The sequence below is a fragment of the Epinephelus fuscoguttatus genome, linkage group LG10 (genome assembly GCF_011397635.1).
Source record: "Epinephelus fuscoguttatus linkage group LG10, E.fuscoguttatus.final_Chr_v1".
Lineage (NCBI taxonomy): Eukaryota > Metazoa > Chordata > Actinopteri > Perciformes > Serranidae > Epinephelus > Epinephelus fuscoguttatus.
In genome coordinates this window covers 44838143-45103142 of record NC_064761.1, presented here as the reverse complement: position 1 = coordinate 45103142, position 265000 = coordinate 44838143, and the positions used below count along the sequence as shown (strand labels likewise).

Below are 265000 nucleotides of genomic sequence, written 5' to 3'. Positions count from 1 at the left end.
GTGCCCTGAAAAGACGACGCAGCGTCACTCTGGCGTTTGACTGCGCCTGTCGCCTGGAGGTGGAGCTACATGGCGAAGGAACAACGTCAGGAAGTTTCTGCACCGAAAAATAAAACACAAGAATTAAAACTGATTTTATTTTGATATTTTTTAATTTCAGATGTTTTGTTAAAAACCAAGATGTGTTGATGTTGTTGTTCTACAGACCTGTTCGAAAGAACAACGACATCAGAGAAACACTTCAGTCAGGAGTTTTTATGGTAACAGAATGTTTATTAACACGTGAACGAATGAATGAGAATGTGGGAAGTCTTTGGTGATTAGACCCCGTAGAGATGGTTTGATTTAAGGAGTCTGAAATGACGCTGACAGCAGCAGAAGAGAGAGCAGATTTAAAATGTTGCAGTGGCATCCTGATTGGCTGAGAGATCGTGACAAAGTGTGATGGGATAACTAGAGGAGAGAACAGCCACAGTCAGCTGATGAGAGGGAGCAGTGAGGTGAGGAGAGTGGGGTGGAGAGAATATGAAAGGGTGAGCACGAGAGAGGTCTTCCTGATTGAACTTACGCTGAGCTTCATGTTAACATGTTGACTTCCTGTGACGTTGTTCTCTGCTTTGAGGCTTCATCAGGTGGTGTGTCCCAGGTGTGTGTCGTATCATCTCGTTCACGATAACACTGGTATCACTTTTAATATGATATGAAATATTCATATCATGATACTCACGATATTTTGGCTTGTTGACATATTGATGTCATACTGTTACCCACGGCAACATCAAGCATGGCTGAGAGCTAAATCCTGATGGACTCCTCTGTGGTTCCAGTAAAAAGAGGGGCAGCTTCAGTAGTGTGGAATAAAGTGTGGCGTCCTGAATGTTTTCCTTCTCTTAGCGCTCAGAGGGAACTCATTCAGCGGCTCCTCTGGCAGCAGCACAGCGTCTCTCCCTCTCCTCTCTGATTCTGTCACAAACCTTTGCTGATGGAAACCTACGTGAATAAACTCCATATATGTGACTGTCTGCTAACAGCCTGTCACAGGTTACAGCCTGATGGTTAGAGGGGATTTATATATATATATATAGATCCCAGGGGACATTTGTTTAAATGTGTAATTAGTGGTAGATTTGATTTAGTTGAGCTATGAATATTGTGACAGAATCTGAATCTGACTCTGAGTTACTGTTGTTGTTCACAAACTAAAGAAATGAAACATCATTTTAGTTTTTACTGAAGATGTGAAGCAAACTGTGAAACTACGTCACTGATTCTGTTGCAGTTCTATCTTCTTAAATTAATAATAAAATATTGTCAAATGGTCAAGAAAATCGTTATCACAAAAACACCCTGAAATATCCTGATATTATTTTAGGGCCATATCGCCCAGCCCTAAGGTCCCACTGTGTTTCATGCTGCCAGTCCTCCCAGTCACCTGCAGCAGCTTTTTGCAAGACAATATTCAATATATTTCATTTAAAATAAAGTGCTGCGACACTCAGAAATATAAATGTAGAAAAGTTACAATATAAATCTGACACATGTTTAAAGAAGACGACAACATGAGAAACATGAGCAGTGAACGTGTTTCAGACGAAGAGATCAGATGTTTGATTTCTTCGTGCCGTGTTCGGCTGTGATGTCACAACTTCTTCTTCTGTTGTCACACGTGTTTTTGATCCGTCAGCTTCACGGCGTCTCTCAGTTTGTGGGTTTTGGATGATCACCTGATGCTTGTGAGTGACTGCAGCTCTGCGTCTGATTGGCTCGTCAGTGAGTCTGAACATTAAACACGGTTTATTGTGTGAAACATGAAACACACTGTGTGTGTGTGTGTGTGTGTGTGTGTGTGTGTGTGTGTGTGTGTGTGTGTGTGTGTGTGTGAGATCATTCCCATTGTGTTCCTGGAAGTCGGACGTGCAGCTTCAGATGTGGTTTGCAGAGAAACACGCCTCCTCTGGGTTTTTTTTGGTGGTATTTTGGACCAATGAGGCGTCGGCGTGGCGTCAGCAGGGAGAGTTTCTGTCAGAGCCGCTCCTCCAGTTATTTTTACATTCTCTCCTCCTCGTGTCTCAGCACTTCATCATGCTTTCTGCTCCCCGCTCATGCATTTTAATGTCTGACCCACATTTCATCTGCACACACACACACACACACACACACACACCAGGAGAACTTTGAAGTCCTGGCTGGAGCTCAGTGAGGAGGAGGAGGAGGAGGAGGGGGAGGAGGGGGAGGAGGAGGAGGAGGAGGAGGGGAGGGGGGTGAAGAGCTGCAACCTTTCACTGTGTTCTGATGAAACTGTTGGTGAGCTGCAGAGAGACGAGGTCAGATCAGGAGACGAGCAGTGCGTCGCTGCAACAAACATCACAGTTCATCTCTCTGAGTTAAAGGTCCACCTGTTAGCTTAGCTTAGCATCCAGGCCTCACAGTCATGGAAAACCTGGAAGAGTCAGGGAATTTCACAGTCTGATTTTCCAGGCCCAGAAAAGTCCTGGAATCAGCAGAAGTCTTTAATTCATTAAACTCCTGGAATTTTGTTGTTGTAGTAAAATAAATGTGTAACCTAACGTTGAGTTTGTTTTCTGTCAGTTAGCCGTCGACTCATCTGCTGTTTGATACAAAAGAAAGACGTGCCTCATGTCTCTCCTCAGGACAGCCTTCACTCTTCAGATGTTACGTGTACATGTGACAGCGTGGTGGCGTCTGTTACAGGAAGTGAGACTCTCCTGCGTGTGTGTGTGTAGAAAAGTAACGTAACCTGCCGACACAGCGACACACACACTTTTTCAAAATGAAAATTAAATTCTGTAAAAGTCTTATATTGTACCTGTAGCGCCCGCTCTGCTCTGCGTGGAGGTGCGGCCCACGTAAATGATTAATATTACAAATTAAAGTTTTTGCAGCCAAATACAATCAAAACATAAATTTCTTTTTCTGTCCATTAGAAACATTTTCTTCAATAAAACTTGAGATAAACAGACTGAACACTTTATGGTCACTCAAACAGACGCTGACAGAGTTTTACTGTCAGAACACAATTTGCATTAAAAGGTACGTGATACATCCCATAATATCACAGGTTATGTTCCGGCAGAACTCGACATGTCGCACAAGGTTTAAATCACAGTAATATTGCATCATGGCTGAGGGGCGGTCACAACATGGTGCTGTGGTGTTTCTGCTCCTGAAGTCCTGAAACGTGTCAAAACAAACGAACGAAAAGATCCAGTGACGAGAAATACATTCAGACAGCGAGCCGAGTGAAGATATCGTCTGCAGACATTTATATAAGAATTGTATGAAATAAATAATCAGCTCCAAACACACAGAGACTCAGATCATTAATTATGAATGAGTGAATGACTTTATTTCAAACCGAAGTAATAAAGAAAATAAAAAATAAAAACAAACAAACAGCAGTGTCCGGACAGAAGCAGGTAGAAGTGAAACTTAACGTCCTGCCTCTTTCTGACATTTCTTCTTTGATTCAAAATTATTTCAACAAATTCTCAAATTTATTTGCAACTGATATAAAACTGTGTGCGGTCTGTTCACCACCCAGCTCAACATATAAGAAATAAACCCAGTTTAATCTGTTAATGAACTCTGCAGTCGTCTGCTGCTTCAAACCATTATTATTATCATTATTATTATTATTATTATTATTGTTATTGTTGTTGTTTACTATTTTTATTGTTGTTGTTGTTGTTGTTATTTTGCTGCTGAGTGTTTTTAACAGAATCTTTGTTCAGTCTGGAGATTTAATTTCCTGTAAATCAGAAATCCTCTGATATGGTGAAACAAACTGAATCGACTGACTGTGATGATGTCACAGACTGACAGATAATTACATCATGTTTTATTTCACTCCTTCATCACTGTTTAAGACAAGACATGTTTATTTCTTCAGCACATTTTAGCATCTCTACATCAAATATCAGAAACACACTTTATAAAAGGACATTTAAATACAGTTTATTAAAGAACGAGAGAAAAGACATTTAAAAACAGACTGATTCAAGTTCCGGTGCAGCGTAAGAAACGAAAAGATGTTTTTGCACATTTAGATTTAAAAGAAGAAAGAAAAATGAGGTAAGAACAGTTTAGATATGCAGCAGAGGGTGTGTAAAAATAATATTAAAGTTTATTTATATGTCAAGTTTCATACAATAAATGCAGCACAAAGTCCTGACAATAAGGGCAGTATAAGCTCTGAGTGCTTCACATGAAAACAGACATAATGACCATAGAACAGACAAACAAGGCGATTTAATATAAAAGGACATTTGAAACAGTTTAAAACATGAGAGATTTAATTTTCTGTTTTATATTTTTGAAATAAATACCAGTCAATCATTGAATCAGTCCACTGATGGTCACGCAGCTGATCGTCACGCAGCTGATCGTAACGCAGCTGATCGTAACGCAGCTGATCGTCACACAGCTGATCGTAACGCAGCTGATCGTCCCGCAGCTGATCGTAACGCAGCTGATCGTCACACAGCTGATCGTCACGCAGCTGATCGTCACGCAGCTGATCGTCACACAGCTGATCGTCCTGCAGCTGATCGTAACACAGCTGATTGTAACGCAGCTGATCATCACACAGCTGATCGTAACGCAGTTGATCGTCACGCAGCTGATCGTCATGCAGCTGATCGTCCGCTGATCGTCCGCGCTGATCGAGCTGATCGTAACGCAGCTGATCGTCACGCAGCTGATCGTCACGCAGCTGATTGTAACGCAGCTGATCATCACACAGCTGATCGTAACGCAGCTGATCATCACACAGCTGATCGTCACGCAGCTGATCGTCCCACAGCTGATCGTCCCACAGCTGATCGTAACGCAGCTGATCGTCCCGCAGCTGATCGTCACGCAGCTGATCGTAACGCAGTTGATCGTCACACAGCTGATCGTCACGCAGCTGATCGTCACACAGCTGATCGTCCTGCAGCTGATCGTAACACAGCTGATTGTAACGCAGCTGATCATCACACAGCTGATCGTAACGCAGTTGATCGTCACGCAGCTGATCGTCATGCAGCTGATCGTCACGCAGCTGATCGTCCCGCCGCTGATCGTCCCACAGCTGATCATCCCACAGCTGATCGTAACGCAGCTGATCGTCACGCAGCTGATCGTAACGCAGCTGATCATCACACAGCTGATCGTCACGCAGCTGATCGTCCCGCAGCTGATCGTAACGCAGCTGATCGTCACGCAGCTGATCGTCACGCAGCTGATCGTCACGCAGCTGATCATCCCACAGCTGATCGTCACACAGCTGATCGTTACGCAGCTGATCGTCACGCAGCTGATCGTCCCACAGCTGATCGTCACACAGCTGATCGTAACGCAGCTGATCGTCACACAGCTGATCGTAACGCAGCTGATCGTCCCGCAGCTGATCGTAACGCAGCTGATCGTCACGCAGCTGATCGTAACGCAGTTGATCGTCACACAGCTGATCGTCACGCAGCTGATCGTCACGCAGCTGATCGTCACACAGCTGATCGTCCTGCAGCTGATCGTAACACAGCTGATTGTAACGCAGCTGATCGTCACACAGCTGATCGTAACGCAGTTGATCGTCATGCAGCTGATTGTCACAGAGCCGATCATCCCACAGCTGATCGTCATGCAGCTGATTGTCACACAGCTGATCATCCCACAGCTGATTGTCATGCAGCTGATCGTAACGCAGCTGATCGTCATGCAGCTGATCGTCATGCAGCTGATCGTAATGCAGCTGCGATTTTAAAATGATTTTTAAAGGAAAGTTCCAGTTCGTGTCGATCAGACCTGAAAACACTGAAACAGCTGTGGTGATGATTTCAATAATCACATGATGCTGTCACGTCTGCACGATCAATAACATCTAAACATCTTATGTTTGCCTGTGATGGATGTGAACGATCAGTTGGAATCTGAGTGTGATGGTTGGACGTCAGAGTTTTTCTGAAGTGACTGATTTAAACATTAAAACAGTGGCGGCAGCTTCAGGAGGTCACAGAGCTGACCTGCATCACAGATCAATATCATATTTATTTATTAATAAGCTCCTGTTTGTTTAACGTGTTGACGTTCAGTCACAGGAAGCTGATTTAAACTCCGTGTGGGATTCTGGTATTAAAAGTTATTTTCCTCCATCATAATTTGAAACTGAGTGTGGAAACAGACGCAGATTATTTGTGAGTGTAAATATTAATCCGTAGTTTATCTGTGAACTCTCGCAGAGATTAAGGACGAACAGCAGATTCGTGTTGATTCTGTTTTGTGGTCTTTCTGATTTGATGAACACGATGTGTTGAACGTCATGAACAGACGAGACGGCGTGCTGTCATGTGATCAGTCAGTGTGTGAAGGTCAGACTGTTACATGACCATAAAACAGGTTCACATGTCTCAGTCTGATGACATCACACATTCATCATCAGCTCTGACGTCTCTGTGTCCGTGTTCATGCTGAGGCTTCACCACATGAAGCGCCGTCCCAAACCAACCAATGAGGAGAGGAAGTGCGTCATAAAACGCTCCGACTGCGAGCTGACGGTCTGCAGCACAGAGCTGCGTTCACCATGACGACGCTCCGCACACATAAAGTTCCCCATCACAAACACAGGACGGTTTGAGACGGTATGAGTTCAGACAAATTAATTAATCTGAAAACAATCAAAATAGCAAACTGATGAAAGAAATGAAAGATGATGTCATCAGAGACTAAACGGTGACTCAGCTCAGCAGCAGGAAGAAAAGACGACACAAACACACGTGACGATGACACAAAGGAATGAGAAAATATAAATAAGGGTTATGAAGGGTTGATCTTGGTGACCCTCCTCTGGTCTGTGGAAAACTGCTCCGACATCTTTCCTCAAACATCACTCAGACTTGATTCCACAAAGACTCGCAGACATGATGCGACGGGTCACAGAGAGACGACAGCAGCAGTTTAGTTGTTGGTGTCAAACATGTCTGCAGCTCAGCGGGCATCTCTCCACCCAGCGTCTCCTCCACCTGCTGATGACGTCAGCTCAGATCCTACGTCACGTTAGAAACGTTGATATGACACGTATGAAACGTCCAAATGTTACGTATCTGTGGTTTGTAGAAATACCACATTTTCCTCTGGTGAGCGTGCGGGACAAAATGTTAAACTGTAGTGTGACATCATAGTGTGACATCATGGCGTGATGCTGTAACCTGACGCAGCCTCACATGTGGCAGCTGTCGGGGTCTGTACTCCTTTCCTCCATCTTGGCTCTGATTGGTCCGTGGGGTCCTGGTGGAGGGACCTGGAGGTTTGTGGAGCTCAGAGCAGATGGTGACCTTTGACCTTTAGAGACAGAGTCAGGTTACACGAGGGTCCTCTGAGCCCTGAGCGCAGACTGTCAGGCTGTCAGTCACATGGTCACATGACATGTGTTTCCTACAGAGTGTAACTCTTATTTCTCGTCTGTAACGACTCATCAGGTGATGAAATAAGGTTTGATTTGAATAACTGAAGAATAATAATGATCATGTGCCGTCGCTGTCTGGGATGAATTTTAAATATTTTGTTACAGTTTGTTTAACTCTGACTTCCTGTCTGACAGAGAATCTGAACCAATCAGAGGACTTTATTTTGTTGAATCAAACTGCCTTTGGGGAACGTGAATGTGTTCAGACTTGATTTTTCATGTTCCTCATGTTCGACATGTTCCTCATGTTCGACATGTTCCTCATGTTCCTCATGTTCGACATGTTCCTCATGTTCCTCATGTTCGACATGTTCCTCATGTTCGACATGTTCCTCATGTTCCTCATGTTCGACATGTTCCTCATGTTCCTCATGTTCCTCATGTTCGACATGTTCCTCATGTTCCTCATGTTCGACATGTTCCTCATGTTCCTCATGTTCGACATGTTCCTTATGTTCGACATGTTCCTCATGTTCCTCATGTTCGACATGTTCCTCATGTTCGACATGTTCCTCATGTTCCTCATGTTCGACATGTTCCTCATGTTCGACATGTTCCTCATGTTCCTCATGTTCGACATGTTCCTCATGTTCCTCATGTTCGACATGTTCCTCATGTTCCTCATGTTCCTCATGTTCCTCATGTTCGACATGTTCCTCATGTTCCTCATGTTCGACATGTTCCTCATGTTCCTCATGTTCGACATGTTCCTCATGTTCCTCATGTTCCTCATGTTCCTCATGTTCGACATGTTCCTCATGTTCGACATGTTCCTCATGTTCCTCATGTTCGACATGTTCCTCATGTTCCTCATGTTCCTCATGTTCGACATGTTCCTCATGTTCCTCATGTTCGACATGTTCCTCATGTTCCTCATGTTCGACATGTTCCTTATGTTCGACATGTTCCTCATGTTCTCATGTTCGACATGTTCCTCATGTTCGACATGTTCCTCATGTTCCTCATGTTCGACATGTTCCTCATGTTCGACATGTTCCTCATGTTCCTCATGTTCGACATGTTCCTCATGTTCCTCATGTTCGACATGTTCCTCATGTTCGACATGTTCCTCATGTTCCTCATGTTCGACATGTTCCTCATGTTCCTCATGTTCGACATGTTCCTCATGTTCCTCATGTTCGACATGTTCCTCATGTTCCTCATGTTCGACATGTTCCTCATGTTCCTCATGTTCCTCATGTTCGACATGTTCCTCATGTTCCTCATGTTCGACATGTTCCTCATGTTCCTCATGTTCGACATGTTCCTTATGTTCGACATGTTCCTCATGTTCCTCATGTTCGACATGTTCCTCATGTTCGACATGTTCCTCATGTTCGACATGTTCCTCATGTTCCTCATGTTCGACATGTTCCTCATGTTCGACATGTTCCTCATGTTCCTCATGTTCGACATGTTCCTCATGTTCCTCATGTTCGACATGTTCCTCATGTTCCTCATGTTCGACATGTTCCTCATGTTCGACATGTTCCTCATGTTCCTCATGTTCCTCATGTTCGACATGTTCCTCATGTTCCTCATGTTCGACATGTTCCTCATGTTCCTCATGTTCGACATGTTCCTCATGTTCCTCATGTTCCTCATGTTCGACATGTTCCTCATGTTCCTTATGTTCGACATGTTCCTCACGTTCGACATGTTCCTCATGTTCCTCACGTTTGACATGTTCCTCATGTTCCTCATGTTCGACATGTTCCTCATGTTCCTCATGTTCCTCATGTTCCTTATGTTCGACATGTTCCTCATGTTCCTTATGTTCGACATGTTCCTCATGTTCCTCATGTTCCTCATGTTCGACATGTTCCTCATGTTCCTTATGTTCGACATGTTCCTCACGTTCGACATGTTCCTCATGTTCCTCATGTTCGACATGTTCCTCATGTTCCTTATGTTCGACATGTTCCTCACGTTCGACATGTTCCTCATGTTCGACATGTTCCTCATGTTCCTCATGTTCGACATGTTCCTCATGTTCCTCATGTTCGACATGTTCCTCACGTTCGACATGTTCCTCATGTTCCTCATGTTCGACATGTTCCTCATGTTCCTCATGTTCCTCATGTTCCTTATGTTCGACATGTTCCTCATGTTCCTTATGTTCGACATGTTCCTCATGTTCCTCATGTTCCTCATGTTCGACATGTTCCTCATGTTCCTTATGTTCGACATGTTCCTCACGTTCGACATGTTCCTCATGTTCCTCATGTTCGACATGTTCCTCATGTTCCGTATGATTCGACATGTTCCTCACGCTCGACATGTTCCTCATGTTAAACATATGTTCCTCATGTTCCTCATGTTCCTCATGTTCGACATGTTCCTCATGTTCCTCATGTTCGACATGTTCCTCATGTTCCTCATGTTCGACATGTTCCTTATGTTCGACATGTTCCTCATGTTCCTCATGTTCGACATGTTCCTCATGTTCGACATGTTCCTCATGTTCCTCATGTTCGACATGTTCCTCATGTTCGACATGTTCCTCATGTTCCTCATGTTCGACATGTTCCTCATGTTCCTCATGTTCGACATGTTCCTCATGTTCGACATGTTCCTCATGTTCCTCATGTTCGACATGTTCCTCATGTTCCTCATGTTCGACATGTTCCTCATGTTCCTCATGTTCGACATGTTCCTCATGTTCCTCATGTTCGACATGTTCCTCATGTTCCTCATGTTCCTCATGTTCGACATGTTCCTCATGTTCCTCATGTTCGACATGTTCCTCATGTTCCTCATGTTCGACATGTTCCTTATGTTCGACATGTTCCTCATGTTCCTCATGTTCGACATGTTCCTCATGTTCGACATGTTCCTCATGTTCGACATGTTCCTCATGTTCCTCATGTTCGACATGTTCCTCATGTTCGACATGTTCCTCATGTTCCTCATGTTCGACATGTTCCTCATGTTCCTCATGTTCGACATGTTCCTCATGTTCCTCATGTTCGACATGTTCCTCATGTTCCTCATGTTCGACATGTTCCTCATGTTCCTCATGTTCCTCATGTTCGACATGTTCCTCATGTTCCTCATGTTCGACATGTTCCTCATGTTCCTCATGTTCGACATGTTCCTCATGTTCCTCATGTTCCTCATGTTCGACATGTTCCTCATGTTCCTTATGTTCGACATGTTCCTCACGTTCGACATGTTCCTCATGTTCCTCACGTTTGACATGTTCCTCATGTTCCTCATGTTCGACATGTTCCTCATGTTCCTCATGTTCCTCATGTTCCTTATGTTCGACATGTTCCTCATGTTCCTTATGTTCGACATGTTCCTCATGTTCCTCATGTTCCTCATGTTCGACATGTTCCTCATGTTCCTTATGTTCGACATGTTCCTCACGTTCGACATGTTCCTCATGTTCCTCATGTTCGACATGTTCCTCATGTTCCTTATGTTCGACATGTTCCTCACGTTCGACATGTTCCTCATGTTCGACATGTTCCTCATGTTCCTCATGTTCGACATGTTCCTCATGTTCCTCATGTTCGACATGTTCCTCACGTTCGACATGTTCCTCATGTTCCTCATGTTCGACATGTTCCTCATGTTCCTCATGTTCCTCATGTTCCTTATGTTCGACATGTTCCTCATGTTCCTTATGTTCGACATGTTCCTCATGTTCCTCATGTTCCTCATGTTCGACATGTTCCTCATGTTCCTTATGTTCGACATGTTCCTCACGTTCGACATGTTCCTCATGTTCCTCATGTTCGACATGTTCCTCATGTTCCTTATGTTCGACATGTTCCTCACGTTCGACATGTTCCTCATGTTCGACATGTTCCTCATGTTCCTCACGTTCGACATGTTCCTCATGTTCCTCATGTTCCTCATGTTCCTCACGTTCCTCATGTTCCTCATGTATGAGCATATAACTCCCATGTTGGCCTCTCTTCATTGGCTCCCTGTCCAGGTCAGAGCTGATTTTAAGGTGCTGTTAATGACATATAAAACTTTAAATGGTCTGGCACCTTCTTACCTGACAGAACTCATTGATTTTTATTTGCCCACGCGGTCTCTTTGCTCTCGGGGGAGTGGTCGTCTGTGTGTCCCATAGGTCAGAAAGAAGGCTGTCGGTGAGCGGGCGCACTCACACTGTGGAACAGCCTGCCTCTTGAAATTAAACAGGTTTGCTCGATTGAGGTCTTTAAAGCAAAGCTTACGACCCGCTTGTTTATTGCTGCGTACGTGTTGAGTCTTAGCTAGCTTGCTTTTTCTTTTTTCATGGTGTCCTGTTTTAAATTGTCTTTGTGTTTTTACTAGTGTTGTGTATGTTTTTACTAAATGCACCTGTACAGCACTTTGATGTAAAGTGCTCTACAAATAAACGTATTATTATTTATCCAGAGGAACTGTTGTGATAAAGACGATCAGTGAAGTGTAAGTAACTAAACATTACAGCCCAGAGACAAGAGTCACCTGAGAGAAGCTCCTCCCACTGCATGTCTGTCATCCAGGTGCTCAGCTGTTTAGTCTCTGCTCTGTGTGTGTGTGTGTGTGTGCGTGTGTGCGTGTGTTTTAACAGGATTAGCCTGCAGCAGCTCAGGTGTCTCCTTAACAGGATTACTGCGTCCTCCTGAGTTCACTGACGGAGCGTTAATCCCAATTATCCACCGCCGCAAACAAAAGAAGGTGTTTGTTTGTGGATGGAGACACAGAGGGGAGGGATTCAGGGCGGGTGGTGTTTAACACCCCCGCCTCCACCTCCTTCAGGTGGTTCAGTGTAACCAAACACACACAGCGCTCTCTGTGATCTGGCTCCCGATTGGTTCTCCTGCAGGTGGGAGGGGCCTGTTGCTGCAGGTTCAGGTCCCGGCGGTCCAACTGTGAAACATCAGCGCCGTCCTGACCTGCTGCCAACGTGCCCTCGAGTACGCTGAAGTGATTAACTCCTTCATCTCCTGAGAGGCCGTTTCCTGCCCGCAGGATTCAAACCTGCTGCTCTTCTTCTTCACTTCCTGTTCCTGTGTGACCGCAGTTCATCCTGCAGCTCAGCCGCTCGCTCACAGAGAGGAAAGATTATTGAACTAAAGAATAATTTTCATGTTAAAGATCATTTTCTGGATGTTTCAGGCAATCGCTGTAAAAAAAAGTCGGAGTGTTTTTTATTCTTATTGTTATGTCTAGAGCCCGACCGATATGGATTTTTTGGGGCCGATGCTGATTCCGATATTATGGAATAAAAAAACCTGATAACCGATATATCGGCAGATTAAATTTTTACATTTTTCAATTTAAAAAAACCCGAAATACCTGCTCTTGATGGCTTAAATATAGTTGAAACACTCGTTACAAAGATATAAATTGAAGGAAGAACATTTTACTATTTTCAAATACTTTTATTACCAGAAACTGTGTGGAACAAGCAGCATATGAACAATTTGAACACAAAATAAATCAAAAATATGATGTGCAAAAAGGCAGCAAACCTCTGGGAAATAAAATAATCATGCAAAGTCTATATGAATTAAGACATTCACATGTATGTTCACAGCACCAGAGTTCTTCTTATTATTGCCAATTTAACAGAGGTAGGTTACAGTGCAAAAAGTAACTCAAGGACATTATTTCTAAGTAAAACACCATATTCCCTGCATTTTATTAGTGATGAAAATATAAGTGTTAACATCGGCGTCAATCGGCCAACTTTTGGCCAACTAAATCGGTTGGGCCCTAGTTATGTCAGTTATTGATACATCACAGTCGCTCTGATCAGAGCACAGAGAATTATGTAGAAACAAGACTACTGTAAAAATATAAAACAAAAAACAGGTGCATTATGTTTCAGTGTTTAACACTAGCATGTAAAATATTTCAAAATATAGAATATGTTAAATATGTTCAGATTGTAAAGTTTTAGAAATATAAAGATATGTGTGTATTATGCTACAGTGAACAACACAGCGTATACACACAGAAGTAGAATGAGAAATATGTGCTTCATATTTTAAATATACAGTGGAGTGATGTTGTGAGTTTAAATCAGGATCATGATGTAAACTACAAAATGACATTAGCATAAATGCCGTTCTGCAGGATGTCTGTCTGTGAAGGGTTTTGGGAAAACTGTTTATACGAGATGAAGACTATATATTTTTAATTAATATAAAACTTCCCATAGACGTTTTTTTTTTTACAAGAATTTCTCAGATTTATTTATTTAAAAAAAAAAATTGAACAGTGACCCAAACGGAGACAGGGAGTTTAATAATTAAATACAAACTGTATAATCAAAGAGAGTCTGACAGGAAATGGAACATTTTCACACTGTAAATCAAACTGTAAATCATTATTATCATTATTACTATTATTATTAGTATTATTATTATTTATTATTATTATTATTATAATTATTCATTAGTATATACAAATAAAGCTTTGAAAAAACAGATTTACAAAACAGAAAGATTAAAGTTTAAGAGCGACATTTTTAATTTAACCCTGCGGCAGATGGACTCACTGCTGAACCTGGTCTGATGTGAATCTGAGAGTCTCCGACCTGAAACCTGATCTCCACAGAGCCTTGTGATCCAGACTCTTCAGGGTTAAAGCTGCAGTTGCTAACTTTGTGTCAAATTTCTATTTGAATTCAGTTTTATTTATACAGCCCAATATCACAAATCACAATTTGCCTCACAGGGCTTTACAGCATACGACATCCCTCTGTCCTTATGACCCTCACAGCTGATCAGGAAAAACTCCCCAAAAACCCTTTAACGGGGAAAAAACGGTAGAAACCTCAGGAAGAGCAACTGAGGAGGGATCCCTCTTCCAGGACGGACAGACGTGCAATAGATGTCGTACAGAACAGATCAGCATGATAAATATTCAGAGATTAATTTACTGTCAGTATTTTCACACAGCTTATCATGAGAGAGATCATCTGTTAAAAATCACAGAACAACCCATCAGAGCTGAGGAGGCTGTGACACAGCTGTCAGTCACTGCTGACGCACGGAGGTCAAACTGTCAAAGCCATCAGCGCCGATCAAACATGAATCAACACTATTTGTTATTATTTGTCTCCTCAGGTGTTTTCACAAACAGATTTTACGACTGTTCAGCTGTAACATGAGAGTCTGTGACCCGGCCGCCATGTTGGAAGCAATCCAGCTGAAACAAAGCCCCGCCCACCAGACAGACCAACGTCATCATGTTACGGCTGAACAGTCACTGCAGTATGTTGAATATCAGCTGATCAGACGGGATCGATTGGCAGCTCTGACTCTCAGCTGATCGCTGAGTTTTGCATCAGTAATCAGCAGTGAAGGTCTCATTGTCAGTCAGCTCCACAATGTGCTGATGAACGAGGTGCACCTGAACTCACCACAGAGATTATAGAGGCTGACCGGACCCTGAACTCACCATCGAGATGTTCACAGTCACATCAGGAGTGGTTCATTTGTTTCCTAAAGTTTTTAACACAACAGGGGCTGTTTGTTTTGTGTGTGTGTGTGTGTGTGTGTGTGAGAGAGAGAGAGATTAATTTGCACGTCATTATATTTTTCAAACTGTTGTTGATGTCACAAGTACTTTAACATAAAACTTGAATGTTATACAGCAAATGGCGACAGTATTTTTTGGAGGGAGGTTATCGGGGTGGCTGTGGCTCAGAGGTAGAGCGGGTCGTCCACCAATCGAAAGATCAGCAATTCGATCCCACGCTCCTCCAGGTCGCGTGCCGAAGTATCCTTGAGCAAGATACTCACCCCCAAATTGCTCCCGATGGCTGTTCCATCGGTGTGTGAGTGTGTCAAAACTGAGTAGCAGGTGGCACCTTGTACGGTAGCCTCAGCCACCAGTGTATGAATGTGTGTGTGAATGGGTGAATGTGACTCGTAGTGTAAAAAGCACTTTGAGTGGTCACTAGATGACTAGAAAGGTGCAGGTACAAACGCAGGTCCATCCATGCAGGTCCATTTGATTGTAACCAATCACAACGCACCACACGGTGCAGAGCAGACGTCACGTCCCCAGACCTGTTGCAGCTGCCACTAACTCACACCACAGCCGGTATGAACAGTTTAAATATTGGTGTCATTATTGATCCTGCACAGATCACATGCATCAGACGGTGAACGACGAAAATATTCAAACATTTAGAAGAAGATTAGTTTATCATACAGACACAGTTATGACAGCGTCAGAAATAACATCAGTCGGCTTCATCAGCTGAGACAAAACTTTATCAGTACGTTTGTTTTTATAATTTGAATTTTTATGTAACAAACTGGAGGGAAAATACCTGAAAAAACCAACTCTCTGTTTGAGAGAAGAATAAAATGTTTTGATTGAGGAGTTCATAATTTCCAGATAATTTCCACAGGAAGTGAGTGTGTGATTAAAGGTGAAATACAGACCGTGTTAGTTCACTGTAAAAAATGATTAATGTTGAGTGTCAGCAGTGTAACTCACAGCCAGTCAGCTGAACATGAAAACACAGAGTTTATATTTTTCACATATTTCAAACAAATGACATTTTTCTCTTCAGGAAACTTAGTTTTATTTTCTTAATCTCTTATTAAGCTGAGAAGGTCCCACTGAGATACACCCTCTCTTCTCCTGGGAGTTCTGCTCCAGACGGCGACATCATCACTTTCACATCATTTCTAACAATCAGAAATAATTAGAAAATAACGGAACTGTAAAATAACCTGTCTGTAAAGTTTTTAAAGATCAGCTGAGGACGTGATTCGGTCTTCACCTGGACATTTATTCAGTTATTCTGCGGAAATATTGGAAAATCAGAACTGAAACAATATAATGAAAACGTGTATAGATTTTACAATATTAATATATAACATGTAGTTATGAACTGTTTCAGCATGAAATATAATCTTTAAATGTTCCTGAATCAGTGATTATAAAACAAGTTTCAGCTGAAATCAGCAAATATTATCAGTGTTATATATGTTAGTGTTATATGTTATCATATGTATTATATATATTGGTATATCTATAAATATTAGTTATATTCATATATTATACTTAAATATATAACTATATAAATATATATATATGTGTGTGTGTTGTATTTGGTGTTGAGCTGAGGTTTGAGGAGTGTTTCTATGAGGTGAACAAAGGCGGTCCTCCAGCCGTCGACCTGACTGGTTTTATTTTGGTGTATTTTCCTGAATCTGGTTTTGACATTGATGTGAAGGTGGATTTTAATGAGGAGCGTTTGAATTCTGCCTGGTGACAGCCCAGCGGGGCGGGTGGAGTGATGGTGGTGGAGGTGGAGGTGGGGAGGGGGGTTGTTTGGCTCTTTTTGAAGCCTCTTCATGTGTTCACCCCCACCCTCATCCTCCTCCATCCTGTCCCCGCCCCTGAAGGTTAATTAAAGTCCTCGGAGCTGATCTGAGGCCAGTCTGGATCACTCTTCCTCCTCCTCTTCCTTCTCCTCCTGCTCTTCTTCATGTGCTGTATGAAGCAGGTGTAGAAGCAGCAGAAGCTTCTGTAAAGTCCTAAACTCAGAGTCTGACTGATGATCAGCTGCAGCTTCGTCCTCCACATTCAGCCATCAGACCTTCTGTTGTTTCAAAACTTCTTCTTCTTGGTTTCTGGTTCTGTCGGTTCTTCTTCTCTTTTCTGAAACGCTGTGACATGTATCCTCCGCCCGTTAGATAAAGGTGGAGGAGGTCTGAACCTGTATCTGTCTCACCGCTGCACTTCCTGTCTGTTTCACACGATACACCCAGAGTAATACGTTATGGTTCAAGTGGACCACTTGTGTTACTGTGCCATTATATTATATCACCATTACATCAGTGACACGAGGTGGTCTCACAGTGACAGCATATTTAGTTTAGCCCTATTAACAGGTAGTCATCCTGACGTCTCTTTGACTTTTATTTGAATCCTGAATCTGTACTGAACACAGAGAGACACTGTGACACACACACACACACACACACACACACAGCTGCTGACTCAGCTGTTTCTGATGAGCTGCTCTGACCGCACTGTAAAAAATAATGTGAAATTACTAAATTTAAATCTGCGCTGAAACCAGACACACACACACACGCACACACACACACACACACACACACACACACACACACACACACACACACACACACACACACGTCCTGAAATAGCCTGGATACATAATAAAACCTCTGCTCTTTATAACGAGTGAAACACAGTAAGAATACAACATGTGTGTTTCCTGCTGTACAGCTGCCGTCGCTCTGCTGGTTTATGGTCGTTTAGTTTTTTTCATGTTATATTCATATAAGTGTTCAGCAGTGTGTGCGGATTATATTCATACATATATATTTTCAGCAGCCCTCTGTGAGCTCACGTCAGAGCTCTTTAATGTTTGCTGTTATTTATTATAAATGACCTGGAATTCCTGCTCGGAGACGACTCATGAATCATTGAGAGACGACCAATCAGAGCAGCAACCACAATGCCTTCTTTTTTTTGTCTTTGTTATTATCATCATATATGTCATGAGAGCTGGAGCTGGGCCAGGTCTGGGCCAGGTCTGGGCCAGGTCTGGGCTTGACTCTCCAGGCGGGGCAGGGCCTGCAGTGTTTCTGCAGTGTGTGTTTATCTGTATCAGACTGATTTATAATCACATTGATCATCAGGGTCAATATGATGTATGGGTGATGATCAGAATCAACCATCAGAGGTTTTATCCTCATGTTCAGGGACGTCCCTGCTCGTGTTCGATCTGTGTGGGTCTTATTTTATGTTTTGTATCAATGTGCTGAAGCTTCTTTATTTTTCACGTATTTAACTCGACAGAGACGAAAAGACGCTCAGATCTGATTATTGAAGCAGTTTATCAGATTGTTTTGCAGAATTATTTTTGATTATAATTTTGCCATCTGTTTTGCGACACCAGTGATGGAAGACGGAGGATTCTTCGTGTATCGCTCGCTCCTGAGAAACATTGTCTGGAATCAGCAGCTCCAGCTGTTTCTGATATTTCCCTCCATCGTCGTCATGAACTCAAATAACCTTCAACTCTGACACAGATCTGTGAACAGCTTCAGTCATTTGACAGATTTTCTTTTTTTCATTTTTCGTCTCCGACACATTACGTTCAGTTACAGATATTTTGAGAAGTCAGATACACTATGGTTTGCTGGAAGTGTTTGGTTATCAGCTGTAAGTGCTAATGTCGTAGGCAACTGGACTTGCCTGTGTAGGTTATCAACCTACAGTAACATGTCAACATCGAATCAGTTCTCAGATGTTACCTGTTTCCTTCCTGTGACTAAACCTCGTTGACGCTTCCTCTGCTCACGCCGCTTTAATGCTGAAAATTCCAACAGTGATTTGGTTTATTTAGCTTCATTTGTTCAGGAAGTCTCATCGACATCGATTACACAGATTACATATGGAGTACACAACACACACACACACACACACACACACACACACACACACACACACACACACACACACACAGATTAAAGCAGCTCCAGATGTTATTAGAAATATCAGTAAGAAGAACTTTAAAGTTCCTCATCGTCTCTGATCGCAGCTGAAACCGGACCGGCTGACTTTTACATGTCAAGAAGCAGCTTTGTCGGTCATCCGTTTCCTCTGAAACATGTAGCAGAGCGTTTCACCATATGAGAAAGTATTTAGGAGACATGTTGGACATATTTGGACCCTTCATTACGTCGTCCTACATCATCCATCTCGTCCTTGGAGCAGCAGAACACAGAACCAGTTATTTTTCTCTCTGTGCTTCATTAGTGTTTCCCTCAGGAGGCGTCTCCACTTAATTAATCACCGAAGCAGTTTCCTGCTTTTTTATCGACCTTTTGATCTGTGATGGATGTTTCATTTCCGTCTTCACCTCTCTGCTCGCCGCTCGCTGGATCTGTAGGTTTATTTAAGAAAGCGTCTGCGGCCTGCTGAAGCTGACTGAAGGCTGCAGGGTTTTTTGGGGAGATCAGATTTGTGTAGAGTGGAGCGAGCAGCCAGCTGGTGTTTTACGAGCGTCAGCGCGGCGGTGAAACACCCGGATTTGGTCTGAATTTAAATCTGACCTACTTTTCTTGTCATCAGAAAGCGTGAATCTGTTTTTCTTCTTCGTCTGAGGAGGGGGGGGCAGGAAACTCTGTAAGCGGACTTTTCCCCAGACGGAGGGGAAGCACCAGCAGATTTACACCAGGATGAAGCTTTTAGACTAAAAAGATTTTTATTTTTTCTTCTCAGAGCAGCTTTGGCTCCGTCTCCATCGCCGCCCTAAACTGTCAGGCCTCTCCTTTTCCTCGTCTTTTCATTCATTCACAAACCTGACAGAAACTAAATCTGCCTTTTCTCTGCCACTTTTTCTTCCACCTGAGCCGGAGCTCCTGCTGGCTGCGGCGGCGTTGTGTCGGCTGCGACGCTGCAGCTCCAGAGTTAATGGGATTATGCAGATGGCAGCGCTCTTAAAGCGCCCATTTGAAGTGTTTAATGGAGATTATGGAAATGGTCGGGCGGCTCAGACCTTCGCTCGCTCAATGAAAAGACGACACAATGACAAGAAAGGAGCAGAGGAGCAGCTGCTGAGACGGGTCGGCCCGGGGAAGTCAGGGTGAAGGGTCGGCCCGGTGACTGACAGCTGCACGCCTGGCTCTGAAGCACTACGGCAGGGCAGAGAGCAGAGAGGTCACAGACTTAACTCTCATCAGGAACAGTCATCATCATCATCATCATCATCATCTTCTCCTTCTTCTTCTGTTGTTGGAAGCAGCACATTTAAAGGAGCAGACCAGAGTGGAGATCCTCCAGTTATCAATCTCAAAATCTGTTAAAGACGTCGCCACCAGTGAACTCAAGCTATTTATTTCAATTCAATTTTATTTATAAAGCCCAATATCACAAATCACAATTTGCCTCACAGGGCTTTACAGCATACGACATCCCTCTGTCCTTATGACCCTCACAGCTGATCAGGAAAAACTCCCCAAAAAACCCTTTAACGGGGAAAAAACGGTAGAAAGCTCAGGAAAAAGCTTCAGATCACACTGTTCTCAAAACTGATTTTACAATCTGCAACACTGCTGACGCTGCCTCTGTGTCCCTCTCTGAGGTCCACTGACAAAGCAGCAGTGTCTGTGCAGCTGGAAGTGAGAACAGGCTGAAATAGGAACAAATTGTGGATACGAGCAGAAATAAGAGAACTTGTGTTGGTATATCACCTCCTGTATAAAGCCCAGTGCTACGCCACAGTCCAGGAGTGTTAGAGCGCAACAAGAAAAGTGAAACAGAGAGCAGGTATGAAGGAACAACAGCGAGCTACTTATTGCCATTACAAAGGATCTGACAGTTGATTACACAAAACGTCTCTCTGCTAAACGCAGGCGATACAAAGAAACTCAGGCACAGTATGACGCAATGACTTCTGGGTGAACCACAACCAAAACTACACCTATCTTGTGTCAGAGTCCTGCCGAGGCCCTGCAAACTAAGGAAGCAAAAAAAAAAATGTGATGCTTGGCCTGACTCTCTGAACCAGGGATCAGAAACCGTTAAAATCAAAGGAGTCATTTTGGGCTGCAAAACATGTTTGTGCCTCAAAGTGGCGTCAACACACTCTATTTAATCTACATTAGCCTGTAAACGTTCCTAAAGTCCAGCTTGGACCAAAGACTTGAGACAAGACGAGTTGAAACAACTACTGTCGACGTTCCATTCGGTAATGTTGTAAAAAGCTGCCGGTTCACAGGAAGTGACCGCCATGAGACGGCGTATCATCTCTAGTCAACGACTCTCTGTGCTTCTGATCTGTAACGTCGACAGGAAGTGACCGCCATGAGACGGCGTATCATCTCTAGTCAACGACTCTCTGTGCTTCTGATCTGTAACGTTGACAGGAAGTGACCGCCATGAGACGGCGTATCATCTCTAGTCAACGACTCTCTGTGCTTCTGATCTGTAACGTCGACAGGAAGTGACCGCCATGAGACGGCGTATCATCTCTAGTCAACGACTCTCTGTGCTTCTGATCTGTAACGTCGACAGGAAGTGACCGCCATGAGACGGCGTATCATCTCTAGTCAACGACTCTCTGCGCTTCTGATCTGTAACGCTGACAGGAAGTGACCACCATGAGACGGCGTATCATCTCTAGTCAACGACTCTCTGTGCTTCTGATCTGTAACGTTGACAGGAAGTGACCGCCATGAGACGGCGTATCATCTCTAGTCAATGACTCTCTGTGCTTCTGATCTGTAACGCTGACAGGAAGTGACCGCCATGAGACGGCGTATCATCTCTAGTCAACGACTCTCTGTGCTTCTGATCTGTAACGTTGACAGGAAGTGACCGCCATGAGACGGCGTATCATCTCTAGTCAACGACTCTCTGTGACCTTGCTTCTATCTCTTGCTTGTGAACCTGGTATCTCATGAAGGCCTCGAAGTAATTTCCTCAAACTTGGCACAAATGTCCTCTTGGACTCAACGATGAACTGATTAGATTTTGGTGGTCAAAGCTTGTCTAAAGGTCAAAGGTCAGGTTGACTGTGACATCATCATGTTTTAACGTCATATCTCAGGAACAGAAGGGGAGACATTTGGTCAGATACTGAATAGGTGCTGATTGGTCAGATCTTCAGTGTGTGGTGAGCTCATGTTTTAGATTCTTTGCAGGAATGTTTGAAGCGTTGTCGTGTGTCGTGTCTCCATCTGAGTGTGGACAGACATGGATGTGAACTTTAACTGGAACTCGACGGGTTCATGGAGGCGTGCAGCTGCCAGGCAGTGATTGCAGTTGAAGTGTAGTTGTGAACAGTTTGAATTTGCTCACAAATTGATTTCTTGAACGTCCATTAAAAGCAGACAGAGGCAGCAGAGTTTCATCTCCTCTGAAAGTTTGTTTTTCTCGTGATCGTCTGGTTTGAAATATTTTCCTGGAGACACAGACGAGGAAATCTGATCCAGTGGAGGAACATTTCTGGACCCGGTCCGTCTCTCTGTTTGTCTTCTTGTTGTAAACCTGATCTGATTGGATGGTGGATCAGAGCCGACAGTAAACTGAGTGTCTGTGTGTGCAGATGTTTTTCTCTCTCAGCTTACTCATTCATAAAAAATGCAGCATGTTAATAATAAAAGCTAATATTCTGCTGTCGGGTCGAGCAGCGAGGGTAAACATGGCGGCAGAAGAAAAGAGGAACGCCGTCAGTGTTTCACGCTCTGATTACTGCGATGTCTTAACGAGGTTTACATGACGGAGGCTGAGCTGCCAGGTCACACACACACACACACACACACACACACACACACACACACACAAACCTGTCTGGAAGTCTTTAAAGGAGCAGTCTGCAGATTTATTTCTTGTTCTCTTCACGTCACTGCAGAATCATCATCTGTCACTTTACTTTGTAATTTTTTTTATCTCTGTATACTTCTTATTTTCTGTGTGTTTTATATATTTGTCATTATTTCTTTTACTTTCTCTACTTAACTATATTTATTTCTGTATTTGTGCAACAGTCTCTACTTTTCTTCTGAATGAATGATCTTTATTGTCATTACGCTCAGGTACAGTGAAAGTCTTCTCTCTCTGTAAAAACCTCGAGCAGCTTTTGGATCCAGTGGAAACAGAATTTGATTCTTTAACACAATGGTTCAATATTAACAAGTCGTCACTGACTGTAAATAAAATAAAAAATATAATTTTTGGACATTGAACAAACAATAATCAAGCACACAGCATGACTGATAATATTGAAATACAGTACATGAAGTACATGAGAACATATGTTTAGGAGCTGTCACAAACTCTGCTGGAAACCATGTTAATCATATTAAAACCAAAATATCAAATCATGATACTGAACAAAACAAAGGACATTTGTGACTTAAATTAATTACAGATATTTTATCCATCTTTCATATTTCCATACACGACTCACTGAATGGAGGTTTGTGGTGAAACATAGAAAACAATTATGAACTCAAATTAAGTGAACCTGAAGGTTTTAAAATCTCATCGCGGACGTACAGAGCAAACATCATGTCAGCAGACTGTGTCCAGAGGTCGTTTCAGATAAGAGAGCATCAGCATGAGACTGTGTGAGCAGAACAAATGTAGATCACAGATGTTTCAGTGGAGTCGATCTGTGGGATGGGTTAGAAATCAGTGTGTGTGACACATCATAGTCATAATTATAAAACTGAAGTGTGAACAAAAACATTAACTCCATGTTTAATTATTCTCCATCTGCCAGATTATTGTGTTTGAGTTTGGAGTTGGATGGAATGATCAAACTCAACTCAACTAAACTCAACTCAACTCAACTCAACTCAACTCAACTCAACTCAACAACCAAACTAAACTAAACTAAACAACTCAACAACCAAACTAAACTAAACTAAACTAAAGTGAACAACTCAACTCAACAACTAAAGTAAACTAAACTAAACAGCTCAACTCAACTCAACAACTAAAGTAAACAACTATACTAAAGTAAACTAAACTAAAGTGAACAACTCAACTCAACAACTAAACTAAACTAAACTAAACTAAACTAAACTAAACAACTCAACAACTAAACTAAACTGAACAACTAAACTAAACAGCTCAACTCAACTCAACAACTAAAGTAAACAACTATACTAAAGTAAACTAAAGTAAACCAAACCAACTAAACTAAACCAAACTAAACAAGTAAACTAAACTAAACTAAAGTGAAGAACTCAACTCAACAACTAAACTAAACTAAACTAAACTAAACAACTAAACTAAACAGCTCAACTCAACTCAACAACTAAACTAAACTAAACAGCTCAACTAAACAGCTCAACTCAACTCAACAACTAAAGTAAACAACTAAAGTAAACTAAAGTAAACCAAACCAACTAAACTAAACCAAACTAAACAAGTAAACTAAACTAAACTAAAGTGAACAACTCAACTCAACAACTAAACTAAACTAAACTAAACTAAACAACTCAACTCAACAACCAAACTAAACTAAACTAAACTAAACTAAACAACTCAACAACTAAACTAAACAACTAAACTAAACAGCTCAACTCAACTCAACAACTAAAGTAAACAACTATACTAAAGTAAACTAAAGTAAACCAAACCAGCTAAACTAAACCAAACTAAACAAGTAAACTAAACTAAACAACTAAACTAAACAGCTCAACTCAACTCAACAACTAAAGTAAACAACTATACTAAAGTAAACTAAAGTAAACCAAACCAGCTAAACTAAACCAAACTAAACAAGTAAACTAAACTAAACTAAAGTGAACAACTCAGCTCAACTCAACTCAACTCAACAACTAAAGTACGAGTATGACTCATGACCCCGTCGCTCCACACAGAGACTCTGAAGGATCATCGAGGCTGGTGTCAAACTATGAAACCATGAGAGGAGACAAGGAGACGAGGAGAGAAGGAGGAGAGAAAAGAAAGGAAACAGGAGAGGTGTTTGGCCCCCAGTTACTGTAAACCCTGCTCTGTGATTGGCTGCCAGTGTTGGAGCTTGGGGATTGGTTGATGGCTCAGGGAGCTCTGTGATTCGCTGATGATGTGCAGACAGTCTCACAGCAGCCAGTAATAATTGATGGAGTGTGTGCGTCTGTTTTCCATAAATATATCATCTTCTGCAGCTTCTTTTTATTTATGTCTCCGTCCTCTTAAAAAATATTCTCCTTTGTCCTTCTTCCTCTCCTCCTTATCATCCTCCTTTTCTCTGTTTCCTTTCCTTCTTCTCTTTCCTTCTTCTCATTTCTCCTCATTTCATTTCTTCTGTTTCCTCTCTGACCTCCTCGTTTCCATGTTTTACCTCCTTCTTGTCCTTTTTCTGTTCCTCTCCTCTCCTTTACTCTCCTTTCCTCTCCTCTCCTTTTCTCTCCACTCCACTCCTCTCCTCTCCTCTCCTCTTGCAGAAACTATTTCTGTCAGTAGACAAACGTCCCTCTGCGTTCACACGGAGACATTTTTGTTGCTTCTGTGAGTTTAGTCGTCGCTGGCGTCCATCTTTGTTTCTAAAAATCATCTTGTGTCTGTTCAGTTTATTTATTTGACCAAATAACAAGATACAAAAAACACAAATCATTTAATAATTTAAGATCAAACTTTATTTATCTCGAGAGAACGTTGTTCTGCAGCAGCTGAAACACAAAGTCAGAGAGTGCAGATAAAAAGCAGAAACAGAAAAAAACGAATAGCTCATGTAAAATACAATATACAGCTAATTTTAAATGAACTATGAACTGGATAATATTCTTTGTAAATTTTCCCCGTTAAAGGGTTTTTTGGGGAGTTTTTCCTGATCAGCTGTGAGGGTCCTAAGGACAGAGGGATGTCGTATGCTGTAAAGCCCTGTGAGGCAAACTGTGATTTGTGATATTGGGCTTTATAAATAAAACTGAATTGAATTGAACTGGATAAAAGTATGAAGGCAGAAAGAGTTTATCAAACTGTTAGGAAACTTTTAGAAGGAATACGTCCACAATGTCTAAAACACAGAGTTTGTCTCATCAGACAATATTTAAATAAAGACAGTGTTGTAATTGGATGACTTATATTTTCTTTATTAATGAGTATTTCTACATTGTAGAAGATGCCACTGATGACTGAATGTGAAGGAAAAATATCTGCTGAATAATAAAAGATATCAGATCAGGCTCACACACACACACACACACACACACACACACACACACTGGTATTATGACATACACATGAGATATTCAGTGTATGTATACTGGAGAAGACTGAGGGTTCGATGTGATTTGTAAATGTAGACGATGTTGTTAGTGAAAGAAGGATGTTGGTGTAGTGAGAGGCAGCAGAAGGAATCAAACCGCAGGAGAGTTTAAAGTCTCTCCGGGATTTTACAGACGGCTTTTGGGATAATTTCGTCCTGAAATGTCTGATTTCACTGCAGCTTTTCTAAAAAAACAATGTTGTTTAAAACCTTTTTGTTTGCCATTAAATTGCAGTGGAAGCTGCAAACAGAGTTGCGATGCTGTGTCAGATTTGGAGCTTATTATGAGCCCTCACTGTGAGCTCTTCACATGTCCACGTTTCGTCATGGACTTTCCACGTCCACATATGACGTCCAAGGTACCTGGCTTTCCTTGAGCCAAAAAAAGTGATTTAAAAATCTATGACCTCATCACAATGTAAAGTTGGTAAGGTGAGCCGAAACACTACTGCACATTGTCAGAGGGCGGCACACTGCAGAACCTGGGAGCTAGAAAACTTTTATAGCACATGCGCCAGGTGAGCAGCTCCATTGGAATGAACAGATGCCATCTTGGCGTCTGGTATGTAGTTATTATCAAAATCTTTTTGTGAAAGCAGTTAAGAACTGTTGGGTAACGTTAGCCGTGGGATGCTAACAGTTAGCTCTGTCACTGTGTGTGTCACTCTGACTCTGTCACAGAGTTCCAGTCCTCCTGCAGCAGCAGCAGCCTCATGATCAACAGAGAATCAACACGCTGCACGCAGCTCTACGATGACATGAGATCTGACCCGTTCTAAAAAGTCAGTTTTTCTGTGAAGTTTTAGCGATTGGACAACACTGTAGAATTCACATCAACCACATCCTGCAGGGACTGTTCAGACACTGACCATGAACCAAACAATTTCATTTTCTTACTGCACACTGAAGGAACATGATTTTCACAAATTAATTCCAACCACTTATTCCCAATGAAAGGTCAAGAACAAATAGACTTACAGTAACTTTTGTTTTTGGCAAATTATATCATTAAATTAGATTTATTAACATTTAAAGGAAGTTTGATCAATATAAAGTAAAATTTTCATAAATCAGTGTGGAAACATTTTTATTTGAGAGAAATAAGATCGTATCGTCAGCAAAGACAAACACAGCTGAAGATGCAGTGACGGCACAGCTCATCTCAGTTTGAATATTTATTTTCACGTTCAAACAAAACTTTGCATTTCTAATAAATATATAATATATAATAATAAATCAAATTAGAATAATTGTTTTTCTTTTCTTTTATATCAGACAAGATATGTTTTTTTTAACCTTGACATGTTTCGACGGGTGTCTCCGTCTTCTTCAGAAGCGTCACCAGATGTCATCGGTGACATGCCTTATATCAGCTGATGTTAGGAGTCGTAGTCACCCTGTCAAATTTAACAGGACAACCACGCCTCCTGCTGTCAGATTGCTCCTCAAGGATGGCGCTCCAGGTATGTGACAGCGTATATGCTCCCTCATCCCGGTTCATCGTTCATCTCCACTGCCTCCATGAGCCAGCGTTGGAAACGATTATCCTCTGTGCGGATGACTCTGGCCTCCTCCCAGTTCATTATGTTGTTCTCTCTTTTACAGTGATCGGAAATGGCTGATTTCAGCTTTTCTTGATAGGCTTTTTCTTTTTTCTGACCTTGTGTGTCTTTTCCCTGTTTATTTTTCGCATTCTTTCTGGTGTTCTTTTTTTCCGTGTGTCAAAGCATCTGCCCGTTTCCCCAGTGCAAGTTTTATTGCAGGAGCGGCAAGGAGTTTCGTAGATGACGTTGCACTTATTGTCCGGTTGTATCTTCGGGTGTACGAGTAGCTGTCTCAGTTTGATGTGTGGCTTGACTGGTGTGTCAGTATGATATTTCTTCACAGTGCGTTGGATGCGTTCTGTGATGCCTCTGATATATGATAGGGTGTTTGTTGTCAAATTAGAATAACTTCACTCACACAGTATGAACTTTAAAAACCTCGGCACATAAACCTGAGTGGGGCCTCCTGAGCTCAGGTATGAATGAGTCGGCACACAGTCTGTGTTTCCTGTCCCGTCGCTGCCCTGCTCCCAGCAGCCTTTGCTGTCCTGTGGGACAGGGGTCTACTTCCTGGACAGACAGGTGTTCATGAGGAAAGCAGCTGTCCTCTGTCCTTCTGTCCTTCCTCACCACACAGACCGTAACTCACCTGGCAACGTCCTTCCCGGCTGCTGTGGCGATGAGCTGTGGGCCGTCCAGGAATCGAGGTGAGGACAGTTCAAGGTCCTGCCTGCGTCCGTCCATCTCTCTGTTTGTTTGTCTTTCTCAGAGCCAGTCTACCTGCTCAGAGCCCTGAGGCATGCTGGGAGCTGTAGTTCCCCTTCAGCAGAGTAACAAGCTGATGAGCAGGGAGACGAGTCAGCAGCTAACAGTTAGCCCCGCTACTGTGTGTGTGTGTGTGTGTGTGTGTGTGTGTGTGTGTGCAGCAGCAGTCACATGATAAACACAGAGTGACAGCAGGGCGAGGAGGCGCAGAGTGAAACAACACACAGCTCACAGCTCTACAGTGAAATAAGATCCGACCCATAAAACTCCAGAGTGTCAATTTAAAGTAAATCTAATGGTTGTGTTCACGTTCCCTCAGAGTGAAACGTTAATGTCTCCACAGGGAGCAGGTCCTCGTCTACAGAGGTCACCATGTTGCACTGCCATGTTTCTACAGTAGCCCAGAGCGGACAAACCAAACACTGACTCTAGATGGAGACATTCATGTGTTCATCAGAGAAACACTGATTCATAACCTGAACCTGTTCCTTCAGAGTGTTTCCTGGTGTCAATCAGCTGCTGTGTGTGTTTCTGAGAGGAAGAGACTCTGAGGATAATTCAGCTCCTCAACATCAACACTGAAGGAATTCTGACCAGGAGAAGTTTCAGCTGGTTGTAATCTGTAATCTGTAATCTGTAATCCTCACTGACAGACGCCACTGAATCTGACACACTGGAGCTTTCAATAATTAAAAAAGTGTCAAAGTCCATCATCATCCTCACTGTGACCTCGTCACATGTCCACGTTTGGTCATGGACTTTCCACGTCCACATATGACGTCCAAGGTACCCTGGGTGTGTTGGCTGTTGACATTCTGGGACGCCGTGTCAACTTCAGCCTGTTACATGCATTGTCTGTAGGCTGAATCATTGATCAGTTGTGTGATGAAGATCGAAGCCTGTAGGGGGCGCCAACATGACTCCTGTTTGTTTAGGACTGTTATTTATTACATTTGATTCTAATCCTATTTTATGGCACACAGTGAGAAGATTTAACGTTTGAATAATGAGTCAAACGTTGTCGAGTGTGTTGAAGAAGAAATTAAATAATGAATGATAAATAAATGTTAGTAATGATTTTGATTTCATCAGAATTGAATCAGCTTCAGTTTCTGTGAATTCTCTGAACTCAGAGATGTTGTGAGGCAGTGAGAGCGTCCTCCATCATTCAGCTGCATGTTTTATCATTTTTCATGAATACGAATGGAGCTCCTGTGATCCACATGAATATCAAACAAACAAACACTTTCTGTTGCTGCTTCCTGCTCCTCTTCCTCTTCTCCCTTCTCTTCCTCCTCTCCCTACTCTTCCTCCTTTCCCTCTCTTCCTCCTCCTCTCCTTTGTCTTCTTCTTCTCTCAGCTGATTACTGCAGCAGGAGGTGGACAGATGCTGCTCCTTTACCCATGATGCCCCTGGAGAGATGTTTACCATCACAGCGGTCATCATGGTGGAGGAGCAGCCTTCAGCTGAAGGACACTGACGCTGATGATCATGTCTGAACTCTGTCCACTTCCTGTCTCCAGCTTTTCAAACATTTTTATGTCTCTGCGCCGCCAACAGCCGTGGTCAGAGGCATCACGGTTGTTTGTCTGTCTCATTCACATGTGAGTGCAATATCTCAGGAACGACTTGAATGAATTTAGTGCTGATCTCAAACTAAAGCAATGTACTTCCTTTGTTATGTTCAAGAAATCATTATGTGCATTTATATTTAGGAGTTATGGCTGTAATTGAAAAACAAAAAAGGGAAAAGAGTCATGTATGTGCATGAGTACGTATGTATGTGTGTATATATGTATGTATTTTTTGTTTGTTTTTTTTCTCTTCCCACTTGACACCAAGAATTGTGTAGCTTAAGATGCATAGTAGGCGAGCATTAATAAGCTTCACTTCTGCCTGAGCCTTTTTCAGTCAATTTTGTATTGTTCTTTTCTTTTGCTGCTTTGAAGTATATATATGACTGAAATAAACTAAACTAAACTAAACTAAATTTCTTCAAATTTGGCACAAATGTTCCATTGGGCTCAACAACAAAGTGATTAGATATTGGTGGTCATAGGTCAAAGGTCAAAGTCACTGTGACCCTATCTGTCTCATTCTTGTGAGTGCAATATCTCAAGAACATCTTGAGGGAATTTCTTCAAATTTAGCACAAACATCCACTTGGACTCAATGATTAACTGGTTGGATTTTGGTGGTCACAGGTCAAAGGTGACTTTGAACTTGCATCTTTCCCATTCATATGAATGCCATATCTCAAGAACACCTTTATGGAAGTTCTTCAAATTTGGCACAAACGGGATGGGTGCCCAGTAGCTCAGTGGGTAGAGTGGGCATCCCATGTGCAAAGGCAATGTCCTTGCCACTAGAGCCGTGGGTTCCCATGGCCCTTTGCTGCATGTCATCTTGTCTCTATTTCTCCCCCTGTCACACTTAATCTGTCCTGTCAAAAAATAAGAAAAAAATAAAACAAAAAGTTGGCACAAACGCCCACTTAGACTCATCAATGAGCTGCTTAGATTTTGGAGGCAGAAGGTCAGAAGTCCCTGTCACCTTGCGTCCATCTCATTCTTGTAAATACAATATCTCAATAACACCCTGAGGGAATCTCTTTAAATTTGGCACAAACGCTGACTTTAAGTCAGGAATGAACTGACCAGAATTTGTTGGTCAGAGGTCAAGGTCACTATGACCTTGCATCTATCTCATTCATGTGGATGCAATATCTCAACAGCGCCTTGAATTAATTTCTTTAAATTTGGCACAAACATCCACTTTGAGTCGACGATAAACTGATTAGATTTTGGTGGTTGATGGTCAAAGGTCACCATGTTTGTGTCCATAACTGAAGAATTCATTCACTAATTCTGACCAAACTTGACACAAATGTCTAACAGGATAAAATAATGAAGGTCAAAAGGTCAAAGGTCAGCTTGACTGTGACATCATCATGTTTTAACGTCATATCTCAGGAACAGAAGGGGAGACATTTGGTCAGATACTGAATTGGTGACTCTAATCTTGAACCTGTGCTGACTGTATAGATCAGTGGCCTTCAAACGGCGGCCTGCGGTCTGAACACGTGACTCCTTCACTGTGTGTGTTTTGGTTTGGTCAGCACGTGTAAATGGGCTGCCATCTCCATGCCAACGATGTGCTGATAGGCTGTTAGCAAGAACGGCACTTTTGTACTTTAGCTTATCGATACTTTGCCAGCAGTAGATTGAACAAAAATGGCATGTTCCAAGTTTGAAAAGAACGGTGTTGAAAGGTTTTGTTTTATTTGAGTATTTATTTGAATTTATGTCAAATTGGAAATGGCATTTTATTGTAGTATGGTTTTTTTTGTTGTTGTTTGGAATAAAAGGGACATTTTGTTTTGAATATGACAGTATTATGGCTCGTGGCTTGATCAACTATAATAAATGGACCTTTGACTCATTGAAACATGTCACATGCATGTGTGCGACCACGTTGCGTCATCACCCCCCCCCCCCCCCCCATGACTCACTGAAAAATCAGATTTGTATTTGAGTACCCCCGGTACTTCTGTGTGTGAAGCATCCATGTTTTCACTGACATGGATGGAAACGTAACCTGATTGGCTTGACTCTGTCTGAGAGTTTTTTCCAGGTGTCGACTGATACAATAACGATAGCTTGGAACAGGACAAAGTTGACATGTGTTTAGTTTTAGCAGCGAGAGCTAAATGAGACACCTCAACATAAATCTGTCTCTCCTTCATCACGCTGTCTTCTTCGCCGCTTGTTTGACCTCAGTGAGGCATTTGTGTTCAGATGTGAGAGTCAGCTGTTTTTGTGGATCAAACTTTCTCCTCCTGCAGCAGCTCACACATGCAGTTCCCATCATGCATCACCTCAGGACGGCGTGGGCGGAGTCTTGTTGTCAGGTCAAAGGAAATCACTTCAGTCTTCAATGAATACATAAACAGGCCCCCCGTCTGCCTGCACTCGCTCTGTCCTCCCATGATGCCTTGCAGCGCTGTATTCACTGTGTTTAAATGGAAGCGGCACCCGCGGAGACCATTTTCCCTCCAAAACCGACCCCAGACGGTATCCATCGCCCCCCCACCCTCCCACTGCATGCTGGGAGCACACCTTGATCTTGTCATTCATCAGCTGTCCTCGTCCTCTTCACAAAGAGAAACCTTCATCCTCCTCTGGCCTGACAGTCCACTCAGTGGGAATAAAACCCACAACTCTGAGCTGTGGCTCATTTAACAGTGTGCTCATCAGGAGGATGATCGGGGGGCGGAGCTCTGAGAATCAACACAACTCGAAAGTTCCTCAAACTCACCACAACGACTTCACGGAGACTCTGAGGGAGAAAAACAGACCGTCAGTGGTCTGTTTAACTTCATCTGTAAATCTGAGTTTAACGAGTTTCTGAACCGTCACTTTCAAGGTCCTGTGTGTAACTCTGAGAACATCCTCGTCATTAGCGACCCCTCTGTGTGCTCGTCCTCTGTAGCCACAGGCAAGCACCAGGGCATCGACCAAAACAGTAACAAACACCAGACTGACTGTGACTAACCGTCATCATGTTGACAGAAGGCTGGAAAATAAATTACAATCATATTTCGAGTAACGTCACTGTCTGTAATAATATAATAATCTTTATTGATGAAGTGTTTTTTTAAACGGAGTTACAAAGTTCTTTACATGTCAACTCTGGTCAACACCAGACATGAAAACATTTTTTAAAAGAACTGATAAAAACATGTTGGTGTATTAAAACTGACTCCTTCCTCAGGGCCCTGACAGACCACCTCTGCTGCCGGAGGACCTCAAATTACGTCCTGGTGTGGACGGTACTCAGAGGTCGGAGTTATAGCTGGAAGAAAGACCAGTAAGAGCCCTAAAAGTAATCCGTGAAATCTTAACATCTTTTCTCAAACATACTGGGAGCTGGTGTACAGAGACTAAAACTTGGGGCAGCTGTGGTTCACAAAGTAGAGCGGGTTGTTCATCAATTGGAAGATCAGCGGCTCGATCCTCGGCTCCTCCAGTCCACATGTCGAGGTATCCTGAACCCCAATTTGCTCCTGATGGCTGTTCCATCAGCGTGTGAGGGTGTGTGAATGATTACTGAGCAGCCGATGGCACCTTGTACGGCAGCCTCGGACACCAGTGAGTGAATGGGTGAATGTGACATGTAACTGTCATCGTGACGTTGACACTAAGACGGTCTATTGTTATGTTAAAAATGTAACCCTATTCACCTGCAAGAAGACAGACCTGTGTGTGAGAGAGAGAGATGGTCCAGATGCTCAGGTCAGTGTGTGTCAGTGTGTGTCACCATGGAGACGCCAGGGTGACACTAATTTGCTGTTAGAGTGAAGCTGTGGTCTCCCGAGTGGCCCCACCCCCAACACACACACACACACACACACACACACACACACACACTCAGACCATCCGCAGGTGATGCCTCAGACCTCCCAGCTGTAATTATCTGTCATCAGGGACACCCCTCATTAGGTCATCTTAATTAGTCCCCCCCCCCCCCCCCGACTAATCACAGCAGGTTGTGATGACCAGCGGGCCGAACAATTAGTGTTTCTATTAGTGTTTGGACAGGAAACACACACACACACACAGAGTTAATTAATTAACCATAATGGCCGACGTTAGAAACCCTCATTAAAAGACTGTGTTCATGCTGCAGCTGTCACAATGAGAACAACACACACAGTAATATTAAATATTATATTAGTCAGAGCTTTAAAAATGGTTCATAAAAGGGTCATAAAATCCAACATAATATCATCAGTGTGATGAACACATGAATCTGGTGACAGTATGTTTTACAGATGGTTTTTAGTTTCAGCTCAGTGAACATCATTTATAAAACATTATTACAGAATGTTTCTGATCTCAAAGCTCTTATTGTGACGGTCACAGTGAAACCAGGACTTCCTGGTTCTGTTCAGTGTCTCAGTTCAGGTGCTGCGGCCTTTGACGACGGCATCAGCCAAACTGAACGGTCTGTGAAATGGGACGGTCTGGTCTGCAGAGGAGTTCCTGGTTGCATCACCAGCTGTCCTCACCCTGACCCGTATGTGTTACTGTTATGTAACCCCGGTTCCAAATTTGACTTTGAGTGCAGTTATTGGAATGACGTCATTTTGAATGTTATTTTGTGTTTATCTAACTTTGATTATGCATTGAGTAAAGGTTCTGGTAATCTGCATTCTCGTGGGCAAACCAGCGCGAGACTGTACGTAACCAATCAGAGCAGTCGTAAGGCATTATACCGGTAGTAACACCTGTGCCTGATTAGATGGCTGGCGTGACAATCACGGCACGAGTGACTCAAGCTGCAGATGCAAACACATCGAACTGCCTATGATGCGATGTCCAGTTGAGCCCGAGAGAGAGAAGCAAAGTGAACTCCCTGATTGGCCAGTCAATTTGAACTTGAACGATGCTGGGCTTTAGCCAATCACAATGGAGGGGGTGTGGCCGAGACGTGCAGGTGTCCCCAGGAAACGTGTACCTACAGAAACAGCAAGCTCCGCGTCCTTGGCGACCGCTCCACCCAAAACGCCGTCTTGTCAACATGAAAAAGATATTTTTTCCAGCGGATGTCTTAGTTACAACATGATTGAGCTAACTGGAGTAGTTTCATGTCGTATCCGACAACAGGAGGCTTTTAACAGATGACGTCCTGATGTTAGCTTTGCTGCTGCTGTTAGCTGTCCCTGTCAGCTGCAGCCACTGATGCTTTCTAGACATCGTGATTTCCCAAAACTGAATAAATACCACACATAGCAACACAAAACTGCTTTGCTAGCTCAATCATGTTGTAACTAAGATATCTGCTGGAAAAAATATTTTTTTCACGGACCGTTTATTGAGTTACTGAGTTATTACAGACACTGCTAACGGCTAACGGCTAACAGCTAACGGTTAGCCCAGCTAATCTACGACAACCATGTTATTAATTACAAAACGTGCACACAGAAATAGTAACGTTTGTTCAGTCATTGTGTTTATAAACTTTACAAACATCAGATTAGTCTACACGGTGATATAGTGACGTGAAAAATGTGATATATACGTATATATATATATATATATATATATATATATATATATATATATATTTATATATAGCTAAACTCTGCTGGTTTTCTACCTGGAAGTATTTGTAAACAACAAGGCGATTCCCTGGGGGCACCGCCAGAAGTGAAGGGGTTGAGCAATCCCCGAGGCCCCTGCACTTCCGTTAGTCGAAAAACTATGGGCAGTGCCTCCAGAGGTAAAGTAAGAATTTTTTTTTATTTTTATTTTTTTTTTACCGATGGATTTCTAGATTTGTAAGATAGTTACTACAGGTCGTGGGTAGGCAAACACCAGATGGGATGAGGTGATAGCTTGTTAGCAGCCTGCTAGCCTGCTAGCTCCGACTCGGTTAACCATGTCGGACACTCGTCGGCGAGTTATACGCTAAATGAAGACCGGGCACTTTTGTCTACATTTGTTTAACGACTGAAGGTAATATCATTATTAGTTCAGGCCGAATCAGACGGATCTCTGCTGTTGGGAGTCGAAGATAAGCCCGAATACTGTATATGAAAAACAGAAGGACACTGATTGTCTGGTCGGAAGCAGATAATTAACCTGTCCTGAATTACGGACCCACAGATTGTCATTATATATATTTATTTATCTAATTTAATCCTTGAGGAGATGATTCACCACCAGAGACGCCACCATCTGATTCATTTCAGGCTGATGCAGCATTCTCAGATAAACTTATTAAATTCAGATTCTTTAAGCTGTGTGCTTTTAGCTAACGTAATGTTAACAACAGTTAACCGTTAGCTAGTTAACAACTTGACTTAATATATAATCGTCACTGGCATGCAATGCATCTTGGGATAGGCTGCAGCCCCTGAACTGAGACACAGCTCCAGAGTCAGTATCCATCAGTAAACCTGAGTCAGAACCAGTTGTTTCTCTCCTTGAAGGGCGGTGGCCTTGTGGGTAACCTGTGAGTGTGTGTCGTGTTGAAGGTAGCCTGTGGCAACGATTGATGATGGTCAGCAGAATTAAGTGTCTCGATACGCTCAGGGCTGTTCAACCTCACGAGACGGCCATGTTTATTGTTTTGTGGTGAACACTGCAATAAAGCCACTGTTGGTGAATGGCACCTGAACGCCTCGCTCCTTCAGTGGAGTGGTTCTGACCATTGGAAGCTAGTTAGCAGCTAATAATGATCCAAGCTAACTTAATGCTAATAAGCCAGCGTGTTCCCGAATGCGGTCCAGAGCCAGGAGGCTGTCACTCAGAGGTAACACAGTGTTAATGCTGACAGATATTTGAGATTCTGACATGAAACTGTTTTATTAGTTTTAGTCACATTTTAGTCGTTTTTATCCTTCATCTCTTTATTTATGCTCTCAACAAATAGCTAATGTGAGACTTGTCCCCAGGTTCATTGTAAACTCTGACTGATCCATCTGACTGTTAAGAAGCAGAAACATAACGTGATTAAAGCCTGACAAAAACTGTGATGACGGAAACGAGACATGACGAGCGAAATAAAATGAAGATCTTGATAATAAAAACAAAGACAAAATCTGTGTTTGATTTCTGTTGATGAGACGTGATGTAAATGTTGGTGGTGGACTGTCGGACACTGACAGCTTGTGATGATCTTCAGATGCCTGATGAGCTACAGGCTGGTAAACTCCAGTAAATAGTCTGCACCAGGATGTTTGGGTTGGTGCGAGTTGTGAGCTGTAATTCAGCAGTAAATAATCAGCCGTGTGTGTCTGACTGTGGATGGTGGAGCTGCTGAATGGATTTGTGGAGTTTGTTAGTTGCAGTGGTGGCTGTTAGCAGCTAGCTGTTAGCTGTTAGCAGTTAGCTGTAAGCAGTTAGCTCTGCTCGTTAGCCGCTGAATGGCAGCGGAGCGAGCAGCCACCAAGACAGCTCGACTCTGTTGTTAAACCTGTAAATAACCATTAGATAACCTTAGCCATGTGATGCTAACAGTTAGCCCTGTTCCTGTGTGTTCCACCGTCACTGCATCCTGGGTTTAGCTCCGCCCAGGTCGATTGTGATTGGTTTAGAGAAACACAAACAATCCAGAGTGAAAGATGTGGTGACTCCAGCGCTGCAAAGATCTGAGGGCTGTTTGACCTTTGATTGACAGCTCAGGGTTCGTTGATGTTTGTGACATCACAGAGTGACATCAGCTGTCAATCAAACTGTCTGTATAATGTGTGTACTGTGTGAGTCCTCTGTGTGTCCTTGGCGTCCTCCTCTTCATCACTCTGAACACGCGTTTCCTCTTCATTAATTCTGTCCCACGCCCCCGCCCCCTCCTGCTCTCTGATTGGCTGCAGGTGGCCCGCTGTGGTAAGACGCCACATTTATACTGGACGGTTTCTGACAAACAGGAAGCTGCGGGGATGCGAATGAGCTCAGAGGACGTTACAGAGACACACACAGACACAAAGACACACACAGAGACACACAGACACAGACACAAAGACACACACAGAGACACACACAGACACAGACACAAAGACACACACAGAGACACACACAGACACAAAGACACACACAGAGACACACACAGACACAAAGACACACACAGAGACACACACAGACACACGGACACACAGACACAGACACACAGACACACATAGAGACACAGACACAAAGACACACATAGAGACACACAGACACACAGACACACATAGAGACACACACAGATACACACACAGACACACAGGCACAAAGACACACATAGAGACACACAGACACACAGACACACAGACACACACACAGACACAGCTTGCAGCCTACCTACTTTTGTTTTTACACTGCCAGCGCTGACTGATTGAGCTTTCCTGCAAATTTGCACAACTCCTGTCTAAAAAGGTCTTGTGAGTGTGTGTCAGAGGTCAAAGGTCGTCTCTGGTTTCGGTCGTATTTTAACATGATTTATGTTTGGATGACTCAAACAGCTGATCGACAGAAAATCAATCTTTAGTCGTTCAATCCGTTTCAGACAAACAAAAGAAGAAGAAGTCATTTTTATTCATTTTATTTGTTCATATAAACGACGAGTCAGGAAAATTGATGAACTGATGAATAAAATCCTTCAGATTTGTTCTCCTGCGACTCTGAATAAACTTCAGTCAGCTGCTTCTGTTTTGTCTCCAGAGCCTCAGCTTCAGCCCGTCCACAGGAAGCAGTGCATTATGGGTTAACCATGACAGATGAAACCTTTGACCCCCCCAACAGGAAATGAGCCGTCCCACCTGACCTCACCTGAGGAGCTATAGTGTCAGCGCTGCAGAAAAAAAGGAGAAATAATGATCCTAAAGAGAGACGATCAAACGATACATCACCAGCTGTCACCCATAATGCACTGCAGCTGTAAAACAGCCGCTGTCACTCAGACTGGAGGGTCCAGGTTACCACGGCTACCACAAAACTGGTGAGGTCATGGAGGGGTGAGAGGCTGTATGAGGAACTCAGCTTCGGCTCCGCTTCTTCTTCTTCTTCCTCTTCTTCTTCTTCTTCTTCATCTTCTTCTTCTTAAGGCTGAATCCAAAACCATCATCATCCTCACTGTGACCTCGTCACATGTCCACGTTTGGTCATGGACTTTCCACGTCCACATATGACGTCCAAGGTACCCTGGGTGTGTTGGTTGTTGACGTTCTGGGACGCCGTGTCAACTTCAGCCTGTTACATGCATTGTCTGTTTTGGACAGGCGGCGTCCAATCAGAGCACAGGGAGGGCAGGGTGTGTCCAATCAGAGCGGGTCCGTGGAGTCCAGCTGCTCACATCTGGATCTGATCACAGCGTCCTCGTGGAGATGTTTATTAGTCAGTAATGTGCAGAGATCTGACCTGAGAGCAGTCTGAGGGTGATGAAGATGATGAAGATGATTTTCACTCTCACACAGACAGAGAAGGACTGACAGGAAGTCATCAGGGGAACATGATGATGATGTCACTACAGACTGATTAAACACTGCAGGTTTACTGACAGAGACTGCACTTCAGCTGCAGCAAAGTCAGGAGTGAATGAATGAATGAGTGAATGAATGAATGAGTGAATGAATGAATGAATGAATGAATGTAAAAAGAAGCTGTAGTTTTGTTGAGGAGGACATTAGGTGATGCGTCTTCATCAGGACGTCATGTTGCTGTTTTAGTCCCGACAGAGACGCTCAGAGTTTTCAGTGTTTTATTGGATTGAAGGCTCATCTTCTTCCTCCTCCTCCTCCTCCTCCTCCTCCTCCTCTGTTTCTGTTGTCTGAAGCAGTTTCACATGTCACTGATGATGTAAGCGAACAGGTGGTTATAGCTCCGCCTCTCGTCGAGGTCTTTAGTCCGTCGTCCATCGTCCTGATGTTTAAAGGAACCAGTTGGAGACAAACTGTCGCTATTGTTTGGTCTCTAATCAGAGCTGCGTCCACAGCAGAGGTCAAAGGTCAGATGTGCAGAAATAATCAGCTGTAACATCAGAATCAGGAGTTAAACACATCTGTGTAATCAGTTAATAAATACAGTGATCCAACATGAGGAGTCTGAAACTGTGACTGGATTCTGTTTAAATCAGTTTGAATCAATCTGATGAGGAAGAAAGAAAAGAATCAGGTGTTCAACTTTTCTCTGTGATCATCCTGACGTGTTTCTGTGTCCGCTGACAGTCATCTCTTCTTCTTCTTCTCTGTTTGTTTTGCCGGTGCTGCTTCCTGTCGGTGGGCCTGCTGCTCCTCTGAAGGTAAGACATCTTCACCTCATCTGAACTCTGCGTTTGAAAACTCTGGTGTCACGTTTCACAGACGTGTTCAGTGTTTCCTCACCGATGTGGATTTACAGTCAGAAAGTTTATCTGACAGACTGGAGGAAACGTTCAGATTCACCTGAAGCCACAGCTGACGCAGCTGCTGACACAAACACACTAACACACCAGTCACAGTAAAGTCAGCTCAGTCACTACAGAGGTCAGTGTGTTTGTCCTCACAGATATCTGTGACGTAAAGAAAATAAATCAGAAATATTTTTGGTCACAAAACGAAAAGAAAAGAAATGAAACTACAAAAAGAGACGGAAGGAAAATAAAAACATAAATAACTGAAAAGTTGTGAGATGAAATCTAAAACTTTCATCAACACATAGTAACATTAAATATAATAATCTAAACACTGCCGTAACCGTTTTATACTGACAGGAAGTGATGTCATACGTGGACCATGTTTTACATCTAAAGTGTGTTTATATTTTTTGCAGCAGTGAGCAGCTCAGTTGTGTCTTTTGTGCAATGCATTGTGGGACACAGTGTCACCAGCAGGACACTGAGATAGTCTGAGAGTCTGTGTCAACAACTGGCCTGGATTCAAATGTTTTTTAGTTTGGAGATACCAGATTTTCAGCTGACAGCAGCCATCTTTAATGAGGATGGTAGTATAGTCTGTATCCGCGGAGCGTCGTCCGCACAGGAGCAGCGGATGTGCTCAGTCTCCTGAAACTAAGTTTCCTGACGGTATCTTTGACTTGTGCAGCTGGAACTCTGATAAGAAAAATAATGTTTGTAAAAGCACGAAATAAGAAACCGTTTCTGTCGATGATGTGTCCTCTGAAGGGTTCACAGAGCACAGTGTGTGTGTGTGTGTGTGTACTGTATCATGACCAATTTCAGTTTGAAACCGTCGTAGTGAGGACACCTCTGCATTGTGAGGACGTTTTTGGCCAGTTTACATTCATGTTGATGTTTAGTCTTTCTTTCAGCAAAGGTCCTCACAAGTATAGACACACAAAGCTTTGGTCATGAGGGATATATGTTAATGATAGTTTGGGACATTTCCATCCGTGTTTTTAAGACTGTAAGTGAGTAGATTATGATATGTATGGAGGACATTTCTAGTCACGTTTGTAGCCGCCAAACCGGGTATTTAGATGTGTGATGTGAACACGTCTGACATTTCACAGCATTAACTGTCACTTTACTGCAGAGCTCTGAACATGTTCAGCTCCACCGTCTCTTCAATCAATCAATTTTATTTATAAAGACCAATATCACAAATCACAGTTTGCCTCAGAGGCTTTACAGCAGGCAACATCGCTCTGTCCTTAGGACCCTCACAGCTGATCAGGAAAAACTCTCACAGGGACCCCGACCCCTGACCCCTGACCCCTGACCCCTGACAGGAAATATCACAACACGATGATGTGACTTTATATTTCTCCTCATTTTGGCTCAACATCATTTAAACTGTCTGAAACTGCGATGCGGATGGTTTGTAACGTCCTCTGGGCCTCCGTATAGTCAGGTACAGGTAGAGGAGTCTGGGCTCATTGCATCAAACCAGGTGGAGCTCCTCCTCCTCCTCCTCCTCCTCCTCCTCCGCCTCCTCCTGACAATGTAAATCCACCTCCTGCTGGATGAAAGGAGGCGGTGGAGCGTGGGACGTGTTGGAGCGTTAAATCCGACGGAGAGTTCATTAAACAGAGTCGAGATGTTCAGCAGCGTGACCTCATCAGAGACAGGAAGCAGTCACAACCAATCAGCATGCAGCATGGTTTTCATGAGTGAATCGCGTCCAGGACCAAAACACTGAGGTCAGAGGTCACAGAGACCACAACAAACACTGGCTGCTGCTGTCGGAGGCAGCTGACCAATCAGGGGTCAGGGCTCCACTGTAGGGGGCGCTGCAGAGCAGCCTGTGTGAAGGTCAGAGGACAGGAAGTGCGGCCTGAAACCGTTTTTATAGCGGCTCAAATGTGTCAGTCGAACCAGGTATTTTTTAACAAGGTGAGGACATTTCCAGCCGAGTTAGAGGCGAGCAGACCGGGTGAAGTTTGATGATAGTCGGGGACATTTCCAGTCGTGTTGTGACGAGGTGCTTCATTAGTTTGCTGAATTTTTATTTCATAGCAAGGTTCCTTTATTTAAGTTACCTGAAGAGAAGCAGTGTGATGTGGTCTGAGACACCAGGTGGAAACAGTTATTTAAAGTTTAGTTTCATGATAATTGTCATTTGATAATAAACTAATCATCAAATTTGTCAATCAATCAGTTTTATTTATACAGCCCAATATCACAAATCACAATTTGCCTCACAGGGCTTTACAGCATACGACATCCCTCTGTCCTTATGACCCTCACAGCTGATCAGGAAAAACTCCCCAAAAAACCCTTTAACGGGGAAACGTACGTATGGAAACGTCAAACTGTCGTGTGGTTCAGTTTCTCTCAGATGAGGATTCGATGCTTCTCTTGTTGCTTTGGTCGAACAAATAAAACGAGACATTAATTTAAAACGAGCATTTGTCTGACGTTTGAATACAACATGATTTTATTATTTCAAAATTATTCAGAGTGAGAAACATTAGACACGTTGATCTGAAACTGGACGTCTGGTTTATGTTTCTACGTGTTGTTTGTTGAAGTCATCAGACGTCTGTACGGTGAGGTCACAGGTCGCTGTGAGGTCAGAGGTCATTTACACAGTTTTTCCCTGCACTGTGCCTGCCAGGCTCAGCAGCAGGGAGTCATTGCTGCAGCTGATTGGCCGGTCAGAGGGCCAGACAACAACAACAGTGGCGTCCGTCCAACCAGGACGCAGCGCTGAGACTGAGGCCTTCAGTCTGGTGTCTCCTGGCAGGATTTGTGTTCAATATTAATGAGCAGTCAGATTAGCAGAACTCCCAGCAGCCACTGGGGCCGTGTAATCCAGGCCGTGTCGGGCTGCTGATAAGACCGAGCAGGGGTCCGCCACGGCCCCCGGCAGGAGCCGAGGGGACCCCCCCCCCCCCACTGACGGCACAGTTAATAGGTCGACGAACAGGAAGTTATTTTATTTCTACCAGAAACATTTCGTTGGTTTGATGAAGTTTAGTTTCGTCCCTCTGCTCAGACACAGACAGGAACATCCCATAATTTAATGCTGTTTTTGTTGTGATGTCATCTGTTACGACAACATTACTGCTTTTACTGTGAAACGTGTTCAGGGCGCGGCCTGCTGTCGACGTGTTTCTGAAAATGATTCACAGGTTTTAATTTGGACTTTAGTTTAGTCTCAGTTTTAGGTGAAGCCTGACGATGATGGCGTCAGTTCATCTGTAAACTCCTTCCTGCTCTCCAGAGGATGAACCTCTGTACATTATCATGACCTCATGACCTTTCCTCTGGCGCCCCCTTCAGGACAGACGTGTGTTGGTGTGTCTGTGTTGAATCACAGTGTTTCTTCACTGACACGTGTAACGAGATGGAGGACAAGCCGAGTGCTCTGACGAAGATCTTTGTGGTTTTAACTGTGAAACATTTCAGAGTTTCAGCGAGGCGTTCAGACTGATGCTGTGGAGTCAGAGTGGTGAGCAGTCGGGAGTAATTTCCTCTCAGATCAGGTCAGAGTGAGAGTTCGTCCTGTTGGAGGATCTTCAGAGGAACGTCTCCGTCCTCTCAGGGAATTCTGGGAATGATGGCAGCTATTGTTGACTGCAGTGTGTGATTGGTGGAGCGTATCGACCGCTGACAGCCGGGACAAAGAGAGGGGGGGTCGACCAAGTAGAACTAATCCACCTCCTCCTCGCCCCCCTCTGACCCCCCCTCTGACCCCCCTGACCCCCCCCCCCCGGCGGCTCTGCAGGGTCACAAAGAACTAAAACCAGATTTCGGCTCCAACTGAAACGTCCCAGCTCTTCAGTATAAACTAGACGACACTCAGCTGCGACCTCCGCCAGCGTCCAGACATCGTCTCTACCAACGTTAATGAAAACTAATGAGCGTCTTCGCCTCGTGATTCAGATCCACTCCAAATATGAACGCATTGGTCGTCGGCCTTCACTGCAGACGTCCGCATACGGACAAACTGAGCTGAGAACAGGAGCTCTCTACTGAAGGACGTCATTATCTTTATATTTTCTTTATATTTCATGTAATTATGATTATTAGAATTATTTGGGGGGGGGTTAAGTACCCTCTAAAAACTATGGAAACTTCAGTTTTGTTGTGAACTTTTCACTAAATTAAAAAATAAAAATTGGTTTGTTTTTAAATTCAGATTTTTCAGTTGAATATTTTAAAGCTCGTCTGATTTCATCACGTTTTCTTCACGTTAAACACTTTCAGCTTTTTACGCTTAAAATTCTCATTTTAGTTTTGTTACCAGCAGCAAAAGAAGCTGTGGTAATAATTATTAATACTACTTATTTATTCAGCAAAATGTTCTCAAAGTTTAATTTCAAAAAGATGAGAAATTGTACATAATTAAATTTTCAAATTCTCACTAAAGTGAAAAGTGTTAGTAATACTATGTTTTTGTGTTTGTAGTATTTAACACAGACACACACATATTATTATTAATGAAAAATATTTTTAATCATTCTTAAAAATGAAAAGAAAAAAATCAAACTAGATATTTCACAGTGTTTGAATCTTTATGCACGTGTGTATAATCATCTGTATTCATACTAAACGCAGTATTTAAACAAAATAAAATCATAAGGCAAGTTTTTTAATTCTCATGTTTTTTTTCGTCAGAGGACTAAAATTAATTAAACTGATAAACACACACACACACACACACACACACACGGATATATGTGTAAATACATACGTGTGTGTTCTGATATTTTCCTCTTAATATGATTTTATTTTAACGTCTTCGTCTCATTTGAAATTTAACATTTTGGATTTTATTCTTTATTTCTGTGTTAAATTGGAAAACATTAAATCTTGACTGAAGTGAAATATTAATATTAAATCCAAACTGATGAGTTTAATAATGTCCAAACTGAAGATTATTTTCATTATGGATTGATGTACTTGGTTATAATGTTCAGTCATAAATTAATGTTTGGTGTCGATAAAGTTCAAACTGACGTCTTCTGATGAAACAAGAAATTTTGTTTTAAAAGTCACTTAAACATTTAGCTATTAAAAAAATGTGCAGATTAATTTTCTGTGGGTGAAGTGATGGATTCAGCCCGTTGATTTTATCAGTGAGGAAATGATAGAAATACTAATTATCATCCCTGACGACGTGTCGCTGCTGTTCAATGCTCGTCGTCGTAAATGATCAAAATCAAAATGAATCTGAATGTGAACTCTTGAATTCAATGATCTTAACGTTTGTTTTCTGAATCTGAATCTGAGATGAGTCTGACGTTATGCATCAGCTTCCAACGACTGTAGAAATGACACTCAGCGACTGAGTGAAACCGTCGCTCAGTTCATGTCGTCAGACGAGATTTTATTTGTTCAATCAGACTGAAAGCAGCTGAGCTGATGGTTTGTGTGTGAGTTCGTCTTCACCGTCAGATCTTTAGTGTGAAACTGTTAAAGTGTCCAACAGAGTCCGGTGAGGACGGGGACGACGGAGGGGACGACGGAGGGGACACATTTACACTCCTCTGTTTTCCAAAAATAAGGCTCAGTTTGCACACGCTCAGTCCGTCTCTGCAGAGCTGTGAGGTTTCACGTTTCACACTCCAGAGGGCAACAAATCAAACGCTGTTGACCTCCGACCTTTAACACACACACACACACACACACACACACACACACACACACACACATGGTCAGCAGACAGGAGAGTCCTCAGTTTGAGAGTTTCACTTTTATTTTAAACTTAATTTAAAACCAGGACTCGGCGTTATGTTTCCTGTCTGAATGTTAAATCTCTTCACTCATCATCGTTAGTTTTCACATGTTTGACTTCATGTGTCAGTTTGTGTGTGGCCGTGTTTAAACTGTGATGATGCAGCGTTCATGCTCACACACCAGAGTCACCGTCAGGCCGTCGGCTGGAGGCGTTTCAGTCGTCTCACGTTGGACTGACTGAACAGATCCCAGGTCAGATGGATGCAGCCGTCTTTACCTTTTCCAGCTGTGTGTGCAGCGTCTGTTTTTTAACGAGAGTCTGGGACGTTTGCAGCTGTGTTTGTGGTGAGCAAACTGCAAGTTTTTTACCAAGGCTTTTGGATATTTCCAGCTGTGATTGTCACAATGAAACCAGGTATTTCCAACAAGAAATTTGAACATTTCAGACTGTATCTGTATCTGCAGAGACCAAACCAGTTATCTAGCAGTGTTTGAAGCAATGAAACTGGCTATTTTCAGCAAGAGTCTGGGACAGTTCCAGCCGTGTTGGTAGCGACTATAATAAGTCTGAATTTTAAATCTCTTTAATCATCATTGTAAGAGTTTTCACGTTTCACTTCACGTTTCAGTTTGTGTGTGTTTAAACGTGAAGGTGCTCAGTTTGAGGCCTGTGCTGCGTTTACATTCACACACCAGAGTCACCGTCAGGCCGTCGGCTGGAGGAGTTTCAGCCATCTCATGTTGGACTGACTGAACAGATCCCAGTTTAGATGGATGCAGCCGTCCGCAGGTCAAAGGTCACACTTTACACTGTTTTTCTACAGTTTAACGTGTAGCTACAGAGACCTACACTCTATACTGACCCTGAACGCACCGTGACTGAGGATTGAAGCCACTGCTGCTGTAATTTAGTTCAGCTCAGTTTATTAGGGTCATCAGCTCGTCTTTGTGGGTCCAACACATGAATCCTGCAGTTTAACAAAAAGTAATGTATTTTATATTCGTTCAAATATCAAAGCAAAACAGAGAAAAAAATACATACATACATATATACATATATATATATATATATGTATATATATATATATATGTATACATATATATATATATATATATATATGTATATATATATATATATATATATATATATGTATATCTCACATATCAGATGTTGGATCCTTCAAAGAAAATCCACAAGTAAGATTTCAGAAGTGAAGAACTCTTTAAATGTTTCCCTGAAAGCAGCTGTTTCAAAGCAGAGCTGCAACTAATTATTATTATTATTATTATTATTATGATCTCAGTCTGAACCATCTGAACAAAATGTCCTTAAATGTCTTGTTTTTGTCACCAACAGTCCAACCCCCCGAAATATTCAGTTAATCATCATGTGAGACAAAAGGAAGCAAAAACATGTCGGACGCTGGAATAATAAAACATATTAATATATTTAATATACGTTTGGCATTTTTGCTGAAAAAATACAATTTATTCTGATAATTAAAGCAGTTTCAGATAAATTTCCTGTTGATGGAGTTTCACTTTTTTTGAAGATTCACTTTCACCGAAGGTTTAATTTCTCATGATCGAATGCTTCATGTTGTCTCACTGTCTGATGTCACACTGGATAATTATAATAATAACAACAATAATAATAATAATGATGATAATAATAACAATAATAATAATAATAATAATGATAATAATGATAAAAGCAGTGCGCTGGGTTCAGAGGCTGTCGGTGGGAACAGGGTGTCCTCTCAGTAACCCTCCTCCCTCTGTGGTGGTGGGCGGGGCCTGATCCCTCCCTCAGCCCATTGATTGGTCACGGTCATGCTGCTGACATCTCAGCAGATCTCTGTGATCCTCAGTCTGATCCTCAGACTCTGGTTTCTGCTGACGGAGACCTGGTCCAGGACCAGAGTTAAACCTGATTCACGTGGATCCTGTTGTGCTGCTGCAGATCTCAGCTCTGCTTTTTAAAACCAGCTGAGAGGACCATCAGTTATGACCTGATTGTTATTAATGTTGTTACCTGTCAGAGAACTGACCCCGCCCCCAGCAGCACATTGTTTAGCTGCTGCGTCAGTACTTGAGTCTGTCTGAGTGACATCTGACTGTGGCTCAGTGCCTCAAGCAGTCCCACCTCAGAATACGTGGACTGTCCCTTTAATGCGTGACACCAAACGTGCTGCTGCTGTTTGTCACAGTTTGAGGTCAGCAGCTGATGGAATAGTTTTAATTGCACTCGAGAGGCCGCCGTCAGCCCTGACTCGCTCTGGATGGGAAAACAAATCACAGTGAAAGCACACGTTTGATTGGCTGACACTGAGTTCTGCTGTCGTCATTGTGTCGAGTTATTGTGAGTTTGATTCAAAGGAGATGATCTGTGGTCGCCATGAACCAATCAGAGCTACAGCGGGAGATTACAAGTCTGAGGAGGAAGTGACCGGCTGCAGGGCGACGCTATTTAAGATGGATACGAGTGTGTGTGTGTGTGTGTGTGTGTGTAGACAGCATGTAGTGTGTTTTCTATATGTAGCTGAAGGTACCAACATCTGTCAGCACTGTAACATGACCTGTGTATGTGTGTGTGTGTGTGTGTGTGTGTGTGTGTGTGTGTGTGTGTGTGTGTGTGTGTTGTCATCAGGGTCTCAGTTTGCCTGCTGCCATCTGCCCTGCTGAGACTGTGTGTTGTTAGCTCACACACACACACACACACACAACTTCAATATAACCGCCTTTTGGGGCCCTGCTGAGAACAAGTGGGAGACAGTTATGACTTGATAAGAGCGTCTACAGTGTTTGACTTGTGAGGACTTGGGCACTGTGCTCACATATGACTATTGTCACACATGTATACTGCCAGATATTAATACATACTTTCAACATATTGTACCACAGTAGCCAGAACTATAACTATAATATTATTACTTTCAATAATGTTGTTGTAAGCTACTGTCATTACCTGCATCTCTCTCTCTCTCTCTCTCTCTCTCTCTCTCTCTCTCTCTCTCTCTGTCTCTCTCTCTCTCTCTCTCTGTCTGTCTCTCTCTCTCTCTCTCTCTCTCTCTCTCTCTCTCTCTCTCTCTCTCTCTCTCTCTCTCTCTCTCTCTCTCTCTCTCTCTCTCTCTCTGTCTCATTGTGTCATGTGGATTACTGTTAATTTATCATGCTGATCTGTTCTGTACGACATCTATTGCACGTCTGTCCGTCCTGGAAGAGGGATCCCTCCTCAGTTGCTCTTCCTGAGCTTTCTACCGTTTTTTTTTCCCCGTTAAAGGGTTTTTTGGGGAGTTTTTCCTGATCAGCTGTGAGGGTCATAAGGACAGAGGGATGTCGTATGCTGTAAAGCCCTGTGAGGCAAATTGTGATTTGTCATATTGGGCTTTATAAATAAAATTGATTGATTGATTTACACTTTAGGTCAGTTCTCTGAGAGGTGACAACAACGATTTCAACTGAAAACGCAACATTTTGAAAACAGTTTCCAGAGTGCAATTTTTTGGAAACGGCACCGTTGTCATGGAAACTTGCAATATGCAGTTCCTCTGAAAACGTAGGGACTTTTTGCACATGCTCATTACAGTTCCAGTCACTAGGCATGTGTGAGAAAGTCGACCATCACAACAACAATGGCGAGCTGTTTGTGTTGCTCACCCTGTTGATTCGTTAACACTTCTCCAGCAAAGTGTAGATCTACTGTGGCAACTCCACCTCGTCGCGGTCCTCTCCGCTCCTCTCACCCACACTTGAGCACCTGTTCTGGGATACACAGTGTCGGCCTGCCCGGCCTGACCTCCGCGGCCCTCCCTGGACAGGTGCTCAAGTGTGGGTGAGAGGAGCGGCAATGGTAATGTATAGTTACCTGGGCTTCATCAGTCAAATTACACATTACTGCCCAACACTGATTATAACTACTTAATAAGAAAGTAGTATTTGGGTATAGCAAAAAAATGAAAATAAACTTCAGCCTCCGCTCGGAAAATTAAACAGTCCTAAAACTGCAGCCTCCAGTACTGCAGCTTTACGTTACTCGATTTTGCAGCTCCGTGTGAACGGAGATCGTTTCAATAACGTCGTCATATAAACGCAGAAGTTTTCTAAAACGCAAAGGACAGACTTCTCTGTTTTTAGAGAGAGCGTTGTCGTCTTAACGGGGCCACAGACTGTGAGTCAGTGTGAGGTCAAACCAGCAGCAGCTGCGTGTCTGTCTCCTCATGTGTTTCAGTAGAGTCAGACAGAGCAGAGGTGTGGTCACGTCACGTGTCTGTCTGGAGGCTTTAGTCCCTTTAACACTATCTGTTCTAGGCGGGAATATCGCGCCATTATTCCGCCTGGCAGTACTGTATATAAGGTACGATCACAGGATGTGGGGACAGAGTTGTTTCACCTTCGAGCTGCCACAGGAGGTAGAAACAGTGTCTGTGTGACCAGGACAGCCGGCAGGATGAGAGCATGGACGGCACGGTGTGATGTTTTTACGACGTGTTATGTGTGTGACACTACTGTTACTACGAGAAGTCGTTTTTCTCCTGGACGTTTTTCGATTGAATTCTACTTGTACGTACTTTCAGCTACAGAGAACAATTTAATTTCTCTCTTTAAGGATGTTCATACTTCTGTTTATGCTTTTTAAAGTATGAAGCATTTTGTCTTTTAACCTTTTCAGTTAATTTCACCTTTGACACTCTCACAGCCTCCAGCTTTTGTAGTCATTTACGACAGCTCCCAGCCTCCGCAGGTAATTCAGCTCAGATTGTTTTATATTTTCACTTCAGCATTTTCCACAGGAAGTGCTTTCTCTATGTTCTCTCCAGGTTTAGATAAACAGAAAGAACATGTTGAGGATCTTTAGAGGAGCTTATGCTAAGCTAAGCTAAGTGGCTGCTGTAAAGACACGAGAGTTGAAACAATCTGAACATCTGACTGTCAGAGAGGATTTACCAAACTGTCATAATTGTTCTTGATGATGTTGATAAATTGGTCCCAATAAATCAAGAGCTGTGCACAGGCCTGAGACCAGCTGCAGCTGTCACCTCCTGCAGTCTAAAATACCAACACACCGCCGGTCAAATCAAAGTTTGTAATGATTCATTCTACATCAGGTTAATCTGATGATTGTGATTTAGATGAATCGATTCATCGTTGGGTCAAAAGAAAGACAGAAGATGTTGTTGACAGTTTCCCGAAGGAGGCCATGTTAGAAATCAAAAACCTGAACATGCTGAGTTTCTTTGAGCAGCTGCAGCCTGAGAGTTGATTCTATGAATAAACTGACAAAACATTTGATTAGAAAATCAAAACTGATAATGATATGAAATGAAATGATAATAAAAGATGACTGAATGATGAAAGTTTTCAGCTTTTCATGTTTCCTGTTGGAGATTAACGTCTGCAGCTCACAGCAGGTGTGAACCTGATGATAATCAGAGCTGATCCAGGACCTGCTGAACCTGAACGCACCATAACAGTCCCTCTGTTTTGAGTCAGTGACAGGACAAAGACTTTAGTCAGGGTGGAGAGGGGGTGGGGTCAGGGTGATGATGGGGTGGGGTCAGGGTGATGATGGGGTGGGGTCATGGTGATGATGGGGTGGGGTCAGGGTGATGATGGGGTGGGGTCATGGTGATGATGGGGTGGGGTCATGGTGATGATGGGGTGGGGTCAGGGTGAAGGACGGGGTGGGGTCTGGGTGATGTGGGGGTGGGGTCATGGTGATGATGGGGTGGGTTCAGGGTGATGATGGGGTGGGTTCAGGGTGGAGATGGGGTGGGGTCATGGTGAAGATGGGGTGGGGTCATGGTGATGATCATGGTGATGATGGGGTGGGGTCATGGTGATGATGGGGTGGGGTCAGGGTGATGATGGGGTGGGGTCAGGGTGAAGAGGGGGTGGGGTCAGGGTGATGATGGGGTGGGGTCATGGTGATGATGGGGTGGGTTCAGGGTGATGATGGGGTGGGGTCATGGTGATGATGGGGTGGGGTCATGGTGATGATGGGGTGGGGTCAGGGTGATGATGGGGTGGGGTCAGGGTGATGATGGGGTGGGGTCAGGGTGATGATGGGGTGGGGTCATGGTGATGATGGGGTGGGGTCAGGGTGAAGACGGGGGTGGGGTCAGGGTGATGATGGGGTGGGGTCATGGTGATGATGGGGTGGGGTCATGGTGATGATGGGGTGGGGTCAGGGTGATGATGGGGTGGGGTCAGGGTGGAGACGGGAGCAGGTCCTCGTCTACAGAGGTCACCATGTTGCACCGCCATGTTTCTACAGTAGCCCAGAGCGGACAAACCAAACACGTGTTATGTGTTTTCATGTCGGGCACTGTGGCACAGCGTCATGAGTTGGTCTCAGTCATCACACGGCGTGTTTTTCGGAGACGACAGACGGTCAGGATGTTTTGGATCATCAGACTGAAGAAACAAAACAAAGACGTCTGATGGGACAGAAACTGAAACTGAAGCGTCTCTGATGATTTCAACTGTTGTTTCCTAACGAGGTCACAGAGTGATCTGATTGGTCCATTTGTTTAATGAGGGGAGAACGAGAACACTAATTATCCTGACAAGTGTGTGTGTGTGTGTGTGTGTGTGTGTGTGTGTGTGTGTGTGTGTGTGTTGAGATGTGTCAGTGTTTCTCTTTATGAGACTCAAGAGAGTTGTGTCTCCGCTGTGTGTCTCAGTGTCTCCTGGGGGCAGCAGGTGAGGTTCACCTGGTGGGAGGTGTGTGTGTGTGTGTGTGTGTGTGTGTGTGTGGTACTGTATTACAGATTTTTCCTGAATTATTTCTACCAAAATCCAGTTTGGACAGATTTATGGTTATACTGGTTTCTGGTATCTGTATCTGTGTCACCCTCCAGCTCAGGTCTTCCACCAGAGGCCTGGGAGTTTGAGGGTTCTGCGCAGTATCTCAGCTGTTGCTAGGACTGCACTCTTCAATCTGCTGGAGCCATTCTCCCAGTTTGGGGGTCACTGCCCAGAGTGCTCCTTCTACCACGGGGATCACATCACAACTTTGACCTTCCACATCTGTTCCAGCTGTTCTTTCAACCCTTGATGCTTCTCCACCTTTCCGTGTTCCTTCTTTCTGATGTTGCTGTCGGCTGGTATCGCCACATCTTCCACCACTGCCCTCTTCTGGTGTTTGTTAACCACCACTATGTCCGGTTGGTTAGCCAGCAGCTGTTTGTCAGTCTGGAAGCTGAAGTCCCACAGGATCTTAGCCCTGTTGTTCTCAACCACCTTTGGTGCTGTGTCCCATCAGGATTTGGGTACTTCGAGTCCATACTGGGTGCAGATGTTCCTGTACACTATCCCAGCCACTTGCTGGCAGCTTGGTCACAACCTGCCACTATGTGCTGGATCGTCTCAGGGGCGTCTCTGCACAGCCTGCACCTTGGGTCTGATCTGCTGTGGTCGACCCTGGCCTCTATGGCCCTTGTGCTTCGGACCTGTTGTTGTGCTGTGATGATTAGTGCCTCTGTGCTGTCTGTCAGTCCAGCATTCTCCAGCCACCGGTAGGTCTTCTTGATATCAGCCACTCCAAGTTGTATGCTGGATGTTTCATCCTGGATAGTGGCTCTGATGCTCACTAGGCCTCTTTCCACTTGGTGTATAGCCTCAGGGTGCTGGACTTGGGGTGGAACCCTCCATGCATGGCGAGGAGCTTTTTTGTCTCCTCCTTTGGCCAGCTTATGATCCCAGCTGGGTATCTGATGACTGGCAGTGTGTGATGGCTCGGACTTTGTTCTGACCGTTGAGCTGACTCCTCAGGACTTGCCTTACTCTCTGGAGGTATTTGGTTGTAGTCGACTTCCTTGCAGCCTCCTCATGATTTCCATTAGCCTGTGGGATCCCAAGGTACTTGTAGCTGTCCTGGATATCTCCCATGTTGCCCTCTGGTAGGTCGACTCCCTCAGTTCTGATCATCTTGCCTCTCTTTGATACCATCCGACCACACTTGTCTAATCTGAATGGCATCCCTCTGTCCTTGCTGTAGATCCTGGTGGTGTGGATCGGTGAGTCAATTTGTCGCTCATTCTTGGCGTACAGCTTGATGTCATCCATGCAGAGCAGATTGTTACTCCACTTCGGAATCTGTATCCATAGCCAGTGTTCTTGATGATCTGTCTGAGGGATTCAGGCCTATGCAGAACAGCAGTGGTGACAGTGCATCCCCTTGGTATATGCTGCATTTGATGTTGACTTGGGCAATCGGCTTTGAGTTGGCCTCTAGGGTCGTCTTCCACATGTCCATGGAGTTCTTTATAAACGCCGTTAGTGTCCTGTTGATCTTGTATAGTTCTATATATATATACTATCCCAGCTGACATTGGGCACCCTGGGTACACCCTGGATGGGTCACCAGACTATCACAGTGCACATTTACTAACAGCTAACAGCTAATACTAACTAACAACTGACATTAACTAGCTGCTAACAGCTAATACTAACTAACAACTGACATTAACTAGCTGCTAACAGCTAATACTAACTAACAACTGACATTAACTAGCTGCTAACAGCTAACGTTAACTAACAACTGACATTAACTAGCTGCTAACAGCTAATACTAACTAACAACTGACATTAACTAGCTGCTAACAGCTAACGTTAACTAGCTGCTAACAGCTAACATTAAGTAGCTGCTAACAGCTAATACTAACTAACAACTGACATTAACTAGCTGCTAACAGCTAACGTTAACTAACAGCCAACATTAACTAGCTGCTAACAGCTAACGTTAACTAGCTGCTAACAGCTAACATTAAGTAGCTGCTAACAGCTAATACTAACTAACAACTGACATTAAGTAGCTGCTAACAGCTAATACTAACTAACAACTGACATTAACTAGCTGCTAACAGCTAATATTAACTAACAACTGACATTAACTAGCTGCTAACAGCTAACGTTAACTAACAGCCAACATTAACTAGCTGCTAACAGCTAACGTTAACTAGCTGCTAACAGCTAACATTAAGTAGCTGCTAACAGCTAACATTAACTAGCCCTCCTTCTGCTGATGTCATCTCAGATAAGTTGTTCACAGTGTGACATCATCAGGCTGCGTCTTCTAACACGTCACGTGTGAGTTCACTGCGCCTTTTGGTCCTGATGGCGTCCTGGGGACGATCTCTGTTTGTCCCGATTCATCTGGTGAACTCTGACCTGTGTCCTTTTTCCTCCGATGTCACTTCCTGTATGTGTTTCTGAGTAAAAGTCTTCTTCACCCTGATCTGTGTGTGTGTGTGTGTGTGTGTGCAGGCTTTTATTGTGAAAAACATCAACTGCAGCCTCAGTGTGAACAGAGGTCAGAGGTCAGAGGTCATGTTATGTGTGTGTGTGTGTGTGTGTGTGTGTGTGTGTCAGCACTCTCAGCAGCTCTGACCAACACAGATGGACTGTGACAGGTGGAGAGGTGCATCATGGGAGAGGAGGCCATGCTCCAAAAATCAGTCCTGACAGATATACACACACACACACACACACACACACACACACCCTCCGCTCTCTGTTTGACTGACAGCTCTGGTAGTCTCACTCTTGGTCGCCCCAGCGACCGCGTCCCGCTCCGTTAGTCCGTCTCAATTGGCCGGATCTGCCTGCCAATCAAACACACAGGCCATGTCCCCGCCCCCCCGGGACCTGCAGCCAAACACATCACTCCTTCATCTCTCCTCCTTCACCTCCTCTCTCCTCTCCCGCCATCTTCCTCCTCCTCCTCTTCATCAGCTCACTGCCCCTCTGCACATCACTGTTCATCGTTCCCACGGCGACGACCACGAGGAGCCGATCGGTGCTGATGTGGACGACTGAACACAAACAAACACACTGAGAGGGAAGGAAGTAAGGAAAGAAGAGGAAGGGAGGGAGGGAAAAGGACAGAGGGGAAGAATGAAGAAAGAAGGACAGACAGAAGGAAGGAGGGAAAGAGGAGAGGGGAAGAAGGGAGGGAGGAGAGTAAGACGAAGGAAAGAACAATGAAGAAAGAGAAAGAAGGAAAGAGGTGAGAGGAGGAAAAGAAAGAAGAAACATAAGAAGAGAAGAGAAGGGAGGAAGGGAGTGAGGGAAGTAAGGAAAGAAGAGGAGGGAGGAGGACGGAAGGAAAGAACAATGAAGATAGAAAGAAAGAGAGAAGGAAAAAGAAGGAAAGGAAATAAGAGGGGGTAGGAAGGAAGGATAGAAGAGAAGGAAGGTGAGGATGGTGGTGATGATGATAGAGAAGAAGATGAAGAGGATAAAAACTGCTCCACCAAAACTGACAAACTTGTCGAAGGTCGCCGACATCACTGTTTGTTTTAACACCCCCCCCCCCCCCCACACTCCCCCAACCCCCCCGGGCCACCTGACGAGCTTTGAAGCGCTAACGAGATGCTGCATCGCCCTGTTTACACTGAGAAGGGGGGGGGGGGAGTCTGACCGCCACGCCGCCGCAGGGCGGGATTCAAAGCAGCACCAGAGGAGGGAGGAGGGGGGGCAGAGGTTTCCCTCGTCAGAGCTCGTTAAGACTCAGGGGTTGCCGTGGTGATTGAGGAGGCGGATCACGTCAGAAGGTCAGAACGTCTTTGACTGAAAACACTGAGTTTTAAACACTGGACTCAGAACATCATCCTCATCACCATGATGAGGATGATGTTCCACTTCCTGTTTGGTTGCTACAGGTAACCAGTGCTGAGAAAGCTTGGTCCTGATTGGCCGACACATATTCCTCAAAGTTGGTCCACATTGACGAGGAGGTCATGTGACCTGACGCCGCCGCAGATATTATGGTCTTTTTTTTTTCTCCTAGTAACCACCCAAAGAAAGGTCCTGATTGGCTGAAACTCTGATGGATCTATTCCAGTGAAGTTAATTTTGAGTGAATTTTATATTTTGATTCTGACCCTTGAGTTTTGTTTGATAAACATCAGACTGGTTCTGTGAAGGACGAAGTGAGCGTGAATTAATAAAGTGATGAAGTCTTTATGTTTGTGTTGTTTTAAAATGATTTCTAAATGTTCTAAATGTTCTGTGAAGAACAGACAGTGTTTATATTCACTGTACGATGAGGAACGACACTTTACACTGTGTTTATGAACTGTCCTCAATACAAAATATATATTCATATTTTACACTCGGTTCACTTCCTGTAAGATTGTAAAGCCAAATCCTGCTCTTTTTTCCTAAATGTAACCACGTGTGTGTGTCGGCTAAACGTAACCATGTGTGTGTGTTGGCTAAACGTAACCACATGTGTGTGTTGGCTAAACGTAACCATGTGTGTGTGTGTCGGCTAAACGTAACCATGTGTGTGTGTTGGCTAAACGTAACCACGTGTGTGTGTTGGCTAAACGTAACCACATGTGTGTGTGTGTCGGCTAAACGTAACCATGTGTGTGTGTTGGCTAAACGTAACCACGTGTGTGTGTTGGCTAAACGTAACCACGTGTGTGTGTTGGCTAAACGTAACCACATGTGTGTGTGTTGGCTAAACGTAACCACGTGTGTGTGTCGGCTAAACGTAACCATGTGTGTGTGTCGGCTAAACGTAACCATGTGTGTGTTGGCTAAACGTAACCACGTGTGTGTGTTGGCTAAACGTAACCACATGTGTGTGTGTTGGCTAAACGTAACCATGTGTGTGTGTGTCGGCTAAACGTAACCAGGTGTGTGTGTTGGCTAAACGTAACCACGTGCGTGTGTCGGCTAAACGTAACCATGTGTGTGTGTTGGCTAAACGTAACCACGTGTGTGTGTTGGCTAAACGTAACCACGTGTGTGTGTCAGCTAAACCTAACCATGTGTGTGTGTCAGCTAAACCTAACCATGTGTGTGTGTCAGCTAAACGTAACCACGTGTGAGTGTCGGTTAAACCTAACCACGTGTGTGTGTCAGCTAAACCTAACCATGTGTGTGTGTCAGCTAAACGTAACCACGTGTGTGTGTTGGCTAAACGTAACCATGTGTGTGTGTTGGCTAAACGTAACCATGTGTGTGTGTGTCGGCTAAACGTAACCACGTGTGTGTGTTGGCTAAACCTAACCACGTGTGTGTGTCAGCTAAACCTAACCATGTGTGTGTGTCAGCTAAACGTAACCACGTGTGTGTGTTGGCTAAACGTAACCATGTGTGTGTGTTGGCTAAACGTAACCATGTGTGTGTGTGTCAGCTAAACCTAACCACGTGTGTGTGTCAGCTAAACGTAACCATGTGTGTGTGTCAGCTAAACGTAACCACGTGTGTGTGTTGGCTAAACGTAACCATGTGTGTGTGTTGGCTAAACGTAACCATGTGTGTGTGTTGGCTAAACGTAACCATGTGTGTGTGTGTCGGCTAAACGTAACCACGTGTGTGTGTTGGCTAAACGTAACCACGTGTGAGTGTCGGTTAAACCTAACCACGTGTGTGTGTCAGCTAAACCTAACCACGTGTGTGTGTCAGCTAAACCTAACCACGTGTGTGTGTGTTGAAAGAAAAAAAGTCAGTTGGTGGTGTCGTAACAGGCTGAAGTTGACACGGCGTCCCAGAACGTCAACAACCAACACACCCAGGGTACCTTGGACGTCATATGTGGACGTGGAAAGTCCATGACCAAACGTGGACATGTGACGAGGTCACAGTGAGGATGAGTTGTTGGTGTTTAAAGGGTTAAAGGACCTGTTCCAACACTTCATCACACACATGTACAGGTTCTCTCTTCTGTTGCTTTGAGCTCTAAACCTGATGTCACAGAGCTCAGACCTCCTCCTCTTCCTCCACCGCTGATACTCAACATGCAGGAGGAGGAGGAGGAGGAGGAGGAAGAGGAGGAGGCTTTGTGCTGCTCAGAGGAATAAAGCAGTGATGGGTCAGAGTGTGACAGTCCTGATCCTGGGCCGGTCCTAAATCCGTCCTTCACATCATGTCACACAGATTACAGCAGCCAATCAGCTTTAACCCTGAACAGCAGCAGGAAACCAGGAGGAGGTGGAGGAGGTGATGTAGAAGGAGGTCGAGCAAAGGTCACAGAGTGAGGGTCACAGAGTGAAGGTCACAGAGTGAAGGTCACAGAGCGTCGACAGGAGGACGTTTAACATGTTTGTGTTCTAACATAATAAACAGACTGAAAAGCAACCAGTGGAACCAGCAGAGGGGAAACACACAGGGACTGGGAGTGACTGGGACGCAGATAAAGGAGCTCAGGGAGGGAGGAGGAGGGAGGAGGTGGAGGTGTAGGAGCAGGTGATGGTGTTGGAGGAGGTGGAGGAGGGAGGACGTGATGGTGTAGGAGCAGGTGATGGTGTAGGAGGAGGTGGAGGAGGGAGGAGGTGGAGGTGTAGGAGCAGGTGATGGTGTAGGAGGAGGTGGAGGAGGGAGGAGGTGGAGGTGTAAGAGCAGGTGACGGTGTAGGAGGAGGTGATGGTGTAGGAGGTGTAGGAGGAGGTGATGGTGTAGGAGGAGGTGGAGGTGCAGGTGATGGTGTAGGAGGAGGTGGAGGAGGTGTAGGAGGAGGTAGGAGGTGTATTTCAGTGTAAATGAGAGTATAAGCTGATTTGAGAGCAGCTGTGTGAAGTGTGAAGGATCACAGCCAACTGTGTTAATACTGTCAGCACTGATACTGTAAATCCTCCCAGAGGAGGAGAGGAGAGGAAAGAGAGGAAAGGAGGGGAGAGGAGAGGAGAGGAGAGGAAAGAGAGGAAAGGAGAGGAGAGGAGGTGAGAGGAAAGAGAGGAAAGGAGAGGAGAGGAGAGGAGAGGAGAGGAGGGGAGAGGAGATCCACACTCAAAAACTTTCCAGGTCATTTTCCAGGATTTCCCTGCTTTATTTTGGGTTAGGACTTTTTCTGAGACCTGGAGGCTGCCTATAATAATCTACATTTCCCAAGGTTTTCCAGGACCTGGTCAAACATCTTCAACCTGCTGTTCCTTGAACCACCAGGTCCTGGATTTGTGCACATTAAAAGGTTCTTACACCTTGCATCGAAGAATCTCCAGTCTTCCAGGATGTTCCTGCTTCATGTCGCCTTTTTGTCCAGGACTTTTTTCAAATATCTGGAAGCTACTTTTAAAAAAAAAAAAAATCTCTCAATTTCCCAGGGTTTTCCAGGACAAGCAGGGACTGTTAGAACATTTCCAGGACTGGTAACTTGTCTTGAACAATGTTAAAATTTCCAGGTTTTCAGGAGATACAGGAGCCATGTCAAATATCTCAAGTCTTGATCTGATCACCACCTTTCCAGGACACCTTGTGTTCCAGGAAACTTTTGCTCTACTTTTAGACCTTCCCCAGGTCTTTGCCAGGACTTGCAAACTGCCTTGAAGGAATCAAAGATTTTCCAGGTTTTCCAGGATATGTGGGGACCCTGTCAAACCAAGCCCCATCCATCAGGACCTGGACACTGAGGACTTTTCCAGGACAACTTTTTCCAACATTAAAACTTCCTGTTGATTTAATTCATCACAACATTCCTCCTCCTGCTGCTGCTCCTCCTCCTCCTCCTCCTGCTCCTCCTGCTCCTCCTCCTCCTGCTCCTCCTGCTCCTCCTGCTCCTCCTCCTCCTGCTCCTCCTGCTCCTCCTGCTCCTCCTAAAGGACTAAAGATAATGGAGGCCACTGACCCACATGAGGGGGGAGGGGTCAGTGTGTGTCACCTCTGCCATCAGAGACACAAAGCACTTTGATTGACAGTTGACAGATATTTTGGGGAGGTGTGTCCTCCTCCTCCTCCTCCTCCTCCTCCTCCTCCTCCTCTACAGCTCGTCTCCCTCCTAAAGACTCTTGAAGTCTCTTGTTCCTGGAACCACAGAAGAAGAATGACGTCAGTTTGTCTGTCTGAGCGTTCACCAAAACATAAATCTGACCAACAGGCTAACACACACACACACACACACACACACAGAGTCTGGTGTTGAGTTCATCATGGGTCGCCGTGGTAACCAGAGACAAAGAGACTGGAGTCATGTTACAGTGAACATGTGTCGGCTGCTGTGTGTGTGTGTGTGTGTGTGTGTTAACATGTTCCCACACACTGTGAATATTACACGACTCAGGAATCTGTCAGGACCATAACTCGTGTCACTGCTGCAGCACGACTGTAACACGGAGTCCATCGCCTGGAAAACACACGATACTTTTATTTTTATACATTTTTAAGTTTAGTATAATTTATACGTTGTTTATTTATCAGCTGTTTATGACGTCCATGACGACGTCTGTTAAACAAGATATTTTATTTTATAATCATTTATGTCTGAATAAAATATAATAAATACAGAAATAAAAAAGTGTTTTCAACTCTATTTAAAATATAAAAAATGTAAAGAAATAAAATGTATATTTTTATCTCTTGATAAATAAATAGATGTACATTTTTATCTGGAGATAAAATCTAATAAATAATTAATACAAATATATTTTCATCTCTGAATAAAAAAATAAATGATTAAATATAGGTGTGTCTGTTATCTTTTTATTATTTATCTATTCATTCTTATTTAACTTTAATTTAACCTCTTGAGATTAAAAACCTCATTTCAGGATGGTCCTGGCCGAGACAGGCAGCAACATAGAACAAAAATAGAAAATAAAAAATATACAGCTCTGAAACAAACAACATAAAACACAAAATGAGAAAACTATAAAGAAAAACGTGTGTGACTATGTGCTTTAACTAGTGAACCATAAAACCACAGAAAATGTGTGTATAAATTAATTAATTACATAAAATATTATTTAGAAATCTCTGAATAAATAAATAAATAGATGAATTTAAAAACAACATATATGAAGAGTTAATCAGCAAAAACAGCTGAATGCAGCTTGTGATCAAAACAACTCAACAACTGTTTGTTTCAATAAAAAACAATAAAAACGCGATTCAGAAAAATGTATAAAAACTGAGACGTTGTTTTTTGCAGATATTTTCAATATAAACACCAGAGTGTGTTACACGAGCTGCACGCACGCACACTCATCAAATACTTACAAATATTAAAAAATGTCACAAGAAAAGAAGCAGAAAAAGAAAATAAAGAACATCTGATGAGAAAATGTACATTAAACACACACACACACACACACACACACACACACACACACACACACACACACACACACACACACACGTAACTTTAGAGGCGTGATCAGAGGAAACAGTTGTGATGGCAGTCTTTTGTTTTGAAAGTTTACGGCCGTCCTTCCTGTGATGACATGAAGAGTTCAACACATCACAGAAAATATTATTAAACCTGATAATACAAAGTTTGTTGTGTGAAATGTGGCGTGAGTTACGCTCAGAGGGTGGAGGCTGTGTGTGTGTGTGTGTGTGTGTGTGTGTGTGTGTGTGTGTGTGTGTGCAGGATCGGGTTTGCGGACATCAGATCAGATAGTTTTGTCTCACAGCTTGTAGCTTCTTGTCTGAACCTGAAGGAAACACTGTGGGTATTGTGGCTGAGCCTGTCAGGACGGACTCAGGTTACATTAACACAGTGACACAATGGAGGGCGCGTATCTCCAGAGGGCCGCCGTCATGTGACTGTGGGACAGAAATAATGAAGCTGCTGTGGGAACGAACGCAGCCCGTAAAGAACGTCACATGATCACAGAATAAATCTAACACACACAGAACATGAAAAATATATGTAAATATATTGAAGTTAAAGCTGCATTATTGTATGTTTGACCACCAGGGGGCTACAGGTGACAAATTCAAATACTGTACATTTAATAATAATAATAATAATAATAATAATAATAATAATAATAAACTTTACACAGTCACACAGTGATTTACATGGTTGATCCCAGATTTAAAACAATGCAGGATTTAATTTCAAGAAAGACAAAAACCGACAGGAAAAAAAAATCTTTAATGGGGAAAATGTTGGTCTGCAGCTGCAAAGACCCGAAGACACATTTACGTACCTTTATTAACTTATTCAAAATAATTTTTTTGCCAGACTGCAGTCAAGGACCATCACCGCTGTGTTGATGTCAACATAAACAAACTATCTAGAATCAGCACGATGATGATGATGATGATGATGATGATGGTGATGGTGATGATGATGAAGATGGTGATGATGATGATGATGATGATGGTGATGGTGATGGTGGTGATGATGATGATGATGATGATGATGGTGATGGTGATGATGATGATCCTGGATAAACTGAACTAAATCTATCCAGGATCAAGACAGAAAAAAGGAGGGAAATGTGCAGGATGTCACAGGAAGTGAACTCTGACCTCCTGGGTGAAAGTCCTAGGTTGTAGGATGTGACCACCTGCTGGAGATCTGCACCCTACTGAGAGCGCTTTCTACTTTAAATATAAAACTCTGTGCAGAAACAACAGCCAAACTTTTTTTTACTAAGAGGAATAAAAACTAGTCTGTGTTTTTAAACCAGCTGAAGCGTCCGTCCAGACCTCCTGAGCAGAATCAGTAAATCACACATTTGTTTCAGTGGGTCTCACAGTCACCACCAGCTGTCCTCAGACCCTCCGGTCAGATCAGGAGACGTCCTCCAGCTGGGGATGGACCCCTCTCCTGGGACAGAAACACCTGCAGCACGCCGTACGTACAGGACATAGACACAGAACATACAAGGACCTTGGATCAAGGAGGACGTCAGCAGCTTCCAGGTGTGTCCAAAGAGACGCAGCCTGAGAGACAACCTGCTCCTTCCTGTCTCAGCTTCATTCTGTCAGCAGGTCACGAACGACCTTGGCCAGTCCCCGTCACCATCGGACCTGGACCTCATCCACCTGACCTCCAGAGACCTGCACAGATTAAACTGTAAATCACAGCAAGGCATGCTGGGAGCTGTGACATCACAGGTGTGGACGGTGAAATATGTTCAGATATTCTTTCTTCTGAGCAGCTGCCGGACGCAAAGACAGAAAATGTGGGCGAAGAAGAGGAACTGTCGGACACCTGTCCACGTCCAATCAGATCCTTCTGTCAGCACCTCAGACATGTAGACAAAATGACACCATCAGTTTCGACTCCACCTCAGTTTAGATGGAAATACTCAGAGGGGAAAAGTACTCAGATACTTTCATTCAGTAAAAGTACTAATACCTCAGTGTTACAGGTGAAAGTCCTGGATCAAACATGTTACTGAAGTAAAAGTACAACATATTATGAATGAGCTGAACCTGTGACGTATCTACAGTGTTTGATGTGCAGTAAAAAGTAAAGTATTTATTACAGAAATGTAACGTGGCAGAAAATAGAAAGTAAAGTAGGAATACCTCCAAGCTGTACTTTAGTAAATGTATTTAGTTACTTCTTGTCGCTGCTGTGAGGAAGAATCTCTGTTGGTTTACAATAAGCTGCTGGTTTGGACTAAATGAGGATGATGATGAAGGTGGTGAACCCGGTGGTCCCTCGGCCCTCTGGGACTGACACAGAGCCTCTCTCCATTACTGTGATGAGTGATGATGTGAGAGCTGGAGGGGACAGAGGTCAGTGAACGCACCGCCTGTTAGCGTCACCCAATCCTTCAGCTAACCGAGTTAGCGTGCACTTTGCTAATGGCGTTAGCGAAGACGGAGAGGGCGCGGCGAGGAGAAACACTTCACTCAGCTGATGCTTCCAGCTGATCGACCTCCATCAGGACCACGCTCTGACGCTGCATTCAGGTCACATGGGAATAATGATTGCTCAGAGTAAGAGACTCTGAGGGGAAACTTTGAAATCATTAAGGTAACTCGATTATATGGAAGTCCATTTGTGCCAAAATAACTGCTCTGCTCATCCAGTGAGACACTTTCAGGAAGCTTCACTAAAAATAAAAGTCTGAGGGGATGTGCTGGTCAGATTCTTTAAATATTATTGATTTATTATTGTTAGTTATAGATAAAACAAAGTTTGATGGATTTTTTTTTAAAAAGAATCTCAGAGTCGTTCTGTCGTTGTGTCACAGTGACGTATGACAGAGTTCAGTTTGTTCACCAGACAACACAAATAAAACAAAACTATGAAACAAAAGTCAAAATTATTTAATAATAATCAAAGTTGGAAGAAGTTCTGAGGAACACGTAGTGATGTCACAGGATACAAGTAAGAGTCCTGCATGAAGTACAAAAGTATTAGGATCAGAGCTGTCAGAATAACACGTTCATTTTGATTAAATCACACAAAAAATAACATTCAATTTTTCAAACACTGATTAATGGCGTTCTGTGGTGCCCTTTGACCCGGTGCGTCACTGAAGGCCACAGTGTCTTTGTCACATGATGGAGGCAGACGAGACGACGCTGCTCGGCCTTGTGAACGGAACATTTGCATTTAAAAAACAGCGAGATGTACTGAAGACCTTCAGTCTGAAATATCACCTCAACACAAACCTGGAGGTCTGAGCTAGCATAGCCTCTGATGCTAACGCTAGCAGCCAGCCTCGTCACGCCACACTGGACCAGGTGTTCAGACTGAGTCAGTCAGAATCAGAATCAGAATCAGAAATACTTTATTGATCCCCGAGGGGAAATTGTTTATGTTACAGGTGCTCCTTGCAAGAGAGGAAAGATACGTGAAAATATAAGAAATTTAAACAGTAGTATTAACAAATATAGAGTTAAATAAGTCTACCTGTGGCCGACTCACTGACTCCCTTCAGACCAGTTTGGGTGGTCGAGGACAGGAGGACACCTGTGTCCAACATCCTGGAGGACAGGAGGACACCTGTGCCCAACATCCTGGAGGACAGGGGGACACCTGTGTCCAACATCCTGGAGGACACCTGTGCCCAACATCCTGGAGGACAGGAGGACACCTGTGTCCAACATCCTGGAGGACAGGGGGACACCTGTGTCCAACATCCTGGAGGACACCTGTGCCCAACATCCTGGAGGACAGGAGGACACCTGTGTCCAACATCCTGGAGGACAGGAGGACACCTGTGCCCAACATCCTGGAGGACAGGGGGACACCTGTGTCCAACATCCTGGAGGACAGGGGGACACTTGTGCCCAACATCCTGGAGGACAGGAGGACACCTGTGCCCAACATCCTGGAGGACAGGAGGACACCTGTGTCCAACATCCTGGAGGACAGGGGGACACCTGTGTCCAACATCCTGGAGGACAGGTGGACACCTGTGCCCAACATCCTGGAGGACAGGTGGACACCTGTGCCCAACATCCTGGAGGACAGGGGGACACCTGTGTCCAACATCCTGGAGGACAGGGGGACACTTGTGCCCAACATCCAGCAGCTTCACTACGACACTGCGTCACAGGTTAACTCCACCCTTCCTGCTGTACTCAAAGGTTCCTCAGGTCTATGCGTCACGTCTCTGTGGAGCTCGGGTACTGGTGTGAGTGAAAAAACGTGGGGGCGGAGTCACATACCTGGGTTCATGTGTTTTTAGCATGTAACAAAAGCCTTGGTTTTCAGCAGCGCTGTATGGACGCAGATCTTTCACAGGAAGTAGGTGATGGACTGTGTTATTATCTGATGCTAGTTGTGTCGAGCTCAGTGTGTCCAGTGTTGGGTGATTTTTTGCGTTAGCTGGCTGTCAGCGGCTAACGCTATCTCTGGATGGTGGCCTGTGAGGTGAGCCCTCATGTTCGTAGTATTCCCAGAGTATTTTATTCTCATGCATCACGTGCACGTCCTCCTTTCCTTCTGTGCCCAGATGTTTGATTTAAACGCTGACGCTACATTTCTGATTTCTGTCTCGGTGCCTCCATCTTTGTTTTGACAAACTTCCAGAGACCTCTGCTGACCTCACCAGGAGATGAAACATCAGCACCATCTAGTGGACCGAAAACTGGTTTCATTATTCTAGTACCACAAGTTGGATTGTAACCTGTCTTTGCAAAAATGAATAATACATACAATAATAAAAGATCGATTGTACATAAAGTGCAGTTTGGCCGAATCCTGGGAGCTGTCACCTTTCTCCTCCCGCTGGAGTTTGCTCTGTTTTAGCATTTTCAGCTCATCAGAAATAAGCGGTACACATAGTGCGGCTGCAACTTACAGTTAATAATAATAATTATACATTTTATTTGAAGGCGCCTTTCGTGGCCCTCAAGGACACCGTACAGACACACAAAATGACATTAAAAAGACATTAAAAGGAAAAAAACAAACAAACAAAACACAATAGAAATTTTTATTGTTGATGAATCTGTCGATAATTTTCTCAGCTAATCGATTATTGTTTTGTTTTTTATCTGTACGATGCCAGAAAATGGTGAAAAATGTTGATCAGTGTTTTTTAACATGACGTCTTCAAATGTCTTGTTTTGTCTGAAGATATTCACTTTACTGTGGCAGAGTAAACACACCAGAAAATATTCACATTTAAGAAGCTGGAATTCACTAATTTGGACTCTCAAACTGATCAATGACAAAAACTGTGCTGTATCGTTTTTTCCCACGCACTGTAAGAAGTGACAAGTCTGTTTGTCTGTTAGAGTCAACTCAGCAGGATCAGTTTGATTTAATGGATTTTTAATTTGAGGACAGTAAAAAAACACACACACACACACACACACACACACACACCATCTGTCAAACGTGAATTGAAACTTTTTTTATTGTTAAATGAGAGCAGAGCAGAATTTAAAACGAGCTGTGATTAAACCAGGACTGCTCAGCCAATCAGGACGGACCGTAAGAAACCAAATCAGTCAGTTCAAACCTCATTACCAAAATCCAAATTAGCTCTGTTGATTGGACGACCCCCCCCCCCACACACACAGACACACACACACACAGACACACACACACAGTGTTGTTGTGACATGAATATTCAGAGACACATGAAGTTTGATTAGTTTGTTTTCTGGGATCAACTGTTGAGTGATGATGGTTGGTAATAAGGAGGTAACTGACTGGTGTGTCACACTGTGACAGAATCTGTGTTTGTGCTCAATTAAATTATGTAAATGACGGCGACAGTGTGACGGAGCAGCTGTGAGGAGAAACAAAAACACTTTGACTGATTCACCCGACATGTTTCACATGTTTCCGTCTCTGCTCCGAGGAAACTTTATCTTAATGTGTCGACTTCAGACCGAACGTGTGCAGGTGGAGACGTCGTTCACCGCAGGTTCTCAGGAAGTCATTTAACATGCACGGGTTAGCGTAAACAGCTTCAACGACTCAAAGTCACGTCTGCAAACATCTTTATTTGTCCGTCCAAAACCCAAAAAGATTCAGTTTAACAGAAGGAAAAACTTTCTGAAGTGTTAAACTGATAAATGACTTCAGTCTCTTCCTCATGTGTAGCGTGTGTGTGCGACTCAAAGATGCTGTTGTCCAGCATGTGTTCACGCCTGCAGAGGACTGAATGACACAGTCGTCTCGTGGACACCTGTTTGTGCACCTCTGCTCCTCCAGCAGAGCAAACGGCCCTGCGTCTCACTACATGTTCTCCTCCAGGTTCAAACACATCACATTATATTCACATTATTATCAAGGAACTATTAAAATACACCAGAAAACACTTCGCTGAAAACAGAACAAAACCACGAAAGACTACGTCTTCTTCTTCTTTTGGCTGTTCCCTCAGGAAAACAAAAAAGAGATTAAAAACACCGACACCTAGTGGGCAAAGTAGAACTCTGTGTGTGTGTGTGTGTGTCTGTCTGTCTGTGTGTGTGTGTGTGTGTGTGTGTGTGTGTGTGTCTGTCTGTCTGTGTGTGTGTGTGTGTGTGTGTGTGTAGGAAACTTAACAGAGAGCAACAAACACTGAAACACACAGAATAACAACATTCTCTTCCTCCACAGCAATATTATGGCCAAGTGATTCATTTGTTAAATTCATTCATTAACTTTGTTTATTTTATGTTATTTATTAGTGTTATTTGAGCCACTCACAGCCTACTCTCATTGCTATTTGTTAATTACATAAAGAGGCGTGATGATGCCGGTGTTATTGAGCATAGGCTTTATCTTTATCTCATTATGTTTCTTATTCAGGTCTCTCTTAGAAAAGAGACCTGAACCTCAATCAGTGCGTGATTATGTAAAGGTAGAAAAATAAATAAATACAGAGGAGGAGAATAGAATATGAAACAGCCTTTATTTCATTAAAAACTAAATGAAAACAACGAAATAGGAGCGCTATTCCTGACCGGTGCATCAAAAGACATGCAGGCCAGGGAAACGAAACAAACAACCCCATGAATCTTTTTATTAATAGCCTATAAAATGACGTGTTTTCTCCTGCGGGACGGGAGAAGACACAAAATCAATGCATCTCTATTATTGTGCGGGCATAAATTCTCAGAGTTTTGCGGGAGCGGGCGGGAGCGGACATACACATTGCGGGAGCGGGCGGTAATGGTCAGAAATTCAGGTTTCAGCTTAAGCCTGATTTATGGTCCTACGGTGTACCTACGACGTACCTACGTCGTTGCTGTGACACCGTCGTGAACCCTTCGAACTTCTCCGTCACTCCATTTCGTCCTGGTGCAATTCACCACCAGAGCGGTAGGAGGCTTTCCTGAATGGTTATCGTCGTCTCTAGTTGATTCTTTGTTTAGCTTCCGGCTTTTCCGGTCACAGAGAAATGAACGCGGAGCACGGACAGACGGCTCCATCCGTATCCGTATTTAACGTTGACCATAAATGGGCCTTAATACTGAAACATTTACATCGCAACAGAAGATGTTTAAACATGGCGGGGATGGCGCAATCTGGAAATACGGAACCGGAAATGCGTTGCTACCAAGCAAACCAATCACAGCCCTCTTGGTCTGCACTGGGTCTGCGTCGCCGGGGGACTACGGCAAGCCTCCTGCATAGCCACGTACCCTACGACGTAGGGACGTTGTTGATTTAACGCAGGACCATAAATCAGGCATTACAGAGACAGACAGGAGGTCTGCGTCACTGTGACGTGGAGTTACATCTCTGGGGAGGTGCAGGTCAGGCTACAGCGTGGGCTCCATGTTGACGCAGAGTCTACGGTTAAGTTAAGGTGTTGATTCAAGGCAGAAGTAAAAATTCCACCTTACCCCCAGCGATGCAAAATGGCTCTGTGAGAGGCAGATAGAAGGAGCTACAGAGACCCAGGAGGTACAGAAGAGGTGATGTGCATTAAGTTCATTTTCACAGGAAACACTGAATAAAAATGACTTAAGGGGATAAAATTCACAAACATTCAACAGAAAGTTTAAATGATAAATAAAATTTACAAAATATAGTTTAACAACAAGAAATAATGACGGTCACTTCTAACTGACACACAGACACCTCTCAGTTTGGACATTTTGGGCCTTTTTGCTTCTATAACATGTCATTTTTCAGACCAGTGGGAAAAAACATCCAAAATACCGGTGTTAGGCACTACTTTAAAAATGTAATAAGATAAACTAGCAGTTAATCTACATCCAAATAAAGTGTCAGAGAGATGTGGCAGCTGAGCTACGAGAAAATGACAAAAGTTACTGCAACTTTTATTTTTGACTTTATGTCAAATCAGCGTTTTTCTCAGTGATCAGAAAAACTGTCGGCCAAAAACAAAAAAATGTTCAGCTGAACTGTTGATTGTAAAATAACAGACTGAAATTGAAACTTTCTTCTTCCATCAAAATAGCTGAAATACTATTACTGTCAAAACAATACCTCGACAGCTGAAACATTAATACCATGAAAAACAAATGTCCAAAACACAGTGGAAAGAAACCTTGAAGCTGTGTGATGGTGACATCATCAGGAGATTCGTGAGCTTCTATGTTCAGTAGAGAAAGAAATTATTTTAATTTAATCAAATAAATTATCAAAAGAAAATGTTGAAACTGTGAGAAAAGACTCTTCAGCAGCTCCACAGGAAATGACATCACTCCTCTTCCTCTTCCCCAGGTTCTTTCGGGGCGAGTACACGGTGGAGGTGGCGATCAACGACTACCTGGACATCTACTGTCCGCACTACGAGTGGGCGGAGGCGGCTGAGCGCATGGAGCACTACGTGTTGTACATGGTGAACTACGACGGCTACACCACCTGCGACCACCACAGGAAGGGCTTCAAACGCTGGGAGTGTAACCGACCACAGAGCCCCAACGGACCGCTCAAGTTCTCCGAGAAGTTCCAGCTGTTCACGCCCTTCAGCCTGGGCTTTGAGTTCAGGCCGGGACACGAGTACTACTACATCTGTGAGTACTGCTGAGTATTACTGAGTATTACTGAGTAACGTCATATCTCAGGAACAGAAGGGGAGACATTTGGTCAGATACTGAATTGGTGACTCTAATCTTGAAACTGTGCTGATTGTATAGATCTTCTGTGTGTGAAGCATCCATGTTTTCACTGACATGGATGGAGACTGTCAGAGAGACTGTCAGAGAGAGTCATACAACCACAGGGTGGACTGGTGGGCGGAGTCATACAACCACGGGGTGGACTGGTGGGTGGAGTCATACAACCACAGGGTGGACTGGTGGGTGGAGTCATACAACCATGGGGTGGACTGGTGGGTGGAGTCATACAACCATGGGGTGGACTGGTGGGCGGAGTCATACAGCCACAGGGTGGACTGGTGGGCGGAGTCATACAACCACAGGGTGGACTGGTGGGTGGAGTCATACAACCATGGGGTGGACTGGTGGGCCGAGTCATACAGCCACAGGGTGGACTGGTGGGCGGAGTCATACAACCACAGGGTGGACTGGTGGGTGGAGTCATACAACCATGGGGTGGACTGGTGGGCGGAGTCATACAACCATGGGGTGGACTGGTGGGTGGAGTCATACAACCACAGGGTGGACTGGTGGGTGGAGTCATACAACCACAGGGTGGACTGGTGGGCGGAGTCATACAACCACAGGGTGGACTGGTGGGAGGAGTCATACAACCACAGAGTGGACTGGTGGGAGGAGTCATACAACCACAGAGTGGACTGGTGGGTGGAGTCATACAACCACAGGGTGGACTGGTGGGAGGAGTCATACAACCACAGAGTGGACTGGTGGGTGGAGTCATACAACCACAGGGTGGACTGGTGGGAGGAGTCATACAGCCACAGGGTGGACTGGTGGGCGGAGTCATACAGCCACAGGGTGGACTGGTGGGTGGAGTCATACAACCACAGGGTGGACTGGTGGGAGGAGTCATACAACCACAGGGTGGACTGGTGGGTGGAGTCATACAACCACAGGGTGGACTGGTGGGCAGAGTCATACAACCACAGGGTGGACTGGTGGGCCGAGTCATACAGCCACAGGGTGGACTGGTGGGCAGAGTCATACAACCACAGGGTGGACTGGTGGGTGGAGTCATACAACCACAGGGTGGACTGGTGGGAGGAGTCATACAGCCACAGGGTGGACTGGTGGGAGGAGTCATACAGCCACAGGGTGGACTGGTGGGCCGAGTCATACAACCACAGGGTGGACTGGTGGGTGGAGTCATACAACCACAGGGTGGACTGGTGGGTGGAGTCATACAACCACAGGGTGGACTGGTGGGCCGAGTCATACAGCCACAGGGTGGACTGGTGGGCAGAGTCATACAACCACAGGGTGGACTGGTGGGTGGAGTCATACAACCACAGGGTGGACTGGTGGGAGGAGTCATACAACCACAGAGTGGACTGGTGGGTGGAGTCATACAACCACAGGGTGGACTGGTGGGAGGAGTCATACAGCCACAGGGTGGACTGGTGGGCGGAGTCATACAGCCACAGGGTGGACTGGTGGGTGGAGTCATACAACCACAGGGTGGACTGGTGGGCGGAGTCATACAGCCACAGGGTGGACTGGTGGGCCGAGTCATACAGCCACAGGGTGGACTGGTGGGCCGAGTCATACAACCACAGGGTGGACTGGTGGGCGGAGTCATACAACCACAGGGTGGACTGGTGGGAGGAGTCATACAACCACAGGGTGGACTGGTGGGAGGAGTCATACAGCCACAGGGTGGACTGGTGGGCCGAGTCATACAGCCACAGGGTGGACTGGTGGGTGGAGTCATACAACCACAGGGTGGACTGGTGGGTGGAGTCATACAGCCACAGGGTGGACTGGTGGGAGGAGTCATACAACCACAGGGTGGACTGGTGGGCGGAGTCAAACAACCACAGGGTGGACTGGTGGGCGGAGTCATACAACCACAGGGTGGACTGGTGGGCGGAGTCATACAACCACAGGGTCCACGGATCCACCAGGTGTCTCTGTTTTGGTTTTCAGAAAATGTATTTATGAAGGTTGTACGGGTGTGTTGACAGACAGGTCCTCATCCTGGATTTGAGCTCTTCTGTCTGCTGATTCCACTTGACCTCTCAGGGCCACCGTACAAAACGTCACCTCGATGACACGCTGTCAAACGGTGTTTGGCAACGTGCTGAGCTGAGCTTTAAATGAGTGAAGTGGTGTTTATCAGACAGTCTGTGGTGTGTGTGTGTGTGTGTGTGTGTGTGTGTGTGTGTTAATTGCGGGCTTTTAAACATGAGGTGCTAAAAGCTATCATCATTAGCAGCTCTTTGTTGGTCGTCACAGTAAAAGACAAACAGCCTCTGGTTTTAATGAGGCACTTGCATCCTCCACCCTCCTGTTTTTTTTATCCACCTGCTCACTCAGCTACATACAACATGTAAATCACACTGAGACTCTTCTCTGTTAATGGAGCTAGGCTACAGTTTCCCCCTGCTCTCTGTATGTGTGCTAAGCTAGGCTAAACATGGTAAAAATCTCAGCCCAAGCTGTTTTAAGTCGGTCTGTGTGGATAAAATCCAACATGTTTAATATTCATTATTTCATTTTCTGCAACAGCTTATCCTGTTGGGGTCACAGGGGGTGGAGCCTATCCCAGCTGACACTGGGTGAGAGGCAGGGTTCACCCTGGACAGGTCACCAGACTATCGCAGGGCTGACACATAGAGACAGACAACCATTCACACTCACATTCACACCTACGGACAATTTAGAGTCTCCAGTTAACCTGCATGTCTTTGGACTGTGGGAGGAAGCTGGAGCACCTGGAGGAAACCCACACTGACACGGGGAGAACATGTCAGAGCACCTGGAGGAAACCCACGCTGACACGGGGAGAACATGTCAGAGCACCTGGAGGAAACCCACGCTGACACGGGGAGAACATGTCAGAGCACCTGGAGGAAACCCACGCTGACACGGGGAGAACATGTCAGAGCACCTGGAGGAAACCCACGCTGACACGGGGAGAACATGTCAGAGCACCTGGAGGAAACCCACGCTGACACGGGGAGAACATGTGGGAGCACCTGGAGGAAACCCACGCTGACACGGGGAGAACATGTCAGAGCACCTGGAGGAAACCCACCTTAATTGAGATGGTGCACCTAGTTCAAACCATTCAGAGCATTTTAAATTGGTATAAACATGAAAAGTTGTTTCTCAGCTGGAACCAGAACAAAGCAGATTTTCCTTGACCAGAGGTGTGAACCATGATGACATCAGTGGGCGTGTCTTATTCTACAGGTTGGACAGAGAGGGTGGAGAGGTCATGTGAGAACTCCTTGGAGCTCATGCAGCTGTCTCATTAATGAGCAGTTCATGTGTGTTTTTGGGTAAAAACAAATGTCTGTGGTAACAAAAAAAGTTTGCAGGTCATCAGTGTGATCGATTTTGCTATTGTTTACTTCTGTTGTTCGTCCTCCTCCTTGATGACTCATCCTTGATCACAATGCTTCTGATTAAAACTGGTTTGATAGTTGGCAGGTAGGTTCCAGGAACCATGAACAGAACCAGAGCTCATTTGGTGGATCAGGGGAAACAGATAAAAAGGTTTCAGGTAGAGAAAGTGAAATGTTAAAATGTTGAAATGGTGAGAGTGACCTTGTAGTCTTAATATCAGAGCTCAGTAAAGGTTCATGTCGCGTAATATCAGCAGAACGTTTATCAGCAGAGATCAGACAACATGTTGGGGGCTTAAAACACAGAAACACCAACTGCTGCCATTATGTTCTGTGCGTGTGTGTGTGTGTGTGTGTGTGTGTGTGTGTGTGTGTGTGTGTGTGTGATTCTGTCTAGACATAATTTGTCATCCAACCTGGAAAAAATTTCCTAAATTGTGGCTCATTTGAAGTGAAAGAGCTTCCAGCCGAGAAACAGGCAGTTTGTTTTAAATGACACTTAATGACTCTGTGTGTGTGTGTGTGTGTGTGTGTGTGTGTGTGTGTGTGTGAATCATGAATACAACGTCGTCTGCAGGTCAAACAGCTGCTGCTCTCTGAGTAACAGCCGAGAAAACAAAGAAACTGAAACATCAGAATTGACTCGTGTTTAAAACATAAACGTCTGAATCTGAATGTTTCACATCACATACAGTACCTTACTACTGTAGGACTGCAGGACTGTAGGACTGCAGGACTGCAGGACTGTAGGACTGTAGGACTGCAGGACTGTAGGACTGCAGGACTGTAGGACTGCAGGACTGCAGGACTGTAGGACTTGTACTGAGGTACTTGTTCTGTGTATTCTCTATAAATCTTTCTCTTTGGTTGTAAACCGTTTGGACAGTCCAGCTGAAACTATTGGCCCATTAATCAGTTCGTCGATTGACAGAATATAAATTTGAAACTATTTATTTCAGGGCTCACTGATGCCCTGATCAGGGTCTGGGAGGAGATCCCTCAGGATACCATCTCCCAACTCATCAGGAGCACGTCCAGACGTTGTTAGGAGTGTATACAGACACACAGGGGACATACACACTGCTAACACACACTAAGTTCTTTTAATGGAAATTAGAAAACTTAAACTCATTTTTATTTCAAAAACGTGAGTCCAATCATCAACATGTTGGTCTCACCAGACACACACACACACATGTTGGTCTCACCAGACACACACTTTTAGTAATGACTTTAAAAATATAGATTCATTTGGAGCGGATTATGTGAAGGTCATATATTCTAATCCTCACTTCCTGTGGGCTACAGCAACACTAAACCCCTGAGCTTGCCTGAGAAGGACTAAATGCACAAAGCTGCTATTTTGAAATATCCCATGGAGAGAGACTCTCACTGCAGCCTGTTGTATTTTGTTGTGAAAATGTGGGCGTGCAGCCTCGTTCTGTGGACGATAAACCAGGTGCAGACTTCCATCTGTGTCACCGCTGATGAGGAAATACAGCGAGTGCTGGACGGAGCAGTGAGTGACAACAACCCCGCCCACATTTAAGAGGACTGTCTGAACACACCGAGGGTCTAGGTACCATGTCTGAAGGGTCACTGCTGGTTCCAGAGGTGCTGGACTGAAAGGGTTTGGTGGAGACGGGGTTTTAGAGATTTCGTTGAAACGTACTTCTGTAAAAACAGGCCTTTTGTCAATAACGGTAATTCAGATCATTATAATTTGTATACCCTGAGAGAGAGGACAACCTGAGGAATAAATAGTGTGATATTTGTGTCTGTAGTGTCAAAAATGTGAGCACGGTTGCAGGTTAGAAAACTGGTACTATCTGCTGTCCTTCAGAGATTTCTGGTCTGAGGTAACATGGAGCTCAGTGCAACAGTTGGACTTTCTCTCACTTTCATGCTCACTGTGCCACATGTGTAAGTCTGTTTCGTTCCACAGCTACATTATTTGAAAAAGCACAAGTTTCACTTTATTTTGACTAAAAATGATGTATGTAGAGTGAAAGTTGTGGGCGTGACAGTGAGTTAAAGAGAGATGTTGAAGAAGCTCTCTGCACTCTGACAGTTAAACATTCTGTCCCATAGAAACCCATTATAAAGGCAGAATATGGTTAAAGATATCAAAAAGCTGAATACAAGTTTAATTATTCAAAGTCTTAAACGCATTTTAGAGTTTAAATGAAGTCTGTTGCTGAAAGTTTGCAGAAGCAGTCGCATTTCAAAGTGCAGTGGGTGTGAGAGGAATGGACTATTCTCTTCATCATTTTCAGCTGTAAAGTGCCGCTCAGACTAAAGAGTCACGACAAGATGAAACTGTTTTAGAACGGATGATGGTATCACCTAACACTCAGCGCGTCACCTGTTTCAACAGCCAATCAGCTTGTAGTGAAGTCAGCTGATCAAGTCAAAATGACCACAGACAGTGTGTTGGCTTGCTGCAGCAGGTGCTCCGTCCCCACAGAGCCCTCTGTTTCCGTCCTCACGGTGTGCCGGTGTCAGACGGTGGGTCGCTGCTGCTGCTGGCTGTATGTGCTTATGCCCCGCCCACACACACATTCTCACTGACTGATGAATTGGTGCTGGTTATTTATATTATTGTGGCGTACTGATTATGAATACAGTCCATCTGATGCTGGTTTTGTTTCATCACTGTAGCCAGTATCTCACTATCACTATCCTCATTCAGATTTTAAGAAGCTACAAATTATATTCAGCCACAAAATAAGTCTGAAAAGCTGCAAATCAGAACGAAGTACAGAGAGTTGTTGACTAGAGATGATACGCCGTCTCATGGCGGTCACTTCCTGTCAACGTTACAGATCAGAAGCACAGAGAGTTGTTGACTAGAGATGATACGCCGTCTCATGGCGGTCACTTCCTGTCAACGTTACAGATCAGAAGCACAGAGAGTCGTTGACTAGAGATGATACGCCGTCTCATGGCGGTCACTTCCTGTCGACGTTACAGATCAGAAGCACAGAGAGTCGTTGACTAGAGATGATACGCCGTCTCATGGTGGTCACTTCCTGTGAACTGGCAGCTTTTAACATCATTACACATTGGCAGTACGTGTTTGTTTCAACTCATCTCGTCATGAATATTCGGTCTGAACTTAACTGAATTAAAAAAATGGTGAAGAAAGCTGAATATAATAAAAGATACGAATAGTAGAAAAAAGTTGAATACAAGCACCAATGTATGACAGTCACAGGAGAGACTTTAATACTTTTAATATTTCAACTGCATTTTACTGATTATCCTTTCTTTCACTGCAGTAACATGCAGAACTGGACTTGCTTGCGTTTCTTGAAGACGTTTTGCCTCTCATCAAAAAAGCCGTCTACATCAAGCTGGAACGACCATGGTTAAACAGAGGGGGCGGCTTACGACACTACTTATCCCCCACCTACAATGCAGTCCTGGGATCCCTCCCCAGACGACTTCACACACATTCACCCCTGGTCCCACCTGACCCTAAAGACTCACATGGTGGCCAGGTGGGTCAACGACTCACATTGTGACCTTAACGACTCTGAAACTAAGAGCTCACGTGACCCCTACAACTCTGTAAAGGGGCGTTCACACCAAGTGCGAATTCGCGAATTCACAAATTCGCGCGTCGATATTACATACAAAGTCAATGCAAAGACGCGATTAGATGTGAATTTGCACCGGGCGGTGCAATGGACACGTCTAGCATGACGCAATGGACGCGATGGATGCGATAGATGTGCCGCGATAGACGCGAAATTCGCGTCCAATGCCTCATCGCTGAAGTTGAAAATATTGAACTTTTGAGGCGAATTCGCGTGACGCTGTACCGTGAAAGCCAATCAGTGTTGAGATTCTCCCAACGTCACTGGCTTCATGACGTCAGTGACGTCTTGACGCCCTGATGTCCAGTTGTTGACACAACAATAAACTGCTACTCACCGGAGACAGATGGACAGGCGCTCCGCAGCTGAAATGGAGCGCCTGTACTTGGTGTCCTGCCAGGAGATCCTGGCGCCAACCCTCGCCAACAGGTCCTCAAACTGGGCCCCAGTCAGCCTGAAGTACCGCTGAAAGCAGCTATCATCCAGACGGAGTTCCTGAAGGAGGTGGTGAAACTCGGCGAGATGGTGTTATCTAGTGAAAATGGGCGGGCTCGCTACTCGCGTGACTGACACAATAACGCGAATTAACAAAATGGTCCGGTATCCAAACTCACGTGTTACACGCGGCGCGTTACTCGCGTTACGTGCGAGTAATTTGCTTTACTCGCGCCCGGTGTGAACGCACGGTAAGGGTTCCCACCCATGCAGAGTTTATAGCCTGCAACTTCATATCAGTCATTTAGAACTGAAGAAGCTTCTTGGATGAGAGGTGAAATGTCTTCAAGAAACTCAACCAAGTCCAGCTGCCTACGATACAGCACTTATGATTACCATGCCCTGGATGACTGAGAATCTTCACCAACAAATTGTAACACAGTATTTCTACATCATGGTATTAGTACTTTTACAAGATGTGAACACGTTCTCCACCTGTGTTGACGTCTCTCTCTGTCTCGTCTCTGCAGCGTCTCCACATCCAAACCTGGCTGGGAAACCCTGTCTGAAACTCAAAATCTACGTCAAACCAACCAGTGAGTCTCTTCTTCTGCTCTATCTTGTATTTTCTTTACATTAACATTTTATACTATCACGTTTCATAACATTTTTACTTTTTTATTTTTATAACTATGACTTTCTTGACTGAAATTTTAAAAAAAACGCTGTCCTATAACTTTTTGTTGCCGTTTTTACAACTTAATATACTATGTCTTTCTTTATATTTTATAACATACTTTGCTATGGCTTTGTTTTTACTTTTTCATCTCAACCTACATTATGACATTTTTTACTTTATTATGAAATACTATTCGATAACTTTTTTTACTCTAAACATACTACACTGACATTTCTCAACATACTATGCTATGATTTTGTGTTCCTTTTAAAACCGTACAAAACTACAATTTTTTACTTTTTTTTACACCACACTGTAGTTTGACTTTTTTTATGTTTTTCATATCATACTATGCTGTGACTTTTTATTTTTCATTTCATTTTTTCTTTTTCTCATCACTTTTTACATCACACTACATTATGACTTTTTGTGATTTTGTACGATATACTTTACGATGACATTTTTATCGCTATCTATGACAACATGCTATACTATGCCGTTTTTTCATGATTTTGGACGACATGCTATACTATGATGTTTTTTTCCTGATTTTGGACGACATGCTATACTATGACGTTTTTTCATGATTTTGGACGACATGCTATACTATGACGTTTTTTTCCTGATTTTGGACGACATGCTATACTATGCCGTTTTTTCATGATTTTGGACAACATGCTATACTATGACGTTTTTTCATGATTTTTGACGACATGCTATACTATGATGTTTTTTCATGATTTTTGACGACATGCTATACTATGACGTTTTTTCATGATTTTTGATGACATGCTATACTATGATGTTTTTTCATGATTTTTAATGACATGCTATGCCGTTTTTTCATGATTTGTGACGACATGCTATACTAGGACGTTTTTTTTCATGATTTTTGACGACATGCTATACTATGACGTTTTTTCATGATTTTGGACAACATGCTATACTGTGACTTTTTTTTATGATTTTTGACGACATGCTATACTATGACGTTTTTTCATGATTTTTGACGACATGCTATACTATGACGTTTTTTCATGATTTTTGACGACATGCTATACTATGACGTTTTTTCATGATTTTTGACGACATGCTATACTATGACGTTTTTTCATGATTTTTGACGACATGCTATACTGTGACTTTTTTTATGATTTTTGACGACATGCTATACTATGACGTTTTTTTCATGATTTTTGACGACATGCTATACTATGACGTTTTTTCATGATTTTTGACGATATGGTATACTATGAAATTTGTTCATGATTAATGACGACATGCTATACTGTGACGTGTTTTCATGATTAATGACAACATGCTATACTGTGACTTTTTTTTATGATTTTTGACATGCTGCACTATGACGTTTTTTCATGCTTAATGACGACATGCTAAACTGTGACTTTTTTTATGATTTTTGACGACATGCTATACTGTGACGTTTTTTCATGATTAATGACGACATGCTATACTGTGACTTTTTTTATGATTTTTGACGACATGCTATACTATAACGTTTTTTCATGCTTAATGACGACATGCTATACTATGACGTTTCTTCATGATTTATGACGACATGCTATACTGTGACTTTTTTTATGATTTTTGACGACATGCTATACTATGACGTTTTTTCATGCTTAATGACGACATGCTATACTATGACGTTTGTTCATGATTTTGGACGACATGCTATATTATGACATTTGTTCATGATTTTTGATGACATGCTATACTATGATGTTTTTTCATGCTTAATGACGACATGCTATACTGTGACTTTTTTTATGATTTTTGACGACATGCTGTACTATGACGTTTTTTCATGCTTAATGACGACATGCTATACTGTGACTTTTTTTATGATTTTTGACGACATGCTGTACTATGACGTTTTTTCATGCTTAATGACGACATGCTATACTGTGACTTTTTTCATGATTTTTGACGACATGCTATACTGTGACTTTTTTTATGATTTTTGACGACATGCTATACTATGACGTTTTTTTCATGATTTTTGACGACATGCTATACTATGATGTTTTTTCATGATTTTTAATGACATGCTATACTATGATGTTTTTTCATGATTTTGGAAGACATGCTATACTATGACGTTTTTTCATGATTTTTGACGACATGCTATACTGTGACTTTTTTTATGATTTTTGACGACATGCTATACTATGACGTTTTTTTCATGATTTTTGACGACATGCTATACTATGATGTTTTTTTCATGATTTGTGACGACATGCTATACTATGACGTTTTTTTCATGATTTTTGACGACATGCTATACTGTGACTTTTTTTTATGATTTTTGACGACATGCTATACTATGACGTTTTTTTCATGATTTTTGACGACATGCTATACTATGATGTTTTTTTCATGATTTGTGACGACATGCTATACTATGACGTTTTTTTCATGATTTTTGACGACATGCTATACTATGACGTTTTTTCATGATTTTGGACAACATGCTATACTGTGACTTTTTTTATGATTTTTGACGACATGCTATACTATGACGTTTTTTCATGATTTTTGACGACATGCTATACTATGACGTTTGTTCATGATTTTTGACGACATGGTATACTATGAAATTTGTTCATGATTAATGACGACATGCTATACTGTGACGTGTTTTCATGATTAATGACAACATGCTATACTGTGACTTTTTTTTTATGATTTTTGACATGCTGCACTATGACGTTTTTTCATGCTTAATGACGACATGCTGTACTATGACGTTTTTTCATGCTTAATGACGACATGCTAAACTGTGACTTTTTTTATGATTTTTGACGACATGCTATACTGTGACGTTTTTTCATGATTAATGACGACATGCTATACTGTGACTTTTTTTATGATTTTTGACGACATGCTATACTATAACGTTTTTTCATGCTTAATGACGACATGCTATACTATGACGTTTCTTCATGATTTATGACGACGTGCTATACTGTGACTTTTTTTATGATTTTTGACGACATGCTATACTATGACGTGTTTTCATGATTAATGACGACATGCTATACTATGACGTTTGTTCATGATTTTGGACGACATGCTATATTATGACATTTGTTCATGATTTTTGATGACATGCTATACTATGATGTTTTTTCATGCTTAATGACGACATGCTATACTGTGACTTTTTTTTATGATTTTTGACGACATGCTGTACTATGACGTTTTTTCATGCTTAATGACGACATGCTATACTGTGACTTTTTTTATGATTTTTGACGACATGCTGTACTATGACGTTTTTTCATGCTTAATGACGACATGCTATACTATGACTTTTTTTATGATTTTTGACGACATGCTATACTGTGACGTTTTTTCATGATTAATGACGACAAGGTATACTATAACGTTTTTTCATGCTTAATGACGACATGCTATACTATGACGTTTCTTCATGATTTATGACGACATGCTATACTGTGACTTTTTTTATGATTTTTGACGACATACTATACTATGACGTTTTTTCATGATTTTGGACAACATGCTATACAATAACGTTTTTTCATGGTTGTTGACGACATGCTATACCATGACTTTTTTTCATGACTTCGGACAACATGCTATACTATGACATTTTTTCATGATTTTGGACGACATGCTATACTGCGACGTTTTTTCGTGGTTTGTGACGACATGTTATATTATGACGTTTTTGCATGATTTTTGACGACATAAAATACTGAGACTTTTTTTATGACATAAAAACGACAACACTTCCAAAAGTAACTTCTCAATCGTAAAATTAATTTCAGAGGTTTTGATATGGAAGACCTTGGGGATTTATTCACTCCTGTGTAATATTAAACAGACAGCAAGTAATATTCCATAAGTATTTATTCACATCAAAGCAAAATTACATTAACAAAAACACACAAATTTACAGTCTTGATCAACTGAACTAATGACTAAGACACAGTGAGTGTGTGTGTGTTTGTGTGTGTGTGTGTGCAGGAGACAAAGAGAAGGTATGTCTGGATGTAAGTTTCAATACACAAACACAAAATGACTGACAATAGACAAAACTAAAATGAAGATAGCCAAATGAAAGGTGACCACAGAGGAAGGTGTTCTGAGCAAATCCAGCACTGACATTTTTGTTTTCATTTTTATAATACTATACATGCTATACTATGACGTTTTTTCATGGTTTATGACAACACTATGCTATTATAGTTTTTTCATGCTGACTTTTTTATGACTTTAAGAAAATAATATACTGTGCGTTGAATTTTTTATTAGGTTTTTACAACATACTTTAATCTTTATTTTTTAATCACATATTTATTATACATTAAAGTATGATTTTAAAACTAGTTTACTTTACACATTACAGTTTTTCATCCCCTAACTGTCCAGTGAAAACTACGTATCTCCAGATGTGTTGACTTTGAATGTTTGTGATAAAACTGAAGGACGAACGTGAATAAACTCCTTAAACACCCCCATGGATAAGCTGGAAAATGCAACACGCACATTAATGCAGCAGTAATACTGATCAAAAACTAACTCATACATTAGTAAAACACTGATAGCGAACAATTTGCTGCGCTATTAATACTGAAGTTCAGTTTGTAGGATAAAGTGAGGTTAAACTTCAAAACACAAAACAACAATAATTTAACTATGATTCATTTTGTTCCAGTTAAACTCAGACTGTAAATGAAACACAGAGAATAAATCCTGTCCTTCTTCTTCAGTCCCGTGCAGAATAGTCCACATCCAGCTTCTTACAGTTTGTCTCCGTGTCTCTCTCAGATGACTCGGTCTACGAGTCTCCGGAGCCCTTCCTGACAGACGACACCACCGGTGGCTGCAACATCGCTCTGCCCCGCCTCTCCCTGCTGTCAGCCATGTTGCTCGCCCTCCTCCTCATGCTCATCCTCGCCTCCTCATAGCACCTCCTGCTCCTCTTCTTCTTCCTCCAGTTGGACCGATCGCCGTCTTCCCGTCACTCTGAGGAGAAAACCTGAGACAGGAAACAAATCCAGACCTCCTCTCCCTGACCTCTGACCTTCACCTGAACGCCACTCAGCAGTGCAGCCAATCAGAGGCGGCTGAGGTCACTGGTGGGAGGAGCCTGGAGCTGCATACTGAGTCACTGCTGGAATCATCTTTGCTCTCTGATGGATGTTTCTGCTTCGACAGAGTCCAGACTCCCACGTTAAATTTAACACTTCCCAACCTGACATACAGACATACGTGTTTATGTATGTTTGGTTGTTTTACAGTTTTACAGTATATTTATCCAACTTCTGCCTCTTAAGTTCTTGACACTTGTTAGATGTTTTTTTTATTCTGCCGCCAAATTGAAACCTGAGTTTCAGTTCAGATGCCAAAACTTTACTTTGAGTAAAAGTACTTTGAGTCTAAATACATTTTTCTACATAACCCTTTTTTGTTTTTCTAAAAAAAGCCAAACTTAAAGGACCACACCAGCAGTTCAACATGTTTTAGGTGTTAACTATGATTCTACAAACCCTCAAAATTCACAAGAAGTTCTATCGTGCAGATTCAATCACAAAGTGTCGTCCTTTGGGACACCCAAAAACTATAATAACCAGTGCAGGCGAGGTTGTCATCTCATATCATATCTGTAACACTGCATAATGATCATGATCCATGATATTTTCTGAATCTTACAAAAGCTTTTGGACAAGTTAAGAGATGACGCTCTCACTGTCGAAGCCCCTAAACATGATGTTTCTTTAATCTTGTGCCAGAACTTGACTCTGAGGCTGCTGTCAGCCCTAGAGTGGTCTCCTCTGGTCTGAATCAGGGACTCATGTTGTTCCAAAGTTGTATAATTGCCTAGAGTTGGTTGGTGTTCTCACGGCAGCATTTACAAGAGGACCAGATCAAATGCCTTGTGTGAGAAAGCTGCTCTTGATTGGTCAGAATTTCCATGTGGGAAAAATCCAGGAAGTAAAGCAAACGTTGAAGAAGAGTACACTTGCAAGATAAATGTGACACTTTCTAATGTCACAATGGAGGGACAACTACGCAGGTTGATTTTAGCGCTGCTCATCGTGGACTATATTGCTGTCATTGTTCATTTTAGTCAAAGCATACAGTTTGAAAACGAGGCAAACGCGGCTCCAACTAGAAAACAATGTTTTGATGCATTGGATGTGCTGGATGTGCATATTAAGGCAGTACAGGAGGAGGTGCACTGAGGGAGCAAACCAACTGGAGTTCGATTGAACTGAACCAAACGCGGCAGGTGTAAACGCACCCTAAACCTACAAAACTTTAAGAACTTCAAGGTCTCCAAACAAGACACTTTATGTCCCAACTCAACCTTCAGGTGTATTTTGGAGATTTAAATGTACTTCTTCAGCTGTTCCAGGCAGCGGCTGGTTTCATGTCAGAGCAGAATCACAATCTTTTAACAGAGGAGCGTTGTTGGAGTTTATTCCATCACTGTAAACATGATAGAATAAACATTCAGTCTGCATTCATTTAATCTGACACTACTGATCTGAGGTATTTAACCTGTGTTATGCAACAATAATGATAAAAAGCCAGAATTGATGTTCTCTGTGATGTCTTTTACAATATGAGCAACAGTTTGCTGGTAATTTTTTATATTGTACAGTATGTAAATTAACGGAAATCAATGGCTGCCTGGAGAGAAAAATACATCAAAAACTGGGGAAAAAAACTTTAAAATAAATATGGAAACCCTGAAGTCCCAAAAAGCATGCTTTTAAAATAAAATTAAATACCTTATTTCCTCAAATAAAAGTCTGATCTCTAATAATGGCTGGAGAAATAAAACAAACAACAAGGATAAACTTGTGGTACCTGTTATATAATCACACGTACATCTCAATACTTTAATAAATCAATGAATAACGTCATGTTATTTATGCACTTTGGAGACCTCCTCTAAAACATGTTAATTTTCCAGCCAAACTGGATTTTGTAGTAACGTATACATGTGCCACAAGACAGCCGTAGCTACTTCTGATTTATCGTATAGGAACTGAGCAAATATTTCACAATAAAAGCCTTGATAGGAAATTAAGGTATTCTGTCCACTGAAAGGCTTTAAATTTGGAATACATACAGGAAGTGTTGAATTTGTTTACAGCAAAATGCTGAAAAAATAGCAGATCAGAAAAGGAGGCTTCAAAATAAAATATGACCAAATATTTTTATCAAACACTGTGAATTAGAAATGAATCTGATATCCTCTGCAGCTGAGCTAAATAATGAACAGAATAATATTTACAGTATATTCTTTTAAATATCCTACACAACATATTATGCTAATAATTTGATCTTGTTTACAAGCTTTAAAAAATACATTTTTAGGATTTTAAAGGGTCCATAAGTTCAGCTAAAACTTGCAAACACACTGATGTGGTCTTTCAGTACAACGTCTGACTAAATATGGTACACAATTAACAAAATTGTTATTTAAATCAGGAAATATCTGAGAAACCAGAGTAAATATCAGAGTAAGCAGTCAGGGAGATGAGCAGGTACAAACACCACTGACTTAATGAATCTTTTTGGTACCAAGTGACGTGAAAAACAAATTTTAGAAACACAGATTCGTACCAAATATTTACCTGAAACGCAGCGGTCAGTGGAGTCCAGCTTCAATCGGTTTCTCTGCGGAGAAATGAAACATATCAGGCTGATTATCATCTTTGATTCTTCATCACAGCTCTGGACTTCTTCATCAACAGACAGAATATCATCATCATCAGCAGCAGCAGCAGCAGAAACAGACTCTAACAGACTTCAGTCAGAGCAGCGTTCACCAGCTCTCTGTTCTGCTGCAGCTGTTAGTTGTAAACCTGGTTTGTCCCACAACATCAGTTTTATCTCTGAGACATTTTCACTGATGATACAGTCACAGAAACTGGACACAGCCGTCAAACACAACGCAGCAGCTCTACTGACAAAACTGCTGCTACGATACATCCAACAGAGTCTGACATCTGAGTGACGACCGCTAAAAATACTGCTAACTCTGACATAGCTTCACAGTCACTGGGGACAGGCTAACAACAAGCTAATGTAGCTTCACAGTTCAATGCAGCAAGCTAATGTAGCTTCACAGACCTGCCGGACAAGCTAACCTAGGTTGACAGACTTAATGGTAAAGCTAATGCAACTTCACAGACTGACTGGATGAGCTAACGTAGCTTTACAGACCGATGGGACGAGCTAGGGACAAGCTAACATGGCTTTAAAGATAGACCAGACAAGCTTATGTAGCTTTACAGACAGTAAAGAATAGCTACGGACAAGCTACGTAGCTTCACAGACCTACGTAATGAGCTAACATAGCTTCACAGAGTGACAAAACAAGTCAATGACAAGTTAGCAAATTCTCAGCAATGTAGCTTAACAAACCTGCAGGGTAAGCTAATGTAGCTTTACAGTAAAGCAAGGTCATGTTTTACAATGCCACAGGACAACCTAACAATGATCTAAAATAACTTCCTAGACCTACAAGGGAAGGTATTGTGACTTCATAGACCTACAGTACAAGTTGACGTAGCCCCACAGACCTAGGGGATGAACTAATGTAGCTTGAAAGACAGATGGGACGAGCTAGGGAAAAGCTAATATAGCTTTAAAGACTGACCAGACAAGCTCATGTACCTTCACAGACCTAATGATAGAGCTAACATAGCTTCTCAGACCTGCAGGGTAAGCTAACGTAACTTTACAGTAAAACAAAGTATTGTAGCTTCACAATACAAATGGACAATTGAATGATGACCTTAAATAACTTCCTAGACCTACAAGGCAAGATAGCATATCGTCAAAGATCTACGGTACAAGCTAACGTAGCTCCATATGCCAATAGAATGGGCTAACATAGTGTCACAGTGCGACAGTACAAACTGAATTGGGCTTTACAGACCAACGAGACAAGCCAACAACAAGCTAATACAATTTCACAAACCTACAGGTTACACAGGGCTTTACGGACTTAGAGCATGAGCTAACACAGCTTTACGTGCCCATAAAACAGGCTAACATAGTTTCACTGAGCAACAGGATAAGGTAATGACAAGCTCACATAACTTCCCAGACCTATAAGACGAGCCAGTGTAGCTTCACAGACTTATGGGGCAAGCTAACGTAGCTTCACAGACCTATAGAACAAAGTAATGTAGCTTCACTGAGCAACAGGACAGCTTAAGACAAGCTACCATAACTTTCCACACCTATAGGATGCACTAATGTAGTTTCACAGACCAGTGGGACAAGCTAATGTAACTTTACAGACCTATGGGGCAAGTTAGCGTAGCTTCACAGACCTATAGAATAAGGAAATGTAGCTTCACAGACACCCTAACAATAAGCTAGCATAACTTTCCAGACCTACAGGATGAGCTAATGTAGCCTCACAGACTGGCTGGAAGAGCTAACAACAGGCTAACGAAGCTTCACATAAATAGAACAAGGTAATGTAGCTTCACTGAGCAACAGGACAACCAAAGACAAGCTAACATAACTTTCCACACCTACAGGATGCACTAATGTAGTTTTACAGAGCGGTGGGACAGCTAACGTAGCTTCACAGACCTATAGAATACGGAAACGGAGCTTCACGGAGCAACAAGACAACGTAACAATGAGCTAACATTACTTTCCAGATATACAGGTCGAGCTAACAACAAACCAACAAAACATAAGGACAAGCTAAGGATGAGCTAACGTAGCTCCACAGACTGACAGATTATCACAAAAAGAATTACACGCGTAAATGTTCACCCTGAAATAGATTCATTTTCTAATAGTTTCTGTCGTTGTGGCTCATTTCTGTGACCGTAATCATCCTCAGTGTTGAATAAAGAAATAAATCAGATGAGACTGTTGTCTCTCTTTCTCTCAGCAGACGGCCTTTTCTTCTGTAAATCTGCCAAAGACTATTATTAAACTTTTCTATTAGCGGGAAAAGTCATACAGCAGCTACAGGGGTCATCCTGGCCCCGCCCACTTCTGCCATAGTGGGCGGGGTTATGTCTAGGGGAGGAGTCAAGTCGATTCTTTTTTTCTAAATCGTGTTGTCAAATAAAAACGAATGTTAAGTGCAAAACAAAAATGAAACAATCAAAAATGGCCTTTTTCCCACTGGTGCTGAATTTTTAGTGACTGACTGACTTGTTTTCTGGGAAACAGCGACACTGTGTGGTTGAGAAGACGCTTTCTTTTCTCTTCATCTCTTCATACTATCCCTCCATCTCCACTGATGGAGGAGCAGTGTGTCCTTGTGTGTGTGGACGAGCAGGGGCATGCTGGGAAATGCAGTATATATGTAACGAAGGCACTGTGATGGAGGATGGACGGCAGATGTAGCACTTGGACTCCTGTGGAGAAACAGACTGACTTTGTTTCCTCGTTTGGGACAAAAAGAGCGAAAAATCAAGTTTTTATTTTACGTTTGTGCCATTTGTTTTTCTGTTTTAAAAAATGTAGGAGAAAATTCATATGAGATATGAAATCATGAAGGAATCAGTCGGATGTTTGTTGTTGTTGATGTTGTTGCTGTTGTTGTTGTTGTTTTTCTCCTTTATGTTCCTGCTTGCATCATAATGCATTCTGGTCTTTGTAGTCCTGTGCTTTCCAGTTCTGTTGAGGTGTAAGGGTTCGGTGGGTTTTACGGTCCATCGTCCTTTTCTGGGTTGATTTTCGTGTGAAGGGAATCCGATTTTCGTGGCGTAAGAAATGTTAAAGAAGCCGGAGGAAAGAAAAACTACAGAAAAAAGTTCTGAGCGGGAGTGAGACCTCCCTGCTGTCTCTGGTTTACAGTGTCTCTGAGAAGAAAATGTTTTTCTACATCCAAATGTCTGCATAATCTATTCTCTGAAAGACAAAAAAATCTGTTTTTGTATATTTTCTTATTGGATGCTTATAAAGTCCTGTTAAAGAATGCATTTATCTGATTGGCTAAAGAGCTAACGAGGGGTCAGAGGTCAGCGGGCCTCTTCAAGACATTTTTTTCTGTGCTGCATGAGCAGGAAAAATTAAACTTAAAAATACATTTACTGAATTAACTTTGAAGATGATTTCAGAGAGAAAATGTTAAGAAGTGTATGAATCTGTGTTTGATAAATTCACCAATAAAAAAAAACTTCCACTAAAAATGTTTTTCAGACTTTGTCCAGTTTGTTTCCACTGAGAGCAAAGATCTCATTTGTATTAATGAAACAATACACTTAATATAATCCTTTGATTATGTTTAAAATGTTTACTGTATGAACTGCTGGGTGATTGATCTGTTATAGTTCATCGTCAGGATGTTTGTATGTAAAAATCTGAATCAGAACGTGACAGTTTAGAGCAGGTTTGCTCTTACTGTCGTATAAAGTGACTGGAAATGGAATTCTCAGCCAAAATACTCACAGTTGTACGTACGACACAGGATTTAACAACTTCCCAAGACATAGTTTAACAAAATACATAATTGAATTAGAATTTATAAATCTATAAATCTGACATGTATAAAAGAGTCAGAGGTGAAATGTGTGTTTTCTATATTAAGATACAGAAATATGTTAAAGTTATATTTTAATTCAGGACAAAAAGTGACAGTCAGCTGGTTTCAGTGTTTGTCAGGTAAAAAGACAAACAGGTTTCAACTAAAACAACTACAACTTATTCAGATCTGTAAATTACATTTATAACATAACTTCAGTTTCTGGCTCCGTGTCGGCAGCAGCCTGTTTGAGTTGTTTTAAGAACTGGGCCCAGTGTGTGACGCTGACCGGACCAGGGAACCCACTGGTTGTTTTGATTTGTGAACAGTAATTGTTGTTACTATAATGTGAAGCGTTCTCTGACACAAGAATTTCCTTTGGGATAATAACGTTCTATAAATTGACTTGAAAATATATATTTCTATTGTCAAGGTGAAGAATATCGTTCAATATGAGTTTGTTTTTGACAACTAGTGAAACACAGTCTATTAAATTATATATATTCATTTTATTTCGTTTCATTTTCTAGAAATTTAGACAACATATATTTCAATATTAAATATTAAACGTCAGTTTGCTGTATGGCTGTTATTTGCTTCCATATTTAACTGCTTTTCTACATTCTGTAAAATAATAACAGCTACTTTAGAGTAACCACTGAATATCTATTCATGTGCGGATCATTTTCTTCTTTAATGTATTTAATGTTTGGTTTCAGTTCCTGTGCGACAGCTGTCCTCACACTTGTGGAGACACCACAGCTGAGCTGATATTATTTTTAACAAATATCACCATGAAACTTCTCCAGTTCATAACTCACTGTGAGACAATGACTTTTGTTTTTTTAAGTTTTTAAACATTTTATGTTTAAATATGCAAATAAGTCATTTTCAAATTGAATATGCACTTTATGTATAAATTTCCAGAACAGAAATCTGAACTAAAATAAACCTAAATTTAAATACAATTCAAGAAATTCAATTTTTTTGAGGTTTTCTTTCTGCTGGTCTGAAAGACGACATGTTATGAAGGTAAAATAGCCCAAAATCTCAAAATTGATGTGTGCATGAATAAAGAGTGTCTCCTTCAATAAACACAAGAAACTAAACATTAAAGAAAAGTAAAAACAAAAGGTTTCATCACACCCAACACACTTTGTATAAATGGTCAAAGTAATCAGATTACACAAGTAAAACAGGGAGTATTTCAGCTGAACTCACTGAGTCATGATGACGACCATCAATCAGCTGCAGGTTCAGACTGTCGACCATCATCTGAAAAAAACTGCAGATGCTCTCAGTTACCAGTTTATTAGGAACAGACAGTTAAAACTTTCTGTGTCTCCAAAATAAATCCTCTCGTTATGTTTTTAATCATTTAGAGTTTGACACATGGTCCTGCTGCACCGTCACAACACAACACATCACGGACTAAACATTCAGAGGAAACTGAACCAGGAACTGTTTCTGTGTCACATGTGTACCATCATCTTCCTCAGCTGTCTTCATCAGACAGCTCAGAGAGCTGCAGACAAACACAGAAGAAGAAGAAGAGAAAGAGGAAGAAGAAGATGGCAGCCCTCCAGCCCTCAGCACACTTTCAACATATTGTCATTATTATCTCATGATGAGGTCAGCGGGTGTTTCTTCTTCTCTGTTTTCTGGAGAGCTGCCACGCTGCTGCTGCTGCTGCTGCTGCTGCTGGAGGTCAACTGTTTCTGGCAGAACGCCCGGACAGCACACCTCCTGTCAGCCAATCAGAGAGCCCGACCAGCACGCCTCCTGTCAGCCAATGAAAGAAGAGAACACACAGCGGTGGACAGTAACTAAGTAAATTCATTTAAAGTACAGTTTTGAGGTATTTGTATTTCTGCTTCCTGTCACTTCCTGATTGAAGACAGGAAGACAGACGCTGCTTGGCACACACATATTTCAGAGGACCTCTCATAGACTCTACATCCTGAGGACGCTCAGGAGGGTGAACCTGTCCCAACAACTTCTGGTGTCGTCCTACTGCTGCTCCACTGAGAGTGTCCTCACATACATGTGGTACGCTACCTGACAAGTCTCTGTGACACCACAGACCATCAGGCACCAGCAGCTAGCTGCCCTGAGGTCTGGACTATGAAGCAGGGTTTGGAGTTAATGAGGTACCTTCAGGGTTAACTCTGGGTTTTCAGTGCTATGAAGCTGGTTCTCTTTTTCCCAGGATACATCACCATGGTAACTGATGCTGAACAGCTGACCTGATCACAGCCTGTCAACACCCCGACCTCTGACCAATCAGATCACTGAAGACAAAAGTATCAATGAACGAAAGTGTGGAGTGACAGGTAAAATCAGGAGCCTGGATGACGTTACAGGTCAGTTGGTTTTAAATCAAACACAGAAATGTGCCTTTTAATTGCCCCTCTGGGACAAATAAAGTGTTTTGAATTGAATTGAATTGAATTGAATTAATTGAATTGAATTGAATTGAATTGAATTGAATTGAGATCGTTCACACACTGAACACATGATTTAACTGATGTCAGGTTTATTTGAGTGGCAGTGACAGTGTTGATATTTGACACTGTGACTCAGCAGAATAACATGAGACACCTGTGTGATGATAAAACATGCTCACACTGTAAACCAGCTCCTGTTATTATAAATGACACATGTCAGTCATGAACTGCTCTTTACTTCAGAAGCGTTACTTGAAAGTCAAAGTTACGTTCATAGTTGATAACCAGCTGCAGTAGTGACGGGTTAGTCCGACTGATAACCACAAGATTTCCTGAGGAAGGTGAACTGGCTTCGTAGCGAAGGCCTCTGGTCGACATCTCCGCCTCCCAGCATCTGCAGAAGACACAGAACATCCTAAAAGTCCATCCTGCTCATCAGCTGGTTGACCTCCTGCTGCAGGTCAAAACATGAATCAGGAGACTGATGAACAGTCTCCATCCCACCTGAAGAGAACCCACTGAAACACAGAACCGTTCTTTTACTTCAGTGCAGTAACTTATTGTATGTGCGAAAATGTGTATGAGCACTTTTTTTTTTTATCTCATTTTAAGCACATGCGTTGGTGATGAGTGTGTGAAGTGTATCTGCAACTGTGTAAATGTGAGTGGGATGAAGGCATTTATTTATATTTATTACTATTTATGACTTATTTTCATATGTGAGCCCGGGCTTTGAGTGCACCTGAATTTCATTGTGTAGTGACAAGAAAGAAATCTGAATCTTCAGAGGGAAATGTAGTTTTTATAGCTGCAGGTTTTTTTCATATCGATATTTTTAGGCTCAAAACATGAAGAGATTTTAAAATGTGACATAACAATCAGAGACAATTCAACCCCACAGTAAAGAAAACAGTTAATGATGTTTGCTTCACAGGTCGCTTCCTTGTTTTTGAGGCGGAACATTGATGTTACAGTCTTGTCAGCACTGAGTTGGGGGAGATGAAGACTGCCTCCACGTGGCCTCCTCCCCCGCTGAAGACACCTGTTCAACACACACACACACACACACACACACAGTGCGATCAATACAGCGATCAGCAGACAGATCAGAGGCTGTTATTTGTGTCTGAGCTGCTCTGATTGCAGAGACGTTTAACTGTCCAATCAGAGTGCAGAAATGAAAGTGGTCTGAGGTCAGCCTGAAGGACGACGAGGAGACAACAGAGACTCTGAGCTGCACTGAAGCTTCACTGAGACAGGGCGAACTCCGCAGGACGAGGTGCCCTTTGACCCGCTGCGTCACTGAAGGCAGAACTCTGTACGAGGACATGACGTAACTGACAGGAAGCTCAGAGACACACAGGAGGGAGGTCACTGAGGCTGATTCATCACGCAGGATGTTAAACACATGCGGGTTTACATGTGTTTCTGCTCGTGGACTCTTTGATGCTCGTTAAATATGAAGCGACAGAAACGTGTCTGGACTTCAGGAATTCATTCAAAAGATTTCAGCGAAAACTTTGTGACAGGAAGCTCCTCCTCCTCCAGGCGTCACATGACCGATCAAAGCCACTCGCCACAGAAGAGCTGGACTCCTATTGGCTGCTGTCGGATTACAGTCCCAGTAACAGACTGGTTTCAGGCTCTAATAAATCCTCTTTGTTTGAGTCTGAACTATTTTTCTTTCTTTTCTTTTGAACATTTTCAGCGTCTTCTTTTAAATAAACGAAACATCTGAATAAATTGTTTATCTTCATCCTCTGCTCCAAAAACACCTGACTCTCACCTGACAACAGTTAAATCCTTGGTGTTTGGAGGTGAACACAGCTGAGCGCCACGCAGATCTGACCAATCAGGGCTCATTTATCTGCGTCTTACATCATTAGGAGAGAGGGCGCCGTCTGAAGGGCGTCCTCCTCCTCCTCCAGCTCTGACTCTGTTCACACAGTAACACAATGAAACAGACTTCACACACTGACAGGTGAGTTCTTTATAAAGACACCAAACTCAAACCAGGACGTGTCATCAGCAGCACAAACTGAATCTGTGGATTCTTCTGGTTTTCAGCTCTGATCCAAAATGAAAAACCACCGAATGTTTGTTATAAATGAATATTGTCAAAAAAAAAAGAAATCGTTTTTGAACCGAACTAACCTCACACACATTCACACCTAAAACGACCTCGAGCAGGCTAAAACAATGAGTGAGTAGATTTTAGTAGAAACTTTGAATCAGAAATTTGATTTAATCCTGAACACTTCAGGGAAACACCAGACTGTGGGACACACGGCCGTTAAAGCTTCAATAAGGAGCAGAGAAACAAACATGAACTGTCTGTTGACACTAAATCTGATTTCTGACATTTCTTCTCACGACACCACAAACTCTGATTTTAATGCAACTGAATACAGCACACGACTATCACACACGTGCACGAGGAGGCGGAGGAGACACTGAGTTTTACAAGCAGCAGCTAGATTCATAAAATCTGCAGAAACTCTGTGCGGTCCTGCTGAGAAACAGGAAGCTGTGTCATCACAGGCTGACATAACTCACTGCAGGTGTAAACTGTGCACCAGCACCACCAGCACCACCAGCAGCACCACCAGCACCACCAGCAGCACCAGCACCAGCAGCAGCACCACCAGCACCACCAGCACCACCAGCAGCACCAGCACCACCAGCACCACCAGCAGCACCAGCACCAGCAGCAGCAGCACCAGCACCACCAGCACCACCAGCAGCACCAGCACCACCAGCACCACCAGCACCACCAGCACCAGCAGCAGCACCAGCACCAGCAGCAGCACCAGCACCACCAGCACCACCAGCAGCACCAGCACCACCAGCAGCACCAGCAGCACCAGCACCACCAGCACCAGCAGCAGCACCAGCACCACCAGCACCACCAGCACCACCAGCAGCACCAGCACTACCACCAGCACCAGCACCACCAGCAGCACCAGCACCACCAGCACCACCAGCAGCACCAGCAGCACCAGCACCAGCACCACCAGCACCACCAGCAGCACCAGCACCACCAGCACCACCAGCAGCACCAGCACCACCAGCAGCACCAGCACCACCAGCACCACCAGCAGCACCAGCACCACCAGCAGCACCAGCACCACCAGCACCACCAGCAGCACCAGCACTACCAGCACCAGCACCACCAGCACCACCAGCACCAGCAGCACCAGCACCAGCACCACCAGCACCACCAGCACCAGCACCACCAGCAGCACCAGCACCAGCACCACCAGCACCACCAGCAGCACCAGCACCAGCACCACCAGCACCACCAGCACTACCAGCACCAGCACCACCAGCAGTGCCACCAGCACCACCAGCACCACCAGCAGCACCAGCAGCACCACCAGCAGTACCAGCAGCAGCACCAGCAGCACCAGCACCACCAGCAGCACCAGCAGCACCACCAGCAGTACCAGCAGCAGCAGCACCACCAGCAGCACCAGCAGCACCACCAGCAGTACCAGCAGCACCACCAGAACCAGCACCACCAGCAGTACCAGCACCAACACCACCACCAGAACCAGCAGCACCACCAGAACCAGCACCAGCACCACCAGCACCAGCAGCACCAGCACCAGCAGCACCACCAGCACCAGCACCACCAGTAGCACCACCAGCAGCACCACCAGCACCAGCACCACCAGCAGCACCACCAGCACCAGCAGCACCAGCACCAGAACCAGCAGCACCACCAGAACCAGCACCAGCACCAGCACCACCAGCACCAGCACCACCAGTAGCACCACCAGCACCACCAGCACCAGCAGCAGCACCACCAGCACCACCAGCACCACCAGTAGCACCACCAGCACCAGCAGCAGCACCACCAGCACCACCAGCACCACCAGTAGCACCACCAGCACCAGCAGCAGCACCACCAGTAGCACCACCAGCACCACCAGCACCAGCAGCAGCACCACCAGCACCACCAGCACCACCAGTAGCACCACCAGCACCAGCAGCAGCACCACCAGTAGCACCACCAGCACCAGCAGCAGCAGCAGCAGCAGCACCACCAGTAGCACCACCAGCACCACCAGCAGCAGCAGCAGCAGTGTGAGTCATCTGCAGAGAAACCACAGACACCTGCTGACACCTGCTGGTCTGCTCCGTCACTACAGCCTCACCGCTATATTACCATCTGACAGAGACATTAGATCCATCAACGCTTTTTCTTTTTTGTGTCTGTTTTTATGAAACCTTGTGTAAAATTTTGGCCGAGGGACGACAGATGAAAAATACACTTTCAGCTAATTCTAGCAGTTTCATTAATGTGCTCTGTCTCCTCTTAAAAAACTAAAGTAAAAAAAACAAATACACAAATTAAAAAATATGAATCTGAGACATCAAATAATCCAGAAGTTAAAATATGGGCTGAAATATAATGAATGAACTATAAAATAGTAATATAATATCTGTTTGTAGGAGATTTGTGGTCGACAGGTGTAAAGTAATAAACTGTAAGAGAGCTGTAGTAAATATATTTATATATCTACAATCTGCAGTGTTTAATAAAGCACAGCAGGTCCTGGATCACAAGTCGCTCCACAGTCTGTACTCTTCACTAGTTCTTCCATCTGTGCAGAGGTTTGCAGCAACAACTACAGACGTTCAATTCATCCATTAATTATTTTGCAAAATAAAGCACTTCAGATCGTTCATGGGGCGGGACATAGGGATCACACACACTCTTTATTCTTACAGTCAGAACTCTCTCAACCTAAAGATCTCATGGAATTACAGACGGTACAAATGATATTTAAAGTGAAAAACTATTTACTACCAGGAAATTATTAATTATTATTATTCACTGAAAGGCAGAAGGGTTTTAACTGAAGGGGAAATTAAATTTCAAGAAAAGAAAAAGGTTTTGTATTTCTGTGTGTGAAGTGAAACTGAGGAATGTTCCAACATAAAGCTGATTTAAAAAGAGATGATTCTCTATAAAGATGAAATTATTTTTTGAATAAGATATATATATATATATATATATATATATATATATATATATATATATATATATATACAGTACAGGCCAAAAGTTTGGACACACCTTCTCATTCAATGCGTTTTCTTTATTTTCATGACTATTTACATTGTAGATTCTCACTGAAGGCATCAAAACTATGAATGAACACATGTGGAGTTATGTACTTAACAAAAAAGGTGAAATAACTGAAAACATGTTTTATATTCTAGTTTCTTCAAAATAGCCACCCTTTGCTCTGATTACTGCTTTGCACACTCTTGGCATTCTCTCCATGAGCTTCAAGAGGTAGTCACCTGAAATGGTTTTCCAACAGTCTTGAAGGAGTTCCCAGAGGTGTTTAGCACTTGTTGGCCCCTTTGCCTTCACTCTGCGGTCCAGCTCACCCCAAACCATCTCGATTGGGTTCAGGTCCGGTGACTGTGGAGGCCAGGTCATCTGCCGCAGCACTCCATCACTCTCCTTCTTGGTCAAATAGCCCTTACACAGCCTGGAGGTGTGTTTGGGGTCATTGTCCTGTTGAAAAATAAATGATCGTCCAACTAAACGCAAACCGGATGGGATGGCATGTCGCTGCAGGATGCTGTGGTAGCCATGCTGGTTCAGTGTGCCTTCAATTTTGAATAAATCCCCAACAGTGTCACCAGCAAAACACCCCCACACCATCACACCTCCTCCTCCATGCTTCACAGTGGGAACCAGGCATGTGGAATCCATCCGTTCACCTTTTCTGCGTCTCACAAAGACACGGCGGTTGGAACCAAAGATCTCAAATTTGGACTCATCAGACCAAAGCACAGATTTCCACTGGTCTAATGTCCATTCCTTGTGTTTCTTGGCCCAAACAAATCTCTTCTGCTTGTTGCCTCTCCTTAGCAATGGTTTCCTAGCAGCTATTTGACCATGAAGGCCTGATTCGCGCAGTCTCCTCTTAACAGTTGTTCTAGAGATGGGTCTGCTGCTAGAACTCTGTGTGGCATTCATCTGGTCTCTGAGCTGAGCTGCTGTTAACTTGCGATTTCTGAGGCTGGTGACTCGGATGAACTTATCCTCAGAAGCAGAGGTGACTCTTGGTCTTCCTTTCCTGGGTCGGTCCTCATGTGTGCCAGTTTCGTTGTAGCGCTTGATGGTTTTTGTGACTCCACTTGGGGACACATTTAAAGTTTTTGCAATTTTCCGGACTGACTGACCTTCATTTCTTGAAGTAATGATGGCCACTCGTTTTTCTTTAGTTAGCTGATTGGTTCTTGCCATAATATGAATTTTAACAGTTGTCCAATAGGGCTGTCGGCTGTGTATTAACCTGACTTCTGCACAACACAACTGATGGTCCCAACCCCATTGATAAAGCAAGAAATTCCGCTAATTAACCCTGATAAGGCACACCTGTGAAGTGGAAACCATTTCAGGTGACTACCTCTTGAAGCTCATGGAGAGAATGCCAAGAGTGTGCAAAGCAGTAATCAGAGCAAAGGGTGGCTATTTTGAAGAAACTAGAATATAAAACATGTTTTCAGTTATTTCACCTTTTTTTGTTAAGTACATAACTCCACATGTGTTCATTCATAGTTTTGATGCCTTCAGTGAGAATCTACAATGTAAATAGTCACGAAAATAAAGAAAACACATTGAATGAGAAGGTGTGTCCAAACTTTTGGCCTGTACTGTATATAAGAATGTATTATTGTCATTATGTTATATTGTGCTGTCAGACAAATATTATTGGTAATTAATGTCATATATTAGAACAGGTCTGTGAGAATTAATTCTTGTACAGCTTCATACTGACGGGGAGATACATCGTACATCTGACTGTTATTAATTTATGGAGAAGGGGTGGGAATAAATAAGTTTGTTCTTCCTCCAGCTCCTTTTTCAACATGTCAATCAAATCATTATATGTTGTTCTCAGTTTTCATGCTTCCTTTAGTAACCTGTCTTTTTATGTCTCTTTACTACTGTATGATTATTTTGTTTATTTGTTACTTACATGTGTGAACAAACTGAAGCTTTACACGATGAACAAACAAACATGGACAAAGTCTTTTCTTCCTGTCTTCATTCCAGGGTCTCAAACAAAGCTGATGGAGAAAATGTGACACTGATCTGAGAGCAGAACTGACGCACTTTTCCTCCTCAGACACCACAAAGTCCAGTGTTGATGTTTGGAGCAGAAGAGCATTTGTCAGTCGCTCTCTGTCCTTTAACTTTCCTCACTCAAACAGTGTGGTCACACAGACATGACACCAGTTTGCTATCGCCAACACTTTGTTTAGTCAGTAATATTGCAGGGAAGTATGAAGGTCAGGAGCAGAGGGAGCTTTGATGAAGCAATCAGTGAGTTAGGATGGTCTACATTTTGCCAACAAGTCAGATTAAAGGAAAAAGACAGCGTCAGGTTCAGTGGTAACTTTAAAGATTTGGACACAGAAGAGTTTGACTGTTAAATATTTGTCTGAAAGCAGCACAAGAAAAGTGACGTGGCTCCAGGTTTCAAAGGGTTAAAAGAAAACAGTCAGACAAGTCGACTCCAGATGCACCAAACGTTCTTAACCATCCAGATGTGCTCTGACCCAGGTGTGCTGAGTGACCATCAGTCACCTGTTAGCACAGGTAACGCCCCCTCAGCACTATATAAGGACAGCTGTGGTGCCGTGTGCAAAGACTGTGACACATGAAGCAGGAAACTGGAGCGATGCCACCAAACAAAGGCTGTAAGAAGAAGAACAAGTTGAGCAGCAGTGAAATCAACGTACGGTTAAATCAAGGGAAACAAAGTGAACATGTGATGTTCCAGTGTCAGTACTGCTGTTACAGGAAAATCAAAAACCAGCAGTGACAAACAAGAACCTGATCAGTACCTGTGCTGCAGTATCACACTGTGGTATCTGTCCTGTGTAAGAACGTGTTGCCGTCTGAAGCTGTGAATAAATGCAGGTTTGTTTCAGGCCCATTGAAACTGAAATGTTTTGTCACAGATGTTTCACAGTGGATCATTAAATATGAGAGAAAATGATTCAACAGTAACTCAGCTGTTTGATGACACTTTAGTTTGATCACTTCCTGTCGTCACTCAGCTGCTTTTAACCAGGAAAAGAAAAGTGAACAGGCTTTGAGGACGAGTCAGAGACACATGGAGGAGGAGCCAACCAGGATTTAACCACTGCAAACTGTTTTCACATGTTGGACTGAGGCTTCATTTGAAAGCAGGAAGCAAAGTTCAAAGTGCTGCTGGTCGTCCTGGAATCAGCGCTCCCTCCTCTTCCTGCTCTCACACACAGCCAGCTCCACTCTGTTCCCTCCCCTTCACATCTACACTGTGAGGATGGGTGGAACCAACACGGTGGTGACGTCACAGAGCTGACAGGCTGCATTCGCTGCATGATCACATGATGTTTAGATCAGAGCTCAAACTACTTTCACTTCTCAGAGAGTGAAACTCACACAGTCACTGCCACGAGGTGAAATGGCGCAGCGAGGAGTTGAGCTGGACCGAGAAACCTTCTCTTGTTCCATCTGTCTGGATCCACTGAAGGATCCGGGGACTCTTCCCTGTGGACACAGCTACTGCATCAACTGTATTCAAAGCTTCTGGGATGGAGAGGATGAGAAGAGAATCTACAGCTGCCCTCAGTGTAGGCAGAGCTTCACACCGAGGCCTGTCCTGATGAAAAACACCATGTTAGCAGATTTAGTGGAGAAACTGAAGAAGACTGGACTCCAAGCTGCTCCTGCTGATCACTGCTATGCTGGAGCTGAAGATGTGGCCTGTGATGTCTGCACTGGGAGGAAACTGAAAGCCTTCAAGTCCTGTCTGCAGTGTGTGGCCTCTTACTGTGAGAAACACCTCCAGCCTCATCGTGACTCGGCTCCATTACAGAAACACAAGCTGGTGGAGCCCTCCAAGAAGCTGCAGGAGAACATCTGCTCTCGTCATGATGAGGTGATGAAGATGTTCTGCCGCACTGATCAGCAGTGTATCTGTTATCTCTGCTCTGTGGATGAACATAAAGGCCACGACACAGTGTCAGCTGCAGCAGAAAGGACTGAGAGGCAGAGAGAGCTGGAGGGGAGTCGACAAAACATCCAGCAGAGAATCCAGGACACAGAGAAAGATGTGAAGCTGCTCCAACAGGAGGTGGAGGCTATCAGTCGCTCTGCTGATAAAGCAGTGGAGCACAGTGAGAAGATCTTCACTGAGCTGATCCGTCTCATGGAGAAAAGACGCTCTGATGTGAAGCAGCAGCTCAGATGGCAGCAGGAAACTCAAGTGAGTCGAGTCAAAGAGCTTCAGGAGAAGCTGGAGCAGGAGATCACTGAGCTGAAGAGGAAAGACGCTGAGCTGAAGCAGCTCTCACACACACAGGATCACACCCAGTTTCTACACAACTACCCCTCACTGTCAGCACTCAGTGAAGCCACACACTCATCCAGCATCAACATCCGTCCTCGCCGCTACTTTGAGGACGTGACAGCGGCTGTGTCAGGAGTCAGAGATAAACTACAGGACGCTCTGAGGGACACATGGACAAACGTCTCACTGACAGTGGCTGAAGTGGATGTTTTACTGCCACAACCAGAGCCCAAGACCAGAGCTGAGTTCTTCAGATATTCACGTCACATCACACTGGATCCAAACACAGCATACACACAGCTGTTATTATCTGAGGGGAACAGGAAAGTGACATTAATGAGTGAACAACAGTCTTATTCTGAACACCCAGACAGATTCACTAACAGGCGTCAGGTCCTGAGTAGAGAGAGTCTGACTGGACGTTGTTACTGGGAGGTGGAGTGGAGAGGAGGAGTTTATGTAGCAGTCGCATACAAGAATATCAGCAGAGCAGGGGGGGGGTGTGAATGTGTATTTGGATTCAATGACAAATCTTGGTCGTTAGATTGTTACAATAACAGTTATTACTTTTATCACAACAAAGTCCAAACTCCCGTCTCAGGTCCTCGGTCCTCCAGAGTAGGAGTGTACCTGGATCACAGTGCAGGTATTCTGTCCTTCTACAGCGTCTCTGAAACCATGACTCTCCTCCACAGAGTCCAGACCACATTCACTCAGCCTCTCTATGCTGGACTTGGACTTTATTGTTATGATTCCACTGCAGAGTTGTGTGAACTGAAACAGTCAGAAGTCATTTAAGGGTTAAACTCTGTCTTTAGTCTCCATGTTTGTTGCTGACAGCTGATTGTTGTGGCGTTTCTTCACTGCACACAGATCAGCTGTCAGTCAAACATTGTGGGCGGGACTTTGACATCTTCTCCTGAGTTGTTGTGTAAATGTTTGAGTTTCTTCAGGTGCACTCTAAAATATGATTCATGGGGTCAGTGGGTAACGCTTCAAATACACAAGTTTGTCAGCAGAAACAAATGAAGTTGGGGCTCTGTAAAGATCCGAGCAAAGAAAATTGTTTTCCTGTTTTCTGATCCTATTAATCACCACATGGTTTATTCAATTCATGAAATGAGTCTTTGCTTTGTTAGAAAACAAGAACAAACTAAATTCCCATAAGAAATGATGTTGATTTATTTTTTACTTTTCTCCAGTGTGTGCTTTTTGTGTTAACGCTCCAGTGTGTAGGATTTTGGGGGATTTATTGTCAGAAATTGAATATTATATAATAAGTGTGTTTTCTTTAGTGTTCAATCACCTGAAAATAAGAATCGTTGTGTTTTGCTTAATCTTCTCAGTTTAGTGCAGCTACACTGTGCCACATGGATCTAATAAACTTGGGTATGACATCATGTGTGATGTCAGCAGACTGTACGATGACAGCGCCGACTGAATCACAGCCTACGATGTAACAGCTTCACATAGTGAGTGATGCTGCAGGGTTATTACTGCTCCAACTGGGAAGCTACACACAGAGAGACACATTAATACAATTACTAATATCATTGATGAAATGAATAACACAGTGTTGTCAACATGTTGATAAAATGTCTAAAAAATGTTTTTAATAATATGTCTGAAAAAATGTTTTTAATATGTCTGAAAAAATGTTTGAAAATTATGAATAAAATGTAAAAAAGAAGAAAGAGTCTGAAAATATGTTGATAGCATGTTAAAAAAAGGTGACAAAATGTCTGAAAATTATTTAAAAAGTAGGTTTGTTTCATTAACGTGTTTTATTCAGCTGACAACTTATTTTAACAAGTTCAAAAACAGTTTTGAAATTTTTGAGTAAGATGGAATTAAAATAAATAAGTTAGAACATCTTGAATAAAATAGTTTGAGCGTTAAATATCAACATAACCTTTGGATAAATATTAAGTTATTTATTAAACCTTTATTTAACCAGGCAAACTGCTTGAGTATTTACTCTGTAAGAGCAGAGCTGCAACTATTTAAAAAGATGGATGCAAACTGTTGCCTTGAATGTTTTTTAAGTTGAAGCAGTGGATTCTTTTTCAGAGCGTGGCGCTTCTTCCTGTCCAGTCAAGTCAAACTTTATTTGTAGAGCACATTTAAAAAACAGCGTCAGTCGACCAAAGTGCTGAACAGTCCTAAAATACAAACAACAGATAAAAACAGAAGGAAACAACAATAAGAAGAGAAGAGAAAAGAAACAGAGCAAACTGCAGCACAACAGAGGATGAAATCAATTGAAGTTGTCAGGCTGGAATCAATCGTACGCCAACGAGAAGAGGCGGGTCTTCAGTAGCCATTTAAAGGTTCCTGTAGTCGCAGCAGTTTTTATCTGAACAGCTGAGCTGAGGCTCCATCGCCACTGTTTTTGTGTGTACTTCAGGGAACATCCAGGAGCATGTGATGGGTCGACCTCAGAGCTCTAACTGGAGTATGAAGATACAGTAGTTCTGCTAGATAAGGTGGACCGTTTCAAAGCTTCAAAACCAGCAGTAACATCTTAAAATCAATCCTAAAATGGACAGGAAGCCAGTGGAGGGAGGCCCACACTGGGCTCATGGGATCCCCTTTTCTTTCTCCAGTTAGAAGACGAGCGGCTGCGTTTTGTAATAAGTGCAGACGACGAGGTGACGACTGAGCTCCGCCCACACACAAAGAATCACAGCAGAGAGGTCATAAAAGCATCAAGAACTCTGTGGAGATCTTTGGGACAGAGACAGGCCTTTACCTCAGCTACAAGTCTGAAGTGGAAAAAGCTGGTTTGACAGCTGAACTGATGAGCTGATCACATTTAAAGGAGACGTCAAAAATCACAGCGAGATGTTGAACGAAAAGTCGACAGTAAGACGTTAAAGGAGAAAGAAAAGCAGCAGAGTCGTCCAATAGATGGGCTCGTCCAAACAAAACAATCTGTCTCATTGTCATCAGGACTGAGGACGTTTCAGTTCATCCCAATATTCCTGTGTGTGTTCAGCCATGGAGGCTCTCACTGCTCATGATGACGGTTGTTGAGATGAAGTGACATTTCTCTGCATGAAGATAACGTCAGCTTCTCTGGGCTCTAAACGTCTCATCACTCTTTGTATCCATGTGTTTGTATGTTGTTGTTTGTGAAGACAGAACGCCGCAGAGCTCCTTTACCCTCCACACTGAAAACCCATTTCTTCTCACTAGCTTTCAGCACCAGTTCAGCATGACAACTTGGTTTAGTATTATTTATTTTATCTTGATTTGTTTTTATTACGTTTTATTGTTTATTTTACCATGTGTTTTAGAAAGGTATATTTATATTTATTTTATTTATATTTGTTTATATGTATTTACATGCATAGCCTGTACAGCACTTTGGTCAACTGAGGTTGTTTTTAATGTGCTATAGAAATAAACCTGACACTTTGTTCTCTGTGGAAACAAATCCATCAGCACACTATTTGTTTGGCAGAGCAGATGTTGTTGTTATTGATGATCCATATGATACACAGCTGAGAGTCTTGTGTGGATGAAGTTTTTTAATTTAATTTTTAATTTAATATACTTTATTAATCCCTGAGGGGAAATTCAATTTTTTTCACTCTGTTGTCATTAACACACAGGTCCGAACACACACATGCACAAACAGGGCCTATACATGCACTAAGTGGAGAGATGTCAGAGGGGGGCTGACAGGCGCTCCGAGCAGTGGGGGGGTTCAGTGCCTTGCTCAAGGGCACTTCTCCAACTACCAGTCCATGCTCCATATTTTGGTCCGGACAGGGACTTGGGGAGGGGGAATAAATAAGTTTGTTCTTCCTCCAGCTCCTTTTTCAACATGTCAGTCAAATCATTATATGTTGTTCTCAGTTTTCATGCTTCCTTTAGTAACCTGTCTTTTTATGTCTCTTTACTACTGTATGATTATTTTGTTTATTTGCTACTTACATGTGTGAACTAACTGATACTGACTGACATCTATCCATCTGTCCATTCTGCATTTTCAGCATCCACACGCATTGTCTGCAGGAACTGTGTTTTTAGTTCAACTGCCATTATTCCTGTTTATTACATACTGAGATATTGTGTTTATTACATATTGAGAAGTCTAAATAACATTCTCTAATAAAAAAGAACAGTGTCAGACTCATACGTGAGATTCAGCCAACAAACTTTTACCTCTCTTTGTTCTTCTGTTTCATAGAAACTCCTGACGTTTACTTTCATTTCATAAGAACAGAAACTGAGTGTGAGTCACACCTGCAGGCCTCAGACACGTCAGGACAGGTGTACTCTCACCTTCTGTTTAATGTTCAGCCACACCCAGGTGATAGAGGGGCGTAGAGCAGTCAGAGCAGAGCAGACACAGGTGAGACCTGAACAGAGAGGACGTCCAGTCGTCAGCAGCACTGAGACAACCTGAGGAAGAGGAAGAAGAAGCTGAACCGGCAGTGAGATGGCTCCAACAAGAGGCTCATGTGAGTTTCTCTTCATGAAAACTTGAAATGCAGCAAAGTGAATATTGTGCTGACAGTGTTTGTCCTGAACAGTTGGACGAGGACGTGACAGGCAGGGGAGAGGACACAGAGGAAACGGCTTCCAGCCACCGAGACGGGATCAGATCAGGCAGAGAGGTGTGTCGCTGCGTTACACTCACACATCACAGGGTCACAAATATATCTGTCAGAGGCTTTGTTTCCTGTCCGCTGCGTAATGATCTGGGTATTCAGCACAGACACCTGCGACCACACCTAAGAAACACAAGTCAGCAGCCTCTTCACTGCGCATGTTCAAGGCGGGAAGAGGCTCACTGGAGACGAACTGAACCTCTCCTGGAGAGTGGACGAGAGCAGGCGGCTGCAGCAGGGGGCGGAGACAAAAAGCTGCTGTCGGGTTTGACAGTTTCCAGCAGCCTTCAGTCTGAAACACTCACATCCTGTCTGATATGATGTTGATTTATTAATAATATTAACAGACCCATATATCAGTTTGTTTTCAGTCTCCAGTTGTTTTATAGATTGATTTATTAAAATGTCTCACAGGTGATCTGTACTTTATGTTCATCGTTCAGTTTGACCTGTCGCCTCAATGTTTGCTGTTCACAGAATAACCTTTCAAATCAAATCACATCTAAATACCTGAAATTCAACATGACAGGTTGAACTAAAACCTCATCTTGTTGAGTCAACATCTGAACCAATCAGCTGTTAGATCAAGTGAGAGCCAGGCCTTTCCCATCATGCTCTTGGTCTTACAGTCGGTGGAGAGCAGCTGCGACACCTGGCTCTAAAAACTGCACCTGCCTCGCTGTCACGAGATTATTGCTGTACACGTTTGCATGACGTCAGAGCAAGTCGGGACGAAGTCGGACACAAAACTAACCGGCATGCATTGTGCACTGATCGCCGGTGATCAAATCTGCGCAGGCCTGGCTCATCTCCAACGAGCCCGGATGTCGAGCCCGGTCTCACTCCAAAGTCGTCAAAATCCAGCACTTGGATCGGCAGCGTCAGAAACCAACGTAACCACGTGTGTGTGTTGGCTAAACGTAATCACGCGTGTGTGTCGGCTAAACGTAACCACATGTGTGTCGGCTAAACGTAACCACGTGTGTGTGTCGGCTAAACGTAATCATGTGTGTGTGTGTCTCGGCTAAATGTAACCACGTGTGTGTCGGCTAAACGTAACCACATGTGTGTGTCGGCTAAACATAACCACGTGTGTGTGTCGGCTAAACGTAACCACGTGTGTGTCGGCTAAACGTAACCATGTGTGTGTGTGTCGGCTAAACGTAACCACGTGTGTGTGACGGCTAAACGTAACCACGTGTGTGTTGGCTAAACGTAACCACATGTGTGTGTGTGTCGGCTAAACGTAACCACGTGTGTGTGTCGGCTAAACGTAACCGCGTGTGTGTGAGTCGGCTAAACGTAACCACGTGTGTGTGTTGGCCAAACGTAACCACGTGTGTGTGTCGACTAAACGTAACCACGTGTGTGTGTGTCAACTAAACGTAACCACGTATGTGTGTGTCGGCTAAATGTGACCACGTGTGTGTGTTGGCTAAACGTAACCACGTGTGTGTGAGTCGGTTAAACGTAACCACGTGTGTTGGCTAAACGTAACCACATGTGTGTCGGCTAAACATAACCACGTGTGTGTGAGTCAGCTAAACGTAACAACGTGTGTGTCGGCTAAACGTAACCACGTGTGTTGGCTAAACGTAACAACGTGTGTGTCGGCTAAACGTAACAACGTGTGTGTGAGTCGGCTAAACGTAACCATGTGTGAGTGTCGGCTAAACGTAACCATGTGTGTGAGTCGGCTAAACATAACCACGTGTGTGTGTCGGCTAAACGTAACCACGTGTGTGTTGGCTAAACGTAACCGCGTGTGTGTGTCGGCTAAACGTAACAACGTGTGTGTGTCGGCTAAACGTAACAACGTGTGTGTGTGTGTGTTGGCTAAACGTAACAACGTGTGTGTGTGTGTGTGTGTGTGTTGGCTAAACGTAACCACGTGTGTGTGTCGGCTAAACGTAACCACGTGTGTGTCGGCTAAACGTAACCGCGTGTGTGTGTGTGTGTGTGTTGGCTAAACGTAACAACGTGTGTGTGTGTGTGTGTGTGTTGGCTAAACGTAACCACGTGTGTGTGTCGGCTAAACGTAACCACGTGTGTGTGTGTCGGCTAAACGTAACCACGTGTGTGTGTGCTGGCTAAACGTAACCACGTGTGTGTCAGCTAAACGTAACAACGTGTGTGTGCGTGTTGACTAAACGTAACAACGTGTGTGTGTGTTGACTAAACGTAACCATGTGTGTGTGTCGGCTAAACGTAACAACGTGTGTGTGTGTTGACTAAACGTAACCACGTGTGTGTGTGCTGGCTAAACGTAACCACGTGTGTGTCGGCTAAATGTAACCACGTGTGTGTGTGTGTGTGTGTGTGTGTGTGTGTGTGTGTGTGTGTGTGTGTGTGTGTGTGTGTGTGTGTGTGTGTGTTGGCTAAACGTAACCACGTGTGTGTGTTGGCTAAACGTAACCACGTGTGTGTCGGCTAAATGTAACCACGTGTGTGTTGGCTAAACGTAACCACGTGTGTGTGTGTGTGTGTGTGTGTGTGTGTGTGTGTGTGTGTGTGTGTGTGTGTGTGTGTGTTGGCTAAACGTAACAACGTGTGTGTGTGTGTTGGCTAAACGTAACCACGTGTGTGTGTTGGCTAAACGTAACAACGTGTGTGTGTGTGTTGGCTAAACGTAATCACGTGTGTGTGTTGGCTAAACGTAACAACGTGTGTGTGTTGGCTAAACGTAACCACGTGTGTGTGTGTCGGCTAAACGTAATCACGTGTGTGTGTTGGCTAAACGTAACAATGTGTGTGTGTGTGTTGGCTAAACGTAATCACGTGTGTGTGCTGGCTAAACGTAATCACGTGTGTGTGTGTCGGCTAAACGTAATCACGTGTGTGTGTTGGCTAAATGTAACAACGTATGTGTGTTGGCTAAACGTAACCATGTGTTTGTTGTTGACTTGAAGTCAGTTGGCGGTGTTGTACTGACGTAGTGCTTTTATTTTGAAAGAGACTGTATGCAAACTGTACATTTCCTGTAAAAACAGAAGTGTATGTTTTTTATTTTTTCACTGGTAATAGGTTTGTCTTGTAGCAGCGGAGGGCGTGGTGTGTAGGGCTGACTCATCGACATAATCGATTATGAAAATATGTCGATTTGCAAACATGCGTCGCCGAGTCGCAACAAATGAAGCTGCACTTGCCAACAAAGTGAAAATGAGTCCTGACAGGAGAAAAACTGCAGCACTGACACTCAGAGAGACGGCAGCAGAGAGCACCATCCTGTTTACTGCTGGTCTCCACCCAAACATGATACATATCAGGACTATCAACAACAAACGTGTCTCTGTCAGACTGAGTCACTTTAGCTTTGTGCACAGCGTGCACCATCTGATGGTGTTATCCACTGTCTGATATGTTGTGTTTGTTAACGAGCAACATTAACTAACATGGCAGATGGTTGTTATGCTCTGTAAACGGTTTCATTATTTTTTTTTTAAATGATCAGTAAATAAGTTGTTCGATGACTCGACTAATCCAAAAAAAGAAAAAAGATGAAGAATAATGGTTAGTTGCAGCCCTAGTATCAGCAGGTGTCCGGTGGCACATTTATAACCACGGTCTACGCCCGGTGAGTCAGGACATGTGTCCACGTGGCGTCCTTCTTCAGCGGGGACAGGGCGCTGGGGAGCGCTTTTTTTGATGACGCACTGCTCGTGGGTTTTGTTTCTATGACAACAATATCTTCACACAAACATTAGACTGGTAGCTAATAGGAATGTCCCGATCCAGCTTTTTCCATTTCCGATCCGATACCGATATTACAGCCTTGAGTTTTGGCCGATACCAATCCGATCCAAGCGCGTATTATACATATTCACTTATTTTGTTGTCAGTCATGTTAGAAAAGGTTTGATCAAGCGATATTACTCTAACAAGAACAACTACTTAATCGGATTAGTTAGAATGATCCACAACAGTTGGTATGAGAAACTGACCTGTTTATTGTTAACAGGGTTAAATAAACAAACTTTAAACTTGAACATTAACATTAAATAAAAAATATAGCTGGTTTGCTTTGGCTGCTTTGGCCCCTTAATAAATAGAAAATAGATCAACACAAGAAATCTTTAAAATGTCTAACATTGAAATTAAAATAGCAGCAAGACTCCACACACTTGTGCTTTGGCCCCCTAATAAATAAAAATAGATTAACACCACAATGCAGCCTTTCCTTTTCAGTTATTTTAGTAGTGTTTCTGTAGTCCATCCATGGCTCCAGTTTCACTAATTGTGCCCAAAACAATGCCATCAGTGCTCTTTACTTAAACAGTAAGAGTGTAAACCAAATAAAAATATCACTCTCAAAAAACCAGAGCAGAAAACAAATCAAGTCATTTAGCTAAATTGACCGCTACTCTTCCTACCCTACCCTCCGTGTGTGTCTGCCGTCTGCATGCTGGCCTGGTGGACTGATAGTAAGAGCTGGAGCGGAATGGACTGCTTGAATCGCGGAGCGCTGGGCTGGCCGGAAAACCTGGATCAGTCTCCATGAAAAACTGGATCGGAGTTCTTGGATCGGCATTTTTTCATGCAGTCCGATCCAATGCCGATGCCCGTTTTTTGCTAATATCGGTATCGGACATCCCTAGTAACTAACATACTGCTACGTCAACAGAGGGTCGATTGCACAGTTAACAAGCTAACAAAGCTAACGGTGAACACCACACTCAGCAGCATCATCCAGTGATGTTGTCTTGTTGTGACTGCAGCTGAGCTAAAGCAGCGACGTCATGGCCGTCTATCTAAAAAATACAGCAATTTTCAATGAGGAGCACTCAGAACGGCCGCACAAAAAATGCAGAACGGTCTGAAAAGAAAAGCACCTGAGCATGTCTCTTTTTCTCTAAGCAGCAGCATATTCTCTCTCCTCACTGGGAACAAATGAAAAATGGTGCTGGCGGTAAGAAATAAACGTAATGTGGCCACAGGCTCTCAGACTGCAGACAGGCCGAGGCTCGGATCACTGGCAAAAATGCCTTAGAGAGCACTTAGAGCACAGAAACATGAGGCGTGTACAAACGCAAAAACAGCGAGCAACAAGTTTAATTCACGTTAAAAACAACCACAAAAAGCTTCATTTTCATTATAAACTGTAAGCTCAGGTCGTTTAGCTCGGGATATTTCTCAACCTCAACAACAAGTCTCTCCTCATTCATTCTTCATCACACACGAGACACAGCAACAGCTACAGAGCTCTCTTCATTGTGAGGAGAGGAGTCGAGCTGCTGTGGGAGCTGGTCTGTACACGCACAGAGTGAGTGGAGGAAAAATACATTTAATTCAGGGGCGTCGAGGCCGGAAAAAGGACAGTGGCGTGAAGTGCTACAGGGCGTCCAGCAGTGTGACATGTGTCTAGCTGCCGCCGGTGTGGGGTTGTACATTGAAAATAATGGGGGCGTATTTTTTGAATCGCCGGGTTCAGCACTGGTGTGTTTTTAGCTTAAGGGTGGTTTGGGCTCAATGACATGATCTCCTGCTCACAACACAATAATCACATGATGTTCATGAGCTAGAGAACCATTGAAAAAATGTATCCTGAACTTTAAATCTGTTTCTTCCCCCAGCTGGGAACCAGGAAACACAAACAGCAACTGAGAGACGTCTGTTGAAGATGGTTGTGTCGACGCTGCAGCCCTTGGTAATCACACAAGATGCTAACTTTCAGAGTTTCGTTAAAGCACTGGACCCCTGTCTTCAAATTCCCACCACATCTGTGATCCGCTCGCAGCTGCTCAGCTTCTACCAAGAAAAAACAAACAGGTTGCGATTGATCTTGGCCTCCGCTGACCACGTTGTGCTAACATGCGAGCTGTGGGCCTCCGGAGCTGAAGACTCCTGTCTGACCGTGGGTTGCCATTTTGTGAACAAGTATGGGAACCTCGAGTCTTACATGCTCCAAACTACCAGCCTGTTCGGAGACGATTCTGCAGCCAACATTCAGAATCAGCTCTCAGCCGTCATGGCGGCGTGGGGCATCGAAGAAAAGGTCCACACTGTGATCAGAGCTGGGATGCCACAACTGAAAACAGTTAAAACCAAATGGACACACATGCCTTGTTTTGCTGACACCTTGAATGTGTTATTTAAGGATCTGATGAGTGACGAGGAGCTGTCGAATGTTCTCACAAAGTGTCAGAGGATCGTCAGGTTCTTTACGTATGATGCTGAGGCTGAGAAGATGCTCAGAGAGATTCAGAAGAAGCTGAAAGTGACACAGGATGAGCTGATCGTGTACTCTGGGGACCGATGGCTTCCCTGGTTGCAAATGCTTCAACGACTGAATGAGCAGTACAAAGCCATGGTGATGGTGCTTGATGGCAGAGGCAAGACAGATTTAATTCTGAATGAAAGCGATAAAGAGAAAATCAGGAACATCATCTCAGCTCTGAAACCCTTGAAGGAAGCAGCGTCCACAATGGAAAAGGGGTTTGAGACCATTTCGGCCATGCTGCCACTGCTGAAGAAACTCATGAACAATCTCAGAGAGGAAGAAAAGAAAAAGAATCTTGTGGCGCAGACACTGTTGTCAAAATGTGAAAAGAAATTTGGTGACGTAAACAACCACGTACTGGCTCCCATCACGTTCCTCGATCCAAGATTCAAAAACCAGCTGGGAGAGCAAAACAAAAAACAAGCGATGACGAAGATCATGAAGGATCTCGCTGCAGGTCCCGCCTCCTCCTCTGCTCCTTATCTGAGGGCTGTGCTGGACAGGTACATGGACCATGAGTCCACTTCAGAGACGTCAAACCCTTTGTCCTGGTGGAGGCACACAGGAAAGCAGCATTACAGTGAACTAAGCCAGCTCGCTCTGAAGAAACTTGGGGTCGTCTCTACCGCTGTTCCCCTGGAGAGAGCTTTCTCTGATGAAGGTGATCGATTCTGTAAACTTAGGAGCTCCATCGAGCCCGAAAACCTCAACATGATCCTGTTCCTCAACAGCAACTGGTCCACAATATCTTAGATACAAATCTGTTGATCTCTGCACAGATGAAAACACACAGACCCAACTGAACTCACCCCAGCAAGCCAAGTGACGCCCGGTTAACGTCGTGTTGACGTCATTCGGTGATGTTCCAGACTCGTCTAAATCACGGCCAAATAGGCGACGTTTTAGACGTCATTTCCAGGACGTCCTCACCAAGACGTCACCTCGACGGCTTTTTAATGACCCTAAATGACCACATAACCGTCCAATTTATGTCGTTGAGAGAACGTCTTGGTGACCACGTCCTGGAAATGACATTCAAATGTCCTCCTATAGAGGGAATCGCCTTGTTGTTTACAAATACTTATGGGTAGAAAACCAGCAGAGTTTTTATATATATATATATATAAATATGCAGGGGTGGGTAGTAACGCGTTACAAGTAACGCACGTGAGTAAAAAAGTAGTTTTTTTGAGGAACGAGTACTTTTTAAGTTCCTTTTTTAAAACTGTACTTCTACTCTTACTCAAGTATATTTTTGAGCCAGTAATCTACTTTTTACTTCACTACATTTGCCATTTACCTTCGTTACAACTACTGTATATAGTCCCTCGGTGGCAAATAGCCGCGTGAGTAAAAGCGCGCACAGTCCGTGTCCTCTCACCGCGGATGCTGTGATTTGATGGTCCGGTACTCACTGTAGCCCACTCTTATCAGACCCAATAATAATAAGTTACTGTGGGCCTATATGCCATGCCTTTTAATAAAATTACCAGAGGAGTTCACTGAAAAGCAGATAATGTCTGAATTACTCGCGTGCGTCCCCGGTGAAAATCACTGACATGCATGGGGAATACAGCTTCTACAGGCTCGCCATAGCTCACTGTCAGGACTCAGGGACCAGAATTCTTCGGGATGGCGATATTTCGGTGTGGCGGCCTGTAACTGTTGGATAAATGGCCCGTTCGGATAACTGGGGCTTTACTGGTATAATGCAATAGCACCACCCAGCGGTGAAACCCGTGTACACGAAAAAAATGACCAGAGCCAAGTTGAAATGAAGAGCTTCTTTTTGTTTGAAAAGAGCCAACTAAGTTAGCATGTTAGAGATTTATGCACATATAATCCCAGTTTAGGACATATTTCTTACAAAACAAGGGAGAGATGGGATTTTCTTTTTGTTACTGATACGGTCATTTGTAAAATAGTTCACCTGACACCTGGTGATCTGGCAGGAAAGTCCTACAGGGACCTGTTAAACCTTTACAAACACATTTTGGCAACATGTGAAGCTGGAACTTGGGAACATTATAGTACTATTGTTTACCATATATTGTTTCTTAATTATTTTATTGGATTTTATTTATTTTGTTAACAGCGAAAAAGACGTAGAAAAGACAAATTAGTTGGGATGTCATTTCTGTTTTTAAAGCAAGGTCATCCACTCAAATTACAGATAGGGAAATGGAGAAAGAAGAGGTTAGGTGAGGAAAAGAGGGGCAGAGTGAAGGAGATGGAGAGAGGAAGATCGGTACCCGCTTCATTAAAAAAAAGTTTGATCAACAAGTGCTGTTTTTTCATTATTTTGCAGCACCCTAAAAAATATTCAAATGGAAAGTAACTTGTACTTGAGTAAATTATTAACCAGGTACTTTTTACTTTTACTTGAGTAGGTTTCTGAAATAGTAATTTTACTTCTACTTGAGTCATTTTTTATGGCAGTAATTGTACTTTTACTTGAGTACAGATTTACAGTACTCTACCCACCCCTGTATATATATGTGTGTGTGTATATATATATATATATAAACTCTGCTGGTTTTCTACCTCTAAATAAATACATTAATTAATACATGTATATAATAGAGATGGGGTAATAGTCTCTGATGTGACTGGTCATGATGTGACTCGATCACGACCCAGTCGGGCTCTCTCGGACACGTCCAGGTCCGTCTGTGTTTGCTGGGACAGATTAGCCCCGGGCCACTGCGTCCTACAAAACTCCAGGATGCTGCGATCACAAGAACTGACACAAATTCAGCCAATCCCCCTGAATTCTGCACAACCTCACCACTTTGTCAAAACAGGAACAACCTCCTTTTACTGTCGAGCTGCTGCTGTGTTAGCTCGTGCTAACCAGGCAGAGAGAGCAGGAGGACAGTGATCCAAAGCGATGGTCCTGCAGCACTGCATCAAAGCTGCATTTCAGCTCCCCCCATCACAAACAGATTGTAATTCTGCGGGAAACACCAGAGGCTCATAGAAACAGGCATCAAACTATATTTGCAATAATCACTTGGCCCCAAAACTTTACTGCAAAAAAAACGGCTCTGAACTCAAAACATGAGCTGCAGCTTTTACGAAGCGCTGAAATCAGACATTTCAAAAACAGCCCATGAAATATGGAGGAGCTGATAAAAAGACCTCTTCAGTGTCACAGATGTTGAGGTGACGACAGGAACTTTATTTTCAACTTGAGGTTTTTTGTGTTTGTCTTATTTAGTGTGCCGGGGAAGCACAAGGCAACAGTGCTTATTATGCGTCCGTCCTCTTCTGCTTCACCTTCTGTCTGGACTCTCGCTGCACTACTCGTCTCGTACTGTCGCCAACACAAGGACAAAAAGACAAAAGTACATCAACACATGCAGAATAATCAGGGACAGTGTGCTATGACTTTAATCCCCCCGGCCATTTCCACAACAATCTAAAAAAAAACACCGCCTCTCTACACAATCCTTGTAACCGACGCAGACGTGCAGTGGAGCGTTTCAGACGCTCCCAGGAACTAATGTAAATACACCCCTTGTCTCTGTTGGATGAAGCTGCGCTGCACAGATCAGTTCTCTTGCTAACAGAAACTGTACATGAAATATAAATACAGCGAATGGATGTATTTTTAACAGCTAAATATCTTCATAAGGATTACTGATGGTAAAACCTCTGCAGCAACAAAACCGGGTTGCAGACGGACCTCAGAGAGCTGAATCGTCCTTCTCGACTCTCTTACATCAACATGGCAGCAAAGAGAACTGAAACAGGGACTAATTCATCACGTACGGCGTCTAGCTTTAGTGGATCATAACATATCAGGTTTGGAATTAATCTGCAGATGCTCCGGTTCAAAATGAGACCAAACTTTTCTATGGACGTCAGTTTTTGAACCACAACAAAAAACAAACCAAAACATGAGGCTAACAGCTCCAGTAGTTTGTGAGACCAGCTGCAGACAGATTCACATGCACACAAACCCAAAGGTTAAAGACGTGAGCTTGTGAGGTCATCGTGGGTTCAGCTGCCGGACAGGGACGATAAAAGTGGTGAATAAAAAGTGATAAAGCGGCGCTCGTTACCACCGCTGAGCCTCTCCAGTCCTCCTCAGCAGCATGTGGAGCTGAAACAGTGACACTGGCATCACAGATCAAAGATAGCACTGAAAAAGGAAACGCTGGTGCTGAAAAAAGGCATTCAAATTGTTTTATTATAATTATTTTAAAAATTTTTGCATTCTTAAGTTTTTCAAGACAATCGTCCGTCTTAACTGTTTTTTTCACTGACAGTTTTGTTTTTGTTTTGTTTTTTTAAATTATGAGACAAAATAAAAAAAAATAAAAAATAAAAAAAGTAAAATAAATAATTCCAAAGATGGCTTCTGTCACTTCAGGTAGTTCTTTTCAAGCTATTTAATTTTTCTGATATGTTTGGTTTTAATTTGTTATTTGATGTCATTTAAAAAAAAAGAAAAAGGGAGAAACTGAGGTCATGATTGACAGCTGTGTGTACCAACCGGTGTGCTCGCTGTCTGTGGCGCTGCTCAGGATTTAGTCGGACAGTGTGTGGGCGGGAACTTGATACTGGCAGACTTTGACTCCAAGTGATGTCAGTAGCTCAAGATGGCAGTGGTCGTATCTGAATATATATATACCTACATACATACATACACACATACATACATATGTATGTATGTATATATGTATGTATGTAGGTATGTATGTATGTAGGTATGTGGTCTCACTCTGAAGTCATCGAATACTGGCGCTTGGTCCGTGACTTCAGGCGTCAGACAGCGATGATGATGATACGCAGCTGGTCAGTGTGTAACAGCACCTGACAGCGTCAGAGGGGAAACACAGCAGGACAACAACAAAAGTTAAGGCAGTGGAAATATATATATAATAAAATTATGTAAAATTAATAAATAAAGATAAGAAGTAAAATTTTAGTGGTTATTAGAAAATTGTTTTCAAAATTCTATTTATTTTAATTTCGATGCTAAAACAGATCAGACTGGTTATACTGGGCAGCTCCTGTGTGTGTGTGTGTGTGTGTGTGTGTGTGTGTGTGTGTGTGTGTGTGTGTGTGTGTGTGTCCTGCAGCCAGCAGGGGGCGCCACCACCACACAGATATCTGAACACAAAGTTTCACTGATCGTCGTCTGTTCTTTGATTCAACTAAAATGTTGAAGAGATTCAGGTTTAAGATGATTTTAAGTGTGTGGAACAAACTGCATGTTGAAAATCTGTTTTATAACTCAGACAGTTTCTTGCTCTGATGATGTCATGTACTCAGTTTGATTTCTCTGTGGCTGTGATGTCATATTCATGTGAAACATCTTGTAACTATAGAAATAAAGTTTATGTGTTTAATTCCAGAGGTGGAGGAAGACTGTGTTCTTTTACTGGTGTGAAAGTATTAACGCTCCTCTCTGCGCTGCAGGTCTCAGTCAAAATCTATCCTCCTGGGACCCAGAAGAAAAAAGTTTTGATATCATGATTTGTTTTATGTAATTTAAGTATTAGACTTGAAAGAAACATTTTGCATCAAAAATATTATTTATTTATTTTTCATCACACGTCCTCTGTAGAGGACATCGGGACTTAGTCGGGTCTTAAATTTCAGAGTTAGTCAATGAGTTACAATGGGACTATGGGGTATTTTATGCTTTATCTCTAAATATATGAGCTACTGAGGACTGTTACTCCCCTGGAATTATGATGTGGCTGTCTTCAATGTATCCCGGCAGCAGCGTTAGCAGTGTCCCGGTACATAGCATTAGCAGTCTCCTCAGCTGTATTCCGGCAGCAGCGTTAGCAGCAGAGAAGCCGGACTTGCTCAAACAGTTCGCTGGAAAACCGAAGATCAAGGACGCGGCAACACAGCCCTGCCACGGCAGCTGCCCATGAGCAAACAAATCAGTCTCCAGCGTGCCGCTGTCCAGCAACCTCAAATGTGTAGGGGCGGACAAGACTCGCGGCAGCATTTTGAATTTGACCTGCAGTGTCAGAAGCCAATGAAAAAAGGCGTCTTGGACGTCGGCGTGATGCTCAGCTGGTCGCTGTTATAGTTTTAGGGCATCAGGGGACAAGGATGAGAGTCAAGGTGATGAGAAGAGTGGATGGGTCCAACAAACACCAACCTTCACCTGGGAGAGCAGTGTTCACTGTGCACCTGTTGTTGAAGGAAACAAAACATCAGTTGGTGGTGTTGTACCGACATAGTGCTTTTATTTTGAAAGAGACTGTATCAAACTGTACATTTCCTGTGAAAACAGAAGTGTATTTTGAAAACAGACAATGCATGTAACAGGCTGAAGTTGACACGGCGTCCCAGAACGTCAACAACCAACACACCCAGGGTACCTTGGACGCCATATGTGGACGTGGAAAGTCCATGACCAAACGTGGACATGTGACGAGGTCACAGTGAGGATGAGTTTCTCCTCATGATGAAGTTCTAAGAAAATCCTCAGAATTATGATGTTTCCCCTTAAAGTTAAGACTGAAAGTTTCCCCTTAAAGTTAAGATTTAAAGTTAAGACTTAGAGTTTCCCCTTAAAGTTAAGACTTAAAGTTAAGACTTAGAGTTTCCCCTGAAAGTTAAGACTTAAAGTTAAGACTATGAGTTTCCCCTTAAAGTTAAGACTAAAAGTTTCCCCTTAAAGTTAAGATTTAAAGTTAAGACTTAGAGTTTCCCCTTAAAGTTAAGACTTAACTTTAGGACTTAAAGTTAAGACTTAGAGTTTCTCCTTAAAGTTAAGACTTAAAGTTGAGGCTTAAACTTAAGACTTAAAGTTAAGACTTAGAGTTTCCTCTGAACGTTAAGACTTAACATTAAGGCTTAAACTTAAGACTTAGAGTTAAGACTTAGAGTTTCCCCTTAAAGTTAAGACTTAAAGTTAAGACTTAGAGTTTCCCCTTAAAGTTAAGACTTAAAGTTAAGACTTAGAGTTTCCCCTTAAAGTTAAGACTTAACATTAAGGCTTAAACTTAAGACTTAGAGTTAAGACTAAGAGTTTCCCCTTAAAGTTTCCCCTTAAAGTTAAGGCTTAAAGTTAAGAGTTAAGGTTAAGGCTTAAAGTTAAGGGGTGGTCCTGGTAAAGATAAAAGTCGTCCACAGAGCGTGTCAGACCTGATAAGAGGAGACAAAGTGTTGGGAGCAGGAGGAGGAGTTTAAGAGTTTCTGAATCAGAGGAGAAAATGGTGGAAACACAAAGAGGTCAGAGAAATATTCTCCAAACACTGGACGACAGAGGAAATGAGACGCTGCAGATCAGATGATGTCATCAGGGATACACACACATTTCCCAGCTGACTCTGTAACGTCAGAAACAAACTGATGACATCATCACTGAGGTATGTGAGGTCAGAGCAGCAGTGATGAGTTGAGTCTGTCTCAACCTTCATCAGCAGTGATCACACTAACACTGACACTGTCACAGTCTGCAGTTCATCTCATGTCCACTGGGTGTCCTCACACCTTACAGGCTCACAGAGGGGCGTGTCTCTGACAACCAATCACATCACACCTAACAACAGGGTCGACCACACCTCCTCACTGAGGTCACAGTTTCTGTCCCTTCATCACTCACACAACTTTCCTGAATCACTGCTGACCTCTGACCTCTGACTGCTGGCTAAAGGGTTTTAGGCTGAGTTAAGGAGCTCTGTGAGCCAGTCGTCCCTGATGTGTAACAACTATTGATTACCAATAACCTGATTGATCAGATGAGAGCAGAGCAGAGAACTATGACTCTCTCTGTGAGCACTGAAGGACAGAAACATGTCTTTTCTCTCACTCTGCTGATTTTCCTCTAAATTCAATATTTGATTCAAATGTTTAGGCTTTAAAATAAAAACCATAAAATCAGTGTGATTCACTGCGTCACAGCTGAGGTGTGTTCCACAAAGCAGGTTATGTGAAAACTCAGAGTACGTTAACCCTGAGATGAGGGAAACTCTGAGTCAGTCACCATGGTAACAGACTCTGTGAACATAACCTGCTCGCTGACAGGTTTCCTTCAATAAACCCTGAGTTTCTCTCTGTCTCCTCCCTCTTACACGCTGTTTCATTTCCTCATTCATTCAGTCCGTGTCAAAGCTTGTATCGAAGCGCATTCATTAGCGGAGATTTACCGTCTGTCACAGTCTAAATCCTGCTGGATATTAGTTTGTTACTCAGGACTGTCTGAAGTTACTGAATTTATGCACATCAGTCATTTCTTTGGACATCAGCTTTTGTCTTAACATTCAAATATTACACAGCGAGAATTCACCCTCAGCTCAGAATCAAACCTCTGTCCTTTTTATATTTATTATTTTTATAACACTGTGCACAAGGATCAGACTGTCAGTCTGTCAGAGCAGCTCCCACATGTTTATTGCACATAATGTGTAGGTCTAATTATTTAAATGTTAAAATGGGTATGAAGCTTTAGACATGTAGTATCAGTGACTAATGATCTCTATCACTGATGTCACTGGTCGCACTGATGGAACATAACTCCTATAGCCTAATATTGGGGATTATATGTTCATATTTCTGAGTGAGCAATGGTGCAGCATTTCACTGTCTTTACATTTACTACATTTGTAGCTGAAATAAAGTCACTGAATGCTGTTGAGTCAAGATACAAATAGATGTGCAACATTTTCAAATCTACTGTATTTTAACCTCAACGTCTTTTCAGGTGCAAATCACCAAACATATTATTACTGGGTCAGACTGTGAGTTTACAGTCATGTCTTTATGTCTGTGATCTATAGCCTAGCCTATATGTTTGAAATCTTCTGCCTCCTGTGTTTTTCCCCATCAGATTAAACCTGAACAAATATATTATGATATATTATTAATATAATGTAATGTATCTACAGCCTGATACACAGTCAGATTCCACCACTTTATCTTCATTAAGGAAATGTAAGTCTGATAAATGATGAATAAACTTTTTTATTAACTTTATGGTTAACTTATTGACACTTTCCTCGCTCTGACTCAGGCTCTTCTTTTAAAGATAAACGTGCACCGTCTGCTACACATGCATTAATATCTCTACATCCACTGGATTAAAATGGAGGCGCTGTCTTTTATTTACCTGTTGCCATGGTGAATCGTGGAGTCGGAGCTCCATTGATGATGGCTTTTTATTGTCGGCTTAACTCAGAGTGAACATACTCAGAGTTGACTGAACTAACTCAGATCAGCTGTTCTGCAACCGGTAACTCAGAGTTTCCCATCTCAGAGTAAATCAGCTCAGAGTTCAGGGTTAGACTCAGAGTTTGTTGAACCTCCTACCTGGTCAGCAGGTTCATATGACGTCACTGTTTGTTTGTTCTCTAGAAACTAATTCGGAACTATAAACACTTTGTTTATGATTGTATAGTTTGGAGCTCTCTGACTTTTTAAAAATTAAATTAAAGCCCCCCCCCCCTCCGGGAGCTCCGGGTCGTGACGGAGGAGCAGACGCCGGAAAACACGACTCCTGCAGGGGGCGGGGCGGGGAGGCGGCCCCTGGACCGTGCAGGTCCCTGGGGTGCTGCTTCCTGGACCCGGTCTTTAATGGGACAGTCTTTTAGTGAGGGGTCTCCATGGAAACGACGCGTCACGACAGCAGAGAGGGACGCGGCCCGGTAGCCTATATAAGAGGCGGCGGAGACACAGAGACACACACAGACACACACACAGACACACACAGACACACACAGAGACACACACAGACACACCTGTCTGCAACCTGCTGCACGAGCCCTCAGCACCTCCGACAGGTGAGACATCTGACAGGTTATTAAACTGCTTTAAATCTCTGTAAAAAAAAAAAAAAAACTTCTCATGTTCAGATTCTGTTGTTGTTGTTATTATTGTTGTTGTTGTTGTTGTTGTTGTTGTTGTTAAAGAACAAACAGGCTGTTTTTTTGTTTAATTTAAAATGAAGTTTTTATAAAAGTCAGTTAAAGATGTCATCTGTGTCTGTTTACACATATTTAACAGTGTCTTGGTTTTGTTTTGGTGCATGTGCTGTAGGTGTGTGTGTGTGTGTGTGTGTGTGTGTGTGTGTGTGTGTGTGTGTGTGTGTGAATATTTATCTTTAATGTTCAGTTTACTGGTTAAATGTATTTTTTAAAACAGCATTTATTTTCTCAGACTCATTCTTGGACATGAAATATTGTTGTTGTTGTTTACTGTGCGCTGGTGTTCTGGTTTTCTCTCTTAAATTTTTAATTTTTATTTTCGTTTCTTTTGCATGTTTGAAATAAAATTGTATCTTTGACTGTTCAATAACTGATAAATAATATTTGTATATTTTGTGTATTCAGTGGCTCAGCAGCAGAAGAGTTTGTGTTTCACGTCCTTTAAATATCTTCATCACTGCAGGTTCATCTAATGGAGACGTATTCACTAAAATATGATGGTGTTATTCTCTGAGTTCATTTCTCACTGACCTTTGACCTTTTCTTTGAAGTCAAGGAGCACTTTTTATTGATTATTAGTTTTTGTGATAAACTGACTTTTACAAGTTTGTGTTTTAAAATCTCACTGAAGGTTGAAGAGATCCAAACACTCACTGACCTGTCTGTCTGTCTGTCTGTCTGTCTGTCTGTGTGTGTGTGTGTGTGTGTGTGTGTGTGTGTGTCTTGATCCAGGTCGCTGCATCACGATGAAACAAAGATGGACTCCATGTGAGCTCGCCCTCGGTCACGGTGAGTTCACACCTTTAAAACCAGAGATCAGTCTTCAGGGCGCAGACACAATCATCTCTCACTTTTTACAGTGTATTATTAGAATTAATTCACACATTGGTTTAAAAAGCTTCAAATTAAATAAAGTTTCAGTTTCAAATAAATATTTTTTATATTCTGTCTTTAAATGATTAAAATGGATTTTAAACAAAGTGAAGTTCACTCTGCTGGTTTGTTTTCTGCTTTAACATCTGAAGTCAGTCAGTAATCGTTGTGATGTGATGATGACGTCACTGATGTAAAGGTGCGTCACGCCATCACAACATCACGCCATCACGCGACCCTCCAGAGCAGCTGGATTTTCTTCTTCATGTGTCTCTTTGGACTCCAGCTGACCCCCTCCTCTCCCCCCTCAGGTTCTGGTCCCCAAGTCGTCCGCCGGGTGTCCACCAACAGTCGAGAGCGTTGGCGTCAGCAGAACGTTAACGGAGCGTTCACGGAGCTGCGGCGTCTCATCCCCACACACCCTCCCGACAGGAAGCTCAGCAAGAACGAGATCCTGCGCCTCGCCCTCAGGTACATCAACTTCCTGGAGCAGGTGCTGACGGAGCAGGAGCTGAGGGCGGCCCCCCGGGGCCGAGCGGGGAGCCTGGAGCAGGAGGACGAGCTGCAGGGGGCGCCGTCACCGGACTCCAGCTGTGGGAGTTCAGCCGACGGAGACTCAGACGGTCTGACGGAGGAGCAGGACTGTGGAGGGCTCCTGCAGCACCTCCACCTCACACCCAGCCACAGCTGGACAGAGACCAGCAGCACCAGTCCAGACTGGTCCACCAAGTCCAGACCAGCAGGGGGCGTTAGAGCCGTCTGTGCTGACGTAACATGTAACGAAGGTTGTTGTTGAAGCGATCTTTAAAAACAGCAGAATGGTCCTTTAAACACACGTTGTTGTTGTTGTTGTTGTTGTTGTTGTCATGTGATATTCACATTGATCAGTTTCATTATTAATGAATTATTAATCAGCCCGTCGCTGACACGTGTTTTATATTCTGTCAGAGAAGAAGAAGACGCCGACGTGTTTCGGCAGAAGTCTCAGACACCAGATTCAGTTTCTTTGATGTCAAAGAAACTTTTGGTGATTTTATTGTTTGTTGATGTTTGTCATCTGTGACGTGAAATGTTTCTGGAAGAATTCAGAAAATGAAAATATTAAAGTCTTTTGACACTGACGCCGTTTGAATACCTGTGTTAATCATTATTACATGATGAGACTGACACACACTGAGTGCTGACATCACTCAGGGTGGATAAATAACAACACATGATCATGAGGGTCGACAGTGATGATGATGAAGGTGTTGGATGAAGCAGCCGGCGTCGTCAGGAGGCTGAAACACAGAATTTAGATTTGATCCAAACAAAATGAGGAAAAGTTTGAGACCAGCGTCATCGACATCATCAACGACCTCGTCCTCCAGATCAAAGGGTCAACATGTCTGTGTTCAGCGTGCGGCCATCTTGGCCCGTGTGCGTAACTGAGCTGAAGAGTTACTGTTTGAACTCAAACATGTCCGCAGACGTCCTGATGGCGTCGGCCTGCAGCTAACTGAGGTGGAGGGGCCGCGGGGAAACATTTAGCGTGTCCTGACACAGAGCAGGTCAAAGGCAGTACGCCAAAAGTACCAGGATGTTCCACTGCATCAGGTCACGTTCTGCCGTCTGCAGGCCAGCATGTTCCCGGCTGTTCTGACCCACAATCCTCTGCACAGCCGACACAACCTCACCCAGACGAGGCAGAGCAGGTCATCAGCTAATCTGAAGATGAGCGGCTCAATCAACAGCTCCTCCAGTCTGTAGGTCCAAAACACTGAGCTCCAGACTGCTCCTGATGGCTGCTCATCACTGTGTGTGTGTGTGTGTGTGTGTGTGTGTGTGTGTGTGTGTGTGTGTGTGTGTGTGTGTGTGTGTGAGTGGTTACTGAGGAGTAGGTGGCTCCTTGTACAGCAGCCTCGACCACCAATGTGTGAACGAGTGAATGTGACTCAGTGTTAAAGCTTTGAGAGGTCAGAAGATCAGAAAGGTGCTGTATTAATGTAGTCCATTTACCACTCAGCTGATTGACAGCTGACTGACAGCTGACTGACAGCTGATTGACAGCTGACTGACAGCTGACTGACAGCTGATTGACAGCTGACTGACAGCTGACTGACAGCTGACTGACAGCTGATTGACAGCTGACAGCACATCATGTGGCCAATGACCAGTCAAACAGTAACAACAGGAATATTAATAGTTTAAATCTGAATCAAACCTGATCTGTGTCTGAATTATTCTGGTTTCTGTTTGTCGTCTGAGTCGAATCGACCTGTCGTGTTGAAGCAGCAGTAAACAGTAAACAGTAAACAGTACACAGTAAACAGTACACAGTGTGTGGAGAGGCGGGACGATCGGCTTTACATCAGGTTTTTAAAGAATGATGAGCACAGGAGAGGAAGTCTCGGCCCAGTTACCTGCTGGCTTCACCGGACCTCCTGAAACATCGTCCCTCGCTCCCCGCAGCTCGACACGACGCAGCTCAGAGGAGAGTGGACGCAGCTCTGCAGACCTCTGTGAGAATCTTCTCTCTCACTGAAATCTATTTGTGCAAATCTTTAATTCATTCACAAAATGAATGATTAAACCTGTTTGTTCAGGGAGGTGTTACACACTCACACATCTGAAGGTTTTCACTCAGGCTGTCAGAATAACACGTTCATTTCAGTTTGTTAATCACAGAAACATAACATGTTGAAAACATTACCTCAGCATTAGTGCCCTTTGACCCGGTGCGTCACTGAAGGCCACAGAGTCTTTGTCACATGATGGAGGCAGACGAGACGACGCTGCTCGGCCCCGTGAACTAGCTCCTCACGTTAAGTAAAGAGCCTGGTTTCTATTCACTCTGAATTTTGTCTGGATTCTGGTTCCGGTCTAGAGAGCGGATCCGGAATTCACCAAAGTAAAACTTTAAATTCTGACACACCATCGATTTGGGGTGATGAGGGGTGTAAGAAAATCGATTAACTTAATGGCTTGGGGCTTTTCTTGTAAATTATATTCTTTAAATTAAAAAGTTTCACCGCATTTTTATTAGCTTGGTGCTTTTATTTTGACGGAAAGGCGCATCCATCGAATCCTGTCTCACTCGCCCTGGTTCCGGTTCCTTACCAAAACAGCCGCTAACAGCCCCAGACTACCGTGAACGGAACAGTTACATTTAAAAAACGTCCAGATGGAGCTGTTGATAGGAGCAGCGTTCTCTGCAGGTTCTGCTCCAACCATCAGAGAACGTCAGTCTGAAATATCACCTCAACACAAACCTGGAGGTCTGAGCTAGCATAGCCTCTGATGCTAACGCTAGCAGCCAGCCTCGTCACGCCACACTGGACCAGGTGTTCAGACTGAGTCAGTCTACCTGCAATCTGGAAATCCATCGGTAAAAAAACCCAAACAAACAAAACCTTATTTTTTCCTTCCTTTACCTCCGGAGGCACAGCCAGGAGTTTTTCGACTAATGGAAGTGCAGGGGCCTCACGCCCTTCACTTCCGGCGGTGCCCCCAGGGAATCACCGTGTTGTTCACAAATACTTTGGGTAGAAAACCAGCAGAGTTTAGCTATATGTCACATTTTTCACGTCACTATATCACCGTGTAGACTAATCTGATGTTTGTTAAGTCTATAAACACAATGACTGAACAAACGTTACTATTTCTGTGTGTTTTGCAATTAACATGGTTATTGTAGATTAGCTGGGCTAACCGTTAGCTGTTAACTTTAGCCGTTAGCGGTGTCTGTAATAACCATACACTGTATAAAAATAAGGTAATAACTCAATAAATGGTCCGTGAATAAAATATTTTTTCCAGCGGATATCTTAGTTACAACATGATTGAGCTAGCAAAGCAGTTTTGTGTTGCTATGTGTGGTATTTATTCAGTTTTGGGAAATCACGATGTCTAGAAAGCATCAGTGGCTGCAGCTGACAGGGACAGCTAACACTAGCAGCAAAGCTAACATCAGGACGTCATCCGTTAAAAGCCTCCCGTTGTCGGATACGACATGAAACTACTCCAGTTAGCTCAATCATGTTGTATCTAAGACATCCGCTGGAGAAAATATTTTTTTCACGTTGACGAGACGGCGTTTTGGGTGGAGCGGTCGCTATGAACCCGGAGCTTGCTGTTTCTGTTTCTACAATGTAAATTGCAGAATCTGTCTTGAGAGATTAGTGACCAACTCACTGACTCCCTTCAAACCAGTTTGGGTAGTCGAGGACAGGAGGACACCTGTGTCCAACATCCTGCAACATTCATTAAACACTTTAACAGCAGCAGCTGATTCATGGAGTCGTGTCAGTCTCTGTCTCAGGAGGAGGCGACAGTACAAGTATCTTGTGGTCTCGTTGACAGTGAAGGTAAAATGGAGCGAGGCTGCACCGGACCATCGTGGTTCAGAGGGAGCTGAGCTGGAAGGCAAAGCTTTCCATTTCCTGGTCCATCTGTGTCCCAACCCTCACCTGTGGTCATGAGCTCTGGGTAGTGACTGAAAGAATGAGGTCACAGATACAAGCGTCTGAAATGAGTTTCCTCTGTAGGGTGTCTGGGCTCAGCCTTAGAGATAGGGGGAGGAGTCAGACATCTGGAGGGAGCTCGGAGTAGAGCCGCTGCTCCTTCATGTTGAGGTGGTTCAACATCTGATCAGGATCCTCCTGGTCCAGCTGGTAGGAGGCCCCGGGGCAGACCCAGAACACACTGGAGGGATTATAGATCTCATCTGGTCTGGGAACACCTCGGGGTCCTCCAGGAGGAGCTGGAGCGTGTTGTGTCTGGAGTCTTGTGCTCAGCCTGCTGCTGTGGCCTGAACTTTGTTGATCACGTTACAGTCGTAGTTTTGACACATTCAGATGTGGTCACACACGCTTACGACACATTTGACCCTCTTTGCTTTCCATACTTATGTGCGGCTGTTTTCAGGACCTGACAAGATTTGATTTGATGGATTAACAGACTGCTCTGCGGCGGTGGTGCTCGCTGCCTCCGTCTACAGAGAGCGCAGGTTGTGATGTCATTATGTAAATGAGCAGTTCCAGAGTCAGTGATTGTTTTGACGTATCGCTGTTGTGTTGGACTTAAACTGTACTGGGGTTCCTAATAAACTGGACGCTGAGTTTCATCATCAGGATCAGTGCGAGGACAGAGAGCTCTGTGATCATGTGACATCATCATTATTAATCATCTGCGGACCAATCAGAGAGCTCCTGCCGGTTGTAAATAAATCAGCATTTGTTCCTGTGTGAGAGTCAGCAGGTCGTTTTCCCACAGTGCGGTCTGTCAGGAGGGGGCGGGGCCTGTCACTGTAACAAGCCAATGATGAGTGGGCGTGGAGCCCACGACTGATAAACATCTCAGCCAATCAGACGGCCCCGAGAGAGACGACAACAGTGATGGGTCCCAGAGGAGAGAGGGGGCGTGTTTCAATTAGTGTGTGTGTGTGTGTGCGTGTGTGTGTGTTCCCACGTCTGTCTCGTTCACACTCAGCAGCTCTTCATTGTCTCACTTTGTCTGATCTGTTGATATCCACCACTGAAGAAGAAGTCGGGCGCCTGAGGGGAAGATTTCCCTTTAAATCTGAGTTAAATAAATTAAGTTGCACAAACCATCCTGAAGTCTTCTCCTTGAGCTTTCCTTAAGTTTGTCTCCTTATCTTAGTCTTATACTTAAGGAACTCCTTAAAGTCCATTAAACGGTTGCACAGATGACCTCAGCGTCCCTCTGATGACATCAGAACCACATGTCAGTTCATGGTGATCAGTGAGGAAGATGAAGGCGTCCTGATGGAACCCTTCATCATGAGCAGCTGCAGTATAAATCTGATGCGTTGGATCACTGAACTCTTGCAGCTACAGTCAGTGAGCGCTCTGCGGTTTTATGCAGCGACATATTTCCAGTCAGTCAGTGACGAGGCGTCACCAGGGTTAAAACGTCTCACCTTCAGACAGCACTTACCTTATACCTTTATAACTAATGATCTTATTCCAGAGCTTCAGCTTAATAAACACAGGCGCACCTGCTGCTCTGACCGACACCGCCCCCCAAAACGACACTGAGCCTCGGTCGAGTCCCTCGGAGACAAGAAGCACCTCGGAGACACCAGAATATCAATCTGCTGAAACTGAAGTGTGGCAAAGCTGAACGGAGACAAACCCTCAGCGGCGAGCAGAACGCCACGCAGCCTCAGAAACAAACACTTTAACAACACAAAGCTTCTTCCGTCAGCGGCCTTATAAACTCCGCCCCCTCTGATCACCTGAGCGTCTCTGACTGCAGTGAATTTCCCTCCTGTTTTACAGACGAGGTCACGACCGTCACAGTTTGTCACAAACGTCCAACACGTCTGGAGATATGAGGTTTTCACTGGACAGGAAGGGGCTGACGTAAAGTACAAGACTGACCTCCGAAGAAGTTACATTACATGGAAATACTCGAGTACAAGTACAAGAACCTCAGATGTACTTGCTCTGACGTCCCCTGGTTACCATGGTTACTGTGATGATCTCTGACCTCAGATCAGACAAAGTGAGACAATGAAGAGCTGCTGAGTGTGAACGAGACAGACGTGGGAACACACACACACACACACACACACACACACACACACACACACACACTAATTGAAACACGCCCCCTCTCTCCTCTGGGACCCGTCACTGTTATCGTCTCTCTCGGGGCCGTCTGATTGGCTGAGATGTTTATCAGTCGTGGGCTCCACGCCCACTCATCATTGGCTTGTTACAGTGACAGGCCCCGCCCCCTCCTGACAGACCGCACTGTGGGAAAACGACCTGCTGGCTCTCACACAGGAGGATGAAGATGATGAAGATGATGATGTCACTAACAGTGATGACATATTGATCTGTGTGAAGGATCAATAAAACAATCAGATAAATAAACTGAGGAGGGAAATGATGGTTCTGGACCTTCAGAATAAAAGCACTGTGATAAAACTGTTTTCATTCAGCTGCTGAGACGATTAAATTCTCTGCTACATTAAGGGGAAAAAAACATTTTTTTAATTAAAGTAATAAATCAATAATATTAATTATTAAAGTCACATTATATACTATAACTATCATGACCTGATTTTACTGTGAAAGTCTGTTTGGAGGTTCAGAAGTGACAAAACTCTGAAAACGCACCTGAATTTAAAAATGAAGCAGAAACACGGATGTGACACGAAAAAGAAAGAAATTATTTAATGATTTAATTATCAATTAATGTTGTCACTTCTTCCTCTCATCTTACGGAGCACTCAAACTGCCAAAGTCAACAATCAGTAATGACTCAATAAATAAATGAGCATGCAGTTAAATGTGCCAAAACAATACTACTAATACATGTAGGCATTAATTAATAAAACATGCAATAAATATTTGTTTTCATTTGCTTCTTTGTTTTTATTTCTTATTTACCCTTGTATTAAAGCCCAATTTGTTTACTTTTCTATTTAATTTTCCTTTTTTAGATTTTAATAATTTTTATTAATTTATTTTAAATTTAGTGTTATATTCATTATATTCAATTTATCTGTGCATGTCTGTAATTTATTTTTAAATTCATCTATGTGCCGAAAATAATATTAAAATTAAATGTAGGCATTAATTAATTAATTGAGAGAATGTAAAATAAATATTAACTATTTCTGCTTTAATTTGATTCTTTTCTTTGTTTCATTATTTCTTCGCCTTTGTATTAATTGCCCTATTTATTAATGTTCCTATTGAATTTTTCTTTTAAATTTAATTAATTTATTTTAAATTTAGTTTTATATTAAGTTTACTTATGCATTTCTTAAATTCTGAAATTAAATTATTAAAAATAAATGCTGCTTTATTGTTTTAGTTATTTACCTTTTATTATTCACCCTATTTATTATTTTTCCAATTTAATATTTCTTTTATTCATTACATTTATTATTTTTTCTTATTAATTTATTTTGAATTTAGTTTCATATTTATCATTTTTGAAAATGTATTTATTTCTGTTTTACAACAGACGTGCACTTGTTCAGCACATTTCTTGTCTTCTAACCACTCAAAGTGCTTTTATTTATTCTATTTCTATTAAACGGCTTCTTTTCCATGGACTGATGAATTATATACAATATGTAATTTATTCAGTATGTTTATTTATTTATGATTTCAGCAGCTTCCGTACTCCACAGACCTGATTTTAAATGCTGGAAGTCTAAATGAAGAAAAACGTCCGTAAAGCAGCTCAGTGCTGTTTGACCTCCGACAGCTTCTGTATTGCAGACGTTTGACTGTCATTGATTATTGCAGCAGTGATCGGTTTATTTGTTTGTTCTGAAAATATGAAATTATTAACATGTTTTCTCTTTATTCCATTTTTATTGACAAAATGAAATCAGGTTTAAAACGGAGGACATGTTCAAACATTTTAGAAACTCAATTCCGATTTATTATCCTCATGAAAACATTCACCTCCTCCCCGACACCCCCTCCCACCCACCCACAGGCCCCTCCCACCCACCCACAGACCCCTCCCACTCCATAGGCCCCTCCCACCCAAACAGGCCCCGCTGAATTAGATAAAAGCTTCTAAAAGTCGCGTCGCTGCTTCGTCGAGCTTCAAGCTGTGAGTTTAAAAAGTAACAAACAGAATTTCTTCACACTTTGAGTCCGTTCACACCTGACGGTAAAACTGACTCTGGATCAGCTGTTTGACGGAGGACACAGATTACGTCACGGATTATTGATCAGATCTGCTGATATTCATGTCGTTTGATAATTCACAGATCAGAGCAACTGATGATAAAACATGAATAAAATCAATAAACATCAGCAGTTTGAATCCAGACTGAGACCAGATTTCACCGTCAGGTATAAACACGAACTCTGAACTGAGCTTCACTTTGCCTCCCTGCTGATCGTTTTCCTCCGTCAGTCTTTCACTGATCTGATTGGTTTTAAAGGAGCAGTGCGTAGAATTTAGTGGCGGTCTACGGACTGCTCCTTTAAAGAACCAGCAGAGACTTCCTGCTGCAGAGAGACACTAAACATCTGTTATTGATCCGTCTCATTAAATCACACAACTCCAGTGAAACCTGATCAATGTGTGCACTGCAAATTAGTCCCTTTTTTTCCTTCATATTTCTGCTCTTATTGTGAAAGTTAAACTTCCTGTTTGTGTGTGCCGACCTGCAGAGAAACACACGCAGCACTCTGGGTACAAACTCCTAATTTATAAAACAAAATAGTAACAATGATGAATTATTTTAGAGTTTCTCTGCTCAGCAGCAGGATCTTAAATCTCTCATGTCCCTGAACGCACCAGTGTTTCATCAGGACTTCGACTCTCTGCAGGACGATTTTTGCCAAGAAATCGATGTAAAACCTGACGGAGGATTTAACGTTAATATTTCGGAGGCTAAAATGTGACAGAGCAGCAGCAGGAAGTAAAAAGCAGCCGTTAAGCTTCATAAACAGAAAATAAAAAAGAAAACAGTGGTGAAGCTGCAGAGTCTTTAAATCAGTCAGTAAACGTCTCAGCAAAGTTTCTGTCCAATCATCATACGACACACGTCAGCGTCTCCGTGGCGATCTGTTTTTTGTTTGTACAGCAGTCATTTAGTCCGTCCAGGCTCCGCCCCCCTTCCCCGTCCTGGACCACAGTGCTCGTCGTCTTCGACAGGTCGCCGCCTCGCCGAGCTCCTGAAAACACAACACACACTTTAAACCTGTGGACGCCATAACTGCTGTCATTTATAAGAGAAATAAAACAAAGGACGCTTTGCTGATGAAAAAAAAAATAACTTCATTCACTGGGCCGACTGCCGGCAACTTTTAAGGTGGAACGTTAACTTGTAATGTTACTCAATGCATGAGTTGATGACGTGAATCCATCAGCACACCTTAAATTTCACTGTGACAACTTTGAGCATCACTTTAGTTTTTATATGACACACACTTTTAGTAATGACAAAATAAAAAGACTTCTGATCATCAAATGTTGTTGTTGAATTTTAAATCCTGATTAATCTCTGATTTTAAAAAGTTATTTGTGATTCATCTCCTTCAACATGATTTATTTATTTATTTATTTATTTATTTAAAGTCCATATTAAGGAGGTGTGATGGAAAATTCTGGTATTTACTATATTTAACCTACAGTGTGTTCTGCATGTGTTGTGTCCACATGTCCTAAGGTTACTTGTTTTGATGAAACTGAACTCTCACCTAATGACATGTGTTGCTCATTTAAGCCCTACTGTGTGACATACAGCAGGGGCCAAATGGAAGCAGGTTAAAGGTTACAACCCAGGGACAACAAGTGTCCTTGTGGGCCTCAAGAGATGCTGTGTCTCGGGATGCTTACTGCAGGACCACCTGCGTGCTATATGTTTTGACTATTGACATGCATGTGTTTTGGGAACTATAAAGACAGCATGGCTGAAGAACATCCAGGCACTCACTCACTCACTGCCACTGTTGTATATGTGTGTGTGACTCCATTCATGAATGCTTATTAAAACTCCAGAGAGACAGCCGACGTGTGAAGACCTTTTCTTTAAACTCTTTAATAAATAGGCCGAAGTTGTTTTGCCACCACAGAGGTGAAGCAGCTCTCACACAGTGTTTTGATTGGAAAACAAATGAATGCACAGAAACCGACTTCCTGATCCGTCAGTGTCAGTTCCTCTGAGATAACTCTGATGACTCACTGACGTCAGATGATCCGGTTCATGTGACGGCATCGTCACTTTTCAGGAGTTCAGTTTAGAGTCTCTCTCTGACTCATACAGGTGTCTAACTATTGTTCCCCTCCGACGATGATAAATATCCAGAATAAATACACAAATACTGCTAATACTGCTGACGCCATGGTAACACACTGATATGTGTTTACAGTATACTAACAAATTAGAGGCATTACATCAGAATATGGTTTGTAATGTAGATTTTTATTTCTGTATTACGAACGCCACAAAGAGACGTTCATCTGTTCTGTAGAAGCTGATATTTACAAACGAAACATAGATTTCTGTTATTATTGTCCAGAGGAAATAAAAAATGCTGCTCTTTCCTTACTGTGGACGTTAAAGTGATATTTGATATAAACATCATTTATTTGCTGTTTTTAAATCAGTATGTTTGATATTGATGAGTGTATCTTCAGGTTTCAGGTCTGTTTCTGAGATGCTGATTTTGACTGACGTTCCTGCAGTGACACACTCCGACCAGCAGGTGGAGCTGACAGACAAATCTCAGCGTCTCCTCTTCCCTGATCTGAGACCAGTTTCTGCAGCGTGAGGCTCGTCCTCTGTGCTGTGGATTAAATGACGTCCACGCTAGTTTTGGCTGACGTGATCTGAACATGCAGATTTAGATTCAGGAGTCTGAGGAGATGTCAGGTTGTATTTATGGACTCCAACATGAGAACGTGAGAACGTGAGGACGTGAGGACGTGAGGACATGAGGACGTGGGGATCAGACTACTGACCCTACAGTCAGTGTTCCTCCTGCAGACAAAGCTGCGTCCAGGTTTCATATCTCAGTCCGTCCTCTGTTTTAATAAGATAATAATCAGTTAACAGGGTGTTTGAAGCTTTATGGGAACTTATTTTAACTTGCAGTCACATGTCCTGTTTCCTAATTCTTATATTGACTCTCAAATATGTTTTTTATTGCAGTCTGAGCATGTGACATAAAAACTTTGGAGACGTAATTTCGTCAAAGAGGCAAAGACTTAGAGGTTTATGTCTTAAAACAAGTGAAGCAATCTGTCGGTGCAACTTGTTTTTTTAAAGCCAGATTTAATTTCTCATCAAGAAATTAAGAACGTGTATTAAATATATAAATGTATTGAAATAAGGGAATGATGTAGCGTGAGATAAGACACCACTGAGCTTCTGAACGTCTCCTTTGACTTTAAAAACTCTCAGACGGCTCAGCTGACAGTCAGCAGTCATCTGCACCTTGTGTCAAACTGAATTCAAATATCGCTGAGGTACTTTGAGTCTGAGCTCCGCCCACGAGCTGAGCTCACAGGAGCAGCTGATCAGGCTGATGTCAGCAGGTGACCACATCGCCAAAGACGCCAAAGCACCATTTAGGAGTGAGTGGATCAGCACAGAGAGACAGAAACTGACTGCAGACCGGCCGGCATGTAGGAAGACTCAGGCCCTCAGGTGGACGTGTTGTGACCAGTCATGTGTCTCACTGTCAGAGGAACAATACGTGTGACGGGCTCAGTGTTGAGCGGCTTGTCCTGTACGTGTTTATCATGTGTGTGGCATGGCTTTGTATTTGTGCTCTTCTGTCATGGCTTTTCTCACTGAGTGTTTTTAATTCATTTAATCAGATGCAGGCTTGAGATTGTTGTGTCTCTGTTGCAGCATGCAACTGTTTTTTCCTACTGCCCCTGAAGGGACTCAACGTGGGGACCTACGGCAGAGAAAGACCAGTGAAACCTTGAAGCCTGCACAAATCACGCAGCGTCCTTCCAGAAACGAGCCACCAGAGCCTGAACACAGCAGCCAGGATCCATTCTGCATGAACAGTCCAGCCTGAGTCTGTAGCAGCTGTGACTGCCAAACAAAACTCTGAGTATTAATCTCTGTTTGGCGGCGGATGAGGCGGGGCCCTACCCTGGAAATCCAGAGTTCTCGCAAGAGCACAGTTTGAATTTGCTCAGCGAGTCACTCTGGCAGTCGCTAATCATGCTCTTTACCTATGCCCATGAAACCGAGCTGCACCAATCACATCGGTGTATCTGATATAGGCGGGCCAGAGGCGAGCTAAACAGATGACGACAGCGCTGCGACGACAAAGTCCAGAATCAGCCAGTAAACATTGCAAGATGGCTACGGATGAACACCAGTTGTTTGAAACAGCTTTGGCCGCTACAATGAACGAGTTAGACTTGGCTTTTTCTCTAAAAGAGGAACAGAAGACGGCGCTCGAGTCTTTCCTTTGCAAGAAGGATGTTTTTGCTGTTTTGCCGGATACAGCAAGAGTCTAATCTACCAGTTAGCTCCGCTGGTAGCTAAGCTCTGGATACGTCACCCCGTGTGTTGTTCTGATTGGTCGTAGTGTTATCCAATTGCATGCAGTGATATTTACAAATGCATGCTTGGTGCGGCCCCTCAAGTTGGGCCATTTGCATTACTCATAGCCAGACCCTAAATCTTTCTAGATTTGGGTCTGGATTTCCAGGCTAGCGGGGCCCGGCAGAGTGTGGCAAATCTTGGTGCTTTGGCACTGGTGGGTGTTGTCGGTCTCCCCACGACGAGTGGAGTGCCACACAGAGGGGCACGCCGGCAACAGGGCAGCCAACAGCCGAACGGGCCGCTGAGGACGGCGCAGTCGCTGGCACCGGAAGACGACGGTTTCACCTGATGAAGGACAGTAATGGACTCTGGGAGGAGGGGAGCTTCAGTGAACTGGGGTTAAGACATTTTAATTATTTAATTACAGTCGTCTCTCATTGGTTATTTTATGTAATTAATTGTTTAATCACATCCTCAGTTGTGTTTTATTAACTTCCACTTCTATAAGAACCTGTGTAGTCTTTCTGGACCCTGGACCCCTTTAATCTGAGGGGGCTAGATAGACAGATAGATAGATAGATAGATAGACAGATAGATAGATAGATAGATAGATAGATAGATAGATAGATAGATAGATAGACAGATACTTGTAGGTATTTTAGGTTCAGTCTTATGTGTTGGTGGGATCAGCCTGCCCCTGAAGGTGCTCTGCTGAAACACCTCCAGGGCATCAAGTGGGTGCATGTCATTGCACATTGTTGTGTTAGGTGAGTTGAAGTCAGACAGGATGAAAAGTAGATTATTTTTTGCAGTGTAAACGATGCGTTTGGGTGCAGCAGGAGTTTTGTGGTTTTCATTGTGTCATACGTGATTAACAGCCATGTGTGAGTGATTATGAGCGTGTTGTCGGTACTCACAGGTTATCAGACGCAGAGCGCTGCAGAGCAGCAGCGTCAGCGCAGGAATACCAGCAAAGAGCGAGGTGGAGGAGCCGGGGACGGAGGAGGTGTCCTGCTGCTGCTTCTCCTTCTCCTGAGGAGCTTCAGGTTCCCCCTCTTTACACTTCTGACTGTAACACACAGACACACAGTCGGAGCTGCAGCCTCTTTATTTACATAGTTATTGATCATCTTTCAGCTAAACTATCGATCTGTTCAAAGGACAACGTTTCCATCAGGAGGTTTATTGCTTTGTTACAACTTCCAGTTGGGAACCATGTTGGGAACCATGTTAGGAACCATGTTGGGAACCATGTTAGAAACCATGTTGGGAACCATGCTGGGAACCATATTAGAAACCATGTTGGGAACCATGTTAGAAACCATGTTAGAAACCATGCTGGGAACCATATTAGAAACCATGTTGGGAACCATGTTAGGAACCATGTTAGGCACCATATTAGAAACCATGCTGGGAACCATGTTGGGAACCATGTTAGAAACCATGCTGGGAACCATATTAGAAACCATGTTGGGAACCATGTTAGGAACCATGTTAGGCACCATATTAGAAACCATGCTGGGAACCATGTTGGGAACCATGTTAGAAACCATGTTGGGAACCATGTTGGGAACCATGTTAGAAACCATGTTGGGAACCATGCTGGGAACCATGTTAGAAACCATGTTGGGAACCATGTTGGGAACCATGTTAGAAACCATGCTGGGAACCATATTAGAAACCATGTTGGGAACCATGTTAGGAACCATGTTAGGCACCATATTAGAAACCATGCTGGGAACCATGTTGGGAACCATGTTAGAAACCATGCTGGGAACCATATTAGAAACCATGTTGGGAACTATGTTAGGAACCATGTTAGGCACCATATTAGAAACCATGCTGGGAACCATGTTGGGAACCATATTAGAAACCATGCTGGGAACCATGTTGGGAACCATGCTGGGAACCATGTTAGGAACCATGTTGGGAACCATGTTGGGAACCATGTTAGAAACCATGTTGGGAACCATGTTAGAAACCATGTTGGGAACCATGCTGGGAACCATGTTGGGAACCATGCTGGGAACCATGTTAGGAACCATGTTGGGAACCATGCTGGGAACCATGTTAGAAACCATGTTGGGAACCATGTTGGGAACCATATTAGAAACCATGCTGGGAACCATATTAGAAACCATGTTGGGAACCATGTTAGGAACCATGTTAGGCACCATATTAGAAACCATGCTGGGAACCATGTTGGGAACCATGTTAGAAACCATGCTGGGAACCATATTAGAAACCATGTTGGGAACCATATTAGAAACCATGCTGGGAACCATGTTAGAAACCATGCTGGGAACCATGTTGGGAACCATATTAGAAACCATGCTGGGAACCATGTTGGGAACCATGTTAGAAACCATGCTGGGAACCATGTTGGGAACCATATTAGAAACCATGCTGGGAACCATGTTGGGAACCATGTTAGAAACCATGTTGGGAACCATGTTAGGAACCATGTTAGGAACCATGTTAGAAACCATGCTGGGAACCATATTAGAAACCATGTTGGGAACCATGTTAGGCACCATATTAGAAACCATGCTGGGAACCATGTTGGGAACCATGTTAGAAACCATGCTGGGAACCATGTTGGGAACCATATTAGAAACCATGCTGGGAACCATGTTGGGAACCATGTTAGAAACCATGCTGGGAACCATGTTGGGAACCATATTAGAAACCATGTTGGGAACCATGTTGGGAACCATGTTGGGAACCATGTTAGAAACCATGCTGGGAACCATGTTGGGAACCATGTTAGAAACCATGTTGGGAACCATGTTGGGAACCATGTTAGAAACCATGCTGGGAACCATTTTGGGAACCATGTTAGGAAAACATGGCTGACAGCAGTGTGACAGTGCTGATGTGTGTGAACGTGAGACAGATGTTTACTCACAGCTGTTTCTGCTGGAACTGCTGCTGGGACTCGCAGGCTTTAGTCTGACTCTGAGCCGCCAACATCTGGCTCTCGGCGGCAGCCTTCAGACTGAAGCAGGACTCGGTCTGATGTCCGGCCAGCGTCACGTTCTGCTGCAGCGCCTCGATGTGATCTACACACACACACACACACACACACACACACACAGAACAGACAGAGTTTGGATGCTGAGGAAGAAACATCCGGCTGAGTCTTCGTCATGTTTTAAATCTTAAAAAATATATTTTTAACTGAGTTTATTTTTTACTTATTTATTGTTTGGATTTTGGTTTTTAATCTGGTGCAGTTTGAATCCATCAGATTTCAGTCCTGGATTCTTTGGCGACCCCTGTGGTCACAAGTGGGAACTGCAGCTGTATTTTAAGACTACAGTTCCCACAGTTCAGCTGGTTTTAAGAAATACAACAGAAGAAGAAGAACTGAAGTCAGACGAATAAAACACATATTTTTAAGATTTATAAAGATGTAGCCATGAATGTTTGTTTGTTTTGTTTTTTTTTTAATTTAATGTTATTTGTTATTAGGGCCCAAGCACTCTTTAATAATCATTATTATTATTAAATAATAATAATAATAATAATGATAATAATAGTAATTCTTCTTCTTCCTATCATTATTATTATTATTATTTTTATTATTGTTATTATTATTATTACCCCAAATGAACTTCCTTTTAGGACCTAAAGCTGCTCAAAAACCCACCAAACTTTGCACGTTTATCAGAGGTGGTAATCATTTTGATATTTGACGGGTCTCCTGCTCGGGGGTCCAAAACCAGCTCAGTGGCGCCCGCTAGAGAGTTTCATTATCATTAGAATTTTTGCTGTTTACATTAATATGTTCAATTTTCCATCTTAAACTGTTTGATAAAAATGTGTTTGTGGCCTCTGATTCTTATTTTATTTACTTTTGACGTTTTATTTTTTATCCTTTATTGTGAAACATTCTGGAAACTGTCTGATATGAAAGCCGTTAAACATTAACAGTGACCGGCCGCGTATCATGCTGGCATGAAAGGACGGCTTTTATCGTCAGTGTCTGACACAGGAAGTCACTGACCAAACGGCGGTATTCGGCGACTTCGGAGTGAGACCAGGTTGGGCGGATGCACGACTTTACGAATCCAATGAAAACACATTTCTGTATTTGTGCTCAAGGTTTAAGAGTTTTATCACTCTGACCCCAGATCAGCAGACGACCGTAGAAAGACGTCCTTCATCACATGTATGATCACCTGTTGTCATGTGATGACACCTGAGCGGAGACATGTGCCGAGTGAAACTGAACCTGAAGAACGATCTTTGATTCTTGTTGCGTTTGAGTCTCGTCTGTGTTCTTCTGTTAGCAGAGTGATGCAGTGACACTGTTGACTGAAAGTTGTCCAACATAGCAACAGTAACTAAGGGAGGAGGAGGGGACATGTAATCAGTCCAAATCAGAGTTTGGTGCAGATCAGCTTCTGGATGAACTTATAAGGAGACGGTGAGTGTTATCACAGTCTGACGTCACTGTTATGTCAGGAATGATCTGAGCTGCCAGCTCTCATGTTTTCTGTTCTTTAGCTTGTTTGTGAGCAGATCCAGGATCAGATTCAGCCTCACCACCAAAACACTCAAGCACTGACTGAGTTTTAATAATTTAAAGACATCTTATTTTGTCCTCTGTCAGCAGACGGTAACTTATCGTACTCTTTCATCAGGTACTTTCTGTCCTGAAGTCTCACGTCCTCTCTGACAGCAGCAGAAACAATCTGTCAGTGCCGTGAGGTATTTCCAACACGTTTCAGAAGCTGTCACATGAAGTGTGATTCTTCTGGGTCATCATGCAGCACTGTGTCTTCTGTCTTTTATAAAAACAGATTCATGTCACTTGTTTTAAGAAAACAATAATTTAGATAATTCACAGTGTTGGAATGTAGCTCAGGATATTTAAAAAGTACTGATGTAAAAATGAAAGGTACTTTAATTAACTTAATTATTTCCATTTTCTGCTTCTTTCTTCTTCTACTCAACGACATCTCACAGGAAACTTTTGTACGAACCACTGCTTTTATCTCACAACACGATCAGTTTAGAAAACCAACAGTGTCACAGTGATGTTAATAATGTATAATTACAGGGTCCTCACTGTCATTTTATTTTACTGTGTTTTATTAATTATGGTTTTATTGAAAATGTATTTGATAATTACACAATCTAGAATCACCGCCCCGCCGTTGTACGCCTCCGCACACCAGTCAAGTTTGTCTTATGGTACAAACAACAGACATCAGCCTGATTACAGCCTGACGCAGCGTCGTACGGTGTCGTACGCAATAATCCATTGTTTCATCGCGTGTAGTGTGTCATAGTAGACGACAACCGACGCCACGTCTTTGACGCCTCATGGCGTTCCAACAGAAAGTCTAGCATGTTTGATTTTCTTTTTGTCTTCCACGACTTCTCCCGTCACAGCCGTCACTTTGACCAATAGGAACACAGAGCAATCTGTTGCCGTGGAAACTGTAGGACAACAACAGCCCAGCCTTTTAGGTATTTCCTGTAGGGACGTTAGCACACAGAGTAAAAAGCAAACAGCAGAGGCACTTTATCAACCCGCTGAGTACTGCCATTAGCATCAAGCTAGCAGAGAATGTTCTTTCTTCATAATGGAGGATATAAAGGAATCAAACTCACGGATAGTGTCTGGGCCTTTACTCAGCACAGCTGCAGAGGCTACCAGCTGCATCTCAAACACACACCACCATTTATCATTCTGGTTTAGTTTAATCAAACTCAACACTTCCTGTTCAGCTGGGGTCACCCAGGGATGATTGGTGTGGACCATCATGTAGTCTGTCATGTCTGTCAGCCAAGTCACGGCACGACTTTAAACTCCACGATCGCCTGATCTGACACAGAGACTGTTAGAGCAGACAAACATGTTGTGCAGTCTGGACCAAACATTACAGTCTCCATCCATGTCAGTGAAAACATGGATGCCTCACACACAGAAGATCTATACAATCAGCACAGTGTCAAGATTAGAGTCACCAATTCAGTATCTGACCAAATGTCTCCCCTTCTGTTCCTGAGATATGACGTTAAAACATGATGATGTCACAGTCAAGCTGACCTTTGACCTTTTGACCTTCATTATTTTATTTCATTTCATTTATTTTTGGTCAGAATTAGTGAATGAATTCTTGTGTTATGGACAAAAACATGTTTCATGAGGTCACACTGACCTTTGACCTTCGATGACAAAATTCTGATCAGTTTATTCTTCAGTCCAAGTGGACGTTTGTGCCAAATTTAAATAGTGCCTTAAGGTGTTCTTGAGCCACTGTGTTCAGGGTGGGATGGAGAGACTGACAACCTAACAAAATCCCTCCGGCCTAAAAAAGGAGGCATAAAAAAATCCAGACTCTGAAAACTTAACGAGCTGACAAACTGTATCTGTTTACAGTCTGTGTACGAAACGTGACACAAATGTCACAGCAAAATCATCCACAAATTATCAAGTCAATCACCACGAATATATGACTGTTATGTGATGATGCATAAATATTTAAATTAGCCAGACTGTAAAAAGTTGCTGTAAATTTTACAGTACTGGCAGCTGGACACCAGGAAGTTACTGTCAAGTGTTTGAAGTGTCATTACGAGGGCTGCCCCCCCGACTGAGACTCCTGTCTGACCGCTGAGCGTGGACACTTCCTGTGTCTGTCCTTTCAAAGTAAAGTCACACGTGGTCCAGTCATATAGGGTTGGATTTATTTTGATAAGGTGCAGCTCCTGATAGAGTTTGAGTTTGTTTTGTCTGTGACTAAGTGACCAATGAAATCTTGCCCACTGGTGACCTCTCTGGTCGACTAACATTTGCCAGGGCGCGGCCCTCTCATTACTGTGCTGCCATTCACAGTATCATTACTCTATAATCTGCTCACAGTATCTTAGAGGACACGTTACAGTAAAACACTGTTCAAATGAAAGAAATCAGTTTCAGTGCAGGTGTAAATTTAGTAGCTTAATATGTTAACGCCCTTTCACTCACTGAGACTGTGAATGAAACGAGATCTCATTTGAGACATGGAATATGACGGCCAGCGGTGCTGATGAAAATATTCACTCAACACGGCACGTTCAGAGCATCGTCAGGTCATCATCATCATCATCATCATCACCATCATCATCATCACCATGAGTGAGTGTAGCTGCCGTCACAGCAGAGATAACAACGTAAGATAACAGGAACATCTGTGGTAACTTCCTCATGTGTTTCCTTACTTACTGTCAACCTGTTTCCATTCTGTCACCGTGTACCTTTGGGTCTTACTCACTGATCATCTTTAGTTTTTATATTTTGTTTTATTTCCCACTTTGTTCTGACACTGCTGCATGACGGTTTCCCTCTGGACAGGTAAAGTTTGGTCTTGTTTTGGAGTCAGGACTTTAACGTGCAGCGCAGTGTTTCTACACTGCAGTCAAAGATCAGAGTCCTTTCTCTGTCACTGGCATGGAGTCATTGAGATGTATTGTGTTGCAGCAGCTGAATATTTTCCTCTTGTTTAAACTGAATTCAGTCCGATGTCGTCTCTGACTCACTTGTTCCAGACGGCTGGCATTAAACACTGAGTGATGTTTATCAGCAGCTGCCTGTTACACACTAACACAATGCTTCTCTCATATCTGCTGCATACAGGAATCCATCGTTTCCCTCCGACTATTCACAGCAGGAAGTCACCTTCATTAAAGTGCTGCTGAACTTCCCATCAGGCTCCTGTTCCCGCCCTGCTGCTGCTGCTGGAGACGATTACTCAAGGAAAATACATTATGACTTATTTCATCATGCACAGCAACAACAAACACCCCAACAGGTCATTCAGTCTCATGTTAGGCCAGAAACTACAAACCAGCTCAGAAATCCTCATGTGTTCATTAAACGTTCTTATCCCACCAATCACAGCCTTGTGATGATGCAGCGGCTGAAAACAACTGTCATTTAAATGTCCTGCCCCAATATATTCTGGGTTTAGAGGCCCCGCCCCCAGAGTTTACAACATGGAGAGACATAATACAGCCAAGAAGAGAAACTTCTCTCAGCTGGAAATGAAAACGCTGACGTCCTCAGGTCCAGTTAAACCGACTGATTACAGCGTTACAGCGGACACTTAAACTCCAGCTCAGGATGGAATATTTCATTCATACGTCCATGATGTACCGGCCTATAGCTGACATTTATTAATTACATAACCTATATATTATATATTTATACATTACAATTGGTTTTGACCGAGCACTTTGATTGGACAGGAGGCGCTCCATGAGTGCTGATGCACTGGGACTTTACAGCTGTTCTGAGCTGTTAATCATGTTAATCGTTAATTAATCAACATCACAGGTCGTGGTGACAAACTTTGCACCACAACATTTAACACATTACCACAAATAACATTTAACTTAAATATTTAGTGATGCACCACACTGGATTGTTTGCTGATGTCTGATATGCTTATTTGGACGATAACTGATATCGAAATCAATATATCCACTTTTTTCTAGTGCTGCATGATTAATCTAATCGCAATCATGATGTCAGGCTGTGCGATTACATAACCACATAAAAGGCTGCGATCTGCGATTTAATAATAATAAATGTTAACGTGTGTGCCTGTGGACGTGACTGCCTCTCCTGTAGTGTCTGGAGTTTGTTGACATCACGCCCACAAGCTATCGTGGTGTGTGCAGCACGTATGGTCAGGTGACCAGCCGGCGTGCAGCAGTGACCAACACAGACGCTGAAGAAGAGCATGAGCACGACCATGAACAGGCTGAGTTGGTGGCGGAAAAAACGCAACGTCTATCACATGGCGATACTTTGGATTCAGGTACAGCGACGTTGAACAGAAAGACGTGCTGTGTAATTGTAAAAGTTAAAGTCGCCACGTCCGGTGGCAACACGACCAATCTATATCAGCACTTGAGACGGCACAGAGAGAAGTAGGAAGAGTGCATGTGAGAGAAAGATGAGCCGTGTAACGTTAAAGACAAAGAGACAACTGAAAGACACCAGAGCCTCATAAACAACATCCAAGCACAGTTACGCAAACATCTGTAAGTGTCACGGGGAAATCACGGACTCCATAACAAACTATATAACAAATGAAAAATTGAGCAACTTTGCTCGGGCTCGGCCCACTTGACATGCTGCTGTGTTGTGCTATGGCGTACTGGAATTTGTCATTTACGTGACAACGCCTGAACGCAACACAGGCTCGCTCCACTGTAGGTACAGTGCTGTTTGACTGTGCTCAGTCTGTTGATGGTCACTGACACACTGTCTGTCCATAACAATAACTCTGTCAGGTCAGGGCCCCCTGATATAATGTAGGCAAACACTGAATCAAGCAACAAGACTCATGATACCATTTATTTTAAATTATACTGTAATCGCAAATCGCAATCGCACATTTTTATCAAATCGTGCAGCACTACTTTTTTCCCACCTAATCTTAGTGACCATCATCAGGTCTCTGCTGTAGTGAATTAACATCATGTTATACATGTATACTGTGATGGTGACGGCCCAGCAGCAGGTGGAGACATGAAACACTGTTCAGTGTCTGTGATACTGATTCACTGTGCTGAATAAGAAAAAGCATGTTGGCCAATTCTGATGGTTCATTTTAAAGCTGATACTGATGACGTGACGATGTTATCCTGCATCTTATAAATAATGAACGGTCAGAAAAGGACGAAGGGACAGAAAGAAGCAGCGTGCTGATGAATCTGTTAATCAGCGTCACACGTGTTCCACCAAAGAGACATAAACGACATGATACACAGCAGCTGGCCTGCACTGCAGAACTATCTGTGTGGGCAGAGCCAAATAAATCATTAAACAAACCAACAAATCAGAACCTGTTGCTGCTTTTTACTGTCGATCAATGGCGCCTGTAGAACTGTTTCTGTGGCCTCGTGTCTACGACTGAATCACAGCCGTACTGATATACAGAACAACAGCACGACTATGAGTACGATATTCTTTAACTAATATTATCATAATATTCATATAAAATCTTATAAATGACGCCTGGACTGAGGAGCGCGTGGCCGTGCGTATCAGGCCTGCTTTCATTTCTGGCATGACGGGAAGTGGAGGACACCCAGACGCACCGTCTGTGACAGAGCCGGACAACAGTACAAATGTTATCACCTGGGCTACTAGTATGTCAGTACTGACACTGTTGCAGGGTTTATTTATTTCCTTATTATAACGTTTTAATGATAAACAACATCAACATGCTTTGTGCTCAGTGTTTCAAAGATGAATTAGATCCTTCTGTCAGTCCCACAGAGCCAGGCACCTGTGAGCCAGCTGATGCAGGTCTTTACATTCTTAAGTGAACAAAATGTGGCTGCAAATACTTAGACGCCAGTCACACTATGGTCTAATAACAATTCTCCAACTCAGACAGATTTACTGCTGCACCTCCGTCCACGCTGACTAGAACCTGTGCACACGAGTCGAGACCTGACGTTAGATTTGATCGCAGCCTCTGCTCACGTCCACACTGATAAAACCGGGCTCTGCAGGGTTCCTGCAGCTTCAGGAAAGTTAGATTTCAGACTCCTTAAGACTCATAAACTGTCTGCAGAATTTTATTTTCTGTGGTAATGTCCCTCGTTAGCTCAGTTCTGATGGTTCTGTTCTGATGGAGCTTCCTGTTCATCTGTCAGCAGGGGTCCTGGGGTTTCCCATCATCCAGCGGACTTTAGTTGATGGATGAGCGAGGAGCTCCAGGTGCTGGCAGTTTGGAGGGAGGCTAATGTTGGGTTTTCTCAGGTCCGCTCTGTGGACTGGACGCTTTCTGTTGAGATGCTGAAGTACTGACGTAGTGCTGCGATGTGGGAAGCTAGTTTGGTTTTACAAAAGATGCACTGAAAAGAGTTTTTGTTTTGTTTCAGCTTGACTCCCAAACTTTTGACACTTCCTGTTGTTTTCTGTCTCATCCCTCGCCTTCTTCTCTCACTACCGTCATTTAACAATCCACAATGATTAATCACGTCTTCTATTTTGATCAAGCATGTGTGAATTTGAGGCACCTTCTTCACACCACGTATCCACAGCGTAACTGTGCCACAGTAATAATCACCCCTGTGAAACACAGTGTGTTGTATGTAGTTACACGGATTAAACAAAGCTTCAGTGCAGATAATTTGTACCAGTGGTTTCAATTTTGAGCCCTAACTGAAAACAGTTAATAAATCCTACGTCCCAAGACGTTTGTAAGATTGTTTAGAGACATTTTAATACTTTTTAAATTAATCAATTTAATGCCTTTTAAAAATTTTTAAAAATCTGCAGCAAGTGACCGTACGCCCAGTTTCCTGTCGTATGTTCGTTTCATAGACGAGGACGAGACGTGAATCTACTGCAGAAGATCATCAGCAGGTTTAAACACAGGTCAGATGTGACTGCTGCGTGGTGACAGGTGGGGACAGGTGGGGACAGGTGGTGACGGGTGGTGACAGGTGGTGACAGGTGGTGACAGGTGGGGACAGGTGGTGACGGGTGGTGACAGGTGGGGACGGGTGGTGACAGGTGGGGACAGGTGGTGACGGGTGGTGACAGGTGGGGACGGGTGGTGACGGGTGGTGACAGGTGGGGACGGGTGGTGACGGGTGGTGACAGGTGGGGACAGGTGGGGACAGGTGGTGACGGGTGGTGACAGGTAGTGACAGGTGGGGACAGGTGGTGACAGGTGGTGACAGGTGGGGACAGGTGGGGACAGGTGGTGACGGGTGGTGACAGGTGGGGACGGGTGGTGACAGGTGGTGACAGGTGGTGACGGGTGGTGACAGGTGGGGACGGGTGGTGACAGGTGGTGACAGGTGGGGACGGGTGGGAAAAGTACTCACATCTTTGACTTCAGTGAAAATACTAAAGAACTTTTTTCTTCACTTGTGTTTTCAGGGATGATCCACGGTACGTTTGAGATTCATAAAACTTTCCTTTTCCTTCTCCTTCGTCCCTGCAGTCTTTTCTCCTATACTTCCTTGTGTGTTTCCTTGTTTCCTTTCCTCAGCTCATTTCACAGTATAAAAGCATCAGAGTTTTCCTGCTCGTACTTTAACTGAGGATCAGTTTTATATTTGTGGTTTCTGACTGATGATTAAAGGGGACTCTCTCTCTCTCTCTGAGCAGAAAACACATTCCTGTTGTTGTTTTTTTTTAAACCGACCAATCGTGTGTATTTATTTACTCTGACTCACGCGTCGTCATGGTAACAGGGGGGGAAAATGCAGCTAAGAATACCGTTGGTGACTGGCCTGAGAAAGTCTCCTTTCATGGCAGTGATGGAGTTTTTCCTACCTTCCTGCTCGCTGATCTGAGCCGTGAGGTTGGCCTTCGTCTCACGGAGCTGCTCCACCGTCTCCTGCAGGACGCTGATGTTCCCGTTCAGGACGACCTGCAGCATGAAACAAACACACCCCGGACACGTTACTGAGAGACTGGAGGGAAACGAAGGAGCGGGCCAACAATCACACTGACACTGTGTAGTACTTAAAAGCAGACATCTGTGATGTGTTTGTGAAATATTGGAGTCAGCTGGTGTGTCTGCGTCTCAACATGTTGAGCCAGTGTTTCATGTGAACACGTACTGAGAGATAAAGAGGAGGAGGGAGGACATTATTACTCTTATATCACTTTGTCTTCGCCCTCTTTAGAGAAACTTTTCATCACAGCCTGTATCTGTTAGACCAGCGTGGATCAACCAGAGGTCTGGGGACCCCCAGGGGTCCTTGTAAAAGTTTAAGAGGGTCCCCGGAAAAATGGGGCTTTGTTTAACTTCATCTTTTAAGTCACTTTAGGAGTGAGAGGCCGATGTGAGTCATAACAAGGTTTCACTTCCTCCAGTAACAGCTGACAACTACAGAATTCTGCTCTTAATCAGATCTGACAACCAAAATCTTTTCAGATGGAGGAAAAGCCTCACCTGGCAAAGGTTCATGACCTGACGTGTTTCAGTTTAGGGGTGGAAAACCACTGGCCTTAAAGGGATAGTGCACCCAAAAATGAAAATTCAGCCATTATCTACTCACCCATATGCCGAGGGAGGCTCAGGTGAAGTTTTAGACTCGACCCGACATAAAAAGTTGTTTGGAAAAACGTCATTTGAACTCTGTTTTTAGCCTCATTGTAGCCTGTAGCTCTGACTGCCTCTCTGGGCCGCTCACGTGTGCTCGCTTGCACGAGACTGTGAGACATGGGCACCGCCTTCATGTGTGTTCACGTGCTTTCGCTGGTCTCGCGCACACACGAGAGCACGGTGCACACAGAGGCAGTTAAAGCTACAGGCTACAATGAGGCTAAAAACAGAGTTCAAATGACGTTTTTCCAAATTTACAAATTATATTCAGCCACAAAATAAGTCTGAAAAGCTGCAAATCAGATCAGAAGCGCAGAGAGTTGTTGACTAGAGATGATACGCCGTCTCATGGTGGTCACTTCCTGTCAGCGTTACAGATCAGAAGCACAGAGAGTCATTGACTAGAGATGATACGCCGTCTCATGGCGGTCACTTAATCCATATTAATTTTAGGTGTAAAATAACAACTTCTGATCAGGCCCAACCCACTTTAGATTTAAACCCCACCCATTCTGGGTACAGATACAGATAACTCAGTAAGTTAAACAGATACAGACACAGATACAGATAATGGTGTACTTACTCATCCATAGTATTTTGGATTTAGGAGAGAACAGATCACATGCAAAGTATGAGACGTGTGTCTGTGTCGCAAAGCAACACAACTAACCTGTTAAGCCAGCTGAAAAAAAAAACCCTCAATCTGCAGTACGATGAACACATGAAGGCCGAGAAGAATGACATCACTAAACTCACTGAATCCCCGTTATTGTCCAACATCAACTCAGACATCCAGAACAGCGACGCTGTGCAGTGTCACAGTGACCGCTGTACAAATGAAAAATACAGCACAGAGACGTATCCACAGGAGATGAACTGAGTCAAGTGGAGAAGAACCTGATTTTAAGTTTTTTAAGAAATCGTGACCTCACTCATGATCAGGATTATTATTCTGGCCCAACCTTGTAGTGGTTCTTGTATTTCTTTGTTTTCTTTTGTCTGATGACTGAACCAGGATCAAACAGTCATTTAATCGTCTCATAAATACTAAACTCATCTTGTGGTGTTTCTGATAGCATCATTATGTCCTGATCACGATGTCTGACAGAAATAACTCTGAGAGAGTCTCTTGTTGTTTTGTGGTGAGACAAACTGGCTTTGTGAGTTCAGAGGGACGAAGTGGAGAGAAGAGCATGAGTTTGTGCAGTAAGTGAGACATTTGAGCAGCAGAAGTACAAACTGTAGTTACAGACCTGACAGAGGGAACAGAGCTAAACTTTCAGCTTCAGAAATAATCAATGAAGTCACTCTGCTCCTCGTGTGAAAATGTGCACAGCGTCTCTGTTAATGTGGAGTCAGACAGCAGCTCTGCAAGGTTCACATTTTACATGTCATTCATTTGTTCTTCATTAATGGTGGATAATTTCACCCACCTGTGACTCATCAGCTCGTCTCTGTGAGAGTAACAAGCAGAGTGCACGAGCGTCGTGCACCTACATCTATAGGAGCATCTCACTGTCTGAGTATGTGTCCTTAAAGCATCAGGAAAATACACTATTCTGACTGTAGACCAGGTTTCAGCTGGTCCAGGGTTTTCCCTGCCTATCTAAGGCAAAGGCGGGCCGCCTGGGTGATTTTGGCCGCCGCCTTGGTTGAAGCCTGTGTGTGTGCATGGGGGGCGTTCATATGTAGCGTGTTTTGCGCGCACAAACCCATTACTTTCAATGTAGACGCGCGTCATGCGTGCTCACAACCCAAAGACGCTGTAGCGGCGCGCATTTGGTGCGACGCGCTTATTTTTTCATCCGGCGCACAGCCCCTGCTTCTCCCTGCGGTGTTGTGTCAGATCCTGGTTCCCTCTCTGGCTGTGTCTCTCCTACTGTTTCCCACAGAGCTCTGCCCCGTTTGAAAGGCGATGGAACCCGTATGTAGAAAGACATCGCCTCCGAGATGTAGAATATGTATTGTAGAAGAGAAACACGCATTTCAGGACCGCTGACTTGTATCATCAGAACAGACGCGTCCTGTGATTTTCAGCCTCCTTTCATATTTAACAGAGGGGGGACAATACCTGACAGTAATATTCTCAGCTGTCAGGATGGGCCTGCTGTAAAGGGTAAATATAATCATAGACAGCTGAAAATCACAGGACATGTCTGTTCTTCCAATCGACGCCGTACCCTACGCTGTAGCCTGACGTGCACCTCCCCAGAGATGTAACTCCACAGTGTCACAGTGACGCAGACCTCCTGTCTGTCTCTGTGAGCTGAAACCATTTCCCTCAGTGGAAACAAAGCTTTGATTTACTTTAATTTCACAGATAAGAAACAATAAATTGTGAAGACAATAAAGCCTCCACACACTGTGTGTGATTTATCCTGGCTGAAATATGAGCAGAGCAAATCTCTGTATTATCACTTTATATTCTTATTATAACTGAAAGTGACGACATGAGAAGCACCGGGCGGCCGTAGTGTAAGAAGCAAGAAAATCGGTCTTGGCCTGGAGGGGAGGTGGATGGGTCGGACACACTCTGGAGTCAGTGGCGTTATTTAAACAACAACATAGTGTGCTAGTGTGCATAGCATGCTACGCTGGTGACGTATGTCATGTGACACCACACTATGTTAGTAACAACTGTACTTTAGGCAAGTCATGATGTTTTTTTCTACACCTAACCACGGACTGTTGTTTCTTAAGTGTTTTGGTTACGCTGTAAGTTTATTTGAAAAGCGAGGACAATATGTGTGTGTGGACAATATGAATGTACTTTACCTTTGAAAATTAAAGTTTATTTTGAAAAGACTCAAAGCATATAACAAGCGTAAATTAACACACCGTCCCTGAAACTGAGAACCTTGTGCGTCACATCCTGACCTGCAGGTCCACTGACAAAGTGTCTGTATTTGACAAGCTGTGATGAGGACGTGTTGGTTTGGAGATGAGAAGGTTCATTTGGTGCATTCAGGGACACTCCAACATCTGAGACCTGAGATTCAGCTCCTCAACAGCTTCATGTTTAACACAAGAAACCAACTAGCTTCAAATCACCTCCTTCACTGTTTGTTAGAAGTCAGAGCAGCTCCTCAGGTCCAGCATCGGCCGTCAGCCTGAAACACTTCTGAACATGTGGACGAACATGTGGACGATGAACCTGCTCTGACGGACCCTCAGCTGGGCCGTGCTGTGCCAGCTGCTGTCGGCTCTCAGAGCTGAGGTGTTGATTGAAAGCAGGACGGCTGAGAACGGCTTTTAGAAACATTCCTTTCATTGAACGCAGCAGTTAAAGTTAGATGAGCTCTTTAAACAGAGTCCTGCACTTAAAGGAACAGTCCAAACAAATGCCTTCACCCTGAGAGGCCTTTGACACCAGAACAACACACACTGAACACTGTGTACTCACACACAGCCAATAATGCTAATATCAGCTACACATGTGCTGCGCCCTCAGGCTGAAGGCTGCACTGCTCCTGTCAGCATCATCATCATCACCATCATCATCAGCAGCATCATCTCCATCATCATCAGCAGGAAGGAGCCAGAACAAATCATGAAATTAATGTGAACATAAAAACACAGTTCAAGTGTCTGTGTTTGACGACAGGTGGCGCTGTGGAGCAAATCTGGTTTCATGAGTCCCAGTGTGGGTGAACATGAGGACAAAGGACCTTTACGCCTTCCTGAAGGAACCCTGGAACCCACTCAAGGACTCCTTATACCCCCTCCTTGATACATCCAGGAGACCAAGAACCCAACAACTTCCAGGACCATTCTTAAGAATCATTAGAACGCTATCAAGGACCCATGTGACCTCCTCAAGGACATCAAAACCTTTTATATGAACACAAACCCACTCAATGGGTCTCTAAAACAAACCCCGGAGTATTTTTCAGGACAATTAGAATCCTATCAAGGACCTTTTAAACTTCCCCAAGGACCTCTAGAACCTTTGCAAAGACTCCTAGAATCTCCAGGGAATCTCCAGGAAGCACACAAACAATATAACCATACTAAGCAGCACTCTGACATCCTCAAGCACTCTTAAAACTTCCTGAGGGGCCCCTGGAATATCATCATCATCAAAGGCTTCTTAGAGACCCCAGGATCAATACTAGAACAGTATCAAGGACCTCTAGAACCTCTGCAAGGATTCCTGGATCTCCCAGATGCCTCTGGAACATCCTTAAGCCTCCCTGGTACCTACTCCAGGCCCAATATGACCATATCAAGGAGCCCTTTGACCTTCTCAAGCACTCCTGGGCCTCTGAAATATCATCATCAAAGACTCCCAGGAATAAGGACACATGGAAAAATCTTATAGGACCCTTGAAACATCCCCAAGGACCGTTAGGTCTCAATCAGAGACTGCTGAAACCTCCTCAAGGACTCCTGGAACCTGAATCATCTCAAAGGTGTCTGGGCAACATCCTCAAGGATCCCTGGGAAATACTAAAAGAGTCCTTGAACATCACTAGTACCTTATCAAGGACCTCTGAAACGTATTCAAGGTCAGCGAGGTGAGACTGTCTGTGCTGTTTCGATCAGGCGTCACTTCCTTGATAAAAAGGAAGTTTTATGTTCTACTGTCTGAAAACAGTGCGCTCTGTTTCGCTCTGAAATCTATGGGGATTTTCTCGCTGCTGCTTCGAGCCTCAACAAACCATGTGAACACCTGGAGCCGCTCAACAGGAAGTGATGCAAGAGAAGCAGCGGTTAGCCTCGTTTTGATAACGTTGATCACTTCCTCTCTGAGTATTTGCATGTGTCACAGCTTCACACCGACACGAATGATCAACACAGTACGTGATGTGGTTATTACTGCACACAAAGGATCCACTGTAACCCCCCCCCCCCCCCCCCAACGCCCTTTGACCCTTCTCTAAAACCTCCTGAACCTTTTCAAGGACTCCTGGAATACAGACAGAACTACACAGAGAGACTATGTGGCCAAAAGTATGTAGACACGCCCTCTAATTAATAGCTTCAGCTGCCTCAGACTCGCCCTCCGCTAGCAGGTGCTAACAGTTCATCATACAGCTGTAACGTGACGCTGAGACACTGACAGAACACGGAGTGCTACACTGCGTTCAAGGTCTAAGTAGGTATGGAAGGAAGGAAGGAAGGAAGGAAGGAAGCAAGGAAGGAAGGAAGGAAGGAGGAAGGTTCTGCATGTGTGGGAGGGGGTAAGGAATGAAAGAGTAAGTGAGCAAGGAGTGAAGGAAGGAAAGAGGAAAGAATATAGGAAGTATGTAAGCAAAGAAAGAAAAAGGAAGGAAGGAGGGTAGATGTAAGGAGGCAAGGTAGGCTAGGAGGGAAGGAAGGGAGGAAAGAGGATGGAAAAGAAAGTATGTAAGGAAGAATGTAAGGAAGGAAAGGATGGAAAAAGGAAATATGTTAGGAGGGATGTAAGGAAAGAAAAAAGAAAGGGAGGGAAGGAGGTAATGTAAGGTAGGTAAGGAGGGAAGGAAGGAGGTAATGTAAGGTAGGTAAGGAAGGAAGGAAGGAGGTAATGTAAGGCAGGTAAGGAGGGAAGGGAGGGAGGAAAGAGGAAGGAAAAGACAGTATGTAGGGAAGGTCCTAAGGGAGAAAAGGAGGTAAAGGTAAGCGAGGCTCAGTAGACAGGAAGCTCGCCCCTGAGAGAAACTCCAGTGTTAATCAATCAATAGATAAAGTTAATGACCATTCAGACAGGAAACAGTCACAGAGGAAACATGTGACTGTGACATCACAAACATTCAAAGAATCTCAAAGAAAAAAAAAACAAAACATCAGAACAAAGTGATAAAAGATGAAAAACCAAAGTGAGGAGAGAGTGCGCTCCCTCTGAACATCACACCACACCTGCAAATATCACACCTGCTTCATAAGTTCCACAGCTGAGGAAGAGCAGCTCAGTCTTCATCACTGACAGAGGCCACAGCTGGTATCTTAAATATCTACCCAGCATGCAGTAGGTTAAAGTCTGAGGTCAGGTGATCACCAGCTGGTGTTCAGATGGATCAAATCCGCAGCAGGTGGAAACAGTTAGAGACAGAAAGCTTTTATTTTGTAGGAATGCAGCGGTGTGGCAGCCGTAGGGAGGACGGCTCCGACCTGAAGGGGTTAAATGATATCAGGGCGTTTTTCTGAAAGCTTCAGGTTGAAGACAGGAAGCTGTCAGGAGGCCCGCAGAGGAACGTCTCCTGTGCTGATGACAATGAACGTCCTGCTGACATCACACCCTGAATCTGCTCTGTTAAACTGACGGTGTGTTTAACCTCTTCATGAGCAGCAGAGACGTGTCGACGTTTATATAAAGTCAGGACGATTACACCGGGCTCAGACCAGACAGACGCCGACTGCAGCTTTTGATTTCTGATTTTACAAAAGTGTAACCTGCTGATTCAGATTTCGTTTCTGTAACTGACAGCTCACACAGACAGACGCTCAGATACACTGATGATGGATCAGACTGTCGGGGAATTGTGCAAATAACGTTAGCATGTTGTATTTGTGGGGAAAATGTGTCCAGATAAAGACAAACTGTGTGTTTGTCTGTGAATGCTGCGAGTTATAGTGAAGCTGATCTGTGTTTGAAACTGTCTCTATTAAGCCATGTTTACTGTGTGTTTATTGTGTTTAATGTGTGTTTATTGTGTGTTTCATGTGCGTTTAATGTGTGTTTATTGTGTTTAATGTGTGTTTATTGTGTTTCATCTGTGTTTATTGTGTTTAATGTGTTTAATGTGTGTTTCATGTGCGTTTAATGTGTGTTTATTGTGTTTCATGTGTGTTTAATATATGTTTAATGTGTGTTTATTGTGTTTAATGTGTGTTTAATGTGTGTTTCATGTGCGTTTAATGTGTGTTTATTGTGTTTCATGTGTGTTTAATATATGTTTAATGTGTGTTTATTGTGTTTCATGTGTGTTTATTTTGTGTTTAATGTGCGTTTAATGTGTTTATTGTGTTTCATGTGTGTTTATTTTGTGTTTAATGTGCGTTTAATGTGTTTATTGTGTTTCATGTGTGTTTATTGTGTTTCATGTGTGTTTAATATATATTTAATGTGTGTTTAATGTGTGTTTATTGTGTTTCATGTGTATTTATTTTGGGTTTATTGTGTTTCATTTGTGTTTATTTTGTGTTTCATGTGTGTTTAATATGTTTCATGTGTGTTTATTGTGTTTCATGTGCGTTTAATGTGTGTTTACTGTTTATTGTGTGTTTATTGTGTTTCATGTGTTTAATGTGTGTTTACTGTTTGTGTTTATTGTGTGTTTAATGTGTGTTTACTGTTTATTATGTTTATTGTGTGTTTAAAGTGTGTTTAATGTGTGTTTACTGTGTTTAAAGTGTGTTTAATGTGTGTTTACTGTTTACTGTGTGTTTACTGTGTGTTTATTGTGTGTTTTGAATCAACTAAACTTTACAGCACTTCTGCAGCCGTCTCTGTCTTTGCATTTTATTTTTTTTATCACAGTCTGTTTTTATAAAACCGCTTGTGACGTCTCAAATGTGGCTTTGACTTGCAGCTGAAAACAACAAAATCCTTACGAGCTACTGCAGGGTTAGCACGTTAGCTTGCTATGCAGGCTATGATAACAAGTAAGCTTGCCAGTAGGCTAGATTATTGATAAACAAAGATTAAGGATAGTATCATTTTTTCAGGTGCTAATACCTGCGATTAACACATTTTCCCTCCCGCTTCTGTCGTCTGCGTCAGAGATGAGTTTGACACTCACACAGTGAGGACTTCATGATGCATTCAGGAAATCTACATTTCTTTGTACAACAAAGTGTATGGACCTGGATGCTGACTATGGTGTATTCAGGTGCACCTTTTAAACACAGTAATCTACACTCAAGTGGCCACGAAGGTTCTTTAAAACAGGAGAGTTTCTATTTATTTCTTGTTCTGGAATAGCAGTGTCGTTATTTTAACGTTGTTTCACTACAACATTTTCAATAATAAGATGCTAAAATCAAAACATCCCCTTCAGTCCTACAGAAAGATTCTATCCACTTTATTTTATCTTCCACTGACACATAGCGTGAATTATGGGTGCGACTTCAGGTGCCGAACTGAAACCAATGTTTTCCAATAGTGACAGTACATAACGATATGCTAATTCTCTTTCACAGAGCAACTAGGAAACAAAACATGTGGAACACACCACCTGTTAAACGTCAGACAGGATGACATGATCATACCTCGGTCATCTCTGACCGCCGTCTCAAAGCGCTGCTTGGTTTAATTTTTGACCAAGTGTGTTTGCTATTAGCTTGTCTTGCTAACTTGACATTACAAAGCCTGAGCTAGCTCACAGTGAACAGCTACCCCCTTTAAAAGATGATTTATGATTTCTAATCATAAAGAAATGATTTCTTCTCATATTGTTAACTCAACACATAACTGCAGGTGCTGCTGAGTTTATTTCCTGATGCAGGTTGTGAATGCAGTCAGACAGTGAAGACAGATATCATGTCCTGATGTTTAGGGACACACCTGTCACTGTAGCTCTCATTCTCTTCACTAGATTCTGATTGAAATCTTCTCTGCTCTCCAAACTCTGTGGGTTTAATTATTCCTTATGTGAACATGTGAGAGCAGAGTGTATACGTTAGAGCAGTGTGTGCATGACAATATGAGACAAATCCTGTCCTGTGTTGATTCAGTAAGAGACGGAGGGGACGATCTGGTGTCAGACATTATATCCTCTCTGTAGGTCGCTGATGGAAACTGTAGCGCTGGTTACAGGAACCATCTCTTTCTGTTCTGGCTGCATCTTCAACACTGTTGTTGAAGCAACACATTTATCTCGGTCTGGTTGTTATAGTGACGTTACAGACGTGCACAGAGCGACAGGTACCAGAGCTCCACACGGACACTTTAGCAAATGATCATTAAATGTTCATTTAAGTATCTGTTGAAAACAAAGCAGGGTTTGATAAAGATTAGCAGATTAGCCACTGAGGCTAACCATGGACAGTCAATGCGACTGACTAGCTTACTGCTACTTCTGTTATCACACTGGAAGTTTTACCCATAATCATTTCTACAGTAGCGTTCTCAGTAGGATTTAAAAAACAATTCAAGTCCTTGTCAGCAAAGCCCAAAATGTTCTGGTTCACTGTGGCATTTTTAAACAATTAAATACTAAGTCACACCTAATATGCTAATAATGCTAATATGCTAATATTCTGGCTGGTAAACTGTGCATGTTTGCTTGCTAATGTGGTCGGTAGAAAATCTGTTTGGCTGGTGGAGATTTTTCATCTGCTAGTCCCCTCGGCCAGTTTACTACGGACACTGCCTGTGTCTCTTTTCCCTCCCACTAAATTCAGGTATTTTAAACCCAAACATGATCTTTTCTGACCATAACCAAGTGGGTTCTGTGACCACATGTTCACCACAGCAATGCTTTAGTTTGAACGTATCCACTAAATAATAAGGTACTAATGTAACATATCCCTGGTTTGCAGAAATACCAACAATTTTCCAGTCGACTGGGGTTGCATGAATGCAGTGTTGGCAGTGAATTCTGGGTATTGTAGTACCAGCTGGCAAACTAGTTACACCTCTGTTAGCGGGAAAATGCCTCATGTATTTGCACACTTTCTGTTTCTATAAATAAAGGGAATATTCCAGATTGTCCACAATCCACAGCGATGAGGTGAGAGTTTCCCTTCTGCAAATACTGAGGCTTTCACAGCACGATCAAAAGTCAGGAGGGGAGAAGTCAGACTGGGGAAAACTTCAGGGAGCGGAGAGGGAGGAGTGGATCAGAGGTGAAACAAGGAGAGGAGGAATGAGTCAGGACGAACCACCAGAGGAGGAGGAGGAGGAGGAGGAGGAGGAGGAGGAGGGAGAGCGAAGGCAAACACTCACTTTTTCCAACCAACAACTCTGAGAAAATGAAGCTGGAAATGTTGGAAGCAGCTAAACTCTTCACAGTTTAAACAGTCGGCCTGCTGGGAGGGAAAAACTATTCAAAATCTTTAAACTGGAGGGAAAAATATAAAGTCTCCCAAAATGGAAACAGCGGAGTAAAGAGGAGGAGGAGGAGGAGGAGAGAAGAATCGCTCTCTGTTCATATCACATTTTCATACAATCACTCAGAGACAAACTTGTGTAACACACACACTGAGCTGTGTGAGAAGGAGCTGAGGAGGATTTATACCACCAATGTTCTCTGAACATAAACATCATAAACATAAACATCACATTTGTTTCTGTGTAAATGTTATTTATTGATCTGAGGGAATTAGGTGCTTCTCGAGGACAGATGGAAGCTGTTAGTGTTTTGGTGAGGTGGGTGGGGCCGCCCGGTGGCTCTGCTTTCAATTTTGGCAGTTGGACTGTAAAGAAGCTATTTTCAGTATCAGTTTGGTAACACACACACACACACAAACACACACACACACACAGAGGCAACATCACACTGTAAAAAGTGAGTCTTATTTTCACACTTCACCCCCTCCTGCTCAACATGCAGATATGAGCCACCAGCTTAAACCAGTTCTGACACCGTACTGTAGATTGTTTTATAGAAAAGACAATGTGCTGGACGATCAAAGAAATCCAGTTCAGCTGTTTGACACGAGATGCTGCTCAGGCCTGATGTGCAGTTTATGTTCTGCTGGTCAGATGGGTCACACTTCAGTCCTCCATGCTGATAATCTGCTGCTCTCTCAGCGCACCATGGATGTATAAAGAGACCTGGACACAGCGCTGGGAGCAGGCCCTGTTCACTCCTATGAAAGCTGCTCAGCGGCACATGAAGCCAAAAAAGCTCAAATTCTGTGGGATGAAATGACCGAGATCTTCTGTATCTTTGGGCCCACACAGCAGACGCACCAGAGACTTACAGCAGATGTGTGTGGCCAAGCAGCTAACTTCCTGTTCAGTGCTCTGCTAACTTGAACTGGGAAAGGACAGCGGGATGTCGTGTGCTGTAAAGCCTCTGAGGCAAACCATGATTTGTGATATGGCTTTATGAATAAAATTGAATTGATAGAAATAGACGTTTGAATGTTACCAGACTGAATGGCTCAAATCCAGACAGTGAGATGAGTCATCTCTCAGCGGTTGTGACACTCAAAAAACTGCATCTCTGATTTACAGACGTCTCTTTTGCAACATGAGTCTGTGTGAAAATGTGACAGAGCTCTAAGTTTAAATTCCACTTTGCAAAACTCTTCTCAAAGCCTGGTGCGTATCCTGCAGGCCTGGAGCGAACAGGCCGAGAATAAACTGTGTTGAATCACATCACTATTATATCATCTTAGTTTTGATTAGAGACCTTGTGACTCGTCTGAGACACACAACAGCCTGTCCTCACATTAGAACAAACAAGACTTTCTGCAGGTTTTTAACCCAAAAACCATGATGGAGGAGAAGCCCCTGGACCAACTGGTGGTACTCCCCATGATCCAGCCTCTTTTTTAGGGTCTCATGTACCCACACAGATCTCTGTTTATCTGCTGACAGCCTCTCACCCTCAACCAGAGCTACAGACAGCACCCTCTGCCTCAACATGGCAGCAGCTGATTACTGGAGGGTACACACAATAAACAGATTGATTACACGAGAAGGTTAGTGTAAGGAGGAGATGGGGTGGTTGCCTGGCAACAATAACAATGTGCAGTAAGTGTTTTTTCACTAGTGTCATTCAATTAAAGAAAAGAAAAAGTAGTGCAGTGCACCTCGCCTTTTAGAACCTGCAACACACTTTCTGTGTGATCGGAGCACATCATTCAGTAAAACTGAATTCTAACTTGTTGTGTTGTGTAACAGCGAACACTGTGTCCTCGAGGTCCAGACACACCAGACTTCAGAGAGCTAGCGACGATGACGGCCCCCTGCTGCGTTGCCTCACGTCGAGGTGTCTCAGCCAACAAAGTTGTACGTGAACACACCGCAAACTTTCCAGCCGACAGCCAATCAGCTCATTTGTTCTGCTCCTGCTGAGAGGAAGTAAGTCTCCACAGCAGCAGGCGGCGGTCGTCTGTATTCGTCATTGAAAAAGGGAAACAGGAAGAGCGTCTTGATGCTAGTTAGCCAGTTAGCACATGAACAACACAATCAGAGCATATTTACCGTGCGCCAGTGAACAATAACACAAACCATCAGGAAACGTTTCTGCTGAAGAGAAAAATAATCTGACCTGATGGAACAAGTTGGTTTTGGACTTTAGCTCCTCCTTTACTCACTGACGCTCCTCTGTTCATCACCTGAGCTCAGCTGACCATCAGAGGCTTCACTCACTGATGGACTCCGCTATGCTGATGCTGATGAATCAGCTGAAAAAAGTTCGTTAAGGGCCGGCGGTGCGAGACACACTGCGCTGACTGGAGCAAAAGACGTTCACCAACAGCCAACTGTCAGCTTGGTGTGTCAGGGCCTTAACAGCAAACGACCATCCGACTATCGCACCACATCACGTTATGTCTGACGCTCTCTGTCCACGCTGATCCGTTAAATATGGATCCCCATGACATCACATAAACAAACCTCTTACCTATCAGCTGTGAGCTCAGAGACGTCAGACTGGAGACGCACTTCTTTACTTCCTTACTGTTCATATTCACAACAATACCACCGCAGTTATCGATACTGTTGCTACCAGACTATTTTACCACCATCTCCACTTTGTTAAACAAGCTAGCTGGCTAACGAGCTCTGCTGAACATCTCACACAAAAATACAACCAGAATATTCAGCTTCCTGTTGATCTTCCTCCAGACAGACGACGACCTCTTTAGGTTAGAAAACGATGCAGTCAAACCGATCTCGTCGCTGATGCTCCTTTCTGTCACATTTAATTAGGACAAACAAACTAATGTGATTCTTTCAAACACTGACTACATCATGATATGTACTGATAATAAAAAATGTCCTCATTAATACATTGGTTGAGGCCTCATCTCTTAAGCTCAAATTAGTTTTTTCTTTCAGAGGAAACAGAGACAGGAAGAAAAACCAAACAGGAAGGAACACAAACAGATTCAAACCTTCACCTTTAACTTTCTGGGTCTGACCTTCAATTTTAAACTTTGCAGAAGTCTGAACTGGGAAAATAAAGACGAGAGTCTGTCCCTCAGGAGTTAGTTTTCTTCTAACAAGTGAAAGAAGCTCAGCAAATTATTAATTTCCAACTCAAATCACCTTCTGAATTCTGAATTATTACTGTGCTGAGTTAGAGGAAACAGGCTGAATCTTTTTCCTGTTTTAAAAAGACTGTAATAAATCTTGAAGGCGGCTCAAACGTGTGACTGAACTACATCTGTCGTCAGGGAGATAAACTCACGTTTTCCTGCCGGCACTCCTCCAGCGTGGCGTTGGTGGCATTGATGCTTTCCAGCAGCAGCAGGATCTCAGCCCTCTGACGGTCCTGCGCCTCCCTCGCCGCCGTCACCTGCTCCTCCAGAGCCACCTTGTCCTTCTGAAACACCACCTTGGCCCCCTCCAGCTTCTCCCTCATCTCCTGCAGCTCGGCGCGGCACTGAGCCGAGCTCTTCAGGTCCGGAGACGTCGCCCACACCACGATGACAATCAGCGAGATGATGGACCAGAGCGCCAGCAGGGCGATCACCACATTCTTCGCCTTCTGGGAGGACTTGGAGGCGGCCGCCATGGAGGGACACAGCTGAGGAAGAGGATGGAGAGATGGAGATGAAGAGGCAGTGGTGATGGAGGTGAGGACGATGAAGACGAGCTGTGGAGCGAGCAGCTGTTCTCAATGAGTCTCTCAGGTTGAAGTGAGCTGGACTTTCCCTTCAGGCTGGGCAGGAACACAGGGAGGGGCTCCCTCACAGGGCGACGGACCTCGGCCACACCCCCTGCCTCACCCGCTCCATCCCCTCCCCCCACCTCCTGCCACCTCCCCCCATCTCCCCACCCTAAACCTCACCCTCTTCCTCCCCTCCATGTCGGTGTTATCGTGCCCAGGGAGGACGCCCTGATCAACAGGAAAGTCTCACACACACACACACACACACACACACATTGCACATGGAAAGTTTCGTTTATGTGTGAGGTGTGTGTGTGTGTGTGTGTGTGTGTGTGAGTGTGTGTGAGTGTGAGTGTGAGTGTGAGTGTGTGTGTGTGTGTGTGTGTGTGTGTGTGAACACTGAGGCTTTCTGTTTCTATTTCCCAGCCTCACAGTGATGAACCTGGATGAACTCTGGAACAGAAACTATGTGGATCTTTGGCAGCAGGACGTCAGAAAGTTTCAGGCCAAGAAACGAAACTCAGAGAAACAGAAACAAGAAAAGACACGAAGAAACAGAGACAGAAAAAAAACAAAAACAAGAAAAAGAAACAGAGACAGAAAAACAACAAAGACGTAAGTAAAGACAGAAAGTGTGCCTTCATTCCTCCTCTTCTTCTTCAGCAGCAGCTCTCACTCTTTCCTGACCTCCTGCCAGCTGCTGGCACACAGCTGGCACAGAGCTGGGCAGAGGCCCCGCCCCCTCTGCTCTGTCTGAGCTGTGATTGGTTCAGAGCATGTGCGGTTTTTGGACTGCTGGAAACAGCCAAACAACATGTCTATATAAACATCTGTAATTCCTGCCAGGAGTCAGGGGCCCCGGTCCAGCTCCGGGCCCCTGACTCACTCAGGGTTAACCCTCCTCCTCCTCCTCCTCCTCCTCCTTTCAAACTAAAGTAACAAAGTGATTTTTGTGGTTTAATCAGGAACAAAAACATCACATTTCATTAATAAACAGAAAACAGACGCACAGTTAGCATCAGCAGCTTCTAGTGGCACCAACTTAAAGTCATGTGACCTCAGATATCAGCTTTTTAACTGACTGTTGCACAAAGTCATGACTGTTTTAACTTGAAGATGCTCGCAGCTGTTGTGTTCACTGCAGGAGCTGAAACTCAGGGACTCTGATGAGACTCAGATGTGAACGAAAAGATGCATGAAGAATGTGTAGAGCAGAGAAAAGTGTGCAGCTCTGACACTTCGAACCTGCTGCAGCAACAGGCAGGAAACTAAGAAAAACATCTTCAGCACTCACACTGCTTTGAGGCTGACAGCCAGCTGACCTCTGACCCCGTTTCCTCTGTCCAAACACAGGAAGTGATGCAAGTTCAGGTGAGGTCAGAGGTCAACTGTACTCACAGATTGGACAGGAAACAATACAAACAGGACTGGTTAGCATTAGCTGCTACGAAGGAGGATTAGGTTGTGTTAAAGAAAAAATAGTAGACTACAAGAATAAAGCTGTAAATCTACGAGAATTAAGTCCTAATATTACAAGAATAAAGTCGACAATCTATTAGAATAAAGTAATATTACGCGAATAATAAAGTCGACAATCTACGAGAATAAAGCCGTAAATCTACGAGAATTAAGTCCTAATATTACAAGAATAAAGTTGAAAATCTATTAGAATAAAGTAATATTACGAGAATAATAAAGTCGTAAATCTACGAGAATAAAGCCGTAAATCTACGAGAATTAAGTCCTAATATTACAAGAATAAAGTTGAAAATCTATTAGAATAAAGTAATATTACGAGAATAATAAAGTCGTAAATCTACGAGAATAAAGCCGTAAATCTACGAGAATTAAGTCCTAATATTACAAGAATAAAGTTGAAAATCTATTAGAATAAAGTTGTAAATCTACGAGAATTAAGTCCTAATATTACAAGAATAAAGTCGAAAATCTATTAGAATAAAGTTGTAAATCTACGAGAATTAAGTCGGAATATTTCGAGAATAATGTCGTAATATTATGATAATAAAGTTGTAAATCTACGAAAATAAAGGTTTAATATAACGAGAATAAAGTTGTAAATCTACAAGAATTAAGTCGTAATATTTTGAGAATAATGTCGTAAATCTATGAAAATAAAGCCGTGAATCTACGAGAATTAAGTCATAAATCTACGAGAATTAAGTCCTCATATTACAAGAATAAAGTCGAAAATCTATTAAAGTCATAAAATTATGAGAATAAAATCATAAATCTATGAAAATAAAGTCACGAATCTATGAGAATTAAGTCTTAAATCTACAAGAATTAAGTCCTAATATTACAAGAACAAAGTCGAAAATCTATGAGAATAAAGTCTGAATATGTCAAGAATATATACAACATGCTAATGTTATTAGCACAAGCCTATGGCATTTTACATTGTATAAATTAGCCTAGCAGCTAGCAGAGATTTCCTCTGCTCATACTTCAGCCAGGATAAATCACACACAGTGTGTGGAGGCTTTATTGTCCTCACAATCAGGGCTCAACAATAAGGATTGCCCGATTGCCCAGGGCAAGTAAAACTCACGGTCGGGCATGTAAACTAACAACTCACTTGCCTGATCGGGCAAGTTGCTAGAAATAGTAAAGGTTAATAACTAATTGATAAAATAAATGTATTTTAAAACGTGCTCTTCTGCTCTGATGCAGCGGTCTCTCTGCCTGAAGTCACAGGCACAGCTGTGTAACAATGTCCTGCCCACAGCCCCCACTGATATTATTTTGTGCGACAGACGCTTCATATAATAACATAATATACTATTTATGGTGTTATGTCATCGTGTCATTTCTGTCTCTACATGGTCACGCGTTAACAATTCTCCTCTGCTCTCTGTATCGTGCACGGCGGAGTTCCGCCACACACACAGGTGAGCACGCTAGAGCGGCTCGGGCCGCAGTTTCCTGACCAAACCTGACCCCGAGCCCGGTGCAGTTTGTCAGCTGACAAAGTTATTGTTATGGACAGTGTGTAAATAACCATCAACAGACTGCTGTTACGCACAGACAAACACGCTGCTTGTCTCGTTTGTCTGTGCGCGTAGCTCAGCACTCATGCTAAGCTTGTGTTGCATTCAGGTGTTGTCACGTAAATAACAACTTCCAACACTTAAATAGGTCATAGCACAAAACAGCAGCATGTCAGGTGACTTTTTACTTTATTATATTCAATACAGTTGTATGTTCCTAAATCTTGAGACACCTCATATGTAAGCTAGACAGACATTTCACCTGCTCATTACTGTGCACACATGTACTGTATGTACTTAGTCCTAAAGAGCTCTTCTGGTGCCAGTAGATACACAGAAACATCCCAGCAGGCTGTGCTTTGCAAGCATACAAATAAGTTTCACGCATGTGAAAATTATTTTTCATGCGTGTGCTTCACCTCCGCTGCTACAACTCCATCCTAGGGGAAACACTGCTGTGTGCGTTTTGTGCAACAGGTGGATGTGGTAGTCTACTGGTAGAGTAGAGAGAGAGCTAAGTAGCGTTGAAGTAGAGTAGAGCAGGGCAGAGAGATGGAAGCAAAATATATTAAACCCGGTGTTAATACAGCAGAACTGGAGAGAGGGGTGAAAAATAAATAGAGGTGGGCATGGCTCAAGTAGGGCGCAAAATTATAGACGGAGAACGATTGACAAATTTTTCACTTTAAGCCCTGACACTGTCATATTTGTGTAGGAATTAAGCTACAATACATGACATATGTTGTTTTAATTAATAAATACAGTGTGAATAAAGATTACATAACATAAAAATAACTGCAGTCTTTGTTATTTGATAGCCGTTTAAATTAAACAATTTTTATAGGGCAAGTAAAAACTGACTTCGGGCAAGTAGATCTCTGACCAACTTACCCGACCGGGCAAGTGAAAAAAAAACCTTAGCGTTGAACCCTGACAATTTATTGTTTCTTATCTGTGAAATTAAAGTAAATCAAAGCTTTGTTTCCACTGAGGGAAATGGTTTCAGCTCACAGAGACAGACATTCTCTCCCTGCTGTATGACAAACGTCATCTGAGTGGCGGTGACGACTTAAAGTTGACGTTTCGTAACATTGGCTAAAAGGTGCAGCAGGATAGATTTTACAAGTCAAGCAGCTTATTTCACCGTTACCTCGGAGCACAGGTCCTTTTGTCCCGACAGCGCCCTGGGGAAGATCTCTGTTCAACCCAAACATGTTTTCTATTGTCCCCGGGACAACGCTGTTAGTCTCGAGCTCTGCTTTTGAGCCTGCACAAAACTGATGAGACAAAACAGAAAAACATCGACCACTGCCAAAGGTAAAGGTTATCTCATATGCAGAGAGGCTGATGACAGGCAACAAGGAGAATATTGGCCCATACCCATAAATCAATGCATCCATAACTCAAAGTGATCAAACAAATATCCAAATAGTTTCTAACAGTTAATCAGATTAATACTATCTCTTATATGAACACTTCTCCCTGCTCTGTGTGTGTGTGTGTGTGTGTGTGTGTGTGTGTGTGTGTGTGATGTCTGTTTCTGTTTCCAGAGGAGTCAGAAATCCTGCTGAGTGTTTCACCAGAGGAGGGAGTGTCTGATGATTTATATCAGTCTACTCCCTGCACAAATCATCTGCCTGCAGTCTGTCAGCTGTCTCTGCAGCGCCTCCATCAGGCTGGAACGCTTCACTACACATAACCATATCACCACATCCATCAGACTGTGCTCACACTGTGTGTGTGTGTGTGTGTGTGTGTGTGTGTGTGTGTGTGTGTGTCACACTGCCCTCTGCTGACACATCACACACTCTACAACATCCAGTCTGTCGGTCAACACACTCAGACATTCAGGAGCTGTTTTAACACTTCACTGTTTTAAAAGGCTTTGTCAGTATTTCAAGGCCCGATGTCGAGACACCAGGAACTGATGCTCTCATACTCCACTGGGCTTCACTTCCTGTCAGACTGCTCTCATTCATTTAATATTGTTGCTTTGTCAGTGGACGCCAGTGTCAGATACCGACACACAGGCAAGGCAAGGCAGTTTTATTTATATAGCACCATTCATACAGCAATTCAATGTGCTTTACAAGAGAAATACATTAAAATAAAACATTAAAACACAGAGGCACCTCTCGCAGTGTAATGACATGTACCAGCTGCCATCAGTTTCTAAACTGCCAGCAGCTACCATAGTATACAGTAGGGTACAGTATTTTCACAGTACAATAACTGTCTCAGAAAATATTTCGGTTTCACAGTATCACATAATTCATAGTATTCCCAGTCAGAGGGATCCTCGCAGGAATGAAAACAGAAGGGTTATTGTTGATGAACAAACATTTTATCACTAAAACTGAAACCTGAAACATTTTGTTGATGAAGTTTGTGTAAGAAGCCTCCCCTTAAAAAATAACTCAATAAATAACTCAAATAAAGGAGAGATTCAACATCCAGTTGCTTTTTTTCTCAATATCGTAGAAAGTCAAATGCACATGGTGTGATAACTGCCAACTTTTATATCACGATATACCTTGAAACTGTTATATCGCTGCAACCCTTCTTTAAAGGTAGTATAAGGCGAGCAGGAGAGGAGGCGGAGGTGTCAAACAGACTCCAAACTTTTACCTAGGAGCCCACTGTTTGTTTCCCGTGTGACACCAATAGTCAATCCAGTTATTTTAATAAGAAAGCAGTAGGGCTGTGCGATATGACAAGATATCGTGTGACGAGAGAAAAATGTCTATGGTTTCATATTTTGCTCTATCGTTTATATCGTTGTGATGCAAATTACACTTTTAATTTAATATTTTTCGTCATTTGGAGTCTGTCCATCTTTTGCATGGATCACACTGATAAAACTCTTCTTGGCTTTCTAGTTCACGAAGCTTTTACGACGTGCTTTGTATCGGGATATGTATCGTTATCGGGATATGAAATGAACTATATCATGATATGAGATTTTGGTCATATCGCCCAGCCCTAGAAAGTAGTGTGTTTAAATGTGTACCATATTATGGTAGTGACATACGTCATGTGACATTACATGATGTTGGTACAAGCTTACTTGTTTTAAACCAAACCACCTGCTGTTGTTGCCTAAACTGAAGGAAATAAACTATGAAACAAAGTGTTTTACCTACTTTGTAAATTTATTCTGGAAACTCTGTGTGTGTGTGTGTGTGTGTGTGTGTCACAATTTTTATGTGAAAACATATTTTAATTTGAAAAGACACAATACCAGTCACCAATTCAGTATCTGACCAAATGTCTCCCCTTCTGTTCCTGAGATACGACGTTAAAACATGATGATGTCACAGTCAAGCTGACCTTTGACCTTTTGACCACTAAAGTCTGATCAGTTTATTCCTCCGTCCAGGTGGACGTTTGTGTCAAATTCAAAGAAATTCCCTTTGCTCTTGAGATATCGTGCTCAAGAGAATGAGACAGATGCAAGGTCACACTGACCTTTGACCAGTGAAATCTAATCAGTTCATAGTTGAGTCCAAAGTGGGCGACTCTGATCTTGACACTGTGCTGATCCATTCTTAGAGAACATGGTATCTGTTTCCATTTTTATGCTGGTGACAGTCAGATCTATGTACCTTTAAAGCAGAAGGATGCATTCTCAGTAAAACCACTTCTTGCGTGTCTTAGTGACATGAAAGCTTGGGTGGCCTTAAACTTTTTAAATTTTACTGAAAACAAGACAGAGGTGGTGGTGTTTGGACCCAGTGGATCCTGTGAGTCCCCCCCATTGACGTGGGCCCTCTGACACCATATGTGAAGCCCACAGTTATGAATCTGGGTTTTAGGATGGACAGTGATTTTAAACTGGACAGTCGATTTAGTGCAGTCGTGAAGTTCAGCTTTTATCATTTAATGCGGTTGGCAAAAGTCAAACTCATTCTTGCAGGCAGCAATTCAAAACAGTAGTCCATGCCTTTATCTCGTCTCGGCTGGACCACTGTAACGCACTGCACACTGGAATCAGCCTGTCTTCTCTCTCTCGTCTGCAGCTGCACGACTTTAACTGGAACATGAAAGAGAGAGCACATAACTCTCCATCCTGGCCTCAGTCTACTGGCTGCCTGTGCATTTTAAAATTATTTTATTTGTTTTAAAATCTCTAAATGGTCTCACCCCGCCTTACCTCTCTGAGCTGCTTCACCCTTACACTCCTGCCCGGTCTCTCAGATCAGCTGACCAGCTGCTTCTGGTTGTACCGAAGTCTGAGAGGAAGCTCAGAGGGGACAGAGCCTTTTCTGTCGTAATTCCTAACTTGTGGAACAGTCTGCCGCTCCACGTTAAACAGGCTCCTTCTCTGTCCATTTTTAAAACCCGCCTTAAAACCCACTTTTACTTCCTTGGCCTTCGACCCAGTATGAGACACTGATTCTCTTTGTTTTCATTGCTTTTATTGTATGAAATTGTTTTCATCTGTTTTACTGCTTTTATGGTATGACTGTTTTTTTTTTACTTGTGTCATATTGTACTTTGGAGTTGTATTTTATTTTTTTGATTCATTGTGTTACTGTTTGTTTTTATGTCCTACGTTTTCATATTTGATTTACTCTTGATGCACAGCACTTTGTTTCAGCTGTGGTTGTTTTTAAGGTGCTTAAGAAAAAAGGCTGGATTGGGTTGGTTTGTGCAAAATTTGAAAAAATAAAAAATAAAATAAAAAATCCCTCAATGCATTCCTGAGATATCGAGTTCACAAGAATGGGCAGTACGGATGGACAGACGCACAACCTGTAAACATTAGGCCTCTGGCCACAGCTGTTGCCGCCGCAGAGGCCTAATAAAATCAATTTAGCTGCCAACAAAAGACTGAAGCGAGATGACCACAGTGAAAACATAAAACAGATGTGGACAAACTTTTTCTTTGGGGAAATAATAATCAAATAATTTGCAGATGAAATAAGCTAATAAATCGCATTAAATTGCAATGTATGTTCTCACACTCCTCAGCAGATCACAAAATAATAATAATAAACTGTTTGCTAATAAACTTGAATGTTTTTCTCTGCGCTCCTAAATTCCTTTGTGGCATTTATTTTTCTATTCAGGAGCACATGAACTCCTTTTGGAGAAAAAACAAAGGGCGTTTATTTTTTCTGAATAAATGATTATTGAATTTGTTGCATATTCTATATTGTATATTCTTTATATTGTAAAAAAAACAACATGACTTGTTATGTGAAACGTCCTGCAGGTGTTCTGTGGTCACACTAACTGTCAGTGAGTCTGGTTCAGATCCACAGCTGCTTTATAACAAACACACCAAACCACATCACTGGTACCTGAGGGATCTGAGGGACGTAACCAGAGTATATATTAATAATCTATATGAGTCGTTCCAAACTGGTGCAGTCATGGGGTCCAGATTAGTTCTTCGTCATTAGTTCAAGGTCCACGCAGTATAAAATATTCAGTGCCAGTCTGTGTTTGGCCGTGTCATCCAGCTCGTGTCCTGTCTCTGTGAGGTCTGTGAGCTAAAATAAAGTGGGTTTGTTTTTTGTTTTTTTTTACAAACTTGACACGTCCGCAAGTCACATGTGGTCCACTCAGAATGGACCTGTGGCCCACTTGTGGACTGCGACCCATCAGTTGGGAACCACTTATGTATATGTTTCCATGGGGACACAGTGAGTGCGTTCACAGTGAGCTGAACGATGTGCGAGCAGCCCCTGTTCGGATGGACAGAGAGCGTCAACTGAAGAAAACTTAAAAACACAATGATTCTTTTTTCTCTGATTTCTGAGTGGATTTACAGACGCATGTTCTGGATGGACGTCAGAGAGAAGGAGAGGTCACACTGACTGATAAACATGTTTCATGTCTGTGTGTTCACGTTTCGCTCAGCGATGATGAAGAGGAGGAGGGAGTTGTTTTGAAACGCTCTGTTGGTTCATAGAACAACAACAGCAGCAGCAGCAGCAGTGGTTTCCTCCGTCAGTTGACGATGGAGTCTCTGCTGGTCTGTCTGATCCTCCTCTCCGTCAGCGGTACGTCTCTTTTATTTTTACTTCATTCATGTTTAAACTCTCGTCACATATCCAAATACTCACACATGTTTAAGCTGGTTATTAAGTGAAGCAGCTGTCGGCAGGATGAAGAGCTGTTTGTCATCTGAGGCCAATTTAAGGGATTTTATGCAGAAAATTCCTTCAGAGTAAAGCTTTCTGTCTGAAGGATTAAAAATCATCACTGAGACGTCTGAACGAGACTTTACATGATGAAAACCGCAGACTGAAGGACGGCTCAAATAAAACATATTTAGAGCAGAATTTCTCAATTATGGGATCAGTAAAGGTGTATATTATCTTATCTTATCTTATGAGTCAGTCAACTGAAAATTAAACAGTTTGTTATCTCATGACTTTGACTTAATTCTGATTCTGACTTTTTAACTCAGGATTTTGACTTTTAAAGTTCTATTTTTTTTAATTTAGTGTCTCATAATTTGAAATATTACTATACTATTAAATATTAATAGTATTTCTATCTTAGCATAACTGTATCTGCTCCACTAAAACCTGGCTCTGTCACATATGTTTTATAAATACTCTACAGGTTAGGAACTGTCTCTGCAACTTTGATTCATTAATTTATTGTTTATTTGTTTGGATAGATCTTCAATAAATTTATCTGTTGTCTTTAAGGTTTCTGGTTGGAGCAGCCTGCCTCCGCCCTGCCAGTCTCCACTGTACAGGTGAGAGTCGGGGAGAACGCCACCCTGCAGTGCCCCCTGCTGGATGCCTTCAACGCCTCCACCACTAATGCCTCCAACACCACCGCCATCAGTGCTGCGTACTCCACCCTCAGCTGGTACAGGAAGACAGCAGGACAGAGTCCAGAGCTGCTGCTGACCATCAGGCCTGCAGACACGTCTAATGTGAAGTATGGCGCCGGTGTTGGTCCTGATAAAGTCTCAGCTGCAGCCAACGGCTCGCTGCTGCTGCACAACTCTGAGCAGAGCGACTCAGCAGTTTATTACTGCGGCATCAGTTGGGGACAAGACTCCAAGATGAAACCCAACGCCACAGGAGCTCACTGAGGATTGATGGGAACTCTGCAGCTGGTTACTGGTCTGGTCTGTCCGAGGCTGAGGAATGAAGCCAACAAAAACTACAGGACAGCTTCAGTTGTGACCAGACACAAGTTTCCATATTTCCCATACCTACAATCAGAAGGGCATTTAATGTTTTCATTGTCTGTATTTTCGGAACCTATTTTTAATAGGACTGCAACTAACGATTACTTTCATTGTTGATTAATCTGTCGATTATTTCTTTGATTAGTCAACTAATCATTTTATCCAAAAATGTGTTAAAATGTTGAAAAATGTCGGCCTGTCTCTCCCAAACCCCAAAATGATGTCATCTTGTTTCGTACTCACACCAAAGAGTTTCAGTTCACGTCATGGGAGAGTGTGTAAAGCTGCCAATATTTGACCGTAAAAAGCTGCAATAAGAATATTTTGGGTACTTTATAGTACTTTACAATGAAAAATGACTCAAACTGATTAGACGACTACTAAAATAGTCACCGATTATTGTAATAGTCGATTAGTCATCGATTAGTCAACTAATAGTTGCAGCCCTAATTTTTAATCTACGATTTACAGTTTAGTGAGTGTTTTCTTGTCCCTGCTTGAAGTCTTCTGTATTGTGCTGCACTAACACTAGTCTGGGGCCGTTAGTGGCTGTTTTGGTAAGGAACCGGAACCAGGGCGAGTGAGACAGGACCCGGAATTCGATGGATGCGCCTTTCCGTCAAAATAAAAGCACCAAGCTAATAAAAATGCGGTGAAACTTTAATTTAAAGAATATAATTTACAAGAAAAGCCCCAAGCCATTAAGTTAATCGATTTTCTTACACCCCTCATCACCCCAAATCGATGGTGTGCCAGAATTTAAAGTTTTACTTTGGTGAACACTTTTACTTTGGTGAATTCCGCATCCGCTCTCTATACCGGAACCAGAATCCAGACAAAATTCAGAGTGAATAGAAACCAAAGTGAAGAGCCTGGTGAGGCCAGGCTACACTTACACCTGAACACTGTGGTTAAAGTTTGGCTGGTAAACAAGAAGTCCTCTCAGGTGTATTCTTAGCAGCTCAGTCACACAGCCGTTTTCAGGTTTGTGATGAACAGACAGAGAGACAGACAGAGAGACAGACAGACAGGCAGACAGACAGAGAGTGTATCTGACTCACCTTCTCTAGAGTCCCCTCTCCTCCTTCGTTCCTTCATGGCTGTCAGATAATCCGGCTGCATTTCTTCCTGCGACGCCATTTTGTTTGTTTACAGAGCTCCTCCTCTTCCCGCCGTTTATCAGCGCTAGCCAACAACATGTTAGCTAGTAGCATTAGCGACACTCGCTAACTCTGCAGTTAACTGTAATCAGGTCTGTTTTTGGTCAAAGATCGACCGACTCACCTCTGTTCCTCCTCCTCAGTCTCGTCCCTTCACAGTTTCAGTATTAAATAAAACTTTTAAATCTACATTCACCTGTTTCTCTGCTGATTCCCTCAGACTGTGCCCGCACTGAAGCTGCAGTACCGTCTCTCACCGCTCAGACTGACTGACGTTAAACCGTTTCAGTCAGGGGGGCGCTGTTTCACTGATTTACAGAGACTCCTTTTTTACTTCATTTAAACAGAGCCTTGTGACAGTGTGTCGTTCACAGGTTCAAATAAATCATCATAATCACTTCTTTAATATATTTCTGATTAACTTTCATTATTATTTCATTTTGTTTTTTATTTGTGATTTTACAAAACTCTTCATCCTGGTGCAACTGGAAGCTTTCCTTCTGAGATCTTTATTTCTTTAACTTAATAAGCTTAATCAAGGAGAATACATGTGAAATAAAGTTTTCAATCTATTATCTGTAATTGTGTCATATTGTCTGGAAACATCTTGGGTTGGATCATGGATCATATCAATTTCATCTCTCTGTGGAAATATTTTCATTCTCTTAATTTGGGCTGTATACTAGCATATAGTATACAGCATACTAGTTATTGTCTTGTTTTTTTAGGGACTGTTCTTTGCTTATCAGAGAAGGGATGTGACTTCATTTTTTTTTTTTTATTTGTTTTATTCTGATCCTCCCTGAAGCTACAAATATTTTAAATGCATAAATTAATTATTAGATTTTGAAAACTCACCGTTTATGTTTGAAAGTTAGAAGTTGAAGACGAAATCCTGGAGTTGATAAAAGCCTCAGATTTTCATGCTTGCAAATGAACAGTTCGTGCAAACATGGGGTTTTTTGGGTTGGTTTTTTTTTTCCAAATTTTAAATGTAGAATAATTGATGTTGATGAAATATCAGTATTTTAAGCTCTGATTTAGTTATGCTTTTTCTCCTTTTTCACATGATGTATCCACAGACCCTCTGAAATTTGAAAATCCAACAATTTTCCCTGTTTTTATGGTTTCTGGCTGATAAATGGTGTAATTTTGGCAATTTATAAAAAAACATGTCTTTCAAACCTGCAGGTGGATTAAGAAGACATATTTCCTCTAAAAATCAGCAGTAAAATAAATACAAAATAGAACCACTTAAATCTGCATGCTCCTCCCCTCAGCCAAAATAAAAGCATAAATTCATCCCCAGTGCTCATAAGAATAATTTGACATGCTTCCCCCAATTTTAAATCCACTCAGTCACCTCTCATAAATAATGAACAGTCCCTTGGCAGAAGCATTTTTCCAAACATTGGATACTGATATCATAATTTCATTATATTCTAATGGGGTACTTACTGGACCGTCAACATGTGACATCTTGTGGAAGGTCATTGTCTGGTTATGGCTAAGTATTGAGTCATTTACAAATATCATACTTTAAATAATTGATGACTTACATAGGACTGATCCTTTAAAACAGATTATTATCTGTTGTAACATGCTGTCCAGTTTATTCTGGGGGTGGGCTGATGGTACTGTATCCACTCTGTGACAGCATCTTCCATCAAAGCTGACATCGAGGGAAATGAGTCATTTTTTGTAGCCAGATGAAAAGGGTAACTTTTATGGAGAGAGTCCTTTTCAAATAAACGGTGTAGAAACCAGTGTAAGTTACAGTTTTGAACTTAAAAAATGTAATGTCCAGCCTGTCTTAAAATTATAAGTTGACTGAATTAGAGAAGATAAGTTGAGTTAGTTTGTAATGATTTTAACTTTAAAAAGTTAGTGTCCTACTGCCTGAAAATGTTAACTTGACTGAATTTGATAAGACTAAGATGTAAGAGCACAGATGGGAACAACCTCTGAGTACACAGCAAAATAACTCATCCATCAAACAAAAGGATTTTAACCCCTAAAACAGCACAAACAACATATGACGGACGCTTTTAGGGAAAAGTTCAATCCTTTAAGGTCCTTTAAGCCTCCCTCCTAAACTGTATCATATAAACGTGAATATTTTTTAAATGTTTAATACAGTTCATTAGACGGGGTGGGTAAAGAAGATAATATGTGGTGTTACCAATGGATTTATGAGAGCTTCTTCCCCACAGAGAGTCACAGGTTTTCAGGTTAATAGTATTTTCTCTAATGTATTTTTGTGATATTGCTCAGCCTCTCTGGTGAACATATACCCACTTGTTAATTTAATGTTAGAGGTCTGTTCTTTGTCTCAGCTGTTACAGACAGTCGACCCTTCATTGACATGTGATGTTCTATATTCTGTATTAAACACATGAAAACAGTGTTTGTGTTTCAGAAACGTTTTGACGGTTGGATTTAAGGATCTTATCTGAGACACCAACAGAAGACTCAACAGCAACACCGAGAAAATTTCCTGTTTGTGTGTCCGTCGCCAACGGTCGATGTGATCCCAGAGCAGCTTCTCTCCTCTGGAGACTGTCACCGTTCTGCTCCAACAGTTTCATCTTCCTGTTTTCCTTAAAGTCTCATTAACACATGGCAGAACTCACAGCGACTGCAACAGCAGTTCACCACAAAGAGCCTCACTGAGGTAGGACGACTTTAAAATGAGTTATAACGGCTTTTATTTCAGGTTAAAAACATGATTACTGACATTTAAAGAACAAAAACAATACTGCATGGACTTCTGTTTATGGTACAAAAAAAAACATTGTTTGATTTAAAATTTAAATCTTAATTATTTTGGCACGAGGGCTATTGATCAAGATAAACACATCACTGTGAGGAGCTGTATTTATGATTAAAACCACAGGAGCTTACATTAGTTAGGCTACATTAACTTATATCTTTCTGAAAGTCTTACAGGACTTTTATTTAAGGTAAAACCATCATTAGGAGGACCTTGAATTAAGATAAAAGAAAAAACAGGATTGACAGCACTTATTATCCTTATGATGGAATTTGTTTTAATAAATGCCACAAAAAATGTCAGTTTTTCTTTTAATAATATAACCAAAATCAAAGTGTTCATAAATATGTTTTTAAACCTTAAATAAAATGTTTTTAACATTAATATGATTTTATTAAATGTTAACACCATCATTATAAGGGCTTTACATAAGGGTTACTAATCAGTCTTATAAGGACTTTAATTTCAGGTAATAAGGAACCATAATTATTAATGGCACTTTCATTTAAGTTAAAAACAGTATCTTATTTAAAAATGTAAAAAATCTTTCAGGACTTTCATTTAGGGTAAAACCTTCATTTTAGTTGTTTTATAAAATAAAAATTGATATTATTTGGGCATTTATTTAAGAAGAAAACATCATTATAAGTACTTTGATGCAAGGTGAAAATCTAAATTGATTTGGCATTGTTGTAAGGTAAAAAAAGAACCATAATTTATTTATGGAGATAAACACATCACTATGAGGGCTCGTATTTATGATTAAAACCACAGGAGCTTAAAATGAATTACATTATTTCTTTAATCTGTCTTGGAATCTTATAGAAGACCTTTTATTTAAGATAAAAAACATCAGAAGGAGGACCTTAAATTAGGATTAAAAAAAACACAATTAATAGCACTTTCATTTAAAGTTAAACACATTTTATTTCAGGTCTAAAAACATCTTTATGAGCACTTTGTTTTAGGATAAAACCTTCACCATGAGAAGTTTTAGAGGCCGTTTACACGTTGACGGCTATTTTCACCGTCTCCGTTTTCAAAAAGATCTTCATTTACACTTACCCGTGTATATATACACAAGAGCATGCCAAACCTGTAGGTGGCAGTGTAACGAGAAGCTCAAGCCTTCCTTGTATCCATTGTCACCATAGCAACATAGGTCGCACTTTTGACACAGGCACAAGTTCCGGTGCATACTGTGACGTCGGCTGCCTATAACTCCGTTTATCTCCGTTTATCTCAGTTTACATGCAAACGCGCAACCGGGGTTTTCCAAAATCTTCACTCTGGCCGGAGTTTTTAGAAAGACTCGTTTTCGGAGGAGAAATCTCTGTTTGCGTGTAAACTAAGGGCACAAACGAAGGAAGATGTCTCCGTTTATCAAAATCACCATGTACATGTAAACGGCCTCTTATTAAAAGAAAAAATCTACATTTGGGCCATTTATTTAAGATAGGAGGAGTTTAAATAAGGGTTAATAATAACTCTTTAAGGTAAAACCGTCATGGGTGTGCCCCAGGGTTCCACACTAGGTCCACTGTTGTTCTCCATATAAGTAACAATGTTTTAGCTGCTGTCTCAGACAGGTCACTGTCGAAAAGAGATTTTAAATCTGAAAGACACGTTGACCTGGTTAAAGAGAGGACACATACACATTTAAAGAAGGCCTTAAATTAAGAGAATTTAAGGTAAACCATTATTAAAAGTATCACATCAAAAGAGTGAATCAATGACTGTTCGTTATTTAGTGTAGAATTTGTCTTCAGCAGGACGGTTACTGCAGGTGTTGAGACAGCTGGAGACAGAAGACATGAGGACGGACACAGCACTGACCTTCATCATCCTCTTGCGGTCAGAGGCCACACACAGATTAACATTTAACAGTGTGATGTGTCCGAGTGTTTAAATGTTCCCTGTCTGTAAATGTCAGAGTATTTAAATGTTTCCTGTTGTAAATGTCAGATTGTTTAAATATTTCCTGCTGTAGATGTCAGTGTTTAAATGCCAGAGTATTTAAATGTTTCCTGTTGTAAATGTTGGAGTGTTTAAATGTTTCCTGTTGTAAAAGTCAGAGTGTTTAAATGTTTCCTGCTGTAGATGTCGGAGTGTTTAAATGTTTCCTGCTGTAGATGTCAGTGTTTAAATGTTTCCTGTTGTAAAAGTCAGAGTGTTTAAATGTTTCCTGCTGTAGATGTCAGTGTTTAAATGTTTCCTGCTGTAGATGTCGGAGTGTTTAAATGTTTCCTGCTGTAGATGTCAGTGTTTAAATGTTTCCTGTTGTAAAAGTCAGAGTGTTTAAATGTTTCCTGCTGTAAATGTTGGAGTGTTTAAATGTCGTAGTGTTTAAATGTTGTACTGTTTAAATGTCAGTGTTTAAATGTTGTAGTTTTTAAATGTTTCCTGCTGTAAATGTTCTAGTGTTAAATGTTTCCTGCTGTAAATGTTGGAGTGTTTGAATGTTCCCTGTCTGTAAATGTCGTAGTGTTTAAATGTTTCCCGTTGTAAAAGTCAGAGTGTTTAAATATTTCCTGCTGTAGATGTCGGAGTGTTTAAATGTTTCCTGCTGTAGATGTCAGTGTTTAAATGTTTCCTGTTGTAAAAGTCAGAGTGTTTAAATGTTTCCTGCTGTAGATGTTGGAGTGTTTAAATGTTGGAGTGTTTAAATGTTGTGGTGTTTGAATGTTCCCTGTCTGTAAATGTCGTAGTGTTTAAATGTTTCCCGCTGTAGATGTTGGAGTGTTTAAATGTTGTAGTGTTTGAATGTTCCCTGTCTGTAAATGTCGTAGTGTTTAAATGTTTCCCGCTGTAGATGTTGGAGTGTTTAAATGTTGGAGTGTTTAAATGTTGTGGTGTTTGAATGTTCCCTGTCTGTAAATGTCGTAGTGTTTAAATGTTTCCCGCTGTAGATGTTGGAGTGTTTAAATGTTGGAGTGTTTAAATGTTGTAGTGTTTGAATGTTCCCTGTCTGTAAATGTCGTAGTGTTTAAATGTTTCCCGCTGTAGATGTTGGAGTGTTTAAATGTTGGAGTGTTTAAATGTTCCCTGTCTGTTTCCTTTTTCCTGTCTGCAGATGCTGGAGCGTTTGCTGTCCACACAGCCCACAGTCTGTCTCCTTCCACATAGTCTTCAGCAGAGGAACTCTGCTGCTGGTGGACGTTGATGATGAAGAGGCAGCTGACTGTGATGAGGACGATGTGTTTCACCATGGAAACCAGAGGACAGGTCAGCTCCAAGACTTAAAGATAAAACCAGATAATTAAAACAAGTTTGTACAGATGTTCTGACACTGATGAGACAACTTCCTGTCACCTTCTGCCTCTGGTGGAGAAATCAAGCGCTCAACATCAGCGAGGCAAAAGATGAAGGAAGGAAGTCTTCATCACGAGACGTTACCTGGAGACACAGACGTTCATGTCGTGAGAGTGACTAAATCCTGTTTGTGTTATTTTGTCCATGTGTCTGCAGGTTCTGCTCCGACCATTCAGATCCTGTCGTCCGTCTCTCTGGATCCACGACCTCCTCACCTGCTGGTCTGCCTCCTCACCGGATTAAACTCACCTGTGCAGGACGTCCTGTGGTGGGTCGATGACACAGAGGTGACATCATCAGGTGTTTCATGGACGAGGTCAGAGGAGGGCGGAGCCTACAGCGCCACCTCGGTGTGGGAGGTGCCAGCAGCAGACTGGAGGTCCGGGTCTTCATACTGGTGTGGGACGATTCAGGAGGGACGAGTTTACAGACAGAAACTCTGCTCACAGGACGTGCTGTGACTCACAGGTCACAGGTTCGAGTCCCCGCTGATGACGGGGCGCTTTACTGACACGTGTCACTGTTTGTGAGATAAATGTGGGTTTATATTTCAAATGTGATCTTCAAACAGCTGGGGACACTGAGGTGATGTCACAGCAGCTCTGTGTCCGCCACAGGAAACAACAACAGAAACCAGGACTGATTGTAACCTTTCCCGTACGGGAGAAGTGGGTGTGGCCTCAGTGTTGAATCAGACTGAACTCAGATCAGCTGTCAGAGTCTCTGCTCCTTTAATCTGATATGTTCAACAGAAAGTAAATGATACATGCAGAGATACAACAGCTGTCACTTTATATGTCATCCTCCAAATAAAAAAAGGTACGAGTTCACTCAGCAAACACAAAACTAACACCATGTACAGTTTAGCCCCGCCCACCTCAACCCCGCCCCCCGACTGTCCCTCAGAAGCCGAGATAAATAGAAGCAAAATATTCATGTTTTTACACAAGAGTATAGAATTAAATCAAATATACAGAGTTCATGCTCTCCACCATGACACCTACTGTCTGTGACTTCCATTTGGCAAGAAGATATAAACACCTGAGGACAGGTGAGCAACTGGTAACAGGTGAACACTGCGTCCAGCTGTAACAGAAGACTTGCTTTTACCAAATTATTTAAAGAGGAACCAAACTCCAGACCTCAGCGAGACCGTCTGCTCCAAACTGTGAATAACAGTAATATAATCTAATCTTTTTTTAAACTGCACATCGACCTCCTCAAGTAACAAATTACATTAGACCGACATCACTCGTCTCTTTTACACAGCCTGTTCAAGGTGGGAATATCACGCCATTATTCCACCTGTCTGTATGAAAGGTACGATCAGTGACAGCACCGCAATGATGTCGGTGTGAAAGGGACAGCTGGCAGGACGGGACAGGTGTGACGTTTTGATGTCCTGTTATGTGTGTGACCCACCACAGGAGATTTAAAAAGCAGCTAGCAGCAGTTAGCAGCTAACTCAAACAGTGAGGTCCAGGAGCTCCTTACCCTCCGAGCAGAAGACGAGATCAGCCGCCATATAACATGGACACTAAATGATTGTTACTGACAACATCACACACTGGAGCGACGTGATGCCGCTGCTGTTTGGTTCTGTGTAAAAAAAACAACAGCGGTATTGTTGCGACCTGAAACGTCTGATTTTTACTGCAGCTTTTCTAAAAGAAGATGATGTGTGTTTACAGGTGTTTTTATTTTTGCACCTAAATAGTGGGAACAAATAAAAATTGAAAAAATAGTTAATGACCGACATGTTAATGGTAGCGGTGTGATGCTAACAGTTAGCCCTGTCACTGCGTGTGTGACTCTGTTGCCATCACAGACCTCCAGTCCTGCAGCAGTCTCATGATCAGCAGAGAATCAATACTCTGCACTCCGCTCGTACGGCAGTGACGACTGACATCAGGACGGTGTCATCATGGAAACGTAGCGCCCACCCTCCAGTTCCCCCCTCGTTAACACCGTTAGCTGTTGGCACTGTTGTTGTTTGTTTAGTGCTGTTTATGGAGTTAGCACCGTTAGCTACTAGCTGCTGGCTCAGCCATCTCCATGTTGAGAACCGTGTGCAGTCAACTTGTACGCTCTGAATTTCTCACTGAGGGACTGTTTGTGTATGTGAAGGAGGAGGGGGCAGCGTGTCAAATCATTATTCAAGCACTGGGGAGGGACTTAGGTGTTTTATTTCGGTTTGGGGGGAGGGGCATACAAATTCAAAAGGTTGTATTTTGTATTTATGGTACTGGTAAAGAAAAAATTACCGCGAGTTTGGAGGGCATGTTTTCTTTTAAAAAAAACACCAAAATCATTTTTCATTTATCAGCCAGAAACTATAGAAACAGAAACTATCATTGGATTTTCAAATTTCCAACGGTCCTTGGACTCATCACATCTGACAAACGCTTCTGCCAGAAAAAAATAATCTGATTTTGAAATAGTGATTTTTAAATTTTTTTTTTTTTTTTTTTTTTTTTACCAAAATCACTTTATTCTGCGTCTCATTTAAAATCTGGCCAAAAATAACCCGTCTGCATGGCAAGTAAAAAACTGAGGCCTTTTTCAAATCCACTATTTTATCTTTTAACTTTCAAACGTCAAAGCTTTAAAAATCTAATAACTCATTCATAGTGCAGGAGTCATGGATTGTCCTCCAGTCACTCAGGGAGGGTGAAGAAAAAATATTTGGAGCTTCAGAGAGGGTCAAAATAAAATAATAAAATAAAATGAAGTGACCCCCTCTGATAAGTTAAGAACAGTCCCTAAGTCCTACTTTGAGTGAGGTTACATTTTGAACGCAGGACCTGTTCTTGTGCTGGAGTCTCTTCAGACTGTGATATTTGCACTTTTCCTTCAGTAAAGGATCTCAGTACTTCCTCCAGCGCCGGGACTCAACATGAAGAAAGAAGTTTTCAGGTCTTTGGAGGTTTTTGGTTCCTCTTTAAAGAGAAAAGCCCTTCAGGGATGAATGTTCACACTCCAGGATGTTTGTACGGTGGCTCAGACAGAACAAAAAGCACAGGGCCCGTATTGATCACACTGAGTTATTCTATGGGTCCAAACAAACGACTTCAGAGTCATTCATCAAACTTCCTGCTCTCACTTTGTATTTTGAGCTTGAAATATGAAAACATGGTGAAATTAAAAATGCAGCGGCAGGTTGTATGTGTGCAGGTAAATAAACACCTCAGGTGAGTTACTGCAGTTATACAGAGGTGAAGCCCCTCCCCTTCAGGTGTCCCCAGTGGGACCTGACTTTGGAAATTAATATGTGAAGAGATAAATAATATTTTGATCCTTACAGTTACACAGATAATGCATGTGAATTTAAAAGATAATAATTCAAGTCGCAGTTTGTCGTTGAAGCTTTTAGTTAAACGTCACTAAAAGTTCTGCAAACATGGTGGTACTAGTTTTCCTCCAGTACTGAAGGTACTGAAGATGAACTTCTTCTGGTCTTGAGTGTTGTAGTCTGATGTTACATGTCAGAGGAAGAAACAGAAAGCCGACCAGCACAGAGGAACAACAGCAATATGTCACTGTACTCGAGGCTCTGGGGCTGTGTGAGGCACTGATCCACAGTCAGTGTGTGACCTACAGCAGGTGTCAGTCAGCAGTTTGGAGTCTGACATGGAAGCTCAGCAATGTCCTGCAGTGGGCGGAGTCAGCAACAAAATCTGTTTCAGACGCCTAAAAGAACCATCAGTTTAAGTGTACGATGTATTTAGAATATTTTCACTGCTTCACCTTCATGTCAGACTGACTGTTTCAACGGGGAAACTGTTAAATGCTTCAGTTCCCATCTCTGCTCTCGTCACAGCCAGACTCCCCTGAGAAAACCAGTGATTTAACACCAGTGAACTCAGGAGCTGCTGGTCGACTGCTGCCTCCATCAGTCAGTGTGTTTGTGTCACTGTGTGACTTTGTTGAATCTGCATTAACCCTTTAAACACCAAAGTCACACAGTGACACAAACACACTGACTGACTGATGGAGGCAGCAGTCAACCAGCAGGCTGGAATTGAACCCACAGCTGTTGTACATGGGTCACCTGTTTTTTCACTGCTGTTGGTGTCCACTATAAAGTGCTGTCATGGTGGCGTGACTGGTGACCGCAGTATAAATACGTCACTCTGACAGTTTTCAGTCAGTTAGGACTGATTCCCACTGATTCATAAATCTGTGACCGTCACCCTCTGTGAACTGAGCAGGGTGTTTGCTTCTGTCCTGTTTGGTCCGTCCTGGCCACCGTACATTTGTGTGTCTTTCAGAGTGGCGTCAGATTATTATCATTAATTTCTTTCCAGAGACGTTTGCACCTTGTTTTGGATCATTTTGGAAGCCCCTGTACAGAGAGAGGTAGAACGTGTGGTTTCAGATCAGATGGTTTAATTTAAGGTCAAAGGTCAAATTTGGTGTTTTTTTTGGGGAGGTCTGATCATCGACTGTGTCTCTGGTCGAGTGCTAAAGATGTCGGTATTAACCTAAAACCAAACTATGTACAGTGCAAACAGGAGATCATCATCATCATCATCATCATCACCATCACTGCTGATAAAAGTGTAAACAACACTGCGTTTTACTAGAAGCTCACGAACACAACACGTCACTGAACTACACAGTGGGTCTATCTACTCAAACAACTGCAGTCAACAGTAAAGAGTAGAAAGGGTTAAAAAAGTCAAAGCAAATTGTCTCTTCAGACCGAGTCCGTCTGAGGCGGCGCCACATGCTCCGACACTGAAAGAGACGCAAAAGAAGAAGAAGAAGAAGAGAAAGAAGAAGAAGAAGAAGAAGAAGAAGAGGAAGAAGAAGAGAAAGAAGAAGAAGAAGAAGAAGAAGAGAAAGAAGAAGAAGAGAAACCCGATAGAGGAAGAAGCTGCTCTTTCTCTCTTTGCCTTCACATCAGAGTGTCCATGCACAGCTGTTCAATAAAGTTTAATAAAATACAATCAATCAGCTCCGTCCTGAGCGTCCGAGGAAAAAGTCACCTTCTGTACCAAAGAAGAAGAATCAGTGTTTGTCCCAGATCAGAATATTGAGGAATAAATTCTCTTCAGTGTTTCTGTTTGACAGAGAGATGTTCGTGAAGTGGAGTGTCAGAATTAGGAACTATTTCTAGACGAACAGCAGTGTATCCATCCGCCCAGCACCTGTTTTAACTGTTTTACATGCAGATGAAACAACTCGTTGAGCTTCAGAGCTGTTGTAGGTGACAGAGCCAGGCTAGCTGTTTCCCTCCGCCTCCAGTCTTTATGCTAAGCTAGCTTAACCCCATCCTGACCATTCATTCATGCTCTGCCAGCACTATCTTGTTGGGTGTCACGCATGAAACCCACGCTGACACAGGGAGAACATGCAAGCGCCACACTGAAGGGCTCCAGCTGGCCGGCCGGTTCAAACCTGGACCCCTTTTACTGTGAGGCGACAGTGCTAACCACTGCATCACGGCGCCGCCCTTCCATCTGAACATCTCACTGTCAAAGAACGTGAAAAAAGTGGCAGTAAACTACAAACCAAACTGATCTCTGGTCTGTTTTCAGGGCTGAACTGCAAGTTTGTGACCAATGTGAAGTTCGTCTCGTCTCTATAATCCATGGATGTGTAAAGAGCCCTGGAAACAGCGTTGGAGGCGGGGCCTTGTACATTCCTATGAAAGTTGTTCAGTGGCGCATTAAGCCAAAAAAAAGGTATATTTCTGTAATATGGCATTACTCGCATCTTTTGGGCCCATAGTGCACCAGTGAGTTACAGCGGCCGACTGGCTAACTTCCTGTTTAGTGCTCTGCTAACTTGAATGGGTATAAAACAATTTAAACGTGCTGGAGGGATTACATATCTCGTCTGGCATGGGAACGCCTCGGGGTCCTCCAGGAGGAGCTGGAAAGTGTTGCCGGGGAGAGGGATGTCTGGGTGCTTTGCTTGGCCTGCTGCCCCCGAGACCCGGCCCCGGATAAGCGGATGAAAATCGATGGATGGATGAATCCAAGTTGTGAGGATTGTTTTAACAGGTGTTGTGGTATAAAGTGGTGTTGTGGTGTAAAGTGGTGTTGTGTTGGTGTGCTGCAAAACAAGTGTTGTAACTCTGTCTGTCGGAGCTCGATCAATGAATGAATGATTCATGCCTGTCCCAAACAAAGGCCTGTTGACTTCAGGGATTTCAGCGAATAATAGCATGGCGCGTCTAATCAAAGTTTTACGGTATTTAGAATGGACACAATTATCAGAATAAAGCTGTGGTTGAAAGACACCCTAATTATCCTGTAACAGCAGGTGTGAATGTGGTCGTCATGATTCAGATAAACGTATGAATCGACGCTTCAGTTTGGTCGCAAACATGCTAATTTATACATTTGTACTGTTACTGTGGTAAAAAGCAGCCAAACACAGCAAGAGACACGTTTTGCTGTGATGTGAGGAGTAGGGGACGACACTCTGTTCAGAACAAAGTCAATTAACTGCAGAGTTAAAAAATATTTGGGCATGAGTTTAGCGTGCAGGACGATGACGCATAAACCAACACACTGTTGGGAGAAATAAATTGGTACAGTAGACAATTATGTTGTTATGGCACAAAAATGAAAGTCCTGTAAGAAGTCCTCTAGTGTGATGAAATGGACATGAAGAACCTGATAATGAGGATTATTCTGGTTACGATCATGTTCAGATATGGTGTTTACGTGAGCACAGAGAAACCAGGTCATTCACACTCCCCGTATACTTCCTGGTTTCTCTTTGAGTGCTCGGCTAACATGTCCGGTTTCTTATAAACACAATAAGGTGTTTACATGTTTAAGGACATAAATAAGTAACCCGATAATACACAGGTTATTCATAACCACGTAAACACACCCAGCTGTACCGTGATGGTTCATGAGAGGTCTGATTTAATCATTAGGAGGCGGAGTGTCAAATTAACCTGTCACACAAGTCAAAACTTTATCAATCCATCTTCAGAGAGTATGTGCTCGTGCTGCACAGCCGCTCTACAAGCTTCTAATTTTGATGTTTTAAGTGCTTTTGTTTTAATGTGTTTAATAAAATAGATGCAGGCGTATTCTACAGCTGCAGAAACAGTGTTTTAATCATGTTTCAGGTCAACACAGGAACCCAGAAAGTTCTTTTGTTGACCCACAGTATGACCTAGCATGTTAGCTTAGAGATGCTAAAGTAGCGAGGGTTAGCGATAGAGTCAATGTCTGTTTTCATTGTTGTCTGTGGTTTGTGACATTAGATTATAACAATAAATTACACGTTAGGTGATAAAGACTGGTTTAAGCCTTTAGATAATTACTGATTAATTTTATAAGAGAAAATGTTTTGCGCCATAACTCTCCAGGCACGAGACTAACTGACCAGATGAAAAGACTGAATCTGATTATTAAATCTAATGTTAGAGACATAACACCACATCCATAAAAACATTAATGACGAAAAAAGGATGTTTCGCTTGCAGCTAGAAAAGAAGAATTTTGCTGATCTAAAAAGTATTTAATGAAAGGCAAAAAGAGTTTGTTTTTGTGGAAGATGCTGTTTTGTGCAAAAATTGGTAAATATGTCAAATGACTTTTTAATCAGTAGGGAGGGGCGTATGGTTTTATTTTTGGTTAGGGGAGGGGCATACAGATTTAAATTGGAGTATTCTATTTAATTTACCGCTGAATTTTAAAGAAAAGATGCCTTCCAAACCTGCCCACAGGCCGGTTTGTATTACACGTACTAACCAGCGTGCATGACGAGAGTGAAAATCCGAGGCTTTTTTCAATTCCATGATTTTGTCTTCAACTTTTAACTTGCAAACATCGAAGGGGAAGTTCAAGGAAAAATATCTGTAGCTTTGGAGAGGGACAAAAAACAAAAGCAAACAAACAAACATCCCAGCCACCCCCTCCTCTGATAGATTAAGAACAGTCCGTAGGAAAATCTTAATGATGTTGAAATGATTTGTCCATATAAAGATCTGTGAAGGGGATCATCTGAACATGCCTGTGGTTTTTTTTCTCACCACAGTAACGAGAACAGAGCAGATTAAATAACGGTAAAATCCTGATGTGGGACAAACACTCTGTTTTTCAGATCCTGAATCGTCTCCAGCCGTCACACTGGAAACCAGAAGCGCCGTCCAGGCTGCAGAAACACCCAAAACAAACCCTCAGTGAGTATGCAGCTGTTAGCATGTTAGCGTAGCAGCAAAGCTACAGACATGGAAGTTAGACGTTACATGTTAGTTTGTTTCGTTTGGTCCCGATAAATGATGTCAGACGTTTGTAAAGAATCGAAGGCTAAACCTCAATATTTTAGTGGCTGTGAGAAACCGAAGCAGAGTGGAGCGTCTCTGCTCTGTTGGTCAGGTGATCACTGGCAGTGGGCGGTCTTACTTGCAGGCTCCACCCCCGGTGTAAAGCCGTTGCTGAGGCTGTTGGGACTTGGAGGCGTGGCCACCGCGGGCGTAGCCTCGACCCTGGAGGTGGGCTCTACCACAGAGCAGCTCTTCTGCGGCAGTCGGGGTTGGACCGGCATTGTTTTGGGAACGACGGACGCCTGTCGGAGCCCATCGGCCCGCAGCGGCGGTCTGGTGGGGGCGGGGCCTGTGGGCGTGACGTCAGAGCTGGGTGGTTTGGGGCTGCGTGGAGGGGAAGGGCGGACAGCACTGCGGTCGGTGGGCTTTGATTGGTCCTCCTGCTGCTGACCTGGGGGCAGGGTCTCTTTGTCTGCGGGGATGGGGCTTGTCGACTCAGGAGGCGGGTCCTGCTGCATGCTGCTCTGCCTGGAAGCACCTGAGCCTGGAATCTCACAGCTGTCGGTGCGACGCCGTGAGCCCTCGTGCATCCGACTGGTGGCTACGACGGCCTTCATGGCAGCCTGAGGACATATTCAGAGACATGTCCCTCAGTGTCCCCTCAGATAAAACCTGTACAGGTGTCTCTAACATTTCTAAAGTCAGAGTCAAACGCTAACCGCCCTCCTCACCTTAAGTTTGCGTCGAGCGTTGAACTCCTGTAGTTTCCTCTGGGCGGTGTCCATGTGGGAGAAGCGTGCAGCTTTGCCCAGCACCCAGGGGTGCTGCAGGGCCTCCCGGACACTGAGGCGCTTGTGAGGGTCGAGGACGATCAGCTTACTGACCTGCAAACAGTTAAACAGAGACAAGTCCAGGTTCAGACCACCTCAAGTATCAACACAGTCAAGACAAGTGACTGGTGACTCCGCCCACCAGCCCACCCTGTGGTTGTATGACTCCGCCCACCAGTCCACCCTGTGGTTGTATGACTCCGCCCACCAGTCCAGTGTCTCTGACAGTCTCCATCCATGTCAGTGAAAACATGGATGCTTCACACACAGAAGATCTATACAATCAGCACAGTTTCAAGATTAGAGTCACCAATTCAGTATCTGACCAAATGTCTCCCCTTCTGTTCCTGAGATATGACGTTACAACATGATGATGTCACAGTCAAGCTGACCTTTGACCTTTTGACCTTCCTTATTTTATCCTGTTAGACATTTGTGTCAAGTTTGGTCAGAATTAGTGAATGAATTCTTCAGTTATGGCTCAAAGCATGTTTTGTGAGGTCACACTGACCTTTGACCTTTGACCACCAAAATTTAATCAGTTCATCTTTGAGGTCAGATGGATGTTTGTGCCAAATCTGAAGAAATTCCCTGAAGATGTTTTGAGCTATCGTGTTCATTGGAATGGGATGAACGGACAGACAGATGGACAATCCAGGAACATAATGCCTCCGGCCACGGCTGTCGCCAGTGCAGAGACATAACAAGTCACTGAAGACACGTCCTAGTCAAGCAATCTGAGTCTTGATTGATCAGTAATTTTAAACGAATCCAAGTCTGAAGAAATTCCAAAAAGGTTGGAGTTAAAGGTGGTGGAGTTTTATTATAAACAAACATGACGGATTGATCAAGTGAAGCTGAATGTGTTTAGCTTGATGTCAGGACGGGTACAGAAACTCACCAGATCCTTGGCGTTGAGGGAGACGTCGTCCCACCACGGAGACACAAACTCATAGTCGCAGTTGAGGATGCGGCTGTACATGTACTGATCCCCCCTCGGGTCAAAGAAGGGCTCGAACCCACAGAGTCTGGGGGACAGGACACAGTCAGTGGCACAGGTACCAGACTTCATAATATGGCTGCTAATCAGCTGGTCATTACATCACAAGCTCTTTGTCTCAGACACTGAAACAAACCATAAATGTCACAACGTCTTCTTACGTTTTCACGTTAGACGATCAATGAATAAAAATGTTTCAACAAAATGTCTGCTGACGGAGCAAAGCAGCCGAGTCATCACCATCAGACTCGGTTAAAGACACCATGAACACACCCAGTTCATGTCTGAGCACAACACATAAACAGGAAGCAGTGTTTCACATGATGTCATCACTGTTATGAGACAGACGGACGTAATCTATACGGACAGGAGTGAGTCAATAATCAATTCACTCTGTGTGTGTGTGTGTGTGTGTGTGGACCTCAGACTGGTAGCGAGGTGTGAAAGGACTCACAGGATGTAGAGGATGACGCCCACCGACCACATGTCCACCTCAGGGCCGTAAGCATTTCCCCGCAGGATCTCTGGAGCTGCAGGCAGAGGAGCCTGTTAGCCACCAGATGGCTGACAGAATGGCTCTAACTGAGAGTAATGTGAAATCCCACAGAGCAGTGAATGCATCACTGCCTGCTGCCGGACATCACAGCAATGCAGGTCATTAAACACATCTAACACTTGTACTGCTACACCATCTACTGATACACTATCTACTACTGATACACTATCTACTGCTGCTACACCATCTACTGATACACTATCTACTGCTGCTACACTATCTACTGCTGCTACACCATCTACTGATACACTATCTACTGCTGCTACACCATCTACTGATACACTATCTACTACTGATACACTATCTACTGCTGCTACACCATCTACTGATACACTATCTACTGCTGCTACACCATCTACTACTGCTACACTATCTACTGCTGCTACACTATCTACTACTGCTACACCATCTACTGATACACTATCTACTGCTGCTACACCATCTACTACTGCTACACCATCTACTGATACACTATCTACTGCTGCTACACCATCTACTACTGCTACACCATCTACTGATACACTATCTACTGCTGCTACACCATCTACTACTGCTACACCATCTACTGATACACTATCTACTGCTGCTACACCATCTACTACTGCTACACCATCTACTGATACACTATCTACTGCTGCTACACCATCTACTACTGCTACACCATCTACTGATACACTATCTACTGCTGCTACACCATCTACTACTGCTACACCATCTACTGATACACTATCTACTGCTGCTACACCATCTACTGATACACTATCTACTGCTGCTACACCATCTACTGATACACTATCTACTGCTGCTACACCATCTACTACTGCTACACCATCTACTGATACACTATCTACTGCTGCTACACCATCTACTACTGCTACACCATCTACTGATACACTATCTACTGCTGCTACACCATCTACTGATACACTATCTACTGCTGCTACACCATCTACTGATACACTATCTACTACTGATACACTATCTACTGCTGCTACACCATCTACTGATACACTATCTACTGCTGCTACACCATCTACTACTGCTACACCATCTACTGATACACTATCTACTGCTGCTACACCATCTACTACTGCTACACCATCTACTGATACACTATCTACTGCTGCTACACCATCTACTGATACACTATCTACTGCTGCTACACCATCTACTGCTGCTACACCATCTACTACTGCTACACCATCTACTGATACACTATCTACTGCTGCTACACCATCTACTACTGCTACACCATCTACTGATACACTATCTACTGCTGCTACACCATCTACTGATACACTATCTACTGCTGCTACACCATCTACTACTGCTACACCATCTACTGATACACTATCTACTGCTGCTACACCATCTACTACTGCTACACCATCTACTGATACACTATCTACTGCTGCTACACTATCTACTACTGCTACACCATCTACTGATACACTATCTACTGCTGCTACACCATCTACTACTGCTACACCATCTACTGATACACTATCTACTGCTGCTACACCATCTACTGATACACTATCTACTGCTGCTAATACTATACCATTGACTGCTGTAGTAGCATAGTAGTAGATGGTGTAGTAGAAGGTGGTGTAATAGTAGATGGTGTAGTAGCAGTAGTAGATGGTGTTGTAGAAAATGGTGTAGTAGTAGTAGCAGTAGTAGATGGTGTAGAAGGGGTAGTAGATGGTGTGGTAGTAGTGGAAAATGGTGTAGTAGCAGTAGTAGATGGTGTAGAAGGGGTAGAAGATGGTGTGGTAGTAGTGGAAAATGGTGTAGTAGCAGTAGTAGATGGTGTAGTAGAAGATGGTGTAATAGTAGATGGTGTTGTAGCAGTAGTAGATGGTGTAGTAGAAGATGGTGTAGCAGCAGTAGTAGATGGTGTAGAGGTAGTAGACAGTGTAGTAGCAGTAGTAGATGGTGTTGTAGAAGATGGTGTAGTAGCAGTAGTAGATGGTGTTGTAGAAGATGGTGTAGTAGCAGTAGTAGATGGTGTAGAAGGGGTAGTAGATGGTGTAGTAGAAGATGGTGTAGTAGCAGTAGTAGATGGTGTAGAAGGGGTAGAAGATGGTGTGGTAGTAGTGGAAAATGGTGTAGTAGCAGTAGAAGATGGTGTTGTAGCAGTAGTAGATGGTGTAGAGGTAGTAGACGGTGTAGTAGTAGATGGTGTTGTAGAAGATGGTGTAATAGTAGATGGTGTAGTAGCAGTAGTAGATGGTGTTGTAGAAAATGGTGTAGAGGTAGTAGACGGTGTAGTAGTAGAAGAAGATGGTGTAATCATAGTAGATGGTGTAGTAGCAGTAATAGATGGTGTAATAGCTACTACGTCACCTTTTAGTACTGCTGTGAAACCATTGTTAGTGCAGCTACCACACCTTCTACTACAGCTACTACACCACACAGTACTCCGTCTACACCCTGAAGTCCTGCTGGTACAGTTTGGTCACAGTGTGGTGGAGGTGGCACACTCACCGCAGTACCCTGGCGTACCACAGACGGTCTTCATGGTCACCTGATCATCGATGATTTTGGACAGACCGAAGTCGGCTGTAAGAGAGGAGAACGTTTCCTCGTTACAACTAAAGAATCAAATTTAATAAGTCTGAGGTAAAAACAAAAACATATGATTCACTGTTTCCTGTAAATGTTGAGGTTTGGATGTAAAAATCTGTTTTTCTGGCACTGAGGTGTTTGAGCTATTTCCTGGTTCTATTTAAAGTGAGAGGAGCGGGTGGAGGGTGGAGGCGGAGGAGAACATTGCTTTCTGCAGGAGAGTCCCTGAACCAGAGGAAGGTGTTGGTGGAGGAGAGTGGAGGCTGAATGTGAGCCCCCTCCATCTGTAGCTGTGAGCCGCAGGCCCAGCAGCCATCTGGAGGCCGACTCACACTGATAACTGGACCAGATCATAAACCAGTCTGTCTGCTCTCTTTGTGCTCACGGTAATGACCAGAACGTGATGCTGCTTTCAGGTGCTGTCAGAACTTTCATCATTACAACTTCAGCTGCACAGACAGTGTAAGAAAGGAAGGAAAAATGTGACAGATGGGATCTTGTGTTTTTTCCCAAAAAGCTGCAGTGCTGGAAAATACATTTACTCAAGTCCGACACGAAGGTAATTTGAAGGCACTTTTATTTCACTATTTCTTTTTTATGCTTCACTCAGTCCGTTTCCATGGACCGTGGTCCATCTAACTGGCCTACTGTCCTTGTCCCAGTACACAAGCACGGGAGGGGAATCCATTTATTGAGCCAAGTGTGTGCGACTCCTCTACGATAGGTGGAGATATGCCCCCTTTCAGCTTGTTAGTATTGGACCTTTTTCCTGTTGACCTATTACGTCACAGACCAAACAATGGACAAACAAGTTAGCTACGGTTAGCTAGCAGCTAACTGCTACCATGGTGGACAACTTTACAGCTCTGTACATTTGGTCCGTCCAAAAAGTCACGGCTCTGGATGTAGATTTCTCCATGTTGTTACCGGCTTCTTCTTCTCTTACACATTTAATGCTATTGGACTTCCGGGTCAAAGCCCGGGGCGGAAACTGTGGAGCATGCTCAGAGCGCCTTGGAATATTACTGTAAAAATTGCTTTCAAACAAACATTTTAATACTTGACATTTTCCTCCATCTGTTCGTAAGTTACAGGAACATTCCAGTATTATATTCATATTACTGTCGTCAGTGACTTCTGGTCGTGGTAACATCTCATTCAGCGCCCGACTCAAGCAGGACAAAGGCCAGTTCCAGACACAGCGGCCTCCTGCAGCTCTCCTGCTGCGTTCAGGAAGAGAATCACTTCCCAAATGTTGACTGCTTACACAACAGAGTGTCTTGATATTGTTTTTTTGTTGTGCAATTAGTCACAACTGGAGTGTCTTTATCATGGCAGTCGATGAAACAGCACAGTGGGAGCAGATCTTCTCTTGTTTGCTTCAAACAAGCAGAAACGTGAAGTGCATCGAGATAAAGACTCGAACAGTCAGAGCACACACACGGACAGGACGGCTCAGTCTGTCAGCTGCATGCAACTAACCACTGTGAACACTGGCAACTAAGTACTGCAACTGCTGGAACTACTGCAACCACAGCTACACCTGGAACTAACTACAGCAACAGTTGCAACTAACCACTGTCAACACAGGCAACTAACTACCACTGACTAGCTAGTTGCAGGTGTGGCTGTAACTAGCTAGTCAACACCAGCAACTAACCACTGTCTACACAGGCAACTAACTACCGCCACTACAGCCACACCTGCAACTAGCTACTGTCAACACCAGCAACTAACCACTGTCAACACAGGCAACTAACTACCACAAGTACAGCTACATCAGCAACTAAGAAATGCAACACCTGCAACTAACTCCAGCAACAGCTGCAACTAACCACTGTCAACAGCGGCAACTAACCCCCCTAACTACAGTTTGTACAGTCCCTTGTGATGATGGATTATGATCCCTGTCAGCGTCTCGTCTCCTGAGCGTCCCGCCGTGATGACAGACTAAATATCCACATTCTGATCAACTGGAGACAAAACTTTATTTTCTATCAGCCATAAACTCATGAATATAACGACTCATTCCTATTGGTTGAGAAATATAAACATAAAGCATAAAAACGCAGCTCACTTGTTCACTGTCATCTGTTTACAGGAAAGTCTCGCCCTCTCCAATATGGCAGCAACGTCAACGTAGCATCCAACAACCAATGAGGGTTCTACGTTTCTATATCTGTGGTCCAATGGTCCACAAGGGAAACCTGTTAAGAACGTCTGTGTTGTTTCACCGGCCAAGGATCAATAAAGTTTCTTTTATTTCAGTTCTCATCAGATCTGAAGTCGTGTCAGAGGGTGAGGTGGCGTTTACTTACCGATCTTCAGCGGAGCGTCCAGTGACAGGTCGGCGTACAGCAGGTTCTCCGGTTTGAGGTCTCGATGCACAACCCCGTTCTCATGGAGATACTGAAACACACACACACACACACACACCACACACACACACACACACACACACACACACACACACACACACACACACACACAGAGTTTAAAAGCCACTCCACATTTATTGTAAGTGTTTTTACATATTGGACAAAACAAAGAGGAGTGAACGAGACATGACAGGTGAGGTGAAGGTGGTGAAGGTGGTGAAGGAGGGGGTTGTGGTAGCGCAGTGTACAATGGCGATGCCTTGCCTCAGTGGTCGCAGGCTCGACTCCGGCCTGCAACCATTTGCTGCATGTCACCCCTGCTCTCTCTCCCCCACGTCACCCTATCCTGAACATTAAAGGCATAAAGCCCAAAAAAAATAATTTAAAAAAAAACAAGGAGGTGGGGGTGGGGGGGGGGGTGGGGTGGGGGGGTGGGGGGGGGCTTGTGGAGGGTCTGGCAGGACAGACTGACAGATGGCCTCCTCCTCCAGCTCCCAGCATGCCCCGCTGTCACCTCCTGTCCTCTCTGAGACAGATTTCATCAGTGGGACAATAGAAGCAGATAAATCATCAGCTCTGTCTCATGTCTTGTGTCTGTCCAGACTAAGGTGTCATCTTGAAGTCTGACTAAACGCCAACTCCCAGTCTAGCTCCAACCCCTTCCATCAAGTGAAATCAGCTGGCTCTAATTGACGCTAATTCAAGCCTCACCTGTTAAGCCTCAACTCATGCACGCGCCCAGGGAAAATAAAAAGCCCAAACTAGTCGAGTGCTGAACATGTTGCAGAGTGTCAAAAAGCAAAGGAAAGGAGCGAGCAGAGTTTTTTTCCACAGTGGAGCAAACGCTCCTTATGGAAGTGTATGAGGACTATAAGGACATGATTAGGAACAAAGGCAACACTGCAGAGATTAATAAAGCAAGGGAGGTGGCGTGGCAGAATATTGCCGACAGGCTTAATGCGCAAGTGACAAAGAAAATTCAGCATAATCTCATGTTCTATAAATCCTGCATCAAAGGGACAAAATATATGTAAATAAGAACACCTGTTAAATCTGACAGTTAAAGTCTGCCTAATGAAATTCACCACATGTGTAAATTAATATTAGTGACAGACTGTTTATCACATTTGATTCCTATGTGAAGTTCAGATGATGCATTAATCAAACTATTTCATGTCAGTCATCACATTTATCACATCATTGACTGTAGATTATGACATTTCTGAAATGATCAGTTTATAGGAAATAATCACATGACATTTATCTATTGATTGTAGAAAATGACATTTAGCAAATCCATCAGTTCAGTGGAGATGAGGAAAACTATTACGTGAATGCATGAATTACATATTCATGCACAATCTTTCTTTAATGCTCAGTTTCATGTATTATAGTTTTGTTATTAGTTGATTTTGGCTTTACTGTTGTGTTATTTTTTACTACATTTTAATTTGTTTTTAATAGTTAATGTTTTTGATTCATGATGTCATATATATATTATGATCTACATATTATTTGATCACTACATGACAGCTGTGAGTGTGTAAAGCTCTGGCAGAACTGTCTTTTAGGTGTCTGTTCTTGTCTATTGAACATTTGTTGATCATAGATGGAGCTAATCCTCACCTTAATCCTGCTACACACCAGGATTAGTTACCATGGTTACTAGGCTGGGATTCAGGTTAACCACCTTGATGGAGCGGAAACCGGAGTTTAGCTCGATGTATCAGGCTTAGCCAGAACCATGGTTTCCATGGTTACCGATGTGAGGCTAATCTTAGCCACTTTGATGGAACAGAACTCTGGCTCACATTAGCCAGACTTGGCCATTTAAGCCTGGATTTGCCTTCAGCCTGCTTGATGGAACACCCCCCAGGTCCACGTCAAGAGACGCGTCCTGATGATGCGTCGGCGCTCTGCTCTCCTCACTCGTGATCTGCAGTTTGAGAAGCTCGTGGAAAAAAGATTTTGATGTGTTCAGGGGCTGTGGGATGTTTCTGCGCTGCAGATTAATGCCACACACACACACACACACACACACACACACACACACACACACACACACACACAAACATACGCTTGTGTATGTCACTCTGCGTGGTTGATGTAGGTCAGCTGTGGTCAGAGTGTGTGTGTGTATGTTTATATTAGTGTGTATTTATGTGTGTGTGTTTATATTTGTGTGTGTATACTGATGTGTGTGTGTGTGTGTGTGTGTGTGTGTGTGTGTATTAATCCTCTCTGGTTTTAATCTGCAGCAGCAGGGTGGAAGCTGCTGTTACATAACAAACCTGCAGCTGCTGCACGCTGCCACCATGTGCAACAACTCTGCTGCTGCCAGCAACACCTGCAACTACAAACTACAACTAACTCCAGCAACACTTGCAAATGTATACTACAACTAACTACAGCAACACCTGCAATTACAACTAACTACTGCAGTAGCTGCAACTACAAACTACAAGTAACTACAGCAACACCTACAATTACAAAAACTACAACGACTGCAACAGCTGCAACCACAAAAAAACACAACTACAAAAATGACAGCAACACCTGCAACTACAAACTATAACCAACTACAGCAACACCTGCAACTACAGCAGCTAAAGTAACACCTGCAATTACAACTAACTACAGCAACACCATCAACTACAGACTACAGCTAACTACTGCAACCACAAAACCACAACAGCTACTGCAACTACAAAAACTACTGCAACAGTTGCAACTACAAACTACAACCATCAACTACAGACTACAACTAACTACAGCAACAGCTGCAATTACAACCAGCTGCAGCAACACATGTAACTACGAACTACAACTAACTCCTGCAAAACATATATATATATATACTACAACTAACTACAGCAACACCTGCAACTACAGCAGCTAAAGTAACACCTGCAATTACAACTAACTACTGCAACAGCTGCAACTACAAACTATAACCAACTACAGCAACACCATCAGCTACAAACTACAAGTAACTACAGCAAAAGCGGCAACTACAACTAACTACAGCAACACCTACAGTTACAAAAACTACAACTACTGGAACAGCTGCAACCACAACAAAAAAACACAACTACAAAAACGACAGCAACATCTGTAACTACAAACTACAACTAACTGCAGCAACACCTGCAACTAAAGTTAAAAGATTAAAGTTCAACTGATTGTCACACCTGAGTGTGTGAAATTTGTTCTCCGCATTTGACCCATCCCGAGGGAGCGGTGAGCAGCAGCGGTGCTGCACTCGGGAATCATGTGGTGATCTAACCCCCCAATTCCAACCCGTGATGCTGAGTGCCAAGCAGGGAGGCAATGGGTCACATTTTTATAGTCTTGACCCGGCCGGGGATCGAACCCACAACCTCCCAGTCTCAGGGCAGACACTCTACCACTAGGCCATTGAGCTGGTGACAAAGTACAACCAACTGCAGCCCACCTGTAACTACAAACTACAACGAACTACTGCAACACGGCTGGAGGAGGACAAACTCCCACACCGCTGCAACCACAAAAACCGCAACAACTACCAAAACTACAGCAACACCTGCAACTAACCAGTTAACGGTGGCAGAGCCCCAACAGAGCACAGTACAGAGGTTAAAACAGACTTTATTTTTATACTATGATAATTAATGATAAGATAATGACCTCATTAATTAAATAATCGGATATATTTCTGTGAATAGCAAATAAAAGACATAATGACATGTTTCATATTTATATAATTTGCTCTGAAACCAAACCTGCGTCCTGTAAATGTGAAGCTGATAAAGGCAGTTTAGTCTCAAAATAACAGAGTATAGTTTATATGTCTGATCACAGATATTACATGTTATATAAATCATGAATGATCGAGTCTTAGATAAAATTATTATAAATTTATTCTAAAAAATTCCCACAATATTTGTGAGATCCTGTTTAGGTTAACGCCGCTAGGCTTTAGTTTCCCCTGAGCTCGTCTTGTCAGGCAGAGCTTCCTCCCACCCTGTCTGATGACTGACAGCAACTGCACTGAACCTTGTGTTCACTCATGCTGATGTTAATTAGACGTTACGATCATCAGTGATTCTTCAATCAGTTACACTTTTACAGGATGTCTTCCTGCTGCTGCTCATTCAGCCATTTTGGGCTCTCTGCTGCAGCATTGTGTAAGCATGTCAGTGAACGCCTCGTCACATGTTGACATTTAAATATGATTTTGTGCCACTTTCAGGTTTGAGAAAGGCTGAGAAACAAGACGTGTCTGATTCATCAGCTGGAGGAGGACAAACTCCCACACCTCAAAACACAACCTGCTCCTGAACAGGAAGTCCTAATACAGAACCATGCGTCTGTGCTAACAAACCTTAAAGGGACAGTACAACATTTATTGAAATCTTGCCACATGTGTCACAGTTTGTCCAGAATAGAGGTAGAGCCATGTTTAGCCTAGCTTTGCACAAAAACTGGGAGCAGGGGAAACTGTTAGCTTAGCTCCATAAAAGTCTAACTCTAAGACCGAGAAGTAAAGATTCTGAAGTTCTGAAACGTGTTGTAGCTGTGATGTCACTGTTATGTCACTGTCTCAGTGAATTGTGTCTGCGCTCGTGTCAGATGAGGTAACGAAGAACTAAACTAACTCTAAGCTAACAAAAACTAGGAAAAAAAACAGCAACTGTAAGTACATCGGCTACAGCAACATCTGCAACCACAAAATTAAAGCCGCACCTGCCACCAAAAAGAAGCTAACAGGAATTAGGAGCTAACTGTAAGTTAATTCGACCTAGAAGTTAACAAGAACTAGGAGCTAACTTCACATTAACTCGGCATAAAGCTAACAAGAACTAGGAGCTAACTTCACATTAACTCGGCATAAAGCTAACAAGAACTAGGAAAACTAGCTAACTATAAGTTAACTCGACCTAGAAGTTAACAAGAACTAGGAGCTAACTTCACATTAACTCGGCATAAAGCTAACAAGAACTAGGAGCTAACTCTAACAAACTCAACCTAGAAGCTAACAAGAACTAGGAGCTAACTTCACATTAACTCGGCATAAAAGCTAACAAGAACTAGGAAAACTAGCTAACTATAAGTTAACTCGACCTAGAAGCTAACAAGAACTAGGAGCTAACTTCACATTAACTCGGCCTAGAAGCTAACAAGAACTAGGAGCTAACTCTAAAAAAACTCAACCTTGAAGCTAACAAGAACTAGGAGCTAACTCTGAGCTAATTCGACCCAGCAGCTAACAAGAATTAGGAGCTAACTGTATGGTAACACGACTACATCAGCATCTGCAACTACACAAACTAAAGCTGCACCTGCAACTACAAAGAAGCTAACAAGAACTAGGAGCTAACTCAAAGTTGGGGTCATCCCTATGTTTCCACAGTTCCATGTTCCCCACTTAACCCTGCAAAAAAGCTTCTATGTTCCCCGCTTACACAAAAAGGGTTCTATGTTTCCCACTTGGTTGAGCAGGCAACATAGAACCCAGGAAACATAGAACCTTTTTTGTGTAAGCGGGAAACATAGAATCCGGGAAACATAGATACGCTCCCCTCAAAGTTAACCTGATCTAGAAGCTAACAAGAACCAGGACCTAACTCTACATTAACCCGACCTAGGAGATAACGTACAAAACAAAAACAAGATGCTAAATCTAGACAAAGTAAAATTGGGGCTAACAGTTAGCTAACAGGACCTCAGATGTGTAAATGGGACAGATTGAAGCGTTTCTGCTGGTGACTGTTTTGAGACATAAAAACAACACGCGGGGTGATGGAGTTTAAAGAGAGAAGCTGGTCTGTGATCAGTGAATCAGAAGGTGAAGCTGTGGAGGCTGAACAGAGATGAGCAGAGATGGAGGAGGTGAACAGTAATCTGATGAGCGGAGGGATGGATGGAGCTGGAGGATCCACTCTGACTGTGGCTCCTGTGTGACAATAACCAGACCCTCAGCCAGGGCTGGATTTTCCCGACAGTGACAACAGACACTAAATGCAGCAGTCGTCTTACCGCCACGGCCTCCAGGATCTGTTTGATGACGTGAGCGGCATCTCGCTCGCTGTAGTAACCTCGCTCCACAATCCTGCAGACAAACATCAGGGAGAAATATCACATAGTGCCAGTGTATTTACATTTCATACTGAGACCAACAGTGGGGGAAGAACATTTACTCAAGTACGACAGAAATTTTCCATTCCATTTTAAGTTACTTTATACGTCACTACATTTATCAGTTTTAGTAACTCTACAGATTACAACATACAAAGATGTTTTGCTTTAACTGAACTCCCCGCCTGATAAATGAACCGTTGGCAGAAGCTAACAGCATTAGCTGTTCAAATGAACTGCATGCTAACTCGTTTAGCTTACCTGGACGCTATTGTCCAATGTTTTTGTGTCTATGTGACTAATAAAGTGGTCCAGCACTCAGCGAAACAGGCTGTAATCTAACTACTCTGTTCACACCGTCAATGTCCGTCCCCTACAAGAGTTTGTTTTTGTCACTGACAGGCTCAGAGCGTTATTCTAAGTGTCTGATAACATTATGGAAAGGATCCCTACAGAGATAGAGCTCTTTGTTAAAGATCCAGAAACAGCCCTGAAATCACTGTCACCAAACCCACCAGACCCCATTTAAATACACAGTAAATATATCATTGTAAAACACACTTCATTTAAAGTCGACAGAAACGAAATTAAACTCACAAAACCGTGTCCACTAAAAGCTAACAAGAACTAGAGGCTAACTCTAAGTTAACTGGTCTGAGACGCTAACAAGAACTAGAGGCTAACTCTAAGTTAACTGATCTGAGACGCTAACGAGAACTAGAGGCTAACTCTAAGTTAACTGGTCTGAGACGCTAACGAGAACTAGAGGCTAACTCTAAGTTAACTGGACTGAGACGCTAACAAGAACTAGAGGCTAACTCTAAGTTAACTGGTCTGAGACGCTAACGAGAACTAGAGGCTAACTCTAAGTTAACTGGACTGAGACGCTAACAAGAACTAGAGGCTAACTCTAAGTTAACTGGTCTGAGACGCTAACGAGAACTAGAGGCTAACTCTAAGTTAACTGGTCTGAGACGCTAACGAGAACTAGAGGCTAACTCTAAGTTAACTGGTCTGAGACGCTAACGAGAACTAGAGGCTAACTCTAAGTTAACTGATCTGAGACGCTAACAAGAACTAGAGGCTAACTCTAAGTTAACTGGTCTGAGACGCTAACGAGAACTAGAGGCTAACTCTAAGTTAACTGGTCTGAGACGCTAACGAGAACTAGAGGCTAACTCTAAGTTAACTGGTCTGAGACGCTAACGAGAACTAGAGGCTAACTCTAAGTTAACTGGTCTGAAACGCTAACAAGAACTAGAGGCTAACTCTAAGTTAACTGATCTGAGACGCTAACAAGAACTAGGAGCCAACAAGAATGAACTAACTCAGCAGCTGACAGCAGTTACACATCTAAAGCCTTTTTTATAATAAATGTTCAGGCCGTTCAGAACGTACGTAGTCTGTAGTACGTAGTGCGTGGTGTCATATACTTTACCTGTCAAACAGCTCTCCTCCCGTCACCAGCTCCAGCACCAGAGCGATGTCAGTGTCCGTCTCAAAGATCTCCTTCAGCTGGATCTGACAGGAAACAAGAAACAACTCAGGTTATATCAGTAACTGGTTCTGATGGAGAACATGTTCCTGATTCATGAGAACCTCTGACTGATTTTTTCAGATTCTCTGATGTTTCCTTCATTTTTCTTTCATCACAGTAAATTTAATATTTGAGGTTTTCTGGCTAAAACATGACGTGATGAGGTCACTTCAGGCTCTGGGATATTGTAACAGGCTTTTCTCACTGTGCGCTAATGTTTCACAGACCACACCAGAAATCCATCTTCCTCTGTTTCATAAATATTTAATGAGCATCGTCGGAGGAGGAACCTGATTCTCCTCGACTGATTCTCTCTAACTGTTGTGCACATGATGAATATGAACACACAAAACAACTGTCCAATAGCATCATATCACAATATTTACATGTATATACTTTAAACACTTATAAAACATGTAAAATAATCACACTGATTTTACAGTTAATCATCATTAAATAAATTATTACTGTCACATAGTGAGAACCATACTCACAATGTTTGGGTGCGACAGACGCAGCAGGACGCCGATCTCTGTACGAACTATTTTCTTGTCAATCTGTGACACAAGAAACAAAATCTGACGTGTTCAAACTGTGACAGGAAGTGTTTAATCTGAATGAGCATTAACAACATGAGGATATAGATCAGCTTTGTGTGTGTGTGTGTGTGTGTGTGTGTGTGTGTGTGTAGTGGCGGTTCAAGCACCTTTAGTTCCTCCTGAGACCCTGTGTCCTCATATGATGACATCACAGTTTGGGTTTACTTGACCTTATACTTCATTCTTCTTAACTCAGACCTGTCGTCCTCGTTTGTGGACACTATTGTGTGCCCTCTAGTGGCAGTAAGAGCACAAAACTCTAATTTATGTACAAACAAGATGGCAGCCATCTCTGCAGAGTCAGTCTGCAGCTGATCCCGACACAAAAGTGGACAAGGTCCAAAACCTGATCTCAAGTTATTGTTGACAATTGTTTATTTATGATTAATAATGTTTGTCAGTTGATATGGCAACACATTTCACCAACTTTAGCAACAGTACCAAGATAAGACACTGAAGACATTAGGCTTAATTATCATCTGATTTGAGGTCATTGGGACTTTATTATTGTTGACAATATTTAATTTTTTTATACTCACACTGATCCCAAGTAGCTAGGAGAAATTAAAAAGGCATACCAAACAAAAGTTCGGGTCTCAGGAGGATAAGAATCATCAATTCATCTATAAAAAGGTATTAAAAATCAACTTGTTCAGAAGAATAAACAATAAAATAATAAATGACATCAAAAAAAAAGTACAAATTAACTTTCTTATTGAACGAGGGATGCAGCAATTTTGAAATTCTGGGTCGATACTGACACCAAGGGTTTTATATTAGTGTTTGTTTTTGTTTTTTGTTTTTATTTATTCCTCTTTTGTTTCCAGGGAAACACAGAAATCTACACTAAATGAATTCAGTCCTTCATCACACTTCACACCTTTGAATGAGCACAAATTCAATAACACACATTTATGAAACAACCTTCACATGAAAAAAATCTTTAAACATATATATATATTTACTATATATGATCCGTCATAATTCATCTGCAATATCTGTTTTTTCATGCTGTGACAGCATCGACACATTTCTCCTTCAAACAGCTGATTTATTCAACTTTACCACGAAAACTTACATTTTACAAGATTACACTGAACACATCATGAGAACCTTATAATTTCCCTTCACTCAGTACTCATTTATACCGAATAGAGCCTGAACGCCTCACAATGTAAATCAATGTAACCTCTGTAAGATGTTGGTTGTGTTCACCAGCTGCTCAGAGGTAACAATAACTAGCTGCTAACTGCTAAGAGCTAACTGTTAACGGCTAACAGCTAGCCGCTAAATGCTAACAGCTAACATTAGCGAGCTCTCCTGCTGATCCTCTGAGTAGTGTCGTGGTAGTTGAGTCACTTTGACATGATAATAAAACAGAATGTTTCAGGGTTCATGAGACGTCAGAACTCTGGGGGGGGGGGGGGTCTTTGATATGTGGTTATATTAATATTTCAAAATAATAGCAGTGATAGTTTTAGTGAAAAATAGTAAAACATAAACATTTAGTTTGTTTTTTCTTCCCCCGTTTGTGGTGCCTGTGTGTGTGTGTGTGTGTGTGTGTGTGTGCGCAGTATCAAGACTCACTGACCGTTTTCTTGAGGACTTTGAGAGCGTAGGGTTTCTGAGTCTGTTTCTCCTCACAGCGATACACAATGGATGTCGCTCCTCTGCAACAAAACACAAAGCACCAGAGCACAGAGTTAGACCTGAACGCCACACGTGTTTTTGTCCTGTGTCAGACAGATGTCAGGAACAAGAAGCTGTGAAAGGTTTGGAAATAACAAACCTGTTTGTGATTAACCGACCAACAGGCTGTCGGCTTTTCTTTATTTGGTTTTATTGTTGATGTAAAACAAGGATTTCATTTTGTTACGGGTTGCTACGACTGTTTTCCCCAAAAAAAGAAAAGAAAAGAAAAGAAAATGATGATGGAGATGAGTTTGCATTTTTTAAGACATAAGCTTATAGCAAATGGCACCATTTTCAATTTACAGTGAGATTTTTTAACTCTTTCCCCCCATTGACGAGATTTTCTGGCCATCTGTGTTTTCACTGTTATAGACAGGGGGCGCTGTTACGCATCTTGGGAAATAGAACAGCACGGCTGTGTCCACAAACAAAAGAAGAAGAAGATCTGCTGGAAACCAGAAGAAGATGTTGCAGTTTACAAACTGAACATGAAAATGCCGGCACCGATAGAAACATTTACGGTTTCTGAAGCCGTGGAGACGTTGATGGACTCAGACTGCGACACTTCCTGTTTTGATCAACATTGTGAATCTGATTGGACGAAGAAACAAACGAGTTTGGTGGGATGAAACGAGATCTCCATGACGGGGACAGTAGTCTGAGTGGGCGGAAGTTCGCTGCATAGATCAGCCTCTCATTGGGCGGAACGAGCCACCCGCTGAAGTCCCGCCCTACCACCTCCGGTTGTGTCGCAGTTTTCAACACGTCCTTTACTAACGTTTGCGGTGTTTGATCTTGCGGGGATGTAGCCATTTTTCTGCCATGGTTCGCGTCCTGTAGGCGATATTTTTGTGGGCGTGTTACACCAAAACCTGTTTCCCCCCGGGAATATTTTTGCAAGCACACCGTTGCTGTGGCACCGCCCAGAACAATTGTGATTGGTTGAAAGAAATACAAGCAGCCGGGGCGTTTTTTCCTCCAATCTTAAAGTGAGAGTCGGCCCAGCCAGACCTTTCTTTTCTTGAGAAAGGTCCGGTGAGCGAGACTACGGGGACAGTGACACACGGACGAGATGACCACAGAGGAGACGGAGACGACTCAACGTGAAAACGTGCTCCTCTGAACCTCAACGACAATATTATTATTATTACTTTCATTTCTACGATTCAAGCTGACGCAAGGAAATGAGAAAAACACAAAACAAAAAATGTAAATGTGAAAGATTTTATATTGAAAATGACTCTTTGCCAGCGATTCATTTTCTCAGCTTTTGTTCAAATTTTTAAAAAAAAGTTGCAATGCAATGAGTTCAACATCTACAGCAGGAAAGAACACATGAAGATGCATCCACAAACATCACCAACAAACACACTGCCGCTACTACTTCCTGTTCTGCAGTCTGGGTCTGAACACAGGACTCGTACCTGTAATGGAGTATTTTCATCATACTTTTACTTTTACTGCAGGAAATGATCTAATTAGTGTCGGCTGCAGACGCCGTCTCCTCCGCTCTCAGTGAAAAGTGGTGTGGACACAAATTCAGACTGAGGAAACACACAAAAATACAACCGTGTGTGTGTGTGTGTGTGTGTGTTTAGAGGGGATCTGTTATTCTGCTGGGACAGATGGAGGAAACAGATCCATCTGAAGAGCAACCACACACACACACACACACACACACACACACACACATGGTCCTGGCTGGTCACCATGGCAACAGGACACCTGGTAACAGAGCCGGTGGCGGCCTGCTCACACGGTCCTGGATTCTCTGCTGACATCATTTTACTGTTTCCACGGAGCTGTTAGTGTTGTTGTTGTTTACTGAGATAACAACAAACAACGTGATATGTAAACACACACACACACACGCACACACACACACACACAATAAACAAACCTGAGGACATAAAGACTGTTGTTGTTTCAGTTCCTGTTCACACTGACCGTTCACTGACGTCCAGCTCACCTGTCCCTCCGTCCCTGCTCAGCACACACAGACACACTGCACTGAAGGTTTCTGTCGTGTCCCTTACGAGCCAAAATCTTGTAGTGTAACCTCCAAAACCTTCATCTGCCAATCTGTTAATCCAAACTTGTCTTTGAGTGGCAGATGTCACAGTTTTGTTTTTGTTGATCAACATTTCAGTATCAAGTGTCCAATTCCAGAGTCTGCATATTCTGATGAATTAAAAGTTCAGTGCTTTTTGAACGGGCGTATGTTGCATTATAATGCTGATACACGATCAATATATCAGTGACAAAGATAATAAGGTTCAGTTTTTGTCGACTGTCACAGAGGAATTATTATTTTTATTTTTTTTTGAACTGGACGACATTAAACTGAGGTTGCTCCATTTACAGACATTAAAGTTCAGTTTAACATCACCACAAACCACCTCAATAATAATCTGGTTAATTCATTTCTCTGTGACAGTCAACACAAACTGACCATTATTATCTCTGTGAATGTAAAATTCACGACTGAGCTCTGTGATTGCATCAGAACGTGCAGCTGAATCAAGGAAGTGGCTGTTTTATTGAAGGAGGAAACAGTTAACAGTGTGTTTCAACTAACAATAATAATAATGATTAGAATTTCACAGAGCAGTTTTTTATATCGCAGCATTTATCAGCTGATGTGTTTCAGGGTTTAATGCTGTACGCAGGCTCCACATCACTGTGAGTATTTCTACCTGTGTGCTGCTGAGTCTGTGGATCATGTTGAAGTTGGATCTAAACAGTTTGGGTAGCTGCTGGTGTCTTAAAGCTCCACTGATTTGGATTTAAAGTGAATATAATCAAACTGTTGTGTTTAGTTCAGTGCTTTAATCAGCTGATGATCAGGATGGTTGTGTTCTGGTTCTGGTTCCCTCAGAATGAGACGTTTATATCTACATAGGGAGCAGGTCCTCGTCTACAGAGATCACAAACTAACTGATGGAGGCAGCAGTAGACCAACAGCACTTGCACAGCTCCTGTCTCGTCTTCCAGCCACTCAAAAAGCTTTTAAGTCCAGTTCAGACCAAAGATTCACGACAAGACAAGTTGAAACAAACACCTACTGTCAACGCTGCATTCTGTAATGTTAGCTACTGGTTCACAGGAAGTGACCACCATGAGACGGCGTATCATCTCTAGTCAACGACTCTCTGTACTTCTGATCTGTAACGTTGACAGGAAGTGACCGCCATGAGACGGCATATCATCTCTAGTCAACGACTCTCTGTACTTCTGATCTGTAACGTCGACAGGAAGTGACCGCCATGAGACGGCGTATCATCTCTAGTCAACGACTCTCTGTGCTTCTGATCTGTAACGTCGACAGGAAGTGACCGCCATGAGACGGCGTATCATCTCTAGTCAACGACTCTCTGTACTTCTGATCTGTAACGTCGACAGGAAGTGACCGCCATGAGACGGCGTATCATCTCTAGTCAACGACTCTCTGTGCTTCTGATCTGTAACGTTGACAGGAAGTGACCGCCATGAGACGGCGTATCATCTCTAGTCAACGACTCTCTGTGCTTCTGATCTGTAACGCTGACAGGAAGTGACCACCATGAGACGGCGTATCATCTCTAGTCAACGACTCTCTGTGCTTCTGATCTGTAACGCTGACAGGAAGTGACCACCATGAGACGGCGTATCATCTCTAGTCAACGACTCTCTGTACTTCTGATCTGTAACGTTGACAGGAAGTGACCGCCATGAGACGGCGTATCATCTCTAGTCAACGACTCTCTGTGCTTCTGATCTGTAACGTTGACAGGAAGTGACCACCATGAGACGGAGTATCATCTCTAGTCAACGACTCTCTGTGCTTCTGATCTGTAACGTTGACAGGAAGTGACCACCATGAGACGGCGTATCATCTCTAGTCAACGACTCTCTGTGCTTTCAGACTTATTTTGTGGCTGAATATAATTTGTAGCTTCTTAAAATCTGAATGAGGACAGTGATAGTGAGATACTGGCTACAGTGATGAAACAAAACCAGCATCAGATGGACTGTATTCATAATCAGTACACCACAATAATATAAATAACCAGCGCCAATTCATCAGTCAGTGACAATGTGTGTGTGTGGGTGTCTGACACCGGCACACTGTGAGGACAGAAACAGAGGGCTCTGTGGGGACGGAGCACCTGCTGCAGCGAGCCAACAGTGGTCATTTTGACTTGACCAGCAGACTTCACTACAAGCTGAGGTCAGTACAGCTTTACCCAGCTGTCCAATCACAGTGGAGGAGGGGCGGGACAAATACCACAAAGACCAACCGTCACATCGCTAAACAACAACAACAATGGAGCAGAAATGAAAACTGAATCCACACAGACTGGCGGGTTCATCCTCACTATGAGCTTCAGCCTTCCTTTATTATTATTATTTTATTTTTTTTTAAGATTATTTTTTGGGGTGTTTTTTGCCTTTAATGAACAGGACAGAGTGAAATGGGGTGAGAGAGGGAGAGAGAGTGGGGGTTGACATGCAGCAAAGGGTTGCAAGCCGGAGTTGAGCCTGCGACTGCTGCAGTGAGGCGTCACCTCCATACATGGAGCGCTGGCACTATCCACTACGCCATCAACGCCCCAGCTTCAGCCTTCCTTTAGAGAGATTTATTTATTCAGGATAGCCTCCTGAGATGAATCATCTCATTTTCGAGGGGGTCCTTCCACAAAATGATACAAATAATACAAAGTCAAAAAATGAAAATACAGCGTAGCATGTCTTTTTCTCTACCTCGTAGCAACCTTGGATGTATGAAGACACCTGGATACAGCGTTGGAGGCAGGACCCTGTTCATTTCTATGAAGGTTGCTCAGTGGCGCATGAAGCCAAAGCGTTCAGCTGCTGTCTATCTATTGCTCAGGTAATCAGCCCTGCTTCCACATCACCAGGCCCATGGGCCCATAGAGCAGGCACACTAGAGACTTCTGCCGGCCGAGCGGTCTTCTTCTGGCTTCTGTTAACTTGAATGGGAACAAAAGAAGTTAATCTTGTGGCTCTTCTAGACTCAAATATTATCGATCCAAATGGATCAAATCCTGATTGTGATAGAAGTCAATTCACCTGGGTTGTAATGCTAACCTTTTAGATGCTAACACGCTAACATCAGCACATAGGCCCGTTTAATAGACCTTTTAAGGCCTGATGTCACGATGACATCATGTTATCACCTGGAGGTAAAGCTCTGGAAATTTCTCTGGAACGGTAACTTTTTAGCACATTAGCTAACGTTAGCTTCCATAGCAAAACAAACAAGTGTGCTCCTCCTTTGTAAGATTGGCTTCCTGTGACATCATCCATCCACTGAGTGAGAGCATACGGGTCGGCCAGTCTGGGGCTGGCGCTCCGACACTCACATCATCTTCCTCCATTGTCCAAAACAAGACAACAGAACTTGTTAGCTAGCGCTAGCTAATGTCTGTGGAGAACCGTTTTGTCTCAAGCTAAGCCCCGCCCACCAAAAACATTCCTGTTTACTGACATTAGAAGCGTCGATATGACGACAGAAACAAAGCATGAGGAGACAAAGACCCTCCGATGTTCTGTCGTGATGTCAGGAGGAGGACACACAACTGTCATCTGAGGAAAACATAAAGACATGATGATTCAGGCAGCTTCTGCTGACTCGTTTCTTCAGGACGGACGTCAGAGATAATGATACCTTCAGAAATGCATTTTTTATTGAGTATGTAATTATGTCGACCTTGTTATGTTTTCTCGAGAACCTTTTGTGGTCTGTTTATTTATTTAAAAAAGTAAATTAAATCTAGAGCTGAAACTAATGATTAACTTCATGTCAATTCATAAATCAATGACTTGTTTTTCCAATAAAATGTCAGACGATGGTGAAAAATGTTGATCAGTGTTCCTACGGCTCCCGACGACGTCCTCAAATATTCAGTTTACTGTCTCAGAGAAGAAACCAGAAAATACTCACATTTAAGAGGCTGGAATCTGATTCTTGTACTAAATCAAAAATTGATTGTCAAATTAGTTAACAGGTAATTTAATCGTTGTCAACTGATCGATTAATCACTTAATTGTTGGAGCTCTAATTTCGTCCTTATGTCAGGACAGACAGCGCCTGCTTCTCTTAGCTGGCAGGGTGAAACCAGTCGGACGCTCCACACTGAAATGAGAGTGCTGTTGTTTGAAGAAATAAGGGCGTGTCCACCACAGAGAGCACCGCGCCCAGCATCTTTTCTAAGAGCACACTGCCTTTTTTGTGCAGCTGCTCCGACTGCTTAAGGTTCAGAATCTCTGAACTCTTCAAAAAGGTGCCGATGACATCATCCCTGCATCTTTAGTGAAGCTTCTGTCACAGCAAAGACAGAGAAGCTCATTTTTGGAAGCTGATCGGCCGGCGGACTCTGGATGTTGCTGGTGAGTGTTGTGCTTCCATCACCATGAGCTAGGGCTGGGCCATAAAATGACTGTACGATATATCAATATATTTTATAAGCAAGATATAAATTTAGACAACGTTTATATCGATACAGGGTCAAGCTGCGTTACATGACGCATCCCAGTGTTCATCTCTCCTCTGTCACACTCCACACAGCTCCGCCCCCTCACTCACTCACAAGTTCTCCATCAGCACTTTTTAGAGCCTGATGCCTGGCTCACAGTGCACAACATTTCTGTCCATTCCAACAGTCACTATGTCACATTAGGTGATTGTGGAGTCATAAAATCGTGCCGTGACATGGCCGACAGACATGACACACTACACGATGGTCCACAACCAATTATCCCTGGTCGTCTTTCACGACGTGTGTGATGTCATCAGGTTATTCTTGTCCTATTTTTATTACTTTTACAATTATCTCAGTCACTGTGTCTGTTCATGTGCCAACTGAACTGTTACTGTAGTAACGTAAAAAAGTGTCACCGGATGGGCGGAGCTACATTTGAAGTACTGTACACAAACATACAAGTCAGTGAATCCTCCACAGGAGTTTGATTCCTTTATATCCTCCATTATGAAGAAAGAACATTCTTTGCTAGCTTGATGCTAATGGCAGTACTCAGCGGGTTGATAAAGTGCCTCTGCTGTTTCCTTTTTACTCTGTGTGCTAACATCCCTACAGGAAATATCTAAAAGGCTGGGCTGTTGTTGTCCTACAGTTTCCATGGCAACAGATCGCTCTGTGTTCCTATTGGTCAAAGTGTCGGCTGTGACGGGAGAAGTCGTGGAAGACAAAAAGAAAATCAAACATGCTAGACTTTCTGTTGGAACGCCATGAGGCGTCAAAGACGTGGCGTCGGTTGTCGTCTACTATGACACACTACACGCGATGAAATGATGGATTATCGTGTACGACACTTGTCATTCACGTTCCATGCCCACACCATAAGTCGCTGGGTCGGGCTGTAATCAGGCCGATATTGTGTAGCGTGAACCTGGCATTAGCCTGACATGCACCTCTCCAGAGATGCAACTCCACGTCACGTGACGCAGACCTCCTGTCTGTCTCTGTAAAGGTATGTACATACATACATACATACATACATATATACATACATATATATATATATATATAAAAGCTCTGCTGGTTTTCTACCCGGAAGTATTTGTAAACAACAACAACGCGCGTCCGGCCGGCCGGATGAGTCATGGCCTTGTAAAAGATTATGTTTGTTTCTTTTAGTTGGCGAGAATGTGTCGCCACAAACGTGACAAACATCCACTAACTTTGACGGCGTTTTCTGCGAGCACGGCTGAGCCATTTTGTACCGCTACACGTGTTTCTAGTGGGACTATGTTTACGAGCACAAGAGTTCAGCGAGCCACCGAAGGACCGCCCTGCAGATTTACTATTGGTTCTGCAACGTAGGGAGTTTTCTTAAACTCTGAAATTGTATCCGCCCATCTAAACACAAAATCAGGGAGAAAGTCATCAGTCTTTAGTTAAGCAAAGCGTCTAAAGACTGACTTGTGAGTCTACACAATGAATGCATTTTTGAGTAATTTCCGAGAAGTTATGATAAAATAAAAAAAAGTATTACAGACTATAGAATAGGACTGACAACCTCTCCAATGTCTCATGTCAATTAATTAACACTGTTTGTCGGCTTTTTATAATGCCTTTGTTTTTGCTGCTGCTGCACTGTCTCCAGTTGAAAGTGGTGATTTGCTAAATACATTCTACAATAATAAATTAGATTAACTTTTGGTCTATAATATTGTTGGCTATATTACGCATTCTAATGAAAAAAACCTTAGGAATAAAAGAAATAAACACCGAAATAATTACTGGAAACTTTTTCTTTAGTGATACTCCTCCTGTCTGACATACTAACACACACACACACACACACACACACACACACGCACACACACGCACACACACAGCTGGCGCGGTCACTGTTGAGATTACATTCGTTTTTTATTATTAACAAAATGGTTTTTCATTGACCGTATGAATGGTTTCGTTTTCAAATAAATATTTGGAAATGAAAATGTATGCTTTGGTGTACTTTTACAGAGTTTTGCAATATGTATACCTGTATGTATCAAAATGTATCATTTTCAGCCGCGGCGGAGGTATAAATGTTCAGATGCATTGTCTCTGTGTGTTTTTACATCTATTGTTGCTTTTAATTTGCAGCTATACTTTTAATGAAGCTGACATGTCATGACAGTCAAGCACCCCCCCCCCCCCCCCCCGATTGCTTCAATGACATCATCAAAGCGAAAAAGCGAGTCTGTTGATTTCTGCCACATTGACGAGCAATTGCAACTGAGCGAAGAAGCGATATCAAAGGGGCGAAAAATAAAAAGTCCGGTGTGAACACACCCTAAGCTGAAACCATTTCCCTCAGTGGAAACAAAGCTTTGATTTACTTTAATTTCACAGATAAGAAACAATAAATTGTGAAGACAATAAAGCCTCCACACACTGTGTGTGATTTATCCTGGCTGAAATATGAGCAGAGGAAATCTCTGCTAGCTGCTAGGCTAATTTATACAATGTAAAATGCCATAGGCTGGTGCTAATAATGTTAGCATGTTGTATTTGTGGGGAAAATGTGTCCAGATAAAGACAAGTGTTTGTCTGTGAATGCTGCGAGTTATAGTGAAGCTGATTTGTGTTTGACACTGTCTCTATTAAGCCATGTTTAATGTGTGTTTAATGTGCGTTTAATATGTGTTTAATGTGTGTTTACTGTGTAAAGCAGTTGTGCTGAACTTTTTACCATTTATAAAACTGTCCCTAGTTCGTATCACCCCCCCCCCCCCGAAGATCCGCATATTTATTTGAACCCAACAGCGACAAAAAAGCCTTTCTCTATATGGCTATTTAGCGTAGCCTTGGTCAGGTTGGACACAGCGGAAGTCAGCAAACCAGAATACGGCACCCGGAGGTGGAAGTAAGTCTGCACGCCCGCAGCGGCCCGCAGCCATTAAACCACAGAAGGAGAAGGAGCCATGTTCACGAGTAGAATTTAAGAAACAGGCTAAATGACATGTAGTAGGGAGTAGTCTCTTGTACAGTAGGTGGTGGAATGCACCTGGAAGTTGTTTGCGATCCGCCAATAAATTGAGAGAAGAAGAAGAAGAAGAGCCGCGTTTACAGAGAGTGTTCTTCGAGTAAGCGGTACGCAACGGGCATTGCTGAACACGTAACAGTTTTATCAGATGTATCTATAAGGACTTGGTTGTACTTTCAATGTCATGGCGGATAAAGAAGGAGCACCATCTAAAAGAAAAATAACAGAAGAACAGAAGAAGGCTAAACGGGACAGTGACAGGGCTCCAGCCCAAACGCATGTAAACCTCAGTCGGGCATTCAGCAAGTGGAGAGAGCTGAGAGATTTGAAAGGTTTTAAAACTGATCCCGAGTTGGCCCTTTTCCTAATCCACAGGTATGTCATTTCTGTTTTTATTTAGAGAATATACCGCAACTTGTTAGACGTCGTTTCACTTCAATATATGACGACATGGACGTTATAAGCAAGCTAAATGTAACGTTAGCTGATGTGAACCGCTTTTGTCTAGTAACGTTACAACAAACGCCACAAAATTATCTGTGACTGTGACCATGAACACAAATATACAGCAGGCAGTTGTCCTCAGTTTATAAGAAATTCAGAGCTACACCAGAACATTTATGATTTTCCTCTCGCTCTCCAAAACAAATGCATGCTGTAATTGCCGGCTGCAGTCGAGATTTTACGAATGAAGCCGAATGCCGGCTGCAGTCGGAATTTTATGACACCAGGCTGTGGGTGTCATACCGCTTTGACCAAGGGGGCGCTATAATCAACGAAAACGTAAAGTTCCGCACAGCTGCTTTAATGTGTTTAATATGTATTAAATATGTATTAAATGTGTTTAATATGTATTTAATGTGTGTTTGATGTGTTTATTTAATGTGTTTAATGTGTGTTTGTGTGTTTAATATGTTTAATGTGTGTTTACTGTGTGTTTAATGTGTGTTTTGAATCAACTAAACTTTACAGCACTTCTGCCACCAACTAGTGTTCTGGAGGTGTAACTGTTGTGCAGCTGTATATTTTCAAACAGGGGAATAAAATCTCTGTCTTTGCATTTTATTTTGATCAGTCTGTTTTTATACAACTGCTTGTGACGTCTACTTTGATGTCGGCTTTCACTTGCAGCTAAAAACATGGAGCCCATTTAGTAGAAAATACATATATGTTGTGTATCACCTGTAAATACCAAGATATGAAATTTTGTCCATATCGCCATGCCCTAGTGTGAGCTCTGTAAGCTAGATGTTATCTGTGTCAACCCGCTGTTAACATCGCATTATGTTAGCGATCAAACTAATGTTAGTGCCAGTATATTGTTGGCATAGAAACAAAACCAATGCAGAGCACATCGTTTTAAAAAAAGCGGTGGGAGTATTTCTTTACGAAGTGCTGGGATGAATCGCTCCCCAGTGCCCGCCCACCACACCCACCTACATAGGTGGGTTCACCCTGTCCTTTCATATGCATCAGTCCTCTCTTCATCCAGAGCAGGCACTCTATCTTGGGCACACATTTTAATTTCTGCAGATATTCTGTATCACAGCAACCAGACGCTCACAATATTCCATCACTCACTGGGCATATTAGTTGGGATATCTAAAAGCACCTGCTGGTGACCTGCTGGTATTAATTTCTACGTAAACAAAGCCTCTGCTGTAAACATTCATTGTATCCTCTTGTCTACGGTTTGTATGATATCTTATGAGTTAGCGCCCCACAGATGACGTTACGTCCTTGATGTAAAGTTACAGAGGTTAGGTTTAGCTGAGTAAAGTTACAGAGGTTAGGTTTAGCTGAGTAAAGTTACAGAGGTTAGGTTTAGCTGAGTAAAGTTACAGAGGTTAGGTTTAGCTGAGTAAAGTTACTGTGGCTAGGTTCAGGAAGAGACACATGACAAACCTCCAACCTTAAAGTTTGCACTGTGGACGGAGACGATGCTGAGAGCTTCACAGAGATGTTTCTGTTCATAAAGCACTTTGTTGAAACTACACTTATCTGCTTAGCTTTGGCGCTGCTCGCTGTGTTTTTGGCGTTCTTATCAAGATTTCTATTTTCTGACTTGTTACAAAATGGAAGTAGAACCTGTGAGAACTTTACAGTCTGATATCTAATAACAGCTAATGTATTTATGATGTAACAGGACAGGACTGAGGGTTATTTCATCCTCCGTACATACGCGACCCTCCCATCACGACCCCTGCTGCTGGTTTGAACTGGCGGTTTGGTGTCCTGGAGGTGTGGTCCACCACAGACCCTCTGCACGACCACTGCTGTGCCCCCTTGGTGTGTTTATTATAGATAATTCAGGACCTGAGGAGGATCACATGGACCCCTCATGTGGGCCCCTTTGGTCCAATGAGGGGTCCATGTGAGCTCATCACCACCCGTGTGTCACTTTACCCCTGTGCCCCCTATTAATGTGGTCCAGACCTGCCCAGCTCGGAGCTCAGGGTGTAGAACTCCTCCACGGCCCCGTCCCGCCTCGACCCGTCCACCCAGAACTCCACCGGCGCCGAACCAGGCCGGGACGTCGGCATGGTGACAGCAGAACTCCCCAAAACCAGGACCAAGAGGGCCAGCACCGAGTCCAAGATCCCTCCAAGACCAGGACCAGGGACGGGTCAGACCGGGTCAGATGTGACCCGATCAGATCCAGGAGCAGAGTAATCCAGATCAGATCTCAGATTTAAATCCAGCTCGGTAAAGCCCAGATTAGAGGAGCAGAGGGGGGATGATTCATGATCCTGATGGGCTCTAATCCAGACCAGCAGGAGGAGGAGGAGGAGGAGGAGGAGGAGGATCCGCCTGCACCCTCAAACTCTCAATCAGGACCGTTTATCAGAGCAAAGATCAAAACTGAAAAACTGTAAGAAGAGAAATTATTTCAGATCCCGAGAGACAAACACGAGTCCTCAGTCCAGACTGGAGCGGGAACCGGGATCCAGACGCACCGGGTCCGGATGTGTCGCAGCTTCCATTGGGCCTAAAACCCTCTCAGATGTCGGATCACTTCAGTCCATCACCCCCCCTCCCGGGTTTTATTCGTAGTTCCGTGTTTTTACCGGCAGAAACGGTCCGTCCGTCCCTCCGGAGCGCTGCAGCCTCCCGGCGGAGATCCAGCCTGGAGAGCCGCGACAACAACACCGGAGCCCGGAGACGTTTTCACCGGGAAACAGACAGCGAAACCCGGACAGGCTCGGTGCGGGATGTCGGTGCTCGGAGCTCGGAGGTTTGATTCCCGGGCAGGGCAGCTCCAGATGTCCGCTGGATCTGCAGAGAGAGAGATGCTGCTGTAATCTCACAGCCCCGCCCCTCTGTCACCGCGCCGACCAATCACAGCCCCGCAGGAGAGCCGAGCCGCGCTCCCATTGGACGGCGGGCCTGTCAGTCAGCGGAGCCTCTGTCAGCAACCTAAATACAGAAATAACCTAAATACATAAATGTACATTAGCGTGACATCTGGAGGCTTTGATCCTGCGGGAATCAAACCCGCAACTCTCACACCGACACACGCGTGTTTCTCCCGTTTTTATTTCTTCTTCATTTTATTCTTCCTGACAAACAGAAGGTCTGTCACATGTTTTAATAGTTTTAGTCACGTTTATTAGTACACACGTCAGAATGTTTAATGTCTCCATATTTACAGTTTTGTCAGTCTATTATTTACCTCCTCTCAGTGTGCTCATCAGATCTTTGTTTAAAGTACAGACCGCAGGACTTTTCAGAAAAGCAACAACTTTTTCTTCTTCTTTTTTACCTTAAAGGCTAACGCTGGTGTTTTAAACCTGGACTCTGTTCATGCTCATGTTTTTGTGTCTGCAGGACTGAAATGGGAACAGTAGATTCTGAGACTGGTCCGGTACAGACAGCAGTGATGTCACCACTCTCCTCAGTGTCCGTCCACTAAAAGTGTTTGTTTTTGTCACTGACAGGCTCAGAGTGGTTTCCTCAGTGTCTGACAACATTATGAAAGGATAAGTCTGTGGATATTCTCATTTATCCAGGTCAAATCCATTCTGGCAACAATACAATCGAAGGCAACTGGACTTTGATTTTGTCTAGAAGACGTTTCGCCTCTTATCCAAGCGGCTTCATCAGTTCTCAACGCCTCACTAGTCTGACAAACAGTGGAGTAAGACTCAGGTTTTTAACCTCTGTGGAGGTGTACACCCACCACCCTCATAAGACAATACTTGGTTAGTGGATTGTCTTATGAGGGTGGTGACAGAGGGATGTCGTATGCTGTAAAGCCCTGTGAGGCAAATTGTGATTTGTGATATTGGCCTTTATAAATAAAATTGATTGATTGATTTGTTAAAGAGTCAGATCCAGAAACAGTCCTGAAATCACCGTCACCAAACCCACCAAACTCCATTTAAATAAACAGTAAATATATCATTGTCAAACACACTTCATTCAGAGTCGACAGAAACAAAATAAGACTCACAAAAACCATCTTGGTTTGTCTCTGTTCCAACAATCACCAGCTCTGGTTTGGTTTAAATTAACCCTTAACTCACCAGTTAGCTGTGACAACATGCTGCCTCTATACACACTAACATGACTGCTGATTTAAATGGAGTCTGGTGGATTTGGTGACGGTGATTTCAGGACTGTTTCTAGATCTCTATTCTTCAGCACAAAGCTCTGTCTCTGTAGGGATCCAGCTGACTGAGAGTTAGCTTCTAGTTCTTGTTAGCTGCTAGGTCCAATTAACTTACGGTCTTTGCACACTGAGTCTGTTTTTTTCAGATGCATTTTTTAATCCATTGTGAAAATTGCCCATGGATTTATCAGGTTTAGTGAATAAATTGTGTTTATGTTTGTAAAATATCTGACTAATATTGGTAAAGTATCCCATAAATATTATTAGAATATCCCAAAATATATCCATTAAATATCCAAAAACATACCTGTAAAATATCCAAAATATGTTACAACAGCAGAAAAAAGATATTAGCTAATAAAATATTCAAAAAACATCAGTAAAATATCTTAAAAAATATTAATAGAACATCTTGAAAACATTAGTGAGCTATCTAAAAAACATACCCATTAACATAAAGTTAATAAAATATTTGAAAAAATGTGAGCCAAATATAAAGAAAAATGTTATTAAAATATCCAAATATGTAAGTAAAGTCCACAGTTAAAAAAAAAAAAAAAAAAAGTAAAATATGTGAAAAACTTTAGTAGAATATTTAGTAGAGTATCCAAAAATATTTAAGTAAAACATCCAAAATATGTTTTTACAACATCTGAAATAATATTGACCGGTAAAATATTGGAAAGATGTGACTAAAATTTCCTTAAAAAATATTATTTGGACATCCTGATAATATTAGTAAAATATCTGACTACATTTTGTAAAATATCTTTTAAAAAAGTCCAAAATATTAGTAAAATACTGGACAAAAGTTAATAATTTATCTGAAAGAATGTAAGCCAAATATCTGAAAGCTGATATTACCCAACAAACATTAGTAAACACAAATACTGTGGGGACTCTGACACTCCTTCATACACCTGACTGAAGTCCATTCACTGCAGTAAAAACACCACAGCGCCCTCGTGTGGACAAAAGCTCTGCTGCCTGTGATAACAACAACTTTAACTTCAGATACTGATATATATATTTACACACACACACACACACACACACACACACACACACACATCTTAAAATAGAGTTAATCTCTAAAAAAATACATATATTTTGTTTTAAATTAAATCTAGATGTGTTCCTGGTGCAGACAACAGTGAACATGTTAGTGTGATGTCAGCATTAACAATGTGTGTGTGTGTGTGTGTGTGTGAGACCATCAGGATGAACAGGTGAGAGTGTAATCATTAGCTCCGAGTGATGTCATCTGTCCAGATGTGAGCGTGCTCAGTGCTCATCAGTTAAAAAGGCAGGTAGACAGCTGCTGCTGCTGCTCAGGATCACAGCTGATGGAGAAATCATCAGGACGCAGAGACGGAGGAAACACCACCACCACGAAGATCAGCAGAGATCTGAAGCTGTCCAGATGATCTCACAGAGTCCAGCTGTGACCTGCAACAGACGGGAGAAACACGCCACGTCGCCACCACCTCTCTATAAAAAATGTATTCATTCAGTTAACAGTGAATGTGAAAGACTTTATTTATCTGTTATTTAATTATTATCTATTTGGCCTACAGTGAGTCAGAGTCAGTCTAAAGATTCCTTATTAGCTGGTGAAACACACACCATGTGTACTTTGTGAGGTGTGAACTTCCTGCATGTTTAAATGAAAAAAGACTTTTTTATGTGTTGACCCTGGGTTTTGTCTCTCAGGTTAAACAGAGGTGGTGCTGACTCTGTGATGGAGGCGTTGTTGCTGTTGGAGGATCGTCTGCAGACTCTGCAGAGGCAGCACATTTCTACAAACAAGAATTTAAATTCAATTTTATTTATAAAGCCCAATATCACAGATCACAGTTTGGCTCAGAGACTTTACAGCAGACCACAGCCCTCTGTCCTTTGGACCCTCACAGCTGATCAGGAAAAACTCCCCAAAAAAACAGGTGAAAAATGTACTATGAGTGACTAAACTATATGAATATTTCAGTCATGACTCGTGAAGAAGGGATTTTATAAAGTGATATTCAGAGAGACGCTGCTAGCCTGAGTGTCAGACTGAAGCTCCCAGAACCTTCAGTCTGACATGGCTTCCATTGAAGGCGATGTACAAGGGGGAGGGAATTTGATTTTTCCCTAACCAATCAGTAGAGATCAACAACTCACCCAGAATCTGACGTCATTAGTATCCATGCCTCGGGGGTGCCGAAAACAAGCGAGCATTGCCCGTTTAAAATGTCTCTGTCGTCGTGCACGCCCAGCTGCATCGCCGTTAAATCCAGTTTAGCAGCTTCCTTAATTTGGTCCTCCATTAACGCGAGTAGTGGCGAAATACCTCAATAGCATCGTTAATGTGGTCTGTAGGATCTGTAGCGGTCGCCATTGTTGCTATCCTCACCAGTTACCCACCGGCGTACAGCTTGACATCAGCGTGGCGCTGATTGGCTAATCGCTAGACCCCCGGCGTTCACTGGTCCAAACGCCGGAGGTCTAGCAATTAGCCAAGATGAGATAAATCGCATATTCATTGAAGTATGCCAGAGCAGAGATGCAAGCGTACTCAGTTGAGTGGGCGGGGTCTATGGGCTGGAACCAGGCTAAGACGCTGCATCTGTTGTTCTTTGGTTGTTTTTAACTTCAAGAAAAAATCTGTTCAAAACAATCTGGAACAAAATATTAAAAAACACATTTTAGCCAGTTTTGCGAGATTTTGGCTCACAGAAGGAAACATGGACCCTTTAACTGTTAGTGAACAGAGTGATGTTTGTTGGTGGGCGGGGCTTAGCTGGAGGCAAAACAGTTCTCCACAGACGTTAGCTAGCGCTAGCTAACAAGTTGTGTTGTCTTGTTTTAGACGATGGAGGAAGATGATGTGAGTGGTGTGTTCAGAAACACTCATTGTGAGTGTGGGAGCGCACTCTGACACAAACTGGAGCGTTGATAAATTGGGAGCGCTGTCTGAATGTAGCGTTGGGTTATCCAGAGCAGCGCACTCTCAGAGTGGCAGAGCGCACTCTGGACACTCTGTCTGTGGAGACGGAGCAGCAGAGCGCACTCTGGACACTCTGTCTGTGGAGACAGAGCAGCAGAGCGCACTCTGGACACTGTCACATGTGAGCATTTTTGATGATGGCCTCCGTCCAGTCCTTTGGTCTTATCACATTTAACCATAGTTGTCTTTGTTTTTGTTGACGGGCAGTGGCGGCTGGTTTTGAGCCATGACTCCTTCTATTCTGGCTCCCAATAACACAACAAGACAAACACATTTTACCACTCCTATGGAGCCTACAGCCCTGTGGGGGAGAGGCAGCTGCACCTCCAGCTGATAACATGATGTCATCATGACGTCACCTAAAAGGCTCGATTAAACAGGCCTGTATAAATAAAGAAAATGTTTTCTTTAATCCAAGATATTGAACGTGTTTCTGTGATGTTTACATGAAAAGTTATTAAGCAGAGGTTTGTGAAATCAGAGGGAAAAAGGCCGTCATGAAGAAAGGATTCAGCATGTTGGTGAACTTTGACCTCTCCAGTATACAGCAGAGGTGAGGTCACATGACTTGGACTTGGTTATACAATCAATTACAAATGAGACCGGCCGAAGGTCACGTGTAACTGGATATCTGCGGATTGATCAGGCTGAGGACAGAGAACAGTTTGCATCATCAATATCAATATTTATCTGTATTTCTTTCAGTCAAATGTGTCTCTTCGCTCTCAGCCTGTCTCCGTGCTGCTGGGACAAGCGATTGTTTTTCCTCTGGAGATCAATAAAGTTTATCTTCTGTGGAAAGGATGCATGCTGACCTGAAGAGTGGCTCCTAAAACTTTACAAAAAATATAAATCATATTTTACAGCACATATCCCTCTGCTGATCAGAGGGGAAGCATTTAATTAGCTGGATTTGCTAATGGAGTTTGGCATGAAGCCAACTGATCCATCATTATTATTTATCATTTATGTGATGGTTTCTTTGCTTTCAGCATTGGTACACTCTGTAGAATCACTCTGCATGCATCTCACAAAGCTGATCCCCTCTAATTATTCTGACCTTTTTAAATATATATAGATTTCTAAAATATATATAATTCTCAGACTGTTTATCGGTAACACATTTAATGCCAACATTTCTGCACCTCCTCATGAAGTATGACAAAACATTACCTTGATAAAAGCTCAACATGTGGTTTACCTGTGCCTGGACAGACACCACACCAAACTCCATTCATAAATCTCACAATTTAAAGATATCTCACATATCAAGAGGAATTCTTACTTTGAAGAATGTGATTTATATGTTTTTCTAAAGCTGAAGGAGTCGCTCTTCAGTTCAGCTCATGTCTGATCTGAAAATGTTTGAAATAATTTTATTATTTTGGACACTAATTATTGGTTTTGCATAGTATTTTCTTCACTTTGTTCACGTTTGGTCATTTTAATCTTCACTGCATTTACTGACAACTACATGTGTCATTTAAACCCTCAGTAACACTGATATCCTGATGGTTTAGCTCCTCCTCATAAACTGTGATGAAAACTAACGTTACCTTCATAACAGCATACGTCCTGTCATTCACCTGTGCCTGGACAGACCCCACACCAAACTCCATCCATAAATATCACAATTTAGTGATTAAAGTCATTTCACTGATGACCTCTTATATCAGTAGATATTCTTACTCCTCCTTTTGGAGTTCTGAACCTCCTCATCTGAACTGAGGCAAAAACTGACTCATTTAAAAACAACCTTCTGTTCACCTGTATGTAAACACACGCTGTACCAAACTCCTCTCATAAATGTAGTGATTTAATGCTTCTTCTCTTCATAACACTTCTACATTGTCTGTAAAATGTCATCTATATATTTTCTTGCATTGAGAGGAGCTGCGCATCAGTTCGGCTCAATCTGGTCTAAAAATTAATTTAAAAAAAGAACCTAATTTTGGATAAAATAAAGTGATTCACATTTCCTTGCTGGTCTGTGTTATTTAAACCCCGGATCTGACCTTGCAGGTGTCTGGCTTGTGATTGGTTGGCAGGAGTTACCTGAGAGTCCTACGAGTCAGACTGAGGGAGAACGTGCTCCACAGGCAGGCCTGACGTCATCGGTAGGTGGATGTGAACTTCCTAGTTTTGGATTTACTTTATGATATCAACAGAGTTCAGCCAACGCGACGTGTACCTGGAAAACCCGGGTCTGCTCTCGGTTCCGGTGAAAAACGCCACACTCTCCCGCCATTGCTTTCTCCTCTCAGTCCGCGCGGACAGTTTCCCGTTGTTAAAATGACTTTTTACAGACTTCTCTCGGCGGCTCTTGTACCGATCTGTTGGCTGTTCGTGTCCGCGGCGGAGGATGTGACTTCAGCGGCCCCCGGCAGCACCGCGGCGATCAAACCCGCCGTGACGAACTCCAGCGGGCTGAACTCCACACACAGCGGCGGCGGCGAGAAGGGTGCCGGAGGGCCGTCTGACGGGTTCGATGTGGACAGCTCGATGATCCAGAGGGCCCTGTACGTCCTCATCGGCATCACCATGATCGGAGTTCTCTACTTCCTGATCCGAGCCGTGAGGTGAGAACAACTGTTTGACTCCGCTCAGAAAAACGAACAATCTACAACTCTGTGAACACCTGAACTAAACACCGTGTTAACTTCGGTCCTGACACTTATCTCCCATAATGTTAAAAACATTATTATTATAGAAAGATTAACTGTATTCTCAGACGGGATGTAAGCCGAACGGAAATGCGTCACTGCCAGCTTCAGAAAATCACATGTATGACAGTTAATACATGATGTGTTAGTGTTGGTAAGAGAAGAAGTATTAAATCACTAGATTTATCAATGGAGTTTGGTACTGCGTCCAAACTGTGTGTGTAAAGGAAGAAGCAGAGCTTAGTGTAATGTCTGTGATATTAAACATGATGGGTTTAAGGCACAGCTCAGATAAAAGATGTTCAAAACTACATAAAGACAGTTGACAAATATTATATTAACCCAAAACTAATAGTTGTTGACGTCACACCAAACCTCATTCATAAACCTATCAATTTAATTCTTCCTCTAGTATCAGCAGGTGTGTATATGCCGTGAAAGATGATTTATGGCCTTTAGTGTCATGTCTGTGGCCACTCTTTAATTCAGCATGTGAACCTCCTCCTAACTCTCACCAAGTTAGTTTCTCAGGCAGTCAATCAAACATGTTGTGTAGTATTTACAGAGTGGTGCCTCTGCATCAGAGCTGGACACAGAGAATAACCATAAATATACTTTCATTACAACATATGGACTGTCATTGAGTCAAACAGCATTCATTAAATGATCAAATCTACACATCATCAAAATACAATAAACTCTTCCCTTTACCTGCAATATCTGTTTATTTTCGTCCAAGCTGTGAACATTACTGAGGCTGTTCTTGGATCAGATGTAAGCTGAGCTGAAGAGTCGCTCCTGCAGCTTTAGAAAATCACGTGCATCACATTTAACAGACGATGTAGAAGTGCTGATAAGAGCAGGAGCATTAAATCAGCAGATTTATCCATGGGGTTTGGTGTGGTGTCTTTGCACATCCAGGTGACTGGCAGGTGGAAGGAACAGAACCACAGGGAGAGATTTGTAGAAAATCTGATTAGTGGTCGTACAGTATGAGGTCTGTACCTCCTTATCTCAACTGTAATGTCACCTCACTGACTGCCTGTCTTACCTGTGGACAGACATCACACCAAAGTCCATTTAAAAAAACAAGTAATTTAATGCTTTCTCTCCCGTTATCGACTGTACACACGTTAAATGTGAGTCATGTGTTTTTCTAACGCTGTCGGATTCGCTCTTTAGTTCTGCATTCATCGCTGCGTTCAGCCCACCAAGCAAATATTTTAATGATGAATTTATCCTTCAAGATTATTTTTATGCAGTCAAGGTTTGACACTTGATCAGTTTAGTTAAATCAGTCTATCTGTTTTCACTAAAAACTAACCATACCTCCATAACGGCCCCTTTAGCCGTCACACCAAACTCCACCCAGGAACCTCACAGTTTAAACTCTGTCTCTCACCAGCAGCCGCACACACTCTGTCAACATGATTCAGGTGGTTTTCTGAAGCAGTTGGAGCCTCTCTTTAGTTGAGCGTGCGTCTGATCCACCAAACACAACGCTGAATCATTTTCCCTCCACCAGCATGAGAGTCTGGTAATGATGATTTCTACCTGGTTGTCAGGCTGAAGCGACCCACCTACAAGAAGAAGTACGGCCTGCTGTCCAACTACGACGACTCCGTGGAGATGGATGCGGTGGAAAGCGATGAGGACGAAACGCTTTACGAAGCTCGCAGCCTCCGCAGGTCAGAGGTCAACACACACAGAATACTGCATGTTAGCACCAACTCACTCAGTCAGAACTCCTCATCCTCCTTTTCTTCATCACCCAGTGAAATGTGAACACACAGAAACATGTTTATATCATTCAGTGTGACGTCTCGTTCTCTCTGACGCCTGTCCAGAATAAACACCTGCCAATCCACTAAGAAACCAGAGGAACCTCCCTGAGGATCCTCATGTCTTGATATTATCTGCAGTGTCACAGACGCCTGTACATCAGTAGGCTCACTGCAGACAGGAGCTGCTCTCACATCGTTCAGCTCACTGTGAATCGAGACTATTTCACCAGATTAAAAACAACAGGGCTCAAAGTTTAACTCACAGCAACATTACACTTCCTGTTTACATTCCCCAAAGCATTATGGGAACTGTAGCTTCAAACGGAGTAGCCGCCAAATAAAAGTAAGACAAAGAATAAAACAAGCGACAGATAACGATCAACTTTAGCTCACAGTTTGGTGGAGCTCCTTCTGAGTCTCTGAAGTCGACCTGACTGAGCTGTCTCTACCCTTCAGCGATATACTGTGATATAAAAACTGACAGCTATCACACCGTGTACATTTACTTATCTACGATAACTGGACGGAGAATCTCTCATTTATTCGGGGTATTTATTCGGGGTATTTATTTGAGGTATTTATTCGAGGTATTTATTTGGGGTATTTATTTGAGGTATTTATTCGAGGTATTTATTCGAGGTATTTATTCGAGGTATTTATTCGAGGTATTTATTTGGGGTATTTATTCGGGGTATTTATTTGAGGTATTTATTCGAGGTATTTATTTGGGGTATTTATTTGAGGTATTTATTTGAGGTATTTATTTGGGGTATTTATTTGAGGTATTTATTCGGGGTATTTATTTGGGGTATTTATTTGAGGTATTTATTTGAGGTATTTATTTGGGGTATTTATTTGAGGTATTTATTTGGGGTATTTATTCGGGGTATTTATTTGAGGTATTTATTTGAGGTATTTATTTGGGGTATTTATTTGAGGTATTTATTTGGGGTATTTATTCGGGGTATTTATTTGAGGTATTTATTTGAGGTATTTATTTGGGGTATTTATTTGAGGTATTTATTCGGGGTATTTATTTGAGGTATTTATTTGGGGTATTTATTTGGGGTATTTATTTGAGGTATTTATTCGGGGTATTTATTTGAGGTATTTATTTGAGGTATTTATTTGGGGTATTTATTTGAGGTATTTATTTGGGGTATTTATTTGAGGTATTTATTCGGGGGAATTTATTTGGGGTATTTATTTGGGGTATTTATTTGAGGTATTTATTCGGGGTATTTATTTGGGGTATTTATTTGAGGTATTTATTCGAGGTATTTATTTGGGGTATTTATTCAAGGTATTTATTTGAGGTATCTATTGGGGGTATTTTTTGAGGTATATCCCCCCCGAAGCTTAAAATGATTTGACACGCTTCCCCCATTTTCACTTCATATATTTGATGAATAAAATTATATCTGTATGATGTTTTCTGTGATGATAAATATCCAGAATAAATCCATGGACATATTATTCATACTGCTATCACGGCTGTTTCCATGGTAACCCCTGATATATGTTTGTATATTACATATTAGATATTATAACAGAACATGGTTTGTAATGTAGATTTTTACAAACACTATGAAGAGACGTCTCATCTGTTCTGTAGATATGAAATGACCGGGTCTGTTCGATCAATAATTTCTGTTTTCCTGGTGTGGACATTAAAGAGTTAAAGCTATGACCCCACATGATAAACATAAACAACAACAGAGGTTCTGAAGCCTGGATCTGACCCAGGGTCAGCCGTGTCCTGAGCTTCAGTAACATGTTGTAACTGAAGTATTGATTGATTGATTGATCAGTTTTATCTGTGTCTCTGTTCAGATGAGTCCCGTCGGAGCTGTCGTGTCGTCACCTGACGGATCGGACGTGATCACATGGTATTGATTATGGATCAGAGAGAGAGACTGCTGGAGGAGGAAAAGATGGACCAAACAGTTATTGAAGATTAACGCCAAAGCTGCTCGACGAACCCGAGCGGGATAATTATTATTTTTTTAAGGTGGTATTGGTTAGTTTGTGTTGATATAATCACCTTCTGTTTATTATTATTTCTAAGAACGTTCTTGTGTCTTGAGTTTTCTGCTCCGACTGTGCTTAAACTACTGCAGACTGACTCCAGACCAGCTGAGACACTTTGAGGTTTCACTTTCACTTTCTGCCATCTGATGGCGGCAGCGTGTTCGAGTTTAAACGCTGTGTTAAAGGACGATTCCGCTCTACTGATGTGACTCTCCACCTGAGACTCAGTGAAATTAGAACGTAGTTCACAATAAACCTGAGTCATCTCAAACACTCTGAGTCTGTGACACAAAGTAAACACTGAAAGCAGCCGTGTGATTGGCTCACTGCAGACGTCCAGGTCGACTTTGTTTACCTGTGTGAGGCTGTGTGGCTGTTTGCAAACGAGTGCCTGAAACTTCCTGATGTGCAGGAATGAAGCTGCACAGTCACAGCTGTGTGACGACTCCTCGCTCTTCACGCTCACTCTGAGATGTCTTTTTTATTTTGGAGTATTTTTTTTAAACTGAATAATCCAACACAGCCGAAACTTTCCTGAGGTGATATCAGATCGCAGTGACAGTTCACACGGTCATACAGCCCCTGGAAAAGTTATCAAACTACAAAATCTGTTTTCCAGGCTTTGAATGAACGACATGTTTAGAAAGTGTTGATCACACATTGATTTGGCTGTTGTTTAAAAAAAGTTCACAAAGAGCCAAAGACATGTCTGACGTTACGTGAAATATCTTCCTTGTGTTTTTAATTAGAAAGAATAGGAACACAGTTTAAGATAACCTTCATTTTATGGAAAACCGTCTCTGAGGACGCCGTAGTAGAAGATAAAGTTTCGTCTTTGGTTAATTCTAATGTGTATATTCAGGCTGTAATGGCTGCTGGACGCTCAGCAGAAGAGTGTGTGTTTGGATTACATGAACTGAATCACTGATGTGCTGAAAGATAATTCATCATCATTGGAACTGTAAAAACTCACATCTGTCAAACATGGATTTGTCTCATTGTCCTTGGTTCAAACTTGAGTAGACGTCCACACAGAATATCATTTAATGTAGAAGCAATATCAGACACCTTTGTAGCTAGCTAGCTAACGCTGTCTGTTCATGAACTCCTGGATCAGAACAGAATATAGAAACTGCTCATTTTAGAAAGGACACCACAAGAAAACATGTTCTTTGTTGAAATTAATAAACAGACACTGGGTCATTGTTTGTCTCTACCTGTCAGCGATCAGCCATAGGTAGCATGCTAGCTACGTTAGCTACATGGCTAATGTTAGCGAGCCTTTCACTTTCTGTGCCTGGATGCAGATGAACCGATCTAAATGCACATTAAGGTTTTCTTGTGGTGTCCTTTCTAAAGTGAGCAGTGGTGACAGTTAATGTACTTTGTTATGATTCAGGAGTTAATAAACAGACAGCGTTAGCTAGCTAGCATGCTAGCACATTGATAAGATGGACGTCCACATTAAATTAAATTATATGTGGACGTCTCCACAACTATTAATTAAGGATAATAAGCCAAATCCATGTTTGACAAATGTGAGTTTTTTTCAATTCTTATGATGATTTATCACCATGTAAATAATAAATAATCCAAACACACTACTGAGCGTCCAGCAGCTATTACAGTCTGAATATCCAGATTATAATTAACTGCAGACAAAACTTTATTTCCACTACACGTAGATCATAAACTCGTGGATCGAAAAATGACTCATTGCAATCGGTTGAGAAATATAAACGTTAGTGATTTTTATGTTTTATTTGGCGCTAATGCCGACACCACTACTGTCACTTTCTGCCGCCAGTTTGGCTCCGCCCACAAAACACGTTTACAAACACAAAAAGAATCTTTCATCAAAAAAACATTTTCAATTGTTTTTGCTGAAAACCGCACGCAGAAAAATAAAACAGGCGGGGCTCCCACAGAGCGCTGCAGGATGTACTTCTCTGTAGGCCGACCCTGAAGTCAGCGTCACCCTGGTTCCCTGGTCAGAAAGCAAACAGGATTTTTTTTGTTTGATTTTGGATTATTACAGAAAATAAACGTTTCTGATCCTTCAGGTTTTGTCCAGTGAGATAATCTTCACTGACAAACACCACTTTATGATTATTGAAGAATAAATTAAATCAACAGAGGTAAAACGCTAACGTAAGGCTGTAAACTAACTACATCACGGTCACATGACTTTAACGTCGCCACCACAGTGAGGCTATAAAGTCGTGTTCAGCGTGACAACGTTCTTTCGTCTCATTTAGACTCTTGTTAGAGACACATAAAAGCTTCAGAGTTCACACTGGGTATTTACTGACGAAGAACAAAATGTGAAAGTCTCTCAGCTTGTTTTTATTTCATACACTGAACCAAAAACACACTGACCTCAAGACCAGGGAACAGGAAGCGCCAACATGCTAACATACTAACTCATTTCTGGGTTTTAAGAATCATACCCGGGGCACTCTCTTCTCTACACCAGTGATTCCTAACTGTTCCACATTTCTCAGTCATCAGTTTAGCCTCCGCACACTTTAAGACATGCTGCATCATACCTGCCTTTGCCTAGTTTGCCGTCTTCAAAATAAAAGCTGTGCCAAAAATTTACTGTACTTCAAAATAAAGTGTTGGGTTTTTTTTGTTTTTTTACAAACTTGACACATTCGCGAGTCACTTGCTGTCCACTCAGAACGAACCCACGACCCACCAGCTGGGAACCACTCAGCTCACGCTCAGCAGCGTCTGAGAAGCACTGCTCACACAGGCAGTGTGGCTGATCTAACCTCTTAATATGGACGCCAAAAAACAAACAAACAACAACACACACGCCTGAGGCAGGCAGTGTGTCACAGGCGTCAGCTACATGTAAATAAACCAGTTTATTTTGTGTTGAACAAACAACAAAGTGTTTGAAATGATCTGAGTCAAAGTTACGTTCATGTAAAACCCATCAGGCTGATATAAAGAGGAGTTTTCCTTTAAGTTGGTCTTAAGTAAAATCCCGATGATGATGATGATGATATGATGTAAGATGTACTGGGGGGGGGCTCTTCATGAGGTGGACGGATGAGCTCACTGACTTTACGATGAATCATTTCCTCAGAACTGGAGTTTCTCAGAAACAACTTTTAGTGACCAATAATGAGAAGATCGTCAGTTTAAAGCCAAATAAATATGAATTCATTGTTTATTTATTATTTGAATCTTTTTTTCTCCACCTGTTGTTTTTCTGCCTGCAGACGACTCATGTGTTTCATATTCAGCTGCTTTTCAGCAACTAAAACTCTCAGGTCACATTTCAGTTTCACATTTCTCATATTTCCAGGAGAATTCTTGGAACTTATGAAATGAACATTTTAACATGTTTCAGAATCTTTGATATTTTCCACTGCTTTAAACTGAAGGTAAATGAAGTGCCCATATTTCTCTCTGCTGCTGTTTCCTGTCAGAAAATGCCAAAGTTTCACTTTTACTAAAAACATTAAAGTGTTTTTAAAATCTCTCCAAGTTTCTCTCTGCGCTGAAATTAAATCTCAAACTGTTTGGTTTGCACTTGAACTGCTCCTTTATTGTTGCTGCATATTTAACATGTGATAATGATCATATACTGAGCAACACTTCACACACAGCACTTTTGTTTTTGCTCTCATTTTTCACAGATTGAAAACTTTTGATGCGCTCAGTAGAATATTTTAAACTGTGACAGTGAGCAGCACCTGACAGGTGTGCCTCAGACTGATACATCCTCTGTTTAACCAGGTGAAAGTCTCACTGAGCGACCTGTTGTTACAACTATAAACACTGACGAGTTGAACAGCTACACGCCACAAAGAGCGAGCACAGCAGCCAGTTAAAATGCAAGAAGAATAAAAATCCCAAACAAGCCAGAATCCATGAACCAGTGGAGTTTCTCAGACGTGGAGGAACTCTTGTACAGAGAGGCATGTTTTACATCTAACTGGGTTCATTTCAACCAAAGCAGAGCTGGTGATTGTTGGGACAGTGGAGAGATGAACCATGTTTGATCACATGACACAGACGGAGCGTGTTGTTAGCATGCTGACTGCAGGAACATCCACCAGAGCTGCTGACTGTCAACTCAGTGTTTATTTCACAACCAGAGGACACTGGAGACGTCTCCAGTGTTTCTGAACATCCAACCAGCAGTACATCAACTGACCTCACAGCTGCACAACACGGCAACTGCTGTCAGGTCGACCCTGGTGAGGATGATGAGCTTCCAGATGAGCTTCACTCAGTCCGTTTCCATGGAAACAGTGAAGTGTTTCTACAGTCCCAGCTGGACGAGGACATCTAACTGGCCTACTGTCCTTGTCCCAGTATACAAGCACGGGAGGGGAATCCATTTATTGAGCCAAGTATGTGCGACTCCTCTACGATAGGTGGAGATATGCCCCCTTTCAGCTTGTTAGTATTGGACCTTTTTCCTGTTGACCTATTACGTCACAGACCAAACAATGGACAAACAAGTTAGCTACGGTTAGCTAGCAGCTAACTGCTACCATGGTGGACAACTTTACAGCTCTGTACATTTGGTCCGTCCAAAAAGTCACGGCTCTGGATGTAGATTTCTCCATGTTGTTACCGGCTTCTTCTTCTCTTACACATTTAATGCTATTGGACTTCCGGGTCAAAGCCCGGGGCGGAAACTGTGGAGCATGCTCAGAGCGCCTCGGCCAGTTTGGCTCTGATTGACTGTATACATGCAGGAGTCACATGTAATATGACTGTATTATAACTGAATGACCTGCAAACCAAAGTTTGACCACGCCTGCTATGAGACAAATGATGTGAGTGTTTGGTGCCTGGAGCAACAGGAGCACGGTGTGTGTGATATGAAACAAACAGAGCAGTGGAGTTTTGAAAAAGCGGCTTTTATTTTGTAGCTGAGAAAAACAGGAAGTTCCTACAGGCACTTGAGGACAGTGAAGTTACAGACGGTTCCTCCGGGACATCCGCACAACCTCCCAATCCTCGAACCTTTACGCACCGCACACTGCTCACCTGCATCACACTGAGACACACACACACACACACACACACACACACACACACAGTTAATACTATGAAATATACACACACACACGACTTGAAGAAAACAGAATAAAATAAAAAAAAATGCAGTGAAATGTTCCTTTACAAACACACCTGATCAAAGGGACCGATCCAGGGGTCGTATTCACAAAGCTTCCTCGTGCTAAGAGTGGCTCGTAGTGATGAAACTCTAAGAAAATTCTAAAAATTGTGACGTTTTCTTAGAATTTCCCCTTAAACTTAAGACGAGGTCCTCGTTAAGATAAAAGTTATTCACAAACCATCTCTGACCTTAAAAGAGCTCCTGAGGAGACAAAGTGTTGGGAGCAGGAGGAGGAGTTTAAGAGTTTCTGAATCAGAGGAGAAAATGGTGGAAACACAAAGAGGTCAGAGAAATATTCTCCAAACACTGGACGACAGAGGAAATGAGACGCTGCAGATCAGATGATGTCATCAGGGATACACACACATTTCCCAGCTGACTCTGTAACGTCAGAAACAAACTGATGACATCATCACTGAGGTATGTGAGGTCAGAGCAGCAGTGATGAGTTGAGTCTGTCTCAACCTTCATCAGCAGTGATCACACTAACACTGACACTGTCACAGTCTGCAGTTCATCTCATGTCCACTGGGTGTCCTCACACCTTACAGGCTCACAGAGGGGCGTGTCTCTGACAACCAATCACATCACACCTAACAACAGGGTCGACCACACCTCCTCACTGAGGTCACAGTTTCTGTCCCTTCATCACTCACACAACTTTCCTGAATCACTGCTGACCTCTGACCTCTGACTGCTGGCTAAAGGGTTTTAGGCTGAGTTAAGGAGCTCTGTGAGACACTTCTCAGGCTCTTTGTGTAAACGGCTCCTGACGTTTTGGAGCGGGGTTGTATGAGATATTTATCCACAGTCGCTGTGTTACCTATTTTCATTTCCTCACTCTCTGACATCAGTAACGCACCTTCAGCTCATCCAAAACTCTGCTGCTAGAATCTTGACAGGGACTAGAAAACATGACGACATCACCCTGGTCTCGGCTTCCCAACACTGGTCACCTGTTGATTTTAGAAGTGATTTTAAATCAGAAGCTGTTTCACTAAAGGCCAATTCATTCACAGTGTAATTTTTGGAATTGCCTGGTATAAGCACACAGGGCAGCTCAGTGGGTTACCAAAAGATATTTGTAAAAATCTGAGGGTCATTTGGCAGAAGGACAGAGGGTGTGCATAAAACACTGAGGGATGGTTGAAAATACCATCAAATACTGGGAAATATAACTCAGTATAAAGTAATCCATAGGTTTTACTTTATCCTTCTAAGTTGTTCAGGACGGGCTGTTGGCTAATTATTAATGTTGGAAATGTCAGACAGAAACTGGAACGTTTCTCGATGCAATCTGGGAATGTGAACTGGGGAAAGTTGTGGATCACACAGGGAAGTGGTCGGTGTGACGGGACCTAAATCACTTTGTGGCGGTCTTTGAAAGGTGCAACATAAATAAGGTTTATCAGTATTTTCATCATTACCTACAGTAGATGTCAGTCGGACAGGGACTGGAGTTCAACACACTGTGGACGGGGTCAGCAACAAAATGTTTCTGAAACTGCATTAACCCTTTAAAACACCAAAGTCACACAGTGACACAGACACACTGACTGATGGAGGTAGCAATCGACCAGCAGCTCCTGTGTTCACTCATGTTAAATCACTGGTTTTCTCACTGGAGTTTGGCTGTGACCTGTTGGAGCCGTCAGTGGCAGACGCCACCAAATCCTCCTGAATCTGACTCACTGGACCTTTAACTCAGCGCTGTTCTCTGACGTCATGTCAGTTTGTGTCTGAGCTAACTGCTGTTTTTATCTCCATCATCCATTTAAGGTTAAAATAATGTCCCTTAACCATGAACAGCTCAAGTGCTGCTTTTCTGACTGGTGTTATTTCTGCAGGTTGTTTCTTTTCATAGTTCATCACTCTCTCCAGCTGTGGCAGAGAAGTGACAGCACAACACACGTTCAACAACTGAACACCGTCTGACAAAAAAGCCAAAGCAGTCTGTGGCTGCTCATAAAACAGGCGTCAGTTAGTTCGTCTCACTCAAACCCTGCTTTATAAACCTCCTCAGACCTGAGCAGTGTTGAACAGACAGGACCTGTGCAGACCTGCTGAGCCCCTCAGGTGAATAATCAGGTGAATAAATGAGAGTTTCTTACAGCAGGAACCCAGCCGAGCTTCTTCTCTGACGATGGCAGCTGTTTGTTCTTTAACTTCTCCAGAACTTCCTGCAGAGCTTCGATCTGAGGAGAGAAGACATGCGTCAACTTCCTGTCCTTCCATCAGATATTTAACATGTCTGCTGCTTAACAGTGAACTTCTCTGAGGGGGGAAAACACATAACACAAACACCACTGTCATCCATGTCTCTAGTCTTCATTACGTGTACAGATCATTAGGAAACACATCAAATATGAATTCAGTAAAAGTATAATCCTCTGCCTGCACAGACTTCATCACAAGTCTGACAGAGGAAGTCCAGGGAGAGGAGACGGAGGCCCGAGATAATGTTAAAGGACTCGACTCATTTAAAGAGTAACTGGTATTTGTCAACCTGGACTTTATGTTCCCATGATTTGTGCCTCAGTGACTGATGGGAACAACAGTATGGAGAGAGAGCATGCCGCAGTGAAACAGGCTGACAGGCCCAGATTGTTATTCTCAGTGTCTGACGGCATTATGAAAGGATCCCTACAGAGACAGAGCTTTGTGCTGAAGATAAAGATCCAGAAACAGTCCTGAAATCACCGTCACCAAATCCACCAGACTCCATTTAAATCAGCAGTCATGTTAGTGTGTATAGAGGCAGCATGTTGTCACATCTAACTGGTTAGTTAAGGGTTAATTTAAACCAAACCAGAGCTGGTGATTGTTGGAACAGTGGAGAGACAAACCAAGATGGTTTTTGTGAGTCTTATTTTGTTTCTGTTGACTCTGAATGAAGAGTGTCTTATGATGATTAAATGACTGTTTATTTAAATGGAGTCTGGTGGGTTTGGTGACAGTGATTTCAGGACTGTTTCTGGTTAAACAAAAAGGATCTGACTCTTTAACAATGAGAATTACCACCCTGTGGTTGTATGACTCAGCCCACCAGTCCAGTGTCTGACAGTTTCCATCCATGTCTGTGAAAACATGGATGCTTCACACACAGAAGATCTACGAGAATGAGACAGATGCAAGGTCACAGTGACCTTTGATCATCAAAAATTAATCACTTCATTGTTGAGTCCAAGTGGACATTTGTGCTACATTTGAAGAAACATGGGACGTATGGCTATGGCTGCCACAGAGGCGTAACAAGGTTTATCTCTGTTGGGATCTTTCCTATGATGTCGTCAGTAGAAATGAAACAATAATAAATTTTCACGTCTTGATTAAATTGACCAAAATAATGACGATTTTACAGTATTATCACTGTAAATTCTTAAAATGTGCTGAAAAAGTCCAAAAAGTAGTTTTATCTTGAGACCATAAATGAGCAGCACATTCTGTTTACACAAACATTAAAATAATGGAGCCAAGTATTAATGTAAACATAATGAAACCAAATCAAATGTGCATCAAGGTGAAAGACCGACAGTCAGTGAACTGCTGCTCGAGTGTCTCTGTCCCTGTAGACAAGGACAGGGACAGAGACACTGCTGCATGTCCAACTCTGTAAACAACACAAGAGCAGAACAAACACTGCTGCGTCTGAGACGGTTGCTGACTTTGGTTATGTGTTTGTTACAGCTGTTGTTATCTAACCTTCGACAGATGTTGAGTCTGTGTTGGGACTCACCAGTTCCTCCTCTTCTTGTGTCTTGATGGCAGTGTCTCCAGGTGATCGCTCCTCTATCAGCTCCTCGCTGCTCCCCAAAACAACCAGCAGCCAGCAGGAGGCGCTGAGGAGCAGCATCCTGCCACTGAGCATGGCGCTGATGGACTCGGACCGTGCGGGACGCTGAGGGACACTGAGAGACGCCTCTGGATGCTGAGTCTCAGTCTGAGGCATGAAGGTTTTATATGAGAGCAGCTCTGACGTCAGTGTGACAATATTTACCTGCTGATAATGAGACGACCTGCAGACTCACCTCTGAGGTCAGCGGGGAGAAGAACCTCCGCTCCGTCAGACAGGAAGTGACAGCAGGAGGGAGGTTTGTGTTTGCATTTTAAAAAGCTGCGATGGATCCTCTGAGATCAGCGACGAGGTTTGTGAGTGACTCATTTCACAACAAACAGCTTAAAGTCCAAATCTATGAGATCCAGAGACGTTTACAGTCCATCTGTAGGTCCGTCACACTGAGGGCGGCTCCACAGCGTGATTTCAGTATTACTGCCATTTTTGATGTTTCTGCAAATTATTTAATTTCTCCTGATTTTATTTCTATGTAAATACGTTTCGTTATTCTGCTGTTGTTGCTTTTAAAATCAGTTTTAAAACAAAGTCTTGCTAACAGGTAAATGCAGAAGACAGCAGGACAATGAGACACCATGGGGGGTGCAGCGTCTTCTCAGTTCAGACGCTTTGGTTGCTGACACAGAGTATTCAACAACATAAAACTGTTCCCCTGAAGTGTGCCAGGCTTTGAAGCCAATTTTCCTAGTGGAAGTTAGAACTTTCAGGCGCGTCACATGATGCTCTGTAACCCAAAAAGACTTCCTCCCATTGACTTACATTGTGACTGCAGTTGAACGACTCGTTTCACTCTCAGGATTTGATCCATTTGAATCGATAACATTTTAAAGTCTATAAGAGTCACAAGATTAAATCATCTTATCCATCCATCCATTTTTGTCCACCAATCCAGGGCTGGGTCTCGGGGGCAGGACGCTGAGCAAAGCTCTCGAGATGTTGCTCTTCACAGCTCCTCCTGGAGGACCCCGAGGCGTTCCCAGACCAGACGGGACGTGCCCAAAACACCAATGGGAGGCGCCCAGGAGGATCCTGATCAGATGTTGAACCACCTCAACATGAAGGAGCAGCGGCTCTACTCCGAGCTCCCTCCAGATGTCTGACTCCTCCCCCTATCTCTAAGGCTGAGCCCAGACACCCTACAGAGGAAACGCCTCATTATCAGCTGATCTGTCGATCAGCCAATGTTAGGGAGGCGTGACGCCACCTGCTGTCCGTCCGCCGCCTCTCCAGGATGCTGCTCCAGGTGTGGGAGAGCATGTATGCCCCCTCGTCCCTCTTCATTGTCCCTGGGCCCCGCTTCCTTATTTCAATGGCCTCCCTGATCTGATACCGGCGCTGGATCAGGGAGGTCACACTGACCTTTGACCTTCGACCACCAAAACATTAAGTCAAAGTGAACGTTTGTGTCAAATTTAAAAAAAATTCCCTCGAGAAGTTCTTGAGATATTGTGTTCATGAGAACAGGACGTAGGGATGTATGTACGGACAACCTGAAAACATATCACCTCTGGCCACAGCGATCATCAGCGCAGAGACAAAAGTCACTAAAGTGAATTTATTTTTCAGCTACTGTCTTCAACTCTGAGGAAGTGACATCAACACCTGACGTTTACTGTCGATGTGTTACATCAATTAAACAGAAACACCTGGATATGACATCACGTTTCCTGGAGTCTGTTTTGTGTTCGAGGGGAATGTTTCTTTAAGACGGCAGCATGAGACTGACAGGAAGTGGCGTGACGCTTCAGGGTCTCTGTGTGTCACTGTTTACGTCAAAGCACATAAGAGGCTCTAATATCATCCTCACAGTTTGACGTCTGACTGAAGAGGTCAACATTTATCAAACACATCCAGATGTTTGACTCAGTGAAGGGTCAGAACAAAGTTCAGTGACATAAAGAAATAATGTGTCTCTAATAAAACTGAAACTATCTGCATGCAGGGAGGAAATACATGAACCCAACCTTTGAATAGTGATCTGAGTTTATAGACGACGACATGAGGAGGAAGATGCAGGTATCATCCTTTTCTGTTTAATAACATTTTTTTCTTCCAAATATCTTTATCCTCCAACAGTCGTCAACGATTTATCGGCCGAACACTGAAACTCTCAACAGAATCAAACAGAAACATCCAAACGTCTCTTCAACTCTCTGAACACAAACGTCTACACGCTGCAGCAGCAGGAAAACATTCAACTAAGAACAATTAAATTACTCTAAAATATACAAAACCGAAACATACACTTTGATTGGAAAAAAAACAAAAAAAAGAAACAATAAGAGGATCGTCCCGGCTGCGTCACGTCCCATAATTCTCTCTGGCTCTGAAGCAGACAAAAAATAAAACATATAAATATGACAGAGGAAGGATTCTCAGTTAATTAAACATGTTCTGTGATAAACAAGTCACGCTGCTTTTTAAAATGTTCATTCATGTTTGTGGTCATCAGTCAAACCTGCCCTCTGTTTTTTAATGATCCTAATATCAATAAATAACTCTGAGATTCTGAGTACATCAGCTGCAGCTGGCAGGATGAGTTTACACCAGGGCTGGGCGATATGGCCCTAAAATCATTTCAGGATATTTCAGTGTATTTTTGTAGAAACTAAAATGATCTCTCATTTCTTTAGTTTGTGAACAACAACAGTAACTCAGATTCAGATTCTGTCACAATATTAAAGGCTCTCTAAGTCTTCCTAAGCTTGAAAAGTTTTTGTCACATACAGCAAACATCTCCTCACGATCCGCTAGCTACATGTCCTCTGAATATGCTGTGAAAAAGTCCAGTCTCTGTAGGCAGCCAGGCTCCGCACATGGCAACAAAAACACGTCGCTTCTGTTTACGTTCAACAATGTTATCAAACACAACGGAGCTAGCTCGCCTTTTAGCCTCATTGTAGCCTGTAGCTCTAACTGCCTCTCTGGGCACTGCGTTCATGCGTGCGCGCTTCCTTTCGCGCTGGCTGGTTGGTGCAGCCTGGACCACAATGTTTTTGTTGCCATGTGCGGCTACAAAGACAGAAGAGCTAATTTTTTGGGAGCAGATCGGCCGACGGACTCTGGATGTAATGTGACCTTGAAGTTAACAGTGTCTGTAATGTAGCATCGTGTTAGCTACCTGGCTAACGTTAGTGTCAGGACATTGTCACAGGAAGAAAAGTCATGCGCAGCACTTGATAAAAAAAAGTGCCACCAGTACTTTTCTTATGAAGTGCTGAGATGCCGTGCTCCCCAGCGTCCTGCCAACAGTCTCCTGCTGGGGAAAAAAAAAAAAACCACTATGTGGACACAGGTCCTTATCTGGACTTTAGTCTCAGCATGAGTCAAATACTGGATCCTACATTTCTCATTAAGCACCTGTGTGTTTCACTATGCCTGTCTGCCTGGTGAACAGACCACACCTCCAGGAAGTGCACCAGGCTTCAAAGCCAGTTTTCATAAAGGCCAAACAGTGGTCCTTCATTTCCCGGGGTCGGTCACATGATGTCCTGCGGCCCAGAACGACTTCCCCACTGACTTACACTGGGAATCAGTGTGTAAACTCAGGTACACACTTCATTCATTCTCTCCTGAGTGTGTACAGGTGTGTGTGCCTAAGTGTGTACAGGTGCGTGTGCCTAACGCCGGATTTCCACTGGATGCGTGTCCGCTGCGGAACGGCAGCGCTGGTTATCCGCTACATGTTCCACTGTCCGTCAATACCCACCGGCTGTGTTTGCTGTGCGGAGCGGTGCAGCTCCGCCGGAAGACATCTCGGTGCACCGCCATGATTAACATCTCCTCGTCCATGGTGTTCACGGGGTGAAATGACGTCTGAAAACCTCTGACCTGTTGACTTCAGGCCTGCCTCCGGCCATTATGTAGTTTTCAAGGTGTAGTGCAGGGAAATATGATCCGCCGTGAACACTGTGTATTTTATTTTGATAATTAATCGGATGTTTTATTTTGTTTCTGTGTATGACTTCCTGCCCCGCACGATCTGCTCTGTGCTGAATTGCTGCGTTGTGCTCCGGCGTCCGGCAAAAATAGAAGTCCTGCGTATCTGTTGCCGAGGGCTCCGGAGTGCCGGAGCTGAGAAGGAGCCGGAGCACAGCACAGCCGCAGCCGGTGGAAACACACACATTGACTAGAATTGAATCCTATCAGCTCCGCTGCCGTGCCAGAGCAGAGACGCAACCAACACGCATCTGGTGGAAATAGGCCGTAAGTGTGTACAAGTGTGTGTGCCTGAGTGTGTACAGGTGTCTAGTTCTTACCTCAGTCCTTGGAGCTCGACTTGAACACCTGCTGAGCCTGAAACACATCAACACACATCAGCTCAGGACGCAGCCTGTTGTTTCAAAAACACACTGTTTCACTGTGAACCACAACTCTGAGTTAAAATCAGCAGGTGGAGAGCTAGCTAACATTAGCTGTTAGCAGTTGTTAACGTTAACAGTTAGACAGTAGTTACCATTAGCTGTTAGCAGCTAGTTAATGTTAGGTGTTAAAAGTTAGTTAACATTAGCAGTTAGAGGGCAGTTAACGTAAGCCATAAAAGGCTAGTTAACATTAGCAGTTAGATGGTAGTTACCATTAGCTGTTAGCAGCTGTTAATGTTAGCTTTTACTGGATATTTAACATTATGTGATAGCAGCTAGTTAACATTAGGTGTTAGAGGGTAGTTAATGTAAGTCATAAAAGGCTAGTTAACCTTAGCAGTTAAAAGCTAGTTACCATTTGCTGTTAGTAGCTGTTAATGTTAGCTGTTAAAAGCCAGTTAACGTTAGCTTTTACCAGCTAGTTAAAGTTAGCCAATAGCAGCTAGTTAACGTTAGCTGTTAGAATCTAATTTACATTAGCAGCTGTTAATATTAGCTGTTGGCAGCTAGTTAACCGTTAAAGGTTAGCAGCTAGTTAAAGTTAGCTGTTAGCAGCTAGTTAGCATTCAAGTTCTACTCAGTAAAAACGAGTATTGGGTGAAGGTAAACTGCAACAGTCTCATGATGTGTTCAGTGTAATCTTGTAAAATTGTCCGAAGGAGAAACTTGTTGATGTTTCCACAACAAAATAAAACAGATATTAGAGAGGAAATTGTGATGTATCATGATGTAGTGAAGACTTCTGTTTTTCTGGCACAACAGGGAGAATAAATAACAACAAAAACAAAATAAACAACAATATGAAACATCCGTATCGGCCAGAATTTCAAAACCAGTGCACCTCTACTTCAGGTTAGCAGCTGTGTGGGCTCCATGCTCGCTCTGACAGTTAATGGATTACCGGTGGCTAACAACTAAGGGGCGGGGCTTAGTGATCTGCTGCTGAGCCAGCTGTCCAATAAAAACATGAAGCATCACTTCACCTTTAGACAACTAAACACCAGGTTCACACTCAGACACCAAAGTTGATCTTCTAACAGTGACTTTATCTCGTCAGAGACGTCAGAGGGGCGGCGGTTTGGCTGCAGCTGCTGACGTGTTCTCAGGTCTGCTGAGTTTGTGTAGTTAGCATGTTATTAATATGATATTAACATGTTACTGACCATGTAGCTGCCGGTGTGGAAGCCACACATGTACCACAGCATCAACATGCTGGAGGAGGCGTCAACGCCAGTAGAGCCGCTTGAATCTCTCCCAGCAAACGTCCAGAGAGGAGGAGGAGGAGGAGGGATGAAGGACACAGGGCCCTGAGGAGGGAGACACAAACTGATCAATGCACAGAAGATTATCAGTAATGACCTGATTAATGAAGTGGAATATATTTATATCACACAGCAGATTAGATTCTGGGTGTGTTAATATGGTGCGTGTTAACTTTTCCTGGTTAAAAGGCTGCGCCACAGTCCAGTGATGTCATTATCTGAACTGACAGACTGTTCATTATATCAGATTCATCATGTCAACATGATTAATGATTATTGATCAGAAATCTCACTGTGTACATTCTGTAAAAGCACCGACAGTAAACCCTACAGGATCATCACAGTATCAATATCAAGGTATGTGTTCAGGAATATGTTGATATTTTTGCTCGTTTTACCCCTGAGCCCGACTGAGGAGGAGGAGGAAACGGAGGGAAGAAACAGAAGCTGTGATTGGCCAGTTTCTCCGCTCCATCTGTCTGCTGGTTTCCTGTCTTCTTCTCTTCGGCTTCTTTCTCCACTTTACTGCTGAGTTTCTCTTTCACCTGCTGACACACAAAATACAGCACAACAGGCGTGAGCGGTGATTTCATTCATTCTGCTGTTCAGTCTGAGCTTGAGAGAGAGAAGGAGAGGCGGCCTGATCTCTTGGTCCGATCATCGGCACTGGGAGAGGAGCAGGGAGATCTGGGCTCCTGTGAGATGGAGGAACTTTACCACAGTTCATTTATGACCAACAGTGTTACGACACAAAGCTGGGACATCGCTGGGGAAGGATAAAAATAATCAGTAGATTAATCTTAGTATAAAATATCACAGCTGCAGACAGTCCGACATCTTTCACAAACGTTTACTTCTAAAGAACAAATCTTGCTGGTGAACAAACTGAACTGTTTCACCTCCTGAAACGACTCGTTCATTTCTCAGTTCAGTTGAGCTCAGTCAGGTGTGAGCGAATGAACAGGGACTCACTGACTCACCCTCTCTGTCTGCCTCCATGTCATGCATGAGCTGCTTCACCCATCGAACCCTCCTAAATCTGACACACTCCACCTTTAAAGAAGAGTATTAATACTACACTGTAAAAATACTCTGTTAAAGCAAAACACTGACATAAACAGTACGTGTACCTCTCCTCCTCTGTCCCCCACATGGTTCTCCTCTCTCCTCTTCTCTCCTCCTCTCTCCCCCTGCTGCCTCTCCTCTCTTCTGCTCCTCTTCCACTCCACGTTACTGCTGGTTACACTGGACTTCCAGTTGCTGCCCTGCAGGATCAACACACACCTCACAGTTTAAATCTGACGTGACACATGTTCCGGTGTTGTTTTTGTATCAGCTCACGGCAGAGTCACACGGAAAATTGATTTTTTTTTAAAAAATGTAATAATGAGAGCTGAATAAATTGTAGATTAAATGATTTCAATCAGGAACCATCAGCTCAAAGAAGAAGTCAACAAGATTATGAATCTGAACATTTGATGTGACAGTGCGACGACACATTTTAGTCAGAACTCAGTGTGTTTTCGCATTTAGTCCTTTTTAAACAAACTGAACTCTTAAAGTGCACCAAAAAGTGGCGCAACAGAAAAAAGACTCAGTTCTAAATATCTTACTATATATTGACCAAAACTCTGTGTGTGTGTGTGTGTGTGTTCCACGTTTCTCTCCTCACTGACTTGGTCAATCCATGTGAAATTTGGCACAGTGGTAGAGGGTCATGGGAGGATGCCAATGAAGCAATATTACATCAATTGGCCCAAGGGGGGCGCTATAGCAACCCATTGAAATGTCAAACTTTGAATGGGCATATCTCATGCTCCGTATGTGGTAGAGACATGAAACTTTGCACAGAGATGCCTCTCCTCATGAGGAACACATTTGCCTCAAGAACCCATAACTTCCGCTTATATAGATTTTCCACCATTTTGAATTTTTTGAAAAACACTTCAAATGGATCTCTTCCTAGGAAGTTTGAGCGATCTGCATGAAACTGGGTGAACATAATCTAGGGAGCAAGATCTAAAGTTCCCTCTTGGCAAAAGTTGGAAAACTTCCTAAAACTGAGCTTCTATAAGGCAATGAATATTGCGGAGGGCGTGGCTCATCACATAAAGGTGTAGAACATCTCAAGGGTTTCACCCATCACCACGCAACTTTGTAGGCATATGACCACACATAATCTGAGGGGACCCCTCCATTATTGAGCCCATCAAACAAAATGGGGGCGCTAGAGAGCTCATTTCTTATCTAGGCCTAACCGCCATATGGATTTTTACTAAACTTGGTAGATATGTAGAACAGGACACCTCAAGGTGACTGGAGAAATTTAACTCTAATTGGCAACTGGGTGGCGCTATAACAACAGAAAAATGCTTCAAAATGGCTAAAATGCGACCGATCGCTGTGGCTCCCCCTGTGGACCAATGTTGGTGTTGTTTCTAATGTTTGGTATGACTAAGTCATGGTATGGTATGCTGTACATAATCACGGAAACTGTCAGTGTGTCATTCTGTCAGTCAGTCATTCTGTCTGTCCCACGTTTTTCTACTCACTGACGTGGTCAATCTATGTGAAACTGCACATAGGCATTGAGGACTGGCATAGGTAGAAGGTGACACAGCTACCAATGGCTATGGACTAGTATTATATACTGACAGTTTTGTTTTTACGTTAACATGTCCCTGCAGTGCGGTTATGAAGCTCTGCACTTTCAGATGAACTTATTGTTCCTGTTTGATGTATTCTATGTTCCACATCTGGAGACGTGCAGTATCTTCTGTGGACCAAAACGTGGTTTCGTCTGTTTTTTCAAGCGTCCCAGGTCAACAGCATGAGATCCAGACGGTTTAATACAACTGCAAAGAGCAGAATGAACCTGGAGCATTTGTGTTCACAGGTCACAGGTTCAGCGAACCGCACCACAGACTTGAAGCAAACCAAACTCAGACTATGTCCCGAGGTGGTCTGAGTTCAGTTCACCCCTCTGAGTCTGTTTAGAGTGCTGAAAAGGACCAAGTGTGAAAACACCATAAAACTACTGAGGTCTGAGTTCAAGTCCAGGTCTGGGTCCTGGTCCGGGTCTTTACCTTAGCTGCGGAGGCTCTGCTGGGTCCATGGAGCTCATCGGGGCTCAGCAGGCTGCTGACGTCCTGTTCCTCCTCGTTGTTGTAGTCATTGAAGCGAACGCAGCAGCGCTGACCTTTGACCCACAGAACGACAGCCGGATAAACCAGACCATCCTCTGAGTACACGGCTCGACAGCGAGAACCAGGTTTCCACTCCTGACACACAGACAGCAGTGGGACACTCAACACAGGATTTACTCACTGTGGCTGATTCATAAGTTCGAAGAAACGATTTTAAATTTACCTTAAAATGAGCCAATTACCAGGAAAAGTTATTAGTACCTTCAGATGACTTCATATTTCAGTTAAAGCACAGATTTGTTTTTGTTATCTGAAGGTTCTGTCGGTGACATTTAGAAAATCTTCATTATCAGTGACGACTCTGTCCCAAATACACACCAGCTGACTTCAGTGACTGACGCAGATAAAGCCCAGTTAGATGTATTTCCACTGTCCGCTGTGCTCTGTTATCATACATCCAGTTTTTTCCTTCGTTTGAGGTTTGACTGTTACTCTTCTTCTGCAGCACCACCTGACTGGAGAAGTAGCGCCACCTACTGCTCTTCTTGATGAATCAGCTCCCAATGTTCATAAATTCCTGTTTTCTTTTGCAGAATTTCTAAAAACTCATTGAAAATGTTACATTTGGATGGAAACCAAATTAATGCAGCATGATCAGGGAAAAACAGGGCGTGTCCTCTGAATGTGTCAATCATGAGTTTACTGCATCCTTTTGAATTATAACGTGTCAGAGAGGCAGGACATGAAGCTCGCCAAGGTCAGTGCAGGCTGAATTAATTAATGGATAAGCAATCGATCTAATATGTAGAGTTTTAATGTTTTGATGTTTTCATGGTAATAAAAACATCGTCTCTTTCACCTTGACTGAAAAATGTATAAATGTAATGTATAAATTAATAGTTTGCTTTCATACTAACTGGCCAATTTCAGATGTTTTAATCCCTGTAAAATAAAATGGACCAAAGAGTAAAGAAGTCCCTGAATATTTTTTATCCTTGATTGAAAAATGAAAACCCTCTTAAAGTTCTAAAGTCATAAATAACTTTCATACCATCTGATGAATTTTAAGTCTTTTTTAAATATTTATATCAAAGTATTTTATTTTAGAAGCACAATTGCCTGATTCAATACTGAATTTAAATACATTCACGTATATTTATTGAGCGATTATAGATATTCACTCTCAACCTGGGAACCTATCTGTGTAAAGTATTCTCAACTCATAACTCTCTTACGAGATTTTTTCCCACCAGAGCTTTTGCCTGTACCCTATGACCTTCTTCTTCTTCTTCTTCAATCACGTGACTTCATGACAAGCTGTGATACTGTCATGAGTTTGAGGCTTATAAAGTGGAAAAACTTAAACAGTAGTAGCTGTGAGTTTATAGGACCATCATGTTATAAAGGTGAACATTCAGTGAAGCCTTTTAGGGTATTTGTTAAATTGTTACCTGAGAGTTTTGTCTCTGTGTTTGCACAACAGCTTCTGGACCTCTGAGCGCGCTCAGATCCATGTCCTGCTGGTTGCCGTAGCCACTGAAACGAACTCTGCAGCGCTCTCCGTCCACAGACACCAGAGTTGCCGGGTACACCCGCCCGTCCTCTAACCACACCGCCTGGCACTTAGCACCCACCACCCACTGGAAGACACAGAGACAACATGTTGTTTACTGCTGAAATCATTGGTCAAACAGCCACACGGTATCTTTAAAATAGTTTAACACTAGCGGCAAGACAAGAACCCTGCAAAACTCTGTTCTTCTTTCCAAAATAGAGTCAGAGTTGTCAAATGAAATGTCCTCGTGTACATTTTAGTCCAGCTTTGCATATTAAAACTGGTTCTAACTGCGACCCATCGTTACCCGTCTGTGCCGTCATTACCTTTGACTCTGCACTGGAGGACTCAGCTACAGGTGGAGAGGCAGTCTCTCCATCATGCTGTCTGTCATTCCCTCCGTCCTGCTGTCTGTCATTCCCTCTGTCCTGCTGTCTGTCATTCCCTCCATCCTGCTGTCTGTCATTCCCTCCATCCTGCTGTCTGTCATTCCCTCCATGCTGCTGTCTGTCATTCCCTCCATCCTGCTGTCCGCCTCTCTGTCCGCCCTGCTGTCTGTCTCTCTGTCCGTCCTGCTGTCTGTCTCTCTGTCCGTCCTGCTGTCTGTCTTCCTGCAGCGGCTTCTCTCCGCTGTCGGTCTCCTCTGAGGCTGCAGATTCTGTCAGTTTAACATCCTGCACACACGGAGAAACACCGACAATCCAGAATCACAAAAATAAAAATATTTCCTCAACGTTCTCAAGTGCAAGGACAAGACCAGCCAGACTTCATTTTAAAAACAGACAACTCTGTGCTTTCATTCTTGTGGTCCTGGGTGTGAATTTGTTAGCACCGTGTCTTAAACATTATTACAGACTATCATTAAGAATCTTCAACTTGTCATGCAGACAGATTTCAAGCTTTATCTCCTGAACCTAAAAAACACGCTGCAGGTGTTACACCCCGGTCTAGGGGGGCAGAAGTGCAACCAAAAACTGAGAAAGGCTGTTCCCTCCCTGGTCCCCAAACCAGAAGTCTCAATGCTGAACTGCAGTTTAAAGAAAAGATATTTATTACTGAAATACAATAAATCAAATTTACAATAAACTGAAGCAAAATAACTCAGAGTGAACAGAGGCCAAAATAAACAAAATAACAAAGAAATCCTCCGAAACAGAATTGAAAGAACTTTATTCATCCCCAAAGGGAACTTCAGCCTCCGGCAGCTCATAAAAGACAAAACACAACAACCACACTTCCCCTCATCAACAACACAGTGATAGACAGACATAAACATCAAATAAAATAAGTTAATAAGTGCATGAATAGAAATTAAATTAAAATAAAACACAGACTACTAATGGAAATAAAGACACAAACACATTTTATTTTAAATACAGACTGTGGAGTGTTGCTAGATTCCCAAACTGACCTGTGTATCAGAATGGTGAGCTCCAAGACCTATCTTTTTAATCTGTCTTTTTAATGTGGAGGAACATCACAGTCTTTATTTTCAAGTTTTGAATGTTGGTTTTTACTGGAGAGGCACAATACCCAATATGCTGATCTATAACAACTCACTGGCCAATAACCGTAAATATATTAATTTTTTCCTGCCTAATTTCAGTGATCATCATCAAGTCTCTTCTGTAGTGACTTAACATCATATTGTACATGTATACTATGATGGTGACATGAAACACTTTACCTTATTCCTGTTTAGTTTTATTCTATTATATTTATTTTCTGTCTTTTTATTGTGTGGAATTTTATTTTTTTTATATTTGGGATAGTTTGTTCTGTTTTGGTTGGTCTGCTTTTTAAATATTTTATTCTCTTACTTTTTTTTTGGTCTTGCAAAACTTATTGTTCAGCTGCTTGTGCTCTCTTTTAAACTGTGTCAGTGTGATTCGTGTGAAGCACTCTGAGCTGCATGTTTGTATGAAAGGTGCTGTATAAATAAAGTTGAGTTGAGCTGAGTTGATGTCAAGAGTGATTATATATAAGAACACAATCTTTACGTTACCAACATTTTGAAAGTAGTCTCAATAACTCAGTGTAAAGCGCTGACATGCAACACTTGTAATTAAGATTACAATTTAAATTATACCAAGCAGTTTTTTACATTGACAGACACATTTAATTTTATCAATACGACTTTAATTTATCTTCTGTCACATATTGCTGATTTTTCACAAGTAGTAAAACTGCAGGAAGCCTCAACAGTTTGGTGTCTGCTCAGACTCGCCTGCAGACTCTTGATATCGCAGCTCTCAGTGTCACCAGACCGTGACTATCTGTAATATCTGAAGCAAAACTATGAAAATATAAAATGTGACACTGACCTGTGAAATGTCCAGAGTGTTTTCCAAAGCTTCTGTGAGGGAAGTTTCGTCTTTACCGGCCGCTGTGACGGACTCCTCCTGCGGAACAAAGATTTTACAGTTAGCAAGAAGCTAAACTTCAGCTAGCGCACGAGCTAAACGAGACAAACAGCCCGTTGAGTCTTTTAACATCCGTGACTGAGTCCGGTTAATTGACTGATAGCCGTTAAACTGGTGGCTAGCTAGATGAAACAAATTAGCCGGTCGGAAATAAGACTGCTAACCGAACAGCTAGCTAACGTTAGCTCACATTAGCTGCTCCGTTAGCGGCGATATTTCCGTTATTTTTAGTGACTGAACATAAATATTAAATTAATAAAAACTGTACCGACTCCGTAGCTCCGCCGAGAAAACTGTTTACCGTCAGTTCAGTCATGGCTGTCGTCACTTAAAGGGAAAATCATTTCACGTAAAAATTAAGATTTAACCGCGACAAACACAACACCTGCGTCAAGTTCACCGGATGTGAGGAGAGAGCATCCGGTTACACATTTCAAAATAAATGCCTTCCGGAAAGACAAGTTTTTCTTTCTTTCTTTCTTTCTTTCTTTCTTTCTTTCTTAATCATTATCATTGATTGTTTAAAATATTACAAAACATTGCACAGAGAAATATTAAATTTGAACACATAAAGAACATCGTAATAACTCACCATATTGATCCATGAAACAACATCACACATGACAAAAAAGAAAACAAACAAACAAACAATATACAAAATACCAAACTGTTGAGAGAAGTACAATTAAACATATCTTATACAACTAATTTAATTTATTACAGAATACTTTTCTGGTAATTTAGGAGGTCTTCATCGCAGTCTTTTTTGTTGTCTTTTGTTGTTTTTGTACGTTTTTAGTAAAATTAGATTATTTAATTTCTTTTTCTTTTAATTTAAATTCTTTATCATATTTCAAATGTGTCAATATATTGTACAGAGAAATACATACTTCCATTGATCGCATTAAAGATATAATCTATATTCATATTCATTCATGAAACAACAATATCAAACGTGACAAAATAAAACAATATAAAGTAAAAACCAATATAGACAACATGGGAAATACACTTAAACATATACTGTACAACTTATTTATTTTGTTATAAAGGACTTTATTATTTGAGAGGTCTTAATAGTTTCCTTGGTCAAAGTTATCTTTTCTCTGGGAAGATAAGTAGAAAAATTAATTGTTAAAAAAGTTTTACAATAACAAATGTAAGGGTTTAAAAAGCAGTGTTTTTTTTAATTTTATATATGAAACAGTTGTATACTGACTTTATGTCATTCACAAAACTTTAACATGTATCTATCGATCTGCTCCCTCGTTCTTCACCCGTCACTAACCCTTACTCTGGTATCTTCATTCATAATCAACATTTTCAGATGTTTCAGGTTCAAATGTGTTTTGTTTTAGTTTGTGGATTCTGAAATTCAACTCCTCTTCAAATGAAGAAGTCTGACATTAAAGCTGCAGCATGACGACACTCCAGAACTGAATTTTATACTTGAACCTTCAATTCTTAAACCACACAGCTCTTAAACTTCATTTTAACCCTTTAAAAAGTCTCTTGAACATCAGTATTACACCTTCAAACCCCTACTAAGGTAAATGTATGCTTCAGAGGACTCGGAAACTTTAAATACCTTAAAACCCTTTAAACATAACTTTAAATCTTTACAGCCTTTGAGGTCCATCACATTTTAATAGTGCACATTAAAGACACCTATTTTATTGTTATACCTTATAAACCTCTTGAATTTAAACTTTATAGCTTCAAAGTCTTTCAGACTTTAACTCACCACCTTATTCCTGACAGACCGTCTTGTTCAGTTGTTCATTGTTATATGTATATTATATATATTTGCCTTTTATTAGCACAGTTAGCTACCTGCAGAGTGCCAGATAAATATCAAGAATATGAAGCAGTCCTGATATAAATATGACACAACCTCAAAGAAAAAGGTTGAATCTGCTCAGAAAATCATAATAAACCGAGGCTGTAGTTTGGGGTGGTGGTGTTCTGATGGTTTGCTACGTGTTTGTATTTATCTATTTGTTTATTTTAATAATAATCTAATTTACAAATTCCTATCTTTTACTCTCACTTTGGGTTTAGATGGATGACAATATTCTAGATCATTTTCAGATCTTTTCATCACACTGGTCACAATACTGCTAACTCAATTCATTTAAAATTAATTAATCTAAAATATTAATTTATTTCTGCACTCTGGCGCCATCCAGCGGCCCATCAGGACTCACACAGTGTCAGCTCAGAGTAAAGTGTCGCTGTTTCTGCTCTGTACCTCCTGCTGCAGGCTGTAAAGGAATATTCCACCTCTTATTCTTTGATGCTCGGACAGTATATTAACATCACATATACTTTACATAATATTCACATAATAGATGTGTCTTTAAATCCTACAGGAAGCTTCTGGCTCCACTTCCTGTGGTCTGATTTATCAACCTGCCAACACTGGAAACGTGTCATCGTGGCGTCAGTCAGGTCGTCATGTCAACATGTCAACATGTCAACAAATGTTTATGTCCCGTTGTTATGTGTCACTGAGCGTGTTTCACCTCTGAGGATGAAAAAAGTTTAATTTTAGACCTCCTGTTCAGTGAGGACTGATGAGAAATATTCAGATGTTCTTCTGACTGAAAGCTTAAAAGTTATTTATTTCTTAAAGCTCCAGTGTGTCAGATTCAGTAGCGTCTGTCAGTGAGGATTACAGATTACAGATTACAACCATCTGAAACTTCTCCTGGTCAGAATTCCTTCAGTGTTGATTGTTGAGGAGCTGAATTATCCTCAGAGTCTCTTCCTCTCAGAAACACACAGCATCTGATTGACACCAGGAAACACTCTGAAGGAACAGGTTCAGGTTATAAATCTGTGTTTGTCTGTGAGCCCAGCACCTGCTAATCTGTGCTCACCTTTTTTCTCTGATAAGTTAAGACTGCTTGGCCAGTTGCACAAAACACCTTAAATTCAGATTTCCATTAAAATCCTTGTTCAGGTTTCCTCAAAATAAAATTGGTTGCACAAAACACCCTTAAGTCTTCTCCTAAAATGCTCACTCAAGTATTAATGGTTTTCTCCTTGTCTTGGTCTGATAATTAAGGAATCCCTCAACTGCTGCACAAAAGCCCTTAGTAACCAAAGCAAGGTTAAAAAACCCTTAAGGTCCCTCTGACTGATATGGTTTTCTTGTCTACTTTTCTTCTGACAGTTTTTCACCATCTAACTATAAACCAAGATAACAAGCGTCACAGCATGAGCAAACAAACAATCTCCATGGAAACTGTTACCGGTGTAAAACTCTTTTAACGCAAGAAATGAGTTAATGTTTTTCCTTAACTATAGAAACATTTTAGGGGTGTAAGGCCCTAAGCTAAGGAGAAATTCAGCCTTAAGTGTCATGCTTAAGGAGAAAACTTGCAAAACTTTTTTGTGCGGCTGGTCCCAGATGTTCAGAAGGTTGTTTTTTTTTTTTTTTACCAGGAGCTGAATTATCCACAGACGTCTCTTCCTCTCTGACACAAACAGACCAGCTGACTGACACCAGGAAACTCTGACTAAAACAGTTTCATGTTGAAAACCAGTGTTTTTGTGACGCTGCTCTTCACAGAGGGGCGACTGAGCTGCAGATTTTACAGCCACAGAAAGTTAAATTCTCTCTGCAGACATTTCCTGAGTTTAATAAAAGCTGACAGCTGTTAAGTGTGATGATGTGAACCAACACCGACACATCTGTCTCGGCGTGTTCGTTTGTTTAAGATGAAAATCAGAAAAAGAACATAAAATAAATGAGTTTAACTGAATCTGATCTGAAATCTGACGTGAATGTGACACAAGCAGCAGCTGGCTTTGAGTCTTTCCTGAGTGAAACTCTGCAGGAAGTCCAGTGAAGAAACTTAACTTAATAAAGAGTTAATAAACTAATCAGGAGGAAGCTGCTCACCATGTGAAGCTGATGTGAACATTCAGCGGTAACTGTGTATTCTGAGAAACGACTCAACAACGAGCTCCAGACTCAGGAGGAGAGATGAGTGATTGAAGGACGTGTGAGAAGGAAATGAAGCTGCAGGAACAACTGCAGACTGAAGAGGAGGAGTGTTGACCAGCAGGAGGGCTCACACACACACACACACACACACTAGAACATCAGATGTGTGTATTGTATAATTAAGGGTTAATTAATCTGTTTGTGGATTCTGAAGTTAAGATAAACTTTACTGATCCACAGAGGGGAAATTCAAGTATCACAGCAGCACAAGACAAAAAGACATTAAATAGAATAAGATAATAATGATCGATATATATATAAAAGATAAAATGAAAATAAATAACTACATCAAGATGAATAAAGTGACTAAAAACAAAGTGTGGAATAAAATAAAGTGTCAAGTGTCATGTTGATCAGATGCAAAATAAGTCCGTTCAGAGCAGGATGTAGTTCACGTCAGTCAGAAACTTCTTCACCTTAAACCTGCAGAGAATCCATAAACCCCTTAAACGTCCCTTAACCTTCAGTTTTATAGGCTATCTGAAGAGACACTTAATGTGTTAAAGGAAAGTCTAAGGGCCTTGCGGGGAATAAAATTCCAGTTCAAGTTTTTTTGTTTTTTTTTTGTTTACATTTAGATTTAAGGTGTTTTATAATATGAAATTAAAGTTAAGGGATCTTAAAGGTTTTCAAGATTTAAAGTGAGACTTTAAGGGTTTTAAAGTATACATTAGTTTAAGTTTAGGAGTTTATTTCAAGTATAAAATGAACTCTGGGTGTTTAAGGGTTCATTTTTGAGAGAGTTTTTAAGTGTTAGTTGAGTGTCTGGTGAATTTTCCATCTGTGGGTTTAATGTCAGTGACATCTTCATTTCTAATTTGACTCAGTCAGTGAATCAGTCACATGACCAGAGGCCATTTAAGGGTCTTTTACATTAAGGTCACATAATTAACCCTTTAAATCCGCACTAAGATGTTAAAGATCCTTAAATGACTCTGTGAATAACCTCATCAAACTAAGACACATAAAGGTTCGTCAGAGAAATGAACATTTAAGGGGAAAATGAAGGTGTTGTTCCAGTGGTTGATTATTGATGAGGTATCAGTAGTTAATCAGGATCAAACTGCAGACTGATGAGGCTCGTTAGCAGCCAATCACAGCGCTCAGTAATGAAAACACTCATCACATGACCTCGCGCAGCTCTGATGAAGTCAGCCAGTCGACCTCGACCTTCATCCTGCTGAGCTCTGAATGTGAACCTATTGATCACATAATAAAGTGTTGATGCGTCACTGATCAGCTGATCACTTATGAATGTAACAGTATCACCAGAGGAAGTTTCTGGATCATCACAGGTCAACGCACAGGAAATAATCAGCTGATAGAAACTGGTAAAAGCAAAATCTGCAGAATAAAAGCTTTGAAATGACCCAGAATCAGTTAAGTGTAAAATAATGACAAAGAGAAGCATAAGGTCGTTACGACGGGCCCAGTGCACGCTGCCGTGCACGTATCGCCTCGTCACATGACCAGAGACACTGGATAACATGGACATACATGTTGCTCAGCGATCATCACTGCTTATCTGTGTTTGACAAAAAAGACCAAAGAAAATATGAAATGACTGATTATTATCCGTTACAGAATGATCCCATCCTTCTGCTGAAGATGTTCTGTTTCACAACAAAAGAAAAAATAAACATGACAGACGGTTTTGACTTGTTTAAAGTTGAACACAACAAATGTTTAGAATTTAATGAGAGGTCTTATTTTCACTCATAAGGGCCTGTTCTCCACGCGACACATTGTTGGAAGGCCCACTCTCTCAATGGGCCCCCCGCCCTCAGGGGCCCCAGTGCACTGAGTCTGTATCTACGCCCCTGAAAAGAGTTTAAATATTTTAATGTAATCAAGTTTAAAGCTTTAAAGCCATTAAATAAAAGTGTGCAAGGTTTTCAGGTGTAAAAATAATAATAATTAAACTTAAATTTAAGGGGCTTTAAGGTGTCAAATAAAGTTTTAATGTATTTCAATGTAAAAAGTTTAAGATTTTTTTTGAAAGAGGAATGATCTGTTTAAAAGTAAAGTTTCAAAAGAGTTCAAGTGATTAAATTAAATTAAATTAAATTAAATTAAATGAACCTTTGGAAATGAGAGTTTCAGGAGATACATGTTTAAGGTCTCGTGTCTTTAAGGATTCAGTTGTGGTGTGAAACTCGTCATTAGTCATTAGTGTCTTTAACAAAGTGTTGATGGGTCGATTGATAAGTGATCAGCGGATCATCAGTCATTGATTTTACTGATGTAAACAAAATAAAGTTCAATGAGCTGATTGACAGATGATAATCAGACAGAAAATATTCAGCTGGTGAAATTAGCTCTGATAAAAACTAAAATATCAAAACAGGATTTTTTTTAAATAATCGTGTCGGCCCTTAAATGTTAAAGGTGATGAGTTCAGGGCCTGATAGTTCAAATGACTAAGGGTAAAAGTTAAAACTAAAGAACTTTAATTTAAAGTTTAAGAGGATTTAAAGGTTTGAATTTAATTTAAATGGACTTTTAAGAAAAACTTTGTCAAATATTTTTTAAGTGTAAAATTGAATTTAAGAGTGTTTTAAGATATAAAATTAAGATTTAAGGGAACCTGCATGTACAAAAAATAAAGTTGAAGAGACTTTTAAGCTTTAATCATAAAGTCCTTTAAACTTTAATCTTATGCCTTGAAAAACTCCTTAAAGTTGAGCCTCAAGAGTCTCTTAAAGTAAAGACAAGTGCTCTGCAGAGACACTTCAGGCTTCTTTATAATTTTGATATTAAACAGTGTGAACCTCTGAATAAATCATTAAACTAACTGACACCGTCCTGAAATGTTCAGATTAAAAACTAAGTGCTTTCTTAAGGTGGTTTTTGAGAGGATTTACTTTTAAGTGCAGCTGTTTGAGGTAAAACAGGTGAAAACATGACATTAAACTTTAATAAGAAAATTAATCTCTAAGTGTTCCAACAGTGAAGCAGATGAGACCAGCAGGTGGCAGCACAGGATCAGAGGAAAATATTTATCTTGACTGAACTCAGCTTCCTCCTTCTGTTTCTTATTTGGACTTAAACTTGATTTGATTTTTCATGGCGTCATTATAAATAAGTCTAAAATAAACTGATTGAAGCCAAAGTTCACTTCATGGTTTGAGAGATAATAAACCAGGCAGAAGAATAATCCTGGGAAGTCTTCGAAGAGCCCCTTAAAGTCTCCAAGAAAAACACTAAAAATCCCTTAAACTCTTCTCAGAAAACTCATCATATAAAACACTTAAAGACAAAAACCTCTTAAACCTGAAGCCTGTTTCCTTCATTTACACCTTAAAACGTCTATTTTATACCTTAAATGTCCCTTTAACTTTACCAATGTTTTAATATCAAGGACGGAAGAAGAACCTTAAACTTTATTTTATGCATTAGAAAAACAAAACTTTGATTTAGGCTCTTGCAGTTTTCATATTAAGATAAGGGTAAAGTATGTATGTACTTCCTAACTTTAAGGGATTGAATAAGCAGTGACCTCTTGCAAAGATGATGACAATATGAGTCATATTCTTTAAACGTGCCTCTTATTTACTTATCTTTGTTTAACCAGGAACTCTCACTGAGACTGCAGTTCACTTTAAGAGAGACCTGTCCAATCAGAACACGTTAAAATGCAGCAAATAAAACATACAACACAAAAATCCTCAATGACACAACAACACAGAGGCCTCTCTGTCTCTGTCGCCACGGTCTCAGTGATGCTCTTAAAGTCATCAGTGGATATAAGTGTTTCTGCTTTCAGGTCTTTTTGCAGATTGATCCAGGTCCAGGTTTCTCTTATCGTCCTTAAACACACAAATCTGAAACTAAACTGTGTCATCTGCACGTTTGTCTCTGGATTATCTGATTATTATGTTTGTGTTTGATGTGTGGAAACTGCTCAGAGTCCCCTCAGAGGGTCCATCAGTCCCCTCAGAGGGTCCATCAGTCTCCTCAGAGGGTCCATCAGTCTCCTCAGAGGGTCCATCAGTCTCCTGTGGAGCTCAGAAACTGAAACTGTCTTTAAAAACCTGCAGAACTCCTTCATGTGTTAGTGACGCACTCAAAAGCCCCTTAATGGACCCTGAAACCTCCCCAAAGACCCTCAGGTCCCTCATAACAACAGCCCCCCTCAGGACTCCCCCTCTGCATGTGCCCCAGTTCGGGGAACCGGTTTCACTGTGTCCCGGCGTGTTCCAACATGTCCTGCTGGTTTCACTGCTGCAGTGACACCGCGCGGCCGCTGGGGGCGCCACAGACCTGCTCTCAGTCTGCAGACAGTCCTGCGGGGGGGGGGGGGGGGTGAAACATGCGTCCTGCTGCAGACAGACTGAGTGCATTTAATAAAAGTATAAATCTATGAACGTGACGTTGAGGATTGTTTTGTTACCGGTAAACAGCTCCGGGCCTGACCCGGGATATCTTTATCCCGGGTCGGCCCGGAGCTGGCTGCAGCAGAGCCTCAGAGCTTCACAGAAATCAAACTTGATGTGTGAAACAAAAGAGAAACCAAAGTGTCTCGTGAATGTCGCCTCGTGCTTTTTCTTTTATTTTTAACCGAGCTGGTGCTCAACCTGCTGCCTCCCTTACACAATGCAGCGCGCGCTCTGCTGCAGGGCTCGTGCTCTGACACGGGGCCGGTCACCTGCTGCAGCTTCTGCATCACCCGCACCGCATTTAGTAAAAGGTGAATGTTTGCTGTGCGGGTCTGTGAGCGGGTCTGTGAGCGGGTGCAGGGCCGGGTGGAGCTGCCCTCCGCCCGGCTGTGCCTCGGGAGGATTCCGGAGCTCTCCCCGTGCAGCAGGAGCAGATCCTGGGAAGGAGAGTGTGGAAATTCCTCCACATAGGAAGAAGCCTCCCAGTAAACAAACTGAGAGAGAGGAGAAAGAGGAGGAGGAGGAGGAGGGGGAGCGGGGGATTCTCCGAAACCACCCACGTGGGATCTCCGGCGTCTGCTGCGCGCTCAGCCAATGGGCGCAGAGTCCGGGGGATCTATTGACAGCAGCGGACCAATCAGGTGAGGAGCCGCCGGGCGGGGTGACGCCCACCGCAGAGAGCGCGTATAAAGAGGGAGAGTTTCTGCTTTCGGAGTCAGAGCGCTTCTTCCTCACTCACACGGACCCTCAGCTGAGCCTTACCGGACCGGATCTTTGTACCGAGCTGGATTACCGCTTCTTGTCGTTTGGACTTATCCCGGGACTCAGCAGCCTCTCCGCGCGCTGTGGATATTTCTCATTATCCTGGAGTTTGTGGATTATTTTACTGACTTCAACATGACTCTGGAGGAGGTCGTCGGCTCCAACAGCACCGAGAAAAAGTAAGTTACTGATGCTTGTTAGCGACGCGTCATGACGCAGCGACACGCGGCAGCGCGCAGTCACATTCAGACCAGATCATATTAAACATGATGTCCTCTGAGTGTGTCCACATGCTGTGTGCAGCGTGTCGAGCTCACTCTGCGGGTTTCGGTCACGTCTCTAACTGTGTGTGTGTGTGTGTGTGTGTGTGTGTGTGCAGGATGGAGACGGTGAGTCAGGCTCTGGAGGAGCTGCTGGTCGCGGCTCAGAAGCAGGACTGTCTCACGGTGGGAGTCTACGAGTCCGCCAAACTCATGAATGTGTAAGTTTGATTTTCCGCAGCTCATCACAGATACTGACAGTCATACATGATGTGACGTGTTGACGTTAACCGGGTCTCCCCCCCCCCCCGCAGAGACCCGGACAGTGTGGTCCTGTGCGTCCTCGCAACTGATGAGGAGGATGAAGATGACATCGCGCTGCAGATCCACTTCACGCTGCTGCAGGCTTTCTGCTGCGACAACGACATCAACATCCTGCGGGTGTCCGGCATGAGGCGGCTGGCTCAGCTGCTGGAGGAGGACACCGAGGACAGCAACGGCAACGAGCCCCGGGACCTGCACTGCATCCTGGTCACTGTAAGTCCGCCTCCCTCCTGCCCCGCGCTGCTCATGATCCACACCTGCATAATGAACATAAACACAGATTATTATGTAATGATGTTTGTGTAACCGGAAGTCTAACGGTGTGTGTGTGTGTGTGTCCGCTGTGTTGCAGAACCCCCCGGTGCAGCCGCTGCAGTCCCCGGCCCTGCAGAACATCAGCAGCTTCTGTGAGGAGAGCCGCTGCAGGAACCAGTGGGTCCCCTGTCTGGAGATGCAGGACCGCTGAACCGAACCGGGCCGAACCGAACCGAGTCAGACCGCTGTGGAGCGGTGAGAAAGAGTCCAAACAGCCGACCTTGTGCTGAAGAGGAATAACGGCGTTTGAGTGACAGAGGGGCCGAACCGGACCGGACCGACCCGGGGCTTTACTGCTGCCTCTGGGACGCCTGAGATGTCGGTACCGGGACCGGGCCTCCCGTCAGAGGATGGGGGGGGGCTGTGCAGGTGGACTCAGGTCCTGGACCTGCAGAGAGGGGGGAGAGTCACGTGACTGCTGGATGTCACATGACTGAACCATGAATGGATGAACTGAGGATGAACTGAGGAGCTCGTGCACGTGGAGCTCCGAGCTGCAGGTGTTCTGCTCACCTGTCCGCGCACACATGAACTGAGGACATGTGACTTCATGTTTTATTATATTTCCTGTTATTAATGACGCAGTCGGAGTCACACTGACGTCAGAGCTGCTTATTTAAAGGAACAGAGTCTAATATATGAGTGAATCCACCTGTTTATTGAACCTGATGAATAAATTATTGTTGAAGGAGAAATGATTGATTTCTGAGTGGTTCATCCAGGAGGAGTGTGTGTGTGTGTGTGTGTGTGTGAGTGTGTGTGTGTGTGTGAGTGTGTGAGTCATCCTCACAGCGATGACTACAACTGAGTCACCACATTTCAAAAGACCTAAGATGAAAACATTCAGCAGTGTAGGAGTGTTGCTGCAGAAAATATGCTCACTGATGTTAAAATGTACTTTAATGCAACATCTAAGAAAACTGGGGGACATGCACTATATGGCCAAAAGTATGTGGACAGCCTCCACATGCTGGATACTCTAAATATATCCATCAAATCAAACAGTCTGAGGTTGAAGATAACCTTAATGTGATACATGAGGCTTTATTTTAGGGGGTCGATGTTAGTGTTCGACTCACTGCTTCATGGTGGCACAAGCCTCGTTTCCACAGAGCAGTCCGGTTCAGTTCAGTACACTTTTTATCCCATTTCCACAGTGAAAGTTGTGGATGGTACCAACAGAAGCGTTCCTTAGCGTCCCCATGTTTGGTCCCCCCTCTGTTGGGGTACCTAGCACACAGATCTGGTACTAAAAGGTGGAGCTAGAAACCCTGCAGTCTGATTGGTCAGTAGAGGACGCTCACTCTGGTTTTATGTAACCTCTGTTCATACATCAGTAAACTACAACTATAAAATGAAAGAGAAAAAATAACTTCATTCACTGGGCCGACTGCCGGCAACTTTTAAGGTGGAACGTTAACTCGGCTACACACCAGCACACTACGATGTTACTAAATAACTCAGCTGACTTTTGATGTCACATAGTAAAATGAAGAGCAGGGTCTGGAGTTTCACTATTTACACTGAGGTAGTTACCAGTGGCGTCACAAACAGCAAACGGTTTCTGACGCCCAGATCCACTGACTAAGTACGGAATGAAAACAGGCTGAAATATGGCATGTTTGATTCCATACTTTCTTCTCGCTGTGGCAAGTTGTATATAAAAAAAACATCAGAATGAATTTGGTTGAAAGTATGTGGACACCTCTTTCTGTTTTGTTCTGGGTCTGTCTTTCTTGTTTGATCCTTAAAGTTCCAATCAAGGAAAGTCTTATTTTTGTAGCATATGATTGTTTTTTAGAGGTTCTCACACTTGGCGTACCACAGGGCTCTGTCCTCGGTCCTTTACCATTTTCTCTCTACCTGCTGCTCTATGTTAAATATTTCAAATCAGTTCACATCTTCATGCAGCTGATTCTCTTTAGCTTTAAATCATTTCATGCAATTGTGCAGAGCAGAAATTGAGAGACCTGTTCTATATGAAAGGAGTCCTGAGATAGCCAAATAAATAAAACCTGAATTGACTTGAAATCTTGTGAGCTCAGTGAAACTCACCGTTTGTAGCGACTTCTGTCAATGAAAAAGGCGGTTAACAGGCTGAGCAGGCTCGTAACATGCTGAAGTCCAGAGATGCGTTTTATGGTATTTATTAACCAAAAATGTACAACTGTGATAATTAAGGCAAAACAAGATGAAATGAAATATTATGTTATGTGATATTACCGTCAACAGAAAATATCAGTGCCAATAATTCAGCCTCTTTGTCACAGAGCCGCCACACCAGTGAACGAATAGGTAACATAATGTGAAACCACACCGCTGTGCCAATTACAACTACCAGAAGTGAAAGTGACAATAATAATAACAACAGAGGTCAAACACACGTTCTGGCTCCTACACGACTCCTCAGATAATCAAATTTTTCCTTTCTTGTTTCCTGAACTTGTGTAAAATTTCACCTTTAAAATGCTTAAAACTTGCAGGAGCAGTTTTTATAATGTCCTGAAGAGATGACTGGAAACTGAAATGATTTTTAAATGTTGCAGATAAACAAAGAAAACTCGTCAAACTC

General features: G+C 42.8%; 11 protein-coding genes across 15 annotated transcripts in view; 7 read left to right on the top strand and 4 right to left on the bottom strand.

Moving 5' to 3' along the window:
- Window positions 1-89561, top strand: part of LOC125895577 (ephrin-A2-like) — a 99894-nt gene extending 10333 nt beyond the window's left edge. Inside the window, exons 1-4 of one of the 2 annotated variants that reach the window (XM_049587520.1) lie at window positions 46290-46515; window positions 70891-71183; window positions 79206-79271; window positions 84176-89561. In XM_049587520.1, the coding sequence (XP_049443477.1) occupies window positions 46358-46515; window positions 70891-71183; window positions 79206-79271; window positions 84176-84315 (657 nt within the window). In that variant the 5' untranslated portion in view covers window positions 46290-46357 and the 3' untranslated portion in view covers window positions 84316-89561. Of the gene's footprint in view, window positions 1-46289; window positions 46516-70890; window positions 71184-79205; window positions 79272-84175 lie in introns of those variants that run through there. The other variant, XM_049587519.1, reaches the window with a different exon arrangement.
- Window positions 89562-101628: 12067 nt separating this feature from the next.
- Window positions 101629-104371, top strand: LOC125895567 (tripartite motif-containing protein 16-like). Its single transcript, XM_049587506.1, has one exon. It carries the CDS (start codon window positions 101803-101805, stop codon window positions 103486-103488), a length of 1686 nt encoding a protein of 561 aa, XP_049443463.1. The 5' UTR covers window positions 101629-101802; the 3' UTR covers window positions 103489-104371.
- Window positions 104372-107024: 2653 nt separating this feature from the next.
- LOC125895571 (E3 SUMO-protein ligase ZBED1-like) lies at window positions 107025-118894 on the top strand. Its single transcript, XM_049587512.1, has 3 exons — window positions 107025-107162; window positions 107235-107318; window positions 112883-118894. The coding sequence occupies exons 1-3, from the start codon at window positions 107141-107143 to the stop codon at window positions 114280-114282; spliced, it is 1506 nt and encodes a 501-aa protein (XP_049443469.1). The 5' UTR covers window positions 107025-107140; the 3' UTR covers window positions 114283-118894.
- Window positions 118895-123044: 4150 nt separating this feature from the next.
- Window positions 123045-125422, top strand: LOC125895578 (T-cell acute lymphocytic leukemia protein 1 homolog). The gene is made up of 3 exons (XM_049587522.1): window positions 123045-123284; window positions 124161-124217; window positions 124613-125422. The coding sequence occupies exons 2-3, from the start codon at window positions 124175-124177 to the stop codon at window positions 125095-125097; spliced, it is 528 nt and encodes a 175-aa protein (XP_049443479.1). The 5' UTR covers window positions 123045-123284; window positions 124161-124174; the 3' UTR covers window positions 125098-125422.
- Window positions 125423-132799: 7377 nt separating this feature from the next.
- Window positions 132800-164155, bottom strand: si:ch211-1a19.3 (uncharacterized). Its single transcript, XM_049587518.1, has 5 exons — window positions 163679-164155; window positions 149609-149705; window positions 140210-140363; window positions 138219-138370; window positions 132800-133963 (listed from the first exon to the last, which is right to left on the bottom strand). Coding segments are annotated over exons 1-5 (732 nt in total). The 5' UTR covers window positions 164006-164155; the 3' UTR covers window positions 132800-133961.
- An 8478-nt stretch (window positions 164156-172633) lies between these two features.
- Window positions 172634-175975, top strand: sid1 (secreted immunoglobulin domain 1). The gene is made up of 2 exons (XM_049587523.1): window positions 172634-173120; window positions 173778-175975. Exons 1-2 carry the CDS (start codon window positions 173078-173080, stop codon window positions 174170-174172), a joined length of 438 nt encoding a protein of 145 aa, XP_049443480.1. The 5' UTR covers window positions 172634-173077; the 3' UTR covers window positions 174173-175975.
- Window positions 175976-181997: 6022 nt separating this feature from the next.
- On the bottom strand, window positions 181998-221300 carry si:ch73-60h1.1 (calcium/calmodulin-dependent protein kinase type IV). The gene is made up of 11 exons (XM_049587513.1): window positions 218976-221300; window positions 206935-207013; window positions 205239-205301; window positions 204646-204728; window positions 203109-203181; window positions 197031-197121; window positions 194632-194706; window positions 192040-192115; window positions 191487-191613; window positions 190487-190639; window positions 181998-190378 (listed from the first exon to the last, which is right to left on the bottom strand). The coding sequence occupies exons 1-11, from the start codon at window positions 219080-219082 to the stop codon at window positions 189872-189874; spliced, it is 1434 nt and encodes a 477-aa protein (XP_049443470.1). The 5' UTR covers window positions 219083-221300; the 3' UTR covers window positions 181998-189871.
- Window positions 221301-226283: 4983 nt separating this feature from the next.
- fam174c (family with sequence similarity 174 member C) lies at window positions 226284-234114 on the top strand. Its single transcript, XM_049587524.1, has 3 exons — window positions 226284-226719; window positions 228369-228491; window positions 230421-234114. Exons 1-3 carry the CDS (start codon window positions 226433-226435, stop codon window positions 230422-230424), a joined length of 414 nt encoding a protein of 137 aa, XP_049443481.1. The 5' UTR covers window positions 226284-226432; the 3' UTR covers window positions 230425-234114.
- A 1393-nt stretch (window positions 234115-235507) lies between these two features.
- On the bottom strand, window positions 235508-241368 carry LOC125895581 (cocaine- and amphetamine-regulated transcript protein-like). 2 transcript variants are annotated; one of them, XM_049587526.1, is made up of 4 exons: window positions 239799-241368; window positions 239507-239710; window positions 237882-237965; window positions 235508-235647 (listed from the first exon to the last, which is right to left on the bottom strand). In XM_049587526.1, exons 2-4 carry the CDS (start codon window positions 239636-239638, stop codon window positions 235540-235542), a joined length of 324 nt encoding a protein of 107 aa, XP_049443483.1. In that variant the 5' UTR covers window positions 239639-239710; window positions 239799-241368; the 3' UTR covers window positions 235508-235539. The 2 variants fall into 2 exon arrangements, with proteins under 2 accessions (XP_049443483.1, XP_049443482.1); XM_049587525.1 differs by having other exon boundaries at window positions 239507-241368.
- Window positions 241369-241668: 300 nt separating this feature from the next.
- On the bottom strand, window positions 241669-252779 carry LOC125895574 (survival motor neuron protein-like). Of its 3 annotated transcripts, none has more exons than XM_049587515.1 (10): window positions 252642-252779; window positions 252275-252352; window positions 250277-250624; window positions 249847-250035; window positions 248336-248530; window positions 246380-246514; window positions 245648-245797; window positions 245151-245294; window positions 243883-243919; window positions 241669-241949 (listed from the first exon to the last, which is right to left on the bottom strand). In XM_049587515.1, exons 1-9 carry the CDS (start codon window positions 252687-252689, stop codon window positions 243884-243886), a joined length of 1323 nt encoding a protein of 440 aa, XP_049443472.1. In that variant the 5' UTR covers window positions 252690-252779; the 3' UTR covers window positions 241669-241949; window position 243883. The 3 variants fall into 3 exon arrangements, with proteins under 3 accessions (XP_049443472.1, XP_049443473.1, XP_049443474.1); XM_049587516.1 differs by having other exon boundaries at window positions 241670-241949; window positions 245648-245794; XM_049587517.1 differs by lacking the exon at window positions 250277-250624 and having other exon boundaries at window positions 241676-241949.
- An 8697-nt stretch (window positions 252780-261476) lies between these two features.
- LOC125895583 (growth arrest and DNA damage-inducible protein GADD45 beta-like) lies at window positions 261477-263123 on the top strand. The gene is made up of 4 exons (XM_049587527.1): window positions 261477-261708; window positions 261909-262010; window positions 262104-262326; window positions 262466-263123. Exons 1-4 carry the CDS (start codon window positions 261665-261667, stop codon window positions 262577-262579), a joined length of 483 nt encoding a protein of 160 aa, XP_049443484.1. The 5' UTR covers window positions 261477-261664; the 3' UTR covers window positions 262580-263123.
- The last annotated feature ends 1877 nt before the right edge of the window (window positions 263124-265000 follow it).

Excerpts from the sequence above, each read along its gene's own strand:
- LOC125895567 (XM_049587506.1), top strand. The coding sequence starts at position 101,803 with ATGGCGCAGCGAGGAGTTGAGCTGGACCGAGAAACCTTCTCTTGTTCC.
- LOC125895571 (XM_049587512.1), top strand. The coding sequence starts at position 107,141 with ATGGCTCCAACAAGAGGCTCAT. Across the intron at positions 107,163-107,234 it reads GGCTCCAACAAGAGGCTCAT|TTGGACGAGGACGTGACAGG; the intron begins GTGAGTTTCTCT and ends TGTCCTGAACAG. Across the intron at positions 107,319-112,882 it reads GGATCAGATCAGGCAGAGAG|CTGGGAACCAGGAAACACAA; the intron begins GTGTGTCGCTGC and ends TTCTTCCCCCAG.
- LOC125895578 (XM_049587522.1), top strand. The coding sequence starts at position 124,175 with ATGAAACAAAGATGGACTCCATGTGAGCTCGCCCTCGGTCACG. Across the intron at positions 124,218-124,612 it reads TGAGCTCGCCCTCGGTCACG|GTTCTGGTCCCCAAGTCGTC; the intron begins GTGAGTTCACAC and ends CTCCCCCCTCAG.
- si:ch211-1a19.3 (XM_049587518.1), bottom strand. The coding sequence starts at position 164,005 with ATGGCGGCCGCCTCCAAGTCCTCCCAGAAGGCGAAGAATGTGGTGATC. Across the intron at positions 149,706-163,678 it reads AGGAGTGCCGGCAGGAAAAC|GTCGTCCTGAACGGGAACAT; the intron begins GTGAGTTTATCT and ends TTCATGCTGCAG. Across the intron at positions 140,364-149,608 it reads TCAGATCAGCGAGCAGGAAG|ATCACATCGAGGCGCTGCAG; the intron begins GTAGGAAAAACT and ends GTGTGTGTGTAG.
- sid1 (XM_049587523.1), top strand. The coding sequence starts at position 173,078 with ATGGAGTCTCTGCTGGTCTGTCTGATCCTCCTCTCCGTCAGCG. Across the intron at positions 173,121-173,777 it reads GATCCTCCTCTCCGTCAGCG|GTTTCTGGTTGGAGCAGCCT; the intron begins GTACGTCTCTTT and ends GTTGTCTTTAAG.
- si:ch73-60h1.1 (XM_049587513.1), bottom strand. The coding sequence starts at position 219,082 with ATGCCGACGTCCCGGCCTGGTTCGGCGCCGGTGGAGTTCTGGGTGGAC. Across the intron at positions 207,014-218,975 it reads CTGAGCTCCGAGCTGGGCAG|AGGAGCGACATCCATTGTGT; the intron begins GTCTGGACCACA and ends GTTTTGTTGCAG. Across the intron at positions 205,302-206,934 it reads TCAAAGTCCTCAAGAAAACG|ATTGACAAGAAAATAGTTCG; the intron begins GTCAGTGAGTCT and ends CTTGTGTCACAG.
- fam174c (XM_049587524.1), top strand. The coding sequence starts at position 226,433 with ATGACTTTTTACAGACTTCTCTCGGCGGCTCTTGTACCGATCTGTTGG. Across the intron at positions 226,720-228,368 it reads TTCCTGATCCGAGCCGTGAG|GCTGAAGCGACCCACCTACA; the intron begins GTGAGAACAACT and ends CCTGGTTGTCAG.
- LOC125895581 (XM_049587525.1), bottom strand. The coding sequence starts at position 239,719 with ATGCCTCAGACTGAGACTCAGCATCCAGAGGCGTCTCTCAGTGTCCCT. Across the intron at positions 237,966-239,506 it reads CACAAGAAGAGGAGGAACTG|ATCGAAGCTCTGCAGGAAGT; the intron begins GTGAGTCCCAAC and ends TTCTCTCCTCAG. Across the intron at positions 235,648-237,881 it reads AGCTCGGCTGGGTTCCTGCT|TGTGATGCAGGTGAGCAGTG; the intron begins GTAAGAAACTCT and ends TGTGTGTCTCAG.
- LOC125895574 (XM_049587515.1), bottom strand. The coding sequence starts at position 252,689 with ATGACTGAACTGACGGTAAACAGTTTTCTCGGCGGAGCTACGGAGTCG. Across the intron at positions 245,798-246,379 it reads TGGGGGACAGAGGAGGAGAG|CAGGTGAAAGAGAAACTCAG; the intron begins GTACACGTACTG and ends TTTGTGTGTCAG. Across the intron at positions 243,920-245,150 it reads TCCACACCGGCAGCTACATG|GCTCAGCAGGTGTTCAAGTC; the intron begins GTCAGTAACATG and ends GATGTGTTTCAG.
- LOC125895583 (XM_049587527.1), top strand. The coding sequence starts at position 261,665 with ATGACTCTGGAGGAGGTCGTCGGCTCCAACAGCACCGAGAAAAA. Across the intron at positions 261,709-261,908 it reads TCCAACAGCACCGAGAAAAA|GATGGAGACGGTGAGTCAGG; the intron begins GTAAGTTACTGA and ends GTGTGTGTGCAG. Across the intron at positions 262,327-262,465 it reads TGCACTGCATCCTGGTCACT|AACCCCCCGGTGCAGCCGCT; the intron begins GTAAGTCCGCCT and ends GCTGTGTTGCAG.